This window comes from Chroicocephalus ridibundus, chromosome 14 (genome assembly GCF_963924245.1).
Source record: "Chroicocephalus ridibundus chromosome 14, bChrRid1.1, whole genome shotgun sequence".
NCBI classification, from domain to species: Eukaryota; Metazoa; Chordata; class Aves; order Charadriiformes; family Laridae; genus Chroicocephalus; species Chroicocephalus ridibundus.
In genome coordinates this window covers 11,198,052-11,468,155 of record NC_086297.1, presented here as the reverse complement: position 1 = coordinate 11,468,155, position 270,104 = coordinate 11,198,052, and the positions used below count along the sequence as shown (strand labels likewise).

General features: G+C 47.5%; 2 protein-coding genes across 3 annotated transcripts; both read right to left on the bottom strand.

The window, feature by feature from the left end:
• Positions 1-44,628: 44,628 nt before the first annotated feature.
• Positions 44,629-72,393, bottom strand: LOC134523529 (heparan sulfate glucosamine 3-O-sulfotransferase 3B1-like). The gene is made up of 2 exons (XM_063352495.1): positions 71,798-72,393; positions 44,629-45,554 (listed from the first exon to the last, which is right to left on the bottom strand). Exons 1-2 carry the CDS (start codon positions 72,196-72,198, stop codon positions 44,936-44,938), a joined length of 1,020 nt encoding a protein of 339 aa, XP_063208565.1. The 5' UTR covers positions 72,199-72,393; the 3' UTR covers positions 44,629-44,935.
• A 13,005-nt stretch (positions 72,394-85,398) lies between these two features.
• Positions 85,399-195,937, bottom strand: LOC134523427 (protoheme IX farnesyltransferase, mitochondrial). 2 transcript variants are annotated; one of them, XM_063352358.1, is made up of 8 exons: positions 195,809-195,937; positions 195,092-195,216; positions 193,262-193,586; positions 184,236-184,360; positions 122,558-122,628; positions 103,080-103,312; positions 88,234-88,710; positions 85,399-88,122 (listed from the first exon to the last, which is right to left on the bottom strand). In XM_063352358.1, exons 1-7 carry the CDS (start codon positions 195,849-195,851, stop codon positions 88,268-88,270), a joined length of 1,365 nt encoding a protein of 454 aa, XP_063208428.1. In that variant the 5' UTR covers positions 195,852-195,937; the 3' UTR covers positions 85,399-88,122; positions 88,234-88,267. The 2 variants fall into 2 exon arrangements, with proteins under 2 accessions (XP_063208428.1, XP_063208427.1); XM_063352357.1 differs by having other exon boundaries at positions 85,401-88,710.
• Positions 195,938-270,104: the final 74,167 nt, after the last annotated feature.

The window sequence follows — 270,104 nt, the reverse complement described above, 5'->3', positions numbered from 1 at the left end:
GTGGGATCCTCAGCTTTCCAGGGAGAAAGATCCTTCCCAACACGCAAGGGGCCAGACCCAACCAAGGCTGGGAAATAAAAGAGTTAAGAGAAACCAGCACTTAGCCAAGACCAGAAACACAGCCTGCCTAAACAGGATTGATGAGATGTTGCATACTATCAATTTGTCCATTCTTAACCCAACTCTTGGAATACTTTGTTGTCTTTTTTTCCCCTTCCTCACATCTATTACTCTCTCCAGTAATGTCTTCCAATTCCCTCCTCTCACATTTTTCTCCCCAGATGCCCGCAGACTGCTGAGCAGGGCGGGGAGCAGAGGCCCCCACTAATTGGAATGGTCATGGAGATAGTTCGTCTCACAAGAGCAACACCCACAGGGCAGCAGGGATGCCCCAGCCTGTCTGCAGACCCACACCTGTCCTTTGTCACAGCTGGGCTGCCCAGACCTGGAATCTAATCCCAGGAGGGCTGGGGAGGGAGGATATTTTATCTTCAGAGAAAGGCAAACAGGATGGGCACTCATCGATCTTGAGAAAGAAACATTAGCCAAGTCAAACACACGCCGGGGTCTGAAGCAACAGGATGTCCATGATGTAATGCCTGGATTCACCTTGGCATCTCCTTTTACACTAAGGACAGACATGGAGAGAAATTAAGAGGGGTGAGCACAGGACAAAGAAAATTTGCAGAGGGCATTGACCAAACCCATTCTAAATCAGCGCTGGCTCCCCACAACAGGAAGCAAGTTCAGACTTACTACTGGCAACCATCACACACCGCACCGTTAGACCCATGAACCTACCACCGTCTATCCAGTATGTCAGCCCAGTCTGGGTCCCCACCTATCGCAAGTTTTGCCTTCTACTGCCTTGAGCAATTCAGCCATCCACCAGAACGCCTTTGAAGGGCCTGCTGCAAAAAGGTTGTCCTCTAATTTATTCTGCGGTAGTGCCCCTGGTCAGATGGGGATCTGACTGTGAGAAAAGCCCACACATCTCCAGCTGCAGCCAGCCATGGCTCAGCATGAGCAGAGACAAAGGCACCTTGGCAGGAGATAGGAACAGTGGGACACCGACTTCCCCCCACTTCACACATGATTTTGTGCTAGAACGGACGCAAGGACTCCTGCAGAGAAGCTCCTGCTGGCAAAATTACCTTTATCCAAGGCTATGATATTGTATTTTTAGTTATTGGCTCAGACGCCCTTACTTCTGGCCAAAGAGCGTGCAGGAGGTAAACCAGAAAAGTGGTTGTAACCACCCTCATGCTGTCCCTTTCTGGAGCCAGCCGACAGTCATCCCAGATCACCGAGTTCACTGGGATGACACTGAGACGGTGAGAAACAAACAGCTCCAGGCTCAGCCAAAAGGCCATCTATCAGGAGCTGAGAAGTCACTTTGCCCTTAAAAACGTCCTTTAGATAGGTACGGCACAAAATAGCCTTTCAACACCAGTCTTGGACCCCAGAACCTCTATCTCACAAGACGTGGTGGCCAGCACACTGGAGCTAAGGAAACTACTGCGATTGCAAACACCAGCATGCAGTTTGTGAATACTCATGGACGGCCCAGTGGTCTCCATTAGGATTACATCGGTCTGAATCCATTTCTGTCACCGATGAAGGTTTACACCTTCTCTCCACCTTCACAAAACCAGTTCTTTGGCAAAACAGAAGCCAAAAGGCCCATCGCACCTCTGCAAAACCTAGCTGCCGAGGGGCAAATGAAGAAACCTCCTAAGAGCACAGTCAAAAGCAAGGCTCTGAAGTCTAGGTCATGCCAGCTCCCTGGCAGGAGCTCCGGCATTTTGAAGTCTCCGGTGCCTCCCAGGTCTAACTGGCACAGATGGTACCAGGAGGAACCGTGGTCCTTCCCCTGCAGCCAGTTTCTCTCGCCAGAGAAATGGGAAGAACAGAAACGTAATTAAAAAGCATTGGGGAGAACTTAATGGAAAGTCTGCAAAATGGGTGGTGGCTCTGTTTAAGCTGAAAGTCAAAGTTCTGTTTGATCTACTCATTTACCAGAGCTAGTTCAGAGAGCTAACTACTGGCATGGACCTCAAAAGTTTATTTCCTTGCCAGTATTCCCAGGCTTGTATTACCTCCTTTAACAATAACACTATAAAATTAGACCTTCGTTAATGCCGAATTGCACAGTAACTCACAAAAGGGAGCAAACGGGCCTAATCTGACCATCCAGGCATTGATTAAAACGAACACCCCTGAGAACGCCGTAATAAAGACTCAACACTTCCAGTGCTTGTCATTAGAGACCTGCCTTTTTGTAATGATTTGCCTCATTAAGCCGGGCAAGACAGACCTGCCATCCCTGGTCAGATGCTTTTCGACACTCGAAACGGTTGCGAATGGGAGGCAGCACACATCCACGGAGGTTTCCCTTTACCTACCTCCTGTTTCTGGTTAAAAACTTCTAGCAATTACTTTTAATGCCAAAACACAATGTTTTTCAGCTGATAGGAGATCCGCACATTTCCAATGGGAAACGAGAATTTGTTTTAGAGAGCTTTCGCTGGAAGAATGCGTTCAGTAAGTGGGGGGGTCTTCCCACTCCCCGCCCTTCCTGAAGAAGCAGTTCATATTTCCTTTGGAAGTTTTCATTTCTTCAGTAAAATATAGTTTGTTTTCAAGCTGAAAGTTTTAGTTGTTTTGACTGAAGTGGCACGTTGTTACCTCTGGGGCTTTAAGAGTTTAATTTTACTCTTTTGAAAAAAATATTAGAGAAACTTACCTAAATGTGAGCCTTTATGAGAAAAGGTCATTAAAAGGTTTGGAGAAACTTTTGTCTAATTAAGAATTGCTCTTAAATAACACTGTAGTCCTGCTCAGATTTAACTTCTCCCTGTTTATTTTATTTACATTCTGCACCACGGTCTTCAGCAGGAAATTTGAGTCAATCCCAACCCCAGAGATATTAACAGCCCTTTCTTGAACACGCTACCAGAGATTTGTGATTGTTGGCTTTCACTTAGCAAACATTTGAGCGACAAAGCTTTTAAACAGAAGAGTTTTCAAAAAAAAAAATCTCTGTTCAGGATCAGCACCTTGTAAATTTGAGTTATTATAATTGATTCTGACAATTATTCAAGTTTCTACTGAAAGCAGAAAGTGTATTTAAGCAGTTATTGGTAAATATTTAAGAAGAAAGAAAAAAAAAAGAAGGAAAAAAAGGTCTATGGCAGTATTATTGTGGTTTTTTTTTTTTTAAATATTGAAAATAAGCCAAATTGTCTCTTTGGAGGTCTACAGAAGGCAAACAATTGACACAGTAGATTCCCACCACAGAGACAGCTCATAATGATTTTCCATTTCTGACTAGCTCTAGAAGTCATTCAAACCTAGCAGGATAAAGAAAACTTGATTTAAATAAGCCCCCTTGCCCACCTCTGCATCCCAGAGTGTGTGAAGCCCATTGCTTCCCGGGTTGAGTGAGCAATCCCGTGAGCCTGGCTTCGCTTAGCGCAGTAGGGAGAGGAGAAAAAAAGAAAAAAAAAAAGTCTTTCCTTTGGTACCTTTGTTTTCCCATAGCCTGGGGGGAAAAAAAAACAAAAAAACCCAACCCAAAATCAACCTACTGATCCGACAGCACCCAGCCTGACACTTTATTCACGTGCCACTGTGGAGCCAGCCCAAGTGTAGCACCGGAGAGAGAGAGCCAGGAGTAATTCCTGGAGTTTGTTTTCCCTTGGTGCCCGAAGCCCGCTGCCGGGCAGCGCCGCTCACCTCCGGGGCGGGCAGCGGTGCCGTTGTGAGCTCAGGGCAGAGGACAAGGCTCCAAAGTTTGATATTCAGGAGGTCTCAAGCTTTCCCCAGTGTGGAAAACGCCGGTTTAGATTCCCAGCTGAAAAAAAACCAACCCAATCAACCCATCGCTATGCCTAGTGAAACCAGTGCTTCTGACCCCTTTCTGACCTCCGCGGCTCTGGAGGGAAGCGAGATATCAAATGCAATTTCTTTCACAATGGCCTGTTTCCACCCAAAACCAGACTCTCCGTTAGAAGCCCTGGCATACCATCAGGTCCTGTGGGGACTACAAAGGCTCCTATTCAGATACAGCTTTGAACAGCATCCAAATTTTGGAGGCCTGCAAAGGCTTGAGCGAGGCTCAGCACGCTGCCCTCCTCCCCCTTGACAGCTCCATGGAAGACACCTAAGGGGCCCGAGCAATGGAGAAGGTCCATTGACTACCACCCACCTCCCAGCAGTGCAAAATGGTCCTCCTGCACTAACGAACGCAGGCGGGTCAGACCACACACCACTGGCCCATGAGAACGGCACACATTCACACGAGACCTTGTGCCCCCCGGGTCCTCCCCCAGGCTATCACCCACTGACCACTCTGCGGAGAGGGAAGGCAAAGAACACGCAGCAGCCGTTAAAAATTATTTTACCATCATCAATATTTGCTCAAAACGCTCAGTCCCTCACAAAGAGGGGAGCTTCTAGTGCAAATCCAGGTCTCCCCCCCCAAAAAAACATCCCCACCCAGCCTCCTCCAGCACCATCCTCCCCCAGGGTCCTTAGACCCTCCTTTTGCAGGGCCAGGGCTCCTCCTCCCCCAGGCAGTTCTGCGAGGTCTGGTTGCTCTGAGCTCCTTACTTCATTCTTACCTCCACAGCCGCCACGAGGTGCTGGTTCTCCCTCTCATAAGACTCCCAAAGACACTTACCTAAGACTAATGTGGAAGGTGGGCTGCTGAAGGGGTTTGAAGGCTCCCAAAGCCAGCTCCAGGACACAGCGCTGCTTGTATTTTAGAGAAGGTCCACTGAAAACCCACCCCAGAGCAGGAGGCGCAGGAGTAGAGGTAGATAAGGGGAAAATGCCCCTGAGCTGGCTGAGCATCTCAGCAGAGGAGCAGCAAGCTGATTTGTGGGATGGCTGCAAAAATCAAACCCAGCCCCTCTGGCAGGTGGGTTTTAAGGAATGCAATCACTGGTGGAGATGGGAACACCTGCTGAGAAGAGCTAAGGGAGCTGCAGCTGCTCTTGGGATGGTCCACAAATCCCCAGGCTCTCTGAAACTCGCTGGTTACAAGCCCCCCAGCCTTCACCAGTGTCACAGCCACGCTCGTATCCATGTGGCCCTGGGCCATCCTGCGCCGCAACGGTAGCTTTTTCCCTCAGACAGCAGAGGCAGCAGGCAGGAGCCCTGCAGAAGGTGACAGTGTGCTAATATCTTTATTTCACCCTTTGTTTTCACTCTTTTACAGTTATTGTAGAGCTGAGAGCGGCTCTGAGGTGTATATCCCCAGCAATCGCCCTGATTATGACACGGATGGGCTATGGCTCCGTGCTGAAGCAGGTGAAGGGGGCTGTGGCGTGTCTCATCCAGGAACAATTTTCCCAATATCAGGCTGATCCGCCTCCGCTCGTGTCCTCTAACAGCCAAGCGCTTGTTTTATAGCCACGGTGGAAAAAACGTTGTGAGGCTGAGATTAAAAGCCTCCAGAGCCGAATGAAATGCCACTGCCCGCTGCACCGCAGTGTCGGGGTGGCAGCCGACCTCACCGAGGCTGACAGCAACCCAGCTCCTTGCCACCCAATGGCAAGGGTGAAGTTTTACTTGTACACGTATATTTTTGGAACAGGCTGCCCAGGGAAGTGGTGGAATCTCCATCCCTGGAGGTATTTAAAGGATGGGTAGACGTGGTGCTGAGGGATATTGTTTCGGGATGGTTTTTTTGTCAGTGTCAGGTTGACGGTTGGACTCAACGATCTGAAAGGTCCCTTCCAACCCAGGCAATTCTATGATTCTGTTATTCTATTCTATGATTTACCCAACAAACATCCACGCTGCTGTCACGACAAGCTGAGTTTTCCCCTCCCCAGCAGCTGTCAATTCCCCCTAGCATTAGTGCTTGCTGCTGTGCGGGAGCAAGGGAATAAACATGGAAAACGAAATGCCTGCAGCAGGAGGGCTGGACTTTGGCGGGGCCTGCTGCCAGATCCATCTCGCTCCGTGGCCCCGGGAGGCGCAGGGGGGACGGGCAGCCAGGGACAGGGCTGGAGGGAGCTGCAGGATGGAGAGCGCGAGGATCATAGAAGGGACCTTTCAGATCGTTGAGTCCAACCATCAACCTAACACTGACGAAAACCACCACTAAACAATATCCCTCAGCGCCACGTCTGCCCGGTTTTTCAATCCCTCCAGGGACGGTGACTCCACCACTGCCCTGGGCAGCCTCTTCCAATGCTTGACAACCCTTTTGGTGAAGACATTTTTCCTAATTTCCAATCTAAACCTCCCCTGGAGCAACTTGAGGCCGTTTCCTCTTGTCCCATCACCTGTTCCCTGGGAGAAGAGACCGACCCCCCCTGGCTACCCCCTCCTTCCATGGAGCTGTAGGGAGCGAGAAGGTCTCCCCTCAGCCTCCTCTTCTCCAGGCTGAACACCCCCAGCGCCCTCAGCCGCCCCTCACTGGATGAGGCCATCTGAGGAACCTCATCCCTGTCTTCCCCGACCGGCTCTTTGGTGGAGTCGAGCAGAGGGAAGAAGCCTCCACATGGCGTTTCTTTCTCTCCAGTGAGTGTTTTCCATCTGCGCCTCTTTTTCGATGTAGAACAACTCACTGTCACAAGAAAAAGTCTCTTCTTTCTCCCTGAAAATGGTCCTTGAAAGCCCTCAAAACTGCCACTTTTCTGTGCTTTCTTTTTGTTCCCTTTCTTTTCCCACTGGCATTCTGTCCTGCCCTGCAGACGAGTGATCTGTTCTCACCCTCTGCCTTCCCCATTTGCCGCTGAAAAAGGGAGAGGGGAAGAGAAAAGCAGAAAAAAGAATGATTAAAATCAAATTTGAGGAAAACCTGGGGCCAGTTTCCTTTTCCTAGTGTTATTCTTGCTGAAGACGTTAAAAGTGGTTTCTAATAATGATGTTTTCTCTTTGCAAATTAATTTTCAGACAGCTTTATTTGAGCTTGTTATAGATGTAAGGGGGGGAACTAAAGTAAGAAAAAAAAACAAAACAAAAAGCAAAAAACTTCTTTTTTTTTTTTTAAATCTCCATTGAATATCCATTTTCGAAAACCAATCCTCGCTCTCACAACCGAGCAGTGCTTTGCAATCTTTTCACTCCGCTACATTTCTATGCTTTTTTCATTATCTGCATTTCTTTTTCTGCCCACCTGCTTCCGAATTCTCTTTATTTGGGCTCCTGGCAGGGGCAGAGTTTCTCTCATACATAGAACCCCCAACCCACAGCCATGTACGAGCAGAAACCTGGTCTTCAAGAGAGCTGCAATTATTTCCCTAAGCAGCTACACTCACCTGATCCAAGCCAGAGGAAACCTGTCAGATTTATCCTGCTTTATTCTGGCCAGAATAAATCCCGTGAGGACATGGGGCAGCGGGAGGATGGAGGGAAGGGCGGTTTCATGCCATCCCGGGATGCCCAGGTGCTCGGGAAGAGGTTCATGAGCTTCTGGGCTGCCCGCGGAGCATCGGCCCTGGAGTGCTGCCGGTGCTCTAACCCAGAGCGCTGGGGTATTTGAAATTTCAATTATTTATGTGTTCATGCTGTGGGTTAATGCTGACTGACACTAAAACACTGCCTAGATTTAGCTTCATAAAATTTTTATCCCCGCTATGAACTGCAAGTCTTTCTCCAATTTCATTTAAAGGAAACAGAGTATTGAAAAGTCTACTGAGGAATTCATGAGCAACTAGCTACAACCTCACTTTTCCTCCTAGCCAAATCCTGGGACTTCATTACCATGGCAACATATCATAATTTTAATTCCCTTCCTGATTGCCGCTGCACAGAGCCCGATACATCTGCTTGCTTTCCCAGCAGCCTGCCGTGCACTTTGCGGCGGGTGCAAGGTGGAGGGCACTTGCTTCTTGGGGCTCATGAGAGATCCAGAAAAAGATGCTGTGTCCTTTTTTTTTGGGTGAAATACCCAAAAAAGGTCAACAAAATTCAGCAAACCCGATCTAGGCAGTGCTTCCGATGCTTTGGGCATCTCAAACGTGCAGGCAGAGCCCAGAGCAGTGGGAGCCCCTGAAGAGAAGTTGTTTCATGTCCTTTCTGGGGTTTTACGCATTATATCAAGAAGGAAAGGCAGCTTCCACTGCAATGAGAACTGGAAAAGGGATGAGGGGTGTTTCTGAAGACACAAGGTCTTCAGCGATCACGAGTTTTCGAGGTTTCTCTTCTTTTAGCAATTATCACACTCAAAGGCATTTACAGGATTACAGTCTCTATTTCCCTTACTGTAGCAGCCTGCAGGCTCCGGCGATGCCTTTCTCAGTTCATCCACTGTACCTGCATGAAGACAGCAGAGTCGCTGTGAACAAACAAAGCTCGTTTCGCTCGACCTTGGGGCTGGACTTGGTGCTGGAACCTGAAACAGGACCTCGGCCTGCCAGCAACACCCTCAGACTGATGATTATCTTAATTATTTATCTTATTCCCATAAAATCAGTTGTCGGAGGCTGGAAAGCCTTGTTCAGACTCAGAGCCCATCAGGGACCCCCAGCGGGGGGGTCCCAGGCATTTGGTGCTGCTCTGCTTATAGAGGACATCGGCTGGTGAGCGTTGCGGAGGTTCAAGACAAGCCGAACCAGGAATGAAGATAGTTGCTCCATTGCTCGATCAAGGGACCGTTAATCAGCAAAGCTGATATGCTGCAGCACAGGGTGCCCTTCTCAGCCCCTCACTTGTCCTCAGCTCTGCAACGTTCCCCTCTGGGTTCACCCCAGCGAGGACGGAGCGGGTGGGTGTCTCTGCAATGGGCGTTGCTGTGGGAATTAGACCTCCCGTTGGCGGAAAATTCTGTTTGTCTCTTTTTCTTTTCCCCCCCCCCACCCTTACAACTCCCACATTTGACAAAGTCTCCTGGAATTTGCCAGCATTGCCAAAGCAGCTCAGTGCGTCAGTCGCTCCCCCATGACAAAGCCGCCAGCCGCAGAGACAGACCCGCCGGTGAGCCTTGGTCTCTGCAGTGCCCATCACTCAGAGGTGCCGATAGAAAGGACCTTCTGGAGTTTGGAGCTGCCCGCTAAACTCACTTAAACTGCATTACACACATATTTATTACATGTCTGTATAGATACAATATTTATTTTATATATATATTTATAATGTCCAATTTTGTAGCGACATCTGGAGACTCACCACTCACTAAAGCGCAGAGATTCACCTTTCTTTAAGGACAGGAATGAAAGCTCCATTGAAAAGAGCAGATTGAAGTCTTAGTGGTCGGTACGTAGCTACGAGCCAGCCTTTTCCTCCACCTCCAAAGATCCGGCCCTTCCTCTTGCTGAAGGGTTAAAAATTCTGAACAGAAACCGCAGTGTTTTCCTTCTTTCTCTGAGCTTTTTTATTTAGGTACCTTTTCATTATTGTTTTCCTTCATCTAAAATAAAAGTAATTATAATCATAAAATGGATGTGAGCAAAATGGGTACTGTGGGGTTTGTAAAATACAAATTTCCCTTTTCTGGGAAATACGGTCTCTCCAGCACTTAAACCTTTCAAGCTCTGCCCAGGCTCCTAAGGTGGCACGAACCCCACAAGGCTTGTAAGGCCCCGAAGAGGAAATCACTTAACCATCCAGCCCTCCTCGGCAGACGCAGGATTGCTAACCGAGGGCTTCGCCTTGAGCGTGTGCTTCAGCCCTGCCTTGTAGGGGGACGCTGAACTGAAGCGCGGAAAGATCATCTTCGAGCACAAATTAATAAATGCCTAATAGACGAGTTTGCTAACACGGGGCACGCAGAGGAACCGCTTTGAATTGTGCAGCTCAGCTCAACTTGCTCGCACCTCCCAGGCTGCCACCAGGCTGCGTATCCGCCCTGTTCTGGGTAACCCGTACCCGAGCAGGAACCAGCTCCTCAGCCAGCAAGGGAACCCATTTGGTTCAGGGTTTTTTCTTTCTTTTCTTTTTTTTTTTTTAATTTTTTTTTTTAAAACTGTTTTCTGAAAATGACCCAAGAAAAACCTTCCTTGATGTTCTCTAAGGAGTTACTGGCAAAATATCACTGACGGGAAAACAAGGAATCTTTCTTAAAGGTTGAACGTATCCAAGTTTCTCCAGCCCAATCAAGTCCTCTTTTCTTTTTTGCTATTCCTTTATTTATTTTTTAACTGATAACTGCTCTCTGCACTTAAGTCAGGCAGAACGGGGGAATTCCACTTTGATTTGGGAAAGGAAAATACCAGCTATTAGCCTGAGATATCACGTAACCTCCACTGGAAATTAACTTTTATTTCCAAATTACTAGAAAATCCTCAGAGAATGGCAGGTCTGAACGTTGGGTCCCCCAGCTCCAGAGAGGCTCCTCGCTCCCCTCTGCGGTGGCAGGTAAGCAGCTCACAGCCTGGCTTTACGTTGAAAAACTACATTTCTTCTTTCGTTGTCCGTTTGCCACCTTAGCACTGGGGTATGAACTGCACGGGAGATGGCATCACTTGCAAATGAGGTATCCCAGATCCCCTGAAACGGACTGCAGTACATCCCAAATAATTAACTGTTAGTCAGGTGTGTGGACCAAAACTTTTTCTACAGATCCTTCCAGAGCTGTTATTTTACCCAGAACAATCAACCAAGATTTTTTGAGAAGACTTGGCTTCGCAGCTGCCTTTTAGACCCTGCCATCCTCAATGGCAAGAAATAAATTCCCATTACTTCAAACAAACACAGCTCTTTTCAGAAACTCTCACAGCTTTGGAATTGGAGAACTTCTAACCATGAACCCCCTACATCTCTGCTGCCTGCCGTAGCCTCACCGTGCCACCACCAGCATTTCCCCACATGTGCACAAAACCTCAGAGGCGTCGCGTCACGTGTGACGGACACACATGCGTGTGCAAGCCGACAGGAGGGCATCTCTGCAAAGCTGTGCCTGAGCCTGGTGCCTGATTTTGGAGGCATCCCTGAAGCTGGAACATCAGCCAAGGCTTGGGGAAGCTGCTTCTACCCATTTTCTTACATTCACAGCAGCTTTAGCTGCAGAAAGGAGGCTAATGAGAAGGGCGGTATCAGCCACAGGAAGGGTGGTCTAACGCAGAGGGCACCTTTTCTTCAGCAAAGCGGGGATGGCTGTGCTGTTCCTTCATAGCCTGGCCGTGTGATTTGGGCACCCTGCTGATGATGGGGATCTTCTTGAGCACCCTCGCTGATACTCAGGAGATGAAGATGCAAGTCTGAGCTGTCACCAAAGTCTCCTTGCAGTCAGAGCAGAGAAACAGCCACTGCCAGAAGATGGTACAGTTCATACTAAAGGAGATGTCCAAGATAGAAGACTTTTCCTCCTACCTTGTATACAGAAAGCTGTGATTTAGAGTCTACATCTACAGAAGACTTCCACCTGCAGCAGCAGGGGAGACAAGTCCCACCTTGGCCTTTCTCTATCTGAGCTCGTCTGCTGGGAAAACCTGCAGGCTCTCCAACACCTGCGCCTCCACCCTGGCTCCTGGGTGAAGATCGGTGTGGTCTGATGCAGGACAAGGAGCACCCATCCTCGGAGGTGACTGCAGGACCATTTCAGAAAAGCATGGGACTCTGTAGCAGTGCTAGGAAGAAGATAAGAACAGAGATGTGCCCACTCCAACCACAGCAAGCCTGACCTCCGCTGCAGGTTGATGGGTCTTTCCTAAAGGGATCAGTGATCTGATTTTCCCCTCAGGTTTTCTTCCCAGGTTGACCCAAAAGCATAGCCAAGTGCAGGATTGACTCCTGCACCCCTTGGTGAAACTCTGGGAAGGCAGATGCACCACCAGCAGCCCTGTGCAACAACCTACATTTTTACGCTAAGTACGTTTTGGTTTAATGTGCTGATTTTTTGGCAACATGACAACAAAGTTAATCAGAGCTTTCATTTCTCTCACCAGCTTTAAAGGATTTGTAATATTATACTCACTTGTTGGAGAGCAGAAGGAAATTTTTTGTCTGATTATGAATCTGTTATTTATTGTGCATTAAGAGCACAATCACCCAATCACCTAAAGCAGTCACTAGCGGGACATTTTATCCCAGTTTTAGGGAGGTGAGCGTGGAAACCCACTATCCCGTCCTACCAAGTGACATAAACCTACTCTGATCTCAGAAGCCACCTCCCGAATACTAAAGAGCTGGGACATAATGGCTTTTAAAGAATATAGTTTCCAATTAGGTCATTGGTTTCAAACACAGGGTGTACTAAATTAGTAACATTTGGTGGTAAATTTCTTTGAAGTTCTCATTAATCTTGGTCTTGGATTTGAACTTTTCTTGGCCATGTTTCTTATAGAATTTGGATCCCAGTTATGTCAAAACAACTGATTAGCCCCGCAGTTTGAAGGCAGGGGGGATTAGGTAGGGCGGGTGTTAGATTTCATGAAAGGCCTATTTACCTAGTCGTTTAGCATGACCAAATGGGAGGGCAGCCAACAGGGGCGACGTGTTGGAAAAATTCCAGCGTTCCTGGCTCATTAGAGACCTCCACAGCAAATGGTAGCGTTGCATTTGTGATAACAGCCACTGTTCAGACTCAGCTGCCTACTGGGTCCAGAAAAGGGCTGAGGACTTTCCTTGACCTATGGTGGCTCGTCTGCGTAATCAGACTGCCCAATTCTTCACCTCCTGTGAATGCAGAGGAAAGGAAGAAGTACTTTCATGGAACATCTTCAGGTGATGTCTCTTCTTCTTCATGAATGATCTAAAGCAAACTTCCCCAAAAAATCAATTGAACTCTTTCCCTCTATTCCAACACATTCAAAACCAGGCTTCTGAATAGCTCAGAACCACCAAAACCAGGAACTGTTAAGAACCTCAATGGGATGCTCTCATATAGCCTCTATCTAAAGAAGCAATAAGTTTAATTAATGGATTCATGAACCATAGGTCAGAGGAGAAAATACACGGTGAGTCATGGCAGCAGTGAAGCTTGGGAAGTTCTCAATAGGACACACTACAGTGAATCAAACCTGCAGCACACTCGTGTCCACGGTGCACATCTCCTTCCTGAGGCTCCAGTTAGTCGAAGAACAAAGAAATACACCAGGAGGGCCTCTCCTGGAGATCACAGCCCGGCATCAGAGACCTGACAAGCAGAAGACTCAAAAGTTTCCTGAAGAAAAATGCTCTGTCTTAGTGAAGCATGAAACGACCGAGAGCAGATTGAGAGACAGGCTACTGTCAGTCCCCGGGGGACATCTGATCTGGGGCCAAGACAGAGTGCCAGCCCCGGCGGTGCAAGGCCAGCGTTATTTACAGGTCAGGTGGATGCACGCAGGCTTGGCACGGCTTCAAGCCCCTTGTCATCTCCTCCAGTTACCGCTTACTTCCACGGGACCAGAATGAGCAGGAACAGCATTTCTGGGTGGTAAAGCCGCGTGAGACACGTGCCAGCCTTTACACGGCTGGCCGGCTCTCAGCAACGCCCCGTGGGCAATGCTGCTCCGGTTGGTGCTGCACAACAGTCCCGGGGGTGGAAACGACGGCATTGTTTTGCAGCTGAAATGCATTAGGAAACTGCAACTGGTGCAGCAGTGGCAACGCTTGGTAAGGAGCTCTGAAGACACCAGTAGAGTGCTCAGCCACAACAACATGATATAAAAAAAAAGTTAAACTCATCTTTTCCTTGAAATGAAAAAAAACACCAAACAAACAACTTGGGATTGTGCTTTCATTTGATGAAATGATTGTTTCCACTCATCTTCTATGAAACTCTTGCTTCCATCTCTAGACAATCTACCTAAACACTGCATCAGTGATCAGAAAGACCAAAATGCAGTGAGTGTCTGGGTATGGACATTGTTCTCACCAGCCCTAATGAACGCATTCAACTTTCAGCACGGATTCAGCCTCATCGACTTTAGCAGGAACGCTTTTAACGCGAGTAACATTTCTACATATGCAGAGGTGTTGGCAGGATCGTGGCCACACAATTAATATAGAACAAGCTTTAATAAGCCTAATTAGGGTCATTCCCCAATGGTGTGAAAAGTAGCACTGATACTTATGGGCTGGGGAGGGTGAAATCACAAGTCTGATCGACCACGTGTTACCTTCCCACAAGTTGGTGACCTCAGGGTAGGACTTCAGAAATCTCTCCTATAAACCCGGAGCTACAGAAAATCGAGTTGGCTGCATTTAGATGGAGCCATGGAAAATACTTTTTTTTTTTTTTTCAGTGCTATGTTTTGGCTCAGAACCATTTCTTCCAGTTAGAAGCTTGGTAATGTCCCTCACATAATGATACCAAAGCATGGAAAAAATCACGAGGAAGAGGAGAAAGTGTGCAAGAGCCCTTTTGGAAGGCCTACGTTCTAAAGAAGGGGAGCTTTTCGTAGTGGTTCATAAAAGTTACACAGGTAAAAAGAGAAGTCTGTTGTGGTGCTTGTTGTCTTGCCTTCTTCAGAAAGGGAAGGATGTGAATCTAAGCTGCAGCTGAAGGACAACTGGCACAAAACCAGTTAGTTTACGTGCTGGCTTTGTGGCCTTACTTTGCTACCGTTTATGAAGTTCTTCTCAAAGGAGCAGAGCTGATTCCTCCGCTTGTCATCACCTCTCTAGCTTGTAGGACCTTGTTCCCGAAACCGACCACCCCAAACCCACAAGAGGCTGTGGCCTTTCCAGCGCTGCCCACCTTCACCCCAGCACCCAGGTCCTTCCCACACAGCCAAATCTTCACCAAGTCCAAAAGACCTTGAGATGACCTTGAGCTTTTGAAGGAGAGGCTAAAGGTGATTTGAAAGCTGGATGGTATCTCTGTGCCTCAGGGGAAGGGGGAAAAAGGAGAGGTATCCTCTCCTGGGGTGGGCCACGTCCCTCCCAGACTCATGGACGCCACCAGTGCTTCTGGAGCGTGGCTGGAGAGAGCAGGCAGCAAACTGTGCTCTGCGAGAGAGGGACGGGGGGAGTTTTCCAGGGTAAAGCATTTCCCCTGGTTCAAGTCCAATTAAAAATCATTCGGTGGCCTACAACGGCTTCGCATCTGGCATATCGTGAAACCACTAATTCAGCGCAATTTATGGCCTTTTGGGGAAGGGAGAACGTGGTTATTTAGTAACTTCCCTGCGCGCCCTTAGGAAGGTCAGATCCTTTTGTTCCCTGCCAGAACGGTGAAAGCCGTAAACTACAGGAGGGAGAGCGTGTTGGGAGCTTGTACTTACAGCGCGGCGCTCCTGGGTCACCCTGCCAACAGCCGCACGATGCGGGGAGGTCACGTATGGAGAAGCAGAATATTATGGGATTGACACATCGGAGCACGGTCCGCAGCGGCAGCGCTGGAGGGCAGCTTGTGAGCCGAGCGCTACAACACAAAGTACATGGATTAGATGCATTTTACTGAGATTTGTATGAAATCTGCCCCTTAAAACCAAGCATTCGGTGGATGCCAGGAGGGGCTGATCCCCGTTAATTTCCCCTTACTAGCCTTTTTCCAGCTAGGAGATGGAAAATAGCAAAGCAAGCGTCAGATTTTCTTCCCCGCCGCCACTGGCACCTCTAAAGCACGGTGCAGTACCCAGCTTTGTTCCCAGGCTGTGTTGCCAGCAGCTCCCTCAGCTTACAGGCTATTGCAATGCTTGTATGGGCTTACGGTAAAAAAAAGTATGGTAAAAAACCCCCAAGAATAGGGCAGGAATGAGACTAATTTGCCCAGGAGCTTTCCCATTAAAATTAATGAATTTTAAAATGATAAGGATTTTTAAGGGGGGGGAGAAAGTTAGCAAATTATTTCAATGCTGTCTTGTGTCAGAAGTTTCATGGATATTTAATTTTTGTTATTTTTCGACACCTTGCATGACACAGATACCACAGCCCCCATCTGGGAAGACAAGCCAGCTGAACAGGCAGATAATTATTGCACGAATTTTTCCCACGAACCTCACCGAATTTCCAACCGGGTGTTTTGGGGAATAAAGGTTAAAAAAATCCTCAGGGCTCAGAAAATCCACAAGCGAGAGAAAGAAACATCTTCCATTGTTGCTACACATTTGTTAGCATTTCATTTCACAAGGCATCGATACAGCCCAAACCGTTTCTGCCAAAAACACAAAGGAACAATGGTCCAGGGGATGCAGCTTACGCAGAGATTTTTTTTTTATCAGCCCATCAAGGCATAAAACAAACACTTTTGCTCTGCCTCCCTATTTATTCTGAACAATATTTGTCCAAGGAGAGCTGAAACTTATCTCCGGGAAGTTTGCAGAGAAGAGATAGCGGATGAACAGAGAATGGAGAAAAGCATTTTGAACAGTCCGGGCAAAAACGGCAAAGCAGCAGTTCCCAACATCTTCTTCATCTCAGCTTGCTTGCTTCTCCTGACAATCAACATCTTATTATGCAGTCCTAACATTTCTCTGCAATTTAAACAAGGCGTCGGTAATGATGTGTGATCTTCAAGGTCACTTTCTGGAGAGCTATCTTTGGCCCAGTGGTCACTAGCTATTTAGGAATAAAAATGACAATTTCACTAAAGCAAATTACATCCTGGAAGTATAATACACTTCAGCAAGTGCAATGGAAATGATCGGATAGGGGAATCCAGCTTGGAACACATTAGCTTTTGTGCGTGTAAAGCAGGTTTCTGGGATCCAGAAACATTCCAGTGTAGCCCTCAAAGAAACACGGGCCCCCCTTCATTTATCTCCAGCTACATGGATTTATAATTATAGTCCATTTAAAAAACCAATCTCTTGCTATTGTATCTGGCTACACCGGCTTATTTAGAGTGGATTTCCTTGGAGGTTCTTTACCTTGCAAAAAAGAATTTTTCTCTGCCAGACAGGGAAATATTACATTTTGCACATAAAAAGCTCCTTTAACCTATCATGCTATTTCCATTATTTCTTTTCCCATACTCTTATCTAAAGAGAATCTTTTTCTTCCTCCATTCAGCAACTAGCTCCCGTCTGCTTTAGCCAGTAATTGCCTGGGGCGTCACAATAATTCCTGTGATGATTAACCGATGTCACCGAGGCCAGACTGTGACATCACAGAACGAGCAGGTTCCTTTGGGGAACAGGTAGATTTATTTATTCAGATTTAATCAATGTTGGCAAACGCCACGTGGAGCGCGTTCGCCAAACCCTCAGGAAGGATTTTTTTCACCTCATAGTGGAATAAAAGACAAAGTTAGGCTGGGGAAAAGGGAGAACCTTTGGCAACGCATGTTCAAGTCAACTTGAACAGCCAGAGAAGATGGTGGTCTTACGTATGGTGGATGGGTGGTGATGAAGGTCCATGGGTTGACTGGAACACGGCACCAAGGACTGTGTCACTGAGTTGAGCAGGGCCAGGCAGAAAATAGGATTTTTTTTCCTTAGTAGAATGACAACTTTTGTATGTTAAGCGTATTCCTTCCAGCTACAGCGCACGTGCAAAGAATTTTTGAGCAGCATAGTGCCACATGCATGCAGGTTGCTAACTTGGAAAAGCAAACCCCCCAAACAAAGCCTAACATCAAGGACAGACCCCTAAACCTGAGCTAGTTATTGTTAACAGTCCTCAGTCTTGGAAAAACTCGCACTTCACTCAGCTCTTCTTAGTGTTTAACAGAGTGGAACCATTTGTCCTCGCAGTGTCCACCAGAGGTGTGCGCCTCCGTGGGAACACAGTGGCTAACTTCAAAGTGGCAAAAAAATTTTAGCCGTGCTCTTTTAGAGGCAGGGGTCAGGCCCATGGTGTCCACTGGGCTGGACTGGCCTGTAGGTATTTGTTTCCGAAGTGAGGGCTGGAAGGACGTAACGGCCCCACCATCGGACCTCACTGGCTTTCAGCAGTAGGAAACCTCTGAGGTTTTGCAGTCATTTCCAAAAAAAGTATCTGCCATTTTTCCAGAAAAGATATCATCACAATTGGAAACAGAACAACTGCTCCCTCCAAAAACATGTGTTAGAACTTTAACCAGCCTCACCAGAACTTTACCAGTTACACCTAAAACAACCTCAGGAATGGCAAAAGTGGTATGGAGGGAAGAAGCTGGGCTTTAAAGACAATGTCTTGGTCTACCCTGTCCCAGTGTCAGCCATCACTGCCTGGCTGCTGTGCCACTGGGAACTCCAGAAGTCGCTGCCCCCTCACCACAAGATGCCCCAGTGCTATTTTGGGGCTGAGCCACCTTCTTTCACATCACAATATCACGTATCACGGGTACCGCATGCAGGGCCACGTCTCCTTCTGCCGACACCGCTACACACACTGGCTCACGAGCCTGGTTGTGCCACTGAGCTAGGTTTTTTGTGTAGCTAGAGATATCTGCGCTGTGAGGTGCCGGGAGCTTGGCTCCAGCCTCCAAGGAGCAAGGGTTCGAAGGTGACCCTCAGGCTGCCTGTGCTCAGGTTGCATCGCTCTACCTCACCCAAGATCATCTCACCAATAAAGCCCTGTACTCGCAGTTAATTGAGGCGGCAGCTCAGAGCTGGCGTACGTTACATACCATGATGCATTTACTGGAAAAATCTTGAAACTTTCATGAAACTCCAAGCACCGAGCAATTATTGCCAAGACCATGTGTTTGCAACTTGATATCCCTGCTTTGCTTCTCGGAGTGGCTACAAAATTCAAACGAAGTCTTCAAGTCTGCCAACATTTTTTGATCAGAGGCATTACATCAGAGCATACCCCTCTGGTGGGAAAAGCCATAACAATGCCACCTTTAAACTAATTTTGAGATTAAATCACTTTATTTACCACTTTATTTACCACTGACCTTTCCTTGACATGACACCCATAGGGAATGGTGGGGCCTTGACACACCAGGATCGCCAGAGACTGAGCAGAAGGAGAAGAGGCACCCTTGTTCAGGCAGACGTCAGGAGGAGCAGAGCAGAAATGCTCTCCCTTCTAAACAACAGCAAAAGCCCAAGGCCCTGTCCGCAAAGGAGAACTCGCTGGTGCTGCAGTGTCCTGCCACTGCCTGCCGAATCCAGCCCTGGTCGCTCTCAGGTTCATGCCTGGCCCTTGCACCCATCTGCACCCACCTTTGCTCTGCGTCCCCGGCCATGGCCTCCCTTCTCCTGAAGCGACTCCACACCTGCAGGGTTATTTGCTCCCATGTCCCGCAAGCGGGAACACAATGCTTCATGCCAAAATACCTCATTTCCCCCTAAGACTTCTCTAGAGCCATTAGCAGCAGTCGGAACAAACCCTGTTCCCCATTAGTGGAGAGACCACCCATTACTCCCAGCTGGGCAGAGGACCACTGAGGCACCTAAGGACATCTGGGAGAAGTACAGCAAACACCAGTGGCAATAACCACTGTGACCGAGAGTCAAAGGGGCTCATAGGATGTGCTATGGTGACTACACACACATGTCCACACTCTGCCAGGCTAAAAACCACCTGAATCTAACGTCAAGTGTTTCCTATTGACTGGCCTTAAACCTTGAGAGACAACTGACCAGCAGGAAACACATGGCTCAGGCATATCAAAATGATTTAGACTATCTTAAAATGTCCCTAAATCTTTGTGTATTGCCCAATTTTATGGTGTCAACTGTCCCGGCACTTCGAAAGATTCAAGCATCCCAAGGCTGGGAACAGGACCAATTTGCCGAGAGCTCACAGACACGAGATTAAAACCTAAAACATTAAGAGCCTTCTGGGGTTTGGGTTTCCCCCCACTTCCTCTCTGGCTGGAATCAGGAAGTGCAAAGAAGCAACTGTGAAAATAAAACTTAGTTTCTTTTCAGAAAGTTACTTGAACTTTCTGAACCTTATATTTCACTCCCATTTAGGGCAAAGATCCAAGACAGTTATTCCTGTGCTTAAACCAGGTTCAGTCATCCTTAGTAATTAAGGGCACTAGATCAAAAATTAAATTTATTGTACCAGTAACACAACCACAATGGATCTTCATAAAATTTAACCACACAGAGAAGTGGGCCGGCTGAGATCTGCCATTCAAGCAGGCTTTGTTGCATTTATATATAGAATCATGAAAAATAAATTAAGAATGGGGATGACCCTTCATCTACCTAGAGGCCCAGGAAAGATGTTTGCCTCTGATATGGTTTGAAAATTAGCATTTTATAGGGCCTGGGATGCTGCCTGACACACAAAATACTTTAAAATTCTGTAAATAATGTAAGTAAATTAACAGGAGATAGTGACTGCAATGAATAAAACATAAGGTAAGTACCTTTCCGTTTCCTCCGAAGCCTAGAGGAAAAAAGTGACTAGATTCAGCTCTTTGGGGGAAAAAAATTGCAAGTGCTTATGGTGTTGGTAGGAGAATACACTGAAAAGTCAGTCTGAAGCATCTTCAATGTAACTATTAGAAAAGCCAGGCTTTTGTGGCAAAGACAAGACCCTTGGGTTGAGTTTTAGCCTTGCCTGGGGCAGTCCAACACCCATTGAGTGCTCAGGAAGAGCACCAGGGCCGAGTCTTCCCCCTTTCCTCGCTGCCCCTGCTCCCCCTTCTCCACCCCACCAGGCTCCTTAGAGGAGGTTGCACCTGGGGAGGCAAAGCACAGCTCAGAGGGCTTCCTCCTTCCAGCATGGGCTGCTGAGCCCCACCACGGTGTCTTCTGCTCTCTCCAAAGTAAGTAAGAGCTCAGAGAGCCAAGGAAGAACAGGGAAGTCCAAGCTCAGTGCTCCTTGCTCTGCTGTAAGGGATGTGACTGTAGCAGACGTGCTTCAAGCTAAAGACCATGGCCATCACCAGCCCCAAAACACTTCCCATGTTAGCCCGGGGTCTCCCTGCTTCATTAAGTCCACCTGAGAGCCTGGGCATACCTGAGCGGTCCTAGCATGGCTCTGTCAGCAAGGAAGCATGTGTCTGTCATGTAGATTTATCTGGGGACAGAGGTGAGCTTGGACCTCTTTAGCATTGGCTGATGTATAGGTGGGGTTGCCACTTTCTTGCACAGCCCCCTACATCCTTTTAAATAGAGAAATGGCCATGAGGATTTGATGTGACTTTGGACAAGAAAACTCGTTGCCCAGCTGTGAAACAAAGCACATGTCCCAAAGGAGAGCGATGAGGTCAAATGCATTACAGCCGGTGAGGCATTTGGTCGACACAACCTTTATTTTTACATTTCCAGTTTGGATCTGGCCTTGAAGGCCTAACCTGACATCCCTGGCTAAGGCAGAGTGGGAATCTTGCAGAGGCATGCCGGCTCGGAGGCACGAGCCTTATCAGATGGGCTGGAAATATGACAGCAAGAGCCTCTCCCAGGATGTTTTGGCTTCTGATCCGAGATGAACACCTGGAAGCCAAGAGGAGCCTGGAACAGATTAAATGAATTGGCCAGACTTTCTCACCTTGTTAACATGCTGCAGGGTTCATTTGTGTTTTGGGCAGGGATTCAGAGTGGTTCTTTATTTGATTCAAACCAGATAGCCCATCACAAATCCAAAACTCCTGCTCATATCAGCAGCACCCAGATACTGTCCCTGCAGAAAAAGGTCTTTGTGACAAGAACATCTCCGACAAAATCAAACAGCACACACACAAAGGCTTTTCTGCAGATAAAAGCTAGCAGAATATTCCACCTTGTCTCTTCTTTTCCACCTTTCAGCCTCTTTTCTCACTCTTCCAGTTTCACTGCCCCAGACCACAGGAAGATTCAAACCACAGCAGCTTCCAAACCCTGCATCAGGAAGTTCAGCTGCAACTTCTACGAGGACAAACACTAACAACATCTCCTTGGACAGCCTTACCCACAGCCACAACATGTGCCATGGCTGGGACATGGTCGGTGCATCGTGTCGCACTACCCCAGACAACAGCTTCTGTTAATTTTCCTCCTGAACAGCATCTTTATTTTCTCATATTTATGGAAGTGACTCGGGTCCTGCAGAGATCATGTTTCTGTAGCCACTTCATGCTCTCAGAAGGTGTGCGGCAAGGACAAGTACACTCAGATGACACCAGCAAGGACGCACATAGCACTCTCCTCTAACCCACCAATCCTGTTTCACCCAGCACTCACAAAAACTTTCAGGAACACAATATCCCACAAGATATAAATTAATTTAAATTTAGTTGGGTGGCAATATTCAACCAAGAAGAGCATAACAGCCGTGAGGACCCAACAGCAACACCACAGGCGCGAGAAGACGTCTGCCTATGTGCTGCTCCTAGACCAGGTGGTTTCATGACCAGGGAAGCCCCAGCCTGATTGTTTGCATTCGCAGGTAGCAAATAAGAACGAAATACTGCAAGGCGGCGTCTTCTCTCGCCCCTACTCCTGCCAAGGACCCAACATCTCATCGATCATCGCCCCGTGGTTCGTGCTGACAGTATGGAAACATGCTCCGTGCGGGCATCAAACTGCTAACATCCATTACCAAATCAAGAAAATGGAAGGATTTTATCAAGTACCACTACTGCTGCATCTGCCTGTGTGTAAGGTCTTTCAGCGAGCGTATCAATCATTGAGTTAAGGCGTGTGGAGGGGGGCATACGGCCCTGCTGCGGGAAGAGAGCTTGGCTCACGGGCGAGGGAAATGGTCCTGAGCCTGTGCTTCCAGGGAAGCATCGTTAGTGCCCCCTCGAGTCTCTGCACAGCCAGCTTGAGGCAGGAAAAACAACGGGTTCTACCCCCAACCTCTGTCACTTATTTATTTTATGATCTTCGGCAAGGTACAACCTTGCCTCAGTTTCCTCATTTTTGCCTCAGTTTCCCTAATTTAAAGCGGAAGTGAGCCCGGCCAACTTCTGAAAACTGCTTTAATATTCATGGGAAAAAAAAAAAACAAACAACCTACCAAAAAAACCACTACCAAACTCAAACAAAGGTCTTACAGAGTCATCAGCATGAGGAACCGACAACTATTTAATTTCCTTTGCAACAGCAGAACTCTGCAATAAAGACTTTTTGTGGGTACAGGCACCCGTAGCTGGTAACGGGAACTACACGGGAAGTGCAGGTTTCCCTATTCAATGCTTTTGGTCAAAGCAGCCGCTGCTCGAGGGCCTTTTCTCTCAGAGGACACCAGCTTTTAAAGCTCATTGTTTTACAAGCTGGTAGAATGGGTTTATTGTTATAAAAACCATTTTCCAGTGAAAACTGCCTAAATCATTTGCCTTCTCTACCCCCCCTTCCTATTCCCCCGCCCTTATATATCAACGCTATCAATTTAGATCTCGCTCTGTTTAAACGCTATTGAGAGCCAGGGAGAGAATTTTGTCTGTGTCAGAATTCCGTGTCCGTCCCCCCCCCCCCATCAACTTTTTTTGGTAAGAAAAGGCCGATTTTCTTTCAGGACAGGACAGCCGGCCCCCAGCTCACCGTGCCAGGAAACCTGTGGCCATTCCTCAGCTCTCAGGTTTGTTTCAGCATCTCCGTGTTCAGGGGGGATCGGTACCCAGGGAAGCCCTCGCCTTGCTCGCGGGGCTTTTCTGGAAGATGCTACAGCGCGTAGGGGTGGGTCGCTGGGCCAGTGCTTTAGGGGAAATCGCAATTAAATCCAAATCAAACCTGGTTATCCTGGGCTCAGGTCTGGCTTGGATACTTGGACAACCCAGCACTAACTTCTTCCACTGGTATAGATGAGATCGCAGGAAGAAGTTCTTCACTGTGAGGGCGGTGAGCCCCTGGCCCAGGTTGCCCAGGGAGGTTGTGGCTGCCCCATCCCTGGAGGGGTTCAAGGCCAGGTTGGACGGGGCTTGGAGCAACCTGGGCTGGTGGGAGGTGTCCCTGCCCAGGGCAGGGGGTGGCACTGGGTGGGCTTTAAGGTCCCTTCCAACCCGAAGCATTCCGTAAGTCTACAATACTGGTGCTCTAAGGGAAGCAGAGCTGGAGAGGGCTGCTCAGCAAAGTGTTCAGCAATTTGCTATTCTTGCGGCACAACCAACCCGATTTACACCGGGAGCTGCTCCTGGAGGAGACCTCGACTTCAGATACATCTGTGAAGTCTCTGACGCTGCCAAAGGGGCTGCAGGAACTGTGCTGCGAGACCCAAAGGACAAGATGGTGCATGGGAGAGAATTAATCAGTCTGCTCTGAAGAAGAAATTCTCCGTGCAAGGGAAGGAAACAGCTTTGCCTGCATGATGAAAAATTTAAGAACCCCTGGCCTGGCAGTTTTCTCCTGGGGAGAGTTAAAGCAGCAGCCTGAAGAGAGAGGCAGACCTTTCCCTTTACATTTAAACTGCAGAGACGCTGAACCATCTCAGTGAGTTTCCTAAACAAATTGCCTTCCTTGCTCGCCTCAAATCCAGGGGGATGTTCATCCCTTCCTCTCTCCAGAAGACAAATGACTAAAAGAGGAAGAAACCTTGTCTTTTTAGTCAGTATTTTGCTGGGACTGGACTCTCAGAGCTGCACCACCCCAAGCCTGAGCTAATCCCAGCATCTCCCTCACGCAGCGTTACCATTTGCTACTCTGATTGCGTAGGGAAGAGGCTAAATTTGGGCATTTACTAGTCCTGGCGTCCTTCCCCGCAAGCCAGCTCACTCCCTGCCCAAGGAGACCGTGTAGTTACAGAAAAGAGAAGCAGCTCCTTTCCTTTGGGATTTCACCACTTTCCCAGGTCCAAGGGGATGGGAGCATCACCCTCCTCACAGCTCAGTTCCCCCAGGGGTGAGCTGGGGATGACAGAGACGTTACCCAGGTGTGGGCACTCATGGCTGGGCTGGAACCACACCAGGCTCCCTTCTCCCACCCAGCCTGTCCCCCCGCGGCCGGACGGAGAGCCGGCTGTTTGCTCTGCACCCTCGGGACAGGGAGGGGACTCGGCCCTCGGGCAGCTCTGGCCTTGCTCCATGAACCGCCACGGCTCAAACCCCCAGCAAACTCAACGGGGGCTTCAGCAAACAGAAAGTGGGGCTTTATACAAACATCTGCACCTCCGCTCCCATCACCCCTCAGGCCAAACAAAAACAAAGGCACAAGCTTTCCATTTTCTTCTTTTATTACCCACCTTAAAAAAAAAACAAAAAACCCAAACCAAAACAAAACAGTGGTCAGCCACAGGGCTCCTATTTTTATGGAGACCATCCTGCCACGCTATTGCTCCACGAGGACGTTATTAATGCCATTTACAGCTCAGCTTAATAACCGAGCCTCTGCTGCTCCGTAGGCGAGAGCGATGGAGGACTCATTACAAAGGTGATCCCAGCGAAACCTAATTCTGCCTGGCCGCATGCTGGCAAGGCCAAAGCGGCAACCGTTCTGCGTCCTGGCTGTAAAATCAAATTAAATTAAAGATCCCACTTCACCAAGGGCCTAATACTAATTTGTGTAACATTTCCATTAAACAATGCTGCCTACAGAAAACATACACTAAAGCACTTTGACGATTTAACAGGGAACATTCCAATAGGAAACATTATTAGATTTTCCTATTAAGCTGCTCAGGGCACACACTCGCTTAATAGACGTTAATTACATTAGCAAGGCTGCAAATTCAGTCCTGGCGGAGTCTAAGTGACTTTTGCAAAATTGACTCAGTCCTGGAATTTCTGTAGGGACAAAAGGTAAAAAAACAACCCACAACATAGATAGAAAATTGGAACGAAGCCACCGTGTCACCACTTTTTCAGCAGTGGTTTTAAAACGCTTTATTGTGCTGGCACATTTTACTTTCACATTTCCAGAGTGGAATTTGCACTAATTTCCCAGCTTGGCAAAATAATTGGAGACAGCTCATGATATTTGATTAATGGATTGTTTGGGTTTTTTCCTTTGCCAGTGGAAAGAATGGTTGAAACAGCAAAAAGGCTGAGTATTTCAGTTCAGTGTTTTTTGTGAAGCCACTAAAAGTATTTAGCATTTCTCCAGCACGTGCTTTTGTCCTGTTGCGTTCAATGGGGATTTAAATACACGCTTTGAGTTAACAAGGCATATAATGATTAGCCTAAATCAAGATCTAATTACAGAAGATTGTTGACAAATGATTTCAGACAACATGCAAATGCAAGCCAAACAGTATTTCGCTTGCACCCAACAGAATTACTCTTTTTTGAGATAATTAGCTTTGGCCTAGGTGTATCATACCTTACATTTGGGTCTATGTTCCACAGCTAACCTCAGCCACATTTTGGAAGCATCCCCAGTTTTCTGCTGACTTCTGAGGGAGCCTAAGCATGGATTTAGGACGCCACAGCTATATAAGATTGCTTCTGGTGCAGTCCTTGATATTTTGGAGGTACGATTCCCTCTTTGGTTGTGCTGCCCACCCTTACACCGCAACCCTTTTTCACTAGTAAAAGGCCTTCAGAAGCTCTGTGATTGCCTAAAGATGATTCCCGTTTGCAGGGACGGGAACGGTAAGCCATTTTCCAAGGGCAGAGGGAGGGCTGGGGCTGAAGGTGCCCCCGGGCCCCCCAGCCCTGCCGCAGCGTGTGCCCAGGGAGGATGCGGGAGCCCTTCGGGGTTCGCGCCTGCTCCCGGCTCCAGGGGTTGTACGGAAACCGCAGCCCGTGGCCCAGGCAGGTTTTCTGACGTCGTGTCCCCTCATACGTGCAAGCCCAAAAAGGGTGCTTACATGTACGATGCATTCTCCTGAATCTCAACTAGGCACACTGTGCCGTAAATTCAATAATGAGCTGATGACTCAGGGCCCTGAGACAGTTCCGGTATTAGAAGTACTGAGCACGGTAGGCACTTTAAATGTATCCAAAACCTTATCCTAATCCTTTCCCTTACCCTGAGCTTATACTATTTCTAACAGATGCGTTGCATTAGTAATTAAGGCAAGTTTAAAGGCAGAATTCTAGAGAAGTGGGAGGTTATGGAGTTCAGCATGGTGCCATAGGACGGACCCACCTGGGCCGTATTTGTTACCGCGGCGCTGGAGGAACACCAGCTCCATCCCCCCAGACTTCAGAGCTGTCACTCCCGGCTGCTGGGCTACAACCCCGGTGGAGTTTTATCAGCCTCAAGAGGGGGAAGTCAGCCCTGACGTTCCTCTTCATTTCCACTTCTGCAGTGCTTGGGAGCTGAAGCATGGCCCTTGCAGAGGACTTTCTGGTGCTAGGCCCTGCTGGGTTGCTGTTTCCCACCAAAGCGACACAGCGTGTGACAGCTTTCCTCCAAAACCAGTGACCACACTGTGAGTGAGGATCCTGAAAGAGCATTCATGTTCCCTCACAGACTGGTGGGCCTCCATAGCTCGTTACTTTGAATTAAATCTAGTATGACTCTTGGCCTGACTCACCCCCATGGATGGATGGAACACCTGGAGCTGCCCTGCTCCTTCTCTCATCAGTTTGATGAAACAAAGACCTGCGCTTTCCCCAGATGTCCATTTCTAAGACTCATAACTTCCAGAGCGGCCTGTCTCAGCAGCCAGGAGAGACCAGCTCTCCCAAGACTCTACCAGTCCCAGTCCCCTCATGGCCTCTAACCCAGGCCTTCCAAGGTATGAATGTGTCTCATTTTGACCTCTTCCAAGGAGAAACCAGCAGGGACAAACACCTGAGGAGGAATTTGATGCCTAGGTACTGCTCTCTATTCCCAGTGAGGATGGACTCATGGTGCTGACCCTGCAAGGAGCTGTGGAGGTGGAACCAGCCGAGTTGCAAGGAGCTGGGTGAAGTTGGAAGACCATGGAGGAGAAGGGGAAAGTAGTTCACCATGGCAGTACTGGGTAGACCCTGGGTTTGAGGAGGCGTCGGGTAACGCTCTGCTCAGTCCCTTGGAGTTTGCCCTGATCCTTCATTGACAGCGGCTGAAGGGCTCTGGCTCCATTTCCACCCCCTCGGAGCAGGTACCTTTGGGAGCACACCGGAGAGGAGCAACCATTTCCCCTCAATCCATCGAGGAGGTGGAAACAAGAAACTGCTTGTCTTGACATAGGATTTCTGACAGCTTTTAAGCAGACAGACATGAACTGAAAGCCACCCATTAGCAACCCGTCTCCCAGGCAATTGCTCATGTTCTGTCATTTTGGCTAAAGTGTCATTTAGACTAATTGGCCTTTTTCAGAGGCCAAATACTACTTATGAACCCTCCCTTCAAACTACATGCAGCCAATGACATCTCCAGTGTGAAGTCTTTCAGGCTCAAAACATCTAATTAAGTAGATGATAACATCAACACAACTTCTGCTCCACTCTAAGAGCTGTCAACACACAGAGCTACCCTTTTTTTTTGCAGGTTTTATCATGAAATCCATTATATTTGGCATTTCTCTTAAATCCCTAGCACAAGGACGCACACTATTATACGTGCAACTCTCAACTCTCTAATTTAATTCTATTTCTAGCATTAATGCTTGCAAGGAAAAAAAAAAGACTCTAGAAATCATGACCCGAGTGTAATTGAGGCCTCAGAAGTAGAAGCTAATTCAAAGCAAAACAGAACCCCCCGCCCCTACCACCATGCCCTCATTTCCAACAGCAAAGCTAGACTCAGAATCACTTAAGATATTACTCAGCTCGAGTGATGTGTCAGGAACAAGGCTCTGGCTGCTGCTAAGCCACCGAAAGCAGCGCTAGGCCCCCAAAAGCACGGAGGGACCTCGTACCATCTCCCACATCCCACTCTGTGCTGGGACAGCCCAAGAGACTGAGCTTGGCTGGACAATACAACCTCGTTCTTCCCAAACCCAGAGGGTTGGATGGGCATGCCGGGTGTTCTATCCATTGCCCCAAAACCAAACACCGTGCAGGAGAAACGGAGCCTCAGGCAAGCTGCGGTGCCACCAAGTCAAAGACTGGGAAGGAGAGATAATCAGATAGGGAAAAAAAGGGATTTCTAGGCTGAGCCCAGTAGATGCTCCCTTTCTGGCAAGTTTTCCCCCAAGCAGCCTTTTGCGATGGGAAAGAAATCTTGGTTTTGAGCAGCTGATGGCACTAGGGATGGCAGAGGGCAGATGCAGAAAGGAAAAAGCACTTTGAAGTGCAGCAAAGCGCTCTTCTCAGCCCAGGGGAAGCCCCGAGCCAGTGCAGTTGGCAGCCGTGGGCAGGGAAGGGAAATTCTAGCCTGAAAGGGGATATTTTGTTTGGGGCAGCAGATTTCTTTCCTCCTCCAGCTGCAACACAAGCGCTGTTTTTCACCTCGCAAGATGTTTTTGGCTCTGCTCACAGCATGCACAGAACAGGGGTGTTGGACTGACAGCTATGGGCTGCCTACAATGAGCAGTTCCACAATTTTAAGGGGACTAAAGGCACAGCGGAGTCTACTTTTAGGAGTAAGGGGCTAAAACTGAAAAAGACCTCTTCTTCACCTCAGGAAAGGCCTTTGCATCTATTAACGTCTGTGCTCTAGGCAGGAAAATCTAGTTCTCCAAACCAAAACCTCTCCTGCTGATGATCAGGTGGATTCAGAGCCCACATCTGGTTATCCTACGGGCTGCTCTCTGCCAAAGCCCCACTAACATCAGTCAGCGCCATCTGAAACTGCTTTATCACTGTGAAAACATTCTTCTGCTTTCCTTTTTATTAAAACCCTTCCAAAATCTGCTACACCTTTGGCTCCTTCCTGGGAATAGCACCGATTGACATTTGTTTGGGTGTTTATGCTGTTCGCTTGCCAAGAAGCGACTCCAACGCCTTTCTGCCATTCGGCACCCCATAAAAACATTGGAGTGTGTCTTACCCCGCAGGAACAATCTCTGGACAGAAGCTGTTGCTAACCCACCTGCAGCACACACCTACCCACCGAGGTTTGGCAGCGGGTCCGGGATTTCAAGATGATGATCCCTGGGAGGTCGGCGACTGTCATTCCCTCTGCTTTCAGGGGGAGCAGGTAGCGGCGAAGCACAAGCCCCCACACTCCCCGTACCAGCCCATGGCTCCCGTTAGCATTGCCATCCGCAGGCTTCTCTTCACCCAAGAGCTGAACTCGTCTGACCTCGCTTGGCTGATGGGATCACAGCCCGGAGAGGTATGGCTGCAGGCCAGTGAGAAAACAGATGTCTGCTATAGACACCACTCATTGATACTTTATTCCCATTTATTATTTATTTAATACACACTCTAGGTCAGTTGGGGTTCTGTTATTGTGAACTCTGTACTAACATTTTTATAAACAAGGTCTGTCTAAGAATAACCGGAGAGACTCCCTTGCCAGGGGACACGGTTAACTCCAAGTAGTTTGTCGCAAGAGGAAGGTGTCACAAGCACCTCAGTGATGCTGGAGGTTTTTCCCCCCCTCTCCTTTTTTGTTCTGTCTTCAAAAAGTTTCTGTTTTTCTAGATAAGAAACACTTCAAAAGTTTTTTGGACCAGCCACTCAGGGCCTTCTCCAGCTCAATGGCATCCTCCTCAAGGCAGAGCTTGCCAAGAGCTCAGTGCAAGTCCAGTCTTCAGGATGGAGAGAAGCTGACAAATAGATTAAGTGCCCAAGTACCTGGCACAGCACAGGGTTAGCCCAAACAGAGACAGCCACGAGACACTGTGGATGTTTTTGCAGCAGAAAAACCACTGTTTCTGCCCCAGCCTTGCCACCTGTATGCTGAAGACGTCACAAGCAAGTTTTCTTTAATTACAATTGAAGGAGATAGGGGGAAACGGTCAAGAAATGATAAGGAAAAAAGTGATTGTACCCTTTAACATCACAAAGCACCTGGCAGGAAAGTGCAAAGACGGATCATGTGAATATAAAAGCGACCGGGGGCAGAGAGGGAAAGAAAAAAAAAAAAAAAAAAAAAACTCACCCCATGGGGGTAGGGGAAGACTTCTGCCATTGTTGGGAGCCCTGTAGATGGGGAAAAGAAGGGCTGGAGACTCAATTGCCCTTGGTGGGGGGGGGAAAGAAGAAAGAAAAGATATGTTCTATTGGCTGTGGTCATCTGGCAGAGAGGAATGGTTATGCATGTACATGCAACCAGAGTTACTGCGGTTTTGCTGCAGGCAAAAACCCTCTTCTCCACTTTCCCTGATCTGCCCTGAGACTAGAGATCAGCCCTATGGTTATTTTGGTCCAGATCCATCTCAGTCCCACGAGATGCCTAATTCAGGGCTATAATTGCCCTGGATCCCCTCTGCCCTCACTAGCCGCAGCAAGGCACCTGGACTCACCTACGCCAGTTCGGTTTGTTGGGGAGGTCTAGGCTGGGGGATATGATGGGCATTTTATCCTCCTTGTGCTCCGGGGTCGTACAGGAACATATCCAACCCCAACAGCTTCCCAACAACCCTCAGTAGAACCCAAAAATCAGTACAGGTGTGTCCCAGATCCCTTTTCTGCATGGCGTGGCAAAAGCAAGGGCAACGGAGCAGCCTGTGCAAACGCAGCCGGGGGGGGCGGGGGTGTGTGGCGGTATTATCAAATGACATTTTCTTTTATCCAGCAATAATTGATGATCAGGCCATTAGAACAGAGATTAATGTCATAGGGTCACAGAAGACAGTCCAGAAGGGACCTTGAGGTCACCTAAATCCATCCAACCGCCCCACAAAAGGCTCATTTCTGACAGATCTTTGACCCCTTCAAAATAAGAGGGAAGCTTCTGACCAATTTTTTAACAAAGGTATTCTCTCACTGGCTACAAAATACTTAATTTCTCTCCTATATAAAAAGTCTCTAAAGGTGCTTTTTCAGGTGTTTTCAAAACAGAATCAAACTTTTTAATGTGTTGATCAAAAGAGGCCCTTCTGAACTTGCACATTGTTTCTAGGAAAATAATTCCTCTTGGGGCAACCAAAACTCCAGGGGGTTACTCTTTTCTGGTTTTTAAGCTCTCTGATCAGCCAAGAACATCAATCTGTTTTCATTTAAAAAAAAAAAAAAAAGTTTAGAATTGTCAGTAAAAAGAAATAATTCCTATTTGCACAGATTTGAGGATCGTTCGTTTAGGACCAAGGACACGGGTTGGTTAGGGGATATGTTGTCTGCCAACGGAGAAGCAGTAAGGATGCTCGAGGGATTTTTTTTTTTTTTATTTTTTTTTTTTTTTTTTTTACAGAAGAGTTTTGGTGCAATAATATCTCTTTTGCACACTTGTTTCTGCCTCAGCTCCTGCCTGTATGGAACCAGGAGGTGGGTAGGCCTGTTGGCCGGGAGGGAAGAGGGGGCTAATGGACCTTCTTCATTAAGTACTTCGTTGAACTTGACTGAGAGGTGCCACCTCAGCCGGCAGCTCTGGGATGATGGATGCGAAAGTGTAACGCAGTGTTTCCCTCCCATAATTACAATTTCATCATGTAATAATAATAGGTAGTGATTGATTGTGACCCTTCACCGCTGCAGGATGTTGGTCGTTAAGAAGAACTGATCCATCACTGGAGCTGCCATTTGGCCACGCAGAGCCCTTCCACTGCCTTTTAGAAGGGGAATGAAAGCCTCTCTAAGTAAATGAAACTTTAAAAAAAATCCCAGACCACTAGCAGGAGACTCTTAGCCCCTTCCTACCCTTGTTGTGTCAGTCAGCCAAGCAGGAGGTCGCTTGAGAGCTGCCTCAGAAGACATCATTTGGATGCTGTAAGCCTACAGAGATCCTTCCTCACCACCAAGTGGGGAGGCACTGAAGTGAAGGACACTGAGGACCATCCCCTCAGGCGCAAGAGGGACTGTTTCAGCTGGTGGCTCTGGCACAAGGACAGAGTTTCTGCTCTCTGATCCCTCAGGAGAGCAGAGGTCCAGTCCTCAGATGGGATTTGTATCTGCTTTAATGCTGTAAACAAGAACTGTGGGCTGAGGGCCAGGAATTGACTTTTGATTGCAAGCTCTGCCACAGGCTTCCTGCATGTCCTTGGGCAAATCACTTCATCCCTTTGCACTTGTAGGACAGGGAAGAAATTTCTTGTGTCTGAACAGCACGGTCTGCGGGGGCAAGGACTGACCATTGCATGGGGATGCTGCCCGTCCATCCCGATGGAGCTCCATGTGGCCAAAGACCTCTTGGGACCCTCCTGTAGCAGCCACAAGGACCTCATGCTCCAGGCTGCATCCCTTTCCGTTCCCTTGAGAAACCCAGCAGCTTCCCAGGTGACTTTAGGCACCGCTTGATGACAGTACATTAATAAACAGAGAGATCTGCTGTCTGACGGGGATACGGGGCTTGCACTCTGCTGGCATTTGCTAGAAGTGTTGTCAAGCTACTAACTGCCTGTAATTGAGCTCTCAGAAGTATCTGCCCTGAGGTGAGCCGCAGAGAAATTTTACAAATGAAGATAATAGATGTTTATGTCACACACACACAGAGGCAAGGAGAAGCGGCAAGCTACGATCACTCACTTGATAAATCCACCTTCGGCAGCGGCTGCAGCAGCTTTGTCCGCAGCTGAACGAGGGACTCTCTGGCAGCATTCGATGCCTCGGCAAGCAGAGCGAGCCCCGCGTTGGGCTATGCCTGGAGCTGATCGTAGTAACCCATGTAACACCATCTTCACCCCACAAATATTCATAAGTTCCTGCAGTTTTCCAGACAGGATTCATTATCTGCAGGCATTCACCAGAACATCTGGAGAAACAGGGCCAGCCACATTGCTAACATTAATCAATTCAGCTCCCTTGAAGTCAACGCGGCTATGCCAACTTGCCCTTGCCAAGAATTAGTCAATCTTTTCTAACCTATAAGCTCTTCCTGAACTTACTGTTTATTCCCAGGACACATCATTATTTACATTTTTAAATAGGGGAGTGAAGGGGGTGAACAGCAGAAGAGATGCACGTGCACCCGGGTGTAGTATTCGAGCGCCGCACCAGAATTCACAACACCATCCGGATAAACGAGGGCAGAACCAGGAGCTCTGCTTTCGGGATGGAAACAAACCAGAGGCGTGCAGGCAGGGTAAGCAGCTTGCCAAAAAAAGAAAAAAAAAAACTAAAACCAAAAAAAAACCCCACCATCCAAGCAATCCAGAAACATAAACCATGCCTCTCAAAACACAGGATTTTATTTCCATTTCTTAGATGGCCTCCTGACAGGGTTGTGGGCCTGTGAGGAACCAGAGAAACTGCCCAAGCACCCGGGGTTTAAGTGTTTGAGGTAACGTTTTCAGAAATGATTGGTGCTGAAGCCAGATCCCAATTAGGCATCTAACTGCCAGCAGTGCCAGGGCAAGAAAATTGCTTTTATATTTTAGAGCTAGAGGCCATAGGAACCTAGTCCTCATCAACTTTCCATAGGAAAATGAACACCAAGAGCCCAAGTTGCTTTTCAAAATGGGATTGTACAGAATTGGAAAAGCACCTCATTATAAATCTTTTAGAGTACCAGTGAAATGCCAAGAAACACCCAGAAGATCCAAGTCTCCCACCATTATCCTTCCTTCAGAAGGGCAGAAAGTGAAGGTGAGTCCCTGAAGCAGTCAGAACTTCCACACCTGAAATTCCACAACAACCCCTTGGTTTGGTCATCTGCGCAGACGCAAGTAGGGATTGTTGGCTTCACGTGAGCACAAGGGTTAAACCCTTTCACCGGTGACCACTCATGGGCTCTGCCACAACTGGCCACACAGACACTCAGCAAGCATTTCGTATGTCCCCTTCCACAGGGAGCCCAGTCCTCACGCCCCAAGTCCCAGCACGTTGACCTCCTCGCTCCGAAAGGTCCCGTGCAAGACCCCTCACCCTGCGTACCCCATACCACTGTGCCATTTGAACCACATCCCTCTGATTGTCTGGAGGCTGCCATTCACTGTTGATACACAAATACTGTATGTTTTCCAGCACAATACTCAAACAACGGAGTTGCCGAGAGTGCTCTCAAACGAAGCGGTATAAAGCAAATATACACAGAGGAAGCGTAATGAGATCCCTGTGCTGTTGCCCCTCCAGGGAAGAATAACGCCAGCCCGACACATGGCATATGAATTTCCCGAGGACTGAGAGCCAACTGGATTTCTTGTACAACTGTATCACTTCATACATCTGTGGCCTTGTCAAGGCCGATGGAATGAGTCCATCTCCACCAGTACCGCAGGGCTACGCGGGATGAAGCGGGAGGAAAGTACCAGACTGCCCAGGCATTTGCTGCTGCCTTTTGAAGGCTGGTACTTCACCTGCAAGCTCTGTAGAAGCAGATCCCAGCAGGTGCCATAAGCCCTGTGGATCCACTGAAGGCCCTTGGACAACCTCAGCTGCAGCGTGCTTAGTGAGGCTGATTTACACCAAACCAAGGGTCTAGTTCTCCACACTAGAATTTGATGCAAAGATCTGAAAAAAAAAAAAAAAATACATGATAATCGTGAGTTGTCCACGTCCCAGGGTCACTCGAGCAGCCCACACTGCAGATGGAGATGCAACAGACCTACAGCTGCACTTGACTTTGGCCCCACCTTTTGGGTAGGTGTCTGCTAAATTGGACACCGCACTTCAGCAGAGCTCTCCTCCCCGTGCTTTCATGGTGCTGCTGGGCCCTGGGAGATCTCTGCTTTGGAGCTTCCTCCTGGTAGAGCTGTGTTAGCACTTGGCTTCAAGTTTACTTTTTCCATCATTCTTGAATTAAAGAAAGCCAAGTGCAATCTCACACTTCTGCTGTCGATTCTATTTTAGTCCATCCACTGAGCGGCAGTTAGCATGGGTTTGGGCACCAGTGCAGCCCAGTGGCTCCAGCACACCTCCATGCCTGCCTGATAGACCTTCATCTGCAAGTCTGCTCAGATATCAGCTGGGACATCAGGCTTTCACCTCCCCTCCTGCTGCAGGGACACATCCAGCTGTCTGGGGCCTTGCTCCTGTCCCCGCTGCCCCATCTGGCTGCCTTATGTTGGGTCAGAATTAGCAAAAGTGTTAGTGCCACTCCATTTTCCAAAAAAAGTTGTTTTCTTAGTTTTTAACTACATGGAAGCTTCTGTAAAGCAGTTTTCCATGGGTGAAGTGGATTTTCCATAGGAAATAATGAAAATCTGGGGAGGAGAAATGAGTCAAAAAAAACTCCTTTGGGTTTTGGGGGAGTTTTCCTTGTCAGGCTTAGGAGGAGGGGAGAGCAAGACAGAGTAGAGCAGCTCTGCATCTTCTACAGCAGGTTGTGAACAACGTGGTGTGTCCTGCACCCACTGAGATGTAGGACCCTGGATCTAGAGCAGGTTGGGCAGAGCCTTTCCCAGTCGTCAGTGACATCTCATGCACCCACCAGAGTCCTCCAGTTTGATGACCTGCAACCACATATGTGGTTCACCTACTCACTTTGTCCCTGTTCCTCGCCGAGCTCAGCTTTGGGAACTCAGCACCAGAGCCTGGCTGGTCATCCAAGAAGACACAGGTGAGAGAGGACAACTGCAGTAAATCCAAGCCAGCTGTAACCATATTCCCCTTGAAAGCTGTTGGTGAAGCCCTAGGGAAAAGCTGAGCTGTAGGTGACTTCTCTCAGCCCAGACTAACCAGCAGTGCAATTTCAGTCCTGATGGCAGTTTCCAGAGTTGTGCTAGTCAGCCATATTCAACTTAAATTGTGCACTTATTGTCTCGGTGGGCATGATACACCAGGTTTCAGAAATACTCTTGCATAGAGAGAGCCTCCAAGAAACCCCAGCCCATGCAAAGGGCACCCAAAGACAGTATTTGAGGTATCCCTATACAGTGCTACCGTCTCCCTTTTCCGTATCACCCCTCAGCGATCTGTTTACTGCCTGCAGCTTCCTCCCAGCTCAGCCTTTGAAGGCAGCGAAGCTCTGCCAGCTGCGGCTCTGCCTGCCTGGCACGTCTGGCTGCGCGCTCCCTCCTGCTTTCCCCTGGGAGGTGTTGGAGCAGCTCTAGCTGTCTGCCCGGGTCATCTGCCAACCAGGTTACCTCGCAGCAACCCGGGCTGGCTGGAAACGGCAGTTCCTCCCACGGGAGACGCAGTAGGATTGCTCTCGGTGACTGTGGGGAGCTTCTGCAGTGGTTGGAAACAAAGGAATTTTTTGGAGGTTCAGGCCAATGTATGTAAAGCACCCAATATTTGGATGCCTTTCTAAATTACCTGAGTTGCTTTGATCTGCAGCTGGGACTGGAATTTTCATAAGAAGGGGTATTTACTTATCTCTTTAGGTTACGTTCAAGGTCTGCCTTGACCTGAGAAGGGACTCGGATGCCCTGCTAGAGAAAACCCAGGCAGAGTGTGGACCTCTAAATTACAGATTCAGCCCTGCTCACCTACGAGCAGCAGAAAAGAAAGGTTTATCTCCAGTTCCTCGCTCTCAGAGCTACCTGGGGTCAGAGATGGGATGCTGGATGCAAACTACGTATCTGATCCAGCCCTGTATGGGAGCATCCCAAGAGCTCGCTCCAGGGACGTAGAAACAAGCTGAACTTCAGTTAACAAACCATTAGTAAGAACCAAGACGTGGACTAAAGCAGTAAAGCAAGAAGACCGACACTTCCAATAGCCAGGACACACGTGCCTGGGACAGAGCCGCAGACGATAGGTGGGAGAACAAAACTTAAAACCTCTGCAACAGCCTGTATCTATGAGAAGAGCCAGGGATGCTGTGAGGAACGGGAGAGCCGGTGATGTTCTGTGAAAAGCACTTTATAAAATTCCCTGAGCACTGCAGGAAAAAGCCTCTTTTTTTATTTTTTTGTTAGAATAAAAGGCCAAACCAGAACCAGTATACCAAACTTGTACCAGAAGAAAGGACAAGGGAGGCCTCGGGGAGCAAGGACAAGGTGAGGTCCTGGGGAGTCCCTGGGGTAGAACCTACTAGGGTTCCTGGGGAGGGAGACTAGAGTCATCAAACCCAAGCTAGACTCCTTGTCCCCTTTCAAGGGTGACACAGAATTATCTAGGGATGCAGTTCTTATTAAGAATAAAAAAAAAAAATTTCTTTGCTTCAATGCCAAAAAGTTAAATAAAAATAATTCATGGCCAGATTAATGGGAGAGAGAAAGTCATTAGAAATCAAAAATGAGATAATTCTGCAGTAGACATGAGTGATGGTGAGAAATAAGTTATATTTGGCTGACATTACTTAATTAGTTGGAAACATGGTGCTTTCTTAAATTTTCTTTGGTGAAGCTTTTAAGCTTTTGACACATAAATTCCCAGCTAAATAACCTGGATGTCAGAGCAGCCAGTTGCGTCTTCTCTGCCAAGCCATTTTTTTTTTTTGAGCAGATTATTTTAAAACTTCATTCCTTTGTCCAGGATTTTGGTTGCTACCAGGGCACGGCATGTAATTTCTGGCAGGAGCCCAATTTCCAGGTCAGGCTTTGTTCCTGGGGACAGCTGGTACCGATGTCCTCCCTACTGGCTCCTGGTGGGATGGGGAAAAGATCAAGCCAAGACAAATGGCGATGCTTTCGTTGCCGTAAGCAGCCTGAATAGCCAGCGATACTTAGCACTGCCGCAGTGCTGCTCATCAAGCACCTCAGAGGACTTAATGAGCACAAATTACTTCTCACGATCCCAGCTGACTGTATAAATAGTTGCAAATAATATTCCTGGAGGATGCTCTTCAGTTTTTAACTGAGCCGTTACGGTGACAGCGGCCGATTCTTGCCATCCTATTTGTAAGCCCCCAGAGGGAGAGGGGGAATTGTGAAGGCAGAAGTTGAGATCTAAAAACCCTTTAGGACTGAATCAGGGTCTGCTGGAAAATAAGGGAAAGCAGGAGTAAATAGCTTAGCGAGAGGAGTTGAGAAACAGCAAGATCAACCAACTTGTTGTGTCTTTGGTACCAGTTGCTCCCTCCCAGTGAATTAGGGTGTAGGACCCTGCAATGATCTGGAACGGATGTTTTAATAAAATCGATTATAACCTGCAAATGAGGGAACTCCTGATTGACGGGAAGCTCTGAGGACTTGCGATGGCCACGAGGTTTTATCCCAGCTGAAGGTACCAACACTAACATTTGACACAAGAATTCCTCCCTTGAATAAAGAGGCCATTAAACAAGGTGCTGAACGCTTACCTCGCGTAGAAATGTTTGAATGATTTATAACTAATTAGTCAGTATTATTACCTTTTTAAATATATGCATTAGGAAAAGAGTTAACACCGTGGTTCTTAACCACAGAGAGAAATTGGAGGATAATAAAGTTTAGCTTTAAATAAAGCTATTAAGGGACAGATCTAGTGGCTAAGTAAGATTTTTGAAGGGGAGAAAAAAAATAACAAAAACTCAGACAGAGAAGCAAAGCAATTCCTATTGCAGTATCCTGGTGGTTAGGGGACGGGGACTGCCAGCAGGACAAACCCTCAGCCAGCTGCATACCAGTCCCAAGGTAAAAAAGCACTCATATAATGAGTTCTTCCTGAAACCAGGCCCTGGTAAAAGCTTTCTCAAGCTTCAAGGTTGTTTTAAATACATCATTGTGGTCCAAAGCGCAATAAACTTGAAGCTACCTACAAAATCCACCAACTTCTTCAATGGCTTTGTTAGTATGGACTCAACTCCAAGCTTTGCCATCTCTCTTTCGCCTTTGCAGATCCTGCCCAGATGTTTCCCTAGTGCTTACAGGCCACCCCAGCTCTTTCTTCCCTCAGTTCTACCTTCCCTCACTCTCCTCAAAAAGGTCTCCACGCCTTCCAGGTGCCCACAGCACCAGCCCTTTCAGGCTAATTCCTCCCTGCTCTGTCCTTTCCCACCCCTGACATCTGCATCTTTGCAGCGTGACACCCTTCCGGGATGCTGGCACCAGAGCCCAAGCACCTTTACTAGAAACATCACATTCATTTGCACAACCTGGAGACCTGGTTGAGTTTTTAGGCTAAACCAACAGTTCATCACCTTTCTTCCACCGACCTAGAGAAAAAGTAAATCCACCTTAGTTATCACCATCATTAGCAGCAACCTTTCAACAGCTGCCTCAGCCTCATCTACCTCTTCATCAAGCCATTCTCCTTATTCAAGAGCTTCCTCCTTCACCTTGGGTCCCCAGAGCTACTAGAAGACCCTTCAGCCCATCTTCCCTTCAGCCCATCTTCTTCAGAGCAAACACTTCGCTGTATTAAGGATGTGACCCCATAAGCCATACAGACACCCTTATTTTTATCTTCTAGATGCTCTTGCCAACACAGCACTTGAGAACATGGCCCAGCCCAAACCGGGGGAAGATCCCCAGTATCCCCAAGCCCAGGCGCCTAAAGGGGATGCAGAGGACAGGACGGATACTGAACCCCACAAGGACTTACCTTCCCTTCCCTCTGCATCACCAGTCCTCTGTGAAGGAAAAGCACCCACGCTCTTTCCCTCCTCCCACCAAAGAGCTCTTATAAAATACAAGAATGAGGGACAGCACTCCCTGAGTTGCTGCAAAACCAGACCTCGGCCGCCTACAGGATTGACATCTGCTGGGGCATTAGCAGAGGAGCACCTGGCTTTGGATGCAATCAAGGTGAGGTGAGAATGAGGTAACAAGTTGCTCAACTCCATCAAGCTGAGGTCAGCTCGAAGCACACCCAGCTGTGCTGCTCAAAAGGCACGTGGGAATTTTAAAGTAAAATCTACACATATATATATATGTATTTTAATACTGAGGCACCTATCGAGTTTAATCATGGCCAGAGCTTGGGAGCAGCTAATTACAATCCTGACAAGCTGGAGGTTTCCAAGCTGAACTCTTCCTAAATCGCTGTATTAAATCTTGTGCTTACTTTTTGACTCCTTTTCTCGAAGGTCTCTGAAAAATGGTCAGCCTGAAAGACTCCCATCAATTACTCTGCACCGGATGCAAGACTTGCTAAGAAAAATTAAATTCTTTTAATTCAGTTTCGTTAAGTGGCAATTGCTGCCTTACATAAATCTGTAATGTTCTTTAGGCACTGCTTGGTATAGCACTGGCCTGGGACTCTTCTGAATTTAATGATAATGAATTTTTATATCATAAAGTGCTGAGTGTGTAGTGGAGCAATAGCAACCACTGGCCCCAGAGGTTTGGACCAGCATCACTACTGTAAATGCAATACTTTTGAAAAGAAACTTGGCACGGAAATGTTCCCCACCACCGGCTATAAAGGACTGAATTTGTCCTCCAGCATCCCTGACGCAGGAGTTTTTGGTTTCACCAACCACCGAGCCCATCCGGCTTGTGCGGCAGGGCTGAGGGCAATCCCTCAGGTCTCCTTCACTGAAAGAGTGTTTGATGAACGCGCGTTCAGAGCGGTGGTGGAGTCTCTGACTCTGGAGACATTCCAAACCTGCCTGGAGGCGTTCCTGTGCCACCTGCTCTGGGTGACCCTGCTCTGGCAGGGGGTTGGACTGGGTGATCTCCAGAGGGCCCTTCCGACCCCCACCAGTCTGTGATTCTGGGTGATGGGACAGATCAGCCCCCACAACCCAACCGAGCAAAACACATCCACGTCCACCACCCAGCAAAGCCTCCGGCTCCCAAACCCAGCCCTGTGCCAGGTGGGAGCTCACGTATGGGATTAAATCCCGTGGGCTTCTGGGCTTTGCCACGGGGCCACCACAACTGCAAGGACATTCACTGGTGGACACGCAAGCGTCGGGGGGCAGCACCACCAAACCCACGTGGGGAGGCCACCTCCACCTCCGCAGCCTTGAATGAATACAACCGTGCCCAACGCTTAGTAAAATAGAGCTTTTATTTGTTCATACAAATAGTATGAATTATCAGAATTTCATTTTCCTAGAAACATCTTTCTCTGTGTAAAATTAATTTGTGTTGTACATACCACAAAATACTCGATTTACATTTTTTTTCAGGTTTTCTTGTTTGTGGTTTTTTTTTTTGTTTTTCCTTATGTTTTGTTCTTTTTTTTTCTTCTTTTTTTACAAATTGGCTACTCTACAGTACCGTGTTAACGGACAACACATCACTAAAACCTGCACTGCACTTCTGAACACGGGACTGAATGAAACTCAGCCATAAATTAATGTTATAAGGCGGGGGCGGGAAGAATAAAAAAAAAGAACGTCTAATCACACCTCCGAGCTTAGCTTCAAAAAAAAAAAAAAAAAAAAGGTGTGTTAAAAAAAATGATGACAATAGCGCTGATTCTAGTATTAGCCACCACACCGCGGGGAATGCACCTTCATTGTCTTATTTGTTAGGTAAGGCCTTTACGTTAAAAGTAGAGTGCAGACTTCATTACGCAGGATATCGAGCCAGGGCTAACAATTTGCTTAAGGTTAGAAGAGTTATTATTCCCTCTCTCTAGTTCCCCTCTCCTACAAGATTGCTTCATGAGAGCATTTTGCAGCAGGGCTCGATTATACAAATTACGCCCGCGCTCTGCCGTAGAGCTGAGGAAGGCACGGGGATATTAAAAAGTGGTTTCCAAAAAAACAAGCAGGAAGACGGAGGGGATGCGGGAAAACCTCCCAGCGCTCGGGAGCAGGGAGGGAAGCACGGGGAGAGGGAGCCACGCCAAGGCGGGGGATCCCGGAGGCTCTCGCCCAGGAGCTTGTCCAACGGCCAAGTGGAGAGGACGAGCATCTTTCCATACATTGCGTAAGCCGGCTAGTAGGAAGACTGAGGTTTTGGCAAACATAAAGTCACTCTTTTCCACCAGGAAGTACCTTTTTCTCCCCCCAACCCCTCACCCCCTGCAGCCCCTTCCCCTCAGTCCCCCACAGCAGCAGGGTTCGGGATGAAGCAGACGTGCTCGTGCGTTCACCGCCTGTCCTGGCAGCGGGGACCTGGCCAGAGCTAAACCCAAAGACCCCAAACGCGCGGAGATCCAACCACCACTCGAGTTTGCAGCTGCGTTTTGCAGGACGGGGCCAGGGCGGGGGGGGGTTGGTGCGTGTGGTCCATCAACCTGCGCAGCCCAGCAGGTCCCACACTCACAGCTGTGACCTCCGGACGTGGGACTGCGGCAGCCTGAAGTGTCGCTTCGTTGCTAGAAACGGCTCAGGGCAAAAAGAGGAGGATTTGACCAACTTTCCCTTTTTGGTAGGAAGATGTGCTTGGAGGCAAACCCCCCACGGAGGCATTTGCATCCTGCTCCCAGCAGCTTGGTCCTGGTATTAACGCTCAGCATCTCCCCTTCCTTGAGGACACCCCAGTGAGAACTGCACCCCGTGCATGAACCCACACAACCTCACCGGCACTGACGGGGGCGCGAGTCCCTACATCCCTTCGGAGCTGTGACACCGCTGAGCCCAGCCAAGAGCCCTCAGGTTCAACCACAGCACCGAAGGGCAGAGCTTCACCTGCAAATCCCTCCCGCGCACCCAGAGGAGGGTTTGCTCTTCGCCGTGTCCACCTGAGCAGGCCCAGATCAAGACCCAGGGAGAGGAATCCAGGCTCCGAAGAGCCCTTTCACCACCGAAGAGCCGCAGCAGAGAGCTGGAAGGGGCAGGCAAGGGCAAGGAGGCTGCCAAAGGAAAGGAAACATCTGGGAAACGCCACCGACTGCTCCCCACCGCAGCTGGGCACGGCTCGGCGATGTGATGCTCAAAGGTGGTTTGCTATGGGCGGCTGGGGAGGGGTGCAGGGGATGGACAACGGGCAACGCTTATGAAACTGGAGCATTAACTCAGCTCCTGCGTGCTCTGCCTGTTGGTGCGTTTGCTGTTTGGAGTTTCACTGCCTTGCTTTACGCAAGCGCTCACCCGGTGACGCCATGAGATCTATCCCGCAAGCCCCACGCTGGGTGCGGGACGTCCTTTCAGTGCCCGCACGTGAGGGACACGGGGTCTTTGCTGCCCAAAGACAAGACGGCCCTGCTTCTGTTAAAAATTCAAGGAGCAAAGCACTTCCACTGTCACCTTTGCTCCGAAAATGTTCCAGCTGAGCTAGCAGAACCTGCGACAGTATCGATAAGGCATTGGACACACGTGGTATTTATCAAAACCTCCTGAGCACACGGAACGTGGCTAGAGCTCTCAGGAGAGCCTCGCCAACCTGTCCTAACCCCCCAAGGCATTTGGTTCCATCTGAGGTGAAGGATCTCCTCGTTATTGTACCTGGGTTGATGGCCAAGAGCTTGGAGTCTCCTGTCCTGCCTGGTTGGCCTCCCCTGCGCTCACCTGGGCTGCCGGGAAGGCACCTGGCCGTGCCTGGGCTGCCACCAATGCCCCAACCCAAGTACAGCCCCCTGCTTTTCTCCAGATTCATCCTCCTTGGCAAAGCAGCACTTCTTCCAGGCTCCAGGCAAACGCTGCTCCTTGGGAGAGACCATGGATAAGGTGCTGGACCAAAACGCCAAGAGGGCCAAGGCTGATGTTCCCCAGTCTCGTGCACCGGGGGCCGCTCCGGTGGCTGCAGGGCTGGAGGTAGCACTGGCCTGGGACACCCTCCACGCTGGGAACGGCTCCCAGCAGAGACCTGGCATTTTCACGTTTCTCTGCCAGCATCCTTGGTGTGCGGACGCCGCTCCCCGCGCTGCCGGCACAGCCACCACCCCGCGGCGCCCTGCGGGCACGGGCAGCCCCGCAGCGACGTTGCCTGCGAGTCGTTCCGACCAGCGCCGAGCGCGTCACGTACAGATAACGTGCGTTCTTACATTTGTCCCACAGTGAAGATTTCCAATGCACAGAGGGACCGGGGGAAGGAGCCTCCTCGACAAAAGGCAAAAAAGGAGAAGCACAGTGAGGAGCCAGCTCTGCCCCACGCAACGGGCTCCTCGGCTTCTCTGCTGGAAAACGGGGACGTCACCCCCCCGGCAGGGCCCTGGGCAGGAGCTGTAGGGCTTGGGGTCCCCCACGCTCGCCAGCCGCCGGGGAAACAGGCTGCCGCTCAGCAGAGGTAGGTGGGTTGCAGGGAGATGCCCAGCCTCCCTCCCCACCCTCCCCAGAGAAACCCACCCCGGGGGCCACGGGACAAACTGGGAAGCTGTGGGACGAGGGAGCACAACAGCGGAGCAGAGACTGGGACACCGGAATAGGGAAAGCAAGTGTTTATAAAGGCCAGATACCCGTAACAAAAATAAATTTTGTGCTTTCCCCGCCCTCCCCGCCCCTCCCCTGCCACCCTCGCTTTTTTTGATTTTTTTTTTTTTTTTAAATACAAATTTTGTTTAGGAAAAATGGAAGCACCGTCTGTTACAAACCAAACCAATAAGAGGAGAAAATAGGAGAGAGGAAAAAAAAAAAAAAAAAAAAAGGAGAAACATATTAGAATTAAACACCGTGGAATGTTAAACAGGTTACGGGCTACCGTTCTAGCCAGTGCGGTTAGGCAGCTTAGTGAATTAATTGCTTAGGAATTAAAAATAAATTATTATAAAATAGATTTCTGTACATTTTACATACATATATATCTCTTTATATACGCAAACCGTGCTGGGCAAGTAATTACAGGGGACTTTCCCACGCCAGCCTCAGTCCCAGCCGAAGTCCTGCCCCGTCATCTGGTAGAACTTCATGTTGAAGGGCCGGTAGAAGTCCCGCAGTCTCTGCACCACCTCCTGGTCTATGTCGGGGTGGGTCCTGCCTTTCGTCTTCCCCAGGCAGTGGGGTTTGCTGCTGCCTTCCGCCTTCTTCAGGCACGGGAACCCCTTGGTTTTGTTGAAGTAGAAGTGTTTGTCGGTGATGATCCTCTTGAGGCCCAGAAAGTCCTGGACCCTGCCCAGCTCCCCCGCGGGGTCGCTGATCAGCCTCTCCCCGCTGACGAAGAGGATCTGCCCGATGGGGAAGTAGAGGAGCCAGTTCTCCAGGTGCTTGGCGTAGATGCCAATCTGGATGGCGCTCCACGAGGTGTCGATCAGGCCCGTAGTCCTGTTTTTGAAGGTCAGGCTCTCAAAGGTGGGGATATCGGGCTTCTTGGAGAGCGTCTGGGTGTAGTCCGAGATGGCTCTGGTCACGGGGTCCCGCACCACCACGATGAGCTTCGTGCCCTTGGACATGGAGGAGATGCGGGCTGGGGCCTCCTTGGTGACGAAGTAGCTGGGGGTCTTCTCCATGGTGATCTGCCCCTCCAGGGTCCTGGGCATGAGGTCCCTGCCAGCAAAACACACAGACTTGTGTCAGAACAGCACGTAACAGGAAGAAAAATATGCATGAGCGCATACATATATATATATATATATTCACACATAGACACACAAGAATTCTTCTCCCTAAAATGCCTGCACAGGCCATTTAGTTTGTCCAGATAAATCCATTTTCCATTGATTTAGGGATTAGAGGGGGGATTATTATTAAAGGCCACTGTATTAGAAATCCATCTGCGTAATCTCCCAGTTATCCATGAGTGGATTAGCTGGGCTACACCCTGCACCTGGAGTGTGGCTACATGTACCAGGTCAGGATGGCTCCAGACAGGTCAGGATGAGTCCTGAGCTGCACCAGGTGGCCCTCCTGGCTCAGGTCAACACCAGAGAGCCCTCAGCCCTGGCCCAGGGCTTGTTTTCCCCACGGGAATGAGAAGAATGGTATAGCAGAAAAGCAGGAGCTCATTGGAGCACATCCACCTTGCTTTCCCTTAGCATCCCAAACACAAGACTGTTCCCAATTCAGGTAAGATGGTGCAATTCGTCCCCTGCTTGTCAACAGCAGGACACACCACAGGGGTCCTTTTGCGCCCAGCTTCACCGATTGCTTTACTATTCCCTATCGCTGTGCAGACTTGCTCCCTAATATGCACTAGAAGGAGCATCAAGAGCTGCTGGTGGCATCTTCAGCACGTCCCGGTCTAGCACCCAATGAGGACCACGTCTCCCCTCCACTGCCACACAGGCTACGGCAAGTCAGGATCCAGGATACGACCACGGAGAACACAACCTCGGCTCACGGGTAGGACGTACCCTCACAAAACAGCCTTGAAACATAATGCCTTCAACAATTCCACCTTATTCCCTGGGTATGTCTAATTAACCATGTGGGGAAAAACTAGAGAGCTCGCAGAAATGACGGCAGCGGCATGAAGCAGGAAGAGTAATTTTTTCCTATCATTCACCAGGCAAGCCTAAATATTTTAGATCATTTGCCAATTCTTCCCCTCTATAACCCAACGGGACTCATTTGCGCTGGGTTGTGAGACAGTTTTTTTCTTTAAAAAAAAAAAAAAAAAAAAAAGCAAGAGGGGAGTCAGCCACAAAATTAAAGCTATAAAACTTGATTAAGTTTTCAAAGCATCCACCCAGCACAGAGAAATAACCAGCCAGCGTATGATCTGCAAGCCTCAAACAGCGCTTCCCTCAGACGTACGTCTGCACACACAGGCTATTTGTTCCCCGACAGCCATCTCCTCCCTCACCACTTCTATGCGTCTACAGCATAGATCACCACGGGCTCTTGCAATTAAAAAAGCCACTGATAATTTGTGCTAAAGCCAAATGTCTGCCCTGACTTAGAATCCAAGGGAAAAAAATGGACCCATCTGTTCTGAGGCCAAATAACAGGAGAACCAGGAATGAGAGGTCTGATGGAATAAAAATCATCACGTGCCTATTAAACTTAGTCAGTAGCTGTTTATGCGACTACTATTTACCTTACACTGTACCTGGTATTTCACTTCATCAGCTTCTGGCATTAGCTCTATGCAACGCGTTTACTGGCAAGGGGCACCCAATGACTACACCTCCATGCTGCAGGCGAGCTGCGCTTGGGGGCTGCCCACGAAGGCCCTTCTCCACAGAGCCATGGTGGGAGATGGTCCCCGTACCAGATCTGCACGGGTCACTGGGAGAAGCGACGAAGGACAAGCTGGACTATGGAGGAAGGAGGTGGCAGCTCGTGGAAACCTCCACCCATGCCCAAGAGTGATGGCAACCCCTAGGGCTGTGACTTCAAGGCCATGCAAGTGGAGTTCCACATGCGGATGAAAATCACGCTGGTCGACCTGACACACCTGGGATGGGAGAGCTTCTGGAAGTCAGAAGCCAGCGCGGGCCAAAAAAATAGTAACCAAAATAAAACTGACTAATCCTTCACCTTTCTGGCCAACTGGGCAAACCCGTAATGCCGTCTCAGAACAGAGCCAGTCAATAACGCTTGGAGAGCATCTCTTAAATCTATCGTGGGCTGATGTGGATTTCGACAGTCTACTCACTAATTGGTGTCTCTTTTTCTGGCCACATTAAACCCGAGTTCTACATCCTGCGCTGGCCACCAACCACCTTCCAGCTTGATTTAAGAGGTTGGTTTCAACCCATGAAGTCCTTAATGGCCTGGGACCTGCCTAGAGGAGAATGCTTCCCAGGACGTCCTCGGGATGGCCACGCTGCACTGAAGCCCTTTGGCTTCAGGTCGGGTCCATGAGATTGCTTGCTGTACAGGGCCCTGCATCTCGAGACCGACTTCTCCTCCAGGAATACTACAGTCAGTATTTATCAGTCTCCCAGGAATGACGCAAGGCTTATTTTTTCCCCCTTGCACAAGAGAGGCATCGGGTAGGGCTGGGCCGTGAAACGGGAGGAAATTGCTGGGGGTGGAGGTGCTGAGTCAGTTGATCTGGTTGGGAAACACAGGCTCCTAATTAGTCTTTCAACAAATACAGAGGAGCGCACCGTATAAGTGGAGGAAAGGAAGGACCAGCTCCTCATCTAAGAGGCATCCACCAGCTTGGTGTCAGTCCCTTTGCGGACCAGTCAGCTCCTGAACCCACACTCCATTTGTGTCTGAGGACATCCAACACCCAACAGTGCTGACAGCACGCAGTTCTGTGCAGGTCCAGACCCCCACAAAATTATTATTTTTGGAGAGGACCCGAATCCTTGGCATTTGCAGAACTTCTTACTGGTGACCCATCACAGCGAGAGAAGCAAGACAAGGCACGTTGACACTGCTACTGCTGTCTGGCTTGGTCAGCACAGGCTAAGATGAGCGGAGATAGAAACGGAGCCTTCAACCCAAGAACGAGAACTGATTACACCAAAACCAGCCTTCAGGCCCTGGCTCCAGCTCTCTCTTCCATCATTGCACCCAGACGGGTGCTGCGCATAGCCCAAAACTAAGATCCTCGAGATTGTCTCAGACGCTGCCTTGTTTGAAAAGTGGCTGCCATGAAAGCTAGACAGCAGCCAGCGACGCCAAATATTGTGGCCCATGGATGTGGTTTGAACCTCTGACAGCATCGCATCCAGGAAAACAAAGTTTTATTGCATGGGCCTGTCAGTTGCGAGGAGCTTTCCCATGGTTTCCATAATCTCCCATAGAGGCATCATCCGTCATGCTGGCAGCCAGAGACAACAGAGCCTCAGGGACAGGAGGAACTGGTAATTTGGCTGGTCTGAACTCACATCGGTGGAAAAGTCACCAAGAAGCGTTTACTCCCATTCAAACCACAACTGGAGAAGGGCAACTTGGCCCACATATAGCCCTGCAGCTCCAACACAACACGTTGGATGTACGCGTTGGTGGAAGTAGGACCAGATTCCAGCTCTGAACACACATCTGCTCCTGGGGCTCCAAGGCAGCAAGAGCTGCACTAAACGGCAGCCGTGGCAGAGGGAGGAGAAAGAGGAGCCGTAATGGTCAGAAGAGCTGTAGCCACAGCGCCCTGGCAGGATGCAACCCCCTTGGGCAAAAGGAGCCGGGTTCAGCAGAAACCCACGTTCAGCTCAATGGTGTGTGCACAGTGCAGCCCCGGGGCAGCTCGTGACAGCTGTGGGGTCCTCTGTTTCCATGGAGGCTTCACAGGCACATTAGAGACCCGGGGAGATTCTGCCAGCACTGTTTGGTGCACGAGAAGGACAGCGTGGGTGCAGCCACCACCGCCATCCATATGGGAGAGGGAAGGGAGACGATAAAGGGAGTCAGGCTGTGGGAAACGGGGAGCTCGGCTGAGCCCTCAGACAAAAGCTGCCGCACCAGTCGGGACAGGGCTGGATGGAGACACCACTGAGCGCTGTAGCGGATACTGTAGTGGAAAATAAAGATAGTATGAAAAGCTTGGGAAGCAGTTCCTCCTGCCTTGTTATCCTCCTGCCTTCTGGCAACCTGGAGTTCAAAGACCTCTGGAGCCAGCATCTGCATCCAAATCACCCCATTTCATAGTGACTACGAACTGTCTGATCCTTTCAAACCCATGAACACTTTTGGCCTTGAGAACATCCCACAGCAGAGAGTCCCACCACTGAAGCACTGCCTCTACCCATCATTTGAACCCTCTCCCTGCATGGGAAGGGACGAGGCACCTGCTTCCGGAGCATGGAAGAGGAAGGTGAGGATGAGGAGCGCCAGCAGACACCCGGCATCCCTTATTCCCCGCCGAGCCCAGCAAAGCACCGGTGGGGCTCCGTGCCGAAGCCAGTGGAGCTGCCGGCGGCCCCGGGGGTCCCAGCGAGAGGAGGGAGCTGCGGCGTGAGCACTGCCATGAATCTTCCGCAGGCAGGGAGCAGAGCCCCTAACCTCGAGCTATTAACGTGTCAAGAGGGACAGAGGAAAAGCTTTTCCTTTAATGAATATTTCCTCAGCGAAGCCCGCACCCTTCGTAGGCGAAGTGATAGGCTTAGTGTAAAGATGGATTGGCCTACTTTACCTATTAACCACTCAGACTAATGTAATAAAGGCTCTCTCCATTCAAACAGCCCTAATCCCCAGCCCCACGCCGCTCTGAAGCCTGGAATAAGACGGGATGCTCAAACGAACTCCACCAGGCTGCTGGAGAGCCACTGGCTGAGGGGGAATTCAATATATGTCTCTTTTTTTTTTTTTGAAGTGCAAACTTCTCCAGCGCGAAAACCGGACCCAGAGCGAGATAAATTTACAAAGCGGGGGATGGCAGGTGGCCACACGGTAATCCAGTCCTGAAGCCTAATGCCCTTTGTGGCAGCTTTTGTCTGCGCAGAGGGGCTCTGGGCTAATCTGCTGCCACTTCTCAAGGAGGAACGGCGAGGGGCCGGAGGGGGGTGTGTGTGCCCAGGGGACCCCCCCAACCTGTTGCTGCGTGACTGGCCGCAGGTGGGACAGACCGGGGCGCAGGGCAGAGCGCAGACATCGCTACTCAACTTGATCCCCGGGGACGTCTGTCGGTCCCCCCCCACGCACCTCCTGCCATTCCCAAACACCCGCTGGGATAAACCCCTCCGGGCTCTGCCGAAGCCCGGCGGCAGGGCTCAGCCCTGGGGGGGGGCTGCAGAGACAACCGCCCCCGACCGTCTGCCCGCGCCGAGGTCGCCGTCAGGCTGCCCAGCCCTGCCCCGGCACGCTCCGGTGCTCCTGCTGCCCAACGGGAGTCCCGGAGCCCAGCGGATGATGTTTTCCATCCCGGGGAGGGTTTCATGCTGGATATATTCCCACTCAGCACCACTTTTTGGAGATGCTCCCCCCACCCCAGCGTGCTCCAGTGCACCTGCAAGTGTTAAAATCGGAGCGCTCCACGCTGCAACAACGGCACCCTCCAGTCCCAAACCCTCCGCTCCGCACCCCCCTCCTTGCTCAACCCTCCGAGCTGCCTCAGTTTCCCTCTGCAAGGACGACAAAACTCTCCAAGAGGTGACGGACAGCTGGGTACAGGGTATCGTAAAAGCAAGAGAAGCGTTGTTACGGCCAGGATAAAACGCTGGTAGCATCTGGATGCTTCTACGAGATGCAGACTGGGGAGCGCTCGCAGCGGTCCCCGCGGCAGCTCTACCGGCAGGCACCACGAGAATCAACTTTGGTGCAGAATTTCTGGGCTTCTCCCTCCCAGCTGTTCTCAAGAAGTGAGGAAAATAGAGGAAAGGGCAGAAAAAGCAAGTCAAACTGTTTTGGATATCAGCCACATTCACGCCGAGTTCACGCCTGCAATCCAGAACCATTCGCTTTGCTGCCCGGCGGTGCATGTGCAGAACATCCAACCGATTTCTGGCCAGTTTTCTACCCAAATTCCTGACTAGTGTTTCAAGAAGACAAAAAGTGATTTCTTCCCAGAAAATGAAATTTTGGAAACCCGACTGTTTCCAGGGAAAGCGCCCCCAAATCCTCCCAAAAGGCTGTCTAAGAAACCACACAGGTTGGACTGAAAGCTTACGGTGAGAAGGTGAACAGAAGTGCAAGAGGTAGACACAAAAACTCTTCTCCCGTCCTGGGAGGAGACACGTTTTTAGCCTCCACAGTCGCAAGAGGGGGTTTGAAAACCCGAGGTGACCCCAAGCCCAGGCAGCACGACCCAGAACATGGTACAATTTGGTGCACGTGATGATTTGTTACGACTTTCTAATTCGCAGGTTGGAAAGCAAACAAGCCTCCTGGGACCAGCTCGGAAAAGCTCTCCAGGAAACAAATGCAGAAGATGAGGTTGAAGCCTCACCCCCTCCCACACTGATGCTCTCCAGATCGCTGCGTCCCCTCCTGTGCTGTCCCCAGGGGTGGCTTGGCCCCCTGTCCCCATCCCAGCACGGTCCGGCTCAGCTCTGCTCCCACCAAAGCCAAAGGGCTTGTTTCAAACCACAGCCCGTCCGTCCGCTGCCTTAAATCAAACACGCTTTTGAGGAGGGCTTTACTGCCATTCCCACCCAGCACAGCCAATTCCCATTCCAAATCCCCCTGCTTCCCTGACTCTTCCTCTCCTCCCTCGTCCCAAGAAATAAATTTAGGCCAAGTGAACCAAATCTGGTATCTTGAAAAAGAGCTGTAGACAGCCAGGAAAGGATGGGGGCCGCATCTCCGTTGCTGGCAGCTTTGCCGTCCAGCCCACCCGCTCTGCCGAGGCGATACCCACTTGCTCCCAGTCTCCGAGGCAGCACGTGGCTGTCAGAAAGCAGGAAAAATGTCCAGTGGCGATCAGAGCAGCCAAGGGCTGGATTCAAACCACACACTTGTAGCCCCACATCAGCAGCTGACGGTGAGCAGGAGCTCGGCCATGCCCCGGGAGGCAGAGACCCAGAGCATCACCAGTACCACCAGCTCAGCTCCCAAACCCACCACACTGGACCCATCCCAACCCCACCTCGCCCTCCTCTCTGCGGGACTGACCACAAAATCATCAAATCCCAGAAACGCTCCTTAAAAGCAAGAACCTGGCAAGGCCAGGAAAAGCCCGTTAAAGCAATAAAGCATTTTAATCACGTCACGGCGCCCGGCACCAGCATCAAGGTCAACGTCGAAATCACCCACTTGGCTTCGACTCTGCTTTCTGGTGGCAGCAGCTCCGGGTGGGGGAAGGAGGAAGATGAAGGAGGAAGAAATAGAGAGAGAAGGGGCAACACCAAATTCCCCTTTGGAGGTGGGAGCGCTTCATGGTTTATTATTTGATAGATCACATTTTTCTTACCGAAATTTCCGCCGGCTCGGGGTGCCGCTGCACCAAGGCCCTGTACAGTAGCAGGCAGCCTCTCCTCTTTTTTTTTACGACCGGCGGTGAGGGCAACATGTGCGCCTTTGTCTCGAGCGGGAGCCCGTTGTTTGGGTTGGCAAATTATACAACAATAAAAGGGAATGGCTGGGAACCAGCCTCGGCCTTTTTGAAACGGGTGTAACCCAATCCAGCCCCGGCAAACACTCGCCACGATGTTTACACGAACCAGATGATGGGAATTAATGAAGTTTTGGGGGTGAGGAATGGGTAGGTAAAGGAGCGGGGAGGGGGGGCGAAATATGGGGGCCTGAAAATAATGTTTTTCTCACTCTCCTTGCTCCCTGCCCCCAAACCTGCCAGGTGCCCTTCACCCGTTGTGGAATTTGGGGATTAAAGGAGACAGAGGAGGGTAACAGCGGGCAAAGGGTCCCCATCATGAAGCTGCTCTGGGGCTTCAATGGGGCCAAAGAGCCAGTGCCCATGGGTGGCATCACCACAAACCCCACGGCAACAGGGTCCATCCCAGCCCTGGAGTCTGATCTAAGTTCCTTTGATGCGCATAAAACAATCCCATCAAAGGCTGGGGGGAGCGGGGAAGACGTGGGGCATCGGCAGATGGTCCTTTGGTTCCCCACTCCACGCAGGCAGAGCCGGGTCGAACCAAACGGCCCCGGCAAATCAAAGCAGGCAGTGCCTTGAGGAGGGGACAACATGCTGCCGCAGTCACCAGGGGGTGGTTTTGGTTTGGTTTGGTTTTTTTGGGGGGTGGGGGGTTTCCTTTGTTTTTTGGGTTTGTTTTTTCTTTTTTTTTTTAAATACAAAACTTTATCCACCTCCCCCAAAGTCTCTGCAGGCAGAGCAGATCCAGGAGCCACCGCAGAGGGATGCGATGCGGGTGAGGGACACGGGGCGCTTTGCCCGGCTCCAACCACAGCACTGAGCGGCACCCGAGCACCCGACCGGGACAAAGCAGGGCCTGATCCATGCACAAAACCTGTGACACCAGGGAACGGCAATGGGTGTGATGAGCAGAACCAGCCTCTGCCGCAAAGGCTGCCTCCCGCCCCACGCCAGCCCAAACCCACCTCCCTCCCAAACACCTCCCCTGCCCCACGGGTTTAAGTGGCTTAATTAGAAGCACAGACTCATAACCAAGATAATGACATGTTATCCCTTACAGGGCTGCTGCCTTGTGGAACTAAGTGCCGTATATGGTGCACCACAGAGCTGCAGCCTATAGAATCATGGAATGGCTTGGATTGGAAGGGACCTTGAAGACCATCTAGTTCCAACCCCACTGCCATGGGGCAGGGACACCTCCCACTAGACCAGGGGACTGTAGACTGTAGGGGAGGAATAACTTACAGCAGCAGAAACACTTGATGGGAGTCTTGGCTGCATGGGGACGGGGTTTGCGCTTTCACCAGAGAGCATAATAAAGAGGCCAAAGAGCCACAAAGACTCCTTTGAGACTGATGGGTGACATAGCCATCACTCCTGGGCCGTGCCCATCCTTGGTGATGGATGGAAAGGCATGACGGTGGTCTTGGAGATGGCTGGCTGGAGCAATCCCCCTTCCCACCCCAGAGCTGACGCCCCACGCCGGCAGCCTTTGGGAAGAAGGGCTGAAGGGGACGAGACCAGCCTGAAAGCTTGGGAGAAACGTACCCTGCTTGTGGACGCTCACGTGGATGCGCCCGCAGGGTGCAGCCCTCTCCTTCAGGCCAAAGCCCCCACGGCCCAGGGATCTCCAGCCCTGGCCATAGGAGGACTAAGGGCAGAGCAAGAGCAGGGCAAGCAGCACCCCCTGTCCCCCGCTGCTCTTCCAGCCTCCACCCAAATTCAGCGCCGGGGCTTTCCTGGCCCTGATGCAGTTTGTCTACCTGATAACCCTTGATCAGGTAACCCTTGATCCTCTTCCAACCCCTTGTCCAGGCTCCTCCTGAACCCACGCAGACCCTCCACATGCACAGCCCACCCTGGGCCCTTGCTTTGCCCATTGTGCACCAGCTGCTGGCCTCCTTCCACAGCCCCAGTCCTTGCAGCATGACACCAACCCATCCCTCCATCTCCAGCCCAGCTCTGACTTCGTAGAGCACCGTATCTTCCCCCGAGACACCTCTTTGACAGGCCGAGGTCTCCCAGCCTACTTCGCCGTTCCTCAGACAGAAATTCCTCCAGCCCTAAAGAACAAACCCAAAACGTTGCCGCTGTCACCAGGTGGACTCATGCACCGACTGAACGCGGGCTGCAGAGGTGCGGGGCTTTCTTTGGACTACGAAGGGCCAAGTTTCCAATTATTTCCTTCCCTCTTCCCCCAGCAACAGCTTGAGATGTTACAACTGCTCAGCAAGAACTTTCTCTCCTCCTTTGCTGGAGCCAGGCAAGATGTTCATCAACTCCACCAGTTAATTATAATATAGGCCCTCTTTATGTAAACACCGAAGCCTCTTTCTGTTCCCCCGTCATACTTAAAAGCTCTGAACTTCCACTAAATAATTATCTTCACTGAGGGGAGAGGGGCAGCACTTTACATATCAAAGGGCTGCTTTGGAGGGATTTACAATAATTTGCGATGAAGTGGTAAATATTCTATTCACTCCAGTCCATCGCCAGTAATAATTATAATCCTATTAGCAAGGTCCCAAGAAAGTGATTGCATTATCATCTAGCGAGCATCTATGTGGATTTTTCTGGGAGGGGTGGGATGGGGGAGGCCAGAGGCAAGTAAAGAAGTAAAAGCGACAAAAGATGCAATTGCCGGCACCTCCCCTCCCCCAGAAGGATTTGGTCTCCATTGTCCGGATGCTTCAATAGTCCTTTGCTCTGAAAATAAGAGCTTTTGGAGCGCAGTAAGGGGGTGGGGCTGAAATGAGCATCTTATTCCTCTCGGTCCCCCCCCCCTCCCCGACACCCCGGTTCCCTTTCATGGCCCCCGGGGCCAACAAAGAGCACACGTTGCTGCTCCTGCGGGCAACGGGGGGGGGGGGAGCAGCGCCGCGATTAAAGGCTAATTGCTGTTTGAGTTCTTTAGAATATCGCCCAGCATCACCGGACTTCACTGCCCACTGGTCAAGTCATGTGAGATCACTCTAATCTGTCTCCATTCCACCCCCCCCCAAAAAAAAAAAAAAAAAAAGGAAAAAAGACTGGTTTTGTTTAAAAGAAGAGCAGCGAGGGGGCAGTTCTGTGAAACTCATGATTTAAGGGGGGGGGAGGGGGGCGGGGAAAAAAACCCCTAAAGCCAGTAGGAAACACGACTGAGCTAACTGGCAAACTGGGACGAAAGACTTTTGCCCAGCAGATCGCGGGGCCGACGGCCGCCGCCACGCTGTGCGTCTTACTCCTGCGCCCCGTCGCCTCGTAGGGCGCCCCGCTGCAGCGTTTAACTGGCATTTATCCCCGCAGGAGTGCCCCAGTGGCACCAGCGTAATCTCCTCCCCTCTCTCCCCGCACCTGAAGGCCACCAGTACAAGTCCTCGCCACCTCCACCAGAAACCGGTGGCTCAGGTCTGCTTGCCCCGGAGTGGATGTAAGTCAGCAGCTACTCCAGAGTGGCACCGGTGCGGGTCCGGAACAAGCTAAGATTACTTTCACCGTGTCCAAGAGTTTATTGCAAAGAGGTAGAAACATTTTTCTCTATAAATTAAACAGACAACAGCCTGAAAGGGAGGAAAGAGGAAGAATTTTAGGCATCTGCAGAGATTTCAGTGCTCACAACTCACTCCCGGGGAAAAATAAATTCCCCAGACTGCCTCTGCCTTTTATTCTATTGCAACCAGAAGGACCAGCCGTTTCTCTTCCCTCAAAAATGTATAGCCTTGAGTTAACGTTATGTGTACTAAGCTCCTGCCACGCAAAGATTTGGTAGATCCACTTATGGATTCGTTGCAAGACGAAGCTCTGCTCTTGGAGCCTCTTGCGGAGGCTGCTGGTTTGACACATCCTTCTACCAGAGATGGTTCTTCTCGAACCCAGCTTTACTTGGGTTCCACTGACCCTGCCCTTCGCGGGAAGCTGGAACTAGTATCTGCTGAGCTTGGGCTGGCTTTGCAGCTGCAACCGCAGAAGTAATGTCCCCATCCTGAGAAAAAGGCAAAGCAACAGAGTCGAGGTCTGGAGTTACGAGCTGAAATGTGTCAAGAAATCAACAGGGCAAACCCCAAACCATGGCTGTTGCAAGGCTTTTACTAGCTCAGGGTAGGCTTAAGCAAAGGAAGCCTGGCTTGGCAGCGGCTTAAAAGCAGGATAAAGAAATCATAGCTGGTGGGACATCCAAAACACAGCCGTGGTACATGCAGGTGACAGAAGTGTCCCCTGGGGCAGAGGACGTGAGGCCAATGTGGCTGTCGTTTGGCTCCAGCCAACCCCAGAGACCTCGATCTCAGGGGTTTGGCTTCAGCTCCATCAGGAAAAAAAACACCCCAGGCTGTTCCATAACTCTCATCACAAAGCCCACCGCTTGCCGTCAGCGCTTTTGCCATGCAGTGACAGCTCGGCCATGGCCAAGCGGCACCGGTGCCCACTGCTCGCACCGCAGCCTCCTCCCGAGGCTCTTCCCTCTCGCCCCATCCCTGCCATCAAGGCACGGCCACAACCGTCGACACAGGAGCATCACCCAGCGACGGCGGTGTTCAGCCATCAGCAATGCACCTGCCAGCCCCGCACAGAGTCCACAGCCCCGAACCGCTCCCACACTCACCAATTTGCTCTCTTAATTTGCAGCAACGGCGCTAATCCTCTCAAAGACGTTAAAACCCCACAGGCATCACTACTCACCATTCTGGACATCCCTCCTCCTCAAGAGGTCTCAGGAAAACGCTTCCTTGCGGCAAAAAGAGAAATCTCCATGGGGTTAAACCCCATGGACGTGAGGATCTGGGCCATGGGGGAGCCAGAAGCGGGCGCTGAGGTGCACAGAGCCGGCACTGCAGACTGCGTACAGCTTGCCGGCCTTCAGCTGGTGTCCCAGAAGCACCGAGCCTTTCAAGAATTAGACACCCAAACCAGGTAGCATCATGACTCGTCCAAGAGCCAAACTGCCCGTCACTGCCAATGGAGCACAGCATCCTCCTGGCTCCCCAAAGGGATTCACCATGGGGCTGGACACCGTTACCCATGACCTGTCACACCAGAGCACCCTGGGGCTCCTCTCCCCGGCTAGGACACCAGGAGGTATTCCTAATCCAGGTAGCCCGTGGGAGGTTATCCCATCAGCCCCATCCCTACAGAACATCCCTTCGAGGCCCTTCTCCGGGGACCTTTATGCCGTCTGCTGGTGGTGGGGAGCCCAGCGAGCAGAGCACATCTCGGCTTGGACCCAAAGGGCACATCTGGAGCTTCTGATGCAGGGGGAGACGGTCACTTCACGTAGTCACCCTAGTGGTATGTATGGCAGCTATGCACTGCTGCAGCGTTTCTAGAGCTGTGCTGCAATTAGGCAGAAGTTTCCCAGAAAAGAGCTTGATTCAGGAGCAGCAAGCCCTCTTGAGTTTGTTCTGGGAGGCTGTTTTAGGACAGCAGTCTGTCGGGTTTATATGGACATGGATTTTAATGGCACATACTTATAAATCAACTTTCTGGTTAAATGAGCACGCAGCAGTGACCACTGCAGCTGCCTCCCTCTAACCACCAAAACCAGCTGGACGTGGGTGGCGGATCCTGGTACACCAAGGCTGAAGGTTCAGGAGCACCTAACAAGTTTCAACCCGGCACAGGACTACAAAGAGACGAACTTCAGCAACTCTTCCCACATTGTCCCTCTCCCCTGAGGCAATGCCAAGCCACCATGTCTCACCTGCTCCGATTTTGCTAGAAGAGGGGGGAAAAAAAACCAAAAAACAACAAAAACACCCCAAACCCAACCCACGAACAGGGTTGGGTTGAGCCAACCTCAAACTAAACGTTGCCCAAGTCAACACCCATCAAACAAACCCGACCCAGCGAGATACGGGCAGGACCACGTTCCCCTACTGCTGCGGTCATAAATCACGCCCCTGCTGAGAGGTCTTTTGTGTTTTCCCCCAACACAGAAATTAATGCCCTAATCTGTGTGCCTGCATGGGCAGGTAACAAGTCCCGCTGATAATGCCGCCTTTTGTTAAACGCCCGCGTGAGCGGCCCAGCGTTTGCACAGGGAGGGCTTTGCCTGCCACCTTGACACGCATTTCTCCCAACCAAGCCCAGCCCTCCTGCGCTGGGGCTTTACAGCCGCCAGCAGAGGAAAAAGCCTCTTGATAAGCCCCGGAGCCCCCTTCCGCCCCGAGCGACGCCCCAGCTCGCACCCCTCGGGCCGTGACCCATGCAGGAGGAGCATCCTCCGTGATTCGTCTGCCAAAAACACGCCAAAGCGGGGGCTTAAACCACTCTGCTGGGTTAAGAGCCCCAAAAGGGTCTTGTGCCAGCAGCAGTCGTGTGACAACTCTGCTCCTCCTCCTCCTCCTCCTCCCCGTGGGGACAGCAGAGCAGGCAAACTGCTTTATTCACCCAGCAGCGCTTTCCTCCGGGCACCGACAGCCCATGGGGCATTTTCCACGCAAGGGCTGAGCCAGAGCCCACTAGTTCCTCTGCAGGAGGTGGGAAGGGAGCTCTCGGGGTGGCAGGGCCAGGGCAGGCTTGAAACAAGCCTTACAGCAGAAATATATCTACAAGTCTTTAAAAAAGCCATACATGGTCTCCAGGAATCCACCTTCTGCACCCAAAGGGATCCTATGGGCATCCAGCATCGCTTGGATGGTGGAGGCCTTCAAAATAACAGCTCAGAAAGTGGCCAGCTTTCCATTTTCACTATGGAAAAAAAGAAAGTTACATTTTTTTCTGCCCTTTTTGATAATACACGCACGTTCCTAACACAGGGCAAGCGATGCTAGCGAGCTGCTGCCAAACCCCAGCTGCGTGACTCCACCTGCCTCTTCAGCAACACCCAAACCAGGCACGTAACCGTGCGCCACCGAGGTTCCTCCTCGACAGCCTTAAAAATAAGGGGATGCCCCCATCTGACCGTCAGAGGACGGGTCACCTTCCTGGTGGCCGGTAAAGGTGGTGAAGAACAAACTCATCAGAGGAGGACCGGCTCTGCAGGAAGGTGCCCAAACGAGGAAGCGCATCCCGTACTCACCACCTGGCTGCTCATTACCCCGAGCATCCATCGAGTGGGTCAAGAATTCACAATTGGTTTAGACTTTATTCCAAGCTGAGCCACACGATTTGTTTCCAAAGGTCTCCTGCTTCCTTCCCAGCAAAGGAGGGGTGGCACCAACCATGACCTGAACCGGTGGCAATCTGGACGCTGGCCCAGACAGCGTGACCCCCATTGGGATGAGCTATATTTGCCACCCGCCGGAACAAAAGGCCTGGCAAATTAATACACCGGTGATCCTCTCAGTACTGATCCCTAAATGCATTTTCACAGAAATGGGATTGTCCCCTCAACTCATTTGTTAATGGATTTGTGATTTACAGTCATAAAGGAGGAGCACTGGAAATTAGGAACGCTCCATGGTAAACAGACCAGGGCAGTGTGTGAGACGCGTTTGTCCAGAATGGGATTTTTTCCCCCCAACATCTCCAATCAGACCAGTATAGCCCTCCCCAGTCTCTCCCTATCCTTTTCACCTGCCCCCAAACATCAAAGACAGAAAATACTATTAAGTTCCAGGGCAAGAACGCAGCGTGCCCACTGAGGCAATCGAGCTACAGGTTCACGGTGCCACCACATCCCAAGGCGGGTCCCCACCGACGCTGCAGGACTCAGGGTAGAGCAGAAGGAACCACGACAGCCTCGGGAAGGAGTGAAACTCCCGGCAAAGGAGGGAGACAGGCACCAATTAGGGAAACATGAAGGAGCAGGTCTGTCTGCAGACACCCCTCCTGCCCCAGTCATTACGTGGGATCGTGACGTGGTCATAAACAGTCAACGAAATACAGTCAAGAGCTCTTTAAAGAGCAGGCTCAGCTGGTGGAGATGCTCTGCTGCAAGTACAACAGATGCAAAGCGCTGCTTCTAATTAAAAAGGTATTCACGTAATTAGAGACCTCACATCGCCATACCAATGATTTGATCTAGTCCAGCACGCTCGCTCAGGCTGTATTTAAGAGGGCTCTCCACGCTTGCTTTCCACTTCTGACTGCTTGGGTTGCCTTTCTTGGTAACCCTGCCCGCCTCTTCGCACCTCGCAGGCTGCGATGGCAGGTCCACCGCTACGGTGGCAACCAGAAAGGACCTCACGGAGCAAAACCACACGTGCCAAAACCCAGCACACCGACTTTCAGCATCCCACCCCGTTTCCATCGAGAGCCGATTTCCCTCCAGAGCCGGCGACGGGGCTGAATTCTCCCGTAGTCCTTCAAGCCCTTCTACATAAAGAGCACAGTGGGCCGGTCTGCTGAGGCCTTGGAGCACAACCCAAGCGAAATGACTTTTCCCTGAACACTGAGGAGTCTGAATGAGAGCTATTGTTATTCAGATGAAACCAAGTGTCAGATTAACAAATCAATGGGCATAAGAGATATAAAATGGGTTACTATTGAAGCCTTTCAAATACCCAAACATATGGATGAACCAAATGTGAATTGTAATTGACTCACCCACACCTTTGATCTCTACACCCTTGGGTTCCCAAAGAGAACCCCGGCCCCCTCTGATCAGGACTGAACTGATTCGGGACTCCATTGTGAGCCCTCACAAAGCCTTTTCTCCCTGCCTCCATCTCCTGGATGTAGATACAGCCTGGCACTTGGAAACGGAGACGAGCCAGCTCTGCCTTGGAGAGCTGGAGATGGGCAACCCAAATTTCCCAAACGCAACCTCTCGCACAAAGGCCATTAGCCCCGGGCACCTCTTCCCACCAGCCCCCAGCCCCGATGGTGGCCCTCGGTCAACTGCACACGCAGGAGGAGATGGCCCGAGAAGCAGTATAGCAGCAAGCACGGGCGGTGCAGACACATTCCCCCAACTCCTCCCAGAGCCAGCCACGGAGTCTGTCCTGTTTTCCCAGGATTTCGCTGTGCAAAGCCCAGGATCAGACTTTGCTGGTGGGTTCGTGCCCTGCACGTGCCCCGACTGCAAGAGCCGGACCGATCTGGAAGCGCTGAAAGCTGCTCTGCCCATCTCCGAGTACCTCGACACCTGACAGCGCACATCACCTCTGCTTCATTAAGAGACATCGTTTTTAATTTTCCTGGGGTGTTCCTGCAGCTACATAAAAAGTAACCCGGAGTTTAAGCTAAACCTAATCCTTACATTTTTTTACTTTTAGGGTTTTGAACAGTTTTTGGACAGGTACAAGAGTAAAAAAAAATAAGCATCAGCTTCGATACCATACAAATCTCAACTCCCCAGGAGTCGCAAGACGAGTATTTGTTTGGCTTTAGCCTCAAGGCTCATTACAAACTTGCCGTTGCTGCAGCTCTTCCAGGAAACCCAGCCCAGCTTCTCCTTCCACCCCCGTGCTGCAAGCCCCACGCAAACCTGCTTTCCGCGGAGGTTTTAACCCCACAGCAAAGTGGGGCTAATAAAATTACGCAGCTCAGCTGTACTGAGCCTATGCAAGAGTCTTGAAAAGCCTGTTGCTGAAGGCAAACCCCAGCAGCTATTCCCAGTATTAGGCTATTCCCAGCATCAGGCACTGACACAGGGCGAAGCGATCGCCGCCGGGAGGGTGGAGATGCTGCACGTGTCCTTTCCAGCACCAGCAAGAAGGAAACTGGGTTTGATGGGGGAACTGGCTGAGCCGCGGAGTCCCCTGGAGCCGGTGTTGCTCTGTTCCTACCCTTTTTAGGGCTCAGACCCAGCCGTGCAGGTCCTTAACCCAACCAGTAAGCCTTGCTGGGACGGCGGAGGGTGCGACAACTGCGGGGCTGGCCCGCAGAGGAACCGAGGACGGAGAAGACGGTGGGGAGGAAGGCGGGCGGGAGGAAACTCCCGGGCTCTTAATCTGCTTTAGGACCATATGAGCTTGCTGTTTATATATAGCTCAATTAATTATTACACTGCGTTTAGCCGTGTGACCTTGAGATGGGCTCTGGGGGGAGCCAGCAGCGGCTCGTCCCGCTCTCCGGCCAGCCCCATCCCGGCACAGAGAGGCTTCGGAGCCGACGGCAGCTCCCGGCCCCTCTCGGCTTGCAGCAAAACCCAGGTTGAAACCCTAACCGGCTCTTCCACTTCTGCTTTGGCAAGGCTGCTATCTTCTGCCAAGGCTTCGCTCCCCGCTCAACACATGCACCCCCACGCACGGCGATTAGCTATTCCCTCTGCTTTTCAAAAGGCCGGGCAGACAGCACAAGGCTCATTAGCTACCAGACCAGCTCGAGAGGGAAATTAAACAGGAAAAAAAAAAAAAAAAAAAAAGGAGGAAAAAAAAGAAAAAAAAAAGGAAAAAGCTAGGAGCTTTGTGTTAAGTTGCAACAAGTTCAGTGCTGGGGAAGAGGGAGGGAGTCGGACTTTGCTAAGCCCTCCCGAAGGCCTCCTCCTTTGCAATTGCCCCCCGAGAAGGGGCGATGCTCAGGCTGTTTGCGTCTTGGGCAGCTCGGTCCAGCCACGGTGAAGCCAGGGCAGGCGCTCGGGGACGTTTACAGGCACCCACGAAGGCCACCGCCTCGCTGCTCCCCGGCGAGACCTTCAGGAGGTCCCTCCGTCCCAGCCCACCTGCAGAAGATGGGGACAGCCCCGGAGCTCGGGCGGACCGGCTCCGATCCGGCACAATTCCCTAAACGTGGCACCAGAGGTGGGTGCAGGGGGTTGAGAGCGGAGAGGCACGGCATCTCGGCATCACCTTCACCCCGACACGCAGAGACATTGGGCACAGCAAAGCCATGGGGTCCCTCCGCAACCCACGGCCACCGTGTTCCCAGTCCCACGGGAAAACCAGCCGAGGACCGTGTACAGCCACGTTTGGGACCGAAGTCCCGGGACACACCTCCAGCACTTTCATTCCAAGTCTAGTACACCTTTAAATAAAACAAACCAAAAGCACGCCAAAGCTGCAGGCCTTGCCAGTTTTAAAACAAATATTTAAGAGCTCAACGAAGCAGCAAAGCACTTAATTAATAAAGCGCCGGGGTTTCGTCCTCCCCCTAGCGTCGGCAAGATCCCTGCACCGAGCCGCGGCATCGCCCGACCCCGCTCCGAATCAAACGCACTAACGCAACTTCACCCCAGCGTAACGCCCGTGCATTCTGCTTTTCCCCGCGTTTAGTCAGTCTTCCGCCAAATCAGCAGTTTTCTAAAGATTTCCTACGCCTCCACGTGCCGCTCGCCCGCACTTCGCAGACTTTCCAGTTTCGAGACAAGTTTGTATTCGATACTCAAGACAGGCTGTAAGCCCGGGGCTCTAATATAAAGCTTGACTAGCTGCTTTATCAAAGTTAATCATTGTAATGGATTTTGGCTTCTGGGGTCATATTTTTTGCACTTACGGTGACACGCCGAGGGCCCGATCCTGGAGTCCCTCCCCGAGGCAGGGCTTTGGACTGCATTAAACACTGTAGAGTCTGGGGACCTGGACCAGTCCTGGCCACCAGCACGCTGCCGAAGACTCGTCTCCTTGCCAGAGCCAATTTCCCACGTGAAAAGCACATCTATTTAAAGAAAATCAGTGTTTTCACCCCAGCCGTGCTCAGTACTGCTGGGCTGCCGTTGCGGCAACGCAGGACTTGGCCTTGCATTCATATTCAGCGAGGGATGCATAAAATATAGCCGTCCACCTATAATATTATACGTCGGGATATAAAATACAAGCCCGTGCACAATTCGCACTTTCCCCTGGAAGCGCTGCCTGCCAGGAAGGCGCACCGGAGGGGAGAGGCTGTGCCAATTCAAGGGAGAGGCTACAACGGCTCGCTTTTATTATAAACTAGTCGCTTTGGTGGATTTGCAGAAGTCCCCGGTGGCACTAGCCGAGAGGACTGGCCAGATTGCAGCTCTGGCTTTACGAATCTCAGCAGCACAAGATCTACAGGAAGGCGAAGGGGGTGTCCTTACGAAGGAGGACACCAGCGTCTCCCTCCAGCGAGGCTTCGCAGAGCCCAGCGCGGTGGATGCTGCTGTACGAAGCCAAGACCGGCTGCAAATTAAGTTCTGGGTCAGATCCTTCGCTGCCACAAAGTGTCGTGACTCCCTCGAAGCCTAAGTCACAGCATCCCTCGGTACAGACGTTCTTTCTCCATCCCTTTTCTGTAGGGAGAGGAGAAAACAAAACTGATTTTGGAGCAGGGCGGTTCCAGGGCGGTTCCGAGGAGGTTAACGCAGATGTAAAGCATTTAGCAGAACACGGCATTATTTTTTCCTCTAAATAAAGTTGTCTCTTCCCCTGCTACCCACCACGTGGCAGAGCGCTGCCATCCTCACATACTTTAGAAATTTAAAACAACTGAATTATTCATTTACCAGAAATCAGCGTGAGGTCTTCTGCCAGCAGCACTTCTACACCTATTTTCCTCTAACGTTCCCACCAGCACCACCTAAACCCCCAAGCACCCAAGTCTCCGATGCCCTCTGAAGGACTCCTGAGACAGAAGCACACGTGCTTGCAGGGCCGGGATGCAAGGTCTCAAGCAAGGCAGCTCACAGCTTCCCACACACCCATCCTCGCCCCTCGGTGGCCCTCACCCCCTCCCAGCACGAGGACACCACCTGCAAAATCACTATCACCAAGTCCATTTTCCTCCTCCATCTTCCTCATCCAAGAGGAAAACCACCATGGTGAATGCTCAAAGCCAACGTGGCACCAGAAAAGGATCTCTCCTTCCCATAACATTTCTGAATGAACTAAGGTCTACTGCGGATCACATCTGACCAGTCCCCACCATCCCCAGGCAGAAAGGTCCTCAAGACAGAGGGACCAAGCTCCTGACCTTGGCTTCCTCTTCTCGCCTGACCCATGGCAAGATGTGATGGGTCCTCACAACCACCTCCGGTCCAGGAGCAACTCCCTAATGGCAACACCATGCCACCAGTAAACCCCAGCCCTGAATTAACCCCACCTTTCCTCTGAGGCAGCTGACAATCAATATGTTTCATCACGGGAGCCCTCGTTTCCATTAAGAAAGTCAAAATAAGGTCCATTTACTCATTTGCCTTCCAGCTGCCACTGGTGGCAGCTACTGGGCTGAGCTCCTTTAAAAAAAAAATTAAAAAATTAAAAAAAAAGAGTCACATGGCATTTCTCGCGAGCTAATTAAGAAACACACGAGCGAGCTGCTGAAAGACCTGAAATTGCAACGGCGTGGGCAAGCCCCGGTACAGTCATCAGCAGCAGCAAGTCAGGACCCAGCTCAGCACTTAGTCATTTCACAAAGCAAAGCAGCTCCTCCAGCCCCTCCTCGCACACCACATGGTGACAACAGGTAGCAGCCGATAGCCCCTGACCCCCTAATTACACCGCTGAAATAACCTGCCCTGCTATTTGTTGTTCTTTGAGGCCATATGGTCACCGTCCCGCACGGCCCTGGCCCATTCATTATCCCCTGAACCCATTGACCACCCAGGGCCACACCAGCAGAAGACACCAACACGCGGGCTGAACGATCACTAAATTAGACCTTCTTCCTACTTGGGATGAATTAACAGCACCAAATCCAGGGCCCAGCAGACAGAGCAGTTTAACAAGTGAGGTCTGATGGCGAGACAAGTGCAGGATCAGGCCAGGTTGGAAACACAGCTCAAAAGAACGGCGCTTTGGGTAGAGTTTTTATAGCCGCCGCATCCGGGGCTTGCTGGATGCTTTTCAAAAACAAAGCCTTTGCTGGAAGCGCCTTGAGGTATCCAAAGCTTGGTGTGTGTTACAGACATCTGCCATGGCCCACTTGAACAGCAAAAAAAAAAAAAAAAAATCAAAAAAAAAAAATCCCAAACCCAGAGCCGAGCCCGTGGGTTTTCATTCCCATCATTTTCATGCCAAGAAGGAGCACGAGGTTCCCCGGCGCGGCGCTGCGCTAACGCGATTAGCCGGGCAGATCCACCATCCCCATAAGTCACCCCCAACGCATGGTCAACTTTGAAAAGTTCAGCAGCTCAACAGGTGAGGCCATGAAACCCGATCACGGCAGACAATGTCGTGTCCCCCCCCGCCCCAGCGTCGTGCTGGGAAGAACTTGTCACGTGCGTCATATCGGGCAACATGCTTGAAACGGAGCAGCGCGCTGAAACCCCAGCAACACGAATAATCTTTGCCATCTGTTTGAACAACTCAACCCTCCTCAGATCTAGAGGAATGATCCCGTGCAAACACAAGGGCCTTGCTGACTGATTATAGCAGCCCAGCCCTTCTTTTTTGGGGCCGTTTTCTTCCAAACCATGCACAGGGGCTCAGGCAACGTCATGGGGAGCTGCCGCAACGGCCAAAGGGACACCAAACCCTGTGCGTGTGCCCAGGGGACCACTAAAAGTCCCCGCTCGCTTAAACACAACACAATGCAAGGTCAATAATTGATTTTTACTTCTTTTTTTACAATCAAGAAAACAAAATCTCAACGGGAAAGCTGCCAGCCAAAGCCATCCCAGAGAACGCAACTCTCCTTGAGGATACGCTCGTTCCAAGCCAACGCAGCCCGCGGGAAGGCACTGGAGGAACCGGTCCTCGCTCGGATACGGTCATTTGCGCCCAAAGTCCAGTTGGGGAAAAAAAAAAAAAAAAAAAAAAAAAAATCAAGACCTTTCCCAAACTTCCCGGGGCCAATGAACCTTGCGACACCCGGCGGAAACAACACGTTGAGTTTTGCAAGGCTTTCGCCCCAGAACTTTTAACATTCATCGCGTTACCCCTTCCCCTGCTGCCAGCCCGGCCCCTGCAAGCACCAGCCCCGCGCGGCTCGCACCGCGACGACGCGCTTCCCTGGGGCGAAAACAGAGGCTTTTGGGGAAAAATTAATAAACTTTAAAATAAATAAATAAGTAAGTAAATAAATGAGGCATTTTCTCCCAATTCAGGAATTGCTGGGAAGCAGCACTTTGCACATTAAGGCCCCCAATGCTTATTTAGGTGATTGGGGAGTTTAAAAAAAAAAAAAAAAATAAAATGCATGTTTGAAGCTGTTCCTTGCACACCACCAGACCACGGGGCCTCATCCTGCTGACCCAAGAGCGGGAAGATGAAGCCCCAGCGTTCTAAGAATTTTACGAAAAAAGAGGAAAAAAAATGTAAAAGTTAAAAAAAAAAAGGGGGGGGGGGAGGGGGAGGAGAGGAAGAAAACGAGGTCTCCCCTCTGCGCTGCTAGGGGCGGAGGGGCTCGGGCTAGCACCGCTACCGAGATCACAGCCGGAGTAGCCATGGCACGGGGTTTCCTCGCAGAGGGCTTCAGACCCGAAATATAAATCAGTGATGTCAAGTGGGGCTGGGAACGCTCAGCCCACGGCAGGAGGGACGGGGTACTACAGCCCACTGGGCCTAAAATGATTTAAAAAAACCCCCAAAACAAACACAAACACCAAAAAACCCGCACATAACACTAATGACATGAGCTGTTTTTCTTAATTTACATTAATTATAAGACAAAAGGCTTTCAAGTCCCTAGTATGTTTAAAAATGCATCATTGTTGCATGAAATAAGAAAGGAAATAATAATAATAAAAAAAAAATAACAATCTCAACCGATTTTCTAGGCTTGCAAGAAATGCTTCAAAACACCCCCCCCAAAACTGATATAATAAACCCATAAGAAAATAACAACTTCCCAGGCTGTTGGTCCGGGCAGCCGGACGCAAGCGCGCACGGGCTGCGGAGCTGAACTCCTTACTGTTGCGAAGGGGAAAATTCTTTATTATCAAAAAAAAAATAAAAATAATCTCCAGGCGCTACTTCGAATTAGTTTGCAATAGTGGCTGGATCCCGTTTCTCCTCTGTCATGGTACATATTTTCACTTGAAGCAGTTAACATGCTGGATTCATTACCGGGGAGGGAAAACCCCGCAGTGTGCCTACAGGAGTTATTTCCATTAGATTTCTAGCTATCTCGCTATCGAAAAGCCAATTTCTTCCCCCCCCGCCCCCGGCTTTTTAGGGACGGTGGGTCAGCACCACTTGATGCCATTTTCCCTTCCACGCAGAGGAGGAAAAAAAAAAACCCAACAAAACAACCCAACCCAAAACCCACAGATTTCGTTTCCCTTGACAGAAAACGGAGCAGGAAAAAAAAAACACCAAGTTTGCATTCCCTCCGTCGAAAGTTATTTTCTACAGATGAAAACTCTAGACAGAGATCAGCACTTCACGTAAATATGATTAATCGCAAATAAGCCCCAAAATACAAGGCTAAATAAGCAAATTTGTGATGCCGTCTCCCTCTCGGAAATCTGAAAAAACCACTTTGGAACACTTCATGATATGGCAGGAAGAGCTTAAACAAACTCCTACCAGATATAACCACGTTTAGCCAGAAGCCAGTCGAACAAAATACACTTTCAATGAGACGGGGGTCAAAAATTGCATCTCCATCATTTCAAAGCCAGGCGAGTGGATTTAAACGGCAGGGAGCGGGAGCTGAGGACACGGGCGACTCCCCCAGTTCCAAAGTTCAGTCAATTTGGGCAAAAGTATCTGGAAAAAAAAAACAACCAACCAACCCCCGAGACAAGGCTTGCCCCGCTCACCGCGCGCTGGCTGGCACAGCGCATGTTTTATAGCATCTTTTTAATCTGATTTTATTGGGCCATTAACAAGAAAATACAAACGCATCTCCCTATTGACATTAAGATAATAAATAAAAGCCTCGTTAGGGCTTGGGGAAATAAGGAAGCTCTTGAGAAGCCCAGATTCACCGAAGTCAGTGGGAGTTTTGAGCTGTACCGTATCTGATTTCGAATGCTGCAATTCACAGGAACAAACTTCTGCATCGAATTCACACTAAAGTTAGAAACAACACAGAATTACCAAACAACTTGTCTGTTGATTGGAGCAAACACATCCTCCCCCTAACGTATATTTTGCATTATTTACTCTCCCCTCCCACAAATCGACCGGGGTCCCGCTCCCACAGACGGACGGACACGCTCCGATCCTCGGGGCGAATCGTCCCCGAGCGGTTTCAAGACCTTCAGCATCACTCACGCTCGCTGCTTGGGAGCGTCGCCGCTCGGACCTGAAGATTTGTCCCGTTTCACTTAAAACACCTCTTTTGCAAAAATACTCCGTGATAACGTAGCAGTGCCTTTGCAGGACCGGGGCCCCTGCCGCTTAAAATTAAGCGGCTGAGAAGGTGAAACTTGAAGGAGTTACATGCAGCTTGGGTGCCAGCTTCCCCAAATTTAAAAATAGCACGTACCCTTTAAATATTGACTTTCGCCCACTGCATCTGGGATAACAGATTAATGTAATCATAAGCACTATTCTCTCCTTCTCCCCTTCCACCTCTTACTTGTAAAAGATTAATCAACCATTTTATGGTCTAATTTAGGTGCCTAATTAAAAACAGAGTTCAACACGTACAACACCGTTTTGCTAATAAATCCTGACAGGTCTTCTGCTGTGTTATACGCAAGTTCTCCTTTCCAAATGCGAGATTAATATTTTTTTTTTTTATTAAAACCAACCGAATTTATAAAGATTTCACCTCGGTCGCTACGGGACGACACGCTGCACCCTCCACCAAAATTCTAATATTTCATAAAACGAAAGCGCTTTCAGAAACGACTTCCTGCTCGCCGGATCTTATCCTGCGGGCATTTCACTAACTGCTGAGGGGTGACAACATTTAAAAAAAAAAAAAAGAGACATAAAGCTCATCGGACTCGCAAGGTGGGAGCTTCACGACTACAAAGAGGTTAAAATGCAGAACTCCACAGCTCCCATCCAGATTCAAAGTCTCCAGCTCTGCTCTTTCAGCCTCCCTGTAAACGCTCAGCAGAAAGACCTATGCAAAATATTCTCGATAAAGGAACTTTCATCCTTTTAGGGTTGAAACACCTCGACACGGGGCTCGGCCGGGCGCAGGGTGTCCCACCAGGGCTGAGGAGCCCCGGAGGGTTCCCCCGCGCCATCACCTCCTGATTCTCCCCGAGCCCACCCGCAGGCAGACCCCGCGACGCGCAGGGCTGCAAAATCATCATAGAATGGTTTGGGTTGGAAGGGACCTTAAACCCCCCCCCCCCCCGCCAAATTCTCCATCCACCCTCGCAGGATGCAATCCCCTCGTTTATCATCCCCCCCCCCCAGCCAAAAAGTTCCATCCCGTCCCCAAACCGCGCGTTACAGCATCCCAGAGCACCCCCGCTATCTCGTCCCCGGCGCTCGGCTGGGAATCGCCAGCCGGAGCAATTTATCAGCCATAAAGCTGATTATAGCGGCAGGAGAAAGTTAACGGGGGTGGTGGTGGGGGGGGAGAAAAGCGTATGAAGCGATGGAGGGAGTTTCATCTGGAGCGCGGAGCTGCCGCCCGCCAGTCCCGGGCTGCCGCTGGCGCTCCCAAAACGGGACACCCCCCCCCCCAAAAAAAACCCCTGATTTTGCTGGGAAAACTGCGCCTTCCCCGACCCGAGGGGGGTTTCGGCCATCCCGCAGCAACACCCCCGGCTGAAGGCAAAAACACACGCTCCAGCAAAAGCCCTGAAAGCACCACGAAATCAGTGCTAAAAAAAAATAATAATATATAATTTCGAATTGATAGTTAACCTTTATTTAAAGATTAAACGCGGTTTGGGCAGCGTAAAGCCGGCAAACGCCCACCCGCCTCTTGGGCTAACGGGGAGCGCAAGTTCCGCGCAGGGTTGGGGTGGGATTTTAAGGTTTGTTTTTTGTTATTTTTTTTTTTTTTCCTCTTTTCGGAGGGGTTTGCGTGCGTATTTAGCGGAACATCCCCGCTTCGCCTCGGAGCTGCGGAGCGGGCGCTCCCCGCGCATCCCCCGCACCGGGGCCGCGGAGCGGCGGCTGCCCCCGGCCGGCATGGGGGCGAGGGGGACCGGGGAGGAATAAAGGGGCGCTTGGGGGAATAAAGGGGGGGCTGGGGGGGATAAGAGGGGAGCGGGGGGGGGAGAACCCTTCCCTCTTCCTAACCTTGCCGTCCCCGCCGCCCGCCCCAGCCCGTCCCGTACCTGTACCAGGCGAGTCCCCGCTCGTAGTTGCGGTCGAAGAAATGGGGCTCGGCCCCGACGGCTCGGACGTCGGGATGCACCCGCAGGAACTCCAGCAGCGCCCGCGTCCCTCCTTTCTTCACCCCGATGATGATGGCCTGCGGCAGCCGCTTGGTGCCGGAGCCGTTGAAGAAGCTGGAGATGGGGCTGGCGGCGGCGGCGGGCAGGGGGGGGCGTCCCCGCTGCTCCTCCGGGCTGCCCTCCTCCCTCGCCACCGGGGAGCCGCGGGTCGCGCAGGAGCCGGCGCAGGAGTAGAACATGTAGAGCCAGAGGAAGAGCATGATGAAGAGCAGCAGGAGCCTCCGCCTCAGCGGCGGCAGCGCCACGGGGACATCGAGGCAGCGGTTCAAGCGCTGCCCCATGTGCCGGCGGGCGGGCCGGGAGGCATGGCTGGAGCTCGCCGGGTTCCCTTCGGCTCTGCCCGGCGTCTCATGGGCAAAACCCACCCTCCATCCCGCAGCTCAGCCCCGGCCACCGTCCCCGATCCCACCGCTCTTCCCCCCGCCGCCGCCGCCGGCAGCGCAGGGAAAGGCAGCGGAGGCGGGGGCGGGACGGGCAGCGCTCTCAGCCTATGGCAGGCGCCGCCTGCCGCATAATGAGCCGGGAGGGCGGCCAATCAGAGGAGGGGATGGGAGGTGGGGGCGGGGCGAGCCGTCGGGGCAGCATCCCGCTCGCCCACCCTCGCCCCGGGGTTGCCCGCGAGCCCGTACGGGCTCGCGGGCAACCCCGGGGCGAGGGTGGGCGAGCGGGATGCTGCCATGCATCCGGCTCCGAAAGCCGATCATTTTCTCATCGAATGGTTCGGGTTGGAAGGGACCGTAAAGCCCACCCAGTGCCACCCCCTGCCCTGGGCAGGGACACCTCCCACCAGCCCAGGTTGCTCCAAGCCCCGTCCAGCCTGGCCTTGAACCCCTCCAGGGATGGGGCAGCCACAGCTTCTCTGGGCAACCTGGGCCAGGGGCTCACCACTCTCACAGCAAAGAATTTCTTCACGATATCCCATCTAAATCTCCCCTCCCCATCTAAATCTCCCATCTAAATCCCCCATTGAGATATCCCATCTAAATCTCCCCCTTAAAACCCTTCCCCCTCATCCCATGGCTCCCCTCCCTGCTCCAGAGTCCCTCCCCAGCTTTCCTGGAGCCCCTTTAGGGACTGGAAGGGGCTCCAAGGTCTCCCCGGAGCCTTCTCTTCTCCAGGCTGAACCCCCCCAACTCTCTTGTCCTCCCCTTATCCTGGTTATTCAGGTTCTCCCCATGAATTGCCCCTCCTGGACAATACCTGCTATTTATGTAGTAGTGTAAAATATAGCAGCGACGTGCCACATCCCTCCACCCCCTGGGTCTGCTGGTAGCCAAGAGGGTCCCACCTCGGTGTCGCTGTTACAGCGGGCAGCTTTGCCCCACCAGAAGCCCGTACCGAAGCTCACAGAGGAATCTGAGCCAGTGACTCAGAAGGATGAAGCCCGGTTCTCTCCGCTTATCTTCATAGCAGAGGTTCTCCAGCCATCTGAGCATCTTCCCGGCCTCCTCTGAGCCCTCGTCCCCCCCTGCCCAGCGCATCGATCCAACATTATCAAGGCCCAATACATCATATTAAAGAAGGCTTCGCTCAGGTGTAAATTCTGCCCAACCAAAGTGCCTCCTGCAAAGCCGCTCCGGTTGCGCATCAGAATCGGGGTCTGCAGCATCTTCTAGCGCTGTAAAACCACAAAGAAAAGGACACTTGAGAGGATTTCAATTAGAGACCGTGGCTGGGCCCTCAGACACTCTGGCTAACGCTTGCCAACGGGGATGTCTCTCCTCACCTCGGGTGAGCCCCGGATTCACACGGGGAGCAGCCCAGCTCCTGTCGGCCTCTGGCTGAGGCACCCCCTGTGCTGTCCATCCCCCAGGGCCCCCACTCAAGAATGTTAATCACACTCAGCTTTATCCCTAAACAAGATTTAATGACAAAATAGTAACTTAAATTGCTAGACTAAAGACGAGGGTTCAGAGGTCTATTTGCTGTACAGACACAAAAGAGAACCGTAAGACAAGATAATGCAATTCTGGATTATACCTGTCAATCCACATTTCCCTCGGCTCCTTTCGCATCTCAGCTGGATTAGGAGGACGGCAACCCAACCTTCCCACCCGGCGGGCACATCCCCGGAGCGTTTACAGCTGCACACCCCAGTGCAATGGCCACGTCCCTCCTCTGGAGGCCACAGGATGACAAATCCCACGTCCTCCTGCCTGTCCCCAGCCAGGCGGGGTTTCCCACTCCCCGTTCCCCCCACGGTTGCAGCTGGGGGTCAGGCACTGGGACATCACCGTGTCGGGGCCATCTCAGCCATTTCCTCCTCCTCCTCCCCAAAGTATTCAGATTTATCTATTCTTTTGACGTGCGTTGGCTTTTTGATGAGCCACACCTTCGGCAGCCCTGTATTTTCTGCAGTCCCTGCCTCTACAAATACCTGGTGAGACCTGTCACAGCCCACGTATCGGGAGGAACACGCAGAGACCAAACACAACACAACAGCCTGTGAAAGCCCCAAAGAGCGTTTGGCCCAGGAGACCCTTCCCACGACACCGTCAGCTCCGGGACCCTCCTTTCCAGGACCGGGTTGTGCCAGCGTTTTGCGAGGAGCCGGTGGGGATTTCGCACGCTCCGTAGAAATGCCTTAGTCTACATTCATCCAAAAAGAATGTAACTTAGCAGCTTCCATGCACGTGTGCAGCTTTTCCACCGTGTTGTTATTAAAAGCTGCAGAAAATTTCGTGCTGAATTAGCCTGCTTTCAGAGCACTGCTGCTGTAAGGGCACAGCCAGCTTTTGCCGGAACCTTTTATCTTTAACTTCTTTTCCCCACCCAGGGCCTTGACTTTCTCGTGTGTCAGAAGCGACAGCGTGATGCTGACTTCTTCATATACCAGATTTACAGCAATTCATGAAAAGTGTCGTGGAAAAGTGAATTGTTCCGATCACACTCGCTGCGGCGTGAGCATCCTGCAAAACAATCCCAAACGACAAACTAGACTTTACGAACTAATTAAACCAGGCAGCTTGAAGAGGGGAAATAAGACCCTGAGAAGCGTGTGATTTCTCCAAAAGCTGCTCAGCGGGTTAACACAGAGCTAAGAGCTAAGTTTTGGGTGCTTGGGCCACCTCAAACCCAAACCCCCATCAGTACCAGCGCCACTGGTCCCCATCCCTCCCGGGACCAGCCATTTGCCAAGCGGATTTTGGGATGACGCAAGGAGACCTTTTGTGCCTCAGCTGGGGAGCGAAACAGCCAACAATTCCAAAGCGTTCCTCTGCTGTGAGCTCGAATGGATGGCACCGCTGGGCTCTCCGCGGCATGAAGGGTGATGCGAACCAAGCAGAGACGAGACGCAGTCGCAGGAGGAATCGCTTTCTAGTTTCCCTCCGCGTGCTGGCAAAGCTCTGCCAGCTGGCCCAGACTGGTTAATTGTGGAGAGAATTACAGAGGACACTTCCAGGCGATGCGTGAATCACGGCTGGGCAGCCACCGTGCCACGGGTGACACAGGCTGCCTCTCCTGCACCCAGATTTACTCACCTCTTTTGTGTTTTCTACAATTCCAACCAGGAAACCTGCTCCTTGCGCGCAGAGGTTGCTCCGTGGCACGTTCCTACGCCCATGAGGTAAGAGGAAAACCCTTCAGATGGAATAATTCTCCTTGTTCCTCACATCCACCAGCACCAGCCAGGATAACATCAACAAAATGTCACAGAAAGTTTGGTTTAAGCCCTTAATATATGTCAGCTGTAGCTTGTAAAAGTTGGATGGGCTTTTTAAGAAAAATAGCCCCAAGATAGGTTTTACTGTAATTGTATCTTCAGCAGTTGGACGTCAGGAGGTTTTTTTCCCTAGGAATGGCAAACGGGATCAGAAACAGCATGGGAGCAAAGGTGGGTCAGGAGGAGGGTTGAGACCTCTGAGTCTGAGCCCTCCCTGGAGCAGGGGAGGCGGGCTTTGACAAGTGGTTTGGGAACCAGCCATGGCTCTGTCCTCCAGAGCGAGCCACCGGCCTCCAGCCAGAGCCTGCACGTCTGCTCGGTGGCACAGGTCTCCTCCGTACCTGCTGCCACCTGGAGAGCAGGGCTCCAGCAGGGCTCACCCTCGGCTCTTGCGATTTAATGTCCCACACGCGGCCGTTGTGGCAGAAGCACAGTGTGTTGTGCCCCACTGATGAGGGCGACGGAGCAACGGGGGCCACATGGTGAGGAAACCGGGGTTGCTAAGAAATGGGCGCAAACAGAAACACAAGACTGGGTTTGCTCCGTGCAGTTGCTGCAGAGACCTTTAATCATAATAGCTGCCGACTCGCTAGCTGGTTAATCAATAAACTAATTGAGCTGCATCAGTACGGTCTCTGGATCCCATTTCTTGATGATCGATTCATTACAGAGCCGGCACTGGGAAGGTGCAGCTCCTGACAAGGGGACGTGGTGGCACTTACTGGGGCAGCGCTGAGACGGGCCCGAGGGTGCAAAACGCCCTTGTTAAACCAGGGCAGAAGGCAGAGAACCCAGCACACCTTCAAGCCAAGGTGACCAAACTCACCCAGCAAGGACGGAGCTGCAGGCTCACCCTGCCGGCACCCACCTTGGCTGACCCTTCCCAGGCCGCGTGCCCAGCAGCTGCAGCCATGTGCTTTCCAGCATCTTCTCCGTGTCTTGCCCAGTGCAGCATGTCCCGGTGCCGATCCCACCCTGTTGGTCTACTGCCGAGTTTCACCTTGTTGCTTTATCTCTTCCCAACTAGAAAATCCGTACGTCCTTTTGTACGTTATTTTCCTGCCACCGAACAGGCCGGTTCTGAAATGCTCGGCATCTTCTTTCTTTTTTCTGCGGCGTGAAGACTGGTGTGTCAGTGACAGGGCATGCATGGCTCTTCCAACATCTGCGGGGGCCAGTCCTGCTGGGGCGATAAATAGGAGCAGGTACCCAAAATGAAGCCAGGGTGCTCTTGGTCCCAATCCAGACACGATGCCGTTTTTCCCGACATGGTCACTGTTCTGCTTGGAGAAAAGTCATTTACCTTTTCATGATGTTACTCAAGTGCCTGTTCATGGGGAAATAAACCATTCCAGAGTGTGTCAGCCTGGAGGGCTGTGGCACGCAGTGACCTGGCCAGAGAGGAGGTGACCAGCCACCACCACCTCCTTTTTGGGAATGCATAGCACCTAGCACACCGAGATGTAGGGCTTTGGTCCGGGGCTTTTGCATGCTATCACGTGTCCTCTTCTATACATATGTTCCTATAATGGTTTTTTGACCTTAATGTTCTTCTGCAGTGCTCTGAGATGTTCCTCAGCCATGGGTCCATGTCCCCAGCCCTTGTCCCCTTGCAGGGTCCCAGGAAGAGAGACCTTGTGTATTTTTATCCCACTTCATCCACCCTAAGAAGTCCTCGGTGCTGTCCCCTCTCATCCTCTCTGCCACACGTGCCCTTTGCCATGCTCCCTGTGGCCTGGTGGCCTGCGGCTCTTTCAGAGCAGAGGGGAGCTGAGGATTGCCCATGTCTAAACCTCGCGTGTCAGCCATCAGCCCTCTCTCCTTTGGTACCGCAGCAGCTCCATCACCGCTCGTGTCTGCTGAACTCCTATTAATGTCACGATAGATTGGGATTTTGTCCTGAAAAACATATGCGTTGGTACTGACCCGCGGAGGCACAGCTTGTGGTGGGTCAGGATGGCTGGACCAGCAGCCAGTGACCACCCCAGCTGCAAACAGCCAAATGGTGGGGCCGGGCCACCCTGGGGGTGAAAGGGAGTGGGGTGACAGCGGGGAGCATCACCAGGACTCAAAACAGGTCAGCTACTGGCAAGGAAAGTGCCCAGGGCTTCGTGCCATCCTTCCGCCCATAAGCCCAAGTGCCACATAGAGCCCTCCAGCCCTCAGATGTGGCTTCGTAACCACAGCAGCGCCCAGGGACACCCCAGGGACATCGTCGCCTCTTGCAGCATTTTGCTGCCCGGTCCCGGGCGCGCTCCCACCGGGGCAGCACCGCTGTGCAGATGTAAGAGGAGATCTTGTTTCTCTCAACCTGAAACCATTTCCTTTCCCCCACTGCCCTCCCTCCCTTCGCCCCCTAATACGTCCCCGGGGTTTTAATATCTATTTCTCCAAGTGCCACGGGCCAAATTTACTGCTCGCATAACTCCACCGACTTCAATGGAGAAGAGCGTTTAGGGTGCTCCAAGGAGGCATAAGTAGGAGTGATGTGATGGAATTGAGTAAAGGAAAATATAGTCTGACTGTCAAGAAGAGTTTCCTACCAGCGAAATCTATAGACTGTGGAAGTTTCCCATGGGAACAAGCAGAAACCAAGTTGCTGAAGTCATTTTAAAACAGCACAAGAGAATAGGAAATCAGCCCAGCGACTGGCCAGAAGGAAAGGCGAGATGACATAATGCTACTTCTCCTTCTCTAATTTCTGCGGCTGCGTTGCTTTGTCCATGGAATTATTTTCAGGCAACTGGATTTCTCCTTGGTTTTTGAGCGATACGACGGCCCTTGCTGCTTCTGAAGAGGTTTCAATTCCTCCGCTAAATTCTGTCCTGGATTACAGCAATACCCGCTACAGCCCCCATTCGTCCTCCTGTTACTCCTGCTGCTTCCAAACCTCTTCTGGGGTCTTTTTCCCTGACTTACCTGAGTCTTCGGCTCCAGTTCTGTCCTTACGGAGCTGTACAAAGCAAGTCAGCCTAATTTGGGAATAGTAGCAGGGCTCACGCAGGCCAACACAGAGGCGCGCCAGGCTACGGAAGCTTTTAGACACGGATCTGTAACTTACTGGCAAGCAGGAGATGGAAATCTTCCTGTCCTCAGGGATCCTTCGGGTAGATTCCCGGTGGATCACCTGCTGGAAAATCATAAAGGCAATTAGCACTCGGTGAAACACGGCTTCCCCTGGTGACCTTGGGTTCTGGTGACTACTGCCTGCCTGCTTGGGGCTCGGTGTGTGACACCGGGTCCGCACACGCCGCGGACGTGCCCAGCCGCCACCCGCTGCCTTCTGCGATCTCTTGCCCATGGAACTCCCTACTGGATTTATGAATGACTTAACATTCGCTCGCCGTCTCAACATCAGCAACTTAAAGCTCCACCGCTAGCAACCTCCTACCTCGCGCGGTTCCCAGATAATTACAGATTAGAACCAGCTAATTTTTATTTTTGTAAAGCTGTCAGAGATCTGTGTTTGTTATTATTGTCTCCTAGGTTGCCAGTTGCATAAATACATATGTAAAACCCCCTTTGATCTCTAAGTATAATGACACAGATTTATCAAATGTTTGCCTTTTTCTGTCTCTTTGAAAAGGCTGATTTATGGAGTGCAGTCCCTACCTCCCTTCCTCTCTTGAAATATGAAGTGTTTGTGAGCAGCCAAGGTAATATTTAATATCCTGCCAAGAATCCTTTGCACTTCCTAACAAATGAACTACAACCTAACCAAATGGTTCACATCTGTTTAGCCTCTTCTCCTTTTTAACTAAACAAATTAGCATTAGAATACCTGGGAGGCGCACAGAGTCCCTTTCTAGATGACAGAACACAGACAATTATTAGCAAGGGGAGTAACTGTACTGAAAGGGGCAGGCAGGGACCCAGCAGATGTTTTCGCATCTCCTGGAGCGTCCATGAATGACCCGCGCCGCAGCGGACACGCTGCCACCGCCTTTTGAAGCGGGCGAGGAGTCCATTCACGGTCCCCTTCTGAATGAAATGAAAGGCAGCGGCCTCAGCTAGCGAAATGTTTCATTTAAAGCCCTTCCACGTCACTTTTGCTGGGGTTCCCCCCCCCCCAACCCCACCCCATAATCGGCTAAAATAAAGAGCATCGCCCCACTCCTCCCCGCGCTTGGAGGTAGTCCTCTGCTCAATGCGCAGATCTGGTTTTATTCCTGTTTTCCGCCATGGGTGCGCATCCCAAAAGCATCAAACTCCCCCGCCTCATTGCCCTTTCCCTCCGTGAAATAAGGTGTAACGGGTTATTTGGCTTTTCGGAGAATGGCGAGGCGCAAACCAACATCTGCGAAGTGTATTTTGGATTATTACAGACTTCCACAGCCTACACGCAGGCAATTAGACCCTCCAACCACGCGGGGCCTTTCAAGCACCCCTCTTCCCGCTGGAGTCCCAAACACCTTTTAATCAGAGGCTGGGGAGGTTTTGGGAGGGGATGGGGTAAGATGGGCTCTCTGTTGAGCCCCCGTCTCATCGCAATCGTCGCTGGAGGAGGGAGCCACACGAGACACGCCGTTTTATGAGGGCTAACACTTAGCCTTTGTTGTAAATGTTTTTGGAAAAGAAAACACTCAAAAGCCTCACAGAGATACTGCTATTAATATATCATCCCAATAACAAGTGATTAAAACCAACAACAGCGACTACAAAAATGCGGCTTTGTAGCACTGGACCGCATGGGACGCAGCAGGGAAAATCATTATGAACACACCAGCGGGGTGCAATTATAAATAAAAACAGCTCTGTAAAGGCTACAAAAGCAGCAATAATCAGTCCGGTCTGCGGTTTAGTAAGGGCGAAAGACATTTACGGAAGGTGCTATTTATTACCAGCGACAGGGACACCACTGGATTACGGGGTGCAACTTCAGGATAAGTCAACAGAGGGAGTTCCCTGCCATCGCGGCCGAGCCAGCCCCAGCCTGCGCATCCCTGCGAGAGGCCTGGATGCCTGTCTGTCCATCCGTCCGTCCGTCCAGCATGGCCTTCCCGCAGTCCCCACCGTCAGCAAAGCCTGGGAAGGGATGGCAACGCTGGAACGGCTTCGTTCGCTCCGAGCTGCGGCGTCAGACAGTGGCTTTGGCGCTGGGCAGGGCTGTAAGGACAGTCCCCGGCCAGGCTGAGCCCTGCAGGTGGTTCCTACAGTTCTGCTCCTTCCAGCGTGATGGATCCTGGCCTCACCCACGGGCAGCTCTGGGATGACCTCGCGGAGCCGTCCGTGCAGCAATCCCAGCCAGGCTGCTCCCGCGTGGAGTGCGGGATGCAGCGCAAGATGCTGGGTGACCCCTGGGGACCAGCACTGCCGGGCAGCAGAGCAGCAGCGCGGAGGACAGACCCCCTCCCGTCCCCAAACGGAGGCATTTGTCACCTATCGGCAAATCCCAGAGGCAGTGCCGGGCTGGCCGAGGTGTCCCTCGGGATGGGGACAGACCCATACCTCGTGCAGTGCCGTGAATGAGCAGCACGGCGCAGAGCTGGTGCGGGGCCGCGTGCCCGAGGATGCTTCCATTGCGCTCATCCCACTGCTCATTAGTGAAGTGAGGAGGGTTAATTAGCCCCAGCCCTGACGCATAGCCAGCTCCTGCCCGTCCTCACTCCTGCTGAAAGCCAAGTGCACGTAACAAGCAGACAGTGGCCCTAAGGGGCATCAGACGGGGCAGAGGGGATTGAAATAATATTCTCCTTTCTGCCGCTGGGGAACTCCGCGGCCCCAGCATCCTTCTTCCCCTCGGCGTGCCTCAGTTTCCCTCCCACACTGGCTGGGAGCCGTTGGGACAGCCAAGGGACAGCGTGTGGGTCACCCAGCCCTTCGGCTGCTCTGTGGCGCGAGTATCGCTACGAACCTCCGAGTTCAGCTGATAAACCCAGGCTGTTCCCTTCCCCGGTTTGGACGCCGTCCAGCAGCTCCCCTGGAAGCACGGCGGAAATGCCTTAATCACCTCGTTTGTATCTCTGTTTCAAGTTTAATTTGATACAGTGCCTCCTTCTCCCCGGCCAAAAAAAAAAAAAAAAAAAAGAAAAAAAAAAAGAAATATAAAAAAAATCCCCAACATCTCCCAGCTTTTCTCGGCCGCACAAATCTTCATCTTTTTCATTGCTCAGAAAACAAAAGACGAGTCCCCGTGCCAGCATCTTCCTCGTGAATGAGCTTCGCTGCCCCGTGCCCGTCGGCATCTGGGCAGCCAGTCCCCCAGCATCGGGAGGAGAGGGTCGGTGGTGGACCCTCTGTCCTACCCCAGCACCACGGTCTGGTCTCCATCCCACCCCACCCGCAGGGACCCCTCCTGCCCTCTTCCCCCTTCTTGCTTTTCGGAGGAGGGAGACGGGCGAGATGTCCCTGCTGGTCCCAGTTAGGGACAGGCCGGTCCGTCTGGGAGACCGGAGCCCTTCTGTTTCCAATCGCGCAGGGCAATTCCCCAGATCTGTGTTTCTGGTTAAGAAAAGACAGTCCGGCTACAGCTGCAGTTTAGACGGGTACAAGCGATATATTTTATAGCACATATTTCATGAAAAAAAAAAAAAAGTATCAAAGGGAAGCTGTAGTTACAATAGAAAGTGTTAAGAAGGGGAGCGGGGGACAGAAAGGACCTTGCCATGTGTCTTGGACAGCAAAAGTCGGGGGAAAAAACCTCGACCACCAAACTGCCCCACTGGCCTCTGGGGCCACGCGTGGCTGAGATCCATCGGGTACCGCACGCTGCCGCGCTCAGCCGGCAGGACTGAGGCCAGGATCCTACAAAAATGGTAACACAGGTATGAATTTAGGGCATTTTTTCCAGCTCTGGAGGGAGAGCACGGCATCCTCCTTTCCAGGCATCTCTTTTCAGCCCTCGTGGCCCCTTTAGGGACCGTGGCAGCATCTCCCCGCCAGCTCCCCAGTACGGCCTGTGCCCACCAGGCTCAGAGCATCTCTTCGGAGGCGTCAGCAGCAACGCTCAGACAAGAACGGGAAGCAGTAACCTTGCAGGGACACGGGGAAACGTGCGGTACCTTCCCAGAATGGAGAAATGCACCAACCCGAACCCACTCGCGCCCGCTGTCAAACCCTCAGTTCTCGCGCCAAGGCCCGGAGGTGCCAGAACTGGTTAGGGAGCGGTAGGAAAAACGTCTCCGCATTGTGGGAAAACAGCTTGTTTCGCCAACCTGGTTCTGTGAAACAGTTGAACTGCGCCTTTTTGAAACACTGGAAACTAAACCCCAGCCCCAGGCGCTGACCCGGGCTGGAAAATCTTCAGCGCAAACAGTTAAAAGTCTGGAAGCAGCAAAGTGGAGGTGACGGGAAGCGGACGAGGCAGGGCCGAGGAGAGAGATTCCTGCCGGCTCTTTTAAACACACACACTTCTGATGGCGGTCTAAATGGCTTTGGGACACTGCACGCACGCTGTGCTCTCAAAAGACCTCCTTTTCTTTGGGTCAAGGAGAATGGGACCGGTCTGGGGCTGAGAACTGCCTTTGGGAGGAGCGGGCATCCTTGCGACACGGCAACCCAGACCAACGCAAGCTCTAACAGAGCACAGGAACCCTCTCGCGTTCAAGAAACACTGCAAGCTCCATTGGCAGAAGGGTTCGGAAGGCAGCTCCAAAGCTTGCTGAACTTTGTGTCAAAGCCCTAATATTCCGTAGTACATTCCATTTCAGAGGCCACTAAAAACCATCCATGGAACCACACAGTAAATCCCAGTCCGAGGGTCTCCTGAAGGAGGGTCCTCACCAGTGACACTCCTGACCTCCTCGCTTGTCATCTCTGACTCCAAATTAACAACATGCTGTTTGGGAGATGACAAACACTGGAACCAGACTCTGACTTTGGCAGGGCCAAAGGGCACAGACCGAGGGGCGAGAAGCCCTGCCCCGCAGGACTGACCTTCTCCATGACTGGGAGGAGGAACAGCAGCACCAAGAGGCAAACGACCGACCCAAGGCCGCCCCACCAGCGTGGTGGCATCCTGCATCCCAGGAGCCCTGGCTGGGGACGGCTCTTTGCCTGCTTAAGAAATACCACCACTACAAATGCCATCGGGAACAGCTTGCAACGGAGCTTCTAGGATTACCACCTCCGGCAGAGCTGCTTGGTAGGAAAACAGCGCTGATATTTCTGTTTTAACAGCAAAGTGTTCTGTAGACAGCCTGTATTTCCAAGGAAAGGGGAATATCTAATCGCCTCTGGAGGGCAAGCAGGACAACACGCCTTCTAACTGTAACGATAACGATTTCTAGTCGTATCACTCTGTTTCCACTCCTGCTCTGGTGGGATCGTCGGAACTGAAAAGGACGTGTGTGTTTTGTATAAGCCTTGAAATGCCGCGGCCCGGCGGAGTGGGAAACGCCGCTGGAGCCCGGGGAGTGTGAATGTGTTACTCTGCTGGGGCAGATTATATCGGAGATTGAGACGGGAAGCGAGAAAAAAAACCAACCCAGTGGGGGAAAGGAGAGGGGAAAAGAGCTGTGTGTGCCGGGGTTGGGTTTCCTCACCCCCGCCGGGACACAGCGCAGAGCCCCCCCGCCTGCCGGGCTCGCTGGGACGCCCGTCACGCCGAGGTACCGCGGGGGGGGGTCACGGTGGAGCCGGGGGGTCCTCGTCAACACAAGAGCTTGGCGCGATTCAGAGGCTCAGCTGTGGGCTGTCCTGCGAGGAAAGGCTTCCGCCAAGATGAAGCGATTCGGTGAAGGTCAAAGGAGAGACGCGGGGCGGAATCTAATCATTAGCCATCGCCTGCTTTCCAGGGCCGTACAGAATAACGGGTACGGGACTGACGAAAACACGAGCTGTTTACTCGTCCAACAAAGAGAAATATCATCATCCCTGTTTTACAGATGGAGCGCATTCCTTCGACGCAGATCTGGAAAGAATGAAGATCCCCTGAGCCTTAGGGCTACTGTTTTATCCACAAAACCACACAAAAGGTTTAAAGTCCAAACAGACTAAAACCAGCTTTGTCCTTCTGAGTCACTGGCTCAGATTCCTCTGTGAGCTTCGGTACGGGCTTCTGGTGGGGCAAAGCTGCCCGCTGTAACAGCGACACCGAGATGGGACCCTCTCGGCTACCAGCAGACCCCGGGGGTGGAGGGACGTGGCACGTCGCTGCTATATTTTACGCTACTACGTAAATAGTAGGGGCAATTGTCCAGGAGGGGCAATTCATGGGGAGAACCTGAATAACCAGGATAAGGGGACGACAAAGAGAGTTGGGGGGGTTCAGCCTGGAGAAGAGAAGGCTCCGGGGAGACCTTAGAGCCCCTTCCAGTCCCTAAAGGGGCTCCAGGAAAGCTGGGGAGGGACTCTGGAGCAGGGAGGGGAGCCATGGGACGAGGGGGAACGGCTTCAAACTGGAAGAGGGGAGATTTAGATGAGATCTGAGGAAGAAATTGTTTGCTGTGAGGGCAGTGAGCCCCTGGCCCAGGCTGCCCAGAGAAGCTGTGGCTGCCCCATCCCTGGAGGGGTTCAAGGCCAGGCTGGACGGGGCTTGGAGCAACCTGGGCTGGTGGGAGGTGTCCCTGCCCAGGGCAGGGGGTGCCACTGGGTGGGCTTTAAGGTCCCTTCCAACCCGAACCATTCTGTGACTCTATGACAAACAACCTATATTCAAGTTCTCCAAATGGGACAAGGCAAAAAACATTGCGATTGTACACAGGATTCAGGTTCAGATTCCAGCCTGACGCTGGCACAGCCCAGGACTGAGATGCAGGAACTCCAGGCACTGCCCCAGGTGTGCAAAGCGGCCACCGCCAGACACTCTCATGCTCCTCAACTGCCTCCTTCCCTGCAGAATTTAGGCAGCAAGAAATATCAGCAGTGCTGGAGCGGGGATGGCTGACATTAATCCTCCACGTAGGGTCACAGGGACCACAAACACCTACAGACGGTTCAGTATTTTTTTCATTTCCATAGTGGCACCAGCACAGTTGAAAAGGACACCCGAGAGCAGATACTGTACTACCCATCGGTAACCAAGATTTCAGTTTGGCAATGTTTTTATTTTCAAAGCACACGCGACAGCAAAAATTCCTAAAGGCAGTAAAATGACGGCAGATGACATCAGCCATACCTGATACATGGCCACTTTGGAGCACAGCTGAGAACGCTTTCTAGGTGAAAAAAGCCCCCCCTTTGTTTTTTTCAATTAAAAAACTAAGGTATTTCTTACCTTCAAATCCCAGATCCACTCATTGTAAAACCATGTTCTCTCCCCAGGCCAGCCCAACTGGGTGTGGAGATGTTGGTGCAACTCTGTGACCTGCATTTTGCAGACACTCAGCGATGATTATAAAGCTCCTGTCTGGCCCTAAAACCCGTGAACGTTACACATTTTGGCCCAAGAAATGAAGATGACTGCTCTTCAAAACTCAACCACAGGCATCTCCTGGGGACCTTTAATCAACGTTGAGTTTGTCGGGACAGACCCCGTACTTGCAGGCCATCCCCAAGCCTGGCTTCGGAGAAAACCACAACCCTCCTGCTTCAGCATCACTTTCTGCCTCTGGGAGCAAAACCTGTGGTTTGCGCGCGCCATCTGCTCTTTTCAGGTTCCTCTCCCAGCTAAAGGTTGACCAAATTCTTCGGTTTTCCACAAACCCTTTCTACTCACACGCCAACTTACTTTCAGCGTCCTTTTTGCACAATAAACCCCTATTTCGCAAGCTGTCCTTGCTCTTGCAGCGATCGAGAAGAATATTGTTGCTGCGAGAAATGCCACAAAACCACCACATACCTTTGCAATTAACTGAGCTGTCCTGGAGTTCCGATCACAAGCGAATTGTTTAAAACAGATTTTGAGCATTCACATATTTTTTTTTTTTTTGTACAGTACGCACTTTATTGCAGAGAAGACCGGATGCATTTTTAAAACAAATTGAGGAGTCGCACAGTTTCCAGACATTTCTACAAAGTGTTGCCCGCAGTAACCCGAGTACAACGGAGTCCGTCAGACCAAGAGTCAGAGGGAACCCAATCCTGTCATCTGCAATCACTCGAGAGACTCCGAAAATCTTGCAAACCCTTTATTTAAGCGCCACGTAAAACAGGTGGCTCTGCTCTGGCGAGCGCCTCCGCCCGCAGAACAGAGGTTAACCGTGTCACTCCTGATTTACACCGGCGGAACTGGGACCAGAAGTTGGGCTCGTAGCATGAAAGCAGCCAGCGAAGGTTTTATGTCGGCGTGATACGCACGTGGTGGCAGATTTGTGACGTTTCCTGAAGGGCTTTATCCGGGCTGAGAGCAGAGCCAGTGTCTCCCGTTTCAGGTGTGACTCCCTCTTTGGATCGACGCGCGGCCGTGCTGCCCAGTCCCTCTCCACGGGGGAAAGAAATCTTGGCAGGAAAACACATCAAGTCATAACAGGCACTGACTACCACAATAAACCGTAACACAGCCTTCGTCTACCCTGGATGCCGCCGTGTTTGGAAGCATCCCAGCGGGTCCCAGCCAGCCCGGGAAGGCTGCGGGTTAGCCGCAGCCCCGCGGTGGCACGGCAAGCGCGTTAGACTGGGGCTAGAAATGTTCTTCAGCGTATCAGTGAACCAAGATAATGCATTTTCCTAGTGGGACCATCCACAGAAATTGCTTTTGAGAGAGGCTGGCTGCATCAGGAATTTGAACGTTATAATAGGAGAGAAAAATCCCAAACTTGTTTTGTTCTGTAAAATTTGTTTCCTTAACCAATTACGCAGCCCAAAAGCGAGGTGCCTTCTCTCGGAGCCACCCCAGTGTGATATTAAATACTCATCAAACTCTTGATGCAAGTCCAGAGCTCGCCTGAGGACGCTGGCACTGAGTGGGCTGGCACAAGCCACGTCAGCGTAGAAAAGCCTTAAAACTACCAGGCTCTGGGATGTGGTTCTCGCCTCCCACACCTCTTCAAAGCTTCGCTGACACCAAAGAGGAACGGCAATTTTTACCAGCTGAAGATCTGACACACGGGGCTCAAAGCCTAACGACGGAAAACCACCCGGGAGTCGGAAATTCCCCGGGATGGATGTAGGGCAGAATGGCTCAGAGCGTGTTCAAGGTACGTGGTAGAGGAGAGCCGTTCATCTGGAGGCTGTTTAACTGCTGGTGTGTAGCGTGCTGAAAGACAGTCTGCTGTACTCCTTTAGCATTGCGCCAGCTGTATGAAAGCTAAAAAATCTACCGAGGTGAATGGGAGCCTTGGGAAAAGTAACTGATTGGAAAAAACCTCAGAAATTGAAGGCTTCTGCGTAGTAACAGAGCAGGGACGGCACGGATCGAGACAAGAGTTCACCCAACCCACCACGTGCCTCAAAGCTTAATTTGGAAAGGATGCTTGGGGAGCAGGGGTGATAAATCATTCATCTGTCGCTTCCCGACGGCGTGGCCAAGGCTGGCAGTGCTGGCGGTCAGTAAGTGTGCGCATGAGAACTGAAAACCTACCCACAAGGTGAGAGCCACGACTCACGGAGACTTTAGAAGGCCACCCCGAAGTGATGTGCTTCTGACATAGGCTAAATTTGAATCCGTGATGAGTGAGTGAGCCTAAGGGCCGTGAATGCTTTAAGCTCTCGTGTCTATTCCCTTTCAGAAGAAAATAGAAAATTATCGCATGAAGTGGTCGCTAGGCACAAATGATTCTTCTTCAAACACATCCCCACAGGTTTCCCCCTTGTAATTACTAAAATATACTACCTGATGTGTCACGAGGACGACAAGCAATTGACATTTAAGGCAATCTGATTTCCACAGCCCTCCCATGATCTCCACCGAGCAGATCGCCTTTGTCTTCCTTGTCTAGGAGCGACTTCTTGCACGTGAACATGACAAGCAGCAGCATCGGCAAATGCCACAGGCTGCAGAAGAAGAGCTTCCTGGAGCTGCTGCGATCCGCGTCCCTGTAGAACCGAAAGGCGAGGTAGGAGATGTAGAGGTTGACAGGGAGCGAAACGACGGGGAATGTCCACGTGGTCATGTCGAGAACAGGAGCCAGGGTTGAGAGTCCGATTAAGGCCAAGCAGTGACGCAGAGCCACCCGCCTGCAGAGCCCGGGGTGGGTGACGGACATCATACAGTAGCCTCCGCGGGAGTAATCTTCCCGCAGACCCCAGCTCAGGGCGTTGAAGTGAGGGAACTGCCAGGAATAGAGGATTCCTCCCAACAGCAATGCACCTGCAGCGGGAGAGAGAAGGAAACGCGCATTAGAGGGGCCACCGCGAGAAGTGCTACGTTAAAGACCGCAGCGGATTCGGGCTGTATTTGCACAAGAGCAGCGCTACGAGCCCCACGGCGCCGTGCAGGAGCCGAGGGGCGCTCTGTAAGGTAAGGCACGCTTTGCTTTTAACGGCATTTACACGGGGCTGCGCGCGGTGGCTCTTCTGTTTTTCGAGCACTTAATTTGAAAAGCATTTCAACAAGTCACTTCCTCCTAACGAACCATCGCTAATTGGTTTCTGCACCACTTTCAGTCTCTACCTAAGGGAAGATTGATGGAAATGAAGCACAGTTGGGCAAGAGGCTGTTTTCCTGGGAGCCTCTGGCTTCTGCTCCCGGGTTCTTGAGTTGGAGCATCCAGAGAAGAAGAAAGCTGGTGGCAGAGCAGTGTCACACCGAGCAGGAACAGGGAGCCTGCTCAACGAGAGCAGAAAAGGAGGATAAGCTGGTTCCTCCTGAGAACGGGGAAAACACCAGCAGCCCGGGAGCCAGGAGCACGGCTGAGCTTTCTGTTTGCCCACTGCGAGAAGGAATGGAGCCGCTCCCGGCACGGGAGCCCCTCCATCACGGACCTCGGGCAGGCGGCAGAACTGGCAGAAGCTGCTAATGAAGCGACAGAAGATGGAGAACTTTATATTCCTTCAAACCAATCGTAGGAACTTCTAAATAGTTTGACCAAGCAACTCTGTTCACGGCAATCAGCTACTTTTCCCTTTAAAAAGGCGCTATGGCAGCACCATGTTTTTCACAGCTATCCTCAGGACCCGGCACGGGGCTTATCGAGGCAGAAGCAGCTCATGTGCCGATTTCAGCGAGCTTCAAGGAGGCCCTCAGACTAAACTCCCTTCACTAATTTTGTCTGAAGACACAAAAAATCCCCCAAGGCTGTTGCACATTATGAACATTCCTGGATTTTCCTTTTGTTCCCCCAGCTCCCAAACACTCCGCTCCGGCATTAACACTTTCTTTGCATCTCCCTGCCTTCATGAGCTCCTTCTCTATGGAAATTACTTCTCAGTTGGAGCCATGAGTCTATCATTTTCTTAACGACTTGATAGAAACAGAAAGAGCAACACTTATCTGCGCACGTGTTAATGTATTTAAATTCTTCCCCAAATGTTCGCTTCTTCCCCAGCGACTGCTTGGGCTCTAACAAAGACCTTGTCACTGTCTCCTTCATGGTTCACGTCTTCTCCCCATCTGTTCCTTGGGCTGTGCATGTCCAGTTCGTGTCTTAAACAGCCACCATACGCTGGTGTTGACATGCAAATAATAATAACGATAATCTAAATTTGCAAAAGAGACCTTTCTTTTGCCCTACCTTATCGAGCGATGAAGGAACAACCCATTAGACTTAATGCGGGTTTCCCGTTGCCTGTAAGGTCCAGTAGTGGTATAAAAGACCCATCTCATCACTTACTACAATGAGTAACAAACAGCCCATCAGGGAAGTACGTGCCTCTGAACGTTGATTACATTAAGGATGGAGACAGATCCTCATATATCGGACGTGCAGCTTTCAGACCAACTTTGCTAGGCATCGCAGGTGATTTCCTGGACTACCCCCAAAACACTTGCAAATCCTGCCAGTCGATCCTCCCAAAGTCGACTTTCAGGGTGCGGATGCTTCAGGTGTAAGCACCTTCTCTAAAGTGGAACCTTTTAAGACGGTTGAAAATGGTGCACCCCAAAATTACCATGAATTTCAGAAAATTGAGGCAAAAAAATGTAATTTTGTCCCTAACAAAACAGGATTTGATTCGGTTCTGCTGAAACCTAAGGGAGCAGCTCTACTGAAAGAAACTGAAATAAAAGTTAATGAAGCAGCAGTACTCCCTACACCAGGAGAAACAATGGGGGAAAATGGTTTTGGAATATGTCATTCTTTAGCTTTTTCCTATTCTTGTAAAACATATCACCGGAGGCAAGATCCCGAACGCGATAAACCTCAGATAGGAATATTTTTCAAGCTTCCCCTCTGAAGCGCTTTAGAGATACTAGCTTGTCATTTTTCAGAACTTTGGGAAAGGGAAGCTACAATTCTCCGTCAGCCGAGGAGCCGTGAGTAGGTGGAGCCGGGGCCGGGATTCCGAGGCAGAGGCCGTCCCTGCTTCCCACGGCTACGGAGCAGCCGGCTCTTCGTCCCTGCGTTTGGGCTGGAACACGGGCTTTGCTTATTCAATTGTTCAAACGTTGTGTGCAGCCAAGCTCAAAACACACCCTAAACCTCAAACACACAAAAACCTTTCGCAGTTCTCTCTAACTATAACACCATTAAAAGAAAAAAAGTCATCTGGAGAAACTTTTAAACACAAACAGACCAACTAAACTACTCGAGGCTGGATTCCCATTTACAAAGCTCTGGTTTTTACATGCAAGCCTTTGGAATTTAATTACTTTGATTACATTACAACCATTGAGATAATTGATATTTTACAGAGAAGCCGAACAGTAAAACAATTTAATAGCCCATTATGGGGATTTTAACCGACCCCATCTTTTTGTTAAGTTTCCCATGTGCCCTGGACATCCTGTAATTTCCTCTGCCCGGGCTGAGACCGTGGGGTTGTCGGAGATTTTTAAGTGTCACGTCAAGAGCGATGACTCGCAAAGCACAGCACACGGTACGGTACAATTCAGCATCAAATGAGCCCACAGTACGAATCCCGTCCAGCCCGGAGCAGACACTGCAATACTCATAATTACTAGATGAATGCTAACTATGTCATAATTAGGTCAACAATGTTTTTAAGCAATATTACAGCGAGACTAACTCTGGAGAATTACCTGGTTCAAAATAGCGCGGAGTCTACTCTGCTGCTTCCCGACAGTTTGGGAACTCAGTTTAATCAATGCAAATCTCCTTTTTCTCCACCGAGTTTGTAATTTAGTGAAGACCAGAGACGAGGTCGTTCACAGCCGTAACGTGTGGAGCTGGCGGGGGGTTTGGAAAGGCAAAGGCGGGTGTCGGAGCAGAGCCCTGGTCTGTGTTGGCAGCGGGGGACTGCAGCACCCAGGGACACCGCAGCCCTCGGGCTTCTCCACGGCACGTGGAAAACCTGGGCGCAGGCAGACCCGTACGGAATTCTTGCTTTTCCATAAGCATTTATACACCGCAAGACCACAAGCACCCGGCTCGTGGATATCCTAAACTCGTTACCCTTATTTTTGGCCAAATTTTTAACAGCTGCAAGTTTAGCCCATTTGTGACCACTTCCAAACTCTTCACTTCTCCAAGTGCGAGAGCGGGAGAGCTGCGAGCACACGCTTCTAAATCCTGGCACCTCGGCACACGAGTCCTGTTTGATTATGGAAAAATAATGGCGTCTATTTAGTCAAACAGCACCAAGTCTCCAATATTCTTTCGCTCTTGTGTGCAAAACAGGTATAAAATAATTTCTTGTTGAGTTCCTATCGTTTAACCATTTTGTACAAGTTTAAATCATCTCAAAAGTTACAGGATTGCACAGAACCAGGCAGGCGGCCGCAGAGTTAGAGATAAATAACAGATTTTACCATTCATCATGAATTTGAAGGTTAAGCTATTATTTCTTTTTAAAAATTCTTTTGGAAGTATTTAAATAGCGATAATATATCTTCTTTTTAATAAACAAGAGCAAGCTGAGATTTTTATTTTATTTTAATATCTAAGATAAAGCCAAAATGTCAACCGGCACTGAAGAAGGCAGAAAATGGTTCTTTCTTTCTGTAAATGTATTTTTATCTAGTGAAATACTGAAGCTTTATAAATCGCCCTTTTTCTAAAACAAACAAGACACTAAATTCCACAGTGATTCGGCAACTGCTTGGCAAGACATTTTAAGGTTCAACAAATTTGGGTAAGACTTGGAAATAATCGTGAGACGAGGCTTCCAAATCCAACTAGTGATTCTGGGCTTGTAAACCGTGGTAGCTGACAGTCTAATTTTTAGAATTATGAGAGCAAGAAGCATCCCTCTCTGAAGCTACGCTTTTCACGGTGTCCAGAAGGCCACGTGGTACCTCTGAACTTTGATGAAAATTTCATGCTTTATCCTTTTTAAAGCAATTTATGATGACCTCATTTGCTGGATGGTCCAAATCTCAGGCGAGGGATGAGGCCTTGTGCAACCTGGTCTAGTGGGAGGTGTCCCTGCCCATGGCAGGGGGTTGGAACTAGATGGTCTTTAAGGTCCCTTCTAACCCGAACCATTCTATGATTCTATAATGTCATCCCGATGAGTCCTTGGCCTCTCTGCTAAGAAGAGGACCTAAGAGCAGGGAAGTGGGAGATGGTTTTTAGGGTGCAAGCCCTTGCAGGGTGTGAACTCTGTCCACTGGCCAACACGGGATGAGCAGAGCAGTCGGGGAGCAACACCTTCTTGTCTCATCCACCCTGGGCTTGCATCGGGATCAGTGACCCAGAGACTCCCTCATGGACATCCCCCAAATTACTCACATCCTGTAAAGGATATGGAGTCTGTTCAAGTCTATACACCATCTGCTCAAGAAAGAGTGGGCACATTCAGCCGCTGAGCTCACAGTGCCAACAGAAAGTGGCCCAGGTTGCTCAGAGAAGCTGTGGCTGCCCCATCCCTGGAGGGGTTCAAGGCCAGGTTGGACGGGGCTTGGAGCAACCTGGGCTGGTGGGAGGTGTCCCTGCCCAGGGCAGGGGGTGGCACTGGGTGGTCTTTACGGTCCCTTCCAACCCGAACCATTCTATGATTCTAAATCATGCTGGTAGCATCGTTGTGAGCAAACAGTTTAATTCACATAAAGCAGCCTGAGGACTGCAAACCTATTTTCTCACCCACTAAAGGGCAGAAGTAATGTCTGGATCCTGCTGGACTGTCTCGTGCTGAGGATGCCACTCTCTTAAGCAGTGATTCGAAATATGCCTCTTTCATGCTGGCAATACCTTTCATCATCAAAGAGCTTCATACATCGTACACTTGGCACATGGAGCAGTAGCGATGATTTCACCCACAGCTGAATTATTTCAGCTGTCTGCCTTGAACAAGGCACAATAGTTGGGGATGATCCCATTGAAACTCTCCAAGAAATTTTTAAAGGCAAGTTCTTCCAGGGCAGAAAAGGATTTTGAGCTACAAGAGGGCAGAGGCTGGAGCCCAGCGTGCATCGGTGGGAGCACCAGCAGAGTCAGCTGGAGCCCAAGCAGCCCGGGCAGGCGGATGAACGTGGCCCTGTCTGCACAAGTCAAGGCAAACATCTCCGAGGGTATCTCCAGAGACCGCTGCATCGACATCGTGCTCCTGAAAACACACCGGGGATGAACAACTTATTATTTCTTCTTATCCTTCTCATTGTTCTTCAGACAACACACAGTGCCTGCCCTCTGCATAGTGTTCTGCAAACCTCTGGTATCACTTTCAAGCTCTGGACAGGACAGACGTTATTTACTTAACCAATAAAACAAAAAAAAAAAAAAAAAGGAAGGGGGAGCTGATCTGTAGCATCGATTCAAGAACGGACTCGCTCCTTCCGTCTTTGCTTTGGTGCTGCATATGTACGACTGGGAAGTGGCCAACCAGGCATTAAAATAAACATGGAATGGTTAAAATATCAGCTCCGAAACAGATGTTGAAATCTTACTGCATTTCCCAAAGCTGGTGTTTACTGCCTTGGCAACCTAAGAATGCTGTTTTGCTTAAAGCACAATTTTAGTAATTCTTCTGCCTTGAATAATGTGAAGGAATTTTAAAATTATTTCCAGACCTTGGTAGCTCCCTGACTTCTTAGAGGAAAGCACCGGCCTTTTGTCTTTAGGAAACTGGTCTGAGTTTGGCTGCTGTCAGGAGGGAAGGCTTTGGTAGTGGAAGCTCGGCCTTTTAACGGATCGTAGCCAGGAAACAACCACACACCGCATTTCCTTGATAGCACACAACTGGCTCTCCTCCCTTCAAAGATGTTGAACAAATTACTGCTCTTTAATCCAGACAAGGTAGATTAGAGCTCAGAGGCTTGACTTGGACCAGCTGGATCCACCTGCTTGGGAGCAACCGCGCTGTCTCAGACCGCCTTTTTCACCTTTTCTACAGGAAATTTAACAGAACCAGTCCAAAACTCTGTTAACTGTGATCCCGCGTGATTTTTACAGGATGTTACGCTCGCAGGGACCGTACTGGATACATCCCAAAAGCTTTTATTTTCTCTCTTTTCTTTTGCGCTCGTTCACAACAAGTTTAACACGGTGGCCTTCCCCGGCGATTTCTAACCATGCAGCAATTATGGGGGTAAAGAAAGACTTTGAAGCCTCGTCAAAGCCTTGCTGCCCATTGCAGGTTCAATGGAATATTAAACACCCAAAGATTATTTGGAGGGGTTGGTACAAATATTCCGAGTGGGTTGGAGAGTCGCGTCCCTAACACAGCTGTACCGTCCTGGTTGATTAAGCTGGCGGAGGCATTTTCTGGCTGTGAAGGTGAGTTGGAAGTTGCGATAATTACTGCCCTTCCTTCAGCTTATTTTGGTGATGGAAAATGACGATTAGGGTAAATCCATCAGCCTCCAATTACGAGTGTTCAAGACACTGCCCTGACACAGTCGCTCCTGAGGAAAACTGCTACCTACTATTTAACTTTTCCCATTGTCTTAGGGAGTAGAAAAGGGATTAACACCACAAAACTTACATCTCGATTTCTGATTATGAAGCCTCCTCAAACACAAAGGACTTCGGGAATTGCCTAGTCACGAACTTTAACCCAACCAATTTAATTCCCCCCTATTCTACCGCCGTGGCATTTCCCATATTAGCACCACCCCAAGACAACAACCGCCACTTCTGCTTCCACTGGGAAACAAAAGCAGATGCTACTGCTTGTGTCGGATGCCACGCAAGCGGCCTTGAGAAGGAAAATAGGAAAAATATCACTTCTAAAGCCGTGCACAAGGTCTCCGGGCCGCAAACAATGGTCCCGGCTGTCAGTGCGGGCACGTACAGCCCCGCGCACGGTCCTGATTGTGAGCCTTCAAGGTTACACGGTCGTGTAAAGGAAGGGCGAGGAGGAAAACACTGGAGAACTCAAAAGCTTCATGGTCATGGGTTTCAATAGCTGTTTCTTTTGAAGGCCGGCACAAAAGGCTTGTGGGACAGGAGCGTCGCGGGGCTGCGATAGACTTCTCCGGGCAGCACACAAAGGGAAGGGGATGTTGGCCGTGTGTACGGCTTGTCTGCAGAACAAAAGGACGATCCTCGGTGTCCACCAGGAATGGGAAATGAAGTTGGCAGTGGGGTTTTGCACCTCGAGGGAGCGTTCCTGGCCTCTGCCTTCCACAGGAGGCAACCAGACGCCCTCAGGTACGCTCGCCATGGGGAGAGAAGCTGCGTGCGTACGGGTAGACACGGGCATGCACACTTCTTGCACGACACACGACAGGTTATTACAGCCGAAAGCCTCACAGGGAAACACCTCTCATTATATAGGCAAGGTTGAGAAAAGCACCACCGCCGTACAGAATTCATCTTAGCTAAGCCCAGCAACGTATGCCATAAAAAAAGCGAGCCTGTTGGGTAAGATGAAAATATGGTCTTTGCACAGACCATTCGTTCTGCGCTAATCTCTTTAGGAAGCATTTGCCGAAGGGCCAGACTCAGTGGAGGACTGAAAACCTGCAGAGCCACACAGGGGCTCCTCGTCACCCTGTGTCACACACCAGGACATCGGTGCTTCTCCCATGGGCATTATGTCACACACTGGGACATCGGTGCTTCTCCTACAGGTGTTGTGTCACACACCAGGACATCGGTGTTTCTCCCATGGGCGTTGTATCACACACTGGGACATCCGTGCTTATCCCATGGGCGTTGTGTCACACACTGGGACATCCGTGCTTCTCCTACAGGTGTTGTGTCACGCGCTGGGACATCCGTCCTTCTCCCATGGGTGTTGTGTCACACACCAGGACATCACGCCTTCTCCCGCAGGCATTGTGTCACACACCAGGACATTGGTCCTTCTCCCATGGGTGTTGTGTCACACACCAGGACATTGGTCCTTCTCCCATGGGTGTTTGTGTCACACACTGGGACATTGGTCCTTCTCCTGCAGGTCTCCTGCAGGTATTGTGTCACACACCTGGGGCACACGTCCTCCTGTGCCCCATGAGCCGTGCGTGGGGCAGAGAACCGGCAAAGGGCACGTTGCCTCTGAATTCGTGGAGCTGGTCCCCCAAGGTGTCCCAGCAGTGAAACTGCCATTTCTTTTGTCTCTTGTGAAGATGGAAACGGGGGAAAAAACCCAGCCCACCGGCTTTTGTCCTAAATTCAGACCAGCTGCTTACTACTATTGTCCCTCTGCCTCGGTTTTTACAGTCTTTACCCCCACAAAGCACACTCCTGGGCCAATTCTCATATGTCAGTGACATGAATACCTCCGTTTCCTCTGGAACAGGCCACAAATTCTGTCGTCTTTCATCCGAGAAGTGAAAAGCATCCGAAAAGCTGAGTTTCCTAGCGGGAGTTGATAGTCGGAGCCTCCTCTGCTCCCACGGCGGGACGCGGAGCTGCCCGGCTTTGGAGGGCGGCTGGATCTCAGACCCGCTCCCACATGAGGGGGCGTTGGAAGCTCCCAGTGCTTAACTGGAAGGGACACAAAGATCTCCCAGCTTATTTTGCAGGCAATTAAGCTGTTGCTTTGCTCTCCCTCCTCCCGGCAGCCAAGCGCTACACCAGGGAAGGTATGAGAGACCCCAGCCATTGACAGGTCGGGGGCAGCCCCCCCTCGCCCCTATTCTCTTTTTTTTTTTGTTGTTACTGAAACCATCCATCTGCCAAATGTCACTAGCTGATAAGAGCTGCCCGTTTTTAAATCCCCATTTGTAAATAGATGTTGGCTGACATAATTAATGTCTACCATACAACACAATTTGAATTACAAAGTAAAGGCAATTTAAAAATCAGCCTCCACATGATTACAATTGATACTCAGTCTATAAATTCCATAGCCCCAGGAATTATTTAAATTTCGGAAAATGAATGAAAATCAGTACAAGATGTCTTTCGGGAAAGCGAGACCAGAAGTGGAGCATCTGAGATAAACTAAATAGTCTCTTGAGATAAACATTCTTTGGTGCAGTAATACCTATGGCTCCAGGCCACCGTGGGTCTGTAATGTCTGCTCCGTCAGGGCTCTTATCTGCTGTGCCACTGCCACCTACTCAGAATAAATCCCCTTAACTGATAAGCACATTATGTTGAGGACCCCTGCTTGTCACTTCCATCTAACTGGGTGGTTTATCTGAACGCCGCCGCACTGGATGGCTCCGCTCTAAGACACCGATACCGCGCGCCGGCTGGGATGGAGCCTTCAGAGCAGAAGTACAAAATGTATAAGGCAAAATACGGGTTACGGCACTGGGAAATGTTTACCCCAGATTCCATTTCTCCGCTACTGAGAAACAACAAGTTTAAATGGACAACAAACATTTCTAACAAGCAAGCTGCGGAGTTAGTCTGGGGAGAAAGACCAGCAACACAAGAGTAATTTAAAGCACGTATAAGGTCGTGCCTCTCGCACGCCGAAATAAATAGTTCTGGAACTTCCTAAAGACGCCTGTACATGGGCTCAGCATCAGCGGGGCACAGCCGGGGATCCCGCGCGTGGGTCCTGTGTAGGAGGAGGATCCAGCACCCAACAGGACGCTGCTGAACTTTGCCTCCTTCTCCTGGCTTTGTGCTATTTTAAGGCTTTAAGTGAATTTCGTATTTTCCTTTGTAAAAATAATTTGAGGGCGTCTAGGTTTACTAGAAAAACCAATCTCTTTGGAAATAAACAGCACCACAAAGGAGCAGTGAAATCTGCTTTCAAGGAAGCAAACGTGTTACTGCAAATCACGGGCCGGCGGTTAAGTTCTGCATAAATACAGCAGATACGTGGCAGCGATAGCCACGTGATAAATTACATTTATCACACACCTTTGACCATCTCACCTGCACTTGGCTCCCCCAGCGAGGAAATGTTAACATTCCCGATCTTTCATCAGTTTCAAACAGCTGCCATTAAAAAAAAAAACACCGCACAACCCCCCCCCTCCCCGCATCAAACCCACAACAAAGAGTTCCACATCTTCCCAGAGATAACCTTATCTTTCTCTTTTGAAATGTGAGGTTTTCCCTAAATTACGTTGGCACAAAACCTAGGGTTGGGGGCAGGATGTTCAATCAGGCTTAAGAGCATATAATTAAAGTTACTTAGCAGGGACAGAAATGGAAGCGTCGCTGGGAATCGCCGTAAGATCTGCAAAAGATAGTGCAGTGTCAGAAATACCAGCAAGCGGCAAAGAGTCCAGTTGGAGGTCCGTGCCAAGTGGTGTTCCCCAGGGGTCAGTACTGGGTCCAGTCCTCTTCAATATCATAGAATCACAGAATGGTTCGGGTTGGAAGGGACCTTAAAGCCCACCCAGTGCCACCCCCTGCCCTGGGCAGGGACACCTCCCACCAGCCCAGGTTGCTCCAAGCCCCGTCCAGCCTGGCCTTGAACCCCTCCAGGGATGGGGCAGCCACAGCTTCTCTGGGCAACCTGGGCCAGGGGCTCACCGCCCTCACAGCCAAGAATTTCTTCCTCAGATCTCATCTCAATCTCCCCTCTTTCAGTATAAAACCATTACCCCTCATCCAATGGCTCCACTCCCTGATAAAGAGTCCCTCCAATATATTCATCAATGACCTGGATGAAGGGACATGGTGCACCCTCAGTAAATTTGCTGATGACACAAAGCTGGGGGGGGTGGCTGACACAGCAGAAGGCTGTGCCACCATCCAGAGAGACCTGGACAGGCTGGAGAGTTGGGAGGAGAGAAACCTTATGAAATTCAACGAGGGCAAGCGTAGGGCGCTGCACCTGGGGAGGAATAACCCCCTGCACCAGGACAGGTTGGGGGTGACCTGCTGGAGAGCAGCTCGGTGGAAAGAGACCTGGGAGTCCTGGTGGACAACAGGGTGCCCATGAGCCAGCAATGGGCCCTTGTGGCCAAGAAGGCCAACGGCATCCTGGGGGGCATCAAGAAGAGTGTGGCCAGCAGGTGGAGGGAGGTCATCCTCCCCCTCTGCTCGGCCCTGGGGAGGGCACATCTGGAGTGCTGGGTCCAGTGCTGGGCTCCCTGGTTCAAGAGGGACAGGGAACTGCTGGAGAGGGGACAGCAAAGGGCTACCAAGATGATGAGGGGACTGGAACACCTCTCTTGTGAAGAAAGGCTGAGGGATTTGGGTCTCTTCAGGCTGGAAAAAAGACGCCTGAGGGGGGATCTTATCAACGCTTATCAATACTGAAAGGGGGGGTGTCAGGAGGATGGGGCCAGGCTCTTGTCAGTGGTGCCCGGGGACAGAACAAGGGGTAACAGGCACAAACTTGACCATAGGAAGTTCCATCTCAACATGAGGAGGAACTTCTTTGCTGTTGAGGGTGGCAGAGCCCTGGCACAGGCTGCCCCGAGAGGTGGGGGAGTCTCCGTCTCTGGAGACATCCCAAACCCGCCTGGAGGCGTTCCTGTGCCACCTGCTCTGGGTGACCCTGCTCTGGCAGGGGGTTGGACTGGGTGATCTCCAGAGGGCCCTTCCAACCCCTGCCATTCTGTGAGTCTGCAAAGTGTTTGCATCGCTGGAAAAATAAGGGTCCCAGATTTTTACCTGCAAACATGTGATATTTGTTTCTTGTAATAGAAACTGTCAAGGTATTAAACTTTGCAATAAGAAAGTTATAAATAAAATGAGGATAAATTAAAACAAGGCCGCTCCCATTCTGAGACACTTCGTTATTATCTCTGGAGGAACCTAGGAATCATCTCCAACTCTCTGGAACGACCGAGAGCATCTCGCAGCACGAGCTATGCGCCGGTGATGCTATTGCACTCCGGACGTTACAGAAGGATGCGGCCACGGCTGTCCCAGGGTACCACACACTACGCTGCCGCGCTGGGTTACCCCCGTCAAATGCCAATGAGAGGTAGGTCCACACTCTAAAATATTGCTTTCCCTACAACCAGCAACACGTACAACAATGTGGCTGCTGTGAGAAGATTACAAGGAGAGAAAATCCACAGGAAAATGTAAAACACAAAAAGCCAGCAGTTAAGTGGTGAGAACTTTCCTTCTCATTAGTTTTCTAACTCCCTTCCTTCACATTCCTCTCTGTTATTGAGTGGAATGATCCTTTTTTTTTTTTTTTGTTAAACGAGGTGCAAATGCATTTTCACACCTCTACCTAAAACTAGGTGAAGTCTCCAAGCTAATTACACATTATTAATGAGTTCAACAACTGTGGGTAGGCTGGTTAGCGAAGGGGCGCAGGTCTGCGTGTCGCGTATGGACGCACACGGACACACGCTTCTCCTGGCACGGGTCTGATGCTGCCAGGTGCTGAACCCTCTTCTCCTTTGCAATAATAGAACGTTCAACACTCAAAATTACAGTCTACAATGCAATTCTTTTCTTTTATTTCTCTATTTTCTTTTTAAAGGTGTTTTAGGTTTTATTTTGTTTGTTTTTTAACACTGAAATGCACTGAAGTATTACATTCAGGGCACCGTTTTCAGGACTCCCCCCAGGGGTGCTGTATTCCAAAGACCAGTACCAGCTCCATAACATTTTTTTCACCGACACACGCCGGAAGCTGACTGTAGAAAGTTTTAGCTGCCCAGAACACACAACGCAACACCGGGTCACGCACCGGCAACATCATCACGTGCTGGCGAAGTCTGGCTCTGAGCTATCATCTTCCACCGGTGGCACCACTGCCAGAGACTATCCCTTCCACAGCAGAGCTGGCAGAGGGACACGCAACCACATCTCAGGCGCAAATTAGAGAGGAAGAGCTTATTTGGGACAAAGACGGTGCTCCCTGCTGCCCGCCCTGCCTGCCCTACAGGGACAGCTTCGCGCTTTGCGAAATAGGTCTTGAAGAGCAAGTTGCAACTTGACGAATTCAAGACGATGAAAATCAGTGCCAGTTGACTTTAACGTGCCAGGCTTTAGCCGCAGCAGTTTAGCTAAAAATCCGGGGTGACAATTTGAACGGTGACAGCCTCTACAGCAAGGGGTTTTAGTGAGCTCCCCCAGTCCGGTCTGCGCAGGTGAAAACGTGGGCACGTGAGAGTCATCTTCTAGCATCAACTCTGCAAAGAGGTGCCAAAACCTACGCAGAAATCCCTAAACGACGTCAGATCCAAGATCTAGGCAACTGCAGACAGAACGCTACAGTCCTTAAAAATACACATTTTGTGGGTTTAATTCATTGTCTCCTCTTTAGAAATACAGAACTTCTAATGATGTCTGCTATGCACTCCTTAACACGAGACACTCTACACACACACACATACCATTTATAGGCCTAAATATAAAAAAAACCCAAAACTTTCAGAGATATAAACGTTTGTATAGAAGTACTACACGTGATTAAAAAAAAACACCACAAACCCCTTCCTCCTAGCTCTGGATCAGCTCTGGATCGGAGCACGCGTACACAAAGCCAATTCAGCCTGACTTTTATAGGGAGCGCGCAGCACAAACGAGGAACGGCGTGCTGCCGGTTTTGCACAGATCCTGATAATTCCTGCTTAAAAGCCTTGTTGTTGAAAGTATTATTCAAGCCTTAAATATGCCGCGCTGTGGGATGAGTGTGCGCTCAAAACATTCTTAACAGACCTGTTAATTGAACTCCCTGAGTTTCTTCAGAATGTAACTATGTGGAGCCACTTTGATTCTTAAGTTTCTCGCTGGCAGGAAAAACAAGCCCTAATTGTGTCACAGTTTTGCTGCTGAAGAGATCAGTGTTTTATGAGGGATGTAAAAATGGTTCACAGTTACTAAAATAGAAATCTTCGTTTGCTTTTCAAGGAGAGGGGGAAGGAACATTTATAACTCAGAGTTTAGAAGTGAGCAATTAAGAAATACACCAATAAATTAATCTTCCCAGGGTATTTTCTGGCTTGTGGAAAGACAGTAATAAACACATCTGGGAATTTTCCAGCTGAAAGCTCCTGACTTGTGAGTCAGATCTTACCGGGTATGGTTTTAATCCTGAAATTACATAACATTTTCTTCCATGTGAACCCCAAAGACACTCTTCTCCTTCTAGATTTCTTTTTTAAGATGGCCTAAACACATATTCAATAAGACACGCTCTTTCATCAACTCACGTTTGCCCCTGAAATGCCGCCGTAAGGATGATACGACCATGTCTACTTCTTCAGTCTGTATGGTACCGCACCGTAACAGGCTTTGGCACTGCCAACAGCAGAATATATCTGCTTTCGAAGCAGTATCGAGTCAAAAAAGCATAAAGAATGAGGTTTAATGGCAACCGCTCGCTCAGACGCGCGGGTTTTATACTCACCAGCATCCAGAGTACCGGTGGCCGCAGTCCAGCCCATGACGGGGGGAATGGCGCCGACGACGGCTCCCACCCAGGTGTTGGCGATGCTCATCCTCTTCATGGGCGTGTAACAACACGTGTACAGGAAAATGTTGAAGGCTCCCAGGCCGCCGGTGAGAGGGTTTACCCCCAGCGTCAGCAGGGCGATGCCCGGGACTCCGCAGGAGGCAGCGAAACAGACGGCGAGCAGGGGGCTGCGGGGAGAGCAGAGCCACACACTCAGCCTTCGAGAATTACTGCTGCCCCGCTCCTTTTGCCTCCTCCCAAAAACGGAGACGGCATTTTTTGTTATTTTTTGCTCGCCCAGCCCAAACGTTCCCATCTGACCCCCCATCCTAAGACAAGCCTTTCTAGAAAAGGTAAGCCAGTCCTGCCGCAGATTCGCAATGCCGGGGCTTCCTACCCTTGGGGTCGCTGCGTTCAACAAATACATTCAACCCAGGCAGGAAAACAGCCCTTATGGAGAACAGCTGCTTCCAGCAGATCTTTCATTTTAATCTTAGCAAATTTTGACCTCTGGAAAAAGCGCCCAGGGTCTAGAATAAACGAGAATGGTTGTAGCTTGTCAGATTTTTAATCGATTGCAATTATCCAATGGGATTCTTTGGCTGACACGCAGCAGGGCTAGACACAAAATTAGGAAGCGTTTATGAGGAGAAGAGTACACTCTATCATTTTGAAACTACATCAGCAGCAATACAGTATTTTTTGGCTTTACTGAAAAAAAGGACGAGTTTTCTACGTTCCCATTTAGCTTCTGCACTGTGCTAAGCAGGGGCAGCACACCAAAGCAATTCTGGCAACAGGCTCGAAATCAAAACTTATTACCTTCTAAGTATGACTGGAATTAACTGAAGATATTTTAGGTTTGGCCAAAAGCAGCAAACAATAAAGATGCAAATTATTCCTGTTGATTTCTACTGCACATCAGCTAGGTGCTCAGGGAAGGTTGGAAATTGCTGTTAAAATCTGTAAGCAAGTGGCTGAAGCTATGTAAAATTCTGCTAATGTATTCCACAATTAACATCCAAATAGGATGAACAAGGTTTTTTTATTTGGCTACCAAACCCACGCTTCACAGGCAGCACCATGATGCACCCCAAGGAAGCTTTAGTTGTGTTCCCTTGCACCAGGACAACGTAGAACCCTAGAATCGTCGAGGATGGAAGGGACCTTTCAGATCATCAAGCCTGTGGAGGGCTCCAAACCTTGCCCAGCAGCAGGCATCTTCCTCACCACGGATGGGTCCACGTGCTGATGGACCTCAGCTCCTGCCCACCGCTGCTCTTGCAAACATGACTTACTCCGCCCGCAGAGCCAAAAAGTCCTTCCAGCTGAAATATTCTCCAAACGGGATTTATCTTCCCAGTCTAGACCATCGCTTTGAAGAACCGATATGAAAGAAAGAGGATGAACCGCAGCATTCTGGTCCTTCAGTGGGGAGGGTGAACACAGAATCGTAGAATGGTCGAGGTTGGAAGGGACCTTTCAGATCATCGAGTCCAACCATCAACCCGACACTGCCAAAACCCCCACTACCCCATGTCCCTCAGCACCACGTCTGCCCGGCTTTTCAATACCTCCAGGGACGGTGACTCAACCACTTCCCTGGGCAGCCTGTTCCGTGTGTGGAGATCTCTTCCCACACCCTTGTTCGAGGGTGTTTGGTACGATGGAAAGAGAGAACTAAATGCCACTAAGAAATAACGTGGTGTGGGAGACCTCTGGAAGGGAGGAAAATGCCATTAACTCAGTTGCATTTAATAACCCACGTGGCTAAATACACGCTTCCAGTCATCCATATAAGAGCAGAAAATACGCGTGCTTGCACCAAATGTCTCGGCATGAAGTTTAGCTTTACACGTTTTGTCTAATTGAAAACTATGCAGCCTTTGTATTCTGTGATCACTCTGCCCTCTGGCCAAATCCTTACCCCTAAAATACGTGTCGCAAGCACTGCTCCAAACCTCGTAAGAAAAGCTTTGCTGTTCGGGATGAATTTTATGGGAGTTTTATCAGCAAAAAATCCTACCATTCAAATTTTGATTGTTAAGACCTTTGTTGGACCAATATGGCACAGAGATCCTAAATAACTGCAAGAAGCAAAATGAGCAAACCTCACACTAAAGATCTGCCTTCAATTTAAATTAAATTGACTAAGTCATTTTATCCAGCTTCTCAAAACCATCAACAGATTTTAGGTTATGGAGCGTGCACAGAGCACATTTACGCTCCCGCATTCCCAGGCTCGGTGTTACTAATACATCAGGAATAGGGGCAGGGCACGTCGTTGCCATCCATTGACAATGAGATGTACAAAATTTGAGAGTGTTTTTGGGAGCTGCACTGTGAAAGGCGCCATACGGTGCTGTGCCCTCTGGTTTTGCAGCTCGCGGTGCCCTTTTGCAGAAAGGCAGGAAAACACAATCTGTACCAATAAACTGCCTCGACGCCGACTACAAAACTCCGCAGACGTTGCCCCTCTGTAGTGAAAGCCTGACTGGGTTTGGTTAAACAAATCTATCTTGACTGATTCCTGAATAAAATACAGTCAGACAGTAAACACCAGATTAACACAATACACACTCTGAAGGCGACAAAAGACCAGCTTGACCCGACAAGGCCGGGCTACCCATGTTCGCTCCCGCAGAGCTCGCAGACATAAATGAGGACACGGTTTGACCTAACGCAACGAGCGCTTTTCTCACTAATCAGGAGTGAAGACTCATCTACACGCCTCCAATTCAACTGAACGTTACACACCATGAGCCGGGCAGACACCAGCCCTTCGTGCCTCTCCGGGGAAGGGAAGGCCAAGGCTGGGAGGGCAAAACCCTTCTCCACGGTTGAACCCAGCATCGCGTCTCTCCCACGTCGCTTCCCTGCGGGCACCAGCCCTGACAGCAGCTCTGCGCTGCCTTCCGCATCCAACTGATGGGCTGGAAAAGTACCTTTAAAAAAGGAGGTTTTATCAAAAGGGAAGGGTGAAGTTACCTGACTGAGACCTCCAAAAAAGTTGTTCTGTTCCTCATAGATGAAAACACATTTTTGCTTCTCCGTTTCTTCCTTTTTGCCTCTTTAAAAGGAGGCAGTTTGCTCCGTGTCTGTAATACTCCTGACAATCTCAGGGGAGAGTATCAAGTCAACGATGGCTGTTCTTCACAAGCAGTTGAACTATATTACTTCTAGACGTCCCGAAAGTATCGCATTTTCTACTTCTCTCCAGCGTTTCCTTAGCAAACAAGGAACTGTAAAAATCTTCAGGAAGAGTAATTGTCTGACTTACAAGTGCCTGCCCCTAAAACTCCAACTGAGATCAGAAACTCCAACTGTGATCTGATGATTCAGCTTTGTTGTTTCTGCCCCTTAAAATACTATTTGGCACTGCAGCCAGAAATTAGGACCTTGCTTTCTTGGCGAGACATGAGGTAGAGGAGAATTCAACTCATTCTCGCGTAAATATGTCATGTTTATAAGGTCTGGGAGAAGTAAAAGCAACTCGCTCATCGGGGAGAAAGAGACTATTTGAGGAAAAGGTAGAGAGATTTCAGTCACTGGTGCAGCTTTTTCTGCTTCAGCGACTCCCAGGATTTTAAGAAGAAAAGACTGACTTTCAGTTTAAATCACAGCAGTTTAAGGGGTACTCTGATTTCTACTAGTTTATGGTTTTCTAGGGACCATTATGCATCTCCACGCTCACATTACGTCCGTCAAAACTCTGGCATGTGGTGTGAGGCTCATTGAGCTGATGCACGTTCCTTTGCCGGGGCAGCACAGGAGAAGAGGACCCCATTCTGGAACAGGAGAAGGGCTGGGAGGCTGAGATGTCACTGGAACTGCCCCATCACCTAATGTCCACGCGGTTGCTCCCACCACAGCCTCGTGCCAGCACGCAGTCCAGCGTGCACCACAGGAGCATCGGTCTTGGGTAACCCAACGTCGGGGAATTCTCACGTGGTGGTCAAAAGTGGCTGCGGGGTCTCTGCTGGCTTCCTTCATCCTTAAACCATCCCATGTAGTAAGCGCAGGCTGATGACAGACGCTGGTACTTAAGTCTCAATTCATTTGGGCGTTCACTAAGGGAATCACTCCCATGGGAAAAAAAGGCAATCTTCCCTTGGAAAACTGGCCAAGGAGCTAGCTCAGAAAGCAAACATATTGAGTAAGAAACTAGGTTTTATGATGGATTCTTGGGAGGAGTTGGTTTCAGTGATTTGGCTGATTAAAATCAGACTCTGGAAAAATACTACAAGTGCCAAATGAGTTCTCTTCAAATTTCAACTCTAAAATAACCAGCATGTCACCACGTAGGACACCTCCTAAAGGAAAACCCAAAACTGGTCATTCTACCTTGTCCCTCTTCACTGCCTTATTGAGCACGCACATGCCAAAGTCTGGCTAATAATACTGCTAAAAGACATTCACTTTCAACTAAAAGCTTTTGAGAGAACTTCAGCTTCAACAGCGAATCATCAAACCTTTCCTGATCCAAAGAAAACGCGCTGACGCTTCTCTCCCCTAGAGTTCACCCAAGATGGACCTTCCCCAGTCACACTGCACTGAGAGCATCCAAGAGGAGGAGGAGGAGGAGGAAGAGACCCAGGTTTCTCATTCAACTCGGGCTTTTGCTGCCGCAGAGGTGTCTGGAGAGATGCTGTGGGTCAGGCTGGGCAGGATGGCTCAAGGACAGCCCAGCGCTGCTGGGGAGGAACGGGAACGCAGGAGGAATCCCAGCTGGGGGATATTCAGGCATCCCTTGCACAGGCGACCACGAGGCACGCACACGGACCCTCACTCACCGTATCGGTCACGGCAACTTTGGACAACGCAGCAGCCTCATTTAATTCATGGGCGCCAGCATAATCTCCAAATCTAGTGCCACTTGTATAACGATCTTACACACACGTGCATGAAATATATTTATTTAATGGGCTCCAGAGCCATGGATAATAGGACTTATTGACTCACAGCGCTAGTTGGAAAAATTGAGAGGGGAAAACAAATTAAAGCGTTTGCCCATCTATAAAATTAATGTACTATTTTACCTATTTCACAGCAGCATTAGCAAGCTTAATGTCTATAAAGATCAATAGCATCACTACTACACATGCTTTTCTTTGCTGTTTTTGGCTCTTTGGCAAAACATTTTGTGAAGACGACTGTCAAAGTACAGTTAGAACTACAATTTTTAAAAAAAACCACAACAAAACAGTATTAAAAAAGGGGAAAAAGTTTAAAGAAAATTTTGTTTGAAAAGAAAAATCCAGAAGCCAGACAAAATTCCCTCTTAAAACCTATCAATATTTAGAAACATGGAAAATTCCTGTATCAGCATCTAATGCTTCGACCTATCTCTGTGAATATATTGACACTCATAGAAATACAGACACAAAGCCCATCTGAATCCTGAATAGGCGCATTCATGCCATCAGCAGTCGTATGCAATTCATGTTCAGATCTTATGTAAATACATAAGAAACTTAATTTGTGACCTTGTGTTAATGGGAAATTGGGCACGCAAAATATATTTACATAAAAGCATAAGCCTGACTGTGAGTGCCCATTTAAGACTGCCTGCATATTTCTTTCAGGTGAAGCATAAGTGCTTATATTTGAAAATTAGATTCAAAGCCTAACACAAAAGGTAATAAAACAATTTCTGTCTTCTCCCTGTCTGTCAAAAACCTTTTATAGACACATCACCCGCTTCTAAAAGAGCAAACTAAAGAAAAAAACCAAACCCAAACCAACAATGCTCTCTTGTTTTGCTGCAGCGTGCATAGAATACCTTAAGGGACTGAAACATTCCAATTCCTGGTTGATTGTTAGATCTTATTATTATTGACAACTGTCCCTAGAGCCACGAGGCCAGGCATCGGTTCCACCAAACGCAGGATGACGATGTGAAATAAGCAGGACGGGGCTGGTGAAGGGCACTTATTTAGAGTCACCTCCACACCCGAACGAAGCCAGGATGCGCATCCTCGCCTGCCTCAGCCTGCGACTTTAATAACGGCAAACACTCTCCACAGACCATACCCTTAAATTGCAATTTTACTTATTTTTTGCGGAGGCAAAAACTGATTTGGGTTCTATCCGGTGCGTTTTCTGTTTCATTTAAGACACAGGTTCAGCAAGGCCGCCACGCTTCCTCCCCTCCCTCGTTTGCTGCCGCTGCCCGCAGGAACGGCCCGAAATTATCCCTGACTTCAGCATCTTCCATGGCGGCAGGTAAACGGTGCCGAAGACAACAAAGGTGAGATTGATGGCTCAGATTAATCTCAATATTGCTACTCCAGGCGCAAATTCTATCTGCATATAGTGTCAAAACAATTTGTCGTAATAAGAAGAGGAAGAGCCTGAACCAGCCTCATGTGCAGACGGGCTGAAAATGCCGGGAGCTCAGAGGAAGGTATTTGGCAGACAAAGAATACAAGTGTGATTCTCATTTCTGCAACTGCATTTCACCATCACGGGCTGAGATACGAGTCCAGTGCATGAGCGCTGTTCCAAAGCCATAATTAAAATCAGATTTCAGGAGTAAGCATCATAAGTTGCTTATTATTTCTGGAATCTGTAGGTACTAAAAATGTCCCCAGACTACTCGCCAGTACAAGGCTGCCGGAGGAAGCCCCCTCCTCTTCCTAATTTTTTCCAGGTCAGCAGCAAGTTATTAAGGCTTCTGAAGCCGCTTACAAACTCAGACAAAAGCATCAGGCTGAAGTTTTTACATTTTTCCGACAGCAGTGACAGGTTACGCAAACTGAAGTGCAAGTCACAACTCTTTGAAGGTTTCCATGGTGGCGACAGCCGGTGGTCACAGAGTCATAGAACGGTTCGGGTCAGAAGGGACCTTAAAGCCCACCCAGTGCCACCCCCTGCCCTGGGCAGGGACACCTCCCACCAGCCCAGGTTGCTCCAAGCCCCGTCCAGCCTGGCCTTGAACCCCTCCAGGGATGGGGCAGCCACAGCTTCTCTGGGCAACCTGGGCCAGGGGCTCACCACCCTCACAGCAAAGAATTTCTTCCTCAGGTCTCATCTAAATCTCCCCTCTTTCAATTTAAAACCGTTCCCCCTCGTCCCATGGCTCCCCTCCCTGATCCAGAGTCCCTCCCCAGCTTTCCTGGAGCCCCTTTAGGGACTGGAAGGGGCTCAAAGGTCTCCCCGGAGCCTTCTCTTCTCCAGGCTGAACTCCCCCAGCTCTCTCAGCCTGTCCTCACAGCAGAGGGGCTCCAGCCATGGAAGATGGCCATGGAGTTCCTCAGCACAAACACACCTAACCCTGTGCAGAAAACCGTCATTCTCCCCAGCTGATGCTTTACAGTTTTGCTCATCTCCTGACATCTTCTCAATTCCTGTGTCCAGGCAACACCAAGAGTTGCCGAAAACCAGTCCCCGGGTAGGAGCTGAACCTGTGGTCACCATGACTGTCATACAGTACTGAGCTATGACTTGGTCACCTCCCCCTCAGCTGGAGCCTCAGCCAAGGTACTTATTCTAATTTTTATTTGTTTTTTTTAAAGATCAGCACCCAAGAACTGCTCAGCCCTCTTCAGCAGCTTTAAAGATCCACCAAGCAAATTAAGGAAGGCCACCAACCCCAGCAGTTGCACCAGACGATCCCATCCCACTTGGAAGAGACAGAAGGAGCTGCGGACATTACGCGCTGCAACAAGACATGACTCTTTAGAAGCCTTCCTCCTCCTATGACTTAGGTAATGGGAGGAAGGCGCTTCTCCTTCCAGCACACATCTGGATTGCATTTGCGTGATTTCCAGCTCCGCTCCCCCAGATGGACACGTGCCTGAAACCAGCAGTGGGGTCATCTGATGGCGCAAGTGCCATAGAGTCAGCTGACGGCGAGAAACAAGCCAAAAGGCTGTAAAAGGCACATTTTGCCCCTGAATAGCGACGGTAGCTTTCCTGGAATGATTTTTGAAGGGAGGTTAAAAAAAACATTCGTACAGCTTCTAAGCTGAAAGTAAGGCACGGAGCATTCAAAATCAATCAGCGATCATGGCAGACAACTGAACAATGGCAATCTACCAACAGTGAAATTAAATTTTAACTTTCCACACAAATCCTTTCGGGCTGCATACTTATATGTTTAGTAATAAAAACCATATTCATGACCATCGTCAGCTGCAAAAGTTCTATAGTAATAACAACACCACTAATGGAAAATGAAACTGGAACAACATTGCCTGGATCAGTAGCTTCATCACTGATGACTTCTAAAATGATTCTAATTTTTTTTTGCAAAAGACACGAGATGAAACTCCAGAAGAGTCCTACAGACAGACTGGGGATGTACCTGATAGAAAAAATATCCCCACTCAGATTTGAGATTTTAAATCAAAGTGGTTACATGATGATGCGTTATGACCCCCAATTAGTTTTGAGGCAGCGTATCTTTTTTTTTTTTAAGGGCTCAAGGCATGACCGACAAACTATTTTTATATTCAACTACAACTTTCAATTACAGATTGGATTAGTCTCAATGAGAGGTATTTCTTTCCAATTGAAAGGAAAAAAATAGCTTTAACATTGGCAGAACGGGCATGTCGCTAGACGCCGTTCTTTCTTTCATGCAGATCTGATCCCGGGTCCCTCCGAAGCTTTCGCAAACACAAGGAATCCAGCTCTCGCCTCCGATACCATCTTCCACAGGTGCGCTGTGACTGAACATCACGAAAAGCCCAAGAACCTGCCGACTGAGGCTTAATCTTGCAAAGCACCAGAATTACATTGAACTGAACGATATCTATCAATGAGCTAAACCGGTACTATTTTAAGGGGAAAAAACGTAGAGAAAGATCTTAATAGATACTCATTTATTCTCTCTCAATCATGCAAGAAAGTTCACGACTCAGGACAAGAGATGAAGGATGATCCATTTTAAAACTAAAACAGGAAACTAAACTACGCCTTTAATTGGGAATTCAGTTTTTCCCCACCAACTGCAAAAATCAGAATACACGCTTGCCTCTCACCACTGAAGACTGACAAGACGTCCTTTAGGAGCTGCAAACAAATGGGGAGCTTGTCAAGTCTTTTTTTTTTTTTTTTTTCCTTAACAGATTACTTAACTTTGTCTTCACAGGTGACGAAGCAATACGTATATTCCGTCAGCGTCTGGCGTCTCGTCCCCAGAAATGTGTTGCTGTGGCAGATGAGGCTCTACACGCACTACGAGTACTGGATTTTATATCAAATCCCCTTTAACGGGGTCTAATGCTACCACGATTTTTAAGATCGCCAGAACACCCTCGTTGCAATTCTGCCCGCTTATGTTTTTCTAACTGGCTTTTTGTGATTTGGTTTCTGGTAACGACTATGACAAAGATGTTGATCATCTCAGATTGGGCAGCACTTTACCCTGAATGTGAAAAAAAATAATAAAATAGCATGGAAACCAGTGGAGAAGTTCTAAACCCAGCTTGTAACACAAAATCTGAGCTGAGGAGGAGCTCTGTGTTAAGAGAAGTTCTGAAACTTGTAGGTGCTCCCAAAAAGCCGAAGGAGCTGGGTTAATGGGTAGCATTTAAGCACACTTCAATCAGGAGCTCCACGCTACAGCATTGTGTCTCCAGAGGAAGAGTTTACAGACCTGAACCTCAAATAAACCTCTTTAAAACGCAAACGCCTTTGAAAGGAATCGCCCCTAATACCTTCCCTTTGTCCACAGGGCTCAGCCGGGCCCATCAGCACCAAGCCGGATGCGGTTTTGAATGACATCTGGACCATCAGCAGGGAAACGGGGCAGGATTCAACCAGTGATGTCTAAATCTCCCAAGGAATGTCATCCAGCGAGAACTTGGCATATACGGAGCTCAGCGATGGATAAACCCCCGTAGTTGGCTGGCTCTCATCTTGGACTTGCCTCCTTGAGTTTTGGCGCTAAATTGCCGACCCAGCTCTGGCTTTGCTGTATATAGTATATAGCTAATATACTTGTTCAGAAGTGTACTTAGCATAAATAAATACAGACTAGGATAAAATATCCCCTGTCTGTGTCAATTTGCTTCTCTCCCTAGTGAAGAAACAACCCATGCACGGAGGCCAAGCTGCCCCGTGTTGGCTACGTATCGCTAGTGTATAAAAGCACAATTGACACCGTATTTTAACCAAATTGGAGGGAATTAGTTCCCCTCGCTCCTCAAAAATCCGAGCTGCAGATGTTCTGTCTCCCCCACCAGAGCGAGGGACTTTAAAACTATCATAAACAAACACGGGTAATTTAAAACAATCATTTCATCTTGAAAGAGACACATCTCTCTTTTTTATGCCTGTGTAAATCAAAATCGGCTCGATCGATTCAGCTGAAAGTTTCCACAAAGACGCGACGTGTAGGCTAGGATGAGACAAGAGGGATTTCAACTCCGATGAAAAAAAGCGAACTTGGGAATCCCACCCTCGGCATGGAGCTTTCTCCTGAACACATCCTGCTCTCCTTTTCACCAGTTTAACTCCAGGCAAATGATGCCAGGACACGGTATTCCATTGTTCACGGGTTCAAGAGTCTTCCCGGAGGACGGAGACCAAAGCAATCACCGGTCTGGGATGAGACTTGTAGTTTTCAAATACCACGTTCGGAGAGAAATAAAACTTTTTACGCCGCCCTTTGCTATTAAGCAGAAGCTCCAATTGGGCCTCGTCACTTGGCTCGAAGTAAAAAATTAAAAATGAAAAGGACCCACACTTAGAAAATGTTTATGCTCTTATTACATCGGCTAAACACAGCAGAACGCTAATCATAACAACTCCAAGCAGCCCTGCAGAGCGTTAGCACGCTCCTTGGTATACGGCTTTGTCAGGTAGGAGTGAAAGGGCGAATAATAATATTCACAGCTTCCCCGCAGTCACGAAAATGTAAATATTTTTTTAAAGTGCTTACAAGACAGACCTACAGTAAATTTGAAAAATGTCCCCCCTAATATTTAAACTAAATCTTCCTCTTTAACCTAACAAACCTAACCTTACAACACGGCAGTTAAGTGATCCATTCATTTTATTTCAAAATCTCAGGTCTCTCTTCATTTAAGAGCCCGAGACCAGCTGACAAACAGGATGGATAATACGGTCTCTCCAGAAACATTTTTCTGTGATTTAGAGTGATTAAACCGAACACATGCTTCTGCTGAGCCCTCAGCCAACGTTTGGAGAGCAGTGGGTAAAGAAGTCTCAGGCCAGTTCTCAACCTCATAAAGATGGAGAAAACTGAAGTTCTAGAGTATCTATCAACTCGTTCTTCAAAAAAAGAGGAAAAGACAGGCCAGCCGCTCTCTGTACAGGATCACACAGAATCACAGAATGGTTAGAGTTGGAAGGGATGTTAAAGATCACCCAGTGCCACCCCCTGCCCTGGGCAGGGACACCTCCCACCAGCCCAGGTTGCTCCAAGCCCCGTCCAGCCTGGCCTTGAACCCCTCCAGGGATGGGGCAGCCGCAGCTTCTCTGGGCAACCTGGGCCAGGGGCTCACCCCCCTCACAGCAAAGAATTTCTCCCTGATATCCAACCTAAATCTCCCCTCTTGCAGTTTGAGGCCGCTACCCCATGTCCTATCATTACACTCCCTGCTCCAGAGTCCCTCCCCATCCTTCCTGTAGGCCCCCTTTAGAGACTGGAAGGGGCTCTAAGGTCTCCTCGGAGCCTCTAAATACATTCCCAGGACCAATGAAAATGAAGGAAATAAGTTATTCACTACGGCCACAGGCAGCAGGACAAGAAGCGATGGTCTGCAGTGGAAGGAGGATCAGGCTCCAGACACCACTGAGTGGAAGAGCAACGGAGCAGACGAGCCTGCCAAATTGCAATTTAAGTCAAATCCTTCCTGCCTATCTGCAGGTTCCTCTGCAACACCGCAAGCATGCATTTGATATGCATATCATTTCGTATCATCGGATATTCGTATCACCTTAACGCTCTAGAGCGTGCTCTTAAGCAGTTGCTCTGTTTCACCTGAGAGGTGAAGAGGATCCGGATGGTCGTATTTTGGGATTTCTGCATTATTAGTTTGGTAGTTTATCTGAAGTCAGCATCTGGAGTTTTATTTTACAAATGTTTGGTGGAAAAAAACCCAAACAAACCCAAACCCCCCTTCATATAGCATCAAAGTGCATGAATACAACACAATTACTGTCACACGCGGGCAGCAAGATGAGTCACTGTGGCTCACACTCCTTTACAGCATGATTTATAATATAATATTCCTTGTGATTCTTCGTCCCTAGCAAAAAAAAAAAAAAAAAAAATTAAATAAAACATATCTAAGAGGTTCTCCGCGCATCTCAACCTCAGGAATGCAGCTTTTCTAGTCAGAAAGACTGGGGAGCAAGCATCTGTGTTAGCGCCGCTAATGAAAGTGTAAGAAAAGCCTCTTTTATATCTGCCTCGCGAAGTTGATAACATGTAAGTTATAACTTGTATGAGACATGATAAACTCTGTCCTCTGCAGAAAGAAATGCACTTCTAACATGACTTACTGTAAACAGATCTCGGGGTCTAGCAGCTTCTAATCAGAGGCAGCTCCGTAATGGACTTGTTGAGCGGTGACATTTCCTACAGCACTTGGCGCTCGTTGAATAACGATGCTGTTGTGGTTAAGCCAGATAAGGTTCGATACTAATAGAGGGAACGAAGTGTGGGGATTTTGACTGCACTAAGCCAAAATTTACAAACATGACCCTGAAATGTTTTGACAGACAGGGGAAGAAGAGCCACCAGGAGAACACTGTGCTAAGACGGGGAAAGGGTCTTGGTCTTCGAGCTTTATTTTCGCTTGTTTGTGCAGCGTAAGAGGGAAAACTCCCTTTACGGTCACCTTCGAAGAAAATGACTCATCACTAGTCAGTTAAAAAAAAAAGAGTCAATGGTCACAACTCGCATCCAAGAGGCCCGTTCACGTGGGACACAAAGATGGAAGGATTAGTGTACAATAGCTCGGCTCCCCCCGGCTCACGGGGCTCTACCCCCTGCGAGGAGCTGACATGAGAGGATAAGACAACTCCATTAGGAGCCCGGATCGCTTCTCCCCACAAGCAGATGGAGCAGCCATTTACCCAAATGCACCGTGACTCCTGCTTTATACATCAGCATCTGGGATGTTGCCTAACGTGGGGCGACGTACAATGGACTCCGATTTATCAACTGTCCCACGTGCAATGAAAGATTTCGGATAAATAATTTGGCCCCCTCGGCTGACCTGAAAAGCAGCAAGGCGTGAGGGGTCAAGTGTTTCCGCAGGGTTTATATTTACCCAACAGAGCTGGCGGCAAAGGAATGTCTCTGTTGAGCTGGGGCAGAATTAGGTCCAGGCGGGAGGAGCGAGCTGAAGGCACGGGCTGGAGAACCAGTAATTTCTTCGTTTCAACTGAAACGAATTTGAACGTAACGTTAGAGTTATTAAAGCAACCCTCTTTATTGCCCTAAGAAACAAAATATATATGTAGTTAGAGCTATATAATTTCCCGCTAATACGCATTTTGATCTGAGGATAATGTGCAGTATCACCATTTTTCTGTGAATTCTACAAAAGGCCCCTAATACCTTAGAACCATTTAATCAACATCCTACGCAGGCAGTGAATAGATAATTGAAATATAAGTACTGTCATCCATATCCCCTTTGGGAAAGTGACACAGTAAGCATTATATCATTCCATTAGTCCATCCTTTGATGTGGGTTTTATTCTCATTAAACTATGTTTTAGCCTCCAGGTTTCTTTCTCCCTCCCCGCCCCCACCTCTCCATGACGTGGCTATGCCAGGAAAAAAAAAAAAAAAAAAAAAAGAAATATAAAAAAATCCCCCGCTGTTCAAAAGGCAAGAGCTACATTTTTACAAGCAATTGTACATGTCAAAAATATAAAGCTGCCTTTTTAATTTCTTGTTTACCAAATACAGTCAATGACAGCTTCTGGAAAACACAGGGTGGGGAAAAAAAATAAGACGCCAGGAGGGTGGTGGTGGGGAAGGAATGCATTTACTTGTTTTCAAATAATAAAGCCTGAATACAAGCAAGATAAAAAAAAGAAAAAAAATGCTTGAAAAGGCTGCCGTGGTGGTGTCTGCTTTGAATTGTGCCCTGTTTAAACAAGAGGAAAGCCTCCCACTGAAAAAAGAAACATTTTTATCATGCAAAAAGATCTCAGGGCAGTCCCTTTAAAATGAGGTATTTTCTAAACAAAATATTGGAATGTTTCCCTGCAGGGAACGAGCATCTGATCTCTTAAAAATGATTATCCTCGAAGAACCGCAGATTTATGGACTTTTTGTTTTATTTGTTTTCACTTAAGTAGAATGAAACCTGTCTGAAATGACCACCCAAGGGAGCAGCCCCATCAGCCAAGCGCAGGCTGGTCTTTAAACGGGAACCCAAGTTGTTCCGAAACCCTTGGGGAGGGTTTTAAACCTCTGGCTTAAAGCTGGGCTGGGGAAACGCTTAACGCAGGTCTCAGCGTAAGCCGAGGACACGGATTTCCTCTCACTTACAGCACTGGAGCTCCACCAACATCAGTAGAAACCTTCCTGATTTACACGAGCGTTAGCAAGCAAAGAGTCAAGCTAATTACACAGAGTTATCGGCAGTGATTATGGAGGGGATTTTTTTTTTTTTTTTTTTTTTAAACACACTCAACGTTTTTTCAGCACGGCCCGGTTTTGTTACACTTTGTGGTGGTAAGTCTACTGCAGGCAACCGGGTGGGAAACTCAGCTTTACATAGAGCTGGTCTTGAGTTTTAACATGTTTTTGAATATAGAACGTCCGATGTGTTGCAATATTCTATCAGTTTATGAATGTCCAACTGATATATCTGCAGTTTTAACTACAATTCATAAATACGAGCCATCAGTGAGAAACAGTGCTACCTTAGGAGCTCTTTTTGGTCTTCTTCTTCCAGAGTTTGGCTTATAGTTTAAACTGACCAAAGTCAAGACTCCACTCAGAAATATCCAACAGTAGGAAAAGCGTCACTGTCTCCATTAATTGCAATAATCATCAACCGCGGCCATAAGAAGCGGGAAGCTCACATACAGAACCACAGCTCCTTGGGCACTGCTAAGTGAGGAGGTTAGAGGGATTCTAGGAAAAAATATTTACCAAACAACACGAAGATTATGCCTTTTGAAGCACCCAAGGCATTATCCGTGTTGTGCCGCCTTCTGCCAAGTTAATAGACTTCAACTTCTTAAACGCAGAAGGAAAAGGCCAAAGCCAAAGGACTGGGCAGAGAAAATAATTCCAATTTGCCAAATATTGTGGGAGCAGAACTGAAAGGTGTCCGTGCGGTCGCAAATTAGTTATTTAGAACATGCTGTTTGATGACTTTTTTTTTTTTTTAAGAGGAAAAACTATTCCTGTACAACTACTAAGTTTTTTTTTTTTATGAGTGCTTAGCACAGCAGATCCAGCAGTACATTAAGTTCATAAAACCAGCCACTTTTTAAGAAGACCGTGCGCAGTTCTGTGTAGAAGGGTCATCAAAACTGTCACTTTGTACAATATAACGGAGCAGGACACTTGTCATCCTCGAGGCTAAGCTCACTCAGCTACTGCAGCTAATACCAGAGGTTTATTTAAATTAATCCGCAGGAAAATTAAATCCATTACCTTAAAAAGCAAGGGAATAAATCATGCCCAACAGGAAACCAGGAAAAGCTGCCGCCATTTCAGTCGAATCTAAGGTTGTGTGAGCGCATGGAATTTTTCCTTATCAATGACATAAAAAACAATTCATAGCAGGAAAACTAATATCAGCTGTTGTTATAATGCAAAAAGGCAAACGTGCCCAGCGAGTTTAACACTGCAGCCAAAGTACGAAGAACATCTCAAGCTGTTTGTGTTTCCAAAGAGGACTGGAGGGGTCAGGGGAGGGAGGAGGACATGTGGGCAGGCTGGAATGATGGATGGCGTTCAGAGCCATGCTGTGTTTGGGTCTCCTCTTGTTATTTTTGCAACAGGATGTCTCCGATTACTCTCTGAATAGAGAATAAGGACGGTTCCGTCTCATTGCTCAAAGGGAACATTTTTTTCAGAGCCGTACCAATCACACAGGTCGTTGGAAAGCAAGCAGTCAATGAACGATCAGGTGCTGTTTGTCACGAATCTAGCAACAGCGTCAGAAGAGTCCCTGGGGGAATCAGCGGTGGGTTTGGGGCTGGCAAATAAGGTGCAGGTACGTACCCTTGGCCCTGTGTGCAGCAGACCCCAGCTCTGCAGAGTCCTCTGGTATCACTGCCTGTACGGTCTGGTCCAAGCCAAATGATATAAAATATATATATAGCAGGGGCACGCTGAGCCTCGAAATAATGATTTCATCCATAAAGTTGGTGCAATATGGAGAGGACTTCACAAAGGATGGAGGACAATCACTTTTGCAAATGCCAGCCTTCCAGAGATCTTTGCAGAACTGGTTCCCGGCTCACAAGGTGCTGCCTGGAGCGACGGTCAGGCCAAAGCTGCCTACCTTCAACACATCTTGAGTGTCACCAGTACAATAATGACACTGTCCCCAGCCAGACCACGGAGGCCATGATGACTTTCACACTTCACAGTGCAGCCCTGGCCACAGCGCAGTTCTCTGAAAGCTACTGAGGTTCCTCACTGATGCCAAAGGAAACTGCAAGTCCTGGGCAACCTGTAGAAAAGGCTGAGACATGGGGACTTGGGAATGACATGAACGTGTGCGCAGGGAAAGGCACACACCCAAGTGTCGCCAAGACAGAGGGGTTGTGGTGTTTCCTCAAAGTGAAGGCTTCAGGCAGAAAGGAAGGGGAGAAACGTTGGAAGCAAGGTCAGTTAGAACTGTCAGTTGACCTCAAACCGAAATAAACTTGGGGCTGAAGCTGCCAACGGAGGCCACAAAGTGAAACACACGGGAATAATTTCTCTACAACAGCGTAATGTTTCCTAATGAGCCAGCTCCATGAATTAGCCCATCTGAAATGGAGACGCCAGCTCGTCCAGGGACAGGATGACTCAGTAACACCAAGGACCTCTCACTGGGGGTTACCAGTTTGATTCTGGCCCAAGCTCAAAGCGTCTAAGAATTGTCTTTGGGATGCCACAACCTCTATAAGAAATGTCACTGGTCTCAGTGCTGTTTCTCAGTGGGCAGAAGTTCACATCAAAGCCACCATCGAAAGCCTTTCCAAGGAGGTGCTCACTCTTCAAAAGGCATCTCGAGCTCAGGACTGGACTACGCGAAAATCGCTACCCATACTGACCAGTTCTGTATCAAGGACTATACAAAATGAGTAAGAGAGAGGGAAAGAGAGAGAAAGAGAGAGAGAGAGAAAGAGAGAGAGAGAAAGGGAGAGAAAGAGAGAGAGAACGAGAGAGAGAAGCCCCATTTGCACTGGGAATCACAGATGTTGTAACACAGCATAATTAAAAAAAGCAGCAAACATTTCATGATATGGTGCAGCTAAAGAGAAGAAAATGTCAAAACTCAAATGGCAGACAAATTTTGGGCAAGAACTCTGTACATACCCCAAGCTCTCTGGATCCCTTCCCGGAGCCAAGACACCAGTCTCTTACGTACAATTTATCCATCCCTGTCTCGTCGGTTTTTGACTAATTTTAGCATAACCATTTAAGGGTTTTATTTAATCAGCCAGGAAGGAAAGAGTTCAAGGAACACCAGGGAATATGTGGCAAAACATAACAAGGTTAGATCACTTGCACTGGATTATTCTCCTCTGGCACACCACAGAAGAAATAACCCCCGTCAAGGTCTGCGTGTTCAATGGTCTACAGGGAACCAGAGCGGCATTATTCAAGGTAAGTGACACTTTAAAGAACTTTAAATTAGCTGTTGACAGTCAGGTAGATAGATTGATGAGTGATTACACGAAGTCCCCAACATTACCATTTTGTGGTGAAAGCAAATATGAAGGGGGGGAAGTAAGAAAATCCGTTAAATATGGTTTTGCCAATCTGTGGTGCATTCAGATGACAGTGAAGTTCATTTAAGGACGCAGGAAACTTCTAAACCAAATTGCTTTCTCTGAATCAAAAGCTGACAGAAAGTTTCCTAGCTATATTTTTGACTCCAGACACACTGCAAGCCATGCTAAGAGACTATGATAAAAAAAAAAAAAAAAAGAAGAAGAAAATTCATCTTTCTTCCTAACAAGTGTTCCTTCTTCCAGGGCTGAAGGCCCACGTGCGAGTGGAGCACAAGAGCAGCTCCCCTGAACCGCACAATTAAGGCTGACTCACAGTGCGTACAACGCATGCCCTCACTGCAGTGGTCCCTAAAATACGTTTTTAAATAAAATTAACTCAACTCAGGAATCTCTAATTAGCACCATCTTCAAGAACAAATCGGAACAAGTTTATTGAAGCACTCTAACTATTTACAACGCAAGTGAATTTACCCCCGAGGTTCGCTTTACTATTTTGTCTCAATTTTCTTGTAATTTCATCCATCACATTTTTTTCAGTCCTCCAAAGGTGATGGATAAAACACAGAAATAAATAGGACCAACTGTTCGCAGAAGCCTAAGGGAAAACATAATTTTGTTATAAATAATCCTTGGCACAAATCATGGAAACGCAATACTAAAATTGTTTGTTGAATCATTTATGAATTGGGCCTTCAGTTTTAGTTTGCAAATAAGTTAGAGGGTTTTGCTGATGTTCTTTTTTCCCTTTGCTTTTTTAGTCTTTGAGAAACTGCACTGATATATAACCCAGAAAACAGAGTGAATGAAGGATTTTATTTTTTTTAAAGGAATCCCTGTGCTAACACAGGTCTTCTTTTGTTCTTTGAGGGGGGCTGGGGGGATTTACTGGTGGATGATGATCAAATAAATGATGAAAATTTTTTACTTTCTTTTCGTAAGATGCCACCATTGTGTGCTTTCACCCCAAGCTTTGTGCTACGCATGTGGAAAAGGGGGGTTGGACTAGATGACCTTTAAAGGTCCCTTCCAACCCAACACATTCTGTGATTCCATGAAAAGGCAAAGACAACGCGGCGCCCTAGAAAACAAAAATACATGAGTTGCACATACCTCTGCTGGGAGATTCAAATGAATGTTTGTGATCTAACGGATAAACGTGACTACTAAAACCAATATACGCTTTTGTGTTTGTTCTTAGACGTGAAATTTTGAAGATTTGCCGTTACAAACTAATGCAAAAGTTCAGCTGTGCGTGCAGTCGTCACACATGAAGAAATACATGAGTGGAAAGGCTGCTGCCTTGAGAAATTCAGTATTTTAAGGGACGGCTGATTACCCAAACTCCTCACATGTAAGTTATAAACCTGAAGAAATATCGAAGAACAGAGAGGTGCATTTCTTTCTTTAGTCTTTTGTCTGAAATTGCTATTTTTCTGTCATCTGAAGAGAGAGAGAGAAGGTTGGAGACAGATAAAAGCAAGGTGAAGACTCATTTCTCATTAGCGGGGCAGGTGTGCACAGCCTTACCTGATCTGTCCTCGCACCAGTGGTCTGTTTTTTGTCCTGTTCATATTGGAGTCAAACGGAACCTCAAAGAACTGTAATAAAAACAAAACAAAAAAAAAAAAAAAAAAAAAAGAAGGAAGAATCAAAATGAAAGGATGCCGGAAAACATGCCATGCGTGGAATGTACCGTCTGCATCTGCAGGTGCTTTAATCTCTATTTTTGAAGGTTCGGAAATACAACGCAAATGGCAAACTCCTTTTACAGAGCTTTGATAGTCTGCATTAATGCTTTTGGCATCCCCTTAGAAAGAAAATCACCTGGAGGACAAAAATAGTTTGCACAAGTCCCCAAAAGTTAATTATTTGAAGTAGTTTGATTCCAAGTTCTGTTCTCCACCGGATTGACACAGCTTTTACACATACGCAATCGCACGCACACATACATACAGCCCTCGCAAACGTTGTATTTTTGGTATTTAAAAGACAAACGCTCAATTTTTTTCAAGATCGTCTAACTTCTGAGAACCTATAACCCACCCCAAAATCAATCAACTCTTGTAAAACGCCACCGAAACTGCGCTGAGCATCCAGTTTGAGCAGCGGGGACCGCACACGCCATATGGTGTTATTTAATGTCACAACCCAATTTGACTTTAAACACCGCCTCTGGGAAAATTCAGGCGGCACCATCTTCACGCTAGGAATTCCTGCAGCCTTCCGTATGATCTATTTTATGAAGAATGTTACTGGAAAAGCCGAATGCGCTTTGCCACGCAGCAAACGGCAAAGCCAATTAGTTTTACGTGCGCAAAATAATAATAAAAATAATAAGCATATATTTACCCATAGAAAGAGCAGGATGTAGTTAGAAAAAGAACATTTTCTACTGACGTTATGTCTGAGGTTTTGGGGTAGAATCCCATTTATGGTGAATATGTAGGAAAAGCACCATAACAAATCATAATTTCAAACAATCGGACTGACAGTAAGCCCAGTAAATTGCAGACAGATTTAAGGTGACTGTACGATAAACAAGTACGTGATAAAACCTATGTTATTCCAGCAAGCTGATGCAACCTTTTACACAACAAGAGACAAAATTAACAAACATCATTTTGACAGTGACACGTTACTGGTCTTGCTACTTAATGGGGCTTCATTCCCAGGGAACAGGGCCATCGGGAGCAGCAGGGAGCTCTACAGGTGCCCTACAGGTGCTCATCGGAGCCCTACAGGTGCCCATCCCGGGAAAGACAGGGCCATCCATTTACGGGCACACAGAGATCCCAGGAACCACCTTCCCCATCTAATTACTTTGAAGTAACGACTATATAACAACTTGAGAACCTCTGCTGTTGCTCCTACACATTGCAAGCGCGGCAGGGATCAGATACCCATAGACCATCCCTATCATGCTCATGATATTCTCCATCCGTGGTGACGTTTTCAACCTCGGGTTGAACCATCTTCCTGATGGATTTAACCATTCCCAGAGATAAGGTTATAAGAAAGTCCAGCACATATCCAAGTGAGTGCATGCACGTGCTCAAGCCCACATGCTAAAGTTATCCTGTTTAAACAAAACTTGCTAACTATGCTCTAAAGCCAAGAAATTTGGCAGCAGGGATCATCTTCACGTTTCGTCATGCTTGTGAAACTGTCCAAACCTGGGAAAGAGCGAGACTTGGGCGGGTTTTTACTCTTCTCGTGAGTAACAAGCAGTAGGACAAGAGAAAACGGCCTCAAGTTGCGCCAGGGGAGGTTTAGGTTGGATATTAGGGAAAATTTCTTCACCGAAAGGGTTGTCAAGCATTGGAACAGGCTGCCCAGGGAAGCGGTAGAGTCACCATCCCTGGAGGTATTTAGAAGATGGGCAGACATGGTGCTGAGGGACATGGATTAGCGGTGGTTTTGGCAGTGTTTGGTTAATGGTTGGACTTGATGATCTTAAAGGTCCCTTCCAACCAAGATGACTCCATGATCCTATGATCTGCAGTGGCAACGGTCACTCCCACCTACAACCGAAGTCGATGGAGCCCCTGGTTTAGAAGAAGAGCCGAGAGGAGTCTGTGGGGCCACTGCAATGCCTGGAGCCGGCAGCTGCCTGCGAAGGGCAGGTCGGATCCACACGGCTCCAACGCTGCCCTTGAAACACTGGATGCTTCACAAAGAACCTCTATAGGAAACCGCAACCGGTACCTTCGGAGCAGGGAAAGCACCCGGCTGGATCCGAAACCAGTGATTGCTTCTGACAGCTCAGCGTTTTGCTAATGGTTTGTTTCACTGTTACATTTCAGAGACAATTATGCTAAATGAAGAAAAAATGTCATTTGACATCCGACTGGTAGAGCAATACAAGGGAAAAATTCTATACGGCTAAAGTCTTTCCTCCCCAAAATATTTTGAGCCACGCTCAGTTTTGCTTTGTTTTTAAATACACAGTTTTCCCTTTATTTCTGTTTGCAAAGTCTGACTGCCATGAGCTTACTTCCAGTTTAAGCCTGGGCATGCGAGGAGATTCTGGCTGATTTAAGAGTATTTAGGCTTATGAATAAAGGTATTCCACGTGCGATGGATAAAATCAAAATAACACACAGGTTTTAAACTCAGTGTGTCTCAAACATAAAATGACTGTAATAAAGAATAGTTGGACTTTAAACACCGTTGAAAGAATTCAAACTCATGCAGTCGAGTTATCAGTATAACCCGACAATACCATTATCAGTGTACAAAATATTTCCATATATTTACTATTGTAGCTAACTCCCGAACAGAATATAAATTCTGAATAAACTTCTCTGCTGAGTTAAGTAGTCAAAAAATGTCCGTCTCTGTTGTACACAGACACGGCTGCTCCCGAAATTCAGATTACTGCATGACTAAAGTCTGAATTTTTTCGCTTTTTTAAATCTGACAATCTGAATAATCTGTTCCTGTCAACTGTACGCACGAAACTACATATCCGATTGAACCACAGTTAAGAAAAAGCCTTTTATTTGCAATGCCCCAGATTCCTTCACTGAGCTAGTTGCCATTACATGTCAGCAAGATGCCATTTATCAAACTTTTCCCATTTTGCTCCCAGATGTTCAGCAAAATTCTCTCCCCACTTGAAATCATTTTCCCCTGATATTCTAGGGAAAAAAAAAAAAATGAAAAAAATGTGCATCTCAAATATCATTCCATAGGAGCGAAAGGGCGAACTCAAACACATTAGCTCATGCCAGGCCAACGCAGCGCTGCCTGTTTCAGCAAACAGTAAATTCAGTAAGATGAATCCTGGACAAATAAATATTTCAGAAGCACTCAAGAGGCTTTTTCCTCAGGAAGTCCGACTGCATCAGTTCAGCTGGACAAGGCAGAATATTATCTGCCCTAGGTATTTGGGAAGCCAGCCATCAAAAGGACAGACAGAGGGTTAAATCTACAGCATCTAAAAATCCCCGAGAGACAGAACTTGGCACCGGCTTTCCAGACCCTAACCTAAATTTTAATCAGTATGGATGAACATTTAAAACACGATGATGGAAAAAAATAAATCAGGCCAGCTAGTACTTTGTGGTTTATTTCTCTGGCAGGCTCATCAGGCTCTTTGTGTAGATCTCATCTAGTTAATATACAGTAATTATATCTTAAACATCTAACAATTCTGAGATTAGCTGTCACATTACTGCTTATAGCTGTTTACACTCATGGGGTTTTTTTCCTTCAGCTTCTTCATATTGGTTTCCACTTTGTTTTTAACTGAAATGTTAAAGAACGTTTAATTTCTTCAAGCTACCTCCTGGGAACAGCAGTGAATGCAGCGGGCAGCTAATCACTCAGGCTTCCTGGGGGGCACAGAGATTAACAATTTTAGTTTGGACTGAGCCAAGACTCCCGTGGCATCGCCTCGCAGAGGCAGATGGCATTTCGCTACGCCGGCACTTCGAGGACCAACAGGGTACGGAAAGGGTGAGAGGGCGTCCTGGGCCTTTCCGGGGACAGGATGACAGGACGCCCTCTCGCTCTTTCCGTATCATCAGTTAAACACCGACACCACCTATTAAGTTTTCAAAGACAATGACCTGACTATTTGCAGTTAATTAAGCCAGCGGAGCGGATGGAAAGCCCTGAGCACGTGCTGCATTTGCCACCCGTGGTCATTCCCGCGGGAGAGAGTCTAACTACGGAATTATGGCAGCGCAATACCTTTACTCCTGGCCACGCAAACACATAAATAGAGGGCATTAAGAGGAACACTATGTCATAGGGTTTATCAAACAGATCACCCGCACTTAGGCTAGTAAAGGTCTCTCATATACCACTCCGGATTTAGAGCGTATCGAGCACCAGCCTGGCCCCCGTCCAGGGCCAGCTCTAATCTGTGACACATGGTGGAAACAGCAGCGGCTGAAATAGGCAACCGGTCCTCCACGTATTGACATAACATTTTCCTCTAATGCTAAACACATATTTAAATCAGAACCGATAATCCCACGAGTCTAAAGACGGAGCGGAACCCTGCTATTAAAAGACAATTTAATTCAAGGCAACTCAGTGGTCCTCCCATTGCGATACCACCCCTGCATCTCAGCAGGCTTCCATGTGCCCTTTGGCAGCAGAACTGCCCTCCGGATGTATCTATTTCTCTCTGAAGGGCAGTTCAGGTGAATCTATGGCATTAATGAGCGAAGGAGAGATGAGGCTGTGGCCACAGAGCAGTCACCTCCTCCTGCACTGACGTGCTGCTGGTCTCCAAAACCCTCCGTGCCTTGTATCACACCAGGGAGGTGGAGACCAGCTACGGGGATTGGGGCGGCTGGTGGCCAAAGCCTCTCCTCAGCTAAAAGCTCTTGCTGCAGACCCAAGGTAACATTTTTAACACAATGCAAATAACAAGCAGTACAACTGGACTCCCCACTTGGGCACTTCACTGAACCTCTACAGCCAGGGGTGAAACTGGGCTGTAGAGGGCAAGTCTTGCAAATATTGGTTTTGTTGAATTAGATGCTTCTGGGGTTCTCTGATTTCCCCTGAGCTCCAGTAAGCTCCGATCCTCTTTGGTTTTCTTTGGTATTGCCAAAGAATGAGCAGTTAACCAGAAACAGCACTGAAACACACACTGGAAACCAAAATGGCCCATGAAGCAGGGAGGAACGGGTGGACCAAAACACGGTGGAGAGCGCGGGGACAGAACGGGGTATGGCTATCTGGAGAATATCCGGAGGTCTCCTGAGAAGCTGACATCCAGAAAGGCATTCCTCGCAGCTGGCCACGCGGACTCTAAGTTCATCGGGTTTTAGCACCAGCCTTTCACGTGAAGTGTCCCTGTTCTTCCGTGCGTTCAAAGGGAAGTTGCTGTAACAGCACTGGAAACCCGTCAGACCACGAGGAGTCGAGTTCCTCCCTTAGCGAATGCTCTTCCCCTGCGTATTACCTCATTATTTCTACTCCTCGTGTTTTCAGTGATTTATCTTACATTGTGATAAAGTAATATATAATTACATAAAAGGAGAAGAAAAACATAACACATAATTTACGGTAAATAAGATCAAAGTCAAGAGTATTATTATAGGTTTTCTTCTGGTTTTCTTTCAATCACTTTTACATGAAAACAACAAAGAATAATTAAAGTATATTACAAAGGTCTTTTTATTCAATTGTACACAGATGTGACTAAAAAAAAAAACCAAAAAAAAAACGCGAAGGGAAGGGATTTTCAGAAGCACTCATGTACTGATCTAACACGGTTCTCACGGCAGCCAGTGGCGGTTTGACTTCAATGAGAGCAGAGACAGACCAACACGGAGCGATTCTGAAAATCCCACCCTAATTGTACAAACAAGGGAAGGCTTTAGAGATTGCTGGCTTGGAGATTGTATATTTGAGAATCATAAAGGGCACACAGCACCTGTTTGTCTTCAAGATATGAAAATAAAGCAAGGCAAATATTTTAAGGATTAGAAACGGCGCTTTTTTCTTTTTTTTTTTTTTTTTTTTAAAGGCAGTATCTGAAAACCCTCTGGCTCTGCAGTTCCCGGTCTAGGTATAGATCTGCTTTAATATTTTCCATTTCAAAGAGGATTCTAATTAAACCCGAGACTGATGCAAGCCTGAACAATGTTACTTACAGTCAGAGAAGGGCAGTTAAACCCCAAACTGTCATGTCCCAGCCAACCCAAGAAAGGTCTGATAGGTAAAGCAGCTGCCACGGTTTTATTTATTTTTTTTTTAAAAAAAGCTTCCACTAAAGACACATTCTTCTCATTAGCCAGTGTTTAGAAGCCCATTGCTCCGTACAGGGAAGAGAACGGGAGGTGACTGCAAAGAAAAATGTTGATACCTGTCATTTCAGAAACCCGTTTTGAGGATGGAGAACGCAGAGCCTCACAGACTCCAATTAGCGCTGATTTATCCCCTCAGATTAACGACGTACTGTGCGGGCTCTGCTTTTAAGCGCTCAAGAGATGACACGTTGCTATCTCCTTGACCGCTTAGAAGCGTGTGACATTTCTAAGGATCCTCAAAGACATCCACTCCCCCCAAAACTGAGATTTTTTTTTTTTCCAGCTGTTTCCTTGCGCTGAAGTGCCCTCAGCGGGCAGCGGTGCCCGCAGCCCCCGGCACACCGCTCTGGCCTTGCTTTCAGCTCATCCAAAGCCTTTTAGCGGCTCTGACCGAGGTAACAAGCGCTCATTAAACTCTTACAGCTTAGTGGCCTCTTCATCAGCACTTTGCCCAAACACCACATTTGGCGATACCGGAATTACCATCACGAGGAGCTTGGAAAGCACAAGACATGTTAACACTCCGGAGTGTCAAAACGACAGGGTGCTAATACGCTGCTGCTCTGCCTGCGAGTCCCATCACCACGACGAGGGGTCGGGACGGGGGGAGGATGACGGACGTATCCCGAAACACGGTGGCTGCGACAGCCGAAGCCCGGCCGGACGCACCGCTGTCACCGCAGGTGTGGGTGCGCCTCTGGCGTTCACCTGGGGCAAGGCGGCGAGGGAGGAAGGAAAGACCCTGGGCTCGCATGCGTTGTGTCCAAGCACGCTGCAGTAAGCACGGAATTAATCAAGGAAGAAAAGATAATTAAGGACTACATGAGGTCTTCGGTTGTACGAATAACTTTGAATGAAAGAACGGGGGATTTGCATCAAATTACTTTAGCTACTTTACCCCTACATACAATATTTGTCTTGTCTTCATCTTTAAATCAAATTTGCTAGCCCAAATGCATGGAGATAAAAGAACAACCTCATTTCATCTCATTTCTTCCAATGCACCCGATGTCCAAAACTTGAAATGGGAGAAAAAACATGAATCTCCTGTTTTGGTAAACAAGCAAACAGGTCGGGTGACCACCACCGAGTCCAGCTCTTCCCACTGACATCGTATTTTGCTAAGAAGATATTGTAACAAAAATGAAATAATAATAATAAAAATGAACCCAGGCCCTGATTTTATAAGCTGTTCAATCTTGCAAACTGCTGACGCTGGGAGCCACCTAACTAGTGTATTCCCGAGGCCTCGCGGAGGTCAGCCACAGCTCCCGGGGAAATGCAAGCTGGATACTGCAAACGGGCTTTCGCCTTCCGTGATCCACCTTGGAGAAAACAGCTTTCACGGGAAGAAATACTGGCTTCTGGCCAGCTGCCAAAGACTTGTAATAATATTAAATATTTACCACCAACAAGTCCTTTTTATTCAGCACGCAATTAATGCATCCACAAACAAAGCTCTTTACTCCAAGCCTTCCTCCAGCCCCGCTTCCAGGAGGGCAGGCACTTGCCCATCAACGTGTCTGGGCTTCTTGAATCAAAGGGAGCAATTTCCAAAGCACTGAATGCCTCCCTGTCCTTTTCTTTTGGGCACAGACTTTGTCACCGTTAGGTCCTTCCTTTTCACCTTAAAATGAAAACTGCTAAAACCCACGTTTCAGGTCTGAGCCCCCAGTCAGACAAACGCCTCCTGCCCCTCCTTTGTGCTGACCCGACCAACTGCACCCACAGAATGACCTGATCTGCCCAAAAGAAATCGCTAATTTTCCCCTGGATTTTTACATTTTTTGATCCGTGTCATTACACCAGGTCACCTGGGACATGAAAACAGGAGAGGGAGAAAGGGCTGAACTCCCACGGCTGAGCTGGCGCACCACAGACCCCAGGACAGACGCAGCAACACAACGGCGTGTCTCCCATGTCGGGGTTAAACTCTTCTCCCCATCCAGGCTCGCGGAGATAATGCAATGAAGCAACATCCATCTCTACGCTCTGTGCTGCCCTGGTAGAATAAGGGAAAACTTAACCTGCCCACGGACACTTCACCACCAGACCGTGATCACCCCAAATCCATCACCGACCCAGGCAGGACATTCGCAAGTTTTAATGATGAATTATAAGCAGATGGCAGATGCAGAAGTACATACCTTTTGCTCTTCGGGATCTATTTTATTTCTATGTATTTTAGGAACAATTACTAGAGCTGAAGAGAAATACCACCTTTCTGCCTACCCAAATACACTCTGAATCGCTTTGCAAAGCCATTTTCTTGGAGAGACTCATATTAAATCATATTTGTCACGATGCCAGCATGCCATGAGTGCAACGTATAATTTAAAAAACAAACAAAACTTCAAATAACAATCTCTTCGCTGAAGATAGGAATCGCACAAGGTCAGTATCTGGTTTAAGTTACTATATGTCCTAAAATACACAAGGCCGGGTCCTCTGGACACAGTGCAGCTGCTTTGAGCAACACTGCAGATAAAATCCGATACTGAAGATGGCTTAGACAAATTCCTGTGGTGGAATAAAGCTGTTACTTGGGAACTCTTGGGGGAGTATTTCTGCTGCCCAACGCAAGTGCTTAAGTCGAGCAGGAGCTCCAGAGCCAACCGGGAGACTCGCGTCTCCTCCAGATGGCAAGTGAGAGCAGAGAGAGGCAGGAGCTGGACTAATTGAGATGCAAAGCCTTAACTTCTCTCTAGTAACTGCAGAGGGATGGATCCCGAGCTCCTGGCTTCAGCCAGGGCAGTTGTAAAAGGGGCAGGTGACTCCAGACTATCGGTATCGGCTGCTTTTCAGTCCCCTGTGGCTACTAGAGAGAGCTATAAAACAAAGCAGCCTGGCTGCTGCTCTATTCTTGCCCAGGAGATTAGAGCAAGGAAGTGGAAAGGTGAGATTTAAATCACTTCCACACGTCTCCTGGCTCCAGCCCATGTGTCCTGGATCCAGGTCATTTTAATCAGCTTTTTATAATTTGTCACTCAAACGATAAGAATACTAATCCACCGCGATGTGCTTTCTGCCAGGCACCCGAATATTAATCCATAAACTGGTCTCTTATATCACACGTAGATGTGTTTGCTTTCACTGCTTACGGCTGACACCTCCTGTTAGTGATGCTTTCTTTCTCACAAGACAGACAAAAGTAGTGCCATACGTAAAGCAGAAGGCTTGCCCGCTTTTGGCTACGGAAAGGTTATTTATTTAGTTGCATACAAATAAATTACTTATTCAAAACATCTTTTAGGTTGGGAAATAAATTAACTTTTGTACTTGAAGTTACTGGCACCTGTGAAAAAGAATTTGCTTTGGTCCATCTGTATGTGGGAAAAGAAAAATGTACAGCTCCTCCCGGCCAAAATGTTAAAAAAGAAAACCAACCAAAACCCAAAAAAATCCCACAAGGAATGAAATCTGGGAACACTGTAATATAACCAATAAAAAAGGCCGAATGTGAACACGGGTGTAAAGTGGCATCAGCGTTTACCGACATGCCTCCGAAACACAGTCCAGTAACATTGCCCAACTGTCGCTGAACCGATCGGCTGGACCTACCCGCAGCTCAAACCTCTTAATATTCATAAAATCATTCCTCAAGAGTTATTCCTTTAAAGTATTTAAAGAGTTGATATCAGGAAGAGTGTCAAGTCACGCTTTTATATATGGCATATATAGGGAATCTACCGGGTCTACAGAAGAGAGTTTACAAGTATCCCCTTCACAATAAAATTTAAAAACAACTTTTTCCGTTGTTCAGATGTCTGAAAAAAAGAGCAAGGAATCTCTGCAGGGGATTTAATGATTTACACTTGGCTGGCAAGAGAAGAGCCTCGTTGCTTCGCTCCACCGTGTGCTCGCAGCGCCAAAAGGAGTCTAGTTTCTTCTGTTCTGCAGAGCTTTAAATGTTAAGAGTTAATACCAAAGGCACCTTGGTGAGGGCAAAACTGTAACTTCATTTGTATAACACCGGCTTTATTTTTCAGAACAGCTTGGCAATAAAGCAAATTAAGAAAAGTCACTCTGCTCTCTCCCATCTGCACAGAGCTTAACAGAAAGCTGTCAATATCCTGATAATATATATTTTTTTTTCTTATTAATTTCACAGACCACAAAGGAAAGAAACATCTCTGCTGGGGAATGTAATAGTTACGAAACCTCCCTGAATTCTACAGCTGACGACGAAGATGCAGTTCTGTGAACAAAGGGTTTGAACTGAGGGTCCTTAGACCGCACAGAAGAGGTTTGGTAAAGACTATCAAGAAAATTCCATGTGGTGGGTCACATCTGTGGCATCTTCAAGGCATTCTCTCCTCCTTCTAAAGCTATCGCAGCTCTGCTGACCAAAAGACGTGGAAGAGTCGCTCACAAAATTGTATGAAGTTTCTGGTCAAGCCTATCAATTTTACCCATAGTCCATTGGTTTTGGTAAGGGATCTCCCTTCCAAAAAACCATGATTTTATGCAGAATGTGTAGATCTGCCAAACAGAGTAATGAGGTACAATATAACAACAGATACCCAAGGTACATTTAACACTTGGCACCAGCTTTGCAGACAAAACCCAGTAACCATCTACTTTTTTTCTTTTTTAAAAGCATAACGCACAAACTGGGCGCATTAACTGGGGATGGCCATCGTTACGCTCTTCCGCTAAGGGCTCGATGACAAACCAGTACACTGAGAAGTCAAGTTACAAAGACAACTCAAACCAATAATTAGGTCTCACCTTTCCCTCCCCTTCGTTAAGAATGAAAGTGAAGCAAGAGTCTCCCGATGACCCATCAGAAAGCACAAACACCCAAACCTGTTGCAGGGGCATCACATCATCCATCTTTCTAAAGCTGTCAAGAAATGTTTGTCATTCCAATACCGCTTGCATCTCCCAAATGCTAAGATAACGCGCCCATCAATCTCAGCTGGAGTTAAAAGAGGAGTTGAAAAATAAATAGTTCTGAGTCATGTTACTAAGAGGGATTCCACACACTATTAATTTTAGCTTGGAAACCAATTAAGACACCAAATCAGCATTACCTCCCCTCCCCCATTTTAAAGTATAATGACCTATTTCGCTTGCTTAAATTTATTTATTTTGTGACAGTGATCCTTTCAAATGCTTTAGAAGTTTATATAGTTTTAGTTCTGGCTTCTGGCAACAAAAAAATTTTTGCCAAAAGGAAGTCAAAGATATGGACAAGGCAGCATGATTCTCTCTATTTTAGAAGGCCATTCTTAAAAATAAAAGAACAATAATAAGAAACATAATAAGCAAAAATTGTCCTAAGCACTGCATGGAGCATCAACAGGCTGTAATAAATTGGTGCTTTCCACTCCCACCCTGGGCCACCCTTCCTTCCCTTCGACTCAACTGTGGCTTCTTGCTGACGAGTGCCACCAGCTCCGGCAGCACTTCTGAACGTCAAAGCAGTAACCGAGTGATGCCAGTGAGCAAAACTGCATGATCCTTCCCTAAAAAGGTTATTAAAGCAGGAGCTCGCTGCCCACCCGAAGGGCTCAACGCTCCCGCCCAACTCCCGCAGCTCACGCCATGGATATTACCTCCACCCAGCAGTGAACAACAACAGCAGTCACAACAACCCCATGCAGCGCTACGGCATTGGGGCAGAGTGGCTCGAAAGCAGCCCGGCAGAAAAGGACCTGGGGGTGTTGGTGGACAGCCGGCTGAATATGAGCCAGCAGTGTGCCCAGGTGGCCAAGAAGGCCAACAGCATCCTGGCCTGTATCAGGAATAGTGTGGTGAGCCGGACTAGGGAAGTGATCATCCCCCTGTACTCGGCACTGGTGAGGCCCCACCTCGAGTACTGCGTTCAGTTTTGGGCCCCTCGCTACAGGAGGGACATTGAGGTGTTGGAGCGTGTCCAGAGAAGGGCTACAAAGCTGGTGAGGGGTCTGGAGGACAAACCTTATGAGGAACGACTGAGGGAGCTGGGGTTGTTTAGCCTGGAGAAGAGGAGGCTGAGGGGAGACCTCATCACCCTCTACAACTACCTGAAAGGAGGTTGTAGAGAGATGGGGGCTGACCTCTTCTCCCTGGTGACAAGTGATAGGACGAGAGGAAACGGGTTCAAGTTACGTCAGGGGAGGTTTAGATTGGATATTAGGAAACATTTTTTCACTGAAAGGGTTATTAAACATTGGAATAGGCTGCCCAGGGACGTGGTGGATTCACCATCCCTGGAGGTGTTTATAAAAAGGGTAGATGGGGCACTTAGGGACATGGTTTAGAAGTGGCTTTTGTCAGGGTAGGTTAAAGGTTGGACTTGATGATCTTAAAGGTCCCTTCCAACCTCAGCGATTCTATGATTCTATTCTAACTTGCAGCAGCTTTTTAATATTGACACGGAAATGCCACTCTTGTCAGATTTGTTTTCCAGGTGCCTCAAATGTCACCTTTGTTTGCTAAGTGCTAGTCCAATATGAAGTTTTCTGAATATCTGGGGGGGGGGATGGGGCGGAAATCAACCCTGCACCTCAGTGGCCTGATTTCTCCTGGATGCCAGTATCCATCCGAGAGCTTTTGCAGGGACTATTTCAAACTCCTTTCTGTCTGTGCCGGCACAGGGATTGGGAAGCTTTGACTACATAGGCCTGATTAAATCACAGAATCACAGAATGGTTCGGGTTGGAAGGGACCTTAAAGCCCACCCAGTGCCACCCCCTGCCCTGGGCAGGGACACCTCCCACCAGCCCAGGTTGCTCCAAGCCCCGTCCAACCTGGCCTTGAACCCCTCCAGGGATGGGGCAGCCACAGCTTCTCTGGGCAACCTGGGCCAGGGGCTCACCACCCCCACAGCCAAGAATTTCTTCCTCAGATCTAATCTGGAGAGCTGGGACTGGTGTTTTATTCAACCACAAGGGAAACAGAAAAAATCACCTGGATTCAACAGGAGAGTTGACTGAGGGTCCTCGTACAAGGGGTGTAAGTCAAACTCCGCATCAAGGGAGTTTTTCACATCGTGGGCATTTTCCACTGAACTAAACCCCGAAAGATAAAAAGTCTTTCTGTGATAACGGAAGTGCATTACAGTATCTAATACTGGACCAAAACCTGAATGTCTTTATTCAGCAAAGGAGGAATATATTGTGAGAAAACAGAAGACAAAGTCCAGCGTCAAGGTCCCACCGATCAGAGCAGGCTCCCATTGCTGGCAAGTATAAGATAAAACAAAGGATTTATTTTGCACGTCGCAGAGCCCAGATCAGTACATGATACCACCCGCCCCAGCTTATCTACGGACAAGCATAAAAAATTAAAAAATAAAAAGCTATCCTTTCAAGAAAGGACTGTAAAAATCAAATCAGTTGCTCTCGTGGAAACTCTTGAAATAATAATTAAAAAAAAGTCATTACGCACTGGAGCTAAACCGAACATTGTAGTATTTCTATGACAAAAAAATAACCCGCTGAAACATCTACTTTTGGGCCAGATTTCAAGTTCTTCAGTGAGGAAAGCGCGTGTATATACCCCAGAAACACTAACTCTGCAACTCCAAAAACAAGCTTGCAACAAAAAGTTCTTAATTCCTAAACAAAAGTACCCATAAAAGACATTCCTGAGGAAAAAAATTCTGCTTTAAAATTCACATCCCACTAAAATTCCAGTGAATTTCCCTAGGTAGGCAAGTCCTTAAACGTGTACCTCCATTTAATTACGCTGCAGTTCTTGTGTAGACAAGTCCCGAGATGCTCTTACGCGATAGTCATTAAATATGAAGTGGTGAAATGAATTGCAACATTTAGTAATGCTTCTTATGAACCACGATTTATAGAGGAAGCACGAAATAAAACTAAAAAAGCACATGGTGACCCTGTCTGCATGTTGGACTGGAAAAAAAAAAAAGGACAGATATGAAAATAATCACTGAAAATCAGGAATACTTGGGCACAGGCAGGTACCAAAACCCCTGCTGCAGAAGGTAATGCTCAGCCCACCTACTCATGCGATCGGAGTAGTAAAATTAGAAAGAAATCCAATTACATTTTACAAGTCACTTAAAGACTGAACACATCATGAAAATAATTGTCAGAATTGTGCTATTTAGTAAATACCATTTTCTGCTTAGCTCCACACTTGAGTGCTTGTTTGAACCGAGTGGTGAAAAGTTCAGGTGTAACTCCCAGTTTCACTACATTAAAAAAAAAAAGAGAAAATAAAATTTATGGTTTGCGAAACAACCATCTGTTCATGGCCGCAGGAATGACCCAAGTGCAACATACCTCAAATTGTGCTCCCAGAAAGAAAAAAAAAAAAAAATAAATTAAAATAAAATAACCACAATCAGGCAAAAGAACCTTTGAAGGCAGGCGCCTCGTCGCAGCTAAACGCAGCCGGGCATCCAGCTCCTCCGCGCACCTTGGCAACTCCTCTCGAAACACGCGCTCATCCAAATAAAGGTTTAAAATCTACCTTCTACGCTAAAACGTACGCAAAACAGGTTTGGAGGATTGCTCAGAGGGTTTATAAGCACTTCATTTACATACAAGCATATGCATTTACTATATAAATATTTATCGTTTGGCAGCTCACTCTCCCAATCTGCATGGGGTTCCTCCGCTGGGTTTCACCAGCGATATTTCCTCTGAATTTCCCCATTTCCAGATGCTTCGCTCCTACAGCCCTGATGGAGAACAGTTGTGCCTATTAGCAGACAAGCTGCTGACAACTAAGCCCAGCTTCTAAAAGCTGGCAGAGAGATAATCTGGCACTGAGATCCGATAAGTTAAACGAGAAGAGGCACGGTGGCCTGCAAGCCCCGAGAAGGCAGGGGAAAAAACTAGTCAAGCCCCGAGCCTTTCCTTAGGATGCGTCTCATCTCATTCCAGAGGACTGCAGTCAAATCAAGGAAAAGAAAAAAGTCTCCCCTCAGTCAACGATCTTGTTGCCCGGCACCGCTCAGCTCTTCACCTTCTGTTAAAAAAAAAAAAAAAAAAAAAAAAAGGGAAGAAAATGGTGCTCCACGAAGTTATAGCCTCCAAAAGAAATTCAGTTTTCAGCCTTCGATTAAAAAAAGGGAAGAAAACGTTGCTCCGTGAAGTTAGTCTCCAAAAGAAATTATATTTACAGATATATTTAATACAGATATATTTTAAAGGGGTTGTTTCTCCTGCTTAATTGTTTAAAAGACAAGGAAGACAAAACCCCCCTGCTTTATTTTGCTGTAACCTCTTGCCTTTCCTTCCCTAAATAAGTAGTGATAGATAAACTTCATTTTACAAAAGGTATTATTTGGGGGGGAAGGAAAAAAAGGCAAATGCACCTGGGAGTGCAGGAAATGCTTATTCACACCTTCTCTGAAACTCTCTGAACACGGGAATTCCCGTGATCACCCGGCAGCGGGACTAAAGGACACGAGAACCAGCCACACCACGTACGAACCAGCAAGACCATCTCAACCCCTTGGCTTTCAGTCTCCTTTCTCGCAGGGTTTGGCACGCCGTGCACGGCACACGGTGGGAGATTTGCAGAAACGCCCCAGCCAGGGCTTTTGCCCTCGCACCCGGGGAAAAAAAAATTAAAAAAAAATAAAAATACACACATATTTTTATATATATACACAGATATACATAATATTTTTTTTTAATTATTTTTTTCTTAATCTCATGGTCATCTATTTGCAAGGTAACAGCAGAGATTACGGGCTGCACTTTTCTCTCCCCATGAACTGGCCGGGGCAGGTCAGCGTAACCGGCGCAGCCCCACCGGGAGCTTATCCTGGTCTGGCCCCGGCAAGGACAAGTTCAGGCAACATCCCGCTTAATCCATCCCCGCAGGAATGTCATCGTGACTTCCCAAAGGATGAGCCGTACCAGCGCTTCCCAGTGCTGTGCCAGACCAGACAGTGGTTTTATTCAGACAGTGATATTTTTTTTTTTTTTTTTCCTTTAGACAGCACTGGAATCCTTCCAGGGTAGATAAAATCTGAATTTTTCCATGCAAAGAACTAAAATACTCATCAGATATATAAGATCTCATTTATATTCTTATACTCCTCCTCAGGCATTCAGTTTTGGCCGCTGTTGAGAGACGGGATTTCTTTGTTTTGACCCCGAATGACTTTCCCGATGCATCACAGAGGTGAAGGGGATCCCCTCCCTCTCCTGCTGCTGCCCTCCCACCCACTCCTTAATTAAAGATGCTAAGGGCTAACATAAACCACGTCGCAGATTAAAACTGGACTGCGATGCATGAAAAACAAGTATGCGGATAGGTTGGGGAAAACAGACCGTTGGCAATTATTTTGGTGTTTCATATACAGTCTTTGAATTGTTTTAAAATAGATCGCAAGGAGGATTATTGCAATTTAAGAATAAAAAAAAAAGAGGAAAAAAGCACAAGGAAACATATTCATAGAATCACAGAACGGTTCGGGGTGGAAGGGACCTTAAAGGCCACCCAGTGCCACCCCCTGCCCTGGGCAGGGACACCTCCCACCAGAACAGGCTGCTCCAGCCTGGCCTCGAACCCCTCCAGGGATGGGGCAGCCACAGCTTCTCTGGGCAACCTGGGCCAGGGGCTCACCGCCCTCACAGCCAAGAATTTCTTCCTCAGATCTATCTAAATCTCCCCTCTTTTAGTTTGAAGCCATTACCCCTCGTCCTATCACTACACGCCTTTGTGAAAAGTCCCTCTCCAGCTTTCCTGTAGGCCCCCTTCAGGGACTGGAAGGAGCTCTAAGGTCTCCCCGGAGCCTTCTCTTCTCCAGGCTGAACCCCCCCAGCTCTCTCAGCCTGTCCTCACAGCAGAGGGGCTCCAGCCCTCCCAGCATCTCCGTGGCCTCCTCTGGCCCCCCTCCAACAGGTCCATGTATTCTTTGCTTCTGCCAGGGTTCTCTTTAGGAACGCAACTAATTACAAAAATCTTTTCCAGAGTAACACAGTGAATGGAAACGCTGTTTAACGGGATTTATCCGAGTTGGAAGCAGCAAGAGAGCCAGGCCCAGCAGCTTTGTTTTGACGGGGAGCGCAGGGGGCTGCTGCTCTCCCAGACACCGAGGCAGCAACAAACCGCCTCCGCCGCCAGGTTCATCCAGAATACCTTTTCCATGAACTAATCAAATAAGCGTTTATCAACTGAAAGAGGAAGATGTGAACCAAAGGGGTTTTCTGTAGGAGTTTTTCCTCTTCATAAAGAGTCCCGAAACTTTTAGTCCAGAAGGTCTTAGATTATCAGGCTACAGCCAGCCCGGTACAAAGCATCCTTGATGTCTAGACCAAATGAAAAGATTAGCAGCCCTGCTCCGGCGCTGATTACACCAGGCTTATACTATTTTTCCAGCGGATGCTTTCATAATTAAATATCAAGTAACAGGAGGCACTTTAACATTTATGTCACCCCAACCTATGAAAACAATAAAACTTTTTTGTTTTGTTTTGTTTTTTGCATTGAGAACTAGAAAGTATTCAAAATCATCCCATGGCTGTAAGAGCAACCTGTCAAGCTGCAAAGAGAAACCTAGATTTTAGTGAAGAGGGTCCCTTGGGAATGCCGCGCGTCGGCAAAGCAGAACAGCAATCACATTATGCCTGTAACTAATACGGACAAAGTGGAATGAGTAATAAAAGCCAACAACAAACAACTTTGACTCTGATTAGTGATCACAGGCTAATAGGTTTCAATTGCAATTTAAAATTGGGTGGGACAACCAATCACTCAGGTCTCTTTGCCACCGCGCCTGCAAAGGAGGCATCGGGACTACCTTCACAGAAGGATTTCTACTCCAAGCTTTGCCAGGGTCCGAGGTTCCTCAAACATAGGAGTCAGGTTGATGTGGGAGACGTGAAGAGCCCGTAACACCACCCTGAGCACAACGAGAAAGGGCCTCAAGGGCAGGTTCTCCAATCTCTCAATATTTTTAATAACTGTCTTGGTCCAGGCAGGTCTACCAGCTCTTTGGGATGAAGAAAGGCGAGAGATTTTAGCTGGTTTGAAGAGCTGTTGTTCTGCATAATGCAAATATATCACATTTTAAATTCAGACAGGGCCACTCATAGGAAAAAAAAACCCAAATACTAGATATCCAAATGGAATGAGTATTTATCAGAGAAATGAACAGACAAATAGTGGACCTATTAAACAAGATTCATATCTTCTTAGTAATTTCATCAAAATACGAGACAACAGGCCAGGCTTTTATGAGGATTTTTTGTTTTAAACAACTGGGTTTACATAAACCTTGAGCAAGTTACTCACCCCCTGGTTGAACAAATCCCCCCCTGTGCTAAATAAAGCCGAAGGGGCTGCGCTGCCTCTGCCAGACAGGCAACCATGTCGTATGAAAGGGATTAGCGTTTCATAAATTGCAAAAAAAGTTGAAGATAGTTGGAAACCTTCATCTAATTTCCAGCTTAAATTTACGCATAGCTAATTTATGCCCATTATAAGGTCTCCGGGGAGACCTTCGAGCCCCTTCCAGTCCCTAAAGGGGCTCCAGGAGAGATGGGGAGGGACTCTGGAGCAGGGAGGGGAGCCATGGGATGAGGGGGAACAGTTTTAAACTGGAAGAGGGGAGATTTAGATTGGGTATTAGGAAGAAATTATTTGCTGTGGAGGCGGTGAGCCCCTGGCCCAGGTTGCCCAGAGAAGCTGTGGCTGCCCCATCCCTGGAGGGGTTCAAGGCCAGGTTGGACGGGGCTTGGAGCAACCTGGGCTGGTGGGAGGTGTCCCTGCCCAGGGCAGGGGGTGGCACTGGATGATCTTTGAGGTCCCTTCCAACCCAAACCATTCTATGACTCTGTAATTTGTTCTTTTGCCAACACTGCTCTACAACCAGGTCCTTTTCCTCCCTGGTACTTACCCCCTGATATATTTATAGAGAATTTTGTCCACACCAGCTTTCGTCCTGCCCGGCCATGGAAGCCCAGGTCTTCTAACCACCTCTTCTAAGTGTGGCCCCACATTCCCCCCACACCCCCGCAAGTCCTTTTTAGCACCTGTTCCCCTTTGAATTAATTTTTCTTGCATACGGGAGACCAGAGCGGTGCACGGTTTTCCAGATGACTGTCTGCTAATGGCATTAATAGCTCCCTACCTCCAAGAGAGAGTCAAGCTTGCATTTGCCTTTTTCACACTACTGGGCAGTCATGCTCTAAAAAAAGTAGATTTTTTTGGAGGTCTTTTTTTCGAGTTCTTTCTGCCTAGGAAGGTTTGATCCAGGAGTAGAGAATACTCTGAACTAGAAAGCAAAAAACCTGCCTTTTAACCTAGGGCAGGTATTAATAGCTCACAGAGTGATCCTGAAGAAGTCACTTCGTGGTCCTTTTTTTCATTCCCACACTCGCCTATTTAAATCCAGAACTCTGCGAGGACAAGAATCACTTCTTTTATCTAAATTAACCCAGCGCCTCGCAAAGATTCTCCTTGTGGCTGGAAAAATCTTCATGCCCCCCACCGCCGCCCCCTGAGGTTGGCAAGTTTCATGAAATACTCTAATTTAATTATTTTACTGGTTTGTCATCGTTTGGAAAGCCATATATAAAAATACATACAACACACAAGTATGTGTAAGATGGGGTGGAATTAGTAAATAATTCACCGTAGTGAATCACGGCAAAATCCGAAGGCGTTTCCAGGAACTTGCGAGTTTTCTATTATTTTTGCAAACGTTCCCATAAACGGCCATTACTGAGCAATCTTTGGGGAGACTGCAGCGGGTGCGAAATTTACTGAAAATGAGAAGAAAAGCTGGATTCGGGGAGACATAAATTCACTGGGCAATTTGCAACGTCTGCTGCGAAACCAGCCCGGCTGGGGATCGCGCTGGTTGGAATTAACTCCGGGTTCTCAGCACGTCGCCCCTCTCAGAAAATTGAAATTGCGAATAGCGAGATGAATCTTCTTGGATATATTTCAGAAGTCTTTGTAAATTATACAAACTGGCAGTCAGGGTTAGGAATCCTCAGACGAAATATGTTAAATCTGAAAAAAAAGCAACCCTCTTATCTAAGAGTATACTCAGCAGAAGAAACCAGTCCTCCCAGACTTGTCACGGGGCACAGGAGATCTGAGCATCGTTATTAATATACCACCAAGCTTATCGGAGAGAAACTATACGTTACCAACCGATACCCAGGCAGGAATTTAACGTCTCCTAGCAGACTGCATCCCTCCCACCGCTCGTACAGGTTTCAACTTACGCTCATGAAAAAATATATCAAAATTCAGACAACTGCAACCCAAACCAGATCCCCACCAAATGCAGCCACTACCACGTCCAATTAAAAAGAGAATTTTTATATATGTATAAGATGTATGGTTATATTAAATTATGGATTTAGAATGTTCTAGGTATTAATTTTTTTTTTTGCCTTTCCAGTCAATTAAAAAACCCACGCTGGGTGGCAAGAGCCAGGAAGGAACTATGGTGTTATCCAAGTTTTTGCAGCACCTGAGGACGAGCCCTCCCAAGGATGGGAGCTGGGAAAATCCTCCCCTTTCGTAGAGCTAGGCAGGAGGGCTTCCAAACGGCACATTAAACACACAACGCGTGCTAAAATATCTTTTCTCTTCTGATCGGAGCAAAAAAAATCTCTCCTGGGTGATGCTCCTGCGATGCTGAACTGCTTCTAGTGAAGGCACTGTGTGGTCAGCCTGCCCCAAAACGCGCCGGTGACTTTTCTCACGGCAAAGTAAAACTCAGGGCAGCAGGGATGCCCAGGGAGAACCTTAAGACGAAATTTCAACGCAGAAAGTTTTACTTGAGCTACGGAAACGGCCGATCCCGGTCCTTCTCACAAACCCCCCGTTTCACCGTCACGCTGTTACACTGCCCCAGCACGGTGCCTTTGCGAAAGGCCTATTTTATTTTAAAATACACTTTGGATTCCAGTTGTCTGCCTCAACAACGCATTTGCCTGAATTATTGCTAAAAAAAAATTAAAAAAAAAAAAAGTTATTCAACTCCCCACCACTTGTCTTTACGGCTCATCTCCTCCTGAGTATTTGTAAGCAAACCAGCCACATTTATTCCCAGCTATTAATTTAAATGCCGGTAGGAAAGCAAAGCCTGGCAGGAAAACAAGGTGGAGCGTCTGTCGTGGAAATCACTGCACTGAATTCTGCAGGTGGCCGGTAGGTATCACTGATAGGATAACCCAAGAACAGCAACCAAAAGCTTAGAAGACCTATTTCTGGTGAAAGGCTAAGAATTAATTACGCTGGGGATGATAGTTCAGTGGTTGGAGCATCAGCTCCAAAATAACCGGACTTGTTGGGAAGTCACTGGTTGAATTCCAGCGGGGCCAGTTTAAGCCCTTCATCCCAGCGAGGTAGACGCGTTGGGCTCCAGGAGGGTTATTGCCCGCGGGTGCTCCGGCAACCATTTAAAACCCTAAATCTTATGTCTGAGTGTTATCATGCAGTGATTTCCCCTAAATCCAGGCGATATTGCGCAGCACGAGGCCCGTCCCTGGGGGGATGCGACAGTTTTAGTGCCCGAGGACACACGACCACTCGCGCCCCGCTAATTCACATGACCCCACCAGGCAGCTCCCCTTCCCACAAGTAAAACGTGTGAATATTACAAGCATTTTGGATAATATCTATATTTTAATGGCAAGACACAGTGGGAAACAACTTCTGCCCACTCTTTATATTAATTGAAAATAAAAGGATTCTTCTAAACTGGGTCTGTTTCTTTGATGTGTTTGTCGTTGATGTTAGCTGCTACGCAAAATTTCATCCTTTTTCTCAAGGCATATAAAAACATGACAACCATTCACATTCCACTGTGAGCATTAGCAAGGCTTTAAGGAAATTATTTTTATTCCTCGTTATATAGAAGATTACCTGAGAGGTCGTTATTATTATTATTAACGGCAATTAGCATCAGACAGCAATTTATAATTTCCAAACCCAGATACAAACATTAGCAAAATATTTGCCAGCAGAAAGCCATGTGTTATTCCCATTGCGTGGGAAACAAATTACAGAATTCAAGTGATTTGTGTCTTTACAACTGAATTGGGAAGCTTATACAAGAGTTATCATGCGAATAGCACATCGGGGATACTTTCAGTAGGCTACAAATTATTCTGAGACTCTGACTCACTCTCAAAGAAAACGTTCCTCGTCTGAACTCTCTTACAGGCAGACTTTACTATAAAGCAAGAAAAGCTTCAGAACCCACTCCGAAGAAAACAGCCATAAAATTTTATAAAGAAAAAATCACTTGTAAACCCACCGTTATTAAGAATTATATTTGGACTCCGGGCTGAGAACTCAGCTGATGTAAGTCTATCCTAATGCCATTTAATTGAGTTATATAGATGCAAACCGCAAAAGAATCCACTCCCCGGCCTACCAGGAAAACAATCTCTGCTCACATTCTCTGCTAACGTTGGTCGCTATAAATACAGAATAAACATGCGAGGATGAGCCACACACGCAGGGTTTTGGATAGAATATTACGGACTCATAAACAACTTTAAAATGCCCCTGTAACACTTGGAGCAAAGGATGTAGCTTTATATTATGGGAAAGCAAACTTGCCTGTGAAAGTCCCATTTCTAACGTCTCCACGTGGCCAAGGTGAGAGGACGGAGAGGAGAGCTCAGGCTTTGGGAGCGCTTTAGAGGCGGAAAAAAACACCCAAACCCCTGCGAGAAGCTGGGCTGGGGGTGATGATGTGCCCCAAACCCCCCCCCCCCCCCAGCACTGGCAAAGCAGACCCGCGAGGGTTCTCCCTCCTTGCTGGGAAGCTCGGGCTCACCAGCATCACCAGTGCCAGACCCGCCAGGGAGCCACTGGTGGGGTGCGGATGCTCCGGGACTGATGGACTCCGGCAGCACCCGCTTCATCCAGCGCCTTCTGCGCTGCTTCTCTTGCACCAGAGAGCAAGAGGTTACCAGGGAGGTGTATTTTAACATTAATCCGTCGTAATACTTCCAATAAGTGACAGCTTAAACAATACTTTTCAGACAGAAGCAAAACGTCTGACATTTTGTCGCCTTGAATCACGAACAAAAAAGCAAACTTCAGAGTGCAGAAAAGGTACAAACCTAACAATTGAAGAGCAATACGGGAAAAGCACATACCAAGGGATTTCTCAGCAGAAGAATGATATACTAGACAAAAATAAAAGGATATACCATATGTCGAGTAATAAAATTGGCAAACCTACTAAGGTTCAAATACTGCTATTATACACATCTGGGTAAAAGAGAGGGGGGGGGGGGGAAAATAAAAATCATTAAGCAATCTGAGAACCCCCAAACAAAGAAACTGTAAAATTCTGAACTGTAAAGCAAAGGAAACACACTTAATCCCTCAGGAGTTTAAGTATGTATTTCAACTGGGTTATACCATCCCTCAGAAGGACGTGGAAGCACACAAAAACCCGGAGACACAATATAGGCACTGTGCGCCGGCCGGCAGAGAGCCAACTGGCCCCAGTACCCGCGGCCCTGGCACCTGTTGGGTTTATCATCGGCAAATGCATTACCTCCTTGGGGCACACAGGGAAGAAAAAGAACTTGACAAAGCGCCCCGGTTTTTTATTTGGGTTTTTGTTGGGTTTTTTTTTTTTTTTTCCCCAGGAAAAGCCCACGACTGCGTACCGGCAGGATTTTAAAGCGGGATTTCCAGCTGTAAAACAAGCCGGGCCTCAATGCTGAGGGAGTCGGGAGTTCCGCCCGTTGCAGAGCGATGGGCAGAAACACAGAACCAAGCAGCAAATAATCTAGTCCTGTCCTCATGAAACTCCGTTTCATCCACAGCCGCAGATGTAACCTCTTCCCCCGCCTCCCCTGAGGCGAATTTATTTATGAATGTTCCTATTAAAAATAGGACTACTCGCAGAGTAGCTTACTTTCCCGGGTGAACAGGAGAGGCAGGATGCATGCAGTTTAATGAATAAATATCTTGTGACAAGACATCTCTTTTTACGGGTCCATGTCGGGCGGGTTCACCCCACCGGGCTGAAAACACCGCGATAACAGACCCCTGCACGAGGAGCAGCATCGTCCCACATCCATTGGGTATTTTGGGGTGGCTTTTTTTTTTTTTTTTCTTGTTTTGCTTTTTTCAAATGCAATTAAAAGCCCTGCGGCTGTATGAGAAGTTTAGAAGGAAACCACAGGCAGGTAGCCAGCTACTCTTGCCTTGGATTACAACATAAAAAATAATATCTATCCCTAATATTACAGTAACACAAAGTGCCTCTTCTTTTTTCCCCCCCTTTTTTTCTGGGGACAGAGTGGTTTACAAGTTAGTATCAAGATTTTTGGCACCATGGAAAGGTTCGTTATTGCCATCACTCTCCTTGCTCTTAAAAGGGAGGAGGAGACGGCATTGCCCTACCAGGGCAGCAAACGGCACCTAAATGGGACCGGGGAAGCGGTGGGGGAAATCCTACAGCTCACTTGAAATCGCACCGTGAAAAATGGGGTCTGGGCTTGTTTGGGGGGCAGATGAGGAAACAGAGAGGGAGCCTGGCCGGCCGATGGGATGGGGGAAACTTCCCAGAATGTAAGGGATGGCCTGCAATAAGTAATAAAAAAAAAAGCAAAACGTGAGAGCACGACGTAAAAGGGACACAAGAAGGCAGCTCTGAACAATAGCAGGGCGCGAGGGGAGGACGCGAAACAGAGATGTGTTTGAATGCCGAAGGCACAGAAGGGAAAATCTCTGCCGTGCTTTTCATCGCTATGAACAGTGACTTCTGTTCAGGGCTTCTGGAAAAGCACGTGGTGGATTTGGAAAAGTCTCCAGCCATGGAGAAAAAGACCACGGTGGAAGATCTTCATTTAGGGGATGACCTGGCAAGATCCTGACAGCTTTCAGCAGCTGTACGCGGAGCCCCGGCCGCCCGCCTGCCATGGCCCTGGCTCCCCGGCCTGTCACTCTCAGCCCATATCAAATGAAAGAGGGATGGGGCAACCTTGGCAGCCTGCGTGACAGACGGGCAGGACTGGGACCACAGGAGGAGCCGCTGAAAGCTCGGAAATCGCTGATGTGTCCCCCCCAGCCTGAAGGACACTTGCCATGCATAATGGATAGGATGCTGAGTATTTTTCCCAGTATCCCAGTTGGTCTGCCTACCACTTGCTGCCTGCTTCTCAAAAAAAAAAAAAAAAAAAAAAGGGGGAGGGGGGAAAAAAGAAAAAAATAAAATAAAAAAAATCCCCTGTGAAATTCCGTGGTATCAGAACAGCTTCTGGGATTTGAAAGAGTCGTTTGTGTGTTGCCACCTTCCCAAACGATGCAAAAAGAAGCGGGGAGGGCAGGGGAAGGGCTGCGTTCGCAGCAGTACCTGCCCAAAGCCCAGTCCTGCTGCCACCCGCGCCAAAGGCTGAGCTTTTCAGTGCTTGAAAATCAGGCATATGTGCTTTTTATTTCATACCACGTACAAGAATTAAAGTAAAAAAGACTGCCTAAGACAACCAACAGAATTACAGGCAGCAGAAAACAGTTTACTGCTGGAAAACCAATATCCAAACCAGCTCTAAAAATCCTTGGGTTTTCACAGACACCGGGCATTAGCTGAGCTACGGACTTCACCAGGTTCAGGATCTTTGAGCAAAGGGCGGAACAGCAATAGAAAGCTTTTCTGGTACTCATAGTGGATTGGAAAATAACTTTTTTTAAAAATAAACAAAACTGAATTCAGCTTTTCAAGGGGGGAGCTTGCTTTTACAGTTCCCTACCCAGCAGCCTCAAGCGAGCCCTTTCCCTGCCATTCCCAACCAAAAGCGAATCAAGAGCTGAAAAATTCAGGGACCATTTTTCACAACCAAGAGTCCAGATACTTGCTTTAAACGATATTTCAAATTCTACTCGTCATGGCAAAGCTGCTTTCACAGGGGCGTATCTCGCAGCCTGGTTACATGCTGTTGTGTATCTGCTTATAAACTCTGGTGTGATGGAGACAGTTAAAAAGCGACGGGGTAAAGGTTCAGCAGGATTTTGGGAAGTCTAATTGTACACCACGGTAGTTTGGACAAGCAGCAGAAACTGCGAAAAATTGATTCTCTTCAGTTTCCACAAGTGTGGAAACCAGGATTTTTTAAACCAAATTAAGCCCCCAAATGTAATTAAATCCATAAAAGCTATGAGGAAATTGAGTCCGTACTGCACACTAATGCTTAAATTTATAAGCGGGAGGAAAAAAAATCCACAGGAAAAAACACATTAAATTCTATAAATTAGTGTGACAAAATAAGGAAGGGAATTCTTTAATAAGTTATGCTTTTCATGTCATCCAATTACCAAAAGCAGTGTTTAGGAGTCCAGTTTTTCAAATCCAAATCAATTTGAAAAGACTGCGAGAGCGAGGTTTTGGTTGGATCAGTGTCACGACGGGGAAGGAAGGAGAGTTCCTTGTGGAACGGGCAGGAGAACAGAACAGATTTTGAGAGTGTTAAAATAACAAAAATAAATGAGGATTATGTGGCGCCACCGCTCACACATTTGAAAATTTAACTAAAAAGAACAGTAAAACAGTATGAGACAAATATATGGGATTCTGGATCCTAATAACAACGTTTCTTGATGATGCAAGAAGGGAAAAACTGACTGAAATCACAATTACTTTTTGGGAAAGCTCCTTCCTTTATGAAAACATGTAATATGATGTTGAATGTTTGTTTTTTTTTTTTTTCCCCTTACTACGGACAAAAGGTTTCCTATATTCCTAAATGATGTACTCCAGTCTCCCGCGCACTCATGTGCATGCAAAGTCATCTCAGTTTAAGGGTGATGCATTTTTGTGCTCAACCATTTATATTGTATTTAAAGATATCTTAGGGAAAGTCTCATCAATTGTTCAGCCGTTAACGAAGATTTCTTCTGCACTTATTTTCCCAAAAAGGCTTCACCTAAGGTGTTCAAGTCTGCATAATTTTATTGATCTCACGAGGTTTTTCAAGAGCTGACACTTGATTCCCGGAGGTAATCTCAAAGTTGAACATCAAAGTTTATATTACTTTGCTTCATGTTTCTTCCCATTTTCTTTTCTTTCCTCTTTCTCATTTTGAAAGACTTTATAAAATGCAAAAAGCACATGATCTTAAGCAACATGAATCTTCAGAGGATTGCTAAAATATCTGATGATTGTGTCCAGAAGCTAAGTAACGTACGGGCTTCCACTGCTGTAAATATTTCTGGCATATTATCTGCAAAAACTAGATATGGAGAAAAGCACTATTATTTCATTCAGACGCTCAAGATTACTTAATGCAAAGCTCTCTAGGTATATCATTAAAGACAATAATAAAGCGCAACTATTATTGTGCTCATCAGATTCCCAATTTTCAACTGCAGAGAAGAAAGCCTCATAAATTTCCAATATCATATGCTATATATTAAAAAAAAAAAAAAAGATTCATCTACAAGGACAATTTCCTAGCAATTTTTTTTTTTTATTCCATGAAGTATTTTAAGGATACTGCAGCCAGTTTTCTCCTACACGCCCTCTGCAAAAGAGCAAGGCACAGGAAACAAAGATTTTAGGATAAAGAGGGAGGAACGATCCCTAAACCGAATCCCCCCCTCCCTCCCCCGGCATCCCCCCCAAACACAAAGCATGAGAAAACTGAAAGAGAATCCGGCCAGTGGAAAAACCGGAGTTGCAGAACGCGTTGCAAGAGCACAGAAGAACAAACAACCAGTTATCTGATGGCTTCAGGAAAAGGAAAGTGTAGGAGGAGGAAATAATATTAGTTACCCTGCAAGCACCGTTCGCAATCGGAGTAGGAGCGACTGTGAAAGGAAATATTGCAGCTCCACCGGCCCCCGAAGGATTATAAATCTTTTGGCCCTTGGGAGCAGGTACAAAAAAAAAAGAAAAAGAAAAAGTATTTCGATCATTAAATAATAGAGAGCAGTGCTGAAACCTTCCTGGCGATAGCACGTGCAATCAGGTGTTGGCCAGACGGACGGCAAGTGATTTACGGCGCCGGCTTTGGCGGGTCAGGAGCTTTCTCTTTGTAAATACAAAAAGGTGCCTCTAATTTTGTAGTATTAAAAATCAACATGTAGATTTGGATAAATTCTCTAATCTTGCAATGAATTTTATCATTCCAGAGTTCTTGGCCAACTCTTTGTGGTTTCTTAAATAGTTTTATGAGGCAAGGGAAAAAGATGAATGGAATTTTTCCTTTGTAGGAACTGTAATAATTTTAAACCCTGGTTTCAAACTAAAAAGCAATTAGGTTAAACATGGAACACCCCAAAGAAAAAACCTGATCATGGCAATAAATAACATCTGAAAACCACAGCAGCTTCAACATTGAGCAGCTCTTTCTTTTAGTCAACTGGGAAACAGCTACAGGCTGCCAACGGAACGGTGCGGAACAAAAAGATATCAATAATACATGATCTTTAAGAAAAGAATTCAAAGCTAACAGGAACAATTAAAATATGGCTTGAAAAGTAAATTAAAAGATCACTAAGGACTCCTTTTGGATTGGGATTTACGCCCTACGACAGGAGTACAAAACAAAACCCCCTCCGCTTCTGCTCCACGCAGCACCTTCCCAGCGTAAGCCCCCGCATACAATCGTTACAGTGAAATAAAAATATCCAGATATAATAAATTATTTATAACGCAGCAGAACATGCGAAACGTTAAGTGGCAGATGTTAACAGGAACAGTAGATTTTCACATATTTTTGAGAAACGCTGCAAGTTGCTGACGGAGAAGATACAGAACAAAATTAGCCCGTGAGCTAGTTGAATTCCCAGAGCTCTTTCCGAACAGAGAGGGTTTGGTTCAGTTAAAGAATCTTTAAAGGAATTTTTCATACCTGCATATACTTTAATGCACTGACAATGAATTATAATTTCAACCAAATTATTTACAATTCTAATTAAATTACACTGCAATATAGGATTTCGGATATTGATTTAACTCATCTAAAGCTACGTGACGGACGATTAAACTGCAGGAAACAAAGACTCTGGCCTTGATCTCAAGAGGCTTTGTACATTGTAAGGACCCGAGTCTTAAAATTAAACTTTGCACCCAGTTTTTAATCACTGTTTAGAAGAGACCGTTCTGAAGAGATACTTTTCCCCCCAGTGAAATAATTGTGCTTGTGATCTGATGATTTTTCTGGGTTGAGTCGCACTGATTTTTCGCGATTTGTTAACGCAAGTCCGAATAAGAAATTTTAAAAACATGCCTGATGTAGGGAAACATGCTTGCACACCCTCACATCCACGCTTTCCGCCTGGAATTTCTTAAGCCGTGCCTCGAGAGAGAAGGGAGAAGTAGAAAAACAGACGAAGGGAAAAGCGTTGCTGAAGTTATGCCACTGGCTTTTTTTTTTTTTTTTTGCTCTAAGACACAGAAACCATAATTTTAAAGTCTTATGTTAGTGAAAATAATGAAATAATTTAATACTAGCCACCAATAAGGAAGTATCTTAAGCCATTTTTTTCATTACCTAGTTTCTTATATAAGTTTTGGGTATCAAACTTGAGAAAATAACATTGGGGTTATTCTAGGGGTTCATAAAGTGTCAGAATGAACTCTGGGTAGTAAAACCTCACTTGGCAAAAAATGGTCACCGCGTTTAGAAGCTGTAAAACCCACGTCACATCCTGAGCTACAACGCTCTGGGTACCCATCAGTCTGTTTATCACCGTGCTCGTTTGTGGCCACGGAATTAAAGCCGAGAGCGATGTAAAGGATGAACTGCCTGGCGTCACCCCAGATACACCTTCTCTATGTCACAGCCAAGGTGACATTTTAATAAATAAGGATTTATTTTTATTTTCCCAATAAGCATTTGCTAAAGGAAATCTCATATATAAGAGCACGCGTGTGCGAGCATAACACACATATTTCATTTCTAGATAAAAAAAAAACCACCAAAAATGGATGGGATCTCAGAGTGGCTTAAAGCCATTCCATGCGTGGAGGCTGGATCCCGCGAGCGCTCACGTATGAGCCAGTGGAGTTGTGTTCTGGAGGCAGCGGGATCACCCTCCGCCGCCTGACACGCAAGTACTCAGCATTCACACGACACAGTCTTAAAACACTATGTATCCTACCCAAAAAAAAAAAATAAATTTTTTTCTATGTACAAAATTGCTGCGTTTCCATAAAACCTCCTGCTAGATTTACTTGGCTTTAAATAGAGCTTACTTGCGAAACGCTAACGCAGCCTCTCTCTGTATCAATTAGCACTATTACCAAGGGGGTGACCCCTCACCTCTGCGAGCAATGATTAAGGGCTGGAAATTGTATTGATTTTTCTGTTAGCTTGATTTCCTACAGCCATCTCGCCATCTAGAATTCTGCTACTCCCCGCCGAAGGAACTTCACCTTGCCCAGGAACGCTGAGGGTTTCCACGAGGCAAAGCTGCGCTGCCATCCGTTATTCTCAGAAATTTATTCATCTGGCACCAGTTTATTAATAAAAACGGGCCCCGCCACCGCCAGCAGCACACGGATGTGCAGGTCTAGGTTCTGCCACCACAGTCTCGACACTGAAGGCACGACAGGACCTTCGCTGCCCTCCCCAGTGAAACGACAGCCACATTTTGGAACAGATTTTGAAGCTCGGTAGTTAAAAGCTTATTATTAGAACAGTCATAAAAAGCAGGATCAAGACACACTAATGCAGCGCTCAAAACACAGTAGGCATTTAATCAACGCCCCATCCCCAAGGATCTACAGTCCAAACCCTGGATAACACTAGAAAGGACTGGGCTTTTTTTTTTTTCCTGCTACCTCCCATCCCAATTGAGATGGATTTTTCTACTAGTCACGCAGTGGATTTAAACTGGAAATGCGGTGGTTTCAGCTCTCCATAGGCGATCGCTACTACAACTGAACAAGACAGAAGGAGCTTACACCTCCACCCGCCCGCTTCCCAAAAATCGCAAGTCCAATCAGCAAAAAACAGACAAAGAAACTTGAAAAGTAACCACCGCATTTTTGCCTAACAAGGTCACCAGCGTGGGAAGAGAGTAGCAACCAAAGCTATTGAACCAACTACATCAACGCCAACAATTATAGCTACTATATATATTTTATTTTTTTTTTTTACCCAATCCTACTTTATTTTTGCCAAAGAAAAGCAAGAGAACGCAAAGAAAGAAAGGCAAAGGAAGCAAGAGAGAGAAAAATATGAAAAGTTGTGCCAGATTAATGCAAGTTTTAAAGCAAAACGGAGAAAACTGACAATAGAGGGGAAGCTTTGCCTTAAACTAATCCACATTTATTTAAAAAAAAAAAAATATTTAAAACATTGTGCATTACAAAATGCACTTACTGAAGCTCCACTCACAAGGACATATTTCTCCTCCTCTGTCAAGCTTCATTTTTCCTACTGAATGTAGATCCTGACTAAACCAAATATTTTTTTTGAAAGTTATCTCTAGCTTGCCTACATAAATACATTATTATCTGAAAAAAAACCCTAATGTTCTTAGGAGGGCAGAGATGCTGAATAAACACCAGCTTGGTTTTTATTTATGTGAATGTTTTAAATAGCTTTTAAAACATTCTAGGAGAGATGATTTTTATTTATAGCTTAGATTTTTGTGTGTCAGATTTTTAAACAAAGGGGAGAGGAGCTCTGCCCTGCACATTCGGTGCCGGGCGGACATCAGAAAGGTGTATAATTTCAGAAGCGGGGAGACCAAATTAGAAAAATAACATTATATTTGCTCACGTTACTGATTTCTCCTCTCCCTACTATTAAAGCTGAAATCCTGTGTTGCGGCGCAGGTTTGGGTTTTTTTTCGGAGCAACACACAACACAACACGGCCGGAGGAATCTTGCCGAAACCCTCGCAGCATCGCGGCAGCTCGGAGAATAAGGAATTAGAAAATGTGACATTTGACAGGCAGCGGATAACAAGGTGCAAAAACTGCAAAGTTCCTGTAGGTAGAAAGAAAGCAAAGCAATGTAGTGGAAGAAAAAATTCCTGACAGCTCTGACACATGGGACCTATTTTTCTCCTCGATGCACATGTAGTTCTCCTACGAGTATAATGAGAGTTGCGCGCACACGGGGAGGAGGAGGAAAGGTTACTCCATCCAGCAAACCGCCCGGCCGGCTCTTTTTAAAAATATGATGTCAAAGAAAGTAAAAAGATATTTTTTGGTAATTCTTTGAGGCAACTAACCTGTTCGGCAAAGGCTTTAGGCCACTTCAAAGTAGAAGGAAGAAAAGGCTAATGTTTATAACGTCTCAGCGAATGTCTAATGCCTAAAATCAATCACTTGTCTACTCAAAAGATAACTCCGGAGATTCCAGTCCCCAAAGTAACAGCTACATCAATCCAACGGAAAGCAAGGATAAGAGGATTGACTGCAAAAACTGAGATTTCGGTGATTAAAAAATGTTGTTGAATAGCTGAATTACTCAAATGCCTCCATTTAATGTCATCAATGTATTACTCCAGGAACGGAGATAATAAACCCCCTTGTTACTCCAGCCCAGTAACAGGAGCCTCCAAGGAGAATAAATCAAGCACAACAGCAGATCAGCCGTGATTAAAATACTCGTACCTAAAATCGTGAGGAGGTTCAAGCACGGACGGGCATTTCTCTGGCCGTGAAGGAGGCGTTTTGGCTGACAAAGCAGGGGCTGCCGCTGCAACGCCGTGATTCAAACTTTTTCTCCTTTATCCAGGTAGCAGCTACAGGATTAAACTTTCCAATTATCAGATGCTGGTTGCTGGTGAACGTGTTTCTCTGGATTTTAGACACCCCTTTTTCTCTTAAATGATACAAGAGCCCCTCTTCTCTTCCCTTTTGCAGCTCAGAGCAGGTCTCTCAGCACAACCCAGTTTACCCCCCAGGAATGCAAACCAACAACTCCAGCCACCGAATTGTCACCGAGAACGTACTTTCCACTGCTTAAGTTGCAGGCTATTATTTTCAGTGCTGCTTTCCAGAGCGTTTTTGTCATTTTTTTTTTTTTTTTTTTTTTAAACCCGTCCCTAAGGACTAAAACATTCCACAGAACCGCCCCAATCTTCTCCCAGGTGCAGCAGCATCCCTTTTCTGGAGGTGGACACACCTGTGGCACACACAAAGCAACACCAGCTCCCGCAGAGCGGAAACTGCGCCTGAGAGAGGAGCTGGCTTTTCATCTCCATTGCTGGAGACCCCCGAAACACATCTTGGACACCACTCCCCTCTAGGAGAACTCCAGCTGACACTTTGCTGCGCACACGCGGTGTCTCCGGAATGGGACAGGACACAGGAGACGCTCTCCAAGCCACCGCAAGCCCAGCAGGACTTTCATCCCCAATTTTCAAGGGACCACAGGCCGAGTATTAAGAAGACCGGTGGAGGTATCCAAGATGGATATCCACCTTCAAGCCAGCAAGTTAAAAGCTCAGCTCCGAAGCACTTCTATATAACTGATCTCCACACAACTGCTTGATCCAAGGAAAAAAACCCAAGACCTGCAGTTGTGTTCTTCGAAGCAGGAGGACACTTTATGTTAAAATCTTAATTCTCATAAACCTTTAGCATGAGACCACAGAGAAGGCTGCACCTCCCAGCCGATGGCTACAGGAGAACGAAGTCTATTCTCCAAATATACATTTATATGGAATACAGCTGAGGCTGATTAAGTGTGATTTCTGTTTATTTTAAACATGTCAAAACCTGAAGTCTTCATACGGCTTTCTAAGTTATAGGCTGTGTCTTCTACATTAATGAAGTGTATCAATGTCACCCTCTTTAAAGAAGTAACTTATACTCACACATTTTTAAAGTTAATTCTTAGGAACATCCGTCATCTCAAATGAAATTTCATCCTCAATAAATGATCCTTCCCAAATGAGGGGGGGGGGGAAAAAGTCACCAAGGGAAAAACCCACCCAATGATGAGCAACACAATCTAGATAATTGCCACCTTGCCAAGAACGTGTGAACTTAGTTTTTAAAGTTCTTTAAAATTTGAAGCAAATTCATTCTTCAAGTAATTATTAAAATGTGAACTAAGTAAATACCAACTTAAGCACTCCCCCCACACCCTCTCTGCAGAGCTTTCCTGTAAACAGCTTGATATTCGCACTAGAAATTACACCAAAGTAGACAAAGAGGTTTCCCTGCCTACAAACCAAAGGCATCAAGCCAAGGTGTGAAAGCAAGTGAAAAGAAAGGGAAGAAGGAAAAAAAATATAGTAATAACACTACTTACAACTGCGAAGTTTTCTAAAGGATTTGTTTTAAAATTGTCCTTGGCCATTCTGGATTCCAGTGCTGAACCACGCTCGTGAAACTTTATGGATCTTTTGAAAAGTTTGAAATAAAAATAAAGCCATTTAATATTCCCGCTTTGTAAAATAGGTGGGTAGAGTTCATGTTGTCACAACACGTGAGAAGTGAGGACGGGCTCCAACCCCTTGCCCAGCAGCAGGCATCCCCCGCACCGGGGATGGGTCCACGTGCTGATGGACCTCAGCTCCTGCCCACCGCTGCTCTTGCAAACATGACTTACTCCGCCCGCAGAGCCAAAAAGTCCTTCCAGCTGAAATATTCTCCAAACGGGATTTATCTTCCCAGTCTAGACCATCGCTTTGAAGAACCGATATGAAAGAAAGAGGATGAACTGCCCGCAGCATTCTGGTCCTTCAGTGGGGAGGGTGAACACAGAATCGTAGAATGGTCGAGGTTGGAAGGGACCTTTCAGATCATCGAGTCCAACCATCAACCCGACACTGCCAAAACCCCCACTACCCCATGTCCCTCAGCACCACGTCTGCCCGGCCTTTCGATACCTCCAGGGATGGCGACTCCACCACTGCTCTGGGCAGCCTGTTCCGATGCTTGACAACCCTTTTGGTGTTCACCCAACGCCCTGGGCTGGAAACCCGCTCTCATGTAGCACGTGTATGGACTCGTAACGATACATACACAAGGATTCACACGTGTACACACACACCCCCAACTTAAAATTGCCTTTAAACCATATTTAGAATTCTTCCTTTCCTCATGTGTGTTTAAAGAGCTGAATTCCTAAGTATTTGTAAATTAAAACTGATAAGGATTTTAATAAACTGAACTGATATTGGAAAGGAGCTTCCTAAGGATATAAGCAAGGTGGTTTTTAATCCTACACCACGACTGTTGTAAAGACAAGTGAACGGGTACCAAGCTTTAATCTAACACTCAGGACTATTCCCACGAGCATGCAGCAGAAGCAAAGCCGTACCAGCCTACGCGATAAATATTTAGGTGCATCTTTTATGCGTTACAATAGTATCTCTCCCAAAAGAAAATAAACTTTATGAATGAGTCAGAGCACAGATGAAGGAATTTTCTCTTCTGAAGTTGATAATTAATGTTGTTAATTTGAAGCCATGCACTTAATTCTGTACGTAGTCACCTATTATTTAAGGGTTTGCTCTTCATCTGTCCCTCCCAAGCAGACTCAAAAACATTACTAAGATTGTTCAAATTAACCGCTCAAAAAAATAGTCAGAGTCGGTGCAGAAATCCTGTCTAAATAGCTGGCTCTCATGAAAAGTACAGACTACTACGTAATACATAATATCCTGTATAATATAACAGTCAAAGCTGTTATGTTACTGGAAAATGAGAAAATGTTACCATATGTGAAGATGAGCACTTCTATAAATTAAAAATAGAAAAATAACGTCCTGCAAGCAATATATGCCAGCGTGGTCTAAATATAACTTTGAAAGTGTCACGCAGTAACACTGCGAACTTGAATTAAAAGTTGACACCAACCAAGAGCAAAGATAATTATCCAGAGATGTGTGCCTTGCTCCCATGGCACCCCCGGCATCCCCAGGGCCGGCCGAGGTGCAGGATGCTGGCATTGGCCTGCAAGCCAAGAGGCTTAAATCTAATATATATATATATATATATAAAGTGTGTATATATATATATATATGTATAAAATATAAGTGCAGCTCTGCAATAGCTTTCACAATAGTAGTCTTAACAAGTCACTGTACACCCGAAAAAAGCACTTTTAAAATTAATTTACTAATGAAAAGAAACTTAATACTTAAAAAAAAAAAAAATAATCTTCAGATGAGTTTTCTGAATATGTGTTATGTCCTACGTGCCAAGTTCTGCTCAGGTGACAGCTCCTACTCCTCTTTGCTGGACAATAAATTCCCGCTGTTTCAGCATCCGGAGGGTTTCCAGCAGCACGGGATGAAGTTTAAGCACTAAAATCAGGCTCTCCCTGAATCAGGAACTGCAATCTCGAAACGTAACTTTAGTTTTAAACATGTATTGAATAAAAAGAAATTAAATACTCAACAGGCTGTTTCCTGCAGTGTGTTTGGGCAGGGCGGGGGGGGGCGTTTGGTTTTTTTTATGCAAACGTGGATCCCCCTGCCACAATAAAACCGTGGATCCCCCTGCCACAATAAAACCGTGGATCCCCCTGCCACAATAAAACCGTGGATCCCCCTGCCACAATAAAACCGTGGATCCCCCTGCCGGTGGGGGTGTGCATCGGGGCAGGTCTCTGGGTTGGGGAGAAGCCCCAGCCCGGACCCGGCTTGTGCGAGCGCAACACGCTCAGCCCCCGGCCCCAAAGGTGCCAAAAGCCATTGCAGGGACGGAACCGGAGCCACAGCCCCGCATGCAGGGCACGTACGGACTTCGGCAAACGTTTGCTAGACACGCTTTATAGGGAATACAAGAAAAAAAGCCCCAACCCAGCGTCTCACAACATTTATTTAACCAAGATTTCCAAACCATTCAAGAAATCATTTCTCACTCCACCACACTCCACAACCTAGATTGTGATCCTAAGTTATTCTGACAGAATCCTTTTAAAGTTCTCCACAGCAGAAAAGGGGGGAAGCCACTCAGCTTTACATCCAGGAACTGCAAAATCTGGGCTAGGGGCTTTTTTTTTTTTTTTTGTCTCTGCGGTTTGCTGCCATAATTTCAAAACCACACACAGCGCCGGAGTCTCAGACCACTATTAGAAACGCGACTTCGGAATAAATTAAGAACACTCGTGGGAAGGGGAACCCAACTTTCATGTGGCTTCCTGGAGGCTGTTTTGGCACTGGAGAAAAATCAGACACTACACAGTAGTGGCTTGGTAATAAACTAACCTACAGCGGGACTTACAGCCACCGTCAGGCACGCGGTGACGTGGACAGAAAACATATGTAGGATGAAATCATGGTGCCGTGTCATTCCGGAGCACAACGGGAATTTTTCAGCGCGGGCATAAATACACGCACAAACATACAGATGTGACGTCCACGTTGCTGGGAATGAAAAATTAAGAGCTTTAGAGCGGGCCTTTCATTTGCATCTTTCTTACTATTATTATTTATTATTAAAGAAAACTGCTTATTTTACAGGACCCCGTATTTGCTAAAATAAAACGTATCATTATTCAAACAATAAATGCAGTGCATATGTATAAAGCAAATCGTAAATTTGTGAGACAAAGCAGAACTCTTCAGGTTTCCAAAATGAGAAAGCGCTTGGTGTTTACCAGGCACAAAGACACAGGCACCACAAAACACTTTTTTTTGTAATTAAAAGGTCTATTTCTGGCAATTACCACGCAGTTTTCTCAAGTTTTCCATCTTCTTGGACAGACAATGATTTAATTCATGTTTTAATTATGTTACAGAGAGATTACTATTCTGTAACAGATAAATAGCATTAAGTCAGTTAGAAGTTATTTCAGGCATTACAAAAATCACTGAGACTCCCTGCTAATACGGGCCCTTTCTTTTCCAGCATTGCTCTGTCCCCTACCAATGTAAGAAAGATCTACACAATCAAATGGAAAATGCAGCGACATGCTTCTCAACGGGAAACCCAAATTGGCCACGCACCAAGCACATCAGCATTCAGAGATTTTAAAAAAAAAAAAAGAAACAAAAAAACCAAAAAAACCCAAACCAAACCAAAAAAAAAAAACCCCAAACAAATGGGGGAAAAAAAATCAAATTAAGTTGACTGTCTCCTAGCACTTTGGATTACTCCAATTATAAAATCAAAGACGTTCCCATGCTAGCAGATGCCGATGGGTGGATGAATTAAACGCGCTTTCGCTACGAGATGTCTTCTTTTGAGGTTCGCTGCCCTCCTGTTTTCTGCTAGTGCGTAACAATATTCATATTCAGCTCTGTAGGATAAATCCCACTCCTGGTAACGGCAGCGGAAAGTCTCCCATTGATTTCTGTCCCAGCAGAGAAAGAAAACCAGCTGAAGAAACCGCAGCTACAGTGAACTAACACACTACCCCACGCAAGAGAACGGAGCACGGTACTGCGCAAGGCAGGAATAAACGTCAAACATCGAGAAATCCATCGTTTTCTCTGAACTTTGACACGCTATAATCAAACATGTAGTTTAACTTTTCAATTAAAATCCTATTTTGCTACTGGAAGTAGTTTCTTCGCCCCACCTCCGACTCACTCCAAAGAGCATCTGGAAGCTCAGACGTGCCCTATTGAAAATATCTAACAGTCAGTGCTAGGATTTACCTAACATTGCTAAAATATTATCAATATTTGTTGGCAAAAAGCTGTTGAAGGCGCGGAGGCAATTAGTTCAGGGAGCACGCTTCAGAAAAGGAGGAAGAATCCCCCGAGATTACTAGGAAAAAAATGCGAACGCTCAGGGCATGTTGTTCCATGCGAGACACCCCCCCAACAACCAAACACAGATGTCCGATTAAAAGGCCAATTAAAGGAACATTAACCTTTAACCAAAAATATAACAGTAGTTTAAATTAGTCGAGAAAGTCAGAGCAGAATGTTATTTCAAACTCCTTTTCCTACGCAGACTTCTTTAAAGTGTTATCCATTCATTTTTGTTTTATGAGGGCAACGCTACCCATAAAACTAACATTTTTGAGGTTAACACATGGCTAACTTGGAGAAACAATGTTTTCACAAGAATGTAAAAAAAAAAAATAAAATAAAATAATAAAATATCCCCGAACCAGACTGCACCACGTATCTGCGATATACATTTTACACCATTTGGAGAGTTAAGGTAGCAATGCAGGTTTTAACTTTTAGATTTATCAGTGAAGTTTGTTTAGCATAGCTTGCCACACGTTTCTAACGCTCAATCCTGCACCATTAAATCCTAATTTCAAAAAACAACCATAAATGCTCAAATACAGGGGTTAGGCTGAAGTTTAACAGACGGCGTGCAATAATTTAACGCACCAGGCGATGCAACGGCATACTGGCACAACGTAAACTTTGGAGTAACATCTAAAATGGAGACGAAATGGTAAAATGCACCCAAGTTAAATTGTTTAAAATCAAAAATAAAATAAAATAAAAATAAAAAATAAACCAAGCTCAAATACAGGGGTTAGACTGAAGTTTAAGGGTGAAAACAGAAGGCGCACGATAATTTAACACACCAGGCGATGGAATGGCATATTGGCACAATGTAAACTTCGGAGTAATATCTAAAATGGAGATGAAAAAGTAAAATGCACCCAACTTCAGCTGTTGAAAATAAAAAACAAGTGGGGAGAAACGCACAAAATACGGGGAGCAGGCAATGAATCAACACAAGTGCCTCTTATGAAGCGCAGCGCCCCGTTACTGGCATTTTTCTAATTGACACCGAATTAGCATTTCCTACCCCAGCGAGAGCTGGAGGTGGCAAACGCTTGAATGGAGCCCGCTTGACGGCTTGGCTGCCGCTGGAGGTGGAACCAACAAGATTTGGGGAGCGGAGGAGGCGGCGGCGAGCACCCAGACCCCCAGCCCACGCGCTGCCGGCGAGCCCCGCAGCCAGCCCCGCACCCCCAAAAAACAATGCGCCGATTCGGCAGCGCCGGGAGCCCGGAGACGGGGCTTAATATGATTAGTGCTGCCGGCTCCCCGGCCTCAGCACCCACGGGGATTGGAAAAGCCGAAAGGGGAGCGGATGTCTTCTGCTACCCAGAACATTAGATCTGAAGTCTTCTCAGGGGGCAGAGAATAAAGATGAAACCTTTTCACAAGCGGCATAAAAGAAATGCCAACGCTCTCGCACATACTCCCTGCTAGCACAGCTCTGCCTTGTTTTCTGGTGGGCTGTTTTTTTTGGTTTTTCTTTGCTTTACTATTACCGGCAACAACAAAACCTATTTTCCTGTAAATTTTTTTATCAAAAATATTTTATGGTTATGGTTCTTTCCGACTCTGCCTAACTCCTGCGTGTGGCACCTACTGTATTTTCTCTAGCTTCCCAAGTTAGGTCTCTTAAAAACAGTTTAATAACAGTAGTCAACATTAGCTTTTTTTATACTGTATTAGCAGGAGAAAGAGTACATCGTTAATTAAATGACTTGAAGATATTTACTTTAAGTAAAAGGTTAAAAAAAAAATGTACAAAATTGAAAATCGTTTTGATAGCATTTTGGTATTTAATGGGGTACTGCCTACCATGGCTACTGCAAGTATCTGTCAAAGGAACTTTTTATTTGTGTGCATTTGCTTGCAATCAACTGCCGAAGAGACTCCAAAGGCAAAGCTAAATGTTAATTAAGGTTACCTTTCAAGGAAACAAATCCTACAAATGTCTCAGGAGTAAAGTTATCATCTGATTTTTGAAGCTGTGATCTGCAGAGATGTAGGCCGCTAGCACAGCCGATGAACTTGAAATTAAACTTCAAAGGGGGAAAAACTTGATGTTCCGAATTGCTTTAAATACAATGAAAGAGAAAGACAGCTTCAAAAGTGCGTTTTATTAATTGTGGACAGGATCCTTGAGCAGATCCTTAGCCGGCACGCTCTGGCCGGTGCTATCTTACAAGATAAATCTGTGCTGCTGAGCCCCGCGCTGACAAGATCCGCCGTGCGGACCTTGACGACGGCTTGGGGAGGACCACCCAGAAAGACAACCCCACGAAATACCTCTCCTCCAGCAGCAGGAGCTAACAGGGCACATAACAGGGCCCAACACAGCCTCTGAAAAAATGAAATACTTGCCAACAATTTACAGTAGAAATCCACCCGGCTCCAAGACGACAAACCGCAATCACTTACTGCTGGGTAGACGGTCTCGGCGGTGGTTGATGCTCGCGCTACTCCAGTCCGCCGGCAAATCTGTTCCTGTCCTAGTTCAAGCGGTCTTTGGTAAAACTAATATTCCAGAACAAGAAAGGAACTTGCCACTTATGCGCATAAAAACATTTTCATGCCTTTGATAAGCGCAAAGTTGCTTTCTCGTTGCTACGCATTTCTAAATATTTTTGCATCAGCCGCTGCAGGAAACCCCTCTGCGGTGAGCACTTCCATCTCTCCGTGATTTTTATGCTTTGCTTGCCCTGCATCTGTTTCAAAATATCAGAGGAGACTCAGTGTTGAAAGCTATCGACCAGACGAGCACCCCCTTCTCTCCGCATTCAAGCCTTGTTATGTTTCCACCGCAGGCTGATGCTGAAGCACCTTTAATGGCTCTTCAACCCCACAAACGCACTATGCCCTTTCTTCGGGGCACCGCACACAACCCTGCAAACTCCCAAACCGACCCGTATGGGAAAGCAGAAAAGTCGAAACGGGCCGTCGTGCCTTTACACTACCTGCAGCTGTTACTTCGGAGCAGAAAGATTAAAATTTCCGCTTTTTCTCCATCCCGCTGCTGGGTCCTGCAGGACATCGAGCCACACGAGCCCGAGTGCGGCCGATTGGAGAGCAGGAGAAAAATAGCCCTGGACCCATATGGTTTGACTTAACATTAACTGATTAAAGGTATTTTGACTAGTTCTACAGTTAAATTACATGCACCTGTTACACACATTAGTAGCACCTACACCCTACTGCAACCCCAAGGACACCGGCCTGTGGATGTAAAACTCAAGAAGATTACGTTTCACATGTTTAGCACTGGAACAGAGTAGATTTATTTATCAATTTCACAGTTTCCTCGAAATAAACCATTTACATTAAAATAATTCCACCTAATATGCCATAAAAATAACATTTAAATACTCTAACTTATAGCTTTTTATATAAAAAGTGCTATTAATTTCATGATCTGTGCAAAAATAATTTATCGGCATCCAGTTTGTATTCTGTATTTTCGAGTTTTCCAGGGCCAAACCGTATGAATCGTGAGAGAAAACGTTCCCGCCCTTCTAATAGCTTAAATTTCAGTAATTAACCATAAAAAATAAAGCCAGTCTGTCTACCATGTATAAACCTTTTGATGCATTAATTATTTTTGCTCTGACAGCTGGTCACCAACATATATGCTTTTGTTACCGCCTAGGAAAAGGCTGGTTCTTTGGTTCACACACCAGACTGACACTGATTCAGCTTCAGTTTGGGGCCCATTTTGGTAAAAGAGAGATAAAAGGGTATTGTGAACATAAACACGGTAAACAATGTATTAGGGACACATCAGTCCAGAAGACTATGTATGTATTTCTAAAATTCTCTTTGCCTTTATGTTCCTACAGAAGAGCAGACACGATTTGCTGGGAGACCAAACACATTGTACTGGAACAAGTGATATAGTTTAGGGGGAAGAAGAAAAAAAAAAAAAAGGGATGGGGGGGCAAGTTTCTGAGCACACCAGTGATCCTCCAGATCTGAAACTCAGATGCAAGAGCTCAGCTGAGCTGGGGCAGGGGAGGAGGTACGTTCTCTTTTGAGCCTAATGAGAAAAGTCAGCGAGAAAGTCAGGGCAAGAGCAGTAGTTCTCTGGAAGGCGGCTACAGCATATATGTGTTTCCTCCACCCAACTTATAAACATCCCGGAATGGGTACTAACGACAAAGAAAAACACTGCAGCGACTGGGGTGGAAGTCTGATTTCGGAAGCAGAAGCCACCCTCCTAAGCCAGACACGTGGAGCAAATTTCGGACCCCTGAGATGACGGGTTAACCTTCAATCCCCACGCTGAAGTCTCCAGAGCCTCCCTCCATCCACGTTGGAGTTGAACCTCTTCTGACTTCACGACAGCGGTTTAAAAATCAATATTCCCATGTGTCAAAACCAACATTTGAGTAATTAGAGCAGCAAAAGCTGAAGCACTCTCATTAGGGCAAGGCTGCTCAAAGTCATCTGCGTCTTCTGCAGCAGACTTGGGCTCGCGCCTCCTTGGGGCTCTACTGAAGCTCAGCACAAACCGCACATGCTTAACCTACATAAATCAGACCTCTTATCGACATCCCTACATCAAGAAGTGTGTAACTCCTATCTAATTTTAAACTCTATGGTTCCTAATGCAAAAACTACAGGTTTGCACAACCTTCCTAAATGCCTTTGCGATACGTAAGAAACTCAGGGTCCTCCAAATGGGCTTCCCAACCTGTTTAGCTGGGATTCAGATGAGCAAACCAACTGGAAGGGCTGAAATCAGGGGTCTTGCTGAGATCATCTTTCTGTTACGGGCTGAAGGGTCTCACGGGATTACAAGTACCCCACCGATGGGCATTATTGTCAGCAATCCCATCCTGGATGACACCTCTACGGCACCCGCTTTCCAAAGATGCTACTTCTTTTTCTCAGCACAAACAGAAGGCAGCGGTGGTTGCATCAACCCTCCCTATGTAACAACAGCTTGACACTTCAAAATAGGGTAATTCCACCTCAGAAAGACAGTTAATGTACTTCACAATGATAAGATCTCAAGATCTTCTTTCACCCAAGAACAGGACATGCTCGGATGGACAGACCACTTGACTTTCCTATCATGCTGTCCAGATCTTTAAGGGTGGAAGCTGATAGCGAAGAATTGCAGAAGTGCCTTAAAATACCAGGTGAGTAGATATCGAATGAGAGGCAGAGGCCAGTACGTATGAATAAATGTAAATGTTACGTTACCCGTGGAAAAGAAACCAATCATTTTCCCTTAGGAAGGACACCACGGGGTAGGAACAGGTAGGTCTATGAAAGAGTCAGTCACTATTCAGGAATCATTTTAAAAAGAAAAGGAAAACAAAAGCTACAGGCACCATAGCAGAGAGAGCTGATTGCTGTGATTGATTACCGTCCCAAGAGGTCTTGTTTAATTTTAATTATGTTAAGGACTTGATTAATCCAATTTGCTGTTCTGAGTTCTGCTCACTAACAGAGTGTGTGTATGTGTGTACACACGCACGTGTCGGTTGAGGGAGGGATGCTGCCCTGCACAAACACTGCCGCTGTACAAATCCCTTCTATATCCCTGTCTACACCCTCAGGGGACACAGTTTGGGTCCCCCTTTCTCAAAAAGAAGCTCGCAAACCTCGCAAAGAAAAGACAAAGGCAATCCCAGGTACAGAACAACTTCCAAAACGGAGTAGATGTCTTCAGCCTGGAAAAGGGCAAGCAAGGCTGACTATTAGAGGTGTCTATAAAATAATACATGGCATGGAAAACCAACAGGGAGATGAGTAGTCATTGTCTCTCCCAGTGCTAAAAAGGGAAACTGGAGAAGTTCATGGAGGAAAGTTTCCACAGATACAAAGACACCATCATTTTTTCCAGAAGTCCCTGACACAAAACTTGCTGGAGAGTCTTCTGGAGACTGATCCCTTCATGCCTGTGCTCATCTTAACCTTAAGTATCTTCTACCATATATTTTTGATACTGATTTCACCTACCAAAGCAAAATATCCTTTTCCATCTCCACTCCAAACAAGTGTGGTGGGGAGACGTCAAGGGACAATGAAAAGGAGAAGGAAACTCAACAGTGCAGAAACTGGAGAAGAGCTGGAGGCACAGACCAGCCTTCTCCAGGAACGGCCACTGTCCCTGTGGACACCCAGGGAGCTGTGGGTGCTGCCCAGTCATGCTCCAAGGAGGATGAGAAGGTCTCAGCTCCTGGGACCTCCCATGTCAGGCATTCTCCTCTAAACGCTGCCGATATCCAACAGGGCCAGGAAGAGATTAATGAGGAGGTCCCATGACCCGATGGACCTGAGACAGGGAGGGCATCAATGGGTCCTGCTGAAGAGAGGATTCCTGCATCAGAGCACCCTTTGGCTTAACCTGTGATGGTCTTTCTTATGAGAGAAACTAAGCAAATAAAGCTTGCTTATGATTTACAACAAGTGGAGAAGGCTTTTTTTGGTTGTTTATAGAAGTGCTGTTTATGCTCAGCGCTGAACGAACACTGAAAAGTTGTGCTTTCTCCTGTTTTGCTTAGGGAATGTTGAGCAAACCAGCCCCACCGCTCCCCGTGTCCCACGTGTGACAGATGCTCAGCTCCAGGGATGTTCTGCGGACCCTGTGGTTAATGCTAGTGACATCTCAAGCCATAAAAACAGACTTACAGGCATCCACTGGAGCACTCCGCACCCTACCGTAACAACCCCTTTTGAACAACTCGGCAGCCTGGGATCTGTGTGCCTGCCCTCAAATGTAAAAATGTATTCATAAATAAGTCAGAACCCATCACAATTAAGCTACTTTCAGTATTCAAGATCATAATCAAAATCAAAGAGATGATTTACTCTGAAGATTTCAAGTGACATCTGCTGAAATAAAAATATAGTTTGGAAAAAGATTGTAAAAAGATGACTACGATATTACCAATAACTTTTACATCTGTCATTAATTTTCACTTGGTTTTATCTGCTCTCCCAGTCTGCATCCAATTTCACATTGACTTGTGTTTTATTACAGTCCCAACGCGGAGCCCATCAACCAAAAAGACTAATAATTGCCTATGAAATGCAGCAAATAGCGAGGATATTGTTTCCCTTTACTTCGCAAACCATAGGGTCTTTAAGCAACTGGTAAGAAGGAGCCTCGATAGCCTTTAAATTGTCTCTTTCCAGAAGGCAAGAGGCAACGAATATGTATGTAATAAAGCAGAATTGTCCCCTAAAACCTGGAAAGGGTTAATTAAGTTACACTTCTTGAACCGGTTAGTGAATGACGTTGAAATGGCACAGAACCATTTTCCGGCACAGCGTACCCGAGACAAACTTCCCCCAGTGACCATAATTTAAGGCTACTTCTTAAAGAGCCTTTTAAAGCTCAGCACTACAGAGAACTGCCGAGGCCTGTAATAGTATCTCCCTCGCCTTCCTCCCCTGAAAATACACCAAACTCCAAAGTATACATTTAACACCCAAGGGTCCTACCTGTCTTTAAGGAATTTTTAGGAAGTAGATGGCTACCTCAGGCTATTTAAGTACTTTGTAGTAAGACATCAATGGCATGTATAGAGATATTCCTTTGATCATTACACCACTGGAAAAAAAATAAGAAAACAACCCCTAAATCTTCACGGTATAAATTTACGCTTGGAACTCAGCGACGTAAGAATCATCATCCTACAAACCCACAAATGGCATTCAATTCAGTCCCGGTGTTCTCGCTCATGTGATAGCCTTTGATATTCCCGAGGATGAAAAATGAATACATTTTACTACAAAGACGATTTGTGAACAAAGGCCGTTTTAATTTTGGCTTTCTATTGAAGAAGAAGAAATCAAAAGTTAAAGGGGGAAATCAACAGCTAGACCAATGATTAACCAAAACCAACGATAAATGAATGAAATTGAGATTTTCTCTTTTGTAATTCCCAGCAGCATGTTTCAGAACTTTTTTTTTTTTACTATTCTGTTTTTCAGTTCAGAATTCAAATTACAATTAGTAGGAGGCAGAATTTAAACCATTTTCATTTACATTACCTGCACCGAGGATACAGTATCGTCTTCCTTTAGCTGTATAATGAAAAGCCTCAACAAAGAAAAAAAAGCAGTTAAAGGAGTTTTATTTTAAGGGCTGCTCTTGAAGAGCGAGAGGATGTGAACATCTGTGAAAAACAAGTGCAGAAAGACGACTAAGATACGCAGATAAATCATTAGTTATATTAAGATATGAAACAGGCACCCAAAGAATGGCATAAAATGTAAATGAACTTTGGGATCTGGTCTCTTAATTTGACAGCTGTTTGACAACTGCAAAATGGAAAACTGACCTCAGACAACTGTGTATAAATGAGACTATTAAGCAGAAGAATTTCACATGGAATGATACAATATACACGGCAGTAACTCCTCACATGGGAATAGATAAATGCAGACTGGAATTTTTATTGTCTTTGAAGGTGGTGATGTTAAAAAGACTTGAATTTCACAAAGAGGAGCTGTACGCTACATTATCACAATTAATGCCACTTTCTGAAACAGCGGGACTGTCGCCCACAGAAGCACACTCACGCGTAACCCACAGGCATTTAAAAAACGTACCCGATGGAGCAGCTCTGGAGCCAGGGAAGAAACCATCTTCTGCACCAGGGCTGCAAATCCGAAGCCAGCAAAAGAATACAGGGACTAGATCACGGGATAACTCATTTGAGGGGTTTCTTTGGAATTTACGGGTAGTCACGATTACGCATGGAAATATCTATCAGCACAGCAGAACCAGAACAGACACTGCTCCGTGGAGAGAGTGGCTTAAGGAAATAGTCTGCAATTTTGGCCCCCATGGAGAGACGTTCCTGGTAAGAGTGGCAAGGCAGAGAGAGGGAAACACCTACCACAGCTGCCTGAAGCACGGTTTAAATCTGATACTCTCATCAGTAACAGAGAATTAAACAGAAAACAGGGAGAAAGCCTACTTTTAGATGTAACCAACCATTTCTACTCATAGTTCTGCTCCAGATCCCCCGATAAGGGCAGATCTTCCAAGAGCATCCCCAAGCACCACTTCTCCGCGTTCTCCAGCGATGCAAAGAGCCATTTGTGATAAATATGTTTCATTCCAAAAGCAGTTAAGCACTTGGCTGTTTCTTTTATTTCTCTCTTTGGGACAAATACTTAAAATCAGCCTTCCCTGCCTTTGTTTTTAACCACAAAAAACACCCCACAGAGGACGCACAACCTGCAACAGAAGAGACAAAAAAACCCACCCAAGCACTTGCAGTGAAATCCAGTCTTAAAAAGAAAGGTTACAGCTCTCCAAGCACAAAAGGTTAGCAACAACTGCAGCAGAAGTAAAGCAGCTTTTGGGGGTCAAGAGAAACCAAAGGGTGGATTTTTAATTAGAAAAGCAATTTGCTGTGCAGCTCCTTTAATTTTCAGTAGCAGTTTGGGGGGGGGGGGGGGAAGGGGGGGAGGAGGGAGGACTTGGGTTTTTTGGTTGTTTGGGTTTTATTTCTTTTAAAAAATCTCATGTTCAGTTGTATGTCTCAGTGTCACTCAATTTGTTAGTAACTAAAATGAAACTGAAAAATAAACAAAGCAAATGCCAAAGGTTTAAAAGAAGACGTGAGCACCATCACCAAAACCTTTATCATCCAAACCACCTGTAGCAACCACGCACTGCGAGAACAGACTCCTTTTGTTCATTTTTAACTTGCCTTTTGCTAAAAGCTCTGATTCTTGGTTTCAAGAGACAGTAAATAACCATTTCCTAAATACCTTCTCCCTGCCGGTTGTGCTTTTAGAGACCTTCCTCACGCTCTGCCTCACCGTCACCTCCTTAATGCTATTCGGAAACTAATTATGGCATTGTGTTAATACCCCTGATTTATTCTTATGCAACCCTGGCAGAAAAACAGCTCTGGGAGTCCAAGATGACTAGTCTCCAGATACCACCAGACCGACAGAACCACGTCTGCATGACGACTTGAAGAAGGTTTGTGCTTTATAGGTTATCCATTTTCTCTGACTCTAGCAGTACTTCTAGTAAAATATTTTAACTCTCCCTCCAAAACCTGCCCCGCTCATAAGCCTCTGCATCACCTCTTGGCCCCACTTCAAAAGAAACTTTAGAAACATCCAGACCAGGAGGGAGTTAAAGTCAACCGTCATCTTGCAGAGGAGGCACGAATGATTTCCACCAGGAGCGGTCCTCGCTCTGCAGACTTTCATCAAGGATGAGGCATGGGAATCCAACACCCAGATCGCGGTTCAGCCTTTACCCAGTTAAGGCTGAGACTCTGCCAGGTGATATTCTGCATCTGTCCCTTCCAGACACTGCCCTGCTACTTATCCACAAACTCATGGGGACTTTCCTTGGGGTGAGAAAACCTTCACCGAGCAGAGACAGCCGGATGAACCAGGGGCTCTCTGCCCCGCATGCTCCCGCTGTCCGGAATCTGCTAAAATGACGGTAGAAACACTTTGGGAATCAAGCTGTACCCAGTATGGACAGCAAATTAAACACAGCAGAGTCCTCTGCCTCACTCCAACTTTGTTTTCCATTTCCAATTCAGTTCCTTCCCTCTCTAAGGCCACTTCAGATAAACATTTTTATAAAGGATGTCCTTCAAAGATAGTATTTTCCGTTTATTGCCCTTTAACAAACACAAGGCATTTTAAGCCTTAATGCATCTTGTAAAAGATTATTATTTTTAAAAGTATCTAATTTCAGAACATAAAAATTGAAGCTGAACTATTCAGCCTGCTTTCAAATGCCATCACCTTTATGATACTCTCTGAAGTAAAAACGGATTGTCGTGTCTCTGTTAGGAGCATCAACATAAATCTTGACTGTAATAAGAAACAAGTCTTAAAAGGGGGATTATAGGGACAGATTTTCATCTTCTAGAAGTCTGTTTTCCTTCAAAAATTTACATAATCTATCCCGATCCAGACAGCGTTAAGTTAGCCGTTAGTGACCTGAGAATACCAAACCTGAGAGATGTGCAAACATGTTTGCTTTAAAGTCAAAGCTTATATTACGAAGCTGCTGCAACTCTTACATTTCCATCCACGCGTCCCCTTTTATTTCTTGTCCCAGTTTAACGATTCTTCCAACATGCCTTGTGCTTGTTAATCTGGATGATGCACCTAATGATTTTGGTATTGAAAACTAACCTCCTCCTTCAGTTTCCATACAGATCTCATAAAAACCAGAAGAAATGGATTACTGCCCAGAGCTGTGGTTTACTCGTTCATTAAACAGCTTACACTCAGAATCCTCTTAAAAAGTCACTTAGTGGTAAATGGCTATTCGACACTACAAATAAAAAATTTTAAAAAGAATTTACTACAGCTTTCTATTCATACCGGTGTTATAATCCCACTGGGGATACTGCTGAATTTTTGGTGCAATTTGGACTGCCATTTCCCACCAGAATCCAAGGAATTGTGGAACAAAATATAAATATATATTAAAAAATATAAAAGTATATATAAAAATTAGTAAATACATACATATATTCTACACCTTCCCAAGGAATGCATCAGATGCCCATCTATTTAAAGCGCGACAAATCTTAAAACAAAAAATCCAACCGTCAGAACTGTGGGTAGAAGAGATCTTTTTAGGACAACTGACAAACACCCCAAGAGCTGGCCCACATCGATATCGTGCACGCCATGTGTGCTCATCCTACCATAAATTAGGCAGCTGACCCACTGGAAACCTCTCGCGTGGCGTAGGCACGCTTCCAAGAATCGAGCAACATACCTTGCGAGTGCCTAGAGCAACACCCAACCCACTCCGTGAGCAGAAATACAAAGAAAAAAAAATCAAGAAGCATTTTATGAGTAAGAATTCTAACCGGCATAAATCAACTCTCAATGACTTTCTTGTTTCTTCTAGGATGTGACGCGTGTTGATTTTCAGTAAACTCTAGGCTGCGGGTAGTAAGCAGCCTTACCAACAAACACAAGCTTGGACAAATTTTAATACTTCCTCCAGCACTTCCAAGGTTCAGTTCAGTCACGTCCAGGAAGAAGATGGATGGTCCTTGAGTTTTTACATGCTTAATGCAGCTTGTTTCCATTCAAGACTACATCTCTCGTGACAGTAACTACCTTCTTTGATTTCTACAGCCTAATCAACTTGCTTTTCAATCTTCCCTCTACCCTCCCCTGAAAAGGGATGCAACTCGGAGAAGTGGTTTGCTCTTTAAAGGCAAATCCTCATACTTTGACACTCCACAACTTCACAGGTTGCAAACTCTGCAGGACACATCTTCTTACACTGTGAAAACACCGGACTCTATTGCACTACAGATATTAAATAATAAAATTCTGTACTACCACCACAGATACGACAGGAAGGATCCTCTGTAACTTGTATCTGCAGACTCTACTTCAAAGACCTGGTACGGTGCCTTCAAAAATTTAATGGTTAAATGCCACAGCACTGACACAGGAGCAAATCACCACTATTACATATGACGGGGAGTTTTCAAAACTGGAACCAAACCCACCTATTGGTGCACCACTTCTGTCAGAGCTCGCTTTATCACGCTCTCGGTGACCTGCCACCATGACAACCCCAGAAGTGCTTTTCCAACAAACTACTTACAGAGTTTGAAGGAAAAATCAAAAGAATTATATCACTGTGATATTTGTGCCAAACTACCAGGACAGTTAAATTCTATATAAAGATAACGAAAAAGGATCAACGTGACCAAGGTAAAGAAGAGTTGAAATAATTAAGCACTTCATACTACACTGTCATCAGACTTCGTAGTATTAGTTACTGCATGGGCTACAGAGACATTCACGCAGTACACGTGCGCGTGTTTACACCAGACGCCTCCTGAAACCTGAAGTACAGTTACTCTGAGCTTCCCCACATGAGAATTCCTGAGAAAACAAGATTTTCACTGTCAATAAAATAGCGCGTCTCTTCAACCTCGCAGTCACAGCAGTTCCAGCAACTGTGCAAGAAAGATCCTTTCCACTTTTCAGCGGAGAACATCCATAGCAACAGCTGCTTCACTCTTTCCTAGGAAAAGGTGTGCCAAGACCCTCCTCATCCCTTTCCTCATAACCTCAAGGTATCGCCTCTTCCTCCTCCCTGCTCAGCTACAGCAGAGAAAGAGATGATTCCCCTGGGACTGCCCAAAAAACTACCCAAAACCCACTTCTGAGCTCCAGCAGATCAGGTCAGCAGAATCGACCTTGCACTAGGCTTTACAGTAAAATCTTGCACCTTTGGATAAAAAAAAAAAGTCAAAAGACACAGGTAAATTAACGTCTCACAGCCCGTACAAACACGAACATTATGAGTGCTTGCTCCAGCCCTCCTTGCCTTTGCCAACTCTAGCTGACGAGCATGACGAGCGCTCTGCTAGCTCGGGCCACTCTTCCCGGCCACCACTGACAATATCGGAGCGCGTAACAAAGACAAAGCAGAGCAAAACTTTGCATTAACAGCAACGACAGTCATGCGAGACTAAAGAAAGAGGACTTTTACTCCATTTTACTGCACAGAAATCCCTTCTGATATTATGAAGACAAAGTAGAATGTGAACTCATGGCATTTACACCGTATTTTTTAACAATGGAAATTTGAAGAGAAAAACCCTAAAATAATTCAAAAGGAAAGGGATTGTTAGAATGCTCTGGGTTTGTGTTTCAATGAGCTATTCCCTAAAGAAATGGTGTTGGTAGGCTGTTGCAGGGAACCAGGAAATAATTTTCCTTAACCCTTGTGAGTCATACTTCACCACATACTCGTTATTTTTCGTGCAGCACAGTACACAAAGTACCGGATCGCCTTCTTCGAAACTGTCAGGAGTCTAACTCAAGGCAATAAACAGGAGGAATATAACACTACGTAAATTACAAAAAGAAAATGACATTTCACTAATTATCTAATAAGATTAGAATTTAATACTTGCATTGCTGAAGAAATTCTCAGCAATTTGGAAAACATCAAAACATGTATTTGAAGACTGACAAAAAAAAATAATAAATCGACTAGCTATTTTCACTTTTCCTTTTCTAAACTTGGAAAGGCAATACCCCTGTGGATCAAAAGGCCAGATAAATCTTATTAAGTACTAGGTTTTCCCTTTTGTCTAGTGCTCTCACCACATTCCATCATTTCAGTCCTTTGAAATTCCTTTGTTCTGCCTGTGATCAGGGTTTCCAGGGGAAATCTGGCATTGGATCTAAAGGGAACCCCACACCACTGAAGTATTCCTGACAATTAATCATTTGGTAAATTATATCTTTCTTTTCCCCCTACCTCACTTGCCCTCAGTATTTCCAGAGAGCCTTTTAGTGCGGTGCTAACGAGAGAAAACTTCCTGCAGCATCAAAACACATCGTCTCGAGGATTCACGTACGCACAGAAGTTAGGCCGTTTCTGCAGTTATAACCCGAAAGTTCTAATCTGCCAGACTGATATTTCAGAATGACAACAGGAATTTTCTCTGTATTCCCTCTCAGACCATACCTATCATCAGAGCCTACATGGAAGAAAGGAGAGTTTCAGCCGGGGAGAAAGAAAACAGAGGACCTCGCAGTGTCCTGGCGGCGGGGAGGAGGCTCCATGTCCACAGCCACATCTCCTCCATAAAATCCCCGTTGCCATCCCACCTCCTTTCTGGCGTTCGTTCAGGACACAACTGCTCACCAACAAGCACAACGCAGGGGAGAAAGTCTGCACCCAACATTTATACCGATTGCCCCGTTAACTAAATAACAAACAATAGGACACACTTATTTTGTGCATCTAGTGGAATCTTTATCGGATCAGGAAGCCTGATGACCCGCGAAGAAGGGCCACAACATTAAATACAACTTTTTATCCACTCTTTAGGGTTTTTAGTTGGATTTTAATTTATATGAAATGTAACATAAAAATCAAACCAAAACATTTTGATTTAAACTCCTCTAAAATCTGAAGCTTTACGCTAATAAGGAACGCCACAGAGGGAGACAACGTAGTGAAAAAGGATGCTGGTTTATTTATTTGCACTTTTTTTTGTTGAACATCACACTTTGGTGACTGGGGTCTCAGTGCTCCTCCCTCTAGGGCTGTGGGAAGCCATCCACTTTCTTTTGAAGACTCTTCATGCGCAATACTCACACAGTATGCATATGAGGAAAGAGAATTTCTTCCAACAATGGTACGCATTAATTTATAATATTTTTCAAAGATCCATTACCAAGTTTCAGTTGTAGGTCAAATAATTTATGCTTTGCAAAGATAATCTCTGCATTTAAAATTTATCGGGCCTTCAGAGGTTGGTTCTCATTAGTGCTCATCATTTTCACTCTCGTGAAATACGTCTTCGCAAGCTGAACCATTCCTACTCGATATCAAGGATTCCTACACGCTAACTTGATGTAACTGTTGCAATTACGAATCATCTGACGGAGCCGTAAGTTATGATCTTCAATGACCACTAATGAAGGTTGCCTAGCAGTTAAAATATCAAAGCAGCATATATCAGCACACTTTGGAGCACAAGATAGACTTCTCCAGTGTTGCGCTTCTCTTATATTTATTATGTACTGTAAATTACATCCCAGGCTGCCTCCAACACTGACATTCCTGTACTCCAGAGTTAAACACCAGGTTTTAATAACCACTCCTGACAATCTTTTGATCGCCGGGGGGGGCAGATGAAAGGCCGGGCCGCCTGCTGCAGGCAATCTGCTCAGTCAAAACAGAGGGGACTTCAGAGGGAGACAGAGATGCATCAGGTGTTAATCCCAGCTGAAGATCCAGGAGTGCGGGCTGATGGAGGCGCTCACCATTTCCAGCCGAAAAAAGGGGGAGCGCCTGCCAGGATGCACGCAGGAAGGACAAGGTGCTGTTAGCCAGGCATGAAATATTTTGATTTGGAAACCCAAAACCTTGGAAAGTCATTTTAGGCTCTTTCTAAATCACTTTAAACTAATCACTCAACTATCTGATTTTTCAAATACGCCGTACAGAGCAAATCTTGTCGGCATTTAAAACAAGTTCTCTCATTCAAACACGGCAGTGTACTAATCTGCTAGGGAAAGAAGCAAAAAAAAAAAAAAAAAGAATAATTCTCTAAGCTTTCAAAAAGTGGACAAGACGGAACTTTGAGTAGATTACTTGGGAAAAACCTGCACCGAGTGGAGTTGGGCTGGATGATCTGACAGACGTCATCTCCTCCAACTTGGGTCTGAATTACGGCATATTAATAACATCGGCGTTGGAATAAAAACTTCCCACTACATGCCTTCGGACATTCAATAAAGCATGTATTTAGTATGAAAAGTTTAGACACGATGAGATAACACCAAATAACCACTTGGTTCGGGGGAACATAAGAACTGTTGCTGTTCTCTCTTTGTGTTGAGTTTCCTCACTGGGAAATACAGAGAAGGGAGTCTGAGGGACTACCAGATTCCTGCTATTTTTCTTTTCCACTTCTTCAATAATCCAAGCATCCATCACTAACTACCACTTTCTGCACATTAGTTTAAACCTTGTTTTATTTTTCTCTATTGCTTCAATCCTTCTAACAGATTTCTCTATAGATTTCTCTATAGATTTCCTCAGAAACCACAGCAGCAGCTCCCTGAAAGGAACACAACTACTAACGTCACATCACTTTACAGTATTTTTCACAGCCACAGAAAGCAAACAGTTTCCTTGGGGCCTAATAGTCCAATCTGAACCATTGTTACTTCTATGACCAAAAAACCTGCATTAAACATCTCTCAGATGGGGAAACTGAGAAGCAAGTAGTATTGCAGGGCCTCTGATCAAGCTAAAACCAGAATATGTACAAAACTTGCAGAAACAAAAGAAGATACAAATTAAAAAAACTCTGTGCTCACGAGATTGGTGGGACCCAACCACATACAAACCTCCCAGGTTCCTTCTCATTCACAAAAGCTGTTTGATGGGGCAGGGGACGACAGAGGAAAGAGGGGCTGAGTTAATACTTAAAAACTATTTCATCCGCCGCATCTCATTCACATAAAATCATCATTGTTACTGCTTGACCTGAAACAAAATGTGGAGTTGATAAGGAGAAGACTCGACTCCACTCCACCACGGAAGCTGGCGGCACATCTCCTAGCCACCCTCCTCCTCCCAACGATGCAGGTGTTCACAATAACTAATTCCTCATGGGTTTGTTTTTTTCTTTTCCTCTCCTTGAAAAATGAATTACTATTTTTACAGGCCCAGCAAGCTAAAACGGTTACAGCCAATATATCTTGAGAGAGGAACAAGGTGTTGGACCTCTGACAATCAGCGCTACACATTCTTTCAGAACGTTTACTCCAAAATTAAAAAAAACGAAACCCTCAAACTTAACATTTTCCTCCTCCTTTCATCCCGTTGCATGACCTTCAACACCAGGTGGCTCAGAAAACTACAACTACACGACAAACATCAACTCGTTATGATTAAGCGCAGGAATACGAGCACATTAGCAGGACTCCAACTGACGACGTCGTTGCTTGGCCCGTGTGGTAGGAACAGTTTATCTGAATTGGAGCAATTTGCCCGGTTTGTTCCCTTGAGACCACGCATTGCTCATTAGCACATACTTGCAAAAACAACTGTAAAAACGTTGATTTTGGACCATCAGTGCAGCAAAGCACAGCTTCATCTACAGGCAGCGGAGGTGTGATGAGGATTTAAAAATGTTACTGTATTTGTAAGCTCCAGTTGACCTTTCTCTGGAAAATGGGGCAATAGTCGCTTGTCTAAGTAGGCTTATTACTTTCGTAGCATTTTTTAAGTCGTGAGTACTGGCCAATCGAGTCATTACAGGACAGCAAAATATCATAAAAGGTGAAGACTGCAGCTATCCTTCTGGTAAGGTAGAGATAGTGAAGTGGATTAAAAACTGGATGAGAGGCTGCTCTCTTTTGACTTTACTTAGCCTGGTGCCCACCACCACGGTACCCAGATGACCATCACAGTTTGTCCTAACAAAAAAGACCACAGACAAGGTCCCCGGGCTGGCAACTGAACTCCAATCCTGAATTTCACTCCATTATTTTAATGCTAAAGCCACCCCTCCCACCCTTAAACAGCTACGCTTCTAAGGGATCATCGCTGTCAAGAGAGGATGACATTAAGAGCAAAACGCAGCCATCACATCAGAGCCTGAAGGGACGGGGACGTTCACTGGTCTTACATTCGTTCTCTCATTCCCATTAACATATTTACTATATTTCTTCTTTTCAGCTCTCTAACTTCAGTTAAGATATTCAGTCCGGTCTGCTTCCTTTTCAAGGTGCCATCAGTCAAATCCAACCACATCATTTTATCTCTCGGTTACTAAATTCAAACCATTTTAAACATCCTGCTTTCATCTTTATAGCTCGCTCCCACTTTTTAACCGTGCTGCAGTTACAGAAGAATGTACTTGACATATAAAATGTGCATGCGATTCCTTTAACATTTTAATGCCGTGTATTGTGTTGTAAACATCTCTTCATGTTTTATCTCCTTCTCCATAAATCAGAGGCTAGTATCTTAGAAGTCTCAAAAATGACATGTTTTCTCCATAATATAAATGTAACAGTCTACTCCTTGAAACTTGAGTCAGCTTTCAAAAAAATCATCAAAACCCAGAGCTACAAAGAAGCAAAAGATTATTAACTAATTAAGTATCATTTTCTCCCACTCCATTTCTGTGACAGCATGAGTCTAGCATAGAAAAAGAAAAAGTTACAAGATTCATCCCTCACCAATCAGAAAACCAATGTTTTTGTTATTCTTTTTTGTCACTGTTATGAACGGCACTAAGGTAAAATACCTTCTTGTGTATCCGTACCAACGTACAACGCTGCAAGAGTCAGGAAAGTGGACAGTATAGAAAAGTGATATGCTAGGAATAATTGTTTTATTCAAGATTAACATGCAGTGTTTACAAGATGAAACCCCAGAACATATTTCCATTTCCTTACCATAACTGCAGTTAATAAGACTGATCTCTTCTAATGAGATTTTCCGGTGGTTTTGGCTAGCTTAGTAATGTTACAGTAAAAACGTATCTCGGTCTATTCCTTGGTAAATGCATTAAGTGATTTTTTTTTTTTAATTAAAAACCACCGTAAAATATTGATTATTTTGAAAAGATAGAACACTACTAAAGAACACCTGTCCAAAATAATTTTAAGTTACTTTAATGATGGAAAAAAGAAAGTGCGCCATTAGAAAAAGAGGCGGGGGGGGGGAAGAAAGAGGAAAGTGGTTTTAGCAGGTGGGAGTGAGAAGTGGTGACATGTTGTAGTACAACAGTGAAGGGCTGAAGGATATAACGCAGTGTTGCCTGATGTGGAAGAGAAGCAGGGACCACTGGATTAACGTGCCACTAAAATGCTAGATTAGGTGCGAGGTACAACTCCGAAGGACTGCGATACGAAGGAGTGAGGCAGAGGCAGAACTGCTGGTAGAGGACAAGAGAAATAAAACACTATCTTTCCTCTGGCACCTCCCAGCAGGAGTTTACTCCCTTAGAGCCCACAGACCCAACACGCTCTACAGGAAAACCCGAGGACCCGCCGGTATTTATCCACATCCCCAGAATTCATAACATTTTCCACCAGCCTGAGGGATTCTGTTTCTATCAAACTACTGTCCAACATAAATTACTCCAAGATTCTTCTCCTGACAGCTTCTACACAAATGTTTCTACAATGACCTCGCTGTAGAGCGGGCACCACGTTTCCCCCCAACGCAAGCCCGTGCTCAAGTACTTTTTGTCTATGTTTTCCAGGATATTTTCAAACACAACTTTTTCACTGTCATTTCACACACACACACAAAAAAAAAGTCATCAGCCTTTAAAAAATAATTACCCAGTTTCACAGAATCGTCATTAAAAATACATTATTTCTACTTGCATCGCAAAGTACAGCTAGAATTTAGAATTTACGGGTTGTGAAACTTGTTTGTAAATACATGCCTTTGATTGATAAATACCCAGATTGTACTTCTATAAACAATGGAAAAATACAATGCTGCCAAGTCCCATAATTCTTTTATTATTACTTTATTGTTAAGGACAGTGAAAGTGGGGCAGGAACCTTCACTCTGTCCAATTTTTGTAACTTTCTAGCTCTTGCAGTTAGGGGAAAAAAAAGTGCTTAGAGTATGGCATACACCCATCTGAAATCAAGAGAGGAAGTGATAATTAAAGGATCATTTTAGATCAACTTCGTACAGGAACAAAATACGACTACTTGGTCTCTGTGTGTTACTTAGCGTAGTCCTGGCTCCCTCCCCAGTAGTTAATTCAACCTAAATAGTTAATTCAACTTCATTCAATGCAGGTAAACTGGACTCAGCTCCTACCAGATTGCTAAAATGAAGTGGTCGAGAGAAGGAAAAAAACCACTCCTAATGACAGAATTTGAACCGTTAAAAGTTTGTATCAATACTTCCACAAATATTACGGAATCTCCATCACATTTTCACAGGACCAGGCTCCTCACATCCTGTCCTAAATCACGGGGAAGAATCTTAAACAATCGACACGTTACCTTCCCACGACATAGTTGAGGACTGTAAATCGCGAACACAGATTTAGCAGGGAAATGAGGGGTGGGAAAGACGAGTTGCCCTTAAAGATGTACAGATTTATAGCAAGATGGGAAGCGGAAAGACGGTTATCGTATAAAAAGGTCCTTAAGGGATAGCAAGGAGCAGCAAGGGAAACATGAGTCATGAGCTGCCAGAGAAGAGGATGCGTATGGGGAGCAATGGACAGAGCGAAGTAGCAATAAAGGAAGTTCCAAGTCAAATGTGCTGCCTCCCAAAGGTCGAGAAGGATACCCAAGCTTACAGTATTTATCAAAAATTAAATTCCCAGCCAATTCGGACACTGCAGCACCGGGAAAGGGCTGCTCATCGACTGAAAGAATCCATTGACAAACAAGGTCCTGGCCCACAGCTCTTTTTTTTTGCTTTGTTACCAACTCTGCTGCTTTATTTTCCTTAATGAGAGGAGTTGCCTTGAAGGTCTATCTGCATAGGCAAGTGGCTCAACATGAGCGAGTGGGCAAACTTAAAGCATTCAGCTGAGATTCTGAAAGAGTTTTACACTCTGTGAGGCCGGAGAAAGCTTCTCCATTTAGGGGCATATTAACAGCTGTTCCTACGGTGAGACAACAGTGAGTAAACAGTGAATTTTGAGGCCAAGCACAAAGTTACTGCACTCCTAACTTTCCCTTCCCATTCCAGCAAGCCTCAAAAACGTCTGACTCCAAATTATGGTGCAGGATTTCTGGTACTCCCAAGTATCTCACCATTTTAAAAAGTGCCTTCCAAGAGTTTTTAAATACAGAGACAAAATACAACACTGAGCAATACGTACAAGCTGAAGACAAAGAAAAACAGCTGCTTGTGCGTGAATATCATCTCTAGGATGATCTATCAAAATCTCAAGACAGACAGGTCACATGGGAGTCTCTAAACAAGAAATAATTAATTCTCCTCAGTCCAGTAGTATCCACATCAAAGGTGAAAGTAAACACGACAGTAAATATTTCAAAGGAGTGATAAGTCACAAAATGAATTTTTCATGTTAAAAAAAAGTATTAAAGGAAAAAAGGGAGGAAAAAACCTTAGCTCTAAAATCGTATCATAACCAAGAAAGCGTCTCCTTATTTATGACAGCTTTTCTACCCAGACTTTATGTGAAAAATATGTACATGATAACCAAAGGTATACTTCAGAAAATAGCACGACTGACTTAAAATTATTTTTCAAGGCTACCTAAGTGTTTTCAAGTTAGGGAGGCTACCTAAATATTTCCAAGCAACGAAAAATCATGCAGCATCTTTCCTATTTTGCAGGGAAAACAGACGCGAAGTTAGCTGCCTGCCCCGATTTTAAGCTCAGTGAAAACAAACAGTAAAACCTGTACTTACTTCAGTCTGAGCAAGACACGTGGCTTATGGGTGCAACCTCAACAAGCACATCAGGTGCCTACAACTGAGGTGGTACAAGGTGTCAACATCAAAGAGGGCGACTCAATCAAGGTGACTCCAGGATGTAGATCACAGGGAACGTCCATGCCCTGTGACATTCACAGGGTCCCAGCACTCACCCCCCCATCTCCCAGGTGATTGTTGGAACCCCAAAGTGCTATCAAAGGTGGCACTGCTACTGCCACTTCTTTTTCAGGCCATATTTACAATTGAAAGTTATAAATGTGGCTACTATGCTTTGTAACTCCTTTCAACACCACGAGCGTTGTTCCCCATTCACTAGTTCAGCTCTCACAAAATCAGAATTCCTTTGGGACTTAGGAAGAGCCTAACAGCAACTTTGCTTCACAGCTGAACTGCAGGAGAGCTGAGACACCAGCACCACGCTCCACAGGCACATTCACCCACGCAAAGAAGCACCCAGAACATCTGCGGCACAAAACAGCTACCACTCAATGGAGACTTTCAGTACGTTTTGTAGATGCAGGGGATTCCCTGATTCCAGCCTGAGCGTAAGCACCCAAACCCCACCAAAGTCCCACTACAGACTTTCAGAAAGGTGCTTTGAGCCATTCTTTAAGCAGGTCCGACAAGGTCATACAAGAACACAACCGAGGAACCAGGCTCGTAAGGCTGGAGCCCCGATGGCTATTCTTATACTCCAATTACACAGTCATTCCTATGTCATTTTCAGTGACCCATGCTCGGTATTATCAAGATAAACATTATTATTGGGAGGCTTAAAACCTCATCAACTCAATTCTGAATAAACACACTGTGCCTAGCAACTACACTTTAATTCGCAGACTTTAATCCTTCCATGGTGTCAGTTTTAGTGGCTCAGAGCTCAGGCGGCAGCTGAAGGCACTGCACTGCCAGCCTTGGGAGCATCTCAGAAGCCAGGACACCCCCAGTTTACGGTACGGGTGAGGAGATGGACTGACCTGATTGATGGAGTTGGCAGCACAGGAGGCCAGTCCGGTTCCGAGGGAGGCGAGCAGGAAACACGTCAGGTCAAAAGGGACCGGAGCCATGGCAAAGCCAGCAGACGCCGTGCTTACAACCAGAGCTGCAACACAAGCCAGAGCACAGGTCAAGGCATCAACGAGAAACCATCTCCTTTCTACAGACCACTAGGGTTAAGATTGCTAAACCCTGTAAGAACCTTTGGGCAGACTAACTTTTTACTACTTTTACTGATCAAAGTAGCTCCAGGAACTGCATACAATTAATACCAAAACTCTACATAAAGAGGGCAAAGATGAGAAGGAGAACTGTCACGAATGAAATGAGAAACTCAGAAGATCAGCACATCAGTAGATGAGGTGAGAATAAAACTTAGGCCTCTGTATTCTCTATTTTATGAGCTTGCCACAGGACCAAACTGCAACATGTACAGGTGATGCATTTGTTCCAGTAACTCACACATCATTGCAAAATGTAACATGGAAAAAAAAAAAACCAGTAAGAAAAATCCCAAATTGCGAGGTACGCATTATATAGCGGGAACTTAAGCAATGCAGAAAGTCAAAAAGAAACTCCGTGCACGCAGGCTACAGCTGGTGGAGTAACTTCACTGTTCAAGCATCTGCTCACACTGGTCCCATTTCACATGCGCAACTTCAGGCAGAAGGTAAAAAAAAAATAAAAAATAATAAATCACATCATCACATGGACCCAGCAGCTTTTAAAGGCCTCAAAATTTGAGTGGATTAATAAAAAAAATCCCTGTCAGTTTTGTCATCCAAAATTCTAGCTTTAGTACAGTACTGCAAGTCACATGCGTAAAATGAAAGTTACCCAAGTCTCGATCCTAGTATTGTAATTACCCAAATAATAGGTCTTAGAAACCTTACTGTTGGCAAGAAATAATACATGAAAAATTTCTTATACTATAAAAGTCAGCACATTTACTGAATATTTTGCTCATGGCCTTGAAACTTACAATCTAAAATTAATAGTTATTAAACAGAAAGTATTTAAATAATATTTTGCATGTAATTACACGTTCCAGACCGCAGCTGGCTCAAATCAAAGAATCAAAATGTTCTTATCTCCCCAATTCCTACAGTCTCCCGCTTGCCTGGAGTTAAATGACAAATAAATAACCTTTGCTGACTGAAAATACCTGGATTATCTGCTAAGCTGCGTTACTTGAGATGAAAACCTAAATGTCACAGCAGCGACCTGCCGGCGAGGATGCACATGCAAAGTGCTAGTTTTACGAACCGTGCCTGCTTTAGAACCTTCGGATTTAATCCTAAAAAGACAGTGACGAAAACTAGCTGCTCATCAAAACTTTCCTCTAAGTATTAAAATCCATTGGCAGCTGAATGTTATTATAATAATACACATAATATTATTATATACGGGAATTATTTAGCCCTGTTATGGATTCAGAGGCTGCGAACGTGCTGCGTCAGGGTCTCTGCCCGGTACCAAGCGGGGTCCCCCGGTTTCAATGCCCCAAAGCAGCGCCCGGCTCTCGCCGCCCTTCAGCTACCGCTAAAATCCAGTCGATCTGCAATGCAGCCCTATAACCCCACACAGACACGCAGCCACTCATCATTTCTGAAAGACTGGACCCCATTTGTTACACAAATACAACAGCATCTTGGTTTCAAACCCCTCGGATCCTTCTCAGTAGAGCGCACAAGGAAACAGGAACTGCATTGGTTTATAACCAATAAGGGTTAAAAAATACACCGAAAAGACGACGGTGAGAGAGTGGCGTTTGCATTTCTAAGAGTGATTACATTCATTTTTTTGCATAATAAATCACACGCTCACTTCTAGGCAAGAATTTAATTAAAACTTATCTTAGAGAGCACTTTACGCCAATTTATTATGGGAAAACAGCAACTCATTTACTGCAGAAGAAAGGTGGAGCGGATTGGCAAACAGTCAGTGTAACATTACCGTTACACTGACCTCAAAGAAATTCTAATACCGTACGGCTACAGCGCTAATTAAAGTCCCCATTGATTTCTCTAGATTAATTTCAGCCAGTCATTTCAGTGTGACTTATCGGAACTTCATTTAAAAAGTCCGAGGCCCATCCTCTCACTTATCCCATCGAATCAGGTATTTGGAGTTGTTTGGGCAGCGCTCTGGACACCAGCGCGTTCCCCGCTTGCCTCGCGGCCCAGCGATTCAAATCCAACACGTCAAGAGTAAATAAGAAAAGGTTCCCTTTGGATTGGGAAGTTTATTTTCTTTCACCGTGGAAGCGATCATTTCTTCTTCTGCTTTCCTCATGGAGGAAAAGTGTATTTAATTGAGAACACATCAAGGGAATGAGGTCATTGACTCTGTTTGTTTTTTAATCTCTGTTAGTTTAGTGCTTTAGGGGCCAAATTAACTTCACCTTATTGCATAATAGATGGAATTGATCCTTTCAAGATTTGTTGATGAGAGTTGGCATTATATATGCTCTTCAGAAAGAAGCCAGGATTTAAACTTATGATCTCAGCCTAAACCTAATTTTTGGTCTTTTAAACATCTTTAGCTTTAACAAAAAAAAAAAAATCAACAAGGGACATTTGTCTCCAATTTCAACGTAAATTAAAAAGAAAAAGCTAATGGATTGGTGACAAAAAGAGTGAATTATGATGTTTCTAGCATAAAAACACATACAAGAAGTCTGTAGTGTACAGTAGTCTCTGCATTCCTCTTCGGCTTCATCGTAACATGATCTGCCTTTATAAATCCCCGTATTTGTATTTATAGCATGCGAATCACTAAGCCATATTTTGTTTACCTCCTATTAAAAAGTAGCCAAGCCAAAATAAAAGCGTAGAAAGCCAAAGCAAACCAATTCAGCTTTAGATTGCCTTTCTGCTCCTGGACTGATGGGATATCAGTACATATGGAAGGACAAAAGCACATGCATTTCGACTTTGATTAAAGAAACACTTTCAGTGTTCTACTGCAAATGTTCCCATGCTCCTTAAAGGAAATCAGCATTCCCAAAGCTGATGGAGCATCTAAATTTGTTGTTGATTATAACCCGCACACTAAAGGAGGCCAAACTCCCGAAGCAAATTTAAATTTGGGACAATCATTTGAAACAACTCTTTCTATCATATCCTATAAAATTCAAGTCCCATATCACAAACAGAGCAGATGGTAAAAGATTATCACTATCAAACAATTTTAAAATGCTTTGCAAAAAAATAAACTGTAATAATACTGCATCTCATTAGTTTTCCTTGTAGCACGGAAAACAAATTGCCAGAAAGCTACTGCTATTAAGCTTTGTTTCTTTGATAGGATAATAGTTACCGTTTTAATAATCACAAAATGAGAACTACTTTGACAGGCATATGAGACGTATTTATAACTGAGAATAAATGTAGACTAGTAATAATCTAAACGACATATACCGATAAATCTTTGTCAAAGTTTCTGGCTATATTAAAGCTACTATTTAAATAAATGCCATTATTCCAGAATAAAATGGAAACGTACTGGAACTCCGCTAAAGTAAATGGATTTTTATTTACTAGAGCGGCTGTTACCAGATTTTTAGCCTACGAACACAACATAGGCACCATATTTAGCCACTGTCGCTCGATTACGCTGGGGTTTGGTAACAGTCAAGAGCCATTACGCAAAGCTGGATGGATATCCATCATCTTCCTTTTACAAATACGCAACAGACCAAGAGATGAAGCAGGATGTTCCCGATCACACCATAAGTCAGTAGCGAACGTCTCAGGCTTCTCATTTCCAGTTCAACACTCCCGCGCTAGAGGATCGCTAGCGCACAGACACAAATTCCTACGTAAGCAAGACAGCCAACAAATTCCAGGTGTCTTCTAGTAAATGAGACAGAGTTATTTTCTTAAAAGGGGACATATGAAAAAATGCTCTATTTTAGTCTCCAAAACTGAAAATGATCATAAATTATCATAAGTCTCCACTTTGTAAATCCTAAATGTAGGTCAGTAAGTCCATGACATAGCAACCATGCACAATTTTGCAGCTGGCAGTGTCTTCTCCTAAGTTTTTGTCTAATATTGTCTAGCAGCAACACAGCGTAATTCAGACTGGAAGGGATCTCAGGAGAACATCAAGTCCAACCTCCCACTCAAGGCAGGTCCCTTAGGGCTTTGTCATCTCCAAGGATGGAAGTGTCACATCATCTCTGGGCAACTTGCTCCAAAGTTTGACTGTCCTCATGGTGAAACTGTCCTCATTTTTTCCTTATGTCAAGCCAGAACCTCCCATTTCAATTTACAAAACATGTTTTCTCTGTGCCAAGATTCACGTATTTTACAGAAGATTTGAAAACCAAAGCATAAGATGCTTCCAAATCTGTCTTTCAAAGACTTTCAGCAGCTGATTGGAGAATTCCACATCCTCCTTCCTGTGGAAGAAGCTGCTAATGATCAGATGGCATCAAAATGCCATCTATTTACTTTTACCTTAAAAACAAACATCAAGCAAATTTATGGGCCTCCCTAGAGAATTGATTACATCAGTCTTGTGATTCTGTCCACAACATGCACATTACACATGCCAAGAACACAATAGATTTGATTCTGATCTGACTACAATAAACCCTGGAATGACTCTATTAAAAGATGATTAATGACTCCAGATTTACATAGATGTAAACAGCCTGGCCTATTATAGCTCTAAGGTATAGACCACAACAAAACCAGAGATAATTTACTCTCAACTCTTCCTACCTCATGTTAATAGGACACTAGGTTGAACTCTCTGAGCGGTAGATACAACCAAACAATGTCTCGCAGCCTCAGTGAGAGAAGCACAGCAAAATATAAGCTTACTTTGAGGAGGTTTCCAGATTTCTTGGTGTTTGGAGAAATAGTAACGTACTTAAAGGGAAGCAAAGGAGGGTTTCTGTTAGAGACACTTTTCAGCAGTAAGGGCGGTAACACACTGCCACAGGCTGCCCAGGAAAGCTGTATATTCCCTGCTTGGGTTTAGGAACAGACAAAGCAACATCAATTTAGGAATGACAGACCTAAAGGTGATCCTGACTTGAGGGAAAATGGATTGGGTTAGAAGCGGCCCTTTTTGGTCCCTGTGATTATGCACAGATACTGCACACGCTAAACCAAAGCAAGACACCAAGTGCAGAAGTTTTTCTGGTGAGATCCGAAACAAAGTTTTCAGTAATCAGAACAGAAAAGCAATGTTCAATGGATTGACTATTAAAACGTACTTTGAAGAAAATACTACCAAAACTCTAAAACACCTTCTAAGAGTTGGAAATTAAAAGTACCTTGCAATGAGATGTCGTAAAAGAATATAAAGGTTTTGGGGGAGAGACTGTGACTTCGCATATGACATGTGGGTAAATAATAACCAGTTAATACACAATTGTGAATGAAGAAGAATCTTCAGACAAACTAATATGATTGTGGACAGAAATAAAAGTGTTAACTGTAGTACATTAAAACACAGGATAAAGGAAAGGTAGATAAATATTTAAAACACAGGGGCTCTAGTATGACTTTCTAAAGATCCATGTTATGGTAGGCTGGAGTCAGGACTCGGCTCTTCCAGGCAGAGCAGAGATAGAGACATGGTAAAGACACAGCCCCTTCCTCAATGAACTTGCAAGTTTGATTAAAAATTCTGCAGCTGATTAGAAATTAGCAGTTAAGTTTGCATCTGACCCATGTTGATACATCCACTTCTCAGACAGGTGCTACATCAGGTGCAATACATCAATAGCTGGTTGTCCTCACCAAAAGACCAACATGAAGACATCCTTTAACAGGAGCAACGATGAGGAAATGTTCAGAAACCACAGAGAAATATCTCACAAAAACATTCAGCATTTTTCATATCATGCCTTCATCCAACTCCCCCAAATTAAACACTGAAGTTTAATTTTCCAGTGTTTTTGCACATAGCTCATCTTAGTTTTCATCTGTGATCACTAGGGAAAACATTACTTAAATGCAAACATGAAGCTAAATTTAAGATGAGACGACCCAAAACTCTTACTGTGTTTGCATTATAAATTATTAGAATCTCCTCCTATTACCATACCCTCACATCTCTCTCTCCTATTTTCAGCTACGCATGAACTTTAGGATAAAGTTGAGAACAATGACACTTATAATTCTGAAAACTTATCGGACATGCATTAGCTTGCCAAGTGCCTAGATGGTAAGACACAGCTGTTCAGACAGCGGCCAACAGAGAACACCACAGAGAAGGGAAAGGATGGAAATTGAACCCAAAAAGGTAGGTTACACGACAAGTAATTAAAAGTTCCCTAATTGTTTTCTATGGCAAAAGAATATAAACAAAAATCTTTTCCTGTTGGGTAAGGCAAAGCTTCTAATGGCAGAGTCACAAGAGCGGCAGTTTACATGAAGCAGGAGGGTATGGTAATCGCTAAACTCATTTCCTTTCAAAGGTGAATTACAGTTCAGAATACAAACAAACATTCTCTTTACTTTAGCAGCGGGAAAAGAGGAGGGCATAAGGAAGTCCCATTTTAGCATAATGCAGAGTTTGTTTTTTTGTTATTTCATACTCTAAAAAGTATAAATAGGGAGCCTGCCAAGAAAAACACACAGGATACGAGATCTATCAGAACTTCATGGGTGAAGGGAATGGAGTTGTGTGTCATTTGTAACTTAAAAACCGACCTCAGAGAGCTTATTTTGCTTTATAAAAAAATAAAATCAAAGAACTGCGCCGCCATATTCTTTAGAGAATATATAATTTGCCTAAATGATTGCAGAAGTTGGAAAAAAGCTAGTTCTATTCCCTTGCTCCACACACTACACCCAGTAAGTTTCCTGTGCATCTCTCACACTATTCTATGACCAATAAAGACCAACAAGAGAACTCCCCTCGTACAAGCCCCTCTTCACCCAATTTATTCTTTTACACTTCCTACTTCCAATAAAATCTCCACACCCCAGATCACCACCTCCGCCAAACATATAAAGATCCCAACGAGAAGAGAGGTTAAGGTTTTTTTCTCTATCTCTATACCTTCTCAACAGGTACAAAGTTTACTACGCTCCCCTTGTATCAAGAAGGGCACATCTCAAAATGCAAACTCATAGAAAACAACTGACAAGCCTGAAGCACTTGAAATTCTGTAACCAATGCCCTCTACAGCTTTCAAGGAACACCTTATTTTAAAATGAGCGCAGTGCTTTCTTGCCGGTCAATATTGCCTTTTGCAGTTAAACACGAGCCTACCAGAAGCTACTGAAAAGTTTGGCAGCAATAGGGAGGCCACACAGCAAAAGCAGCCCATAAAATTATTTTCTCTAGAAAAAGACACTCTTCCATCTTGGTGTAGTTCTTGAAACTCCCATTTTGAGGAGCACCCGTAATGCTCCAGCACCAGTAATACTCGTAGGATTAACACTGAGCTTACCCATAAGGAGCATTAGCAACCACAGTTCATCCGCTCCCTCTCCTTTTTAAGGTGGTCACTAAATCATTGCATTTTAACTTTTAATTTCTGGATCTAGTGAGATTTTTTAAATTTAATTCTACTTCAATAACTAGCCAGCTTTCAAGTTCACATAGAAGAGCCACTTAAATAAAATCACCTCACTGAAAATACGCCAGAAGAGCAAATCGTTCATATAGCACTTAAGTTATCCATGGTGAGCCCAACAAAACCAAAATATTACCAAAACTGAACGGCACGGGGGAGAAAGAGACAAGACCTGTATTATGCAAGAATAAAGAAGAGGCAATAGTTGAGGTTGTATGTGGACAAAGCTGTTGCAACTTTGAAGTACAATAATCCTGGTAACCACTGAATGTGCCAGTAGGAGTTTTATATACCTAAATTTGAAACTACCAAGGCTAAGAGGTAAAAGCTGCATGGTAAAGTATCAAAAGATGAGCTTTTCATCCCTCGAGTCTACTAACGCAACTCTTTACCAGCATAAAATAAACACCTTGAGCTTTTTAAAAAATAATGAGGAAGAACATTTGGACATACAAACAAGATCAGCTTTGCCAAGTCCAAAAGATGAGATGTCTCATCAACACTGAGAACTATACAGCTTTTTGTTAGAGAAAAATCTAAGTGACCCTTGTACACTGTATGCGGTCTGTACAATTTTTCCATGGAGAAGCAAGCAATGAAAATATATATATCGCAAGACAAAGAGTTTCAAAAAGGAAACTGAATTCAGGATTTTTATTACAACAAATGGTTACGGCAAACAACAGTTTTATTATCAAGAATTTATTTCACCCACTGGAGAGAGGACCACAGTAGGGGCTTAGGAAATTATATTTCTGTTCTTGGCCTCCGTACAGAGAAGATGTAAGTCTACGGTCAGAACATTAGTTTCCTTAGACATTAAAGTATATATAACACTACCAATGTGTAATGAAGTAATCTACAGTTGTTAAGTATTACTGTAAGGGAAAATGTAGCTAGGCTGCAAGGCAAACTGCTGGTTTGAAGATACAATCACTCACCAGAAAAATAAATTATACCTTATTTTAGAAAATCTAATTGGTCACAAACATTTTCCTTTATAAGATACGAAATTATTCATATTATCTTTTGTTAGTACTTTTAGTACCAATTTCACAATAAGCATTACTAAAGTGAAACTTAAGTAAATAAGCCAGAACATTGGTAAACTTAAACAAGACTACTTTAAATACTACTACTTTACAATGCTTGTAAATTCACTTCCTAATCCAGTTTCACGGAATTTTTTGTACTAATGCTTGCTTATGATTCCCAAAAGCTAGCTGGCAATACGATACAAGCTCCTCCTCACTGTTTTTAAACAAATTTAATGAGAAAACCACTAAACACTTCCATAAAACAATTTTTCCCTGCACACATTTGATGGAATTGACCTGGGTACTTTGCGTCAGTCAAGCGGGAATTATCACACAAAAGCCTACACAGTACCAGTAAAATGCTGAAAAACTCTGATATCAAACAGGATGTGCAGAAGAGAAAAAATGACCAGTATAGTACCTGTAAGCTTGATTTTGGACAAGCGTGCCAAAATTCCTGGCAAATCATCCAGACGTAGCTTCATTTCTTTCCACTGTCTGTCTTCTTTGGGTTCTGCTCTTACTGGTGCAACCGAGCCTTCAGTTTCTGCAGCTGATTTCACTTCTCTCAGCTCATTTCTGCTTGATGTCTCAGACAAAGGTTGATGAACAGGTGAAATTGGTCTAATCTTGTGTATAACCTTTTTTTCTTGATCCAATTGCTGAAGCTCACGAAAAGGAGATGCAACTGAATCTGACTTGGGTTTGGCTCGTTGGCTGAGGTCTTTGTTGTATTGCGTTACATACTGAACAGAATGAGAAATGTTAAGGTGAATAGTTGAGAAGACATTTCTGTCCATTTCAGGTCATTAACAACATGAATTATATTATTCTTATTGGTAGCAGAATTACGTCCTATGATGACATGACTGAGTGAGCCTGAATTTCAAACACTTATTCCACATGCAGAAAAGTTTCTGAAGTTGGACAAGATATTAGAGGCAGATTTACAGTCAATCAGTTCATCTTTAAACAATTCCAGTTTCCAAATATAAGCACTAAACGTTTTGTATCTTTAAGATACGGGGGGGGGGGGGGGGGGGGGGGGGGGGAACGACCAGAAAAATGACAGAATATACAATTTACCTCCTACGACATAAAATCGTCACCCACATTAGGCTATTACTACTAAGCCCAAACTTTATGCTAATTTACGAGGCTTAACAATTTTCAACAGGAGTTCAAATGAACATATACTGAAAGGAAAGACAGTTGTCTCCTCTCTTTTAAAACTCTTGCAGAATAAAACACAAGAGTAAGAAAAAGAGCATTTCGCTTCTCCTATGTATTTTCTTTCCCAAAATATTCTATGTATTTCAAGCAACAGACATAAAAAGACTGAGCTTTCAGTTAATCATGGTTTAAAGTACAAGTTAATAATTATAAAGGGAGACATGAAACCCTGTATGAATGATGCGAATACAGATGAAATCAATAGCAAGAAAAAAGGATTTGGGAAGTGCTGGTGATCCCCAGAAGCGTGGGAGAGACCCGCAAGAGATCTCTTGCTTCACACAGGAACAAAGCTCAAAAAATACCAATAGATGTACGTGCTCCTTGTGGTCAAAGGAGTAGTTAGCTGTAAGACTTAGTCTTATCCGTATTTCATAGATATAGCTCCTAAATACAATGAACAGGACACAACTCAGAGAGGAGCAAAATATGTCTTTTACCACCATCCTCTTACATGTGCTACAACTGTTCAAAGAAGACGACACAATTTCAGGGGTTTGAATGATAATTACAGCTCTTTTAATACCTAAAATTAACAACAGGCCATAGAATGTAACCCCTTAAGTTAATGAGCTCAGGAGTTTTGATTCAAATGAATTGATTGACCCTTCAGTCAGAACACACTACCCCAACAAGTATGTTCCATCTATCACTTATATGAATGCTAGCCAAAATTTGATTTGCTTATTAGCATTTTAACAAATAACTTTGAAAATAATTTCATTTCACACTTCTCAACATGAGATGAGAAGGCACAGGAAGCTTCTGGTCAGGTAGAGGACACACTGCAGCCCAAGGCATTATCCTTGCCACAGTGGGTTTCCCCTAACCTCAAATGTTTTAGATCCCAAGTGTTTAACTTTGAAGCAATGCAGAAAAGGAGACGCTTAGAATTGCCCGAGCTTCGTAGATATAAAAAAATATTATTTTTATCAACTAATCTCCATTTGGACTTATCACATGGGACAAAATGAATTAAAGAATGAGAAACATGGGATAAATAAACTCCCTGACTTACCATTCGTTTGAGAAAGTTAAAGTACTGAAATGTAACCAATCTGCCATTGGCTACACGGCACAGATGCACAAACTGGCATGGTACCCGCCGTATTCCAGTGTTCTTCAGATGCCAAACAAATAACCCTAATTAAAGAAAAAATTAGAACATTAGATTCCAGTTCCCTCTCTGCCACTGAATTTGCTTCTAATTCAGACTCCAATGTCACCAGCCGTGACACAAGACACCCCCCAAAAAGGGAACTGGGGCTGCTCAGATCAGGAGAAACACGTTTGCAGGCACCAGGAGAAAGAACTGAAAGCAGAGGATTGGCCTGATGGTTTGGGCGAGTTCTTCCACATCTCCTAGCCCCCTAGGGAGGCATTCTTCGGTTCTTCTTCTATGACTGGCTCTACATGCTATCAATAAAATTACCTCGGCAAAATGGCACAAGCAGCACTGAAAGGAAGCTGCTGACACAGGGCAGCACCAAAGTCAAATGCATGAAAAGGACACGCCTGTACGACACGACACCTATAGCTCTATAAAGGTACAGGTACGGAGGGACACTTACAGAGACATACAACCTGTGTATATCACTATATAGCGCAACCCCAGGCATTACTCCCAGCCCGGGGGTCATCCCGGGTCGGCACCGGCCCTGCCCCCCCCACCGACCGCGGCCCCCCTCCACCCCCAGACCCCGCCGCGGCCTCGCAGCCCCGCGGGCGGCGGTACCTGCCAGCGCCCGGGGCGGGCTGCAGCGGCGGGCAGCGCTCATGGCCGCAGCGCTGCTCCCGCCGCCCTCTCCCCTCACCGCCTGGGCGCCGCCATCTTGCCCGCCATGACCTCTAAACGACGTCCGGGTCGGCGCTTCCGGTGGCGGGGCGGGCGCTGGGGGTCGCCGGGCGGGGCGGGAGCGGCCGGGCCGGGGCCGGGAATCAGAGGGAAAGCCGGGGCTGGGACGTCCCGTCCCCGCAAGCCGCAGCGCGGGGGATCGGGCCCCGTCAGGCTGCGGGGAAGGCGCCTTCGGCCCCGCCGTTCGCCGCAGGGGCCGAGCCCGCCGCCTCCCGCTCCGCGTAGGGGAGAAGCGCTTCACGGCCCCGGGCGGCTGGGTTGGGCCTGGAGAGACGGCGCGGTGGGGGATGCGGTTGAGGGTTGGTCCTGCCAAGCAAGTGCTGGAGCAGCTTCCCACCGAGCGTCACCTGTAAACCGAGAAATACCTCCCGAGGGGGAGAACGGCTCGGTGGGTTTCAAGGTTTGGGGTATAACAAAGAGATTAAGGCGTTCAGGGCGGAGCTGGGGCTGGGCTGGAGGCTCCAGACACATCTCCCATGAAAAAGTGGCCCTGAGCCCTGTCCGGGGCATCGTCCCAGCCGCTTGGTCCTGGCACTGGTTGGAATTGCCTCATCTGCATCGCTGGGCTCATTTTCAGTTAACAGTTACACAGCGTCCGTGAAGAGGGTGCCATGGAGTTCACAGAAGGTGGCATAATACTTAATAAAAAGGACCAAGAGAGCTCTAATAATAAAAAAATAATCACAGACTGGCGGGGGTCGGAAGGGCCCTCTGGAGATCACCCAGTCCAACCCCCTGCCAGAGCAGGGTCACCCACAGCAGGTGGCACAGGAACGCCTCCAGGCGGGTTTGGGATGTCTCCAGAGACGGAGACTCCCCCACCTCTCGGGGCAGCCTGGGCCAGGGCTCTGCCACCCTCACAGCAAAGAAGTTCCTCCTCCTGTTTAGGTGGAACTCCCTATGGTCAAGTTTGTGCCCGTTACCCCTTGTCCTGTCCCCGGGCACCACTGAAAAGAGCCTGGCCCCATCCTCCTGACACCCCCCCTTTCAGTATTGATAAGCGTTGATAAGATCCCCCCTCAGGTGTCTTTTTTTCCAGACTAAAAAGACCGAAGTCCTCAGCCTTTCTTCATAAGACGAATGCATAAATGCATTCTCGAGGACAGGGAGTCTCATTCCGTGAAGGACGTGAGCTTTGAAGAGCCAAAGGTTTGGTAAAAAAAATAAAATCTGTATTTAGATCCAAAAGTAATTTTGGAAAATGCAAGTTTGATTTCTGTACCCTTTGGGTGAAGTTACGTGTTGCAGGAGGTCAGAGCGAAGAGCTGATCCAGCTGTCCTCTCCTCCCCTCATACAAGTTCTGAGGGTGGCTGGACCCTTTGTTAGCTGCCTCAACTTGCTAACCTGAAGGGAAAAAAAAATGCTTATTTTGTTGATTTAAGTATTGGAACTCACCCCGTGCGGTGTCTGAGAGGTTGAAAGCCGGTTCATGGCATGGAGGAAGGGGCCTTGACTGGAGTCTGAACAGAAAGGGAAGGGAATGGTTAGGACTGCTCAAGCTGTAAAGCGTAATTGCACCCCCAGGCACCTTTAAAATGTTTTCTCTTAAGAGTTTAAGTTCAGGAGATGTAGGCTATAAGTCACTTAAATGCTTTTGAAAATCATTCTCAATATTTTAACATGGAAATCTTCCTCAGAACCATCCTCCTCCCAGGCTTTCATTTCTTTATAGTGCTTAAATTCACGCAAAAGTCATCTTAAATCATTATTAGGAAGATAAAATGAAAACGCTCACTCTAATTCACCAAGAATATCCTACTTCGAAGCATTTATTTCCACTCTCTTTCTATTTGGGGAGCTGGGGAGAAATTAGGACTTCACATTTCTTACAATTAATATCCTGTTTTACTCTGAGTTCTCATCACTCAGCATATATCACTTCACCGTTCCTGTTTGCATCCCTAGTTTTTTCCACAGGCTTGGCCTCAACTTAAATTTACACCTGCAAAGGTAAAATAAACATCACGTAGCAAACACACGCAATAATTACACGGAGGGCTGGAAAAGCTGGGTGGTTTTAGGGCAGTTTGGGTCAGAGAGAAGGTAGAGGTAGCCAAGGGTTCCGTGTCAGGGCTGAGATTTAAGATTTAATGATTTTCATTGCCTTTCACTCGGGCAATAAATTGCACCCCCGGAGAGAGGGGGCAAAACACTACTTTTCTAATTAAGGAAAATGTTATCCACAGGCATCAAGACAGAGCAATACCTCCTTGTGACACAATAATGATGATTTAGGGCACACAGAGTGTCACGTGCCCGTTTGGGTTTAACCACTAAAGCTATGAGAAAAAAAAACATCTTACGGTTTTTAGTGGACACGAGTATCCAAATGTCAGACTTGTATTTCAGCCCGAAGTGGCTCCACAGACTTTGGATCTCGTTACCAAAAGTTTGGGTCTGCAAAGAGCTGATTCTGCAGAAGCTGTCTCCATGAAATACTGGAGGCTCCATGAAATACTGAAGGCTTTGGAAAGCTCCAGGGCAAGGGATTACAGAAACGGGGATACGGCCCTTCCGGGGAGCTCTCGACACCTTCCCCGCTCCATCCTGCGACCTTATTCATAAAAAACCCGGTACGATGTCACAGGACCACATGGAGGGTTGGGGGAGAAGCCTCATCTCCTGTCCTGATTCCTGAAGCACCTCTAACTTCTTTGCTAATTGCCAAGATGGGCCATCGCTCGGTATCTATTGCTGCTTCCCCGAAGTTATAAAGTAAACACTGCACCTACAGGTGCGTTTTCAGGGTGATGCGAGGGGCATTTAACCACACGACTCCCATTAATGTTAATTATAGAGCACATATTAACAGCATTATACGATCCTTTTTCCTATTAGCACCATCATAAATCTGATTGGTGGGGCTTAATTAGATCTCGGCAGCAGAATGCAATAGTTTGATAGACGAAAGGGCAAATTTGTGGAGACAGCAAACTATTATTACACTTTAATCTCAAAATCTCTCCTTCTCTTACTCGTAACACCAACAAGGCTCCTTGTAAGATTGATTTGTTGTCAGAAAATGATTTAAAGACCGACTGTAAAAATATTATATTTTCCTTGCTTCAGAGAATGTGGCATTGATGTTAGAGCTCCACCGAGACTTGATGTACTTTCAGATAGGGAACTCTAAAATCCAAGTGCAAAATAAATAAGATGGCATCCTGCTGTTATTGTGGTAACCTTTACGGATCATTTCAGAGCTGGGGCTGTTGGGGAGTTCAGGAATACACCATGGGGGAAGCTGGAGCTTAGTGCAATTCTACCCCCGTCAGCTGAAGCCCAACTGTATTTGCTTTTTGGGGGCCCAGTTATAGCGTGTAACAGAATAAGTGGTGTCCAAAGTGAAGGGTTCCAGGACATATCAGAAACATGAAAAAACAGATAAGAACTAAGACAGTATTAAAGGCCAAGCCAGGCTGTAGGGATAGAAAGCTGATTGACTTTCTAGAGTGAGCAGAAGATACCTGGGAACCACCAGTTACATCCCTGCAGAGATCTCCTTGAATTTGGGCTTGTCCCAGCTTCAGTGGTTGAGAAACTCCCGGTGATCCTGATGACCTGTTAAATAGTTCCTTGAGTCACTTGTAATGGCATGGGTTTGGGGGTTTCTGTGATTTCCTACAAAGCAGCATTTGTGATGCACAAGCTTCGTATCAATGCAAGGCTGAAGCATAGATATATTTTAGTCTTAAGTAAAGAAACCCCACAACCATAAGAAAAATGTGCTGGTACCAGCTGAGAGCCTGAAACATCCCAATTCCATGCTACTAAAGACTTGCCCTCGGCAAATAATTCCAAATGGAAAGTAACAGGTAAAAAAAAAACAACACATCAACCCCCCCCACACCCCCGCCTAAAACCCTTCCCACCATCCTGATTCCAGCGTTTCAGGGTAGTTAAAGCTTCCAAGAATAAGTGAAATAGTAGTCTGGTAGATGGGGGTTCAGTAGCCTTTCTGAAGTAGCGTGCCAGACTGGTTTCTTTCTCAAAGCAGAGTTCAAATATACCATAGGAAATCAGCAGAAGCTGGAAACTGCTGCCTCCTCCCAGCTGTCAAAGGTGGCCTTGCGCTGACCCTGCGGTATGCCATTTTTTGGCAAGCCCTGTGTTGCTTGCTCACCACCTGCAATGGACTACGAGCTATAATAGCTTCCTTCAAGTAAAAAACTTCCTTAGGTAGAGCGTTGCCGAGCGTCTGCTGTAAATTCAGCTGCGACCAGGTTTGGGAATTGACGTCAAATCTGGTTCCAACATGCGGGTGGTAGGAACCAAACAATGACAGGGATGAACCCTACCAAAGGCAGCATGAGGAGAATCACCCCTCCTAAATGGCAAAACCTGCCCTAAGGCAGCACAACCAGCCACGCGGATTCACAAAGGAGCCGCATAACCCACTGCAGTCCCCCATCACATCGGCCATCCCTTGTTAACTCACGCTGCCGTGGCTGTTTGACAAGCAGTGATACCTCTTATCCCTTAAAGTTCTCAGCCAGAGTCAACAATAGCTATTTCCAGCAGCCCTTTGCCCTGAAAACGGCATTGTGAAGAAAAGGACCTGTGTCCTGTGCTCTTTCAGCTGAGAATTGCTGCCTGAATATCTCCAGAACCCCTTTCTATTTTTTTTTTTTCTTCATACCTCCTTTCAGAGGTCTTTCTTTTCCTGGAAAATCTATGTGAAATTCCCAAGCTGCCGAGGACTCAAAAGATCTAATAAAAATAAGATTTATTAAGAGCAGAGGGAGGAAATCAGATTAAAACTGAAGAAACAGCTTGCATAACTGATCTCCTATACTCAGCAACTGCTCAGGAAGTGCTCGGTACACACACATTAACTGTTTTGTGGAAGCGCTTCTCAGCCCGACAGCCAGGACCGGCAGGCAGTGGTCTGCTGAGTGTGTCTTCTCCGCAGACATGGCCATTAGTTGCACAAAGCCCACCAGTGCTCACGCTCGCAGCTTCTCAGCACCAGATGCAAAGTTGTGCTTTGCTAACCCACGATTAACTCGTTTTGGCTGCTGCTGGGGAAAGACGGACCTCCCCCGGCAGCACAGAGGGACCCCAGGCAATGCTCTGCCCAGAGGACCTCAAGGTCTCCAAGCTCCACAGCCCAGTATCCCCCACCAACAGCCAGTATCTCTGCTTCTGCCCACCACCAGCTCTCAGCGGGAGCAATATAGAATCATAGAATGGTGGAAGGGACTGTTAAGATCATCAAGTCCAACCATCAACCTTGACACTGCCAAGTCCGCCATCGCTAAACCATGTCCCTCAGCACCACGTCTGCCCAGCTTTTCAATCCCTCCAGGGATAGTGACTCCACCACTGCCCTGGGCAGCCTGTTCCAATGCTTGACAACCCTTTCGGTGAAGAAATTTTTCCTAATATCCAATCTAAACCTCCCCTGGCGCAACTTGAGGCCGTTTCCTCTTGTCCCATCCCCTGTTCCTTGGGAGAAGAGACTGACCCCCCCGGCTACCCCCTCCTTTCAGGGAGCTGCAGAGAGCGAGAAGGTCTCCCCTCAGCCTCCTCTTCTCCAGGCTGAACACCCCCAGCTCCCTCAGCCGCTCCTCACCAGACTTGTGCTCCAGACCCCTCACCAGCTCCGTCGCCCTTCTCTGGACACACTCCAGCCCCTCAATGCCTCTTTTGCAGTGAGGGGCCCAAAACTGGACACAGCACTTGAGGTGGGGCCTCACCAGTGCTGAGTACTGGGGAAAATCACTGCCGCAGTACTGCTGGCCACACTGTTCCTGATACAGGCCAGGATGCTGTTGGCCTTCTTGGCCACCTGGGCACACTGCTGGCTCGTATTCAGCTGCTGTCAACCGACATCCCCAGGTCCTTTTTTGCCGGGCAGCTCTCCAGCCACTCTGCCCCCAACGTGTGGCATTCATGGGGTTGTTGTGACCCAAGTGCAGGACCCAGAACCTGACCTTGCTGAACCTCACACCACTGGCCTCGGCCCATTGATCCAGCCTGTCCAGATCCCTCTGTAGAGCCTTCCTACCCTCCAGCAGCTCAACACTCCCGCCCAACTTGGTGTTGTTTGCAAACTTACTGAAGGTGCACTTGATCCCCTCGTCCAGGTCATCGATATTAAACAGAACAGGCCCCACTGTGTATGCCATGAGACCTATGGGATGGCTCTTTCTGCTTCTCCTCCCTCTGCCCCATCACTCTTTTCTGCCCCCCCTAAGGCTATGATCTGCCATCCCTATCAGCCCATCATCCTGTCCCCCTCCCTGCTTTGGTTAGGATTAAACCCCGCCCTGCAGCACCCGTGTTGGCAGGACTCCTGACTTGATTTTCTCCCTCGGTGGCATTTTTGCCCAGGTAGGCAGTGCTCAGCCCCAGCAGTTCTCGCCCTGAGAGACGTGACAGGCAAGGCAGCACCCATCTGCTCAGTCCCTGTCTCCCATCCCTCTGCGGGGGCTGACTGAGCGTGATGAACCCCCCTGCGCCAAGCTCCAGGAAACAGTTTCAGCTTCCTCCTCATTTCAAACGATGCCCAAACAGTCCTAATTCAGTCGCTGTGGGCTCCAGCTCCTGGAAGCAATTCTCACTCTTTACTGTCCTCATTTGGATGCCTTTGCTTCTGTTCCTTGAATGTGGATTTTGGACTGAGGAGCTCCACCAGCCCCCGTTAGCTTTCACCAGCCATCTTCCTGCTTATCCCTTGCTGAGTCCAAGCATGACACTGCTCTCCCTTCTGCTTCTGCTGACGCAGTTTCTCCAATTCACTTATGATTTCTTATGGTTTCTTTCATAGAAGACCTCTCACAAATCTTCATAGCTTCTTCTGGGTATTTTTCCTACTCTTTTTCCAAAATGAAAGGAAGGGGGAGCAAATGGATTTCGTCCTTTGTCTCTCATTCCAGACCCTATTCCCAACTGCTTCTTGGATGCGATTTTTCTCCTTGTTTGTTGCCACCCCAGCCAGGTGTGCAGGGATGTTGTAGGCTTGGAGGGTTGGGAATGGAGATGGCCACCACAAGAGGAGCACAGTTTTGAGTAACGATCAGCAACATGACAGTGGCTGTGAACCCTGTCCCTACACCCAGTGGAGCCTGCCTGACCTGCTCCTCCTCCTTACCCAGCGGTGGAAGACCATGGTTGTCCTAAGGCACCTTTGCCAGCTCTCTAAGCCTTCCCACCATGTAGGTCCTGCAGGCACCTGTCCTGAGTTGGGGAAGGACAATTTGCACTGTCTGAATTACTGCCCAACCCAGTGTGTGAGAAAGCAGCACAAGCATGGTATTTACAAATTATGCTTTAGAATCATATGTCATTTGCACATTCTGGACTTTCGGCTAATTCAGCTGAACTTCAGAGAACCAGTTGTATTTCTGCCCATCTGTACGCTTCGTCTGCAAACTTAAGCCCTGAACCAGCTCTTACTGAAATCAATCAATAGATGCTTTCATAGACTTAAATGGAAGTTGAATCGGATCCACTGCTAACGCTCACACATCCCTAATTAACTGCCTGCTGCATCCTTGAGGTGAGGGGTCGTAACTCCTCAACCATCTCAGTGAAAACTGTGACCGAAGCCCCACCGGCAGCCTCGTGCTTGCTCACGCTTCGGTTTGTGCAAGACGTGTCCTCTCCCGTGGTAGCCGTAGCTCCGGTGCCTGTAACATCAGCACGGCTTGCTCAGCGCCTCGTGTTAGTTGTCTCACAGACTTAACAGCTTTCCAGCACATTTCCCGTTCCGTGTTACTTCCTCCTGCCCTGTACTATTTCAAGCCTTTATGTAAGAAGCATCACAAGCCCCTTAACATTAGGTTGTTTGGACAGTTGTTCTGCAGCAGAATTTCTTGGATTCAGCAAAAATGCCTTCTGCTGTCATAGCAGCACCAAACGCGTAAGTGCAAATGACTGGCTCGCAAGGGTAACAACACTCCTGAGCTTTGCAATTATGCACAGTGATGCTATTATATAATTGATCTAGGGATTTCATAAATTATTCTTTTTATAGCTCCGAGCAGTTCTGAGAACACCCAAAGGCAGATTAGGGAGAGCCTTAATGCCCACTTCCCATGCTGAAAGGACATTGTTTTGTTTTGTGACCTGGAGGGTGTGGAGCAGCCTTGCTCTTAGGGAAAGCCCAGTGACCTGATGGCCATGCTGCCTGACTGGCAGGATTTCTAGCTGCTCCTCTGCCTACCTCATCCTCCCCTCAAAAAAGTCTGAGTGCAGTGATAGCAGATCCTGGTTTAAATAATCATAGAATTGTAGAATGGTTAGAGTTGGAAGGGACCTTAAAGCCCATCCAGGTCCACCCCCTGCCCTGGGCAGGGACACCTCCCACCAGCCCAGGTTGCTCCAAGCCCCGTCCAGCCTGGCCTTGAACCCCTCCAGGGATGGGGCAGCCACAGCTTCTCTGGGCAACCTGGGCCAGGGGCTCACCGCCCTCACAGCAAACAATTTCTTCCTCAGATCTCATCTAAATCTCCCCTCTCCCAGTTTAAAACGATTCCCCCTCATCCTATGGCTCCCCTCCCTGCTCCAGAGTCCCTCCCCAGCTTTCCTGGAGCCCCTTCAGGGACTGGAAGGGGCTGGAAGGTCTCCCCAGAGCCTTCTCTTCTCCAGGCTGAACCCCCCCAGCTCTCTCAGCCTGTCCTCACAGCAGAGGGGCTCCAGCCCTCCCAGCATCTCCGTGGCCTCCTCTGGCCCCACTCCAACAGGTCCATAAATAATGTAGCCCTTGGTAACTTCTCAACAGCGTGAGACTGAACGGCTCACAGAAGGAGAGGACGGTGGCACTGGTGAGACAGGGTTGCTCAGGCATCATCCCCACCGCTTCGCCCACGCACTCACTGCCTTGACCTGCAGGACGTGGCAGGCAGCCAAGCTAGTCTTACCTCCTAGGGCTGCCATCTTCTCACATCAGACCAGTTTAAGTGAAATTTGGTCTTGTTATTACTTGGATTGATCCCTAAGGAAAACCCGTAACGCTGCAAGAAGTGGTCCTGGTGACTCAGACGCTGGCACTTTTCCTTCTGAGTCAGTGCTGAGCCCGTGGCCAAGCATGGTGCAGGGGCACGGCGTGGTGGGAGGCTTTGTCTTTCAGGAGTGGAACATAATTGAGGTTGTAACCACTCATCGTCTTATTCCCCTTGTGCCTTCCCATCCTCACTGGCTAGTTGCTGCCCGGTTCTGCTCTGGACCCCCCCTGGAAGCAGCACTTCCTTGCAATAATGTCCTCACACCTACCTCACTGGTGAGCACAGGCCTCCCTGGCTGGGAGATGGGAGGGCTGTCTGGTTTCCCTCCTTCTCCTGGGTGTTAAGCTAGACGAGTCCCTCATGGGAGAAGAGTGAGAAACTCCAGTGTTCCTCCTCGCTGTGAAGGGAGGAATGTTTTATATTTTTCTGATTTGTGCCTGAGGAAGAAAAGGCACGGAAGAGAAACACACCAGAGTTGGCAACAGGAGGTGCAGGAGAGACCCCTCAGCCCTACCGCTCTTAGCAGTAATCTACGTCCTTCCCCAGCGCCTTGCAGCCTGGGATGCTAGATGGCCAAAATAAATGAATGCCTTGCTTGTGTTTCCAGTCGATCTTTACGTCACAAAACACATCCAAGACACAGCAAGTCTCTTTTTTAGAGAAATACCATATGTGTCCTGTTGACTGCAAACTCCACAAGCTGTTTGGGGCCTGCAAGCTGCAGATCCAAGGCCCTAAGCAAGCTGATAGCAGGAGAAGGCTGTCATGGTCAGGACGATTGATCCGCCTGCAGACTGTCCCCAGCAGGTCCTCAGGAAGGGAAGAGCCCTCCATGACACGCGGAGGAAGGCGGCAGGGATGCGGGTTGAGCAGCCCAGTTCCAGGGAGGAGAGCAATGCTGGACACCTTCATCATTGGCTTTCAGCCTCCGTGGAAGAACATCTCATGGAGATGTTGGCAGAAGGCCCTCAACAGGGGAGGGGGCTTATATCATTTGAAAGTTGCCTGTTTGGGTTCCTGGCTGCTGCAGTGGGTCTACGTCCCTCCAAAATAAGCGTTGCTGTGCTATTGATTTCAACGGGAGCAATGTTTAGCCCCTGGTGTACGTCATCCTGAAAGACAAACCAGGCTCAGAGCAACCTCCTCAACTTAGACGAAACAAAGCAGACTGAAGACGTCTTGATTATAGACAAGCAGAATACACATTCTCCTTATTTATGGACATTCAGGGCAGTCAGAGTTATTACAAATCATGCAGCCAAGCAGTCATTTTTTGAAGCTCTCGCATGCCAGACCAACTAACCGTGTTCATATTAGCCTCAGCAGTTGACAACCATAACGAAGAACTTGCAGAAAGGATAACATTTATGAACATATCAAAATGATTCATAATGGGCTATTAAAAATAGCAAGAGATGAAAGAGGCAGCCTACAGATAAGCCATTTTGAGATCCTCGGTAATTCAGAACACTGTTTTTAAAAGTCAAGTTTTAGCTATCACAGATCTGTCCCTGCTGCTCTGCAGATAACAAGGTGGGCTGTTCTGATCAGGGTGAGAGCTCTCTTCCACCTAGGGCTCTTTATTTCACTCTGCCAGCTATCACGGAGATCTTGGAAAAAGCTCCATGTAACTCACACCCACCTTCCATCTCCTCTACGCTGCCAAAGCGACAAGCCTGAGCACACATCAGATCCAGCCTCATTTCCCGTGGGCTGGCTCCGCTCAGCGCTGCCATATTCTAAGGGTTAATTTTGGCAAACGAGGGTAGCTGGTCAAGTAAAGCGTGTGCACCCCCCGGGCAGTTTTCATAGTCTGTCAGGCACTTGTTAACACACTAACCCATTCATTTTTTGATGAATTTGTGGCATGTTGGACACCAGCCAGAGGCTGAGCTGGGGAACAATATTTATTTATATCTACACACAATAATTCATGTCTGCCCAAATCACGGACTTTCCCTAATCCGCAGTATTTCAAAACATTTGCAGTTCTCTCAGCCGATTAGCGTTGGCTTTGCTTGGCCCGACCTAGTGGAAAGAAACGTAAGACAGTGAACGCAGCTGAATGCTTTGATTCACTGATAGAGGCTGACATTTCTGCCCTGGCTGTTCTATCAGTCCGTAATTTAAAGATTTCTTCTGAGGTCCAAAGAGCTGTGTTTTGTGCCGCGACAAGCAATATTGGATGTCCAGTCCTTGTTCTGTGAAAGGGGTCGTGCCACACGCCCGCCTGACCAAGGGCCTGTTTTCCGTGCCACTGAAACAAAGGAAGAGCCTGCAAAAGTTGCTGCTTGAGAGCCGTTTTCTCAAAGCGAACCACTGTCCACAATCTGGGAGGGGGGAGCTGAGGCAGCCCGCATCGCCAGCTTGATGGATCACAAAGCTTTCATAGCGTTGGTCTCCAGCCACCCCGCTAAGCTGCATAAACCACAGCGCTTGGGTTGAGGAGAACTGCACGGCAGGACGGGAAACTACTGAAGATAGCTCAAAAATATCCTCCATACCTTCTAAGAGGAAAAAAGAAAGAAAAAGAGGGGAGAAAAAAAAAGAGAAGGGATTCAGAGGTTTGTTGGATAGGTTTGCAAAGTCTTTGGAGAAATACACAGCTCGGATGCAAACAGGTTTAGTCTCCATTAAAGGTAGGATGAGCCAAACATGCTGAAACCAGTACTGAATTTGGGTATGACCGCAATACGGTGTACCTGGATGGAGTGGAGAGGTTGGTGATTGTGTCATAAGAAAAACAGCCTCTGAAGAACACATGCCTCTCAGAGCTCTCAGAAGATCAGCGTCATCGACCTGTTGCACAGAGAGGGAAACGAAGCTCAGATTCACCCAAAACACCGTGAAAAAACCTCAGCGCTCCGTCCATGAGCCCATTTCCCCCTGTGTGTAACCACCCTGGTTTGAAGAACCAATAACCACAGGGCTGCCGCTCTGGACCTCTGAGAAAGAGACAACCATGCTTCAGAGTGCCGTCACCCAGCTCAGAGCTGGAGCAACAAAAGGGAAGGTTTTTGTAAAGGAAAAACTATTTTCCGCTTGTCTGTAGCGAATACGGAGACTGAGTAAAATCAGCCTGGCCAGTATCACTCATTCACCGGTCCTGCACTGGTTGCTCAAGGCACTGTTTGTTTTCAAAACAGGCCAACACGACTTATTTCTATGTGGTGGCAGCCCAGGTCTTCTTTGGTCACATATTCACCTTCAGGAGACCTTTGTAATTTTCCGTGCAGTCCAAGCAGATTGTCTTGGATATTTTCAAACCCATTCTTTCTTACTTCTGCGAAAATGAGTGAAGTTGAAGCCTGATTTTGTTACATGGGGAAACTTGAAGGAGTTGCATCATTAACAGCAACTTTATCTGACCTGAATTTGGCTACTGCATAGTTTAAATCCCTTAGGGGACCTTCATTACTACAGCATTAAGGAAGCTTCTGAGTTTTTTAAACTCCTCATAAATGTTCTTTTCAGAACTACACTATAAATTCAGCTTTTTATCATAAACTCTCCTTTCCTAAATAATAAAAAAAAAACCTCTCCCAACTTATTTCACTCTATTTCATGACAGTGTTTTAAAATACAATTTAATACTCATGAAACGCACTGCAAATCCAAGTTTGGTATCTACGGGCTGTATCTGGGAGGGAATGTTCTGATTTGGGCCAGGGTTTGTTTTTTTTTTTTATTCTTACTACATCTTACTTGAATTAAGCTCACTACTTATGTGATCATAGCCAAGGTGAAGATCGTATGGCACTAGGTGCTATATAAATCCAGCATAAGATGCCACCCAGGCCATAGATAAGTAAAATCAAGCAGAGAAAACCAAGGGAAGAGGGAAGTGCTTTTTGTAACCACTTTACAGATGTGGAGCAAGGACACGAAGAAAGGAGAATTTGCAGTAATTAACTTTGGGCACCAAACGTAGGAGCCTGAGCTCAGAGGACAGATTCCTCCATCGCCAGTTGGGTTGTCTCCAGGGGTGTTTGCACTGGTCAGAGGGCGAACGTGTGTCACAGAGGTGGGGACCCTGAAGGAGGGACGTGAGAGAGGAGACCCCAGCGAGGGTCTAACCCTGCGCCTGGCAGGGCTCAGGCAGGCAGCCGGTGGCAGCAGTGGCAGGAGGAAGCCCACCACCAGTACATCTCACCCCAGCAAGCCTCCTGAAACCTCCACAAGGTTAATCATCATCATGTCGGGCTCCATCAAGAGCCAGTAATGAACCAGCAATAAATAAGAATTTATCTCATTAAGATACTTCTGTCAGCTATGTGTGTTGGTGTAGAGATGGATGCAGCGTACAAGGGCCAGCGTAAGACATGCTTCACCCACAAACATGCCCATGAGCCCTGGAGAGATGGGGTTTGATGAGACGAGGAGTTGTTAATTAGCCAGGCCGGCTCAGGAGATGACATTAGTCTGAAATATCTGCATCTCCAAGAAAGTGAAATGGTCCCTATTCCAATTAAAGGCAGCTGAGCCCATCGTCTCCGTAATGAGTGAATAGTTGCTGTTTCAGGGGGAAAGAGGAGACCCAGGTGGGCCTCTGAAGGACTTCAAGGAGGAACAAAGCGTTAAGAGCAAACGCATCCTGCCATGAAGGAGGGTCTCGGAGGGAAACCCTCCGCAGGGTGCATCTCCGCGGGAGGGTGCAAACGCAGCGTCCCCGTCCTGCACAAGTGTGGGTGCAAAGCATGCTCAAAAAAGGACAGCAGGAGAGGACAGCAAGCCGGCTGGGTAGGGAGGAGAAACCTTTCTGACTTGTACTATAAGGAGTTAAAACACAGCTTGCTTTTAATTTCTTCACCTCCGTCCTTTACACACATTTGTAATGGTTTCTGTGTTCTAGATGTCCTGAATAAAGGCCTGTCAGCCAGGCACGCGGAGTTCTGTACGATAGTCCATATGTGTGATAGTAACTGCTCGTTTACCTACGCAATATCCTCAACGTGACGTCTAAAGAACCAAGTTAAAAGTTTATCAAGAAGTTTCGGTTGGGACGTCGCAGAAGGTACCTAACCTTGAACAGGATGCGAAACGAAACCCGTCTTATGTTCTTTGGCAGTTGCTGACTTACACATTAAGACAGCAAAAGATATAACTTCTGGGCCAAAGTCGAGCCAAGAGTGTATCCCAAACTAACCTTGGGTAATTATAATGCTAAAATACGTGCATTTGTGAGTAGTGAGCATGCTGATCAGGTAACCTCCCTGAATGTTTTCAACATGAGCTTAGATGCACATGTATAGTTAGCTGATACGTATATGTATAGTTACAGCTGAATGAACCATTATTTACCAATCAATCAGCTGCATTTTATCATTATAAATACTGGGTGGTTGGGAACATGTGGTGTGCTGCCTGTTGTTAAACGCCCAGCACCCGATTTTGCAGAATTGAAATAAAAATAAATATCTCGACTCAGCGTGTTGATTGGCTTTTGCCCACTGGGTGAAGAACCCTCATTTCGGGACAAGAAAAGGACACCTCTATTTATACTCCTCTACTCTGCAGAGTCCACGGGTGTAAGTTCATTCATTTACAACATCCCTGTGCCACTCCGTGGCCAGCAGCCCACCCTCCCTCCCCCTGCCAGGCGCTGCCCTGGCTGCGGTGTGACACACGGGTGTCCGTGCGTGACATGCACCACCTCTCCATCAGCACACGTGGCTGCTGCCGGCTCCAGGAGGGCATGGAGCAGGTTACGCTTGACCTGACCACCTGGGGCTCTGGTTTGGAGACTCTCACCCCGGCTGCCACTCAGCTCTTGTGGTTTCTTCAGTGGCTCAGAGGCTTTTTCTCTATTACGAGATGACCCACCATCTGCCGACAGCAGAGCCGAGCCATGGTGGTCCTGGTGGCACGGCCGCTCTCTGAGCTGGGGCTGAGCATGGGAGGGAGGATCACGAGGGCTCGCTGGGCTCCCGCAAGGGGAACTCCTAATTAATTGTCCATACAGTACCTCTTTCCCTTATTTTTCTTGTTAACGACTGATTTTTAAAAAGGGAGTTCAGCAGCTCAGCCATTTCAAAGTCGCCATTAATTTAATCTTCCTCCTTATTTATTGATGGAGCTACTTTCTCTCTTGCCTTTTGTGTCCCCGTGATATATTTCTAAAAGCCTTCCCGATGCCTCGGGGAGCAGTCACTCATTCGGCTGCCCTTGCCATCTCCCTGAAAGCCTCCCTTCCTCGGCAAGACGTGCGCTCGCTTCTGCGTCCGCAACTCCCACCTGCCAGAAAACTCTGTGCTCTTTCCGACTTCCCCACCACTCCATTTTCTGCCTCGATTCCTGCTCCTCAGTCATTGCATTTTCCTCTTTCCCTGTAAAAAAAACCCTTAAGGATGGGAACGGCACAATGCGGTGTAGCCCCTTCCCCTTGCAGAGATTTGGGCGACCTGGCAGCAGCTCTGCGTCCGTCCTACTTTCTCCTGAGCTATCGCTCACCCTTTTGTTTGGAAAGATTGTCCTTTCCAGCACGCTGTGTTCACTGGACTCCCCAGACTACCTTGTCGGAAATCTAATACCTTCTCCTACGCCTGTATTACGGTATTACAACAGTTGCAGTCATTTAGTATTAATTAGCATGACTGTAATTTAGTTCAGTCCTTGTGGACCTGGTGGTGCCCCAGTTCTGCTAGGGATGGCACAGGCACAGCGAGAGACGGTCCCTGTCCCAAAGCATTTACACTCCACAGATGAGCCAGAAGGGAAATATCTTTTTCCCATTACACCAAGGGAAGTGAAGGAAGAAGAGCTTTGCGGGGGAGTCCAAAATCACCTCTAATGGCTGAGCTCCCACGCAGAGCCTAGTCCACGGCCTTGCTTGTGTTAATCCCCCTTGAGCGAGTTGTCCCGGGTGACAGAGGGACAGGCAAAGCCCTCCTGCCTCCGCCAGCACGGCACGGCACGGCAAGAGCCGCCTCCGCTCCACCTCTGCCAGCCCCGGCTCTCCCCACAGCCCCAGCCCTTCGCGTCTGCCCCGGGAGCTTCACAAATGCCAGGAAGCTCTCCGTTTGCTTAAGTTTTAGATTCCTCTTTTGGATCCACTCCCCATCCCGCTGAATTATTTCGTCCCTTCCTAATCAAATTGCCTTTCAGCGCGATGACCTTCAATTAGGCCAAGGTGTCCCGTGGCTTGCTCAGAAATCCCAGTAGCAAACCGACAGTTGCTGAACTCCTCTTTGCTGCGCGAAGATAAGCTGTAAGCCAGAGCCAGAGAATATTAATACCTGCTCCAGAAGGAACAGAAGGTTGTTTCTTAGTTGAGGAAAGCTGGGTTCAAACCTGTGGGTGTGTGCCCAGATGGGCTGGGTGTGTTAGGAGCACACACTTGCTATAGAAACTTAAATATTTTCTTTAAGGAGCAGCAACTATTCATTTAAAAAAAAAAAAAAAAAGGCATCAGGTTTTTGAATATAAACAGGAAGAAAGAGTGGTAAATAATGGACGAGTACCTCCCAGCTGCAGGGAAGCGCCTCGGCAGTGCTCACGGTCGGGCACGGCCTGTCCCTGGGGGGATGCCAACAGCCCAGAGGAAGGACTGGGAGACAGTATGTTGCTGGTCACGTTTGATTTCTTCCATGTCTTTGTGAAAGAGATTTCTTTACGGTGGTGTTTCTCTGGTGAGATGGATAAGGGGTCCAGCCTGTTGGCTGCACAACTTCCCTGCTGGACGTTAGAGAAGGACCGGTCCCTGCTCTCCCTGCTCGAGAGCAGGGTGGGATGAAGACGGCTTCCACTTCCACACAAGGCATTAAGAAAGCTTCTGTTTCACCCCAAGATGAAAGAAACATAAACTAAGAAGCCTCCGAAAGAGCTGGGCAAGACAACTGCCACTCACTGCCACCTCCAGGCGCTCGCAGCCCCTCGACGTGGCAAGGGGAGCATGTGGTTGTCTGACCTCCTCGTGTACAAGGAGGATTCATTTCCCCTTGGAAGAATATGAGCAGCGAACAGGGGTATAAAATACCGGTGAATTTGGGCTGGGTCTGATCTCCAGAGTGTAAATTAGAAGACCCTTTTGCTGAGGTCAGTAGAGCTTCAGTGGGAAAAAGACGCGAGCGTAAAGCCCATAATAGTCATTTGCTCAGAGGTGAGGAGGTATGTGAAAGGCTGCCCTGCAAACACCTCCTGTAGTGCCCCACGGTTGGCGCATCCATTTATACCTGCGCAAGGAAGATAAAGTAAACCGGCCCCATCTCGGGGTGGTAACCCAGTACCCCCTCTGCGCAGCAGAGCCAGTGTCACGAAGAAAATGCAGGAAATCTAGATGGAGCCATTTATCGATGGTTTATTGCATCGCTGAGGCTGGGCCGGAGCTATAAAAACAGGGGACTTCAGAGTTCACGGTGACGCACCTCGGGAAGTGTGTGATATTCGGCCCAGCTGAGCTCCTTTGATGTCCTTTCCTTGCTCAACTTGCAAATCGGGCTGTGGGTTTGGAAGCCTGACTTTAGATATTCATTTTCAAAAAGACTGGCCTGAATTTCTACCAGAGGCAGAGAAAAAAGAAATTGTCTGCCCTGGAAAACAGCCATTCAGAAACAATTTCTCCTGAAATTCTCACTACGGGTGATGAAAATCCACAGCAAAGGGGGGAAAAAAGAAACAAGATGAATTAATGCTCTTTTAAAAAACTTTTTACAACTGATTTCTAATGAGGCATGGCCAATGTTGTTGACATGCAATTGGATCAGCTTCAACTCCTGGGACGACTGTTTGATGAATGGACAAATTCCAGGGCTGGAGACAAACGCTGCCTTCCTCTCCCACAACTCAGCACTTCTCCCACAGACTACTTAAACCTCCACCAGAAATGACTCGACTCTATATTAGTAGTTTAATTAAAAGTTTCCATAGGCAGGTCGCCTTTGCTCTCACTGGCCTCTGAATGGGGAAATTAAATGCCCGGCAACAGAGAAAGGCTTTGAGCTGGTTTTATGGGGAGAGCTGCTAACCCACTCCACCGCCGTTTACAACACCCTGACTGTGCCGTAACTGGCCTGGACGACCGAGGCCAAGGAAGATGCTGTGCCTACATAAAGCAGCTCTCTGTAAGCCCAACTGCAAAGACAGATATTTATTTTTATCCTATTTGTTGCAACAAAATGTAGAAACCAGAGGGGCATTACCGGTCGGAGCTGCTCTTTTTATTAAACTCATCTGTGGTTGGAGACCAGATGTCACATGTGCGTTTTGGGGAAAAGACTGAAGGTTTGACCCATTCACGTGTAAGGGGACCTCACTTCTTTCTAGCACCGGAGCCTGGTGCTCCACGTGTCCGTGCAGATACGAGCAGGCACAGCTCTTAGCACTCGAAACCCAGCTCTTGGCTGGAGTTAACCAAAGCTTGCTCTTCTGAGCCAACCCACCAAAAATGTGTGGCTGTGCAAAGCTCGGTTCAGCTCCCTCCAGGAAAAAAAAAAAAAGGAAAGGCTCGTTTTAGGCACTAACAAAAGCAAATGAAATGCAAATCTAGCTTCAAAGGAGTGTGGGAAACAGAGAAAAGAGTTGGTTTACCAATATCTCAAGGGTTTAGTCTGCTCACAGGGGATGTGGGCAGCCCCAGCTCAGGTTTCCCATGTGCCGGAGGGCTCTGCACGGTGTAACTCCCCTCCTAGGGCTGTCCCTGCCGAGCAGGCTGCGGGGTCAGTCACATCCTTTTGGCCCTTGTCTCAGTGACTCGATGAATCCTTTGCAATAAGTGGAACTGGTCCCACTGACGGGATGGATGGAGCTTGCCTGAGCATGTTTTCTAGGTCTTCTTGTTGGAGCCTTTTTACGGGAGAAGCGGGTTCGGAGTCGTAATCAGGCAGTCGTGGGAACTGAACTTGATCTCCCACGTTCCTGATCTGCTGCAGGGAAATGGGAGATTCACCGACCTTCCTGTAGCTTTTAGGGCACATGATATTCCTTTTCTAAGCAGAAGTGTTTGAGTTCTGGGAACACAGTTGAAGGCACACAGCTTTTGTAGGGTTTGGGTTGTTGGTTTTTTTTTTTTTCAGAATTAGCAAGGAACTAAAAAAAGACCATCTATTCCCTGATCTCCACCTGGCCCAGTATTTCCCATCCGTGTGGGCAGAGGGGGAGAGGAGGGTCGTGATTCGGGGCTGAGGACAGGCAGCCCCAGGGATACAGAACAGAGCTGCAGGGTCAGCGGTTTGTCCCCCGAGGCCGGAGCGGGGAGCTGAGCCCGGGTGAATGCACAGGGATTCTCAGCACTGGGGGGACAACTGAACCTGCCTCCTCGGTGAGTGGCAGAGCCACCTCCTGGGTGAGGAGGTCACTCACACCCCTCCTCTCCATACCCACTGGCTAGGGAATCATAGAATCATAGGATGTGTTGGGTGTGAAGGGACCTCTCAAGGCCATCTAGTCCAACCCCCTGCAGTCAGCAGGGACATCTTCAACTGGATCAGGTTGCTCAGAGCCTCATCCAGCCTGGCCTTGAATGTCTCCAGGGATGGGGCCTCCACCCCCTCTCTGGGCAACCTGGGCCAGGGTCTCACCACCCTCAGTGCAAAGAACTTCTGCCTAATGTCTCATCTAAACCCGCCCTGCTCTAGTTGAAACCATTGCCCCTCGTCCTGTCGCTACATGCCCTTGCAAACAGTCCCTCCCCAGCTTTCCTGGAGCCCCTTCAGGGACTGGAAGGGGCTGGAAGGTCTCCCCGGAGCCTTCTCTTCTCCACGCTGAACCCCCCAGCTCTCTCAGCCTGTCCTCACAGCAGAGGGGCTCCAGCCCTCCCAGCATCTCCGTGGCCTCCTCTGGCCCCGCTCCAACAGGTCCATGTCCTTCTTGTGCTGAGGGCTGCGGAGCTGGACACCGTGCTCCGGGTGGGGTCTCACCAGAGCAGAGCAGAGGGGCAGAATCCCCTCTCTGGATCTGCTGGCCACACTTCTTTTGATGCAGCCCAGGAATCTATTTGCCTTCTGGGCTGCCAGCGCACATTGTTGGCTCATGTTCAGCTTTTCATCCACCAGTACCCCATGCCTTCCCTTTCCTTTCCCTTCCCTGCCTCAAAGCATGGGGCTTCCCACTTCTGTGGTTGAAAACTGTCCCAGGACCCCATCACAGGCAGCAGCGAGGAAAATCCTTGAATTAAAAAGCTGTTGCTTCTCTACAGCAAGCTCTCAGGCGAGCACCATTCTCACAGGCATCTCTCCGCTCTCCTGCCGCAGCCCGGGGACGAGGGGTGACCTGTGGAGGGAGAAGTGGCCAAGCTGGGGCTGATCGTGCCTGCAGCGAGGACGGCTTCTCCACTGCCTTCAGCAGCCTGATGCTCCCAGCAGTTTCACTGCTCCAGGCCTGTCTTTGCACGTTGGGGCTTTTTAGAGCCATAATTTTCTGCTGGAGCAGGTGAAATTTTTGTATTCAAAAGCGTGAACAGTCAGTCCTGACTCTAGGGTAAGCCAGGGAGATGCTGGAAGGAAACTGGGGGTTTGCCTTGCCTTGTCTTCCCTCTTTGAACACCGGGGACAAACAGTGTTCGGAGTTTTAAATAAGAGCAATTTTGTCCTTATCCCAAACCAAGTGAAGCCAAGGCAAAGACAGATGCTCAGACAAGACCCCCAGGCTCTCCTGGGTACCATTTTGAGTGCTGACTCAAGCTGAGTGACCACCAAGTGCTGCCTGGTGGTGGCCAGTCTCTCTTCACAGCCGTCTGTGCCCGCGGTGGCCGTGTCCTGGTTCAAGGTGATGCCCTGGCAGAGATGGGGCTCAGTGGGATCACTGGTGCCAAGCGCAGAGGAAAACCAGGCTGGTTCTTTCAGCCCCTAAGTGGAGATTTAAGATTCTCATAGGCAGCCCATTTTGGAGCTCTTGGCTATAGTCTATAGCGCTCTCAACCATGCACCTTTTATGAGCATTTTATTCATTTCAAAAAGTCATCTGGGTGGAAAAAAATTATATCTATATAAACATGATATAAGGAGTGAGCACATTACAAATGGGAGCTGGGTCGAAATAAAACCTACTGCAGCGCTTAAAGACTATTCTAAATAGATTCACACAAAGCTTTGCTATTTCATAAAACATTGAAGGATTCAAATGACTTTAAATACATCTGTAGAAATACAGGCCGTATTTTATTAAAGGTGTCAGGTCTGTCTAATCTCTCCCGTGTAAGATGTTCATTTTGCAGTAGCAAAGGCACAGAGATCATTAAGTCCATCTCCAGTGCGAGCAAAGACAGCCTTTGCCAGCTACCGAACTCTCTACTCATTAATATTTTAACATTTGAGGTAATGCTGAGAAACTGTCCTTTGTCACAGACACCGGAGAGATTAGTAGTAAATCTTTTCAAAGAGAACTACTGCATCCTCAGCATCCAAGGATTAGAACTGAAAATTGAACTAGTTGCAGTGCGAACGGCACGGCAAAAATAGCCATGCGGCGGGACACAGCCACCAAACGCGTCCCCGTGGCCAGTGAGGCTGGGGAAGAGCGGGGATGCTGGCCTATAAATGGAGATTTGGGGTTTCTTGCGACTCTGAAGCCTCCAGTGTCAGACAGGATGCCGGGCTAGACAGATCCCGGTCTGACCCAACATAGTAACGTTTGCACTTTTGGAAAACGGCAAGGTGAAGCCCTGAAGACAGGCAGGCTACAGAGGAGCCCTAAGGACAGATCGGGAACAGTCGCCTTCTGTTAGGGATAAATCTGACCTGGTGCCCGCAAAAGATAAACAGCAAAAGCTCCAGCTTTAAAGGCAGATGCAGCAGCAGAAGGGAGCTGAAGTGTAGAGTGAGAGTGTCAAAACGTGGAGGGTATTTCAGAGGAAAAAGCATAAAATGAGCACAGCATGCCCCGGGGGCTGTGGAGGGACGGTCCCTCTCCGCATCAGCGGGATGCGACGGGGCATCAGCAACGGCGCGAGGGCCCAGGATGGGAGAGGGAGGGAAGGCAGACAAGGCAAAAAGACAGAAGGCTCGGGAGAGGTTTGCACCCAACCGTCCCCATGCCTGTCTTGCAGGGAGACATGACAACATACCACCATGGAGCTGTGGGCGCATCAGGGCACTGCACAGTGCTGCCATCACTCGCCCGGGGGCACCAGCTCCTCCGAACGGCAGCGCTGGGGCCTGTTTACCCCTTAACGCACCCTCCGTTTTATATTCTGAAGCAGTTTAAGGCATTTTGTGGGGAAGGCGCTAGAGGAATTAGCTACTTGATTGAGGCAATAGCAGATTTCAAAGCAAGCAGCTCAGAGGGAAAACTAAAAACGAATTGAAAAGTTCTACGAGGGACCAAACCGACAGCCTGCTGCCAGGCTCACACAACAGCGGCACTCACGTCTGGCACTGCTGCGCAAGCAGCAGGGATGATTTGGGGGTGAAGAAATGAGAAATGGGGAATGGAATAGGATAGGATAGGATAGGATAGGATAGGATAGGATTAGATTTTCAGTTGGAGGGGACCCTACAACAATCATCTAGTCCAACTGCCTGACTATTTCAAGGTATGTTATTAAGGGCATTGTCCAAATGCCTTTTAAATACTGCCAGGGTTGGGGCATTGGCCACCTCTCTAGGAAGCCTACAGTGTTCGACCACGCTCAGTAAATAAATGCTTCCTGGTCCTATAAATTATTCTGGTCCTATTTCTGGCCACGTGCCTGTGGCCGTGGGCACCTCATGGCTGATACGAGGCAAATCACTTCCCAGCACCTCAAATTTCCAGATCTCTAACACAGGGATATGAATTCTTCTCCCGAAGCCATGCCTCACACGGTGCAAGGTCTCTGCGCAGAAGGTGATACGTGAGAAAACGGCATCGCTCGTGTTGAAGTTGCCTCAAAAGCCCTACATGGCACCCCTGGGGAACGTGCTGTACCAGTGCATAAAGAGTCCATCCCTATTTGTGTTAAACGGACAAGTTGGGCCAACAAAAATAGTGCAAATATTTTACGTGTGAGGTCTAGAGAGGAAGGGCTGACTAGCAGAGGGGCTGCCAACAGGCATCTGCGAAACACAAGCTCAGCTTCCCATCTGCGACCCAGGAACGAACACGTGTGTTCATGTGCTCACAGGTTTATGGGAAGGGAGAGATTAAATGATTTGCCCAGGGTCCTGCAGGACTGTCGGTGTCAGAGCCAGCGCACAAACATAGGTAGGAATCTCGATTGCAGTGTCAGTGGTTTTACCAGAAGGCTACGCGTCATCTCGCACCGTTATTGCGCTGACGGTGAGTGGGTCAAACGAAGTGGCAGGGTGTAAAGATGTCGAAATGGCACAGAAAGAGGTAACCCAGCGATCAGTGTCAAACCCGGGGGAACACTGAGAGACCACCAAGGGTACCAGAGGCTGCTGCAGCAACACGACGCAGGATCCCCTCGAGAGACGCCAAAGCCATGGGAGGACAGTTAGCAATAAGACAACAGATGTTCTACCACAAGGACAACGGAGGGGATAAAAAAAAAGCAATTACATGCAAAGATGGCACTCCAGCGCTTGCATGTGTGGCTTTTTCTAAAAAAAAAATCCCAATCTGAAATGTTTTGGCATGCAATCTTGTAATGAATTTCCTCCCCACACACGTTTTATGACCTAGTTCGTTTGCTGTTTGTGAGCTGCAGCTACTGGGCAGGCTGTTGCTGTGGGGCTGGGCAAGGTGTGCTGCTGCTCACGCACAGGAAGAGGAGAAAGCCAAAAAAAAAACCCACCCCAAAACAGCCTGAAAAGCATGTGAATGAAGCGAAATACGTAAATGGGAAAGGCGAGCAAGGAAGCTCACAGCCTGCAAGTGATTAAGCTCTAGGAGGTAAACAGAACGGAGGTGTGGAAACCTCCCAACAGCATTGGATAGTAGCAGCGTTCTGGAAGCGTGGCTGAGGTCCTGCACGAGTGAACGGCCCGTGGAGGGAGGTGGATGCCATTCAGCAGGGCACAGGACTGCCGCTGGGGGACTTAGAGGAGAAAGTCATATGGCCTTATTTTCCTGGCCTGGTGGGTCAGCCTGTCAGATGAATCATTTTATACTGCCCCGAAGTGAATGGTATTGGCATTTGGCCACCAATTCAGTAGCAGCCTTGAACTCTGCTTTCTCTTCCACTTCGGGTGAAGCAGATTTATTCCTGGCTTGCCACAGATTTGCAATTCAGTATTTATTTGTAGGATGGCTGGTTCCGTGGGCAGCGATGCTGGGAGCGCCAGAGGTTTGTTTTGGATCCCACGTTGGTTGCAAAGGAAGGGCTGGTTGCGTCAGATTCCTTCTGGTCGCATTTGCTATGTGGTACACACAAGAAGTGTCTGTTAGGAGTCAATGAAAATACCGCTGAGGTTGTATTAACATAGCTAATAGCTGTGTTAATAAATGCCATATAACAAAATAAGAAGGAATATTTTCAGCCAGGTCCGAAGCTATGTGAAAAATGCATTTGATTAATGAAATCCATTTCTTACTGAATGGGACTTTTATAATCATCTGACAATCCATCTGCGTCCTGTTCTTGCTGGGCAAGTATTTGCAGCTCAGCTTTTTAGGATATATTTCAAGGATATATTTAGGATGTATTCACAAGGTCTGCTATCTGGTCGGCCTTTTGCGTAGCTTGCTTGGCAGGAGATGCTGGAGGTCACCTGCAGTCTTTCCTCCCCTTTGGAGATCGGAAGAGCAAAGTGAAGTCACCCGGCAGCTGATACAAGGTGTGCACGTAGGGGCTCACTCCACTCAAGTCAGCAAATCGCGCGCAGTCCTCCCTAACAAAAGAGCCTAAAAGCACCATCCGCATTTGCTCTGTTTCCATATCAGACGGTGGGATGGATAAATGTGTCCCAAAGCTAACTTTCACCCACACAGACCGAATCTGCTTCCCTGCCTGGGCCTTTTAAATGATCAGGCGACTTACCGTCTTGCAGCATATCTCCAATCTGACAGCTACAGTTTCATCCACCAACCTGAAGACAAAGAAGAGTTTTCTTTAGCATCAAATTATGCTTGCTGGAATTGTCAAGGTGCGACTAACAGCAGATGGACAGAAGGTCTTGGATTTAGAAAAAACCCCAAATTGTTAGTCAATTCTAACGGGTAATCCACTGAAAGTAGGTTTATGTGCCTCTCCCAGGTTTGAGTTTGAATGATATCAATACATATTTGGGATTCTGCAGTGATCTCTTTTCAAAAGGTTAAGCTGAACTGCGTAACCTCTCCAGTGATACAAGAATTATCCCGGCTGCGTTGTCCCCCAGGCAGCGGACGGTGCGTGGAGGAGCTTATTCGGTGCTGGCGTTAAATTTCCATGTGTTGGCCAGATGCTTTTATTGGAGCACCAGTGAATCGGTGCTGCTGTGATCTGCTAATTGTTTTGACACCATGGGAGTTGAAAAGCGCTGGTGAACACTTGGCTCGACTGAAATGTGTGTTTTAGTTAAATGACCCCAGGGATGATCAGAGTCAATTTTCCTGCTTATGTCTGCTGCCCTGGTGCTTGAGGTGGTTCTGGTCAGTGCTATAGAAAACAAGCGACTATTTAGTTAGTGCTTTCTGCATAACACGCAGAGAACAGGAGTGCCTGTTCAAAGGCAGAGGCTCCAGCTCAAGGAGCCACTTAAACATACGCCCTAATCAGGACAGCACTTGAGCCTATACATGCTTATCTGTAAGCACGTGCTTGAGTTTCACTGGTCTGCGTGGGGTTCACACCCAGGTTTACGCGTCAGCACATACTGAAGTGCTTTTCCAAGATGTTTTCCAGAACCACAACCTAAGTGAGAAAAATGAGTGTGTCACATTCGACCGCATTTGAATATATTGCTGCTGCTTTTGCAACTGCGAGGAAATCCTGACGAACTTCGTTTCCCTTCGGGTCTGATAAATTATTTTCCACTTATCCCCCTGCTCTCTCCTTAGATACCCAAGGAAGCAGAGGACTTTTGCTGTAGAAGATGACCTCTGTTTTTGGCTCATTCAGGTGCTGGTTGAAGGACAGAAGAATGTTGGCTCTTGGAAAGAATTTTTCAGACTCATCCATTAAAATCAGTGTGTTGATCCTTCCACAGTTGACTTGTAATGGCTCCCAGGAGCTTCTGTCCCAGAAGTGAGGTCAAACGTATTGACTTTTCTTTCTTTCCTCGCAGCTTTTCAACACTGGACAAATGATTGTTTTGATAATTAAACTTTCACAGATCCAAGGCACAGTGATTGTAAGGAAGGACTCTTGTCTCTAGGAGCAAGTATCCCTCTTGATGAACCTACAGCCTATTGGGAAGTAAGCATCCTTCACGAGCAGAAAAGTTGTTAATTAGGGATATTTTCAGTTTAAAGAGGAAAATGGTGAATTCATTAAATTACCCTACATAATGTGCCACCCTGCTTTGACTCTTGCCAGGCTACTTGTTGCAGTAGACGGAGTCATGCTGTTTCTTACACTGGCTAAGGATGGCACGGTAGAATTCACACGTGGAGAAGACTTCCACAAGATCAAGGGAATGAACTGCCCAGGATTCAAATCAAGGAGCGGGGGGTGAATTAACATCAGCCAGAGATACTACAGTAAAGACCAGGGAAAACAAGGATTTAGAAGGATATTGCTTCTTGCAGTAGCAACACATACGTCAACAAATTACAGAAGTGATTATGAAGATCTTCCCTTCAGTGGCAGCTGTGAAACACCTGGATGCAGCCACCTCAGGCAGAATCCACGCTTGCATTTTCACAGGCCCCAGGCCTGTTTTGCACTAAAGATGAAGTGCAAGAAGTCCTCTTTCTGCTCTTGCCTTTGTCGCTCCACCTTGGCAGAGCGAGGTTGGGGTCAGCCCAGAATGGGCAAGTGCTCAGGTACTTGGGTTTGCACCGGGAGTCCACAGAAACCGCGCGCACCGGGAAGCCAGTCCTCCCACCCTGCCACGTAAGGTCAGCGCAGCTCTCTGCAGTCTTCTTTCCAGTCTACAACCCTTGGGAGTTTTCTCTGTCTGTGTGATGAGTTTGGAAGTCCTGACCACAGCCCAGAGGACCCTCCCTGTGTCCTTGCGTCCCCCTCTGGTGCTGCCCAAAGCCCTGGGTGTCCCTGGGAGGGCTCAGCTGGGATGGGGTGCAGAGCAGGTCCTTCAGCTGCTCTTGGCCATAGGTACCCTGCTTTCAAGTGCCGAGATATAAACACCTTCCTACCGCTGCCAGGCAGTTCAGCAGCTCCGGCAGGACTCACCACGCGTTAGGAGCACAGCCACCCTGGGAAGGGCTGTCTCATTTGCTGAATCCCAGCCCAGACTCCGCTGCTTCTCCCTCTCCTAACACGCAGCTCATTAGCACTCTACATCCCTTCACTGGGGTGACAAATCCTCACCCCTTCTTTCACGACAGCCGCACTTCAGCCACCCTCCAGCCAAAGCTGCGTGTCAGAGTCCCCCCACCCAGGAAATCCCCGCTTCTCTCTCCAGGAGGGCTCCCTCCTCCTGCAGAGACTTAACCTTTTATAACCCCATCCGTCATGTTAATTAGGCCTCTCGAGTGAGGGTTACCTGACCAACATGATCCGTTTGAACCTCTCCGTCCTGGTAGCGGTAGAAAGTCTACTCAACAACAGTTAACCAAATGCACTTATAGATGCTCTACTCAGGTGGCCTGAAAGCTGAAGCTAAACAAATGTAGACTAAAAACAAGATGCTTTTTTTTATTATTATTATTATTTCTAGCAGTAACCATAACTAATCATTGGAAGAATTTGCAAAATTTATGGTAGATTTTTCCATCACTGGAAGTTTTGAGGTGAGGATGGGATGCTTTTCCATGCTGTGGTTCAAACATGAATGAGTCCAGAGAAGTCCTATAGCCTAGGAATATGAGACAAGATGATCACAATGATCCCTTAATGTTTATGAGACCACATCAGCACTGACCTTGAGGAGGATGTACCAAAGTCAACCCAGGTTCTAATCCAGAAGATGGGCTCTGAAGTTGTGAGATGCAGCTGCAAGAGGCTCCCAGAGGCAGGGACTCCGGGGTGGACGTAGCAGGAGAACACCTCCTCTTCAGCACTTGGACCTTCATAAGTCAATGAGGGTATCTCCAGACCCTTGCGACCAGACGGGTTCCTGGACATCCTATATGCCAGCAGCAGTGATGCTAATGAGAGTTTTTAAATATGCTAACAAGCCTATGTTCTTAGGCCTATCTGTCATTATTTTTTATTGATTTACTTCATCTCTTTCTTTTCAGAAGGGTAAAGAGGCAAACCATTTTCTTCCCAGCCCCAACTGGACCTCCTATCTCCAGCTTGCTCTCTCTCACACACACACACAGTATTTGGGCTTCTAGTCCCTAATTGCATCAGGAACTAGTGGAAGCCTGATGTTATTGCCTGAGACTTAGGAAGAATTGAAACATACAGCTGCGGGAGGTGATGACTCAGTGGCTGATTTACCAGTAGTTTCAGTAAACACGTGTTTACAGACACCCCTTTCAACCCTACCGGCTGCTGCGTGTTTTCTTGGCTTGACGGAAGGTGACACTAAATGAAAGAGTCTCAGTTGCACAGGAAGAGATCCAAGATCTCTTCTGATGCAGGGACAGATTAAAAGAAAGTACCCACATTGTCCGAGCAGGATATCCTTTACAGGGAGAGCAAACTGCTATAAATGAATGAGGACACCTTGTTCGGAATGAATCACACCTCTGTTTCCACTTTGCTGCCTCTCTGCTCCAGCCCCACGGAAACATTTTTCCTTAAAGACCTCTTGACATTGTCAGTAGCTCTGCAGATTGCTCGTGTTTTCTACACAGAAAAAGTCACTTTTGGAGGAGCAGTTAGGTGAAAGAAGATAGACTTTTCTACACCGAGGAATAACTTCTCATAAATCTGCTGGGGCACATTCATTTGTCTTGCAAGCTTGCCTCGAGCCCCCAGTATCTCTGCTCATCAAGGTCACATCTGTTTAAACGTGCGCAGGGAGGCTCAGCCAGCCACTGGGGAAGCATTGATTTGTGATCCTGTATTGCAACAGCCCAAGCAATTAATATGATCAAAACATCCCATTCCGTGTCATTATTATAGACCTCATGATATTTATTTTCATTACTTGGGACTTGAAGATGGAAGGGGCAGCAGTGGCTCCAGGGTACGGCTGTAGGTAGAAGAACCCTCTCTTGTCTCATCTGCCTACGTGCCCAAAGATGAAGAACAGTTCTGATAGCCTGTGCCTGGGGCTGATGGATATTTCAGTAAAGTCTTGAGGTCTCTGTTCTCAGTTTCCAGCTGAAACACAGATGATACACGTCAGGGCTTCAGAACAGCTGCTCTTGTATGGACCAGGGAGATATAAACACACCACCATGAAACCTGGGTATGGCTGGGATCCTGATAACCTTCTCCCTGACTTTATTTTCTCAATATTTTCAAGCTGGAGGAAGCGTTACCCCAGCAAAACATCTGGCTTTGAGATGATGAACAGTCTTCTCAGCCCCTTCACTCTCCTGCAGGACTGCGGGGAAAGCCATCCTCATGGATACCTGCCCAGATCCACCTCTATCTTTTCCAGCTGTGCCCGGTGAAAAACACTCTTGGCAAAGTAACTCTAATAAACTTAACCCTTCGGCATTCCCGTTCCGAGTACCATCCTGACCCTGTGAATGGTCCAGCACCTCCTTCCATCCTCAAGGCTTGTCAGGTCAGCTCTTTCTCCCAGCTAAGCAATATGAGTGAAATATGGAAGCAGACGGAGAGGAAGTGTAGTTAGCATTCCTTCATTGCTTATGTACGGGCTGTCAGAACTAATGAAATTTTATGACAGACGGGCAGCGATCAGCTTCTCGGTGTTATTTATCTTTCTCACTTCTGGCTCTACATCCCAGGTAATTCTTCATTCGTCTTTAAAAATGCCAAGACGACTAAGCGCAGGACCCACCTACCCAGAAAAATAGCAAATTGTGTCAATGCGTGGAGATAATTAATAATCACCTGGCTCGAGTGATGACTGACTGCCAGGCAAAATATTCTCTCTCTCTCTCCCCCTCATTGATTTCCCCCACCCCGCTTCCTCTCTCCCGCTGAGCTTCCAAAAACTTCAAGAGCATCCATTATTGGGGCTTTTCCCCCTCCCCCTTCTGCCATCTCTCCTCAAACAACAACAGATGTTTGCAAAGACATTCCTCGGGCTGAAGGCACTCATGGATGGCGCTGTGGGCACCGGCTGCCTCGCACGGCCCCCGATTTGCATCATTTATCCTGAAAGGTGCCAGCTAGGCTTGACAGATTCATTTGTAAGAGCTTTGTAGTAGATGATGCAAACTGATGCAAAACATATGAGTGAAGCTAGCTTCATTCGCCACCTGGTAATGGCAGGAGCCGGAGGGAAGGAAATGTAATCCTGTGCCTTCGCAGAAAGTGGTGAAATAGCGACGGTTGCCCAAGCTTGGGGTGGCCGGTGGGAAATTAACAGAAGGAGAAGTGGAGGCACCCAAAAATAAACACTTTTGCGTCCAAATGGAAGGATGCACCCTTGCGTTACAGCGATGCTCTGCGCGTACAGGAGAACTAGCTTTGCTCCAGGGTTGACCTCTAAAGGTGGCACCTTCCAGTGCATTCAGCACTCTGTCACATTTGCATCAGGCGACTAACACACACTTTCAGTTGGCAACGTATCAAACGAATGCTGATTATCTGTAAAATTCTTCCTTAAAATACCATCTTTTGGCTCCAGAGTTGAAACGAATGAGGCATTCAGCTTTCCCGGGAGCTGTGGGTCCAGGCTGCCTGCAGGTGGGTGAGCAGCCCCGCGTTCATTACACCTGGTTCACATCGGGCCAGAAACACCAGCACTAGAGAGCCAGATTCTTTATTTTACTCCAAACGGGGATTTCAGCCAGTGATTTTGGACCACGTATTCCAAATCAGTCTTATTTCGGCACGAACAGCAACGAAAGAAAAAGTTGTGATAAGAAAGCAGAAATGCACTTCTATTTGTAGCTCCTGTATGTGTTTGTGATTGCACTGGTTTTTTTTTCCTGTAAAAGGGATTATGATGCTGTGAACATTCGCACGGGTGAAAGAAAATAACCCAAACAGCTGCCTCCGCTTAACCACCAGACTTTTCAGAGGACTTTGGGAAAGGGAGGAATCTGGGACTTTAGAAACCAAGCCAGCCTGCTTTGGGGTAGCTATGAAAGAGAAAGACAAAAACAACCACACAACACCCAGCTAAGGAAAGGTGTTAACTCTACCTCTATAGATCATACAAAGATCGGAAAAGCTCTGAGGAAATATGCCCAGTATAATGAGATACTGAAAAAACAAGTCTGCCTCTGCCTTTCATGGGGTGATTCCTGAAAAGCAGTGCCTGTGCTCCTAATAGGACAGTTAAATGAGAGAGTTTACAATAAAATTTTAAGTGAGAGGGGTAAATCTAGACCTTCACACCTTGTCTCCTCTGAATTGAGGCTGTCTGCGAATCAGCCAAGCCAGTTGTAGAAGGCGTGCTGTAGGACCCCTCCTTATAGCACAGGACTATAGGTTCCCTCTCCACAAGTTTTTCTCCGCTTTTTCAAAACCTCCGCTCTCTGCCGGCTCTTTCCATTTTTCCTGGGGTTTTCGGATCAGGGCAGTAACCTGCTGACAGGTTGCAAATCAAGAATCGTGCTCGAGTGAGCCTTATCTTTAAGGGGCGTTTTCGATTAACTTTAACTTAGAAACAAAGTGACAGACTTAATTACGAATCCCGGCTCCGTTTGAGCTCTCCGTTGATGCCGTGCAGTTGACGGGGACACACTGAACTCTTCATCAATAATGAAATGGTTTAATCCCCAAAGTCAAACGCTAACCGAGCTTCGGAGTCACGACAGCACCTCTGTAAGAGTTTAAATGAGGTTTCTTCTATGGCCTCTACCTCTTCAGAGACTATTGCGCTTCCTTTCCTCTTCCTCACTCTTTGTGCTGCCAAAGAGGGGGGTCTCCAGGCACCCCAGGTTGCCTCCCCACGGTGGAGTGACCGGGGCACTCCGTTACCGGTTCCCCCATCCCGTGGTGCCCTGCCGAGCACTGGGCTGTGGCAAAAACTCGCAAGCCCTGGAGTTAGGGTGCCAAAGTATCCCCTTTGTTTGACATTTTGCTTCTTGGGGATTGCAGTGGTGGAGTTGGATGACGGACAGGCTGACCTGCGGGGAAGGGGGGCTGGAGAAGTGAAAATCCCCAGAAAAAAGGACATTTTTATCCCTTCTATCCCATCTGTAGATGATGGATCTCACGGCTGCAGTCCCACGATTATTATTTTCTCTTAGGAACGAGCTGCTTTTCCGACGCAGGTCCCGTTGCAGGGTGGATCGTGCCGTGAACTCAAGCCAGGACAGGGAGAGGCCAGAGCCTGACCTTGGTGGGGCCTCGGTCACTGGGCAGCTGCACTGGTGGGGGGGGCATAATTTCTTCTTGAGAGCCAAACACCATCACTTGTTTGCTTGGTTGTTGACGTGCTCGTGGGGTTGGTGCCTTTTCTTCTCCAGCTCAGACCAGACACAACTTCACTGTTCGGTGGCCTGAGGGATGTGTAGCTGGCCCGAAGGCTGCCTCCCCCGTGGGTACAAGGCACCGCTCCGACACCTCCTGGGCTAAAGCAGCAGCTCAGATGGGGAAAATTTCGAAACCTCTTTAGCAGGCTAAAGAAAGCAAGAGTTCCCTTTGGAGCTGTCCTGCCTTGAGGCCTCACTGCTCTTTCCTTCTGCTCAGTAAAAGAAAATGGAAAATCTGGGAAACCTTTTGAGAACAGATTTCTGCCTTTTCCTCCAGCCAATGGAATGACACAAGTGGAGCTCAGACTTCTTCCCTCCCCTGGGACTGAGTTGCTGCCTCCCATCCTAGTTTATAGGGGAAGATGCTACGGCATTTCCCAGACCCCAGGGACACTGAAGAAGAGAAAACTGCCCTGAGAGTAGCAGAAATCGAGCTTGTACTCCTCCATCACCTGACTGCTCTGCGGGACAGCGTGGGGAATGTCTGGGCCCAGCACAGGGGACTTTCCTTGGGGCTTGGACAGAGGATCCCCAAGCTCTGGGCATCTCACAACTGCCCCAACCTGAGCGGGTGTTTTCTTTTCAGACAGGGACGATGAAATCTCAAAGGAAACTGGTACTGGCTCCCACTTGAGGATCTAATTTAATGAGCAGCCTCCAATTGACTGTAATGGGTCTGGACTCTATCACAAGCAAGAAATCCAGGATCTGGATCTAATACAAGTGTCTTCAGCACATTTTATTTGCAAGCCTGTTTCAGACAGGGACAAGTGGATGCAGAAATCCAGTTTGCCCTGTATTTAATAGCAGTTCAACCCACTCTTATCAGCACAAACATTCAACAAAACCCTTTCGTCCCCGTGTGGTCCCAGCCCCATCGCACCCTGCCACCTCTGCTTTTATCAGCAGAGCCATGCTCAGCCCTAAAACCACAGGTCCTGATTAGGGAACCAGCCAGGAGACCAGACACCCATCCTGCCGCCAGCACCCACAGCACCCCATTTTACCACCAGCCCCCCTCTCACACCGCTGTCACAGACGCTGGAGTTAATCCCAGGAGGGCACAAGGATGGCCAAGACACCCGGCCCCAGGGATGGGTTCGGGAAGGAAGGACTTTCGTGACTCATCCTAATTGGCCACGTGGACTCAGCAGCAGATCCTGGCTGCCTGCGCTTCCAAGGTTTAATTTTCTAATTGAAATTTCATGGAAAAGCTGCACCTTTCTGATTAGTCGCCCCAGCATGAACACTCTCTCATAACACAGACATCTGCCCTCCGGACTAACCTTTCTAGAAGCTGCATCAACAAAGTAATGCTAATAAAAATATCCATCTGTGCTTAAAGATAAACAAAGCATTAATACACCAAACTGCGGCTTAGATTATATTAGAGTCAGCTTTAATGATATTACACATCTGTTAGGATGTATTTCCCACCCGGGCCATCTCTCTCTTGCTTTTTTAAATATCTTTGTACGAAAAAAATGTGTGAGTGTTTCCCTGGGAGCCCTTTGCGTGCGTCACATTTGCAACTAGCCCCGCTCCGAAAGCCCCTTTCCCTGAGACACCCCGCTGGGACAGGGCTCAGGGATTAGGGTCTGTAACCTAAACATTATTGTACTTCAATGTAAATGTTCCCCAGCTTGCTCTACTTGGGTTTCAGAGCCCTTTCAAAGGGCTGTTTTCTTCCCTTCCTTGGCAGCGGGGGAAAAAAATATGTCAAACCCCAGAAACCAGACACTTTGCCGAGCGCCTGCAGAAGCGTGTGCGTGCCCCGGGTGTACCCCGGGAAAGACGCGGCATCCTGATCCCCCCGGCACTGCCAGGACCGGGGCTTGATCCAAGGCTTTCCAGCCTACAGGCGCTCACTCCGGGGTTTTCTTCCTGTGAGATCCCCCTGCCCAGTAACCAGGAGATGGGGAGGGGGACATGCTTCAGACTTGCTCTTATTTTTTGTAATACCCACCCCCCCGCCCCAGCAAAAGGAGGAAAACTGATTTAACATGTTGGCAATCTTATCTTAAGAGAATCGATAAATCTGTTTCTCCCAGCAGTTCTTCTAAAAGGGTGGTCTTACCCTGTTATCCATGCACAGCGAAGCTGTCTGGAAGTTGAAGCCTGGAATTCACGGGATCGGGACGCAGTTCTGCCTTTCCCCTTTCCTGTGCCTCCTGTCCACATATCTGTAAAATGGGAACGGCGGTCATTGCCTGTCCTCCAACCCAAAGGGAAGCTTTGTTGCCAAACGATGATTATTTTCAACCTGCCAAGCTTTTGGAACTGGGGTTGAAAAAACAAACTCATTGCTGGCCCTTTGGAGAAACAGCTGCTTTTGCAGCTGGGAGAAACCCGGGAGAAACCCGGGTGCTAATTACAGACAATTACCAGACAGAGCCGAATGAGGGGGTGAAGACACCCTGAGCTGTAACAGGTTGCTCTGAGCCAGAGGATGAGCATCGCCCCCCCTGGCAGAGGCTGCTCCCGACCGCCTTGGGCATAGCTTTGCCTCGATGGGGCATCTCAGCAGCACCAAAGGCTTTGGGGCATTGCTCCTCTAGCTCCTGCACTGTGCAGTGGTGGCCAGCGATGACATCTTGTTGCCCGATGCCTTTGACTACCTCTGCTCCACCACCTGAAAAAGTTTCCCCTTTGAAAACTTTGGGGTTATTTGAGTTTTCACGAGCTTCTCATGCTGCAGCACATCCCCACCTGGACCAGCAAACTGCTCGCTCTGGACTGGTGAGAGCATGAGCCACAGCAGAGGTTTGGGGCAACCGGTAAATGGGCTCATCCATGAGCTGAGCTGGCTTGACAGCCCGTCCTCAGCGCCTTGGTCTCCTTCCATGTGGCACAGCATCACCGCTGGGGACAGGGGGGTCTGGGACATGGTCTGGATGAGACACAACTGCTTGTCCTTCCTCTCAGCCCACCCTCATTCACCGGCCACACAACAAATGCATCTTAAAATGAACAGCAGTGCTCCTCTGGATGGCTTTTTTTCTTTTGCCTTCCACCAAGGAGTTATTAAATCTCAGAAATCTGAGTCCTAGGGGTGAAATATTAGTAAAAAGCAGCATGCTCAAGGCCCCTTTGCTTCCTCTGATGTATTCATCTGTATTACAGGAGCACCTCGAGATGCCTGCTACGCTTGGGTCCCGCCGTGCTGCAGGTCGTACAAACACACGGAAGCAGCCTACGCTTCCACGAAAAGCCAGAAGCTTGAACACTCTGGCTCCGAGCTAACGAATATTTAGATGCCTTTATTTTCACCTACACCCACTCTCGATACGGATCAGCACCGTCAGTGCTCACCTCAGAAATCTTAAAACCCATCTAAAGGAACTGTGGAATAGGGAAAAGTGGCGCAGAAAAGGGAAATAACCTGAAGCAACCAGGAACTGCAGTAAATCCGATACACTTTGGAGATAGCCCAGTATCTCAAACCCATTTTCCTGGCTTACCTGCCAGCAAAGGAGCTCAATTTGGGGTGCTGAGATTTTAGCATTATCCATTATTGCTCTGTATTCGATGAAGTGCAGATGTTGAGATATCTGAGGAGTTCAATAGGTGCATAGAAAGATGCTTTAAGTATCTATGTGCTCTCCAGGGGGCAAGAGAATCCAGGTATCAAAATCTCCTGTTTCTGCATCGTTCCTGTTAACACAATACGTGATGTTACTTTCCCATCTGGAGAGACGCCGCTCGTGTGTTTCATTTTTAGTGTGAAATGGGGTGTAATGCCACGGCGGCTCAAAGGCTGCCTTTCAGAGGAGTGCTCTGGAGGGGAGAAGGCACCTCACAGGAACCAGCAGATTGGAAAACCAGAGCATCCATCCTATAGCTAAAAAAACCTGAAAACCAGAGCACCAGTTTCCATGACAGACAATTACATTCCTCTCATGGAGCATTATTAGTAGAGGAAATAGAGATCCTTTTGCAACACGTGGCTCACTGAAGTTTTTCCAAGAATATTTACAAAGTCACCAGTGCCGCATCCAGCTCTGGAGCCCTCACCACAGGAAAAAATAGATGGAGCTGTTGGAGCGGGTCCAGAGGAGGCCCCGGAGATGCTGGGAGGGCTGGAGCCCCTCTGCTGGGAGGACAGGCTGAGAGAGCTGGGGGGGTTCAGCCTGGAGAAGAGAAGGCTCCGGGGAGACCTTCCAGCCCCTTCCAGTCCCTGAAGGGGGCTTGCTTATAAGAAAGATGGGGACAAACTGCTTAGCAGGGCCTGTTGCGATAGGACAAGGGGTAACGGCTTCAAACTATAAGAGGGTAGATTTATACTTAGATATAAGGAAGAAATTCTTTATTTTGAGGGTGGTGAAACACTGGCCCAGGTTGCCCAGAGAGGTGGTGGATCCCTCATCTCTGAGAACTTTCAAGGTCAGGTTGGACGGGGCACTGAGCAACCTGGTCTAGTGGAAGATGTCCCTGCTCATTGCAGGGGGATGGGACTAGATGTCGTTTAAAGGTCCCTTCCAACCCAAACTATTCTATGATTCTGTAATTTTATGATTTGTGACCAGCTGCTGATGGGAGAGGGCAGCAGAGCCTTGAGGAGCCTGGTGAGATGGGACCGCAATGGCATGGTGCTGGGGGTGGCAAGGCTGGAGGGAAGAAGCCACCAAAATCCCCCCTGCCACCTTGGTGAGACATTACGCCGTAAGCCCTGGGGGTGCCATGTCAGGGAAAGAGTTAAGATAGAGCTGGAAGGGAAAATAAAGCCTAAAAGTAGCTCCTGCACCGTGGTTTTGCAACGCTCAGCCAGCCAACCCTCACGCAGGAGAGCAGCCGGACCCGGACCTGTGTCACCCGCAGGTCCTTCCGTGGCACAGGGACCAGCTCCCAGCTCTGCACCGCAGCCTGTCTCCTGATAGACTGTTTAACGGGGGAGATTTTTAAAAGCTAGCTTTCTTCAAAGGATTAATTTGTCTTTTGATGCGGTGAACACTCTGACGAATGCTGCTTTCCCTATCACATTCAAACACACACCATTTTAGAAGTTAATAAACCCATTTGCTGCCAAATAACCAGTATTTTTTTTTATTTCCAATTTCGCTCCGTCAGGATGATAAGAGGTTTAATGTCTTCGTGGCTTCTCCTTCTTCTTTCAGTAGCTAAATCAGGTGTAACTATCACTGCAGAGAGCAGCACTTTTTCCCTGTTACACAACCATTATTCCCGTTTCCTCAACGTTGTCTTCTCCCCAGCTCTTGCTGACGACAACAAACCCTTTGCTGTTAATATGCATGGTCTGAAAGGTGATATTTCCACTTGCCATGGCCTCCAGTGAGCCGAGAGGACAGTCCAAGCCATGAGAGCTTGTCTGTCCTCTGGCAAGGTGCAGCGTTCTCACAAGGAGAGGTCCATGCGGCGTGGGGAGTGCTCTGCTCCTTGAAATGTGGTAGGGCTTTGAAGGAACGCTTGTCATGAGGAACCTGCTGTTCTTTTCTAGCACCGTAAATAAGAGCAAGCCAGGATTTATAATCTGTAGGATGTCTCATCTTGTCACATATAGCAGGAGAGGTTCTGTTGGGGGTCTCTCCAGAGGTCTGGAGCACAAGTCTTGTGAGGAGTGGCTGAGGGAGCTGGGGGTGTTCAGCCTGGAGAAGAGGAGGCTGAGGGGAGACCTTCTTGTTCTCTGCAGCTCCCTGAAAGGAGGGGGTAGCCGGGGGGGATCGGTCTCTTCTCCCAAGGAACAGGGGATGGGACAAGAGGAAACGGCCTCAAGTTGCGCCAGGGGAGGTTTAGGATGGATATTAGGAAAAATTTCTTCACCGAAAGGGTTATCGAGCATTGAAACAGGCTGCCCAGGGAAGTGTTTGTTGCCATCCCTGGAGGTATTGAAAAGCCGGGCAGACGTGGTGCTGAGGGACATGGGGTAGTGGTGGTTTTGGCAGTGTCGGGTTGATGGTTGGACTCGGACGATCTTAAAGGTTCCAACCAAGACAATTCTATGATTCTATGACATCTTGGACGCTCCTGCGCCACTGGCAATGGTAGAGGAGCGGCACCAAGGGGTGCCATTTCCATGCTGGATTTCAGCCTCCAGGAAAGAAAACCACAGGGCTGGCAGAAAACAGGTCCGGAAATACCATGGGTGCCATGTGTGCTTGTATTACACCACGCCGATATAAACTCTGTTGTATGAGAAGCCTTGGGTCTGCAAAGCACAACCTAAGCTATCTGTTTTGGAGTAAGAGGATTTTTTTTCTTTTCAGGCTTCAAAGGAAGAAGAAAAAAAGCTCAGAACAAATTTGAAATGCATACATCAATTTAAGGGAGCAGTTTCCTTCACATTTATGCTACCAAAATATGCAAGCATCATCTAACTCAAAAACTAAGAGCTTCTGAGGGCCTAAACCGCAGATCAGCTAAGTCAACAGAAAATTTTCCATTGATTTCCCCGGGCTTTGCATCAGGCTCTAAGAGTGAAAAAAAAATGTGATTAATAAGATGAGTCCAAGGAAAAAAGATATGGTTGGAGGCAGGAAAAGGACTATGACCAAGGGCTGTAAAACTTGAGAGCCTTCTCACCACAAATGCTCAGTAACCTTAAACCATAGCCTGGCATCTGGATACAGCATCTTCCCCTGCTCGCAAAATCTCAGCTTCCCAAGTCTACGATTCCCGGTTTCCCCCTGCCAATTTTGTTCCAGCATGCACAGCCTTCTCGTTTTTCATCCGATGCACGTGATGAATCCAGAAGCAATAAGCTCTTTTTGCATGGTCTGTTTTTTTTTTTTTTCTCCAAATTCAGAGCTCTGAAACCATTTCAGTTGTCTGCAGAAAGATCACAGCCAGGCACTTGGAGCAGCAAGGCGGAGTTGCATCGTAATCACAGTCTGTTCTCTTCATTTGAATGCATCAGTGCTTACACCAGGAGATTTTGACTGTAAAATATACGCTCTTTTTTATCCTTTAACTAATTTTAATCTTTCTTTTTCACTTGTCACTTTGTTGTTCACAAAGCACGCTTTTTTTTTGCTGAGGGTTTCAGCAGAACGCATTAAAGTGAAGGGAGATAACAAGACCTAATAACCCTTTTTATCGCAAAATAAATAAATAAAAGAACAACCCTTCCATTTAGGTGTTGCAGATATAATTGAATGTTCCTTTGAAAACTCTTTGATCAGCCTAACTTGTTAAACTTTTGCTTTTGTCTCAAATGTAGCTTCTGGTCTTTTCATGTCGGATGAAAAGCTCAGTTATTCAACTCGGCTTTATCTCGAAATGATTAGCGGGGCATTCTTGGGGATGGTTTCTCCATGCCTTGTAGGGCTTGATAATGTTAGCTAAACCCTTACCCACCTGAGAGAGGAAGGCTGGCACTGAAAATGGTTGGGAAGTGGCATTCTGGCTGCCTTGGTGGTGCTATCATTTCCACTTTCCCCGCGGTAGTAGAATATAACCCACGTTTATTATACAAACACACTTCACTGCACATTGCACACGCGTAAAAACATAAAAGCACGCATGCCTCCAGGTCTTGGCAGGTTTACCAGGAAAGAAGTATTTATCCTGGCAAAAATCAAAGCCTGACAATAAAAAGAATTGCTATAATATAAAATGAATACACTCTTTGTTATCTGGAGGTAGAGGCATTACCAGGCGAGAACAAATTGTGGGTTCATCTAGTCCCGCACCCTACCTTTGACCATAGCAATATACTCCAGAGGAAGGGGTAAGAAACTTATAGAATCATAGAATCTTCACGGTTGGAAAGGACCTTTGAGATCATCGAGTCCAACCAAACAACCTACAATCTCTGCCACTAGAGCATGCCCTGAAGTGCCACATCTAGACGTTTCTTAAACACCTCTAGGGACGGTGACTCAACCACCTCCCTGGGCAGGCTGTTCCAGTGCCTGACCACTCTTGCAGTAAAGTAATTCTTCCTAATGTCTAGTCTAAATCTCGCCTGCCGCAACTTCAGACCATTTCCTCTGGTCCTGTCATTATTCACTTGGGAGAAGAGGCCACCACCCACCTCTCCACAACCTCCTTTCGGGTAGTTGTAGAGGGCAATGAGGTCTCCCCTCAGCCTCCTCTTCTCCAAGCTAAACATGCCCAAATATAGGTATTATATAATAAATACAGTAAATAACTGACTCGATCATCTGTTGAAGCAGGTTGGTAAATAAAAAGCCCATCGAGTCAGCTTAAGATATTTCAAGATTGATTTTTAATTACTAAATTAATCAAGAGCTCTCCAACCTGTCCTAGATACACTCAAAACCAGAGAAACATCAGAAATAGAATCACAGAATGTGTTGGGTTGGAAGGGACCTCTCAAGGCCATCTAGTCCAACCCCCCTGCAGTCAGCAGGGACATCTTCAACTGGATCAGGTTGCTCAGAGCCTCATCCAGCCTGGCCTTGAATGTCTCCAGGGATGGGGCCTCCACCACCTCTCTGGGCAACCTGGGCCAGTGTCTCACCACCCTCAGTGGAAAGAACTTCTGCCTAATGTCTGATCTAAACCCACCCTGCTCTAGTTTAAACCATTGCCCCTCGTCCTGTCGCTACATGCCCTCGCAAACAGCCCCTCCCCAGCTGTCCTGTAGGCCCCCTTCAGGGACTGGAAGGGGCTCTAAGGTCTCCCCGGAGCCTTCTCTTCTCCAGGCTGAACCCCCCCAACTCTCTCAGCCTGTCAAATAATGACTGAAGTTGCAGTTGGGTAAATAGCTTAATTTTTCTGCTCTTTTTTTTTTTTTTAAGTCCGCATGCATGGTCCAATTTGGGTGAGGACCCAGCATTCTTACACCTTTCACACTGAAATATTAACCCAAGATCGCAAGTGCCTCTTACAAAAGCTATGATCTCTTCTGCAGTTGTATTTTTAGAAAGTCATTAAATGTTCGGGAAGGATCCCTTTTATCCCGGGAGACAGGGACATGATGCTTTCATGGCTCCGGGCTGGCTTGCCCATATTAATCTCTCTTTTGGTGAGTAGCTCTGCCCAGAGCATGAAAACTTCTTGAAGAATAGAAATCGGCTTTTGTTCCTTTCTGGAGTAAAATCAAACCTTTCTGATATGCCGGCAACGGCAGGTGGGTGGTGAAATACCTGCATCCAAATCAAACTTGAGGTTTGCAGATGACGTGAGAGCAGCTCTCACACCACGTCTCAGATGGTGGGGAGGTCCAGGACCCCCGTCCTGCATTAGTTATAGCCCAGCATTTCTGCCCAGGAAGGGCTGAGTTGGACAAAGAATTACGCAGATCCGAGCTGCTCATGACCATCTTTCCGACAAACTTCTAGGCAAGGCTTTTCTTGAAACAGCTGCATTTCATAAAACATCTGAGCTGTAACAAATAGGTGTGTCTAAGAAAATTTCATTTAACATTCTGATTTGCTACTTGAGTGGACTATTCTCTTAGGTAACTTAATAAAAATAGGGTTCCTTTAGATGTCCTGCTATCTCAGGACCTAGTATTCTTGAAGCCTTTTTGCTTTTCTCTTCATGCCTCTGGATGTTCGCATGCAAATAGAGAGGCCTAACAGATTATGGGGTTTGCAAAAACTGTATAATAAAAACTGAGATTCAGTTATGGGGTTTCTCTTTTTTTTGTGTCTGTTCTCAAGAGAGGCGAATCAACAAGAATAATTAACCAAAGTGATTAAGTAACTAACAGAATTACGGTATGCGGTCAGTCTGACAAATTACATTGTCTGGAATAAATTTCTCTGGAGCCAGCTTTTGCTTCATTTGTGTGTCAAGCCAAATTTGGGGGTCCTTACTCCAGTTTTTCTCCTAGTTTATGCAGGCAGAGAGGGTTTGAGTAGAAACTTGGCAAGGTCCAGAGAACCTGGCTGAGTCCCACTGCGTTTCTGTGCTCGCTCAAAGCATCACAGAACTGTTTTCAAAACGGAGAGTTTTGAAAGCTGGCTGCCAATATTCAAATTTACAAATAGGACTTTTGTTCAACGGTTCATGATTTACATGGGATGGATCATGTTTTCTAACACGGCCCCAGTCACATGTGGTACATCTGAAAACACAACCAGTTATTTGACAGCTTCCTTTCTGCATTTGTAATGATGCCAACACTGGCACTAAGTCTTCAATAGCTTTTCTTTCCAGAAATAATCACACACTTTCGCATAGTGAATGGTATTCCTGAGGCTAGTACAAAAATGAGGACAGGGAATTTCTGTATCCGGAACTGGCTGACGTGGGCTTCAGTTCACTTTTATGGTTTCAATTTAGAATAGGGGTAGCGGCCTTTACCTCTTAATTTTCTAACATTTGGTTAGTTAATACCCACAGAGTGAGATCCGAGCACGCTATTACAGAGAGGACATTTCTGACATTGCCCCATCCCTGGAGGGGTTCAAGGCCAGGTAGGACGGGGCTTGGAGCAACCTGGGCTGGTGGGAGGTGTCCCTGCCCAGGGCAGGGGGTGGCACTGGGTGGGCTTTATGGTCCCTTCCAACCCAAACCATTCTGTGATTCTATGACCAGCCGATCCCAGATGCCCACGGTCCCACCTCTCTTCTCCCACCCCACATCACTAGTGAGGGGCAAACACCACACAGATGATTTCCAGCACAGACCTATTCAGATTAATACCTTGGTCAAAATAACATCTGCCTGCTCTGAAGATGTCACCCAGCAATAGTTTTTGCACCACATCTACCAGCTGTAGAAATAAAACGGTTTTCTTCTTAGCCACTGTCATACCAGCTTGGCATGGAGAGTGGTTCATCCTCTGTGGATTTTGCGCATTAAGGCAGCAGAGGGAACGAAGACAGCAAAGCAATCCCCCAGGAGCAGCTGCTATTGCTAAGGAAGGAAAGACAAGTTGGGGTGATGGAGAGGAGCACCCAAGATTATTAAATTGCATTATTGCTAATTATCGCTAGCTTGCCTTGTGATTTCTAGACTGCGCTTGTCTTTGCAGTGACAGCCCCTCACCAGGTCTGTAAGGACCACGCTGGTGAAGCCAAGAGCTTGTCATGGCTTCTACAACGTGGCTGACACAAACACAGGGACAGACTGTGGAAAGCAGAAATGTGGCTGGTTTGCGCCACTCTCAGTTGTTTCTTCTTAAAAGGAGAGCACAGTAAATGCCATTAAGTATGGCCTGCCAGAAAAGCAGATGCCTTCAGGTGGCTGCCAGACAAGTCCTCAGATGTGAAGTCTCATTAGGACAATCTCCAAAATCTCCCTCAGCCCCAACCCGTCTTCCTTGGAGAGAAACAACCGCCAGATGAGCTGAGGCCTCTTCTTAGAGAGGATGCTCGGCCTTTAGGACTTCACCTTGGCATGCACAGCTTTTAAAGCAACCGCAAAAACACTCTTGTCATTGCAGAACCGCACGGAATAACTAAGGTGGCATTAGGGAAGGGAGACGGGAGCGTGGCCAAGGTCTGGCCCACATGTGGCTAGCTCACACAGCAAACATGTCGTTTTTTCGCAGAAGGAAATCAATTACCAGAATTCTGCCTCAAAATAGCCCAACTGACTGGGTCAGTGCTGCAGAGCGGCCAGACAGGCACAGCACAGTGTTCTGGGGAGAAACCCAGAGGGTTTCTGCCTTCAGAGAGGAATTTGCAGAGCAACTTTTCTGCAGCAAGAAGACACATCTCGGGAAATTCTCTCAGTTCTTCCCTTGTAGCTGCACAAACATCACATGAATTCGGAGAAAGGGATTTAAAAAACAAAACAAATCATTCCAAGCCCCATTTCAGCAGTTGCTCCTTTGAATAAACAACTGCCACATACATTAGCTGTCCTAACGGCTCTGAAATCTCAGCTTTACACACCTGCCACGGCCTTGATTTAGTATGTAACGAAACTCCAGATGTGACTTCCCAAACCGCCGTGTCATTCCGCAGAGCAATGGGGGATTTCTGCCCGCGGGGCTACAGAAAACCCGGCGCTCGCCGGGAGCAGCCCCTTGGCCACTGCCGCGGGGAGGGAGCAGACTTGGATAACCAGCGATATCCACCTCCTGCTCCATGCCAAGCAGTCCTTCATAAAAATATAGGTATATAATCCTCTGCTCTGACATTTGCCAGTGATCAGTCGAGCTCCTTGGGTTCCTTGTCAGTGGGTCTCTCCATTAGTCCCTACTAATGCCAATGGGAAAATGAGTGTAGACTGACTCCAAAGCCAGGTCCAGCTGAGAGCAGGAGTGCGTCTGGGAGACCGTCACAGCTGTGTCGACCCGTGGTCCTGGCTAACCAAGGGGCAAGCGACCTTGCCCTCATTTTGCCAATGGAGACAGAAATTAAATGACCTGAAAAAGGCCACCAAACAGACCAGGGACCCTGGTCCATGGGACTCAGGCTTTTTGAGGAGTGCAAGAGAAATGCCCCAGCTATCGCCCCTGTAAAGATTCTCCTCCATCACTGTGCTGAAGGTCCTCATGGAGCACATGCTTGGCTGCGTGGCCAAGCAGAGCTGGGGGCCCTGGGGACCTGCGAGATGCCATTCAGGATCCATCAGCCGGACAGCTGTGAGTGGCTTTGGGAGGGAGGCAAATTCATTTTGCCCTGATTATAGTTTTCTCCTTCTCTGACCAGGGCTGGACTTCAATGACCGAGGGCCAGAACCACTCATGAATCCGAGTTCTGAAGTGCCCTGCTGTGCATCGCCACAGCTCCAGGAGAACTCCCCAAGAAAGCGCACCCAGCCAGGGATGAGCCCTTGCCTTGAGAGCTGTCAGTCACAGGCACGAGCTGCCCCAGTGCAATACTGAGCGAGGAGTATGGATTGCTTAAAATGTCATGGCTGTTTGTTCTTGCTAACAGCACCCTCATTACCCATGCCAAGAGATGCTATTAGACACCAGCAGGCCTGCGAGACAACAAATCACTGCACCCAGAGATCCGGGAAGACGCAGATGGAAAACTACGAAGGAGAAATAAAATGCAGCCATTTTTGGAGTTAATTGATCTAGGAAAGATTATGAAAAAACTCAAGTAAACGTTCCAGCGCATGCAGTATTGTGAACCAAGATGATGCTAAAAAAAAATGGAGTTCACCAGTGAGTTGTTCAGCACGGCGGCAGCACCCCGGGTGAAAGACTGGGACGTTGCATTCACAATGTCAGAACAGATTATTAAAATGACCCGTCGAGTTTGCCACACACTTTTCTTTCCTTTTTTGTGAATGTAGGACTCATGAATAATGCTAACTTGAAGGCATTCCTGGGCTCCACTCAACACAAACCTGAACTCACTGCTGCGTCCCACCAAAATGCCTCTGCCTGGCCTCGGGGAGACCTCTTGAGATCTCAGACTGTCCCCAGAGGTTTGCGTCCTGGTCTTTGTGCCAAGACCATCATGTTCCTACCAATAACTGAACAGGATAAATAGAGCAATTTTGAAGCTGGTAACTTCTTTACAGACAGGAAAAATTACCGAGAAATGGAAGGGATAGTCAAAGACGGCAAGAACTTCCTGACTCTGTTAACACTGATGTGAATTACAGATGTTTACCTGGAAGATGGGTTATTATGGCTCATCTTGTGACACAAAAGAGAGCTGTGAGAATAGGAGATCCATTTCAGGGTATTAACCAAATCCTTTCTCAGATAATTGTATTTGAGCTGCTCTGAAATGAAAAACCAGAACGAAAAATAATTTTGGGTCATTTTGCCCAACCTGAAATGTTTTTGTTAAAAAACTCCCATAAATGGAAGTAAATTTAATTGCTAAATATCTCTGTGAAATGAAGAATTGGAATATTTCACTTCCAAATGGAACATTTAGGCTTTTCTAAAATCTTTTGGTTTAGCCAGGGATATTTGTGGCCACATCTTGCACAAGTTCTCAGATGGCTGGTTTTGGCTTAAATCTGCCTTAACCAGCAAACCTCAGTTTTAGAGTATGACTTAAAGTACCTAAAGGGGGCCTATAGGAGAGATGGGGAGGGACTCTTGATCAGTGGGGGGGGGAGCCACAGGATGAGGGGGAATGGTTTTAAACTGAAATAAGTGAGATTTAGATGAGATCTGAGGAAGAAATTCTTTGCTGTGAGGCTGGTGAGCCCCTGGCCCAGGTTGCCCAGAGAAGCTGTGGCTGCCCCATCCCTGGAGGGGTTCAAGGCCAGGCTGGACGGGGCTTGGAGCAACCTGGGCTGGTGGGAGGTGTCCCTGCCCAGGGCAGGGGGGCTGGAATGAGATGATCTTTAAGGTCCCTTCCAATCCAAACCATTTGGTGATTCTATGATTCTGTGACTTGGCCAAAGAGCAGCAAGGTAACACTTCTCAGGCGTGAGCAGCTCAGCTGCTGTGAGAACCAGCACCGCTCTGGGGCCAGGCCCCACGGGTACATTCATCGCTTTCCACATGAAATCTGCACCACAGGAACATTTGCTGTCCAGGCAAGAACCAGTTCAATGACACCTCTCTCAAAACTCTTTCCAAATCAAACTTTGTTCTTTAAGGCTTGCAAACTTGCAGCAGCATTTGGTTTTACAGCTACTGGGTTTAAGCACGTGCGTTTCTTGAACTGCCCAGTTCCATCAAAAACTGACATCTATAAATAACAGGAAAGCCATTCAAATGTTTTTCTAGTTAATCCTAAACACAAAGTAATAGTGCAGGAAAAAGCAGAGACTTTTGCGAGAGGTGCAGATCAACGAGGTTTTACACAACATACAAGGCACGTGTCATCTGCGTGGAACCTTTTGAGCATCCACCTTGCTGAGATGGCAACTCATCCCAAAACAACCAGAGCATCAAGAACTCAAAACCTCACCCAAGATACGCTTTGAACGAGACAAATGGCCTTCAAATCATCTCCTTGCTGGCTGAGCTGCCAAGGGCAGCCTTTCTCATGAACTCTCCAATACAGTGAAAAACATTTATGAAAATAAAAACAGAAAGTTCCAAGGAAAAAACCCTTTCTGACTACTGAAGTAAGGATTTGACACTAACCAAATACAAACGCACAGATAGATTAGTATCAGCTAATGGTCTGTTCCAAAGGCCGTTGAAATCAAAGTCAGCCTTCCCTTTGATCTCAACATTTTCACTAGGTCAGGTTCCAAGTTTACAAATCATATAGTATAACAAAAGATGTTTCACAACACACATCCACCCATATGAAAGAAACCTATGTTTGGTAAGACTTCCCCCCCCCCCATGCTGACTTTTTAAAGTTCTTCTGTAGTCATTATTGTGCAGGTCTGAGTTCGGGGAATTCACCTGCAGAGGAAGAACGTGGCCCTTCAAGCTGTTCCCCTTCACCAGTTGAGCAAACATACACATTATGGCAGGATAGCAATATATGCTCCCTGGAGCTGACTATTATAGCCACTCCTCTTATAGCTATTACCAATCAGTGGGTTACAGATAAGCCAGTTCTGCACAGGAAACCCTCTTGGGCAGGGTTTTCAATTACAAACACTTGCCAAGTTGTATTTACTTACGGAAGGTGTCAGATTAGAACCATCTACGTTTGCCATCTATTGCCAAGCTATCTGTTTTTCTGTTGTTGATCCGTTTTGTTCTTAATAACAGAATTCACCAGTTTAGCAGTGATGCGAGGAACACAGCTCGAGCAGGCTGAACAGTTTGCTAAACACGGGAGACGTTCGCATGCAAAACCATATGTCCAGCCTTGGATCTGTTGACTTCAGAGCTCTTCTTACCTCTGCATTTAATTGACTGGTTTTTTGTAGTCTTTGAGAGTAAATGCTCAGAAGCAGTGTCTGCTGCAGACACGCCTGACTGCCAGCATAAAACATCCGGGTTTATACGCTACAAAAGATTTGAATGACCTTGAGCTGAGAGCTAATATAACCCCACGGCTCCTACGAGCCTACGAGAGCTAATATAACCCCACGAATCTCTCCGCAGTCATCATGGCAGAACAACTCTTCTGGGCGATGCCTCGGATTTCCCTTTGCCTTTCCCTTGCCAGAGCCTGGGAGAAAGGGACCCTGTGCCCACACTCCGTCTGCAGCCCTGACTGCTGTCCGTCAACCAAGGAAACATATACTAGATGATACGTGGTTTCTGACTCAACCGGTTCTTGGTAAAATAAAACCGATTAGCTTAAACTAACACTAAGGACAGTTTTCAGAAGATAGGTAGTAACTTTAACCATATAGATGCCTGATGTCCAGGAAACTCTTAAGCCATTTTTCAAACAGAGATTTAGGATCATACGGCAATTCATTTTTCATGAAATAATTACCCAAAATCTTGATGTAGGTCTAGTACTTGAGAAATTGCTCTTGCCAACCCCTCTCCCTCCTTCAGACAGGAGGTTCTGGAGTAGTAGCTAATCCACTCCTGAAAACATGGCCTTTGCTTCAAAACCAGCATGTTCTGTTGTAGTTTGCACAGCTTTTCAACCCAGTTCATTCAACACTGTGCCAATGCAAGCCTACCGTGCAACACCAACTAAAGAAGATGAGATGGAGTAGTGGAGAAAGTACCAGATCCACAAAATGACATCAGATTTGCAGAGTCCCAAAAGCGTTGTTCAGCTGCTGATTAATGCTGGAGATACCACACCTCCTTAGATTGAATTTTCAACATCCGGTATTCAGCTTTGTGCATGACCAGGTATATCTTGCTCTTGGCCAACACCTGAACTGGGATGGGGCCCTACACCGGCCCATCTCCGGGCATTGGCAAAGGACCACAGCACCATGTGGCTAACGCCAGCTTTATTCTGCTCCTCTTATTCCTAGTCAGTCCTTTCAGCAAAGAGTCCTGCCAGACATCATAGCAAAAGCAAAGTTTTGAGGGGTGAAGTGTCATGTGAATATTTTGCAACTGAATAAATGATTCAACAGCTGAACATCTGAGTGAGGGAGGGTGGTATCACAGTCCCTCCTTCTGCTGTGGCAAGCAGGATATAGGGAGTAGAGAAGAAACCAGAAATTACCTCAAATCCCTCCTCCTTTCACCAAAGTTTGGGGCATGCTGGGCACCTATGTTTTGTCTCCGGTTAGGAGGAGAGCCACCCAACTCTGCTGATTATTAAAGTCAATCTAACTCAGCAGAGACCACAGAAAAACGGTCTCGAAATACAGTATTTCTGTTGACGGCGCAATAAGGCAGATGGACAACACAGTCCAGGCTTGCCTTTAAGCTGGTGGCTGTGATACACATCTTTAAAAATCTTTAATCCCAGCCTGACCAGTTATCACATTCCTGGTTGGCTTCAAAGTCTCCAGTTTGAGTCTAGCTGTAGGTAGAGGGGTTAAGAGGATGATATATACATATATATGATATAGAGAGAGATATATATCAGTGACTGCACCACTGAGGAGCTAACACAGCCAGGACTTTGGTGTCGCGGCTCAGAGAGAGGAGGAAGGGGAATTACTTACGACCCATGGACTGCAATGGTAGAAAATGTCCAGGTTTTGAATGCACGTGTCTCCTCCTGCGTATTTTGAGGAGGACGCTGCAAGAGATTTACTAAGGCTGTTGGAAAATGGGACTTTTCTTCTACGAAAAACACCAAGAATTTTTATTCTGATTGTTTCCCTGAACTCTCTGAACTTTCCTCTGAAAACAATGCCTGCTATCAAATGGATAGAAAAGAAAAATTGTGATTGGATCTGAAACGGATATAATTCTGATGTGATTTCCTGGAGTTTCGGACTAAAAGGTGAAAAGAAAAAATGTCTTTTCATGAAATTGGAAGGTGACGGTTGTTAAGGGTTGCTTTAAACAACCATTTAATGTTACACTTCTCTAGACTGCAGCATCTAAAACCAAACCAAAAATACAACACAGCAGATGAAGGTGAGTCCAGCTAAAATGACTCAAATGCTGGAGACCTGTCAGTGCAGTTCTTTAGTTTCCGATAAGAATATGAAAATATTCTATGAAAAATGTTCACTAATGAGAGAAATTTCGTGCTGTTTCCTATTCCCTCAAATACCTTCACAAAAACCAGTCCCCGTTTCACGAAAAGATCAGGCAGCTGTTTGCAACAAGCATAGAATAGTTCATTCCAACACAAATTCATTATTTGTGAAATCCCGGCTTTATGTTTTGTATCACAATTCACCACTTACGCCCCAGGACTCCTCAATCACAGGTAATGGGTATTTAAGCAGTTTCCAGTAGGAATGCAGCCGGAAACATGCAGAACATTTTCAATCTGTCAACATTTTCACAATCTACTGCTTTGCTTACTATTGCGGACAACAAAAAGAGCGGCGGCGGATCGGAAACCTACATTTCCATTTCGCGAGGCGATTTGAGGTTTCGCAAAACGGTCTTCGCTTGGAGGAAAAAAAAAGAACCCAAGAGGTTCAGAAAGATTTTGGCTAACGCGCGGCTGAGTCTCCTTCAGGGCCCTTTTTCAGAGCACAAACCCCCCTGGAGCCCCCGTCCCCGCTTTGCCCGCGTTGTCATGCAGGCGGCGTCCTGACCCGGGGGCTCGGTCTCTATTACACCGCAACAACAGTTTCATTTTCCTTCAGAAGCAAAGCAATTTCAAAGCCTTGAAATGTTTCTAATTACGTCTGTTGTTTATGAGTGTTACATGATCAGGGGAATATATATAAAGAATATTTGCAGTTTCCAGAAGTTTTTGAACTTCAGCCAGAATTATATCCGTAGACTCACACTACAACCTCTTTCCTTATCCAGCTACGCAGTTTTTCTAAACGTCACCTGGACCTGAGTTTCATCCTTCTGAAGCTCTGAAATAAAGAATATTTGCATAATACTTTGGTTGTGATTGAAAAAAAAAAAAAAAATAGTCCGGTCAAAATATTTCAGCCAAATCTAATTTATTATCCACTGTAAATGCCCGTGGAGTGAACTCATCCTTCTTATTTGCCAAACTACTGACCCAATCACTTTTTGTACTGCTGGATCAATTTTAGTTTAAATTGCTTTTGTCTGCATAAATTACATCCCTTTGTGAACATGAGGGCTTCTGCCTCTATCTACACGGAGCTTACAGCATTTGAAAAGTTGATCCTTTAGCTTCAGAAATCTCGGGGGAAATAAGGTATTTTAGAGATGCAATTTAAGGTCCCGATCCCTGAAACGCTACCGCACCTACCACGTCGTGTTATTAGTCTCACTGAAGTCGGTAGAAGTACGCACAGGAGCGAAGTTGTGAAGATATGATTAATGTCCGCAGGACCAGGGCACGAATGCATCATGGCGACAGAAATGAGATGCTGCATTCGTGGTCAGCAAAACGCGGCTGCAGATGGAAACCAGGGAGGATCATACCAGGGGTCGGGCTCTGTCCCTTTTGGCAGGTTGTCAAGGGAGAAGCAGCTCTGAGCTTCGAATCAGGCCAAAAATTCAAAGTGAAAATCAGCCGCAATTGCCTGCTTCCACAGCTGCTTCCCAAAGTCCAAAATAACGTTGAAACGCGTCTGTGCCCGATTAAAATCTCGGGGGGATAAATGACACATAGCAAGGTTGACACACGAGACAGACACAGTGTCGCCTATCATAAGCTCATTAACAAATTAATCAAAGCCCGGATAGATCACTGTGCGCTTGCAGCTAATCACCTCGCCACGCACAGCCCCGCGTGATGAAGGACCAAATTTCACTCACAGACCCAAATTCCCACTCACTCCCCCTAAACCTGCTCTGATCTTGGATTTCCCTGTAAAGCGTTTGACATCAGAAATAATGAGACACCCTTTCAAGAGCGGTTCCTTTTCATACTCTGAATGTTAATTTGAGCCCCGTCACTCATTAAAGACGACGGTGTCGTATCTTCCATCCTCTATCCTTGGGAGTCATTATACGGATCCTTAGATCAAACCCCTGAAGAACATGAGGCGTGGGGCTGCCTTGAAGGACCAAGGGATGGACCTGGTCTAAAAACCCCTCTCCCAGACACCCTTGAACACTGGAGTATTTTAGCACTGGCTCCACAGCTGTGATTTGCAGCTGCTGGTTAGATACTTTGCAGAAATGCGCTGGCAATCTCCGAAGCAACAGCTTTATTGCAGCATCTCCGGCTATATATTTCCTTACTCCAGTGGGAAACACTGCAGAGAGAGAATCTCATCGTCACTCCCGCTCCTGATTTCAACTAAAACTACAATGAGCAGAGAAACTGGGAAATACCAAAGCTGTTCCATCTTTCTCCAGTCGAACCCCAAGGTGTGGGATGGCAGGTTGGGTGGAAGAGGAGAGGTTTGTCGAACCAGCTGACCCAATAAACTACACTTACACGCTAATTAGATTTTCATTGTCAGGATGTCAAGAAACGGAGCGCATTGCACAATTTATTCGCTGGCCTGGGGGACAGCTTTCGCTGGATAAACGATTGCAAGACAGCTGTGAAGGAGGCCATCCTGCCTTCTGCTGGAGAAGTTACTGCTCCTCCTGAGCCATTCCCGGTTGTTTTGAAAAACGGAGAGTGTTTTCATTTCTCAGGGTTTTCAAAATACGGTCTGTATTTATGAAATATGCAGGGACAAGGCTTCCCTGCAAGTGACAACGGAAAATTAAGGCTGACATTAATCCTGATGCTTTAGGGCTGGTTAGTGGGGGAGGACTCTCCCTTAAACGGGAGGTGATTTGTGGGTTTGCTCAGGAATCAAGAAAACAGCAAGGCAAAGGCTCTGGAATTTTCCTGAACAACATATTTACTGTTTCATCTTCTTGTTTGCAGCCCCTAAAAGTTGGGTCATCTCCAGGCACCCCAGTTTCAGCACTGGCTGAAATAATGCCCCTTTCAATCTTAACGTTGGGCCAGATTCACTCCATGTGGACTTGGATGAAATGTCTCTGGAATTAACGCTGGTTTTTCCTGATGGATTTGCCCTGGCTCAGTGGTAAGCACGTAAGAGAAAAAGATGGTGTAAGGGCTACAGTAATGGCAAAAAGCGTATCCTCTCCTGGAGGAGATGCTCTCCCATGGGTGCATGGCAGCTGTTGGCCAAGCCATGCTCTCTCTCCCATGGGTGCATGGCAGCTGTTGGCCAAGCCATGCTCTCTCTCCCATGGGTGCATGGCAGCTGTTGGCCAAGCCATGCTCTCTCTCCCATGGGTGCATGGTGGCTGTTGGCCAAGCCATGCTCTCCCATGGGTGCATGATGGCTGTTGACCAAGCCATGCTCTCCCATGGGTGCATGGCGGCTGTTGACCAAACCAGCTTGACCAAGCCATAGTTTGTCCAAAGGTGTGAGCAGCTTTGAGATCTGGCCAGAACCCCAGAGGGTCTCACTACGGCTGAATCAAAGCCTCTTCCACCCACCATGGCCTCACTCCTCTCTGGGCCACGTTTCGCATCCTCATGACTCAGCAGGGGTCCAGGTCTCGGCAAGACTTACCTGCAAAGGTAATACTGTGCCTAAAAATAGTTATTTTAATCTGCACCACTTCCATTTACACCCAGTGGAAGAGCTTCTTGTTTCAACTGTCTGTCTTTCCAAAAATACAAGGTAACACCTGAAGTTTCCTCCCATCACCAGCCCCTATCAGGGCTACTTCAGACGTGGTTTCCAGGCTGTAGGAAGTATTTCTAATGAGGTCTGTCCAGCCCAGGGCTGGGTCTAAATGCAATTAAACTGCAAGCCCAGGAGCACTTGGAAGGATGAGCCTTTGCTTCGTGACTATATTAAACCCTAAATTGAGTACGGAAAGGAAGAAAAGGCATTTGTGAACTGGACACAGCCTCGGGAAGGAGGTACTCAGCTAACAGGCTGTTCCCAGTGATACGGCAGCGTTGTTTTAATTATTATTGGGCTGGGCAGAGGGCTATTGCTGGTGACGCTGGGGCAACGCCGAGGAAACAGTTCCCCTTTCTCTGCACACAAACTCTGCCTTTGCTCGGGAGGAAGCACCGGGGCTGGGAGCGCCGAGGGGGAGGTATTTTGAAATTCTAGGTCAGGCTCAAGCCACAGCATTTGTTAGTTTTAAGGAGGGCCCCAATTTCTTCAAACATGACTCTCGCTGCTGCTGACACTACCTATCCCCAAAGGGTTACGCTACCCTCCGCTTATTTTTAACTGAGAGAGAGGAGGAAAACGATCCTTGGCAGCAATTTGCTCAGATCCGTCCTTTGTGCTCCATGCCCAGAGCTATCACTGGTCCCAATTTAGGTCCCCGCAGGTCCTGGGGAAGCCAACCCCCCTCATCCCAGCGCGGTGCGTAACTCCAGAGCACGCTGCAAAGCCCAAGGACGGGATGCTCGGGTCGTCCCCTGGCAGGACATGAAAGGTGACCTGTCTTGCAATTAGGGGCAGGCGGCTTGTAATGAACTCTAATTGAGGGCAGCACTGCCCAGGCAGGAGCGGCCCCGGCCGAGCAGGCAGCGCCCGCGCTCAACAGGACAAAACGCGGCCGTGCTATTTTTATGAGATCATAAAATAGTTGCATTCGGTACATTACGGTATCTTGTAACTACATTTTTATGAACCTAAAATAGCAGCTTGCAGTTACTACTTGGGATAAATTGCTACCATATTTGCCAATCACTTTAATACCCACCGTCAAAACAGCTGCTGCTAAATACAAGTAAATTATATTTTACTCTCCTCTAAGGTTAGTTAGGAGGCCTGAGTCCATCATTTCATCTAGTCTTTGCAAAGCATCTCCACTGAGTTGGAAAATGGGAACTTATTTGATGCAAGGGTAGGGAGGGAAGCGATGTTCTGCGATTGATTTAGCTTTTAAAGTGATTTTATTAAAGCAACATAGTTATGCTAATCCCCACTGCTCCAGAATCAAAACTACCGATGATGCCTGCCTTAAAAATTGTGACATTTTTAGCTACAATAAATTTGAGATTTCTTACTCAAATTCCACGCCCCCCCCAAGAAAATCCAAGCTGTTTTCCTAGCCAGGATTTCACATATTGATAACAACTATAATAAAAACATGGCTTGAAAGCTTCACATGTTCCTCTGACTCGAGTAGATGGGATTTGACTAAATAGCTGAAAAAAATATACATACTGAATGTATACATATACTTTGATGGTCTTTCATTTCTTTTATAGGGAAACACCACTGCTTTAGAAAACAGCAATTATGACATCGAGTCAAGCCTCTTAATCGGATATTTCCAACCCCTTTTGCATTTCCATAGCGTCTTCCAGCTCAGTGTCACACCAAGGGCTCGGCAGTGCTGCTCTCCCCATGCTTGCCTGGGCTGTTTCTCCTGTTTTCCTTCGCGTTTGCTGTTATTTCCACGCTCACACACTGGGTCTGGCAGCGACTTGGCTCGGCACCGGCACCGTGGGTGCCCCCAGAGGAACTCGCTGTTTATTTTGGGAGCAGTGCATCTCGTCCCGGCCCATGTTTGTTGGAGGAAAGCTCTGCAGGCTGCTTGTCCGCCTCCGGGCTCTCCGCCTGCTCTAGGGAATTTTTGCCAGGAAAAGGGTGTTATTACCCCAGCGGCAGCAAATGCCAAGTGGCGGCTCTTGGCCCTCCCTGAGCCTCCAGCTTCGTTTGCTCCGAGCCAAACTGGGACCAAGAGGGGACCTACACGAGTGACCGCCTGTCTGGCTGGTTTTTTTATTTATTTCAAATTTATGCAAAAGCATCAGTATTTCAAGCCTGTTGACAGCAGTCATAGGTGCCCGCAAACATCTCACAGCTCTTCCATGCCCTAATTTCTCATCTGCCTCACCCTGCCTATGCCCACACACGCCCCTTTGTCCCCCTGGCACTCCAGAAGCTGGATGCACCCCCTGCCCTGCGCAGGAGCATCTTGGAGCTCCCCTCCACAACCTGCAGCACCTTCAAAAGCCAGAGTAGGAAACCTGACGGCCAAGAACCCACCACCCACCCAGCAAGACCAAATCCTCACCACGCTCTAAGACAAGCTTGTACGTTTGCAAGGAGCACCCAGAGCTCCAAGGTTTAAACACCACAAACAAACCAGCTGGAAGGGATGCACGTCCCCTTGCCTTCTCCACTAAGCAGTTCTCTACCAGGCAAGATCTCAGAGTTCAGGTGATCTGTAATTGCTTATTTGGAGTTTATTTTCCTAGGCCAGTTGCCAGCAGACACAGCCGAGGCCGTTTGGTGGAGTTTTTAAATGAACACGAGCCACTTGTCAGGAAAAAAAGCATTAAAAAAAACCCCCACCATTACCAACACCCCCAACAATCCAAGTGCTGGCCTCAAGCTTTGATGATCAATTTAAGCAATAATCAATTTAAGTGAGGTGCAGCTTCCCCTCCTCCAGCTACACATCCCCACCTCCCAGGCGCTGGCGTGGTCCCGTCCCTCCCTGCACAGCAAGTGAGATGGGACCTGCCTCGGCTGAGGACAACCCTGCAAAGGGAGAGTCAATTCTCAGCCAGAACACCTCTCTTGTGAAGAAAGGCTGAGGGATTTGGGTCTCTTCAGGCTGGAAAGAAGACGCCTGAGGGGGGATCTTATCAACGCTTATCAAGGGGGGGTGTCAGGAGGATGGGGTCAGGCTCTTTTCAGTGGTGCCTGGGGACAGGACAAGGGGTAACAGGCACAAACTTGACCATAGGGAGTTCCACCTCAACATGAGGAGGAACTTCTTTGCTGTGAGGGTGGCAGAGCCCTGGCACAGGCTGCCCCGAGTGGTGGTGGAGTCTCCGTCTCTGGAGACATTCCAAACCCGCCTGGACACGTTCCTGTGCAACCAGCTCTAAGATGACCCTGCTCTGGCAGGGGGTTGGACTAGATGATCTCCAGAGGTCCCTTCCAACCCTGTGATTCTATGATTCTATGAACTGACAGACGGGCTGAACTGCTCCCCAGACCTCATCCACAGGTCCATTTAAAAGCCAGGTAATTCCACCACCTTTCCTGCCATCCTTCTGGATTGCCACCAGCACGACCAATGTCAGAGCCATGCATCCATTGCTGGCGGGGTCTGGAGAAGGCAGCACAACATGTCTCTTTTAGAAGGGCCTGTTGTGGTAGGACAAGGGGAAATGGTTTTAAATGGTTTAAAAAATGGTTTTAAATGGTTTAAAAATGGTTTTAAACTAAAAGAGGGTAGATTTAGTCTAGATATAAGGAAGAAATTTTTTACAATTAGGGTGGTGAGACACTGGCCCAGGTTACCCAGAGAGGTGGGAGATACCCCATCCATGGAAACATTCAAGGTCCATCTGGATGGCACCCTGAGCAACGTCATCTAATTGAAAATGTCCCTTCTCATTGCAGGAGAGTTGGACTAGATGGCCTTTAAAGGTCCGTTCCAACACAAACTATGATTCTATGTCTCCAAGTTTTACAAAAATCACATGCATTGACACCGCTTCATGAGGAGTTGGTTTGGAGCAAACACCAGGAGGGCTCTGCCCCTCCCCCACCTTCCTCATCCCTTATCAGGAAACCACGGATGCCAGGACCATGAAATGGCCAATTCCCCCCCGGGTCATGATTTGCTCTCCATCTGAACCTATAGGTAATGGGTTTTGGTTGAGAAGGACAGTATTAGATTATTATTCTTATTAAACGTTGGCAGAAGCTTGCAAAAATCTGACCTCATTCCAGTCACTTTGTAAAGGGCAAAGAAACCCCATTACTGGTGAAATTAAGAACTTTGAAAAAATTAAAATGTTTAAGTTCTCAAATCTCTCATAAGTTACAGGCCACTCCTGATCTCAGTTGTACTAAATCCAATTCAGTTCCCCTGATGCAAATTGACTCACAGCTTATTTACTCCAAATAACTGAGATGTCTATTTGACCTACACATGAAATGTTTAAAATAAGGAATGACATCTCAATGCAAAACATTTTGGTAAGCCTCAACTACCTTTTCCTTAGCTGCTCGTACTTGCAAAGCGGTATTTGGCCTAGAGAGGGGAACATGGAGTCGCAGATGGGAGGGGGTCACAGGAGATCCAGGTTCTGCTCCAGTTCTGGTCACCTCTCTGCTGTCTGAGCTCTATTGCCCTGTGGTACAACACCTCCTACCTCACCTTCCCCACTTTGTCCTCCTACCCTCACCACAAACTCCTTGGGGCCCTGGTATTTGGTGGCCTTTGTACCCCTCTGGGTGTGATGCTGCCACCCTCCAGCGGAACCAGGGACCCAGAAACAAAGGCGTGGTCATGGCTCTGCCCACTGTTTGCTGCAATCCATGCTCTGAAATTGTTACCATGGCCCCCCCAGATGATTTTGGCTTGGGCCAAAGAAACTCAAAGATGTAGAGCACAATAGGACCCATCATCCCAGGCAGGACCTCGAGGCATTACCCCTGCACATATGAGTATACCAATGCCCAAAGAACGTAAACGTCAACAACGCAACACCTTCAGCTGGAGGTTAATGTTGACCTCAGCTACAAAGCACTTAACTCCTGAACAACCCCGTACTGTGCACCCCTCCTGCAAAGCTGTGCCTTTTGTCCACATGCAGGACTTCCGAAGTGGGCTGAGAGAAAGAGGAGATCATTTCAGTCACTAAAGGCAGAAGGACTAAGCAGATGTTGGCAGGGTGTAGATGAACGCTGCGTCTTCACAGAGATACTATCTACAGGGCACCTAATGGAGCTTCTCCATCTGGGTTATTTTTATTATTATTTTTGAAGGATTCCCAGTTCCGGCAAGCCTTGTACCTCACACCCCCCCTTGCTCTGGGCTGCAGCACATGTGTGGGCATCGCACCCTGCTCACACCAGGACGCTCACCAGTACAAGAGGTGCCGCTGTATGGACCCACTGCTGCTCCAAACCCATGCCCTCTTCTCACGCTGCCACCTCCCTCATCGCACCCCAAAATCTCACCTCTTGGAAGAAAGCTCTGACCTGCCTGAGGCAAAGCTCCTGCCAGAGCACCAGAGCTGGGGAAGGAGCTCACCCCATGGCAAGCTCGCACCTCTCCTTCCCCATCCTCACCGAAGGAAAAAGCAGCCCCCAGCGGGGACCCAGGGGCTTAGGGAACAGGCTGCTTTTTTAAGGACTCAAAAAGACATTCCCTTTCCAGAAAAGCTCCACTGGCCTATCACTGATTTCAGCAGAGACCTGCTCTACCTTCTCGGAGGAAACCACACATCAAGGACCAACCCAACGATCCCACAACTGGTTAGCATAGATACTTTCCCCCAGGAAATATTTCCATGCCTGCACACAGCTTCCTTGCCCACCCTGAGTGAAGCGCAAAGGTGACCCTACACAAAACACCGAGGAGCAGCCAGGATGTTTCTCCCTGGGAGCTTCAGGGGCTCCTGCCTTCCCATCCTCCACAGCCAGGGGTGTTCGGAGCCATCCCTGGGGATAGACACCTGAGAGATGGGCGTCTTTGAAGGGGAGTGACAAGCGAGTCCCCGCGCAGGACGTGGCCATGATTGGCATTTCCAAAGGTGGAGGAGCGTGCTGTGACTGCTCCCAGCGGCGCCTGGCGCGGCCGGTGACAAGCTGCTTGTCGTGTCACTCGGAGATGAGAGGCTGCGGCGTCAAAAGGGACCCTCTGAACACCAACGCCACGACACAAAAGCAGCAGTTCAAAGCCCCCAGTTTCCCTGCTGGGGAGACAGCCTGGCTGGTTATGACACTAATTTATTGTCAGATATACTTCTTTTTTTTTTTTTTTTTGAAATAACAGTCAAAGGCTTTTGTGTTTGAATCCCTTTGGCTGGATTGATGATGGCATTACATCTTACCTGGGCGGTAATGAAGGATACAAAAAAAAAAACCCCACCAGCTTCTAACGTAAAGTTTGGGCCTTACGACTTATTTACTCTCCTGGCAATGGGCCAGATTAATTCAGGGTGTAATTTCATGGACTTCTGAATTTCATCAAGCTGAGAGGTTGACTGTATAAAACAGTTGACAGGTATCAGTGGAGGGGTGATCCTAGGTCAGCCCTAACCATCAATAGAGACACCCCCTGAGGCTCTTCACGGCACATTCCTCTACCCCAGCCCTGTCTGCAGAGGGGGGTTCTGTTGTCTTTGATGTTTTGCTCTGAAATCACAGCGCTGCGGGAACTTTACTTTGCTGTGCACGCATTTACCTACAGGAACTGGATGAGCTGAAAGACTAGTCAAGAGTTACAGTGCTGGTCTTTAGAAGTCCCTCCAAAACCTGGTAATTTGGTGGCTTCTCAAAAGAGGTGGGTGGTCTCAGTCCACTTTTCTACAGAAACGCTATCTACGTCGCACTTCTGCAGCACCACCGGGGATCTTAGAAGAAAGGCAAGAAGCACCTAAACTGCTGGTCTCAAACGGATTTCCAAAGATTAGACGTGCAATAGTCATGCAAAAGATGCGTTAGCAGGGTGAAGCAGTAGCGCTGCCTTTGAGAAGCAGCTGACCCACCCCAGGCTTTGGTGACTCCTTTGCTGCCAGCCAAAAGGAGACGCATGGTTGTTTGGCTGGACTGTGTCTGTCTGCAATTTCTGAAGAGTTAATGGAGCTTCTTGGCTGAAATCTCAGTGTGATGTTACTGTTTATCCGTATTACAGGCTTGTGTTTAAACATCGTAATGATCCTGGTAATATGTTTCCAGCTGCTCACCACCCTGGATAGCCAGTTATTAAAAATAAACTTGCATAAACACGACATTTCTTTTGCACAGCTCATCCATTTTGCCTGCATGATCATGCTATAAGAGGTCACTGAGCTCTGTTTGTCACATCCTTGTCTGTTCCTATGGGAATGACTTCCCTACCATCAGCAGAAGATTATGTCCTGGAGCTGTGGCCAGGTGGTGAAGAAGAGGGAGACAGCACAGGAGGAGAGAGTACGCTCAAAAAGATTTTTTGTGTACGTACATTTTTCTGTGTTGCTTAGGGGGACATTTTCTCCCCTATACCAAGCATTGATCTCCAGTTTGATGATGGCTTTCAAAGTTGGGCTGCTGTCTCCTGAACTTCACTAAAAGTTCATTGGGTGAGTGGAGAACGGAGGCAGATTAATTAAAGTGATGTGAATGGTTAGTCTTTCTATTGGAAATGATTGTCTATGGAGCAGTATAGCAATATATCATTAATCTGGAAAGGTCAGTTATGAAGAAATATTGATTTCAGAAGTTTGGTTTGATTACATCGCTGTAAAGTGTGACATTAAAATCCCAGCTGTTTGTGTCTCTGGTCTGAGATCAATGGAAAATGCGGTTTTGGATTTGCTTCTCAATTTTGTTCCTTTTTTTTTTAAAAAAAAAAAAAAGACAAAGAAAAAGAAGAAAGTATTTCCAATGGCATTAGCTACCCAGAGTAAATTGTTACTTGACTGGGGTTGACGGTTGGTTTCTATTAAAAGGATGCTGTCAAAATGCTTAGGCCCAACATTTATAATCAAGCTGAAGGAATTTCCTGATGATTATAAAGAAAATGTTTTACACCGAGACCCTTCCCTGATGTCCATCAACGCCAGCCAGGCTGTGACCACAAGGGCAAAGCTGCCCACAGCACCTCTGGGACTGGAACAGTTTAGAAACATGGGTAGGATTTCCAGTGTATTACTTATAAATATTTCAAGGAAACGTTCACAGCTATTTCTCACTTTTTATAGCCAGTATTGCAGTGTTATGAAAGCTTCGAAGCTAAGCCCATTTCTAAACAAAGCCCCGGTAAAAGAGCATTATTCATTAACTGTTCAACACCAATCTTCTGCTGGGAGAAGGATTAGACTCATCATAATCATCTCCTCTCTTCCAAACCAGACGCAAAGCACACTCCAGCTCACGCACAGGGGAACGCGGAATTTCAAACCCCAACCCCCCCCTGCCAAAGGGCTCCTCTCCAGACATCGTTCCACGAGAGCGAGCCGGCCCCCACCGTACTGGTGCCTACAGGGAGCAGGAGGATGGCCCAGACCACGTGTCTGAGACTCCTACCCATAAAACAAAACCTGCCCCAAGCACTGCCTGTTGGTTGCCACTGGCTGGAGATGCTCGGAGGATCCCACTGCCTTCCCCCTCTTAATTTTGGCTGGAGTGGGTTTGGGCTGCAAGAGGCAGGTTCCTACCTTGCCTCTTTTCTCTCTGTGTATCACAGAATGTGTTGGGTAGGAAGGGACCTCTCAAGGCCATCTAGTCCAACCCCCCTGCAGTCAGCAGGGACATCTTCAACTGGATCAGGTTGCTCAGAGCCTCATCCAGCCTGGCCTTGAATGTCTCCAGGGATGGGGCCTCCACCCCCTCTCTGGGCAACCTGGGCCAGTGTCTCACCACCCTCAGTGCAAAGAACTTCTGCCTAATGTCTGATCTAACCCTGCCCTGCTCTAGTTTAAACCATTCCCCCTCGTCCTGTCGCTACATGCCCTTGCAAACAGCCCCTCCCCAGCTTTCCTGTAGGCCCCCTTCAGGGACTGGAAGGGGCTCTAAGGTCTCCCCAGAGCCTTCTCTTCTCCACGCTGAACCACCCCAAGTGTCTCAGCCTGTGTATCAGCTATGGATGTTTTCCATGGCACATGGTTTCACAATGTTGGGAGCATGAGGGATGTACAGAGCGAGGGATCCCTCTGCGCAGGGTCGTTATTAGGTTAGCTATCGCTGGCATCTGAATTTCACCTGCAAAATCCAGAGCAAGGGCTCAATGGGGAAGGCAAAGGGGGTGAAGCCACCTCACGCACCTCTCCTTTGATTCAGCAAAACACGAAAGACTGTTTTACAGTGCTGCAACAGCGCAATATCCCATAGAGAAAGTTCAGTTCCAAAAAGCACTTTGCAGAGAAGCATTTATAACGTGGCCATGAATGTGAGCCAAGGCGAAGGGTGAGGCAGAACATGCTACGTGACCAGGGACGAGAGCTGGGGATGGAAACCTGAGCTGGCAAAACCCCCTCCTGGTATGGTCCTGCTGAAAACCCTGGAGCCAATATCACCAAGTTACCGCTGAGTGTTTAATCGGGGTTGTTTCACAGGGTGAATGCGTTTTCTTACTGTTTATTATTCTGCTTTTGCCATGTAACCTGCTTCACTAAAAGCCTTAAATGAAACAACTGCCATTAAAAAACCATCAAACAGGATTTTATAGTTCTCCCCTTTGCTGCGAGGACCTAACAACTTATAAAAATTTATTTTGCGCTGTGCTCAGTTCCATTAAAAGGCTACTGGGGTTTATTTTTAGGTTTTATCTCAGCACTGAGTTACCTAGCTTGTAACAGTCAAGGTTTTGTTTTGTCACCTCAAGGCCTAATCATAGTGGGATTTGCTGACATTAAGAGTCAGCAAATATATCTACAGGCATCAGCTATGTAGAAATGCTTTCAACTGACACAGGGTATACAAAGGGAAAGAGAATTGCACGCTCTCTGCTGCCACGAACGCTAGGAAAGGAGTAATTATCTCACATCAACATCCTAATTTCCAGCACTTTGATCACAACGCTTTGAATTGTAAATATTGCCAAAAAGTGTCATCTATCAGTTTTAATGAAAGGGATCTTTGCCCACCGAATGCCACGTGCTAAACCGGAGAGGTCTGAAGTCATCTCCCAACCGGCCCCGAGAGACTTTGAATGTTCCTTCAAAGCGGAGGCTGATGTCAAGGGGAGCCGAGATCACAGAGGTGAGGCACCGGGGACTGCCACCGCTGGGAAGTGCTAACTGCAGCCCAAACCCAGCTCCCTTCAGCAAAGCCCCCGCTCAGCTTCCAGAGATGTGTCTCAGCCCCACTGAAGCCAGAGAGCCTTCGGGAGCAGGTCTGCAGGGCTGCGCCAGCAGCGAGATGTGGCATGTCCACAAGACAAGTGAAGGTTGTTGGTTTGGCGTGGGTGTGTGTACCCAGCCTGGCTTCAAACTAGCCGGAGGGGTGGCAGTAAAAGCAACGGTGCTACCGCAGGGCACAAAATAAGGCTGTGCATCTCGTCCCCAAAGGCCTCGTACGCAAGGTGATCAAGGGGGAAAATCAAAGGCATGAAATCAAATCCCCAGTGCTTTCCACCACTAATACCTATTCCAGCTCTGGGGCCCCAACATAAGGACATGGACCTGTTGGAATGGGTCCAGAGGCGGCCACAGAGATGCTGGGAGGGCTGGAGCCCCTCTGCTGTGAGGACAGGCTGAGAGAGCTGGGGGGGTTCAGCCTGGAGAAGAGAAGGCTCCGGGGAGACCTTAGAGCCCCTTCCAGTCCCTAAAGGGGCTCCAGGAAAGCTGGGGAGGGACTCTGGATCAGGGAGGGGAGCCATAGGACGAGGGGGAAGGGTTTTAAACTGGAAGAGGGGAGATTTAGATGAGATCTCAGGAAGAAATTCTTTGCTGTGAGGGCTGTGAGCCCCTGGCCCAGGTTGCCCAGAGAACCTGTGGCTGCCCCATCCCTGGAGGGGTTCAAGGCCAGGTTGGCCGGGGCTTGGAGCAACCTGGGCTGGTGGGAGGTGTCCCTGCCCAGGGCAGGGGGGTTGGAACCAGATGATCTTTAGGGTCCCTCCCAACTCTAACCATTCTATGATTTTACACAAGTCATCTTCATTTGCATTGTGGGGAGGAACCAGCCCTGCAGGCATGTTTGTACAGCACCCAGCACAGGGTATGGGGGCCCAAGGCTACCCATCCTACCACAGAGCTGCTGCCAGCACCACCCAGCACACGTTGCTGCAAAAACCCATACAGCGGTGACTGAAAAGTGAAGACAGTAAAAAAGGACAGTTTCTACACTAGCTGGGGCAGTATAAGACTGTGCTGGTTGCACACAAGCAATTCAAGGACTCATTCACTGATTTCAGGGTGTCACAGCAGGCAGAGATGGACCAGATTCATGCAGGACCAGTGAAGAGGCTGGGAAGAGACGCAAGAGCAGGCTTGGGTTTGGGCAGGTAAGTTTTGTGGGAGGGTGTTTCTGAAGTAACACCATACACATGCCCTTTTCCTTCTACTCTTCCTGAGCATCCACCACCAACCCCTTCAGGAGACACTCCAGTCCGACCCAGGGTGGCAGCAATCATCTCTCCTGGGATCACAACTACAGAGTGCTCTTAAACACAAAACCTCATCAACACCAAGAGCAGAACCGTATCTTCCATCATGTTTGTCAAAACACGGTACTTTGCAAGCTTTCCTATGATTTTCTGAGCGCACACATGGCCAAGATGATATACATCCCCGATGCCATGGCAACCTTCCTCAGATGTTTACTTGACATATGAATTATGCAAGCAGCTAAGGTTTTAAATCATCTTCTCCTGCATATTCGTCTGTCGCTGCAGCATCCCCAGGCCTCCACAGCCACAGTGTAACCCGGGGCTCTGCTGTGGGTATCAACGGGGACCAGTGATGCTCCTTCTGCTGCCGACGAGGAGCATCCACCCTGCAGGAGTGGGAGCCACTCACCGCCTCCCCAGGTAGAAAGGCTTGTGCCTTGAGAACTGCCTTTTTTTTTTTCCCCCCATGAAGTTGTGTTAATTAAAAAGATTAAAGCCATATGTTAAAACATCGGTTGACAGGTATAGTTCCCTTCCCCCCCCGCCCCAGCTCCCTTGACACGCTCGCGAAGTGTTAACAGCAGACGTCAGTCCTAGAAGACTGTAAAAATTATCATCTCAGAGCTATTAATACAGCACGGTGGTTGAGGGGGGGGGTCTTTAAAGAGCATATAGCATTAAACCTCTAGCTAGATATTAAGGGGATTTCTTAACCTGTAAAATTATAGTTATGTGCAAAAGAGGGAAGGGAGGGAGGGGGGCTTAATTAAAAATCCATACTTAGCTGGCGCAACACCATACTTAAGGGCTCTAGAAGAAGCCATTTAAACAGGTAAAATACTGCCCCAAATGCAGAGATGTCTCCTGAATAAAGAGGCCCTTTGTATCTTTGATGTCCTGTAAGTGCCATTCTCTTTAATTTTCTCTTTCCTAACAGCCATAAAGGATATTTTAAATGCATGAGGGACACTCAAGCCACAGAGGCTATGGCACGGTGTCCGGCGCAGTGAAATGTTCCTGGAATGGGCTCCGGCAAGGGCAGTGGCCGTTCTAAAGTCAAAGGAGCCTGTAGAGGTGCTAGAGGAGATGAATTCCTAAATGGCTTTATTTCCTACTGGCAGTGTGATACCACCTTTGAGACCACAGACAAGGATCCTCTTTTCACAGAATCACAGAATGGTGGGGGTCGGAAGGGCCCTCTGGAGATCACCCAGTCCAACCCCCTGCCAGAGCAGGGTCACCCACAGCAGGTGGCACAGGAACGCCTCCAGGCGGGTTTGGGATGTCTCCAGAGACGGAGACTCCACCACCTCTCTGGGCAGCCTGTGCCAGGGCTCTGCCACCCTCAACAGCAAAGAAGTTCCTCCTCATGTTGAGATGGAACTTCCTATGGTCAAGTTTGTGCCCGTTACCCCTTGTCCTGTCCCCAGGCACCACTGAAAAGAGCCTGACCCCATCCTCCTGACACCCCGCCTTTCAGTATTGATAAGCGTTGATAAGATCCCCCCTCAGGCGTCTTTTTTCCAGCCTGAAGAGACCCAAATCCCTCAGCCTTTCTTCACAAGAGAGGTGTTCCAGTCCCCTCATCCTCTTGGTAGCCCTTTGCTGTCCCCTCTCCAGCAGTTCCCTGTCCCTCTTGAACCGGGGAGCCCAGCACTGGACCCAGCGCTCCAGATGTGGCCTCCCCAGGGCCGAGCAGAGGGGGAGGATGACCTCCCTCCACCTGCTGGCCATGCTCTTCTTGATGCCCCCCAGGATGCCATTGGCCTTCTTGGCCACAAGGGCCCATTGCTGGCTCATGGGCACCCTGTTGTCCACCAGGACTCCCAGGTTTCTTTCCACCGAGCTGCTCTCCAGCAGGTCACCCCCAACCTGTCCTGGTGCAGGGGGTTATTCCTCCCCAGGTGCAGCGCCCTATGCTTGCCCTTGTTGAATTTCATAAGGTTTCTCTCTGCCCAACTCTCCAGCCTGTCCAGGTCTCTCTGGATGGTGGCACAGCCTTCTGCTGTGTCAGCCACCCCCCCCAGCTTTGTGTCATCAGCAAACTCGCTGAGGGTGCACCGTGTCCCTTCATCCAGGTCATTGATGAATATATTGAAGAGGACTGGACCCAGTACTGACTCCTGGGGAACACCACTCGTCACTGACCTCCAACTAGACTCTGTGCCCCTAATTTTCCTAAGGGCTCTGCAAAAGGATGGGCTGTATGGAAAGGCGATCCCCATCCTGAATAGGTGAAGGTACATATTCTTCAGAGAAGCCCTGCCCAAATAGCCCTGGCTCTCCAGTGGGAATGCACAGTCTGCTGGCAGTGGAGCAGCACTACAACCCAGCAGCATCAGACGGGGGTGGGCAATGGTCAGTTTGGGCTGGTTTAGAAGTTACTTTTTTTCAAGCGCAGCCCCCAGTTGTAACAGCACACTCCCTCTCTGCTGCACGCCTCAGGAAAACAGGCGAAAGCAACAAAACCACCAAAGCTGGATTTAAGTGTTGAATTAAGGGTTTGAGCAAATGCGATTTTCTTGTTATTGCAGCAGGCGAGGCGTGCACAAATCATGAATTTCCAGCTCAGAGCTAACCTAATATCCCTTTCTCCTGCACCAGCAGCCCTGCCAGTGCAGCGGGGTTAGGTAGGACACGCGTTTCCCTATGCTCTGTGCTGACATAATGGCAGCAGCAATCTAGGCCAGGCTTACATATAAGGTAGAGTGGTAGGTCACTATACCCAAACACAGGAAAACACGGCGACACCAATGCCTACCCAACTTGCACAGTCCCAACATATGGTAGCAGAAGCTGGAGGACCAAATATAGCTTCTCAGCCAGACGTTGGTACAGCAGTTTATATCAGTAGAAGGTCTCATGCCTCCTACTCTGCTGAAGGTGCAACTGTACATATGACCCAGCTTACAAAGGAATTTCACTCATTCATTTAGTCTTTGGAAGTGGATATAAGCAGCCCATAAATTATGCATAGCTTCTAAAGCAGTCTGTTTAGAACTGAGAGGGAACACATTCAAATGGAAGCCAATGACTTCTCCAACTTCAGAAGATAGGGCTAATTACAAGAAACAATAAACAACGGGGTTCACACGAGACTGCCCAGGCCAGTGCAGGGTGGGAATCCCCAAATCCAGAAGTGATCCCAGAGACAGAGACTGCCTTCATCTGACTCAGACGCCTGTGCAAAGCTGGTGAACTTTAGAGTTGAGATTTCTTCTAGTCCAATGAAAATCAGGTTAAGGCCTCATTTACATGGGGCTTCTTCATGTAGACAGAAGTCTTTATTAATATTGTATGTCTGCAGAACTCTGGGCCCTGGAGGGGCTGTACCTAGGAACGGGCTATCATCGAGTCTGATCCATGGAAGCACAGCATCAAGAGGTCTGCATCTAGCAGTCCACAAGAGAAGATATGGGTACAGCTGGCAGTAAGAGAGCGGCACCCACTCACACCAGTCTTCAAGCCTACCTCTGCTTTAGTGCCCGAAAGAGGAGCGTCCAGGTGGGCTCTCCATCACCTTGTGCCATGTGCAGTCATTTACGTGGGTGCAGACAGTACCAGTCAGAAGACACCCACATTGCCTTGGTGGGATGGTACGAGTGGTGTTTTGAAAGGTTTCTGCTGGTAACATTGAACATAGTCCCCATAAACAGAGAAACCGAGTTCTCTGGGGGAAGCACCTGATTTCAGAAAGCAAAAGGCAAGAGCAAGAATTAGGCTTCTGTGGCACAAGGGGAATCATGAAACCTGGGTCCCACCCCTGCCCTTTTCATTACCTTTCAGAAGGACCTTGAACAGATGCTTTAACCTCTGTATCCTATAAACTGGGATAATAACAACACTGTCGTATCCTGGAGGAGCCCAGAGACTGTGAGGGCGAAAGGCATGGGAGCTGGGGAGAGCTTTTCTCATTACCTCCAGCCTCCACAACATGTCATAAAGCAGTCATTTGCGCTCACTCTTCAGAGACTGCCTCTGGCATCATTCTCCTTGCACAGAGCCCAACAAGGACTACCAGCGGACACCTTCGCCAGGTGCTCATACACCTTCCTGAAGCTGTCAGCTTTGCAAGGCATCGTCTGGCCATGTAAATAATATGACAAACAGCAGGGGAAATGCCACCAGACAAAATACTGCACATGTCACGGTATTAGAAATCCTAGAGAGAGAAAGAAAAAAAAAAGTCCTCGTGGTTTAATGGAGAAGGTCAGACAGGAGTTATGTTTGTGTTTTTCAGCATGATTGGATTATAAATATAGTCAGCAGAGGCTTAGGACACGGGGAGCTCTAGATTGTATTGGGATGTGTCACTTCTGACACCGGCGGGTGATGCCTTCATAAACCTGGCTCCGCTGTCACAAGCCACTGCGGCTGCAGCAGAAGCGCGGCGGGAGCAGGCAGAGGATAAAAGACAGGAGTTTGCAGGGGAGCCAAGGGGCAGGCAAAGCAATTACGAAGTTATATATGTTTGGCTCTATGCTGTGTTTTACTCCAAAAGCTAAACAACGGTAGATTGTATCATTAAGCTGCACCCATGGCAGAAACGGGGGAAGCGCTGCCAGCTCAAGCAATTTCATGAGGTCATGACGCAGCCAATACATCTTTGATGTGCACAGGATGCATCTGCTCTCTGCAGCCCACAAACCTGTTTTTTCTGCTCAACAACTCTGGAAAAGATTTTTCAAAAGTATTTAGAGGATTTATGGCCGCATGCTCCTTCGAAACGAGCTCTCTGCCTGTGTGCACTAGGCAGGTTGTTGTGTTCTGCTGAAGGTATTGGCACCTTGTGGAGTTTGTGCTCATCAGTCAACAGGATTTATGCTCCTAAAGCTCTTCGGTGCATGTAAATCTTCTCCAGGGTAAGCCTTGATCTCCCGGCCAGGTCCATGTTGAGAATTCTCAGAAGTCAGGAGGACTTTACATCACATGAATGGTCTTCTATTAGCTCAAAATTAGTATTGAGAAGGGGATTAATTTAATAGCAATTCCAGCTGTTTTCATTTCCTATCAAGCCTGTCATATCAGGGGATAGTGTTTAAGGGACTTCTAAGGAATATCTGACCTATTAATGGCAAAAGAACTAATAGCCGTATCATGAGCGATCTGTTTTCTGCTTTCAGTTCACCACCCATCACCACTTACCCTTTTTCCTAGGAAGAATACTGCAGTCCTAACAGAAGGATGATTTACTCAAACAGGTGGACAGATTGGATGGAGCGATAGGCAGTGGATGTAGAGAGATGAAACTGGTTATTAATTTAAAGTGTCAGTTCTGGAAGACAGCGGTGGCTGGATACTCTCCCCCTGCCTCACACAGCCTCCAGCTACAGGGATGCTCAAAGCTGGGAAAATGGAGATGTGTTGATGAGACCCAAGCAGCTGGTCGCTGCGGTCAGCACACCACATTGTCACACAGCTGTCTGACAGTGCAGCCGGTCACCTGCCACCTGGACAGCAGATGACACTGTCCCCTACCCGCCTTACCCTTGTCAGATACAGAACAGCAAGGGCTGGAGTGTATCCCCCTTTCCTAGTGGAGATGTGTTACAGAGGTATCCTTGCCATACAGAAACCTGAATTTTCCGCTATTACTCCCGACTGGCAGTCAGTCCTGCATTGTGACCAATAATTAGGAACCAGAAGTTTGAGGAGGAATCAGAAAAAAGAAGACTGACAGTGTCCCCAACATGGAAAAAGTTTCTTGCACTCACACAAGACTTAAAGTTCAATTACTTGCTCATTACTGAACAGAGACACACATCCTTAATCCACTCTATCACTCCCAGTAAGAAATTAAATTAATTCCTAGCCTGTTGTCATGGTAGGAATATTCTATTAAGGGTGGAGATAAAAATATTTTTCCAAACAGCAATATAGAGGATTGCAGAATAGCCCAACATTTTGTTTCACGGTAAATCCCACTTGCAAACCGACAACCCAATCTCGAGGCAGCAGCTCAGAGACTCGAAGAGCCCTAACGCCCACAGACGTGCGGTTGTCTGCGGAGATAACAATAAAATCAGTGAAGCCACCACACAGCCAGAGAGCACGCTCAGGAGCTGAATGCCCCGTTGTTTGACTTTCACTAATATTGTTTAATTATATTGCTAGAAGGCAAGAATTCCCATTTGTCGGCAACTGGGAAAGTGCTTAAGGTGATGATATTGTTCTGCTTGGGTGGCCTGTGCCTGAAGGTAATCTTTCAAAAGCAGCTGCTTTAAGTGTTGGTTAAATGGTACCAAGGGATTCGCTTGACACAGGTGTCATGTTTAATCTTATTCATATATCAATAAAACTGGTACCATATGTGCAGGTTGGTTGGCAGCACTGAACCTCTGAGACAATCAATATTTCCATTAACAGACTCATCCTCGCTGGTCAAACCCGCTGCAGGCTCCCGACTTCAGGCGCTCCCGGCCCGCCGGCTTCCAACCTCTGCTTTCCAACAGTTCTTCCCCAGAAAACACGCTGCAGGCACCTCGGAACTGCAGTTTGGCTTTTATTTGTGCACACACCTCCCCCAAATAGACATAAACACGTAGCAGGGAAGCAGCGGTGGTCAAGGTTTAAGCACATGCTGTTTCTACGGTATGGTTCCCAATGCTTTTCAGTGGAGGCTCTCGGAGCACTTTGCAACCCGCGCTGTCGTTGCAGTCACGGAAAGGTGAACGGTGGCTGAGAGGAGGAGAAGTCATCGCCCCAAGTGTGCCAAGGATGGCCAGAATTCAGCCTGGAAATCCTGGTGCTCAGCATATGGCAACGCAGGTTAATGCGCATACGAAAGGCAGCGCCTTTGCAGCTCGCTGGCTGTTCCCCGGCAGCTGCTCGGATACTCGCTGTGCTCAGAAACGCGGGGCGGCTTTTGTCAGGTTATGTTTTCCCTCTAACAGCTTTCCCCGGGATAAAGCTCTGCCATTTGCAGTAGGACTTTGGTGATATTTTTTTTATATATATATTTTTTAATATAGGGGTTACTTGTACGGCTAAAACTCACACTAACACCTGAACTTTTGAAGTCTGGAAAAGCAATGGTCCCTTTCTAATATGTGGCACATCAGCCTGCTCCCTTCATCCTGGGAAGGGGTCTGGGAGCAGCAGTGACAAGGACAGCCCAGCCCAGCGAACCCAAATACGTCCTTCATCCAGATGCCATGGGGACAATAACAAGGGTCACTTGTTTCCTGACATACTAATTTAAAAGTAGGCTTAGCAACACTTGCATTTATGCATTACGATCCAATGCATTACTGTCTGATTTACCTATCACTAACAGTCTCTGACCAAGCAGAACAACGTGGCCTGAAAAAGCCAGGACAAAAACAGTAGGAATGCTAATGGCAGCGCCTTGGCAGAGCCATGTGCACGAATCTCACGCAGAATCCTTTTTTTGAGCTGAGACTGATTCTTACTTAGGTGAGTCTAGAAATTTACAGCTTAAAAAAATACACTTTATAAGGTTATTATTCCCCTTGGCCCCCCACATTTGTTTCACTTGGAGCACAGGGCACTCCTTCCATGGCGGGGAGGGAACCGGGCAGAGGAAGACGTGCTGGTGGATGAGGGCTTGGATGGGATTCATCTCTGGACACATCACCTGACAAACCCAATCCCTAACTTAGCATGAGAGACAGATTTAACACTCCCAAATGAAATGTTAATGCAGGAACAATCCCCTATAACATCCGCACCGTAAATAATTTACTTTCCTTCCAAGCGCTGAGGAAGATTAATGGGCAGGTTTTTTTTGAAAAAAAAGAAAAAAAAAAGAAAAAAAAAAAGAGTTAAAACATTTGCAGGCCCCAGTGTCATTGCAATAACAGGCAGCACGTGTAAACACTGCAAGGACTGCATCCATTTAGGAGCGGCTGGGAGACCACACAGTGCCGGAGAGGCACCGATGCGCAGAGCTGCCCTTGCTATTAAGGGGCCACTTTGAGTTTCCATTTGGAGCCGGGAGAGGCGGGGGATTCACTGGCCGGGTTGGAGGCACCGGTTATTTGTTATGATGAACTCTCCGAAACGAAGAGATTAAAATAAGCCCAAAGTGTTTCTCTGACAAATGTTAAACGTCACCCGCAAGATTTATAGCACTTCTGTTCCCCCTCCGAAAGCTTTTAGTTCAGTGGCAGAGGTTACCGAGGGCTTGTCCACTGGCTGCCGGCTTTATAGTTTTAGCACTGGCCAGAGAGTAATCCAAAGTTTCAATAATGAGTAATAGCACTTTCAGCTCACCATCATCATTTGTCCTACATCCATTATTGTCCTAAGAGACCAATCTTGCTGATGTAAATGGTGCTGGCAGCTGGCGTGTCAGCATTTCACACCTCCGCAGCTGCCGGGCTGCGCTGCCAGGAGCTCCGCTCCCTGTGCAAACCTCCCTGTGCTGCCCGGGCACTGCCCTGCACGTGGGGACACAGCCCAGGGATGTCCTCACAGCATCCCTGGTGGTGGCAAGCTTGGAAGGGGTGGCCTGGCTTAAGTATGGTTCTCTGAAAAGCTTTATTTTGGGAGGGTTTTTTCCTCTACCCTGGGACTGCCATGCTGCAGTGCAATGGGAGCGGTTGCTCTCCCCTTGTCAGTGTTGCTACAATACCTCCAAAAAGCATCTTTTCCTCTTTCCATCCTTCCTGCCCCATCTCACTTGTGCCTCTCCCTGCTCTTCTCCCCTCCTTCCAGGGCACAGGAAGGATTAGCCCAGCAACAGCTCATGCATGAGGAGCGTGCACGGGAAACTGGGCATCCATGCTCTGGTCTGCCCCCAGGGCTGGGATGGAGACATGGGGTGAGGGCTGCTGACAGATAAAGCTGACACCCATCCCACTGGGATGAAGCCAAAGGTGTCCCACAGCCTTGGGGGGGGGGGTCCCCCTTCCCTGCTGCCCCTAAATCCATGTGCCGCAAGCCCCACCACCGCCTATCACACACAGCCTCCAAGCTCTGCGCTCCAGTGGATAATCTAACTGTATAAACACGTCTTAATTGTCTTTTCTCGTGCACTTTTTAAGGAGATTGCAGCTGTCCAAAATAACATCAAACAGCCCAATGCTGCAAGACCATGTCAGAGAATACCGC

What these genes read in the sequence shown, in the direction of transcription:
- LOC134523529 (XM_063352495.1), bottom strand. Translation starts at nt 72,198, where the DNA reads ATGGGGCAGCGCTTGAACCGCTGCCTCGATGTCCCCGTGGCGCTGCCG. An exon ending in CGGGGACTCGCCTGGTACAG is followed by an intron (nt 45,555 to 71,797) that starts GTACGGGACGGG and finishes TTTTGCTGGCAG; the next exon opens with GGACCTCATGCCCAGGACCC.
- LOC134523427 (XM_063352358.1), bottom strand. Translation starts at nt 195,851, where the DNA reads ATGAGCGCTGCCCGCCGCTGCAGCCCGCCCCGGGCGCTGGCAG. An exon ending in CCCGCCCCGGGCGCTGGCAG is followed by an intron (nt 195,217 to 195,808) that starts GTACCGCCGCCC and finishes TTCTTTAATTAG; the next exon opens with GGTTATTTGTTTGGCATCTG. An exon ending in CTGCCAACTCCATCAATCAG is followed by an intron (nt 122,629 to 184,235) that starts GTCAGTCCATCT and finishes TTTTTATTACAG; the next exon opens with TTCTTTGAGGTTCCGTTTGA.